This window comes from Phyllobates terribilis, unplaced genomic scaffold, assembly GCF_046119375.1.
Source record: "Phyllobates terribilis strain yellow unplaced genomic scaffold, ASM4611937v1 Scaffold_14__1_contigs__length_39327217, whole genome shotgun sequence".
In the NCBI taxonomy this organism is placed as follows: domain Eukaryota; kingdom Metazoa; phylum Chordata; class Amphibia; order Anura; family Dendrobatidae; genus Phyllobates; species Phyllobates terribilis.
In genome coordinates, this window is record NW_027362774.1 from 20,255,345 (window position 1) to 20,543,702 (window position 288,358).

Here is a 288,358-nt window from a genome sequence, read left to right on the forward strand (position 1 = left end):
ACCCCCGAGTACTGCAGGAGAGACGGCATACATCCCCGAGTACTGCAGGAGGGACGACAGACACCCCCGAGTACTGCAGGAGGGACGGCAGACACCCCCGAGTACTGCAGGAGAGACGGCATACACCCCCGAGTACTGCAGGACTGACGGCAGACACCCCCGAGTACTGCAGGACGGACGACAGACACCCCCGAGTACTGCAGGAGGAACGGCAGACACCCCCGAGTACTGCAAGATGGCAGTCACCCCCGAGTACAGCAGGATTGATGGCAGACACCCCCGAGTACTGCAGGAGAGACGGCATACATCCCCGAGTACTGCAGGAGGGACGGCAGACACCCCCGAGTACTGCAGGAGGGACGGCAGACACCCCCGAGTACTGCAGGAGGGACGGCAGACACCCCCGAGTACTGCAGGACGGACGGCAGACACCCCCGAGTACTGCAGGACGGACAACAGACACCCCCGAGTACTGCAGGAGGGACGGCAGACACCCCGAGTACTGCATGGGGGACAGCAGACACCCCCGAGTACTGCAGGAGGGACGGCAGAAACCCCCGAGTACTGCATGGGGGACAGCAGACACCCCCGAGTACTGCAGGACGGATGGCAGATACCCCCCCGAGTACTGCAGAAGGGAAGGCAGACACCCCCGAGTACTGCAGGAGGGAAGGCAGACACCCCCCAAGTACTGCAGCACGAACAGCAGACACCCCCCGAGAACTGCAGGAGGGATAGCAGACACCCCACGAGTACTGCAGAAGGGGTGCGGCAGACACCCCCGAGTACTGCAGGACGGACGACAGACACCCCCGAGTACTGCAGGAGGAACGGCAGACACCCCCGAGTACTGCAAGATGGCAGTCACCCCCGAGTACAGCAGGATGGATGGCAGACACCCCCGAGTACTGCAGGAGAGACGGCATACATCCCCGAGTACTGCAGGAGGGACGGCAGACACCCCCGAGTACTGCAGGAGGGACGGCAGACACCCCCCAAGTACTGCAGCACGAACAGCAGACACCCCCCGAGAACTGCAGGAGGGATAGCAGACACCCCACGAGTACTGCACGAGGGAAGGCAGACACCTCCGAGTACTGCAGGAGGGACGGCAGACACCCCCGAGTAATGCAGGTTGGATGGCAGGCACCCCCAAGTACTGCAGGAGGGACGGCAAACACTCCCAAGTACTGCAGGACGAATAGCAGACACCCCCCCGAGTACTGCAGGAGGGATAGCAGACACCCCCCGAGTACTGCAGGAGGGACGGCAGACACCTCCGAGTACTGCAGGAGGGACGGCAGACACCCCCGAGTACTGCAGGAGGGACGGCAGACACCCCCGAGTACTGCAGGAGAGACGGCATACACCCCCGAGTACTGCAGGAGGGACCGCAGACACCCCCGAGGACTGCAGGAGGGACGGCAGACACCCCCGAGTACTGCAGGAGGGACGGCAGACACCCTCGAGTACTACAGGAGGGACGACAGACACCCCCGAGTACTGCAGGAGGGATGGCAGACACCCCCGAGTACTGCAGGAGGGACAGCAGACACCCCCGAGTACTGCAGGACGGACAGCAGACACCCCCGAGTACTGCAGGACGGACGGCAGACACCTCCGAGTACTGCAGGACGGACGGCAGACACCCCCCGAGTTCTACAGGAATTAATACCATTATGTCTAATACTCAGAGATCCCTCAATAATAGGGTCTGTACCGCAGGACTGGTGCAGAACAATGTGGAGCCAGTATTGAAAAAGAGGACAAAATCTGAGACTGGAAATTACAGGCTAGTAAGTGTAACCTCGGCTGTGGGAAAATTTATGTGGGGCAACATGTAAGGTTGGTACATAAAATGAAAAAAAAAGGGTGGTTATTAGTGGGAGACAATCGGGTTCTCTCACAGTTAACAGTAGCACAGGGCTTAGTATTGGGTACCAGAGGAGTCAGTATTGGGTACCACAGGGGTCAGTATTGGGTACCACAGGGCTCAGTATTGGGCCCTCTTCTTTTAAACATATTTATTATCGACTTTGTAGGGGGCATACAGAGTAGAATTTCAATATGTGCAGATGATACTGAACTCTACGTGGATAATTTAATGTTACAGAGGGATTTATATAACCTAAAGGTTTGGGCGGAGAAATGGCATGCGAAGTTTAATGTAGATAAATGTAAGGTCGTGTACTTGGGCAGAGGAAATAAAATGTATAATTATGTATTAAATTGTAAAACACTTGGTAAAACTGTAGCTGAAAAAGACTTTGGTGGACGGCGAACTCCCCATTAGTGATCAGAGTCAGGCAGCTGCTGCCAAGGCTAATAAAATAATGTGATGCATTAAAACAAGCAGAGACACTGATGACCAGAACATAGTTTTCCTCTATACAAGTCACTAGAGAGGCCGCATCTACACAGTCATGGCTGAAAGTGGTGGCACTCTTGAAATTGTTCCAGAAAATTAAATATTTCTCCCAGAAAGTGATTGCAATTCCATACGGTTTGTTATACACAGGTTTATTTCCTTTGTGTGTATTGGAATAACACAAAAAAAAAAGAAAAAAAGGTAAACTGGACAGAATTTCATACAAAACCCCCAAAATGGGCCTGAAAAAAATGGTTGGCACCTTTCCAACATTGGGGGTAAACAACTTTGTGTCCAGCATGTGATGCTCGTTCACACTCACCTGCGGCAAGTAACAGGTGTGGGCAATAGGAAAATCACACCTGAAACCAGATAAAAAGGGTAGAAGTTGCCTCAATCTTTGCATTGTGTGTCTGTGTGTGCCATACTAAGCACGGAGAACAGAAAGAGGAGAAGAGAACGGTCTGAGAACCAAAATTATTGAAAAATATCAACAATCTCAAGGTTACAAGTCCATCTCCAGAGATCTTGATGTTCCTTTGTTCACGATGCACAGCATAATCAAGAAGTTTACAACCCATGGGACTGTAGCTAATCTCCCTGGATGTGGACGGGAGAGAAACATTTATGAAAGGTTGTAACGCAGAATAGTCAGGATGGTGGATAAGCCCCAATCAAGGTCCAAAGAAATTCAAGCTGTCCTGCAGGCTCAGGGTGCATCAGTGTCAGCACGAACTATCCGTCCACATGAGAATGAGATGAAACATTATGTCAGGAGACCCCGGAGGACCCCACTGCTGACACACAGACATAAAGATAGACTGCAGATTGCCAAAATGTACATGATTAAGCCAAAATCCTTCTGGGAAAGTGTCTTGTGGACAGATGAGACCAGGATAGAGCTTTTTGGTAAAGCACATCTGTCTACCGTTTACCGAAAATGGATTGAAGCCTACAAAGAAAAGAACACAGCACCTACAGTCAGATATGGTGGAGGGTCACAGATGTTTTGGGGTGATTTTGCTGCCTCTGGCATCATGAAATCTGAAGATTACCAAAGGATTTTGGGTGGTAATATAGTGCCCAGTATCAGAAAGATGGATTTGCATCCTAGGTCATGGGTCTTCCAGCAGGACAATGACCTCAAACATACTTCAAGAAGTCCATTGATCACCTGTGGAGATCAGAGCAGAGAGACTATGGATTCCTTACTGTAAGAGCAGTGAGACTATGGATTCTTTACTGTAAGAGCAGTGCGACTATGGATTCTTTACTGTAAGAGCAGTGAGACTATGGATTCTTTACTGTAAGAGCAGTGAGACTATGGATTCCTTTCTGTAAGAGCAGTGAGACTATGGATTCCTTACTGTAAGAGCAGTGAGACCACGGATTCTTTGCTGGAAGAGCAGTGAGACTATGGATTCTTTACTGTAAGAGCAGTGAGACCATGGATTCCTTACTGTAAGAGCAGTGAGACCATGGATTCCTTACTGTAAGAGCAGTGAGACTATGGATTCTTTACTGTAAGAGCAGTGAGACTATGGATTCTTTACTGTAGGAGCAGTGATACTATGGATTCCTTACTGTAAGAGCAGTGATACTATGGATTCCTTACTGTAAGAGCAGTGAGACTATGGATTCTTTACTGTAAGAGCAGTGAGACTATGGATTCTTTACTGTAAGAGCAGTGAGACTATGGATTCCTTACTGTAAGAACAGTGAGACCATGGATTCTTTACTGTAAGAGCAGTGAGACTATGGATTCCTTACTGTAAGAGCAGTGAGACTGTGGATTCCTTACTGTAAGAGCAGTGAGACCACGGATTCCTTACTGTAAGAGCAGTGAGACCACAGATTCTTTACTGGAAGAGCAGAGAGACCACGGATTCCTTACTGTAAGAGCAGTGATACTATGGATTCTTTACTGTAAGAGCAGTGAGACTATGGATTCTTTACTGTAAGAGCAGTGAGACTATGGATTCCTTACTGTAAGAGCAGTGAGACCATGGATTCTTTACTGGAAGAGCAGTGAGACTATGGATTCTTTACTGGAAGAGCAGTGAGACTATGGATTCTTTACTGGAAGAGCAGTGAGACTATGGATTCTTTACTGGAAGAGCAGTGAGACTATGGATTCTTTACTGGAAGAGCAGTGGGACTATGGATTCTTTACTGGAAGAGCAGTGAGACCATGGATTCCTTACTGTAAGAGCAGTGATACTATGGATTCTTTACTGTAAGAGCAGTGAGACTATGGATTCTTTACTGGAAGAGCAGTGAGACCATGGATTCCTTACTGGAAGAGCAGTGAGACTATGGATTCCTTACTGGAAGAGCAGTGAGACTATGGATTCTTTACTGGAAGAGCAGTGAGACTATGGATTCTTTACTGGAAGAGCAGTGAGACTATGGATTCTTTACTGTAAGAGCAGTGAGACCATGGATTCTTTACTGCAAGAGCAGTGAGACTATGGATTCCTTACTGTAAGAGCAGTGAGACCACGGATTCCTTACTGTAAGAGCAGAGAGACCACAGATTCTTTACTGTAAGAGCAGTGAGACCATGGATTCCTTACTGTAAGAGCAGTAAGACCATGGATTCTTTACTGTAGGAGCAGTGAGACTATGGATTCCTTACTGTAAGAGCAGAGAGACTATGGATTCTTTACTGTAAGAGCAGTGAGACTATGGATTCTTTACTGTAAGAGCAGTGAGACTATGGATTCTTTACTGTAAGAGCAGTGAGACCATGGATTCTTTACTGTAAGAGCAGTGAGACCATGGATTCTTTACTGTAAGAGCAGTGAGACCATGGATTCTTTACTGTAAGAGCAGTGAGACCATGGATTCTTTACTGTAAGAGCAGTGAGACCATGGATTCTTTACTGTAAGAGCAGTGAGACCATGGATTCTTTACTGTAAGAGCAGTGAGACCATGGATTCATGTGCCTGATCGCTGTATGGAGACAGGAAGGAATTGTTCCCTTAATGTGGAGCCATTAGTGTCGGCCCGGTGGGGTTGTTGCCCTCTCTGGATGGGCACATCGGGCTACAGACTGAACTCTTTGGACTTCGTTTCATAGTTATAAGGTTGAAGGTCGACCTATGAGTGCGACGCTCGGGATCTCGTTCATTTTGCTGTTACTATAAAACGCTCCATTTTCTTCCGAACAAAAAAAAAAGTCTCAAAACCTCCGTGTGTGAACAAGCTCTTCAATGCAGATTTATTCAGACACACAAAAAAAAGCGCAGGCAATATAAAGGCGCAGCGTATATCCGGCATCATGGGGCCGGGCTTAGTGTCTGTATTACAGGATGACCCCTTATATCCCCCTCATGCGGTCAGCGGGGGCCATTGTCACCCCGTGCTGCGGGGCCGTGGCGGGTCCGGTGGATACGTGGGACATTGATGGTGATCCGGAGCCACGTCTCAGTAGTGCAGCCTCAGGCTTCTGCCTGGACCCTCCGGGAGATGAACGTCCTCTGGCGGCTGCGCAGCCGGCGGTCCCATCGGGGCTAGTGACGGGTGCACGGCCGGATCATGCGCTCGGGGGAGACCCCATAATATATAGATGAGTTCGGGGGTCCGGAGGTTGCCACCCCGTGTGCCACCTGCAGCCGGGGGACTTCCGTGCCGTCGCTTCCTCCTCAGCGGCGGCTCTTGGCGGGGGAGGCCGGGCGGCCCTGCTGGACAGCGGTTTTTGTATTCAGGGTCCCGGTCGGGGTCGGGGGGGTGATGATGATGTCGGGGACGGTCAGGTGTCCGCTGGGGAACCTTCTAGAAGCTTCGTCTCTGGAGTAACAGATCTGCAGCCCTGAGGACACAACAAATACCGCAGAGTAATCCGGTGTCACCGAGCTATTCACTCAATGCCGTCTCACTGCTGGCGCTTTGTTACAATGTGTCCAGACTACACAGGCAGTGTCTGCTACAATGTATCAGTCTGGAGTGCTCTGGATGCAACTGTAACAAACCTTCAGCTGTGAGATGTATATGGGGCACACAGGTTTTCTGCCAGTGGATGAAAAGCAAAAAGGACAAGAAGCAAAGACTGAGAAAGGCGAGAAAACATCTGGCCGGGGAAATCCAGTCTGCGGAGCTGTATATATTATATACTGTGTATACAGCGCAGAGCGGGGCCGACACCCACACAGGAAGCCGCATGGAAAGAGAGGAAAGCACCGGAGAGAAGCGAGACGTCTCCCCCCAAGATCAGCACGCTCCTCTCCTGAAATACTCTGTGCTGCTGGGGAGCCTGCGCCTATGTAACACTCAGTCTGCGACCTCCCACAAGACCTGAAATACTCTGTGCTGCTGGGAAGCCTGCGCCTTCCACTATGTAACACTCAGTCTGTGACCTCCCAGAAGACCTGAAATACTCTGTGCTGCTGGGAAGCCTCCGCCTACCACAAGATCTGAAATACTCTGTGCTGCTGGGAAGCCTCCGCCTACCACAAGATCTGAAATACTCTGTGCTGCTGGGAAGCCTCCGCCTACCACAAGATCTGAAATACTCTGTGCTGCTGGGAAGCCTCCGCCTACCACAAGATCTGAAATACTCTGTGCTGCTGGGAAGACTACGCCTTCCACTATGTAACACTCAGTCTGTGACCTCCCACAAGACCTGAAATACTCTGTGCTGCTGGGAAGCCTCCGCCTACCACAAGATCTGAAATACTCTGTGCTGCTGGGAAGACTACGCCTTCCACTATGTAACACTCAGTCTGTGACCTCCCACAAGACCTGAAATACTCTGTGCTGCTGGGGAGCCTGCGCCTTCCACTATGTGACACTCAGTCCACGACCTCCCACAAGACCTGAAATACTCTGTGCTGCTGGGGAGCCTGCGCCTACCACAAGACCTGAAATACTCTGTGCTGCTGGGGAGCCTGCGCCTATGTAACACTCAGTCTGCGACCTCCCACAAGACCTGAAATACTCTGTGCTGCTTGGAAGCCTGCGCCTACCACAAGACCTGAAATACTCTGTGCTGTTGGGGAGCCTGCGCCTTCCACAAGACCTGAAATACTCTGCGCTGCTGGGGAGCCTGCGCCTACCACAAGACCTGAAATACTCTGTGCTGTTGGGGAGCCTGCGCCTTCCACAAGACCTGAAATACTCTGCGCTGCTGGGGAGCCTGCGCCTTCCACTATGTGACACTCAGTCCACGACCTCCCACAAGACCTGAAATACTCTGTGCTGCTGGGGAGCCTGCGCCTATGTAACACTCAGTCTGCGACCTCCCACAAGACCTGAAATACTCTGTGCTGCTTGGAAGCCTGCGCCTTCCACTATGTGACACTCAGTCCACGACCTCCCACAAGACCTGAAATACTCTGTGCTGCTTGGAAGCCTGCGCCTACCACAAGACCTGAAATACTCTGTGCTGTTGGGGAGCCTGCGCCTTCCACAAGACCTGAAATACTCTGCGCTGCTGGGGAGCCTGCGCCTTCCACAAGACCTGAAATACTCTGCGCTGCTGGGGAGCCTGCGCCTACCACAAGACCTGAAATACTCTGCGCTGCTGGGGAGCCTGCGCCTTCCACAAGACCTGAAATACTCTGTGCTGTTGGGGAGCCTGCGCCTTCCACAAGACCTGAAATACTCTGCGCTGCTGGGGAGCCTGCGCCTTCCACAAGACCTGAAATACTCTGCGCTGCTGGGGAGCCTGCGCCTACCACAAGACCTGAAATACTCTGTGCTGTTGGGGAGCCTGCGCCTTCCACAAGACCTGAAATACTCTGCGCTGCTGGGGAGCCTGCGCCTACCACAAGACCTGAAATACTCTGTGCTGTTGGGGAGCCTGCGCCTTCCACAAGACCTGAAATACTCTGCGCTGCTGGGGAGCCTGCGCCTTCCACAAGACCTGAAATACTCTGTGCTGCTGGGAAGCCTGCGCCTTCCACCATTAGCGCTCACTTGTGGCCATACTCTTCCTTACACGCAGCGCTGCCCCTAACCTCGATAGGTTGGAGAGATCTCACTATCTACCCCTTAAATCCTCTGTGCTGCTGAGTCTCCTCCATTGACAGCACAGTATTGCGGGTGTCGGCGTGGATCCTGGCGTCTGTGGATCGGTGCCGGCCGCGGTACGAGCTGCGGCATTTCTTACCTTTCAGGCAGGAGAGGTGGAGGCCCATGGTGTCATCCTGTCCTCAGCGGCGCGGAGAGGCGCAGCGAGCGGCTGCCGACACCTGACGCTGAACTGAATGCGGAGCCGGGCGACACTGATACAAAGTAACAAAACCACAAAACGTTACAGCCGGGAAACCTCAGAGCGCTCGCTACGTCTCGCCTCCGCCGCACAGATCAGCCAGCGCTGCGCCTTCCTGCAGCACACCGCCCGCATCCTGCCACCGCGCCTCCGTGCTCATCACTTACTGACTGCTCACCGAATGAGCAGACGGGAAAAACACGGGCGAGAATACAGAGGGCGAGAGCACGGGGGGGACAAACACGGGCGAGAGTACAGAGGGCGAGAGCACGGGGGGACAAACACGGGCGAGAGTACAGAGGGCGAGAGCACGGGGGGGAAAAACACGGGCGAGAGTACAGAGGGCGAGAGCACGGGGGGGAAAAACACGGGCGAGAGTACAGAGGGCGAGAGCACGGGGGGGATAAACACGGGCGAGAGCACAGAGGGCGAGAGCACGGGGGGGAAAAACACGGGCGAGAGCACAGAGGGCGAGAGCACGGGGGGGAAAAACACGGGCGAGAGTACAGAGGGCGAGAGCACGGGGGGGAAAAACACGGGCGAGAGTACAGAGGGCGAGAGCACGGGGGGGAAAAACACGGGCGAGAATACAGAGGGCGAGAGCACGGGGGGGAAAAACACGGGCGAGAGCACAGATGGCGAGAGCACGGGGGGGAAAAACACGGGCGAGAGCGCGGGGGGGAAAAACACGGGCGAGAGCGCGGGGGGGAAAAACACGGGCGAGAGCGCGGGGGGGGAAAAACACGGGCGAGAGCGCGGGGGGGGAAAAACACGGGCGAGAGCGCGGGGGGGGAAAAACACGGGCGAGAGCGCGGGGGGGGAAAAACACGGGCGAGAGCGCGGGGGGGGAAAAACACGGGCGAGAGCGCGGGGGGGAAAAACACGGGCGAGAGCGCGGGGGGGGAAAAACACGGGCGAGAGCGCGGGGGGGAAAAACACGGGCGAGAGCGCGGGGGGGGGAAAAACACGGGCGAGAGCGCGGGGGGGGAAAAACACGGGCGAGAGCGCGACGGGAGGAAAAACACGGGCGAGAGCGCGACGGGAGGAAAAACACGGGCGAGAGCGCGACGGGGGGAAAAACACGGGCGAGAGCGCGACGGGGGGAAAAACACGGGCGAGAGCACGGGGGGGAAAAACACGGGCGAGAGCACAGAGGGCGAGAGCACGGGGGGGAAAAACACGGGCGAGAGCACAGAGGGCGAGAGCACGGGGGGGAAAAACACGGGCGAGAGCACAGAGGGCGAGAGCACGGGGGGGAAAAACACGGGCGAGAGCACAGAGGGCGAGAGCACGGGGGGGAAAAACACGGGCGAGAGCGCGGGGGGGGAAAACACGGGCGAGAGCGCGGGGGGGGGAAAAACACGGGCGAGAGCGCGGGGGGGGAAAAACACGGGCGAGAGCGCGGGGGGGGAAAAACACGGGCGAGAGCGCGGGGGGGGAAAAACACGGACGAGAGCGCGGGGGGAGGAAAAACACGGGCGAGAGCGCGACGGGGGGAAAAACACGGGCGAGAGCGCGACGGGGGGAAAAACACGGGCGAGAGCGCGACGGGGGGAAAAACACGGGCGAGAGCGCGACGGGGGGAAAAACACGGGCGAGAGCGCGACGGGGGGAAAAACACGGGCGAGAGCGCGACGGGGGGAAAAACACGGGCGAGAGCGCGACGGGGGGAAAAACACGGGCGAGAGCGCGACGGGGGGAAAAACACGGGCGAGAGCGCGGGGGGGGGAAAAACACGGGCGAGAGCGCGGGGGGGGGGGGAAACACGGGCGAGAGCGCGGGGGGGGGAAAAACACGGGCGAGAGCGCGGGGGGGGGGGGGAAACACGGGCGAGAGCGCGGGGGGGGGAAAACACGGGCGAGAGCGCGGGGGGGGAAAAACACGGGCGAGAGCGCGGGGGGGGAAAAACACGGGCGAGAGCGCGGGGGGAAAAACACGGGCGAGAGCGCGGGGGGGGGGAAAAACACGGGCGAGAGCGCGGGGGGGGGGAAACACGGGCGAGAGCGCGACGGGGAAAAACACGGGCGAGAGCGCGACGGGGAAAAACACGGGCGAGAGCGCGACGGGGAAAAACACGGGCGAGAGCGCGACGGGGAAAAACACGGGCGAGAGCGCGACGGGGAAAAACACGGGCGAGAGCGCGACGGGGAAAAACACGGGCGAGAGCGCGACGGGGAAAAACACGGGCGAGAGCGCGACGGGGAAAAACACGGGCGAGAGCGCGACGGGGAAAAACACGGGCGAGAGCGCGACGGGGAAAAACACGGGCGAGAGCGCGACGGGGAAAAACACGGGCGAGAGCGCGACGGGGAAAAACACGGGCGAGAGCGCGACGGGGAAAAACACGGGCGAGAGCGCGACGGGGAAAAACACGGGCGAGAGCGCGACGGGGAAAAACACGGGCGAGAGCGCGACGGGGAAAAACACGGGCGAGAGCGCGACGGGGAAAAACACGGGCGAGAGCGCGACGGGGAAAAACACGGGCGAGAGCGCGACGGGGAAAAACACGGGCGAGAGCGCGACGGGGAAAAACACGGGCGAGAGCGCGACGGGGAAAAACACGGGCGAGAGCGCGACGGGGAAAAACACGGGCGAGAGCGCGACGGGGAAAAACACGGGCGAGAGCGCGACGGGGAAAAACACGGGCGAGAGCGCGACGGGGAAAAACACGGGCGAGAGCGCGACGGGGAAAAACACGGGCGAGAGCGCGACGGGGAAAAACACGGGCGAGAGCGCGACGGGGAAAAACACGGGCGAGAGCGCGACGGGGAAAAACACGGGCGAGAGCGCGACGGGGAAAAACACGGGCGAGAGCGCGACGGGGAAAAACACGGGCGAGAGCGCGACGGGGAAAAACACGGGCGAGAGCGCGACGGGGAAAAACACGGGCGAGAGCGCGACGGGGAAAAACACGGGCGAGAGCGCGACGGGGAAAAACACGGGCGAGAGCGCGACGGGGAAAAACACGGGCGAGAGCGCGACGGGGAAAAACACGGGCGAGAGCGCGACGGGGAAAAACACGGGCGAGAGCGCGACGGGGAAAAACACGGGCGAGAGCGCGACGGGGAAAAACACGGGCGAGAGCGCGACGGGGAAAAACACGGGCGAGAGCGCGACGGGGAAAAACACGGGCGAGAGCGCGACGGGGAAAAACACGGGCGAGAGCGCGACGGGGAAAAACACGGGCGAGAGCGCGACGGGGAAAAACACGGGCGAGAGAGCGACGGGGAAAAACACGGGCGAGAGCGCGACGGGGAAAAACACGGGCGAGAGCGCGACGGGGAAAAACACGGGCGAGAGCGCGACGGGGAAAAACACGGGCGAGAGAGCGACGGGGAAAAACACGGGCGAGAGCGCGACGGGGAAAAACACGGGCGAGCGCTCAATAGGATTAGATACACGGCTCAGCAGACAGTATCACACAGGAGAGGATTAGATACACGGCTCAGCAGACAGTATCACACAGGAGAGGATTAGATACACGACTCAGCAGACAGTATCACACAGGAGAGGATTAGATACACAGCTCAGCAGACAGTATCACACATGATAGGATTAGATACACGGCTCAGCAGACAGTATCACACAGGAGAGGATTAGATACATGGCTCAGCAGACAGTATCACACAGGATAGGATTAGATACACGGCTCAGCAGACAGTATCACACAGGAGAGGATTAGATACACGGCTCAGCAGACAGTATCACACAGGAGAGGATTAGATACACGGCTCAGCAGACAGTATCACACAGGAGAGGATTAGATACACGGCTCAGCAGACAGTATCACACAGGAGAGGATTAGATACACGGCTCAGCAGACAGCATCACACAGGATAGGATTGGATACACGGCTCAGCAGACAGCATCACACAGGAGAGGATTAGATACACGGCTCAGCAGACAGCATCACACAGGATAGGATTAGATACACGGCTCAGCAGACAGTATCACACAGGATAGGATTAGATACACGGCTCAGCAGACAGTATCACACAGGAGAGGATTAGATACACGGCTCAGCAGACAGTATCACACAGGAGAGGATTAGATACACGGGTCAGCAGACAGTATCACACAGGATAGGATTAGATACACGGCTCAGCAGACAGTATCACACAGGAGAGGATTAGATACACAGCTCAGCAGACAGTATCACACAGGATAGGATTAGATACACGGCTCAGCAGACAGTATCACACAGGAGAGGATTAGATACATGGCTCAGCAGACAGTATCACACAGGAGAGGATTAGATACATGGCTCAGCAGACAGTATCACACAGGATAGGATTAGATACATGGCTCAGCAGACAGTATCACACAGGATAGGATTAGATACACGGCTCAGCAGACAGTATCACACAGGAGAGGATTAGATACACAGCTCAGCAGACAGTATCACACATGATAGGATTAGATACACGGCTCAGCAGACAGTATCACACAGGATAGGATTAGATACACGGCTCAGCAGACAGTATCACACAGGAGAGGATTAGATACACGGCTCAGCAGACAGTATCACACAGGATAGGATTAGATACACGGCTCAGCAGACAGTATCACACAGGATAGGATTAGATACAGGCTCAGCAGACAGTATCACACAGGATAGGATTAGATACAGACTCAGAAGACAGTATCACACAGGAGAGGATTAGATACACGGCTCAGCAGACAGTATCACACAGGAGAGGATTAGATACATGGCTCAGCAGACAGTATCACACAGGATAGGATTAGATACAGACTCAGCAGACAGTATCACACAGGATAGGATTAGATACACGGCTCAGCAGTCAGTATCACACAGGATAGGATTAGATACACGGCTCAGCAGACAGTATCACACAGGAGAGGATTAGATACACGGCTCAGCAGACAGTATCACACAGGATAGGATTAGATACACGGCTCAGCAGACAGTATCACACAGGATAGGATTAGATACAGGCTCAGCAGACAGTATCACACAGGATAGGATTAGATACAGACTCAGAAGACAGTATCACACAGGAGAGGATTAGATACACGGCTCAGCAGACAGTATCACACAGGAGAGGATTAGATACATGGCTCAGCAGACAGTATCACACAGGATAGGATTAGATACACGGCTCAGCAGACAGTATCACACAGGATAGGATTAGATACACGGCTCAGCAGACAGTATCACACAGGATAGGATTAGATACACGGCTCAGCAGTCAGTATCACACAGGATAGGATTAGATACACGGCTCAGCAGTCAGTATCACACAGGACTGGATTAGATACACGGCTCAGCAGACAGTATCACACTGGAGATTAGATACACGGCTCAGCAGACAGTATCACACAGGATAGGATTAGATACACGGCTAAGCAGTCGGTATCACACAGGATAGGATTAGATACACGGCTCAGCAGACAGTATCACACAGGATAGGATTAGATACACGGTTCAGTAGACAGTATCACACAGGAGCGGATTAGATACATGGCTCAGCAGACAGTATCACACTGGATAGGATTAGATACACGGCTCAGCAGACAGTATCACACAGGATAGGATTAGATACACGGCTCAGCAGACAGTATCACACAGGATAGGATTAGATACACGGCTCAGCAGACAGTATCACACAGGATAGGATTAGATACACGGCTCAGCAGACAGTATCACACAGGATAGGATTAGATACACGGCTCAGCAGACAGTATCATACAGGAGAGGATTAGATACACTGCTCAGCAGACAGTATCACACAGGAGAGGATTAGATACACGGCTCAGCAGACAGTATCACACAGGAGAGGATTAGATACACGGCTCAGCAGACAGTATCACACAGGATAGGATTAGATACACGGCTCAGCAGACAGTATCACACAGGATAGGATTAGATACACGGCTCAGCAGACAGTATCACACAGGATAGGATTAGATACACGGCTCAGCAGCCAGTGGGGTCCCTCCGGGGGGCGCTCACCTGTGGCTGTGGACGGCGGGTCCTCCCCGTCTGTCGGACCTCACCTGGCAGCGGAGCTTTAGTCCTCTGAGCGCACAGCGGGGCGACCTCCTCCGACCAATCAGCAGCGGCTCCTGCAGGACACCGCTCTCCTTCGCTGCAGTAATCCCATTACTCGGCTCCTGGACCCGTCCGCTCATTACTCACTCGCCGCATTACAGGAGACTTGGCACCGGAGAGCGGCATTAATGGGGCGTAGACCAGGCGGTGGCTGTGCGGCACTAAACACCACTCCACCTGTCAGCACGCCAGACACACCGACCCAGGATGGCCGTCACCCCCAATCCACATGACGTAGGGCACGGGAAGCCCGGACCCCCGCTGACACAGCTGAGGTTTTGTTACAACTGCACCAGGTCTACACCATGCTCCGTAGAAAAAAGAGAGGGGTCGCTCACTGGTCTATTCGGGTGCTCTGAAGAAAAAAGTAATCTCAATTGCAAAAAGAACTTCGGCACTCCATACATGAAAATATAAGAAATATTGTATCTGGACTAATGTCACTTTGAAAAATGAAGGTTTTTTGCGCATAATTTGGCCAATTTAAAATTGGCCAAATTATGCGCAAAAAACCTTCATTTTTTTAGAAGTTTGACAGCCTTTTTTCTGACCATGTGTCCCTCCCATTCAGTCACAGGTGGTTTTAACTAGCTCTACCAGCCCAAACATTGTAGGTTAAAAGCCCAAGCAGAGACATATTGTCCATACAGGCTTACAGCCCAAGAGTGGCATATCCAGTGGTAGTGTAGCGTAGTTTCCCATCATACGAAGGTGACCTTGTCATGGTTGATGGGCACACATAAATTGGCCAAATTATGCGCAAAAAACCTTCATTTTTCAAAGTGACATTAGTCCAGATACAATATTTCTTATATTTTCATGTATGGAGTGCCGAAGTTCTTTTTGCAATTGATACACCATGCTCCGAGCGTCTCGGCTGCAGATTCCTACATGTCGGTAAAATCACAGAATCTACAGTGATAATGCGGGAAGATCAGTGACGAGCGGCGCCCCCTCCGAGAGCTCGCCGCCGCTTCTCTCCGGCACAACCCCCGACACCAGCAAAAGGGAACAAAATATTTAGTTAAAATTTAACAGCTCTGAAGGTCTCAGAGGGCGAGATTGTACAACCATGTCAGATAACGCAACCTTCAGAAGAAAAGCCTCCACATACAGGACAACAACACAAAGGGGACGAGATCATCCCCATCATCCTCTACATTCTGGGGGTTATACTGCTTCACATCGTCTGTAACAGCAAAGGAAAAGTCACGGGTCCAGATACAACCATCCATATAACCGGGAGTAAGGAGACAAGAATATATAGTGTTCACCCTATATAGATCCTCCTGTCTGCAGCCACCACTAGGGTGAGCTCCCTGTATACAGAGATACAGGATAAGATCCTGTCTGCTGCCACCACTAGGGGGAGCTCCCTGTATACAGAGATACATGATAAGATCCTGTCTGCAGCCACCACTAGGGGGAGCTCCCTGTATACAGAGATACATGATAAGATTCTGTCTGCAGCCACCACTAGGGGGAGCTCCCTGTATACAGAGATACATGATAAGATCCTGTCTGCAGCCACCACTAGGGGGAGCTCCCTGTATACAGAGATACATGATAAGATTCTGTCTGCAGCCACCACTAGGGGGAGCTCCCTGTATACAGAGATACATGATAAGCATCTGTCTGCAGCCACCACTAGGAGGAGCTCCCTGTATACAGAGATACATGATAAGATTCTGTCTGCAGCCACCACTAGGAGGAGCTCGCTGTATACAGAGATACATGATAAGATTCTGTCTGCAGCCACCACTAGAGGGAGCTCCCTGTATACAGAGATACATGATAAGATTTTGTCTGCAGCCACCACTAGGGGGAGCTCCCTGTATACAGAGATACATGATAAGATACTGTCTGCAGTCACCACTAGGAGGAGCTCCCTGTATACAGAGATACATGATAAGATTCTATCTGCAGCCACCACTAGGGGGAGCTCCCTGTATACAGAGATACATGATAAGATTCTGTCTGCAGCCACCACTAGGTGGAGCTCCCTGTATACAGAGATACATGATCAGATCCTGTCTGTAGCCACCACTAGGGGGAGCTCCCTGTATACAGAGATACATGATAAGATTCTGTCTGCAGCCACCACTAGGGGGAGCTCCCTGTATACAGAGATACATGATCAGATCCTGTCTGTAGCCACCACTAGGGGGAGCTCCCTGTATACAGAGATACAGGATAAGATTCTGTCTGCAGCCACCACTAGGGGGAGCTCCCTGTATACAGAGATACAGGATAAGATTCTGTCTGCAGCCACCACTAGGGGGAGCTCCCTGTATACAGAGATACATAATAAGATTCTGTCTGCAGCCACCACTGGGGGGAGCTCCCTGTATACAGAGATACATGATAAGATTCTGTCTGCTGCCACCACTAGGAGGAGCTCCCTGTATACAGAGATACATAATAAGATTCTGTCTGCAGCCACCACTAGGGGGAGCTCCCTGTATGCAGAGATACATGATAAGATTCTGTCTGCAGCCACCACTAGGGGGAGCTCCCTGTATGCAGAGATACATGATAAGATTCTGTCTGCAGCCACCACTAGGGGGAGCTCCCTGTATGCAGAGATACATGATAAGATTCTGTCTGCAGCCACCACTAGGGGGAGCTCCCTGTATATAGAGAGACATGATAAGATCCTGTCTGCAGCCACCACTAGGGGGAGCTCCCTGTATACAGAGATACATGATAAGATTCTGTCTGCAGCCTCCACTAGGGGGAGCTCCCTGTATACAGAGATACATGATAAGATTCTGTCTGCAGTCACCACTAGGGGGAGCTCCCTGTATACAGAGATACATGATAAGATCCTGTCTGCATCCACCACTAGGGGGAGCTCCCTGTATACAGAGATACATGATAAGAGCCTGTCTGCAGCCACCACTAGGGGGAGCTCCCTGTATAGAGATACATGATAAGATCCTGTCTTCAGCCACCACTAGGGGGAGCTCCCTGTATACAGAGATACATGATAAGATCCTGTCTTCAGCCACCACTAGGGAGAGCTCCCTGTATACAGAGATACATGATAAGATCCTGTCTGCAGCCACCACTAGGGGGAGCTCCCTGTATACAGAGATACATGATAAGATTTTGTCTGCAGCCACCACTAGGGGGAGCTCCCTGTATACAGAGATACATGATCAGATCCTGTCTGTAGCCACCACTAGGGGGAGCTCCCTGTATACAGAGATACAGGATAAGATTCTGTCTGCAGCCACCACTAGGGGGAGCTCCCTGTATACAGAGATACATGATAAGATCCTGTCTGCATCCACCACTAGGGGGAGCTCCCTGTATACAGAGATACATGATAAGATCCTGTCTGCAGCCACCACTAGGGGGAGCTCCCTGTATAGAGATACATGATAAGATCCTGTCTTCAGCCAAAACTAGGGGGAGCTCCCTGTATACAGAGATACATGATAAGATCCTGTCTTCAGCCACCACTAGGGGGAGCTCCCTGTATAGAGATACATGATAAGATCCTGTCTTCAGCCAAAACTAGGGAGAGCTCCCTGTATACAGAGATACATGATAAGATCCTGTCTGCAGCCACCACTAGGGGGAGCTCCCTGTATACAGAGATACATGATAAGATCCTGTCTTCAGCCACCACTAGGGGGAGCTCCCTGTATACAGAGATACATGATAAGATCCTGTCTTCAGCCACCACTAGGGGGAGCTCCCTGTATACAGAGATACATGATAAGATCCTGTCTTCAGCCACCACTAGGGGGAGCTCCCTGTATACAGAGATACATGATAAGATCCTGTCTGCAGCCACCACTAGGGGGAGCTCCCTGTATAGAGATACATGATATGTCTGAATTATTATAAACTACAGTAGACCCCCATGGAGGCAGTGGACCCCCACAAGTGGGAGGAGCCTGTGAGGTAGGAGCTACCCACGATGCATTTCCCCGGCTTCCCGTCCTGCAGACAGTGAGTTACGGCCTCAGTAATGAACGCTGCGGCTTCTGCCAGGAAATCACTTACTGGAAAATTAAATAGAATGGAGATAAGATTCACGGCTCTCGCTGTAGAGGTAAATCCGGGTTCTGCCAATTTCCTGAGGAGCGCGACCACGAGATCGGCTGCAGCGCCTGCGGGGGGGGGGGGGGGGGTCGGCTTCACAGCGCTGATTCACGAACATCATTAGGGAGATGGGGGTCCCCAATACAGTACCCAGCGTATCAGAGCAGAGAGCGGGGGTCCCCAATACAGAACCTCCCACATCAGAGAGGAGAGCGGGGGTCCCCACTACAGGACCCCGCTGCATCAGAGCAGAGAGTGGGGGTCCCCAATACAGGACCCCCCTGCATCAGAGAGGAGAGAGGGGGTTCCCAATACAGAACCCCCCTGCATCAGAGCAGGGAGCGGGGGTCCCCAATACAGTACCCACCGTATCAGAGAGGAGAGCGGGGGTCCTCAAATACAGGACCCCCCAAATCAGAGAGGAGAGCGGGGGTCCCCAATACAGAACCCCCCATCAGAGAGAAGAGCGGGGGTCCCCGATACAGAACCCCCACATCAGAGCAGAGAGCGGGGGTCCCCAATACAGAACCTCCCTGCATCAGGGAGGAGAGAAGGGGTCCCCAATACAGTACCCACCGTATCAGAGAGGAGAGCGGGGGTCCTCAAATACAGGACCCCCCAAATCAGAGAGGAGAGCAGGGGTCCCCAATACAGAACCCCCGCATCAGAGAGAAGAGCGGGGGTCCCCGATACAGAACCTCCCTGCATCAGTGAGGAGAGAAGGGGCCCCCAATACAGACCCCCCTGCATCAGAGCAGAGTCCAAATATAGACACCACTCAGCCCTGTGTAATGGTTCCTTCCTCCTGTGGGGGCGCTGCAGGGGACTGGACAGACGACTCCTTCAGCATCACAACTTGCAGCAATAGAACTCTAATTAATGGGTTTTCCAGTCCTCTACATACAGCATGCAGTGTAAAGCATGGTGGCTTTCATTCAGGTCCAGTCTGGAGATTATAACGGCCTCTCTGCAGCCTGGATTGGCTGATAACAGAAAGCAATAGAGGACATGCACCTGCCTGATGTGACTATGGACGGCTCTGGATCCTTTTATTTTGCAGCTTTCTCTCTTTGAATATTAAGTTCCAGTCACCTCCAGAGCTGCATTCACAATTCTGACACTTACAGGCGGCATTATACACGGAGCTGTGGCCACATTTCGGCTGGTCATTACTGGAAACAGTCAGCATGGCTGTGAACCGACATCCCCCTCGTATTTTACTCCTGTGGTGCAGAAGGGGCAGTTACGTCAGGGGTGACACCTGCACTACTGGGGTTAAGCTCCGCCCTCCTATCAGTCATGTGATCGAACAGCTGAACTCCCATGATGCATTGCTCTCTTTTTCCAGGCTCCACGACCCAGACGGGGATGTGGCCACAACATATCAACAGAAAGTTTTTCAATTATTCCGTTAGTACCACGCTGAATGTCAAAAATTTAAAGCGGAGTTTCCCTTTAAAGGGATCAGATTCTTTGCAGCAAGCTGTAAAGAGAGATGGCCCCAGTTCACGATCTGATACAGAAGTGCAGAAATTCCAGAATTTTATAATTTTTTATTTATTTATTCAAACAAACACTCGACAAGAAAAAGAGAACATGAAAATATAAAATCTCCAAATTAACGTGCAAAGTCCGACAGAAGAAATCAGAGCTTCAGTGTAAGACGAGGACGCAGGGGGCGCTGTGGAGCGACAGGAGACAAGGGGACAGACAGCGGCGCTCCGGAGCAGAGGTAAGAAGAGCGACTATTCACTGACAGGCAGCAGGGATGGTACAGTGTCACATTATGCCCCGCACGTGTACGGAAGGTTTATAGAAACAGCAGTCATTCATAGACGCCTGCTGTGAGGATACAAGAAGCGCACGGCCATAGACGCCTCCTGTGAGGATACAAGAAGCACACGGCCATAGACGCCTCCTGTGAGGATACAAGAAGCACACGGCCATAGACGCCTCCTGTGAGGATACAAGAAGCGAACGGCCATAGACGCCTCCTGTGAGGATACAAGAAGCGCACGGCCATAGATGCCTCCTGTGAGGTTACAAGAAGCACACGGCCATAGACGCCTCCTGTGAGGATACAAGAAGCACACGGCCATAGATGCCTCCTGTGAGGTTACAAGAAGCACACGGCCATAGACGCCTCCTGTGAGGATACAAGAAGCGCACGGCCATAGACGCCTCCTGTGAGGATACAAGAAGCGCACGGCCATAGACGCCTCCTGTGAGGATACAAGAAGCGCACGGCCATGGACGCCTCCTGTGATGATACAAGAAGCGCACGGCCATAGACGCCTCCTGTAATGATACAAGAAGCGCACGGCCATGGACGCCTCCTGTGATGATACAAGAAGCGCACGGCCATAGACGCCTCCTGTGATGATACAAGAGGAACACGGCCATAGACGCCTCCTGCGATGATACAAGAAGCGCACGGCCATAGACGCCTCCTGCAATGATACAAGAAGCGCACGGCCATGGACGCCTCCTGTGATGATACAAGAAGCGCACGGCCATAGACGCCTCCTGTGATGATACAAGAAGCGCACGGCCATAGACGCCTCCTGTGATGCCGAATTTCTTCACATCAATTATTTTCTGCAGATTTAATAGAATTAATTCTCTGTTAATAAAAACAAAAACAACAATATAGAAAGGCAGCAGGGGCCGCAGTACCGGGCGGATCAGCGCCAGCCTCAGGGTGGTGGATGGACGGCACCCGCCACCGCTTGGGGGTCACGTCCCTTGGAACCGTTAATGTGTCTGTTCACAGGTAGGATCCCGCCGGCAGCAGGAATGGTGGTCACCACACTCTCTACATTCGGCGGTCATCTTGCATAGCGTGGGCCGGCGGCGGCTCCTCGGACCTTAGCATAGATGGATGATGGACTTGTTGATTTCGGGGTTGGCCCAGTCGTTACGTAAGTCGTCTAAGTGGCTGTCAAAATCCACCAGGGCTTCATAAGAGCGGCTGTCCATGAGAGAAGCCGTGATCCGCTGAGCTTCCGGCCAGTCTTCAAAGACGTCTCTGCGGAGACATGAGAATAAGCCTCAGTGCACAAGGCGGCGCAGACACCATCACACCCCATCACACCCCATCACATGTCCATAGCTAATAGTGACAAGCAAGATGGCCGCCACCGGGGGGGGGGGGGGGGGCATCCGGGGGTCCCAGACGTGACGGCTGCACAGTGATACACCCCCACCATCGCTGCAGGCTGTGGGCTATCACCCAGCTCTCCAGGGTGCAGATATGGCCGGGCGGGGGGAACCCTCGCACCTTATACTCGGACCTTTCCATGTGACTGATATCCATTATTATTATACGCGGATTAAGTGTCAGCTCCACCGTTATCAGGATGTTCTATTCAGCTCTAGTTACATAAGAATAAATCCCATCATTATGGCACATGTGCGACCGTCTGGTCACCACTCTGATATATCAATTCATCTTTATACGCGTGCATCTATATTATCTGTCCTCTCTGCGCATGCGCTGGTACGTTATCTGTCATCTCTGCGCATGCGCTGGTACGTTATCTGTCCTCTCTGCGCATGCGCGGGTATGTTATCTATCCTCTCTGCGCATGCGCTGGTACGTTATCTATTCTCTCTGCGCATGCGCTGGTACGTTATCATCTCTGCGCATGCGCTGGTACGTTATCTATCCTCTCTGCGCATGCGCTGGTACGTTATCCATCATCTCTGCGCATGCGCTGGTACGTTATCCATCATCTCTGCGCATGCGCTGGTACGTTATCCATCATCTCTGCGCATGCGCTGGTACGTTATCCATCATCTCTGCGCATGCGCTGGTACGTTATCTATCACCTCTGCGCATGCGCGGGTACGTTATCTCTGCGCATGCGCTGGTACATTATCTATCATCTCTGCGCATGCGCTGGTACGTTATCTATCATCTCTGCGCATGCGTTGGTACGTTATCTATCATCTCTGCGCATGCGTTGGTACGTTATCTATCATCTCTGCGCATGCGTTGGTACGTTATCTATCATCTCTGCGCATGCGCAGGTACGTTATCTATCATCTCTGCGCATGCGCGGGTACGTTATCTATTATCTCTGTGCATGCGCTGGTACGTTATCTATCATCTCTGCACATGCGTTGGTACGTTATCTATTCTCTCTGCGCATGCGCTGGTACGTTATCTATCCTCTCTGCGCATGTGCTGGTACGTTATCATCTCTGCGCATGCGCTGGTACGTTATCTATCCTCTCTGCGCATGTGCTGGTACGTTATCTATTCTCTCTGCGCATGCGCTGGTACGTTATCATCTCTGCGCATGCGCTGGTACGTTATCTATCCTCTCTGCGCATGCGCTGGTACGTTATCCATCATCTCTGCGCATGCGCTGGTACGTTATCCATCATCTCTGCGCATGCGCTGGTACGTTATCTATCACCTCTTCGCATGCGCGGGTACGTTATCTCTGCGCATGCGCTGGTACATTATCTATCATCTCTGCGCATGCGCTGGTACGTTATCTATCATCTCTGCGCATGCGTTGGTACGTTATCTATCATCTCCGCGCATGCGTTGGTACGTTATCTATCATCTCTGCGCATGCACGTTATCTATTCTCTCTGCGCATGCGCGGGTACGTTATCTATTATCTCTGCGCATGCGCTGGTATGTTATCATCCCTGCGCATGCGCTGGTACGTTATCTATCATCTCTGCACATGCGTTGGTACGTTATCTATTCTCTCTGCGCATGCGCTGGTACGTTATCTATTCTCTCTGCGCATGCGCAGGTACGTTATCTATCATCTCTGCGCATGCGCAGGTACGTTATCCATCATCTCTGCGCATGCGCTGGTACGTTATCTATCCTCTCTGCGCATGTGCTGGTACGTTATCTATTCTCTCTGCGCATGCGCTGGTACGTTATCATCTCTGCGCATGCGCTGGTACGTTATCTATCATCTCTGCGCATGCGCTGGTACGTTATCCATCATCTCTGCGCATGCGCTGGTACGTTATCTATCCTCTCTGCGCATGCGCTGGTACGTTATCATCTCTGCGCATGCGCTGGTACGTTATCCATCATCTCTGCGCATGCGCTGGTACGTTATCCATCATCTCTGCGCATGCGCTGGTACGTTATCTATCCTCTCTGCGCATGCGCTGGTATGTTATCTATCCTCTCTGAACATGCGCGGGTACGTTATCTATCATCTCTGCGCATGTGCTGGTATCACTTTGATCAGCACTATGGTTTCAGCTGCTTTGTGCCCCGGCGCTGATCGCTTTCCTCCATGTTTGTCATGTGGCAGCTATTGGCATTGCTCCGTCATCCGCTCCTGTTCGGTGGTGGCATCCATTATCTGCTTGCTCTGCTTTGGGTGGCAGCAAACTGTGAGACACGATTGCTGCAGCACCTGCCCTGGCGCCCACATCTCACTCCCATATATTTGCGGACTTTGTGGGATTGCATGGAGGACGCGGGCGGAGCAGTCGGCCTTCAGGTTTTGTGTATGTGATATACAGTATATATATTTTCTTTGTCACGCTTTTGTTTTAATCTTGGGTCTATTGCATCTCTCCATCTACAGTGGGGAGAATAAGTATTTGATCCACTGCCGATTTTGCAAGTTTTCCCTCCTACACAGAATGGAGAGATCTGTAATCTTTATCGTAGGTCACTTCACCTGTGAGAGACAGAATCTAACAATATAATCCAGAGAATCACATTGTATGATTGTTACAGAATTAATTTGCATTTTATTGCATGAAATAAGTATTTGATCACCGACCAACCAGCGACAATTCTGCCTCTCACAGACCTGATAGTTTTTCTGTAAGAAGCCTCCTACTCTGCACTCATTACCTGTATTAATTGCACCTGTTTGAACTCGTTACCTGTATAAAAGACACCTGTCCACACACTCAATCACACTCCAACCTCTCCACCATGGTCAAGACGAAAGAGCTGTCTAAGGACACCAGGGACAAAATTGTAGACCTGAACAAGGATGGGGTGGACTACAGGACAATAGGCAGCAGATTGGTGAGAAAGCAACAACTGTTGGCGCAATTATTACAAAATGGAAGAAACACAAGATGACGTCAATCTTCCTCGGTCTGGGGCTCCATGCAGGATCTCACCTCGTGGGGTAAGGATGATTCTGAGAAAGGTCAGGAATCAGCCCAGAACTACAGGGGAGGACCTGGTCAATGACCAGAAGAGAGCTGGGACCACAGTCTCACACATTACCGTTAGTAACACACTACGCCGTCATGGATTACAATCCTGAAGGCACGCAAGGTCCCCCTGCTCTCGCCAGCACATGTCCAGGCCCGTTTTAAGTTCACTAATGACCATCTGGATGATCCAGAGGAGGCATGGGAGAAGGTCGTGTGGTCAGATGAGACCAAAACAGAACTTTTTGGTATGAACTCCACTCACCGTGTTTGGAGGAAGAAGAAGAATGAGTACAAACCCATGAACACCATCCCAACCGTGAAGGATGGTGGGGGAAACATCATACTTTGGGGGTGCTTTTCTGGAAAGAGGACAGGATGACTGCACCATATTGAAGGGATGATAAATGGGGTCCATGTATCGTGAGATTTTGGCCAACAACCTCCTTCCCTCAGTAAGAGCATTGAAGATGGGTCGTGGCTGGGTCTTCCAGCATGACAATGACCTGAAACACACAGCCAGGACAACTAAGGAGCGGCTCCGTAAGAAGCATCTCAAGGTCCTGGAGTGGCCTAGCCAGTCTCCAGACCTGGACCCAATAGAAAATCTTTGGAGGGAGCTGAAACTCAATGTTGCCCAGCGACGGCCCCGAAACCTGAAAGATCTGGAGAAGATCTGTATGGAGGAGGGGGCCAATATCCCTGCTGCAGTGTGTGCAAACCGGGTCAAGATCTACAGGAAACGTCTGACCTCTGTAATTGTAACAAAGGTTTCTGCACCAAATATTAAGTTCTGTTTCTCTATTGTATCAATATATTCTATTGTTCCTGCAATAAAATGAAAATTATGTAAACATCAATCTGATTTTCTGGATTTTTTTAGACTCGGTCTCACAGGTGAAGTGACCTACGATAGAAATTACAGATCTCTCCATTCTCTGTAGGTGGGAAAACCTGCAAAATCGGCAGTGGATCCGACAGCAGACCGGCGTGCGGCACTGCTCTCCCCCGGTATCAGTCACACGTCCTGTGATTCTCTGTCCTGGTTATTATGGACAGGACAGTTATACTTCTTACTTCACTACATTATGCTCCATACACTTTATTGCACTGATATTTACAGGTCTCGCACCCGGCTTCTACAACCCATGGCAAAAATTATGGAATCACCGGGCTCGGAGGATGTTCATTCAGTTGTTTAATGTTGTTGAAAAAAAAGCAGATCACAGACATGGCACAAAACTAAAGTCATTTCAAATGGCAACTTTATGGCTTTAAGAAACACTAAAAGAAATCAAGATAAAAAATGTGGTACTCAGTAAGGGTAATTTTTTTCAGACCAAGCAGAGGGAAAAAATTATGGAATCACTCAATTCTGAGGAAAAAATTATGGAATCACTCTGTACATTTTCATTTCCAAAACTAACACCTGCATCAAATTAGATCTGCTCGTTAGTCTGCATCTAAAAAGGAGTGATCACACCTTGGAGAGCTGTGGACTGACATGAATCATGGCTCCAACACGAGAGATGTCAATGGAAACAAAGGAGAGGATTATCAAACTCTTAAAAGAAGGTAAATCATCACACAATGTTGCAAAAGATGTTGGTTGTTCACAGTCAGCTGTGTCTAAAATCTGGATCAAATACAAACAACATGGGAAGGTTGTTAAAGGCAAACATACTGGTAGACCAAGGAAGACCTCAAAGCGTCAAGATCGGAAACTTAAAGCAATATGTCTCCAAAACAGGAAATGCACAACAAAACAAATGAGGAACGAATGGGAGGAAACTGGAGTCAGTGTCTGTGACCGAACTGTAAGAAACCGCCTAAAGGAAATGGGATTTACATACAGAAAAGCTAAACATAAGCCATCATTAACACCTAAACAGAAAAAAACAAGGTTACAATGGGCTAAGGAAAAGCAATCGTGGACTGTGGATGACTGGATGAAAGTCATATTCAGTGATGAATCGCGAATCTGCATTGGGCAAGGTGATGATGCGGGAACTTTTGTTTGGTGCCGTTCCAATGAGATTTATAAAGATGACTGCATGAAGAGAACATGCAAATCTCCACAGTCATTGATGATATGGGGCTGCATGTCAGGTAAAGGCACTGGGGAGATGGCTGCCATTACATCTTCAATAAATGCCCAAGTTTACATTGATATTTTGGACAGTTTTCTTATTCCATCAATTGAAAGGATGTTTGGGGATGATGACATCATTTTTCAAGATGATAATGCATCCTGCCATAGAGCAAACACTGTGAAAACATTCCTTGAAAGAAGACACATAAGGTCAATGTCATGACCTGCAAATAGTCCGGATATCAATCCAATTGAAAATCTTTGGTGGAAGTTGAAGAAAATGGTCCATGACCAGGCTCCAACCTGCAAAGCTGATCTGGCAACAGCAATCAGAGAAAGTTGGAGCCAGATTGATGAAGAGTGCTGTTTGTCACTCATTAAGTCCATGCTGTTATTAAAGCCAGAGGTGGTGCAACAAAATACTAGTGATGTATCGGAGTCTTCTTTTGTGTGTTTGTTTTTCATGATTCCATCATTTTTTCCTCAGAATTGAGTGATTCCATAATTTTTTCCCACTGCTTGGTCTGAAAAAAATTACCCTTACTGAGTACCACATTTTTAATCTTGATTTCTTTTACTGTTTCTTAAAGCCATAAAGTTGCCATTTGAAATGACGTTAGTTTTGTGCCATGTCTGTCATCTGCTTTTTTTAAACAACATTAAACAACTGAATGAACATCCTCCGAGCCCGGTGATTCCATAATTTTTGCCAGGGGTTGTATTACCCGACTTTTCCTCCTTGCACCGGCCCCGATCGTTGTCTCTTGGCCCACATTATTGGGTGTCAGCAGTTTTGCAGTATTTTTATGGGTTTTAGCTGTTCCAGATTATCTTCAATAAATGATCAATAAACGATACTACGATCACTGATGGCCGAGCAGCAGGCTCGGGGGGCGACTCCTCTGCGCTGCCGAGCAGCAGGCTCGGCGGGGGGCCGCCTCCTCTGCGCTGCCGAGCAGCAGGCTCGGCGGGGGGCCGCCTCCTCCTTGTACCTCCTGTGGATACTCACTCGTGCGGGTCTCTCGCTTTCCACCTGCTGTCGTGGGTCTCGTACACGTGGATGGAAGGGAGGATACAATCCACAGAGAATTTGGCGTTGTCCACCTGCAGGACACACAACAGAAGATGCAGCGTTACTGCAGAGGATACCTGCAGCCACTGGGGGGCGCCGCTCCACAAACAAAGAGAACCTGACGGCATATGATATCACCGACCTCCTGCCTGTAGAGACTGAGCGTCAGACAGTGATCTGCAGCCCATCGCTCCATGTAATAACTAATAACCCAGCCCACCGCCAAGGAATCCACAGGCCGCCCCTCCTTTACATAATAGGCCCCACCTCCACACCAACAAGCCCCCCCCACACACACACACAGACAGGACCCCCCCCCTCCTATGTAACAGTGGCTCTCCCCCTCCATGTAGGATCTCACTGCCGGCTGCTTCCGCCCCATATTATGGCCCTCTGCTCCCCACCTCCATACTATACTCCATAGCCCCCTGCCCCCCAGTACAGACCAGATGAGCCCCCCCCATAAGACGCCCCCCAGTACTGCATGTAACGCAGATTTCCGTACCATTATCAGCGCGGCGTCGCTGCACCCCTCTGCGATCCGGGAGGCGATTCTCTCAGCGATCAGGTTAAGACTGAAATACAGAAATAATCGTATCACCCACAGGAAGGAGAAGACCAGGAGACAAGCGGCGCCTCGTGACGCTGTGACGGGGGAGGCGGGGTGATGGGCGCGAGTCACAGGGGGCTCCAACCCTCCAGTGTATACAATCAGAGGCATCGCTGTGTAACAAGAACGGTTTTGCTATTTGCTTTACTTTGCAGATCTTGGATGCAGCCTGCAGTGTAAAGAATGGAGGTTCCATTGTAGTCTGCAGTATAAACAGGACATCACGGGGGGACCGGCCGCCGACCCAGGCCAGCTGCGGGGACCGGCCGCCGACCCAGGCCAGCCGCGGGGACCGGCCGCCGACCCAGGCCAGCCGCGGGGACCGGCCGCCGACCCAGGCCAGCCGCGGGGACCGGCCGCCGACCCAGGCCAGCCGCGGGGACCTGTGTCCGCATACAGCGGCTCAGCAGGTGACGGATCCGGCGCAGCACTGACCTGTTGTCTTTCAGCCGCTCATTCCCTTGGTAGTAGCCGGCGATGACGTAACTGTTCTCTTTACACCAGGTGTCGATCTGTGAAGGGACAGAGAAAGTCAGCGAAACGGGACTGTGCGAGCTCCGATACTACAACCCCCCACAAAACCTCCTAATGTCACCCCAGAAAAAAAAAAAATATTTACAGTGTACCGCACCTAATGAACCCCCCTGATCTGATCTGATGGTTTCTCCCAGTGAAGTGTAATAGGTTTTTGTTGTTTAGCTTTCTTGGGATAAACCAAACTATTACAAATCCGGGGGAGATCTCCACATACAGTAACATCTTGTGCAGAAGGAAATGAAGAAAACCTGGGCCAAAAGTAAAATAATACAAAAACTTTGTGCCCTAAAAACGGCATCAACAGCGCTCTGGATTTATCCCCACGACCTCTGATTGCTGTCAATGAATGAGAACATTTATTGTTTATATCTAGGAATAAAAAAACACTCCTCACTTAGGAGGGCGGAGGGTTGTTACAATGTGTCAGCGGAGACAGTACCATGACACGTCTCTACTCCGCTGACACACTGTACCGCAGAGATGAGCGACGTGCGGCTCGGAGGTTTGCTTCTTACCAGTGTCAGCGCCACCTCCAGCACCGGGGACAGCGCGATGGTACCATGGAAGAGCGGGATGCAGTCCACGAACAGGACCTGCTGCTGCGGAGCCTCTTTACGCTTCTGCTTCTCAGCAACCAACACCCCATTCACAGAGCAAGCCGGGTGCTTGGCCCCGTGCAGCATCATCTTGCAGTACGCTTGTGTCGTCAGCTTGAAGACCGGCATCGTCTCTGTGGGAGAGGAAGGACGAGATAATGGGAGAGACGGAGGCAGAGGGACGGAGGCAGGGGGACGGAGGCGAGCTGACGGAGGCAGAGGACGGAGGCGAGCTGACGGAGGCAGAGGACGGAGGCGAGCTGACGGAGGCAGAGGACGGAGGCGAGCTGACGGAGGCAGAGGACGGAGGCGAGCTGACGGAGGCAGAGCTGACGGAGGCAGAGCTGACGGAGGCAGAGCTGACGGAGGCAGAGCTGACGGAGGCGAGCTGACGGAGGCAGAGGACGGAGGCGAGCTGACGGAGGCAGAGGACGGAGGCGAGCTGACGGAGGCAGAGGACGGAGGCGAGCTGACGGAGGCAGAGGACGGAGGCGAGCTGACGGAGGCAGAGGACGGAGGCGAGCTGACGGAGGCAGAGGACGGAGGCGAGCTGACGGAGGCAGAGGACGGAGGCGAGCTGACGGAGGCAGAGGACGGAGGCGAGCTGACGGAGGCAGAGGACGGAGGCGAGCTGACGGAGGCAGAGGACGGAGGCGAGCTGACGGAGGCAGAGGACGGAGGCGAGCTGACGGAGGCAGAGGACGGAGGCGAGCTGACGGAGGCAGAGGACGGAGGCAGAGGACGGAGGCGAGCTGACGGAGGCAGAGGACGGAGGCGAGCTGACGGAGGCAGAGGACGGAGGCGAGCTGACGGAGGCAGAGGACGGAGGCGAGCTGACGGAGGCAGAGGACGGAGGCGAGCTGACGGAGGCAGAGGACGGAGGCGAGCTGACGGAGGCAGAGGACGGAGGCGAGCTGACGGAGGCAGAGGACGGAGGCGAGCTGACGGAGGCAGAGGACGGAGGCGAGCTGACGGAGGCAGAGGACGGAGGCGAGCTGACGGAGGCAGAGGACGGAGGCGAGCTGACGGAGGCAGAGGACGGAGGCGAGCTGACGGAGGCAGAGGACGGAGGCGAGCTGACGGAGGCAGAGGACGGAGGCGAGCTGACGGAGGCAGAGGACGGAGGCGAGCTGACGGAGGCGAGCTGACGGAGGCAGAGGACGGAGGCGAGCTGACGGAGGCAGAGGACGGAGGCGAGCTGACGGAGGCAGAGGACGGAGGCGAGCTGACGGAGGCAGAGGACGGAGGCAGAGGACGGAGGCGAGCTGACGGAGGCGAGCTGACGGAGGCGAGCTGACGGAGGCAGAGGACGGAGGCGAGCTGACGGAGGCAGAGGACGGAGGCGAGCTGACGGAGGCAGAGGACGGAGGCGAGCTGACGGAGGCAGAGGACGGAGGCGAGCTGACGGAGGCAGAGGACGGAGGCGAGCTGACGGAGGCAGAGGACGGAGGCGAGCTGACGGAGGCAGAGGACGGAGGCGAGCTGACGGAGGCAGAGGACGGAGGCGAGCTGACGGAGGCAGAGGACGGAGGCGAGCTGACGGAGGCAGAGGACGGAGGCGAGCTGACGGAGGCAGAGGACGGAGGCGAGCTGACGGAGGCAGAGGACGGAGGCGAGCTGACGGAGGCAGAGGACGGAGGCGAGCTGACGGAGGCAGAGGACGGAGGCGAGCTGACGGAGGCAGAGGACGGAGGCGAGCTGACGGAGGCAGAGGACGGAGGCGAGCTGACGGAGGCAGAGGACGGAGGCGAGCTGACGGAGGCAGAGGACGGAGGCGAGCTGACGGAGGCAGAGGACGGAGGCGAGCTGACGGAGGCAGAGGACGGAGGCGAGCTGACGGAGGCAGAGGACGGAGGCGAGCTGACGGAGGCAGAGGACGGAGGCGAGCTGACGGAGGCAGAGGACGGAGGCGAGCTGACGGAGGCAGAGGACGGAGGCGAGCTGACGGAGGCAGAGGACGGAGGCGAGCTGACGGAGGCAGAGGACGGAGGCGAGCTGACGGAGGCAGAGGACGGAGGCGAGCTGACGGAGGCAGAGGACGGAGGCGAGCTGACGGAGGCAGAGGACGGAGGCGAGCTGACGGAGGCAGAGGACGGAGGCGAGCTGACGGAGGCAGAGGACGGAGGCGAGCTGACGGAGGCAGAGGACGGAGGCGAGCTGACGGAGGCAGAGGACGGAGGCGAGCTGACGGAGGCAGAGGACGGAGGCGAGCTGACGGAGGCAGAGGACGGAGGCGAGCTGACGGAGGCAGAGGACGGAGGCGAGCTGACGGAGGCAGAGGACGGAGGCGAGCTGACGGAGGCAGAGGACGGAGGCGAGCTGACGGAGGCAGAGGACGGAGGCGAGCTGACGGAGGCAGAGGACGGAGGCGAGCTGACGGAGGCAGAGGACGGAGGCGAGCTGACGGAGGCAGAGGACGGAGGCGAGCTGACGGAGGCAGAGGACGGAGGCGAGCTGACGGAGGCAGAGGACGGAGGCGAGCTGACGGAGGCAGAGGACGGAGGCGAGCTGACGGAGGCGAGCTGACGGAGGCGAGCTGACGGAGGCGAGCTGACGGAGGCAGAGGACGGAGGCAGAGGACGGAGGCAGAGGACAGATGATGGAGTTTCCCCAACTATAATGATCCACTCCTTCTTATATTGTGATAGGACGATATATATCAGGTTTGGCAGAACTACAACTCCCAGCGTGCACGCACAGACATGAGCAGTCAGGGCTGATATCTAACAATACGAGGATTTGTCACCAGGTTTTTGCTCCGTATCTGAGAGCAGCATGATTTCCATGCAGAGACCCTGATTCCAGTGCTGCATCCCTTCCTGGGCTGCTGGCTGTAGTTTATCACTAGTTGTCTCCTGCCGGGATCCTCCATATTCATGGGCACGGAAGGGGAGAGCCCCGGTATCCTCACGGGTGATCAGAGGACAGAAGCCGGCAGATGTGCAGAGAAGAAACCGGCAGTGCTGCTGACGCGTTTCGGGTGATCTCAGTTATGATTCGGGTTTATCTACCGGAGACGCGTCAGCAGCATTGCCGGTCTCTTATCTGCACGTTTTCCCGGTTTTTACCCTCTGGAGCACTGATGCCGGTACGTGACCGAGGGGATCTGGTGACACATCCCTTTAAGGATTAACCCTTCGCCCCCCGGCAGCTGTCACCAGGGAGGACGTCTTGTTGGTGAATGGTCGGATCGCACTCGGATAGGAGTTGACAAGCAGCAGCGGTACTCCCGCCCCCGGTGCCCCCGCAGTGTCTCCTCACCTCCAGGCGGCTCCCGGTGCTTTCCGCCGGGTCTGTACTATCAGTCACCGCGAGCAGTCTACACACAGCCACAAAGCGAGAAGCCGGCGGTCGCGCACACAGCACTGACGTAAAGTGATTCCGATCACGTGGTAGTGAGCAGGTCTGCGGCCGCCATTGTTACTCCGGGCAGGGTGATGATTCTGATGTGACGGCAGCGCTGTGTATACGCTCGTGATTCCCGAGGCCAGCACCGCTAACACTCGGGTCACACCGCGCTCACCCGTCACCCGCTGACGGCCAGAGACAGGCGGTGTCGGCACTGAGGGGCGGGGCTATGTGTGGAGTCCTCCAGGGCGTCCCAGCGTGCAGTGCGGCAGTGGGCGGTGTCTCCTCTCTGTCCTGACTCCCAGTCTCGCTTGTTCCGGTGTCCTCTGTTCTTGGCAGGCGGCGGCGGTGAGGTGAGTGCGGGCGGATGTGCCGCTATATACTGTCAGCTACTTGTACACCCTCATTATTGATGGTCTGGTGAACTACAGCTCCCAGCACACACGGCTGCTCGGACATGCTGGGAGCTGTAGTGCCCCAGGTAAATTAAAAGGGTTTTCCTTTGGGGTCCTTTATTTTTTTGCATTTGTGGCTAAAAATGTTTTGTGTTTATGAGAAATGTCACTTTGTGGTCCTAAATCAGCTCAGGAGCCATTCAGCCTGAGCTCACTGAGGGTTCTCCGTTAACTCCTCCTGCAGCTGCTGCAGCACAACACGGAGGTCGTAGAGGCGCAATGATGCCACAGTACCATTGACTGCATCCCGCTAGCTGTCGCCCGCGCTTCTCTCCCCCCTCCCCGGGCGTGCGCTGATGGTGTCACCCCCCCCCCCCCAAGTCCCGCTGATGGCTGTCGCCGGCGTGCTCACCTCCTCTCCTCCGCCCTTTGGTTACATCTCGTCTGGTTGAGTAATAAACCGCAGAGGAAGATAAAACCGTTAATGTGCAGAGCCTTAAAGAGACAGTGACCGCTCCCCTCTGATATAGCGCTGAGTATATGGGGCGGGTCATGTAATAATTGGGGCCATATGATCCTGTCTGGGCCCCGCTCCGTGTTCTGACCCGTGAAAGGCTCCGCGACCTTGTAGATTAGGTGACCTTCCTGGGGTATCCTGTCCTGGGGTCTGGAGCTGGCCGCTCCTGCAGGTCGTCTCTATGATGGAGGATTGTGTGCAGAGATGTGGCCCCTGCTCCCGGAGCTCCGGCTCGTGTCACCGCTCTGCGTGGTCCCTGTATGGGCTGTAGAGCATGAGGGTTGGGGGTCCTGGAATATGACATAGTCCTGAGGGAGAGGGACACTGATTCACCTGCTGGTCCAGCACTTGGCAGCTACTGAGGACCGTGATGGTCCTCAGTCTGCACATCTGATAATCCAGCCAGATGATGGGAGTTGTAATAGATCTGTGTGTGATCATGTCTCAGTCCGGCGCATGTAATAACTGGTGATCTCTGTCTCCTCCAGAATGCTGTCTTCACGAGTGCTCAGCCTGGTTGGGAGGAGGGCCCTGTCTACCTCCGCTTGCCTGCAGGGTCATGGTACGTGCTGTCCATCACCGTCCAGGGTTATAATGGAAAAGCAGCGGCAATATATTGTGTTAGAGGTCAAAATATCTGAATACATAGGAAATATTGCATCTAGACTGATTTGTCACTTAATGAAATATACTTACAAAATGAAGTTTTTTTGCGCATAATTTGGCCAATTCATGTGTGCCCATCAACCATGACAAGGTAACCTCCGTATAATGGGTAACCCTTTTGCAGCAGGTATGTGTTCACACCATTAGAATTTCTGGTCAGTTTTTTGCTTTACCGTCCAGGGTTATTCATTGCCCACCTGATAATTTCATGGGTAGTGCTGACGTGCCTGAAGGTCGGTGGATCGACTCTGATCACCCCATATGTGGGGGAGCGTCAGTCGGTAATTGTGCGATATCTCAAGACAAAAGGGACCCTTAAGTAACACCTGTCACCATAAAGGTGTGATCTCTATACCTGGAGTGAATGTCTCTGCTCTCCAGGATCCAAGGTTGTTTTCCTCTTCATGCTCATCTCCATTCTTGTGATGTGGACCTCACCTCTCTGCATGCAAAACTAGTAATTTTTAGACTAATGGGTGTGGTCTTCTGCCCTTCTCTAGGTGTCTTTTAGCACCACGCCCAGTTGGTAAACAGACTAGATTTGCATACAGGAACAAGATGGGTGGAAAGGAGCAGAAACAAAAGAAAAGCAATGGGAGATTCAGGAGAACAGGGGCATTTACACCAGGAAAGAAAATGACTTGTGTATGGAAGGTGTCACCTGTAATAGATGTAAATAAGGGGTCAGAAAAGACCCCGATTGTCCTTCGCGAAAAACATGGTGAAAGTATCCTGGTGTAACGCAGCAGCTCCCAACTAGTCCAAGTATAGTGTTTATAAAGACGAGGCTTTAATGCAGCATCCAGCAATGCAGCGTCCAGTAATGCAGAACTGTATTGTGACACCCGCGTGAGATTAAGCCTCAGCCGGTGCTGTGATTGTCGGTGCTTTGGCTGCAGTATAGGTTAAAACTGAGGGCGGCAGGTATTCGGGTCGGTAAGTCGCCGCATTGTTTCTGCACTTGGATTAATGTTGCTGTGTTTCTGGTCTCTGCAGCCAGCGTTACTCTCCCTGCTTACACTCTCCCCAAATACCACGACCACCGATGCGTTCCTCTGCCTGAAGTCGCTTTCCTGGAAAACCTCACGCCGGAGCTGAAGGCTCTAAAAGACAAAGAGAAGGGAGAGTGGGTGTCTCTGAGCGCTCAAGAGAAGGTGCAGTGTGAGTATCTGCAGCCATGATGTCTGTCTGGGGAATTTCTGATTAGCTGGAAAATAAAGTCTGGACGTGCAGAGCTGCCATACTGGGGGCCCCACAGTCTGGAGGAGCCATATTTATTCTAGGTGGCAAGGCTGAAGAAGAGACTTCATGTAAACTCATGTTTTCATCGCCTACTGTCACACCTGAGCGGGTAGAGGGCCGGTTGGAGGCTGCTGGAGCTGGGGCTGGGGGGGGTCATGCGAAGGTGGCTGCAGCTGGTGGGGTTACTTGGAGGAAGCCGGAGCTGGGTCACTTGGAGGAACCTGGAGCTGGTGGGGATGGGATGGCCGAAGTCTGGGAGGATGGACAATGGTGCTTTGGAGGCGGCCGGAGCCTGGTGGGGAGGGGGCTGGCTCGGAGGCGGCCGGAGCCTGGTGGGGAGGGGGCTGGCTCGGAGGCGGCCGGAGCCTGGTGGGGAGGGGGCTGGCTCGGAGGCGGCCGGAGCCTGGTGGGGAGGGGGCTGGCTCGGAGGCGGCCGGAGCCTGGTGGGGAGGGGGCTGGCTCGGAGGCGGCCGGAGCCTGGTGGGGAGGGGGCTGGCTCGGAGGCGGCCGGAGCCTGGTGGGGAGGGGGCTGGCTCGGAGGCGGCCGGAGCCTGGTGGGGAGGGGGCTGGCTCGGAGGCGGCCGGAGCCTGGTGGGGAGGGGGCTGGCTCGGAGGCGGCCGGATCTGGGGTCGGTCACTTCATTGAGCGCGTATTCGTGCAGTTTCGGGGCTTACTATGATATCTTCTTGCAGTGTACCGCATCAAGTTCAACCAGACTTACGCTAATATGAACAAGAAATCAAATGAGTGGAAGACGGCACTCGGCGGCACGCTCATCTTCATCGGCCTCACCGCCCTCATCATCGTGTGGCAGAGGGAATATGGTAAGTGAGACAGGCTGGGGATGCCCGTCTGTGCATGTGGCTGCACAGGTCACTGCCGTGTAACGTCCAGTGTCGCCCCCCTCCTTCGTGGCTCCTGATCTGCGATCTGTGAACTGGAGGGACCTTCTGCAGCACAACCATTCCCTGCAGCATTAGTTGGATATTGCTGGGCCCTGGGGGCCGGGTGCCTGGGGGGCACGGTTTCTGATAGTGTCCACAGATGACCAAGTCTTGTGCAGGCCGAGGGTGAGAATGTGGAGGCTCTTCCCATTTGCTGATATAGGGGGCGCCATACTACAGATTTCTGATGATCCTGATCCATAGATAGTAGATTATCTAAGTTCTTTTGCACCTACGCCCTCTGAAGGGTTAAACATGTAGGATTCTGGTCCCTGATGGGAGCCGGTTCCCTCGTTGCTGGGTTTTCCGCTCCTTCTAGCAGTATCCGGGGCCTCGCTGTCCTCTCCCTGCCCCTACATGGCGATGAAGTACGGAGAATGGGCGTCCTGTGTGCTGTTTACAGTGTCGGCATCTGGTCTCCGTCATCCCCTGCGAGGTGCAAGGTTCATTCTGTAATATTACACAATGACGGATCGTTTCCCATTGTCGCTGCTGGGTTTTGGGGGTCCAGGTCCCCCATTGTAGTACAGTAAAGCATTGTCTGGACCTGGCGTCCTGCTGTCGCCTTATGGTGGTCCAGACCGGGGGTTGTCTCGCCTTCTCGTAGGTGCAGATTGTGCGGCGGCTCGTTCTCTGGAGCCCAGAGAATAAAGTGACCTGCGCCATAAGTGTCCGACTTAACCCCAGCAGCTAATAAGGGACCGATCGCTAATATGGACCTATATACAATGTTTAGCATCTTCTTCCCGTCTGTTCTAGTCTTCGGGGAGATCCCACACACCCTCTCCGATGAGTGGATCTCCATGCAGACCAAGAGGATGCTGGACATGAGGATCAACCCCATAGAAGGCTTCTCCGCCAAATGGGACTATGACAAGAACGAGTGGAAGAAATGAGGCGTTCGTCCGGACCCTCGTGACCGTGTTCTGCTGTGGTCCATTCACACCGATACCTCATCGATAATCACTGGAACCGTTCCTGTTACTAATAAATGCCGGTTTACTTGACGCTGTCATCCTGTCGTTTCTTCCACCCTGATGAATGGGTGTCGTGTATAATGACGCTTACACCAGTGAAGGGAGGACTGAACCCCCTGCACAATGCAGCAGCCGCCTCTTAACAGCGACCATCTGTAAATCTGACTATAATGGTGGTCAGAAGCCCCCCATGTGGTCGCCTGGTGACGTCACATACTAGCAGCCGAGAGTCAGGGGGGTCCGTGCTCTATAGAGCCACAGTGTGAAGTATCCATTTAGTGCCTCCTGATTTACTATGTGCCGAGGAGGATAGCAGAGCGATTGTGCAGCTCGCTCAGGTCTACAGCGCTACCCTGCAGTGCCGCCTCCCTGCTACTGAGCCTGAAACACTGAATTGCATTGTATGACAATGACCTCCGCACAAGACACACAGCATGCCCACAACACTCTCATAGGAATTGACAGCTGATGTCACAGCTCACCCCTGCACTGATGAGCATGCCCACAACACTCTCCCATAGGAATCCATAACTGATGTCACAGCTCACCCCTGCACTGATGAGCATGCCCACAACACTCTCCCATAGGAATTAATAGCTGATGTCACAGCTCACCCCTGCACTGATGAGCATGCCCACAACACTCTCCCATAGGAATCCATAGCTGATGTCACAGCTCACCCTTGCACTGATGAGCATGCCCACAACACTCTCCCTTAGGAATCCATAGCTGATGTCACAGCTCACCCCTGCACTGATGAGCATGCCCACAACACTCTCCCATAGGAATCCATAGCTGATGTCACAGCTCACCCCTGCACTGATGAGCATGCCCACAACTCTCCCATAGGAATCCATAACTGATGTCACAGCTCACCTCTGCACTGATGAGCATGCCCACAACACTCTCCCATAGGAATTAATAGCTGATGTCACAGCTCACCCCTGCACTGATGAGCATGCCCACAACACTCTCCCATAGGAATTAATAGCTGATGTCACAGCTCACCCCTGCACTGATGAGCATGCCCACAACACTCTCCCATAGGAATTAATAGCTGATGTCACAGCTCACCACTGCACTGCTGAGCATGCCCACAACACTCTCCCATAGGAATCCATAGCTGATGTCACAGCTCACCACTGCACTGATGAGCATGCCCACAACACTCTCCCATAGGAATCCATAGCTGATGTCACAGCTCACCCCTGCACTGATGAGCATTCCCACAACACTATCCCATAGGAATCCATAACTGATGTCACAGCTCACCCCTGCACTGATGAGCATGCCCACAACACTCTCCCATAGGAATCAATAGCTGATGTCACAGCTCACCCCTGCACTGATGAGCATGCCCACAACACTCTCCCATAGGAATCCATAGCTGATGTCACAGCTCACCCCTGCACTGATGAGCATGCCCACAACACTCTCCCATAGGAATCCATAGCTGATGTCACAGCTCACCCCTGCACTGATGAGCATGCCCACAACACTCTCCCATAGGAATCCATAGCTGATGTCACAGCTCACCCCTGCACTGATGAGCATGCCCACAACACTCTCCCATAGGAATCCATAGCTGATGTCACAGCTCACCCCTGCACTGATGAGCATGCCCACAACACTCTCCCATAGGAATCCATAGCTGATGTCACAGCTCACCCCTGCACTGATGAGCATGCCCACAACACTCTCCCATAGGAATCCATAGCTGATGTCACAGCTCAGCCCTGCACTGATGAGCATGCCCACAACACTCTCCCATAGGAATCCATAGCTGATGTCACAGCTCACCCCTGCACTGATGAGCATGCCCACAACACTCTCCCATAGGAATCCATAGCTGATGTCACAGCTCACCCCTGCACTGATGAGCATGCCCACAACACTCTCCCATAGGAATCAATAGTTGATGTCACAGCTCACCCCTACACTTGTGAGCATGCCCACAACACTCTCCCATAGGAATCCATAGCTGATGTCACAGCTCACCCCTGCACTGATGAGCATGCCCACAACACTCTCCTATAGGAATCCATAACTGATGTCACAGCTCACCTCTGCCCTGATGAGCATGCCCCCAACACTCTCCCATAGGAATTAATTGCTGATGTCACAGCTCACCCCTGCACTGATGAGCATGCCCACAACACTCTCCCATAGGAATCAATAGCTGATGTCACAGCTCACCCCTGCACTGATGAGCATGCCCACAACACTCTCCCATAGGAATCCATAGCTGATGTCACAGCTCACCCCTGCGCTGATGAGCATACCCACAACACTCTCCCATAGGAATCCATAACTGATGTCACAGCTCCCCTGCACTGATGAGCATGCCCACAACACTCTCCCATAGGAATCCATAACTGATGTCACAGCTCACCCCTGCACTGATGAGCATGCCCACAACACTCTCCCATAGGAATCCATAGCTGATGTCACAGCTCACCCCTGCACTGATGAGCATGCCCACAACACTCTCCCATAGGAATCCATAGCTGATGTCACAGCTCACCCCTGCACTGATGAGCATGCCCACAACACTCTCCCATAGGAATCCATAGCTGATGTCACAGCTCACCCCTGCACTGATGAGCATGCCCACAACACTCTCCCATTGGAATCCATAGCTGATGTCACAGCTCACCCCTGCGCTGATGAGCATGCCCACAACACTCTCCCATAGGAATCCATAGCTGATGTCACAGCTCCCCTGCACTGATGAGCATTCCCACAACACTCTCCCATAGGAATTAATAGCTGATGTCACAGCTCACCCCTGCACTGATGAGCATGCCCACAACACTCTCCCATAGGAATTAATAGTTAATGTCACAGATCACCCCTGCACTGATGAGCATGCCCACAACACTCTCCCATAGGAATTAATAGCTAATGTCACAGCTCACCCCTGCACTGATGAGCATGCCCACAACACTCTCCCATAGGAATCCATAACTGATGTCACAGCTCACCCCTGCACTTATGAGCATGCCCACAACACTCTCCCATAGGAATTAATAGCTGATGTCACAGCTCACCCCTGCACTGATGAGCATGCCCACAACACTCTCCCATAGGAATCCATAGCTGATGTCACAGCTCACCCCTGCACTGATGAGCATGCCCACAACACTCTCCCATAGGAATCCATAACTGATGTCATAGTTCACCTCTGCACTGATGAGCATGCCCACAACACTCTCCCATAGGAATTAATAGCTGATGTCACAGCTCACCCCTGCACCGATGAGCATGCCCACAACACTCTCCCATAGGAATTAATAGCTGATGTCACAGCTCACCCCTGCACTGATGAGCATGCCCACAACACTCTCCCATAGGAATTAATAGCTGATGTCACAGCTCACCCCTGCACTGATGAGCATGCCCACAACACTCTCCCATAGGAATCCATAGCTGATGTCACAGCTCACCCCTGCACTGATGAGCATGCCCACAACACTCTCCCATAGGAATCCATAACTGATGTCACAGCTCACCCCTGCACTTATGAGCATGCCCACAACACTCTCCCATAGGAATTAATAACTGATGTCACAGCTCACCTCTGCACTGATGAGCATGCCCACAACACTATCCCATAGGAATCCATAAGATGTCACAGCTCACCCCTGCACTGATGAGCATGCCCACAACACTCTCCCATAGGGGAATCCATAACTGATGTCACAGCTCACCCCTGCACTGATGAGCATGCCCACAACACTCTCCCATAGGAATCCATAACTGATGTCACAGCTCACCCCTGCACTTATGAGCATGCCCACAACACTCTCCCATAGGAATGAATAGCTGATGTCACAGCTCACCCCTGCACTGATGAGCATGCCCACAACACTCTCCCATAGGAATCCATAACTGATGTCACAGCTCACCCCTGCACTGATGAGCATGCCCACAACACTCTCCCATAGGAATCCATAACTGATGTCACAGCTCACCCCTGCACTTATGAGCATGCCCACAACACTCTCCCATAGGAATTAATAGCTGATGTCGCAGCTCACCCCTGCACTGATGAGCATGCCCACAACACTCTCCCATAGGAATTAATAGCTGATGTCACAGCTCACCTCTGCACTGATGAGCATGCCCACAACACTATCCCATAGGAATCCATAAGATGTCACAGCTCACCCCTGCACTGATGAGCATGCCCACAACACTCTCCCATAGGAATCCATAACTGATGTCACAGCTCACCCCTGCAGTTATGAGCATGCCCACAACACTCTCCCATAGGAATGAATAGCTCATGTCACAGCTCACCCCTGCACTGATGAGCATGCCCACAACACTCTCCCATAGGAATCCATAACTGATGTCACAGCTCACCCCTGCACTGATGAGCATGCCCCCAACACTCTCCCATAGGAATCCATAACTGATGTCACAGCTCACCCCTACACTGATGAGCATGCCCACAACACTCTCCCATAGGAATCCATAGCTGATGTCACAGCTCACCCCTGCACTGATGAGCATGCCCACAACACTCTCCCATAGGAATCCATAACTGATGTCACAGCTCACCCCTGCACTGATGAGCATGCCCACAACACTCTCCCATAGGAATGAATAGCTGATGTCACAGCTCAACCTTGCACTGATGAGCATGCCCACAACACTCTCCCATAGGAATCCATAACTGATGTCACAGCTCACCCCTGCACTGATGAGCATGCCCACAACACTCTCCCATAGGAATCCATAGCTGATGTCACAGCTCACCCCTGCACTGATGCAAAAAGCCCTTCCTTGACCCATCCTCTCTGACTAGCTACAGCCCCATATCACTTCTCCCCTTTGCCTCAAAACTACTGGAACAACACGTCCATTCTGAGCTGTCCTCCCACCTCTCCTCCTGCTCCCTCTTCGACCGTCTACAATCTGGTTTCCGACCGCATCACTCGACTGAAACTGCCCTGACCAAAATCACCAACGACCTACTAACCACCAAATCCAAGCGACACTACTCCATCCTCCTTCTGGACCTATCCTCCTCCTCCTGGACCTGTCCTCCTCCTCCTGGACCTGTCCTCCTCCTCCTGGACCTGTCCTCCTCCTCCTGGACCTGTCCACCTCCTCCTGGACCTGTCATCTGCCTTTGACACAGTGGACCATTCCCTCTTACTACAGACTCTCTCATCTCTCAGCATCACAGACTTGGCCCTATCCTGGATCTCCTCATATCTAACAGACAGGACATTCAGTGTCTCTCACTCACACACCACCTCCTCATCTCACCCCCTATCTGTCAGTGTCCCCCAAGGTTCAGTTCTAGGACCTCTGCTCTTCTCCATCTACACCTTTGGCCTGGGACAGCTCATAGTCTCACGGCTTTCATTATCCCCTCTATGCTGATGACACACAGATCTTCCTCTCTGGACCCGATATCACCTCCTTACTAACTAAAATCCCACAATGTCTGTCCGCTATCTCATCCTTCTTCTCTGATAGATTTCTAAAACTTAACATGGATAAAACAGAATTCATCATCTTTCCACCATCTCATTCATATCCCCCATCTGACCTATCTATCAACGTCAATGGCTGTTCACTCTCCCCAGTCCCACAAGCTCTCTGCCTCGGGGTAACCCTGGACTCTGGGATCCGTGCATTCCTCAGCAAAGACTCTGCAAAAACACTAGTGCACGCCCTCATCATCTCCCGCCTCAACTACTGCAACCTCCTGCTCTGTGGCCTACCCTCTAACACTCTCGCACCCCTCCAATCTATCCTAAACTCTGCTGCTCGACTAATCCACCTATCCCCCCCGCTATTCCCCGGCCTCTCCTCTCTGTCAATCCCTTCACTGGCTCCCCATTGCCCAGAGACTCCAGTTCAAAACCATAACCATGACATACAAAGCCATTCACAACCTGTCTCCTCCATATATCTCTGACCTAGTCTCCCGGTACTTACCTGCACGCAACCTCCGATCCTCACAAGATCTCCTGCTCTACTCCCCTCTTATCTCCTCCTCCCACAATCGCATACAAGATTTCTCCCGTGCTTCCCGTCTACTCTGGAACGCTCTACCCCAACACATCAGACTCTCGCCTACCGTGGAAACCTTCAAAAGGAACCTGAAGACCCACCTCTTCCGACAAGCCTACAACCTGCAGTAACCCTCACTCCACCATACCGCTGCATGACCAGCCCTACCCTCACCTACTGTATCCTCACCCATCCCTTGTAGACTGTGAGCCCTCGCGGGCAGGGTCCTCGCTCCACCATACCGCTGCACGACCAGCTCTGCCCTCACCTACTGTATCCTCACCCATCCCTTGTAGACTGTGAGCTCTCGCGGGCAGGGTCCTCGCTCCACCATACCGCTGCTTGACCAGCCCTACCCTCACCTACTGTATCCTCACCCATCCCTTGTAGACTGTGAGCCCTCGCGGGCAGGGTCCTCGCTCCACCATACCGCTGCACAACCAGCCCTACCCTCACCTACTGTATCCTCACCCATCCCCTGTAGACTGAGCCCTCGCGGGCAGGGTCCTCGCTCCACCATACCGCTGCACGACCAGCCCTACCCTCACCTACTGTATCCTCACCCATCCCTTGTAGACTGTGAGCCCTCGCGGGCAGGGTCCTCGCTCCACCATACCGCTGCACGACCAGCTCTACCCTCACCTACTGTATCCTCACCCATCCCTTGTAGACTGTGAGCCCTCGCGGGCAGGGTCCTCGCTCCACCATACCACTGCACGACCAGCTCTACCCTCACCTACTGTATCCTCACCCATCCCCTGTAGACTGTCAGCCCTCGCGGGCAGGGTTCTCACTCCACCATACCGCTGCACGACCAGCTCTACCCTCACCTACTGTATCCTCACCCATCCCTTGTAGACTGTGAGCCCTCGCGGGCAGGGTCCTCGCTCCACCATACCGCTGCATGGCCAGCTCTACCCTCACCTACTGTATCCTCACCCATCCCTTGTAGACTGTGAGCCCTCGCGGGCAGGGTCCTCGCTCCACCATACCGCTGCACGACCAGCTCTACCCTCACCTACTGTATCCTCACCCATCCCTTGTAGACTGTGAGCCCTCGCCGGCAAGGTCCTCTCTCCTCCTGTACCAGTCGCTGACTCGTTTTGTTAAGACTATGTAAATGTTTTTGCTATGTATATCCCTATCACATGTAAAGCGCCATGGAATAAATGGCGCTATAATAATTAATAATAAATAATAATAATGAGCATGCACACAATACTCTCCCATAGGAATCAATAGCTGATGTCACAGCTCACCCCTACACTGATGAGCATGCCCACAACACTATCCCATAGGAATCAATAGTTGATGTCACAGCTCACCTCTGCACTGATGAGCATGCCCACAACACTATCCCATAGGAATCAATAGCTGATGTCACAGCTCACCCCTGCAATGATGAGCATGCCCACAATACTATCCCATAGGAATCAATAGCTGATGTCACAGCTCACCTCTGCACTGATGAGCATGCCCACAACACTCTCCCATAGGAATCCATAGCTGATGTCACAGCTCACCCCTGCACTGATGAGCATGCCCACAACACTCTCCCATAGGAATCCATAGCTGATGTCACAGCTCACCCCTGCACTGATGAGCATGTCCACAACACTCTCCCATAGGAATCAATAGCTGAAGTCACAGCTCACCCCTACACTGATGAGCATGCCCACAACACTATCCCATAGGAATCAATAGTTGATGTCACAGCTCACCTCTGCACTGATGAGCATGCCCACAACACTATCCCATAGGAATCAATAGCTGATGTCACAGCTCACCCCTGCACTGATGAGCATGCCCACAACAGTATCCCATAGGAATCAATAGCTGATGTCACAGCTCACACCTGCACTGATGAGCATGCCCACAACACTCTCCCATAGGAATCAATAGCTGATGTCACAGCTCACACCTGCACTGATGAGCATGCCCACAACACTCTCCCATAGGAATCAATAGCTGATGTCACAGCTCACCCCTGCACTGATGAGCATGACCACTACACTATCCCATAGGAATCCGTAAGATGTCACAGCTCACCCCTGCGCTGATGAGCATGCTCACAACACTATCCCATAGGAATCAATAGCTGATGTCACAGCTCACACCTGCACTGATGAGCATGCCCACAACACTCTCCCATAGGAATCAATAGCTGATGTCACAGCTCACCCCTGCACTGATGAGCATGCCCACAACACTATCCCATAGGAATCAATAGCTGATGTCACAGCTCACCCCTGCACTGATGAGCATGACCACTACACTATCCCATAGGAATCCGTAAGATGTCACAGCTCACCCCTGCGCTGATGAGCATGCCCACAACACTCTCCCATAGGAATCAATAGCTGATGTCACAGCTCACACCTGCACTGATGAGCATGCCCACAACACTCTCCCATAGGAATCAATAGCTGATGTCACAGCTCACCCCTGCACTGATGAGCATGACCACTACACTATCCCATAGGAATCCGTAAGATGTCACAGCTCACCCCTGCGCTGATGAGCATGCCCACAACACTATCCCATAGGAATCAATAGCTGATGTCACAGCTCACACCTGCACTGATGAGCATGCCCACAACACTCTCCCATAGGAATCAATAGCTGATGTCACAGCTCACCCCTGCACTGATGAGCATGCCCACAACAGTATCCCATAGGAATCAATAGCTGATGTCACAGCTCACACCTGCACTGATGAGCATGCCCACAACACTCTCCCATAGGAATCAATAGCTGATGTCACAGCTCACACCTGCACTGATGAGCATGCCCACAACACTCTCCCATAGGAATCAATAGCTGATGTCACAGCTCACCCCTGCACTGATGAGCATGCCCACAACACTATCCCATAGGAATCAATAGCTGATGTCACAGCTCACCCCTGCACTGATGAGCATTCCCACAACACTATTCCATAGGAATCCATAAGATGTCACAGCTCACCCCTGCACTGATGAGCATGCCCACAACACTCTCCCATAGGAATCCATAGCTGATGTCACAGCTCACCCCTGCACTGATGAGCATTCCCACAACACTATTCCATAGGAATCCATAAGATGTCACAGCTCACCCCTGCGCTGATGAGCATGCCCACAACACTCTCCAGTAGAAGCCAATAAATGACAGCCTCCTTCCTCCCTGCATGATGACTTCTGTAGAGGTCACGGAGCATGCTCACTTCACTCCCTATAGAAGTTAATGAGTGACGGTCACAGCTCACCTCCTCCCACTCCCTACACCACTATCCCATAGAAGCCTGTGAATTTCTCTACTCCTTTGCCTTCTCTGGTCCATGTAGCTGCTCTGAAACCAATATCTAATTGCTGGCAGCCGCCCGTCCTCATCATCCTGTGCAGAATTTGGAATAAATAAAATGACTGTCAGAAAATAAACAAAAACAGATTTGGAACAAATTATGTATCTGGTTACAATTAGTAAAAATATCTGCAGCCCATTCCCTATAGTGTCGGCCTCCAGATGAGGGATGTGCAGCAGGCGGCTGCTGTAACCTGTCCCCGCGCAGAGGGGGAGGCGCAGGGTAACCTGATGCCTCGTCCTGGAGATGAGTCCTGCGCTGTTTGTGACAACCGTGTTGCTCTGCAGCGACTTCTCCCTGGTCGGTGACTGTCTCCATTCTCTGCCTGCGGACCCCGTCTGTCCGTCCGTCAGTCTCCTGTGCTCTCCCTCCGGTCACCCCCCCCCCCGTCCTGTGTTTACTTACAGATCCTGACAAGCGCTCTTTCCTCTGGGAGTCATGGGAGGAGGAATGAGCCAGGTACGTGCGGAGGTGGAGAGGCGACATTGCTGCTCACGTGGGGACATCTTGTAGTTCTGACACTTTCTGATTTAGAGATTTATCAAAAAGGAAAGGAGTCATAGTGATAGGTCTGCCTAAACCTGCAGGGAGAACCTGATTGTCTTGGGTAGAGCATTCCAGAGAGCTGGTGCAGCACGAGAGAAGTCAGGAAGGTGGGAGCGAGACGTGCGGATCATGGAGGAAGGTTGTTTTGGATCATTGGCAGCACATTAGCGTAAGGTGGTAGAGGGCAGTGAATTCATTTATTCACAGTTATATCACCCATGATAACTAGACAGGACCCTTATATCCTACATACATTACATTACTGATATTCTGCTGGTGCAGTCATTGTGTACATACATTACATTACTGATCCTGAGTTACATCCTGTATTATACTTCAGAGCTGCACTCACTATTCTGCTGGTGCAGTCACTGTGTACATACATTACTGATCCTGAGTTACATCCTGTATTATACTCCAGAGCTGCACTCACTATTCTGCTGCTGCAGTCACTGTGTACATACATTACATTACTGATCCTGAGTTACATCCTGTATTATACTCCAGAGCTGCACTCACTATTCTGCTTGTGCAGTCACTGTGTACATACATTACATTACTGATCCTGAGTTACATCCTGTATTATACTCCAGAGCTGCACTCACTATTCTGCTGGTGCAGTCACTGTGTACATACATTACAATACTGATCGTGAGTTACATCCTGTATTATACTCCAGAGCTGCACTCACTATTCTGCTGGTGCAGTCACTGTGTACATACATTACATTACTGATCCGGAGTTACACCCTGTATTATACTCCAGAGCTGCACTCACTATTCTGCTGGTGCAGTCACTGTGTACATACATTACATTACTGATCCTGAGTTATCTCCTGTATTATACTCCAGAGCTGCACTCACTATTCTGCTGGTGCAGTCACTGTGTGCATACATTACATTACTGATCCTAAGTTACATCCTTTATTATACCCCAGAGCTGCACTCACTATTCTGCTGGTGCAGTCACTGTGTACATACATTACATTACTGATCCTGAGTTACATCCTGTATTATACTCCAGAGCTGCGCTCACTATTCTGCTGGTGCAGTCACTCTGTACATACATTATATTACTGATCCTGAGTTACATCCTGTATTATACTCCAGAGCAGCACTCACTATTCTGCTGGTGCAGTCACTGTGTACATACATTACTGATCCTGAGTTACATCCTGTATTATACTCCAGAGCTGCACTCACTATTCTGCTGGTGCAGTCACTGTGTACATACATTACATTACTGATCCTGAGTTACATCCTGTATTATACTCCAGAGCTGCACTCACTATTCTGCTGGTGCAGTCACTGTGTACATACATTACATTACTGATCCTGAGTTACATCCTGTATTATACTCCAGAGCTGCGCTCACTATTCTGCTGGTGGAGTCCTTCAGCAGGTAGATGAGCGCCCCCCTCGCCGGACCCCTTTAGTAGGCGGCTCTGGGGCTGTGATGGTCTCGGCTGTGGACTTTATTAATAGCTTCTCTATGGGATAAACAAGACATATAAATAGCTGCAGTGAGCGCTGAGTGTCGCCCGCCCGGATTACACATCGGGGTCTGCGGGGTCTGGGGGGTCTGGGTGGTCCAGGTGCTGAGGCCGGACTTTGCCTGAGCCGCTGCTGACAGTCTCCCCGTATACGGTATTAGTTATTCCTGCGTGTCTGCTGCTCTCAGGACCGGCCACCAGTGTGATGGGGGCGCTGCAGCTCCAGCTGTGACAGATGATGGGAGTGATACATTTGGGGTCAGACCCCACTGATCTGAGTGCTGCCCTTTGACCCTGGTTGTTTCTGGATGATCAGGTTCTGGATTATTGGAGCCGAGTTGTCAGATCTTCCATGTTTTGTGTTGCAGGTTCTGGACGGTTTATATCTGGGGAACGTACGGGGTGAGTGCGAGCGACGGGTCAGAAGAGGCCGGAGACATCGGGGGTCTCCTGCCCCGGGAGATAATGAGTGGACTACCCCCGAGGAGAAGAGTCTGATAATTCCCCCAAACTTCTATGGGTGACGGCCCCCTGCACCAGAGCCAGCACGAGGGTCCTCTGTAGTCACTGTGGGCACCGTTGTAGCGAAAAGGGTCCTCTGTAGTGATTATGGGCACTGTGATTGTGTGATGGTCCTCTGGAGTGATTATGGGCACTGTGATGGTGTGAGGGTCCTCTGTAGTGATTATGGGCACTGTGATTGTGTGATGGTCCTCTGGAGTGATTATGGGCACTGATGGTTTGACGGTCATTTGTAGTGATTATGGGCACTGTGATGGTGTGATGGTCCTCTGTAGTGATTATGGGCACTGTGATGGTCCTCTGTAGTGATTATGGGCACTGTGATGGTGTGAGGGTCCTCTGTAGTGATTATGGGCACTGTGATGGTCCTCTGTAGTGATTATGGGCACTGTGATGGTGTGAGGGTCCTCTGTAGTGATTATGGGCACTGTGAGGTCCTCTGTAATGATTATGGGCACTGTGAGGGTCCTCTGTAGTGATTATGGGCTCTGTGATGGTCCTCTGTAGTGATTATGGGCACTGTGATGGTGTGAGGGTCCTCTGTAGTGATTATGGGCACTGTGATGGTCCTCTGTAGTGATTATGGGCACTGTGATGGTGTGAGGTCCTCTGTAGTGATTATGGGCACTGTGATGATGTGAGGGTCCTCTGTAGTGATTATGGGCACTGTGATGGTCCTCTGTAGTGATTATGGGCACTGTGATGGTGTGAGGTCCTCTGTAGTGATTATGGGCACTGTGATGATGTGAGGGTCCTCTGTAGTGATTATGGGCACTGTGATGGTCCTCTGTAGTGATTATGGGCACTGTGATGGTGTGAGGTCCTCTGTAGTGATTATGGGCACTGTGATAGTGTGAGGGTCCTCTGTAGTGATTATGGGCACTGTGATGGTGTGAGGTCCTCTGTAGTGATTATGGGCACTGTGATGATGTGAGGGTCCTCTGTAGTGATTATGGGCACTGTGATGGTCCTCTGTAGAGATTATGGGCACTGTAATGTGTGAGGTCCTCTGTAGTGATTATGGGCACTGTGATGGTCCTCTGTAGTGATTATGGGCACTGTGATGGTCCTCTGTAGTGATTATGGGCACTGTGATGGTCCTCTGTAGAGATTATGGGCACTGTAATGTGTGAGGTCCTCTGTAGTGATTATGGGCACTGTGATGGTCCTCTGTAGTGATTATGGGCACTGTGATGGCGTGATACAATATTTCTGCACCTATTTCTCATTGCAGATGCTGAGGACAAGGCGTCTCTGATCAGACATGGAGTCACCCACATTGTGTCCGTCCATAACAACGCCAAACCGCTGCTGCCGGTGAGAATCTGGCATGAGACACTAGATGCAATGATGGGATTATATTTGTGTCAGGCTACGCTACATAGCAGCACACAAGCTGTAATCACTCCCATCATCCTATTAACCAGAAGCTTTGCCCCTCATCAGTGCAAAGCTGGAGATCTGATTGGCTGATGGCGAGGCCTCCGACTCGTTTCAGGGTCAATATTGGCTTTTAGGATTACTACCACAATAGGGGGCGCTAGTTTTCCGGCCCTTTTACATTCCCAGAGGAGCATTGCATGGCCTATAAGTCTCCTTACACCGACCTGACGCTCTCCACAAGGTGAAAAGTTCCTTGTTAGACCCCATTTTTGTAATTAAGATGTTGGATCATAAACCTAAAACTCAAAGAATTATCTAGAGACCGGAGGGCAGCATTACAGTATAATACTACTGCAAAGTATTATCTGGACACCAGAGGGCAGTATTACAGTATACTACTACTGCAAAGTATTATCTGGACACCAGAGGGCAGTATTACAGTGTAATATTACTGCAGAGTATTATCTGGACACCAGAGGGCAGTATTAAAGTATAATATTACTGCAAAGTATTATCTGGACACCAGAGGGCAGCATTACAGTATAATACTACTGCAAAGTATTATCTGGACACCAGAGGGCAGTATTACAGTGTAATATTACTGCAGAGTATTATCTGGACACCAGAGGGCAGTATTAAAGTATAATATTACTGCAAAGTATTATCTGGACACCAGAGGGCAGTATTACAGTGTAATATTACTGCAGAGTATTATCTGGACACCAGAGGGCAGTATTAAAGTATAATATTACTGCAAAGTATTATCTGGACACCAGAGGGCAGTATTACAGTGTAATATTACTGCAGAGTATTATCTGGACACCAGAGGGCAGTATTAAAGTATAATATTACTGCAAAGTATTATCTGGACACCAGAGGGCAGTATTACAGTGTAATATTACTGCAGAGTATTATCTGGACACCAGAGGGCAGTATTAAAGTATAATATTACTGCAAAGTATTATCTGGACACCAGAGGGCAGTATTACAGTGTAATATTACTGCAAAGTATTATCTGGACACCAGAGGGCAGTATTACAGTATAATACTACTGCAAAGTATTATCTGGACACCAGAGGGCAGTATTAAAGTATAATATTGCTGCAAAGTATTATCTGGACACCAGAGGGCAGTATTACAGTGTAATATTACTGCAGAGTATTATCTGGACACCAGGTGGCAGTATTACAGTATAATACTACTGCAAAGTATTATCTGGACACCAGAGGGCAGTATTACAGTATAATATTACTGCAAAGTATTATCTGGACACCTGAGGGCAGTATTACAGTATAATACTACTGCAAAGTATTATCTGGACACCAGAGGGCAGTATTACAGTATAATACTACTGCAAAGTATTATCTGGACACCAGAGGGCAGTATTACAGTATACTACTACTGCAAAGTATTATCTGGACACCAGAGGGCAGTATTACAGTGTAATATTACTGCAGAGTATTATCTGGACACCAGAGGGCAGTATTAAAGTATAATATTACTGCAAAGTATTATCTGGACACCAGAGGGCAGCATTACAGTATAATACTACTGCAAAGTATTATCTGGACACCAGAGGGCAGTATTACAGTGTAATATTACTGCAGAGTATTATCTGGACACCAGAGGGCAGTATTAAAGTATAATATTACTGCAAAGTATTATCTGGACACCAGAGGGCAGTATTACAGTGTAATATTACTGCAGAGTATTATCTGGACACCAGAGGGCAGTATTAAAGTATAATATTACTGCAAAGTATTATCTGGACACCAGAGGGCAGTATTACAGTGTAATATTACTGCAGAGTATTATCTGGACAACAGAGGGCAGTATTAAAGTATAATATTACTGCAAAGTATTATCTGGACACCAGAGGGCAGTATTACAGTGTAATATTACTGCAGAGTATTATCTGGACACCAGAGGGCAGTATTAAAGTATAATATTACTGCAAAGTATTATCTGGACACCAGAGGGCAGTATTACAGTGTAATATTACTGCAAAGTATTATCTGGACACCAGAGGGCAGTATTACAGTATAATACTACTGCAAAGTATTATCTGGACACCAGAGGGCAGTATTAAAGTATAATATTGCTGCAAAGTATTATCTGGACACCAGAGGGCAGTATTACAGTGTAATATTACTGCAGAGTATTATCTGGACACCAGGTGGCAGTATTACAGTATAATACTACTGCAAAGTATTATCTGGACACCAGAGGGCAGTATTACAGTATAATATTACTGCAAAGTATTATCTGGACACCTGAGGGCAGTATTACAGTATAATACTACTGCAAAGTATTATCTGGACACCAGAGGGCAGTATTAAAGTATAATATTACTGCAAAGTATTATCTGGACACCAGAGGGCAGTATTAAAGTATAATATTACTGCAAAGTATTATCTGGACACCATAGGGCAGTATTACAGTGTAATATTACTACAGAGTATAATCTGGACACCAGGTGGCAGTATTACAGTATAATACTACTGCAAAGTATTATCTGGACACCAGAGGGCAGTATTACAGTATAATATTACTGCAAAGTATTATCTGCACACCTGAGGGCAGCATTACAGTATAATATTACTGCAAAGTATTATCTGGACACCTGAGGGCAGCATTACAGTATAATACTACTGCAAAGTATTATCTGGACACCAGAGGGCAGTATTAAAGTATAATATTACTGCAAAGTATTATCTGGACACCAGAGGGTAGTATTACAGTATAATATTACTGCAAAGTATTATCTGGACAGCAGAGGGCAGTATTACAGTGTAATATTACTGCAAAGTATTATCTGGACACCAGAGGGCAGTATTACAGTATAATATTACTGCAAAGTATTATCTGGACACCTGAGGGCAGTATTACAGTATAATACTACTGCAAAGTATTATCTGGACACCAGAGGGCAGTATTAAAGTATAATATTACTGCAAAGTATTATGTGGACACCAGAGGGCAGTATTACAGTATAATATTACTGCAGAGTATTCTCTAGATACCAAAGGTCAGCATTACAGTATAATATTACTGCAGAGTATTATGTGGACACCAGGTGGCAGTATTACAGTATAATATTACTGCACAGTATTATCTGGACACCAGAGGGAAGCATTGCATTGCCTTTTCTGCAGCGGGTTGTCAGGATTAGCAGTGCTTCTGGAGCAGAGAACAGTCTTAGTATGTAATGCCTTATTAGGTATGATTCATTGATTGTGTTTAACTGTGAAAATTATTATTAGGAGTCTATTATCAGGATCAGTCAGTAGTGATGCAGCATCTCTTCTCCCCCATTATCAGGATCAGTCAGTAGTGATGCAGCATCTCTTCTCCCCCATTATCTTGATCAGTCAGTAGTGATGCAGCATCTCTTTTCCCCCCATTATCAGGATCAGTCAGTAGTGATGCAGCATCTCTTCTCCCCCATTATCAGGATCAGCCAGTAGTGATGCAGCATCTCTTCTCCCCCATTATCAGGATCAGTCAGTAGTGATGCAGCATCTCTTCTCCCCCATTATTAGGATCAGTCAGTAGTGATGCAGCATCTCTTCTCCCCCCATTATCAGGATCAGTCAGTAGTGATGCAGCATCTCTTCTCCCCCATTATCAGGATCAGTCAGTAGTGATGCAGCATCTCTTTTCCCCCCATTATCAGGATCAGTCAGTAGTGAATGCAGCATCTCTTCTCCCCCATTATCAGGATCAGCCAGTAGTGATGCAGCATCTCTTCTCCCCCATTATCAGGATCAGTCAGTAGTGATGCAGCATCTCTTCTCCCCCATTATTAGGATCAGTCAGTAGTGATGCAGCATCTCTTCTCCCCCCATTATCAGGATCAGTCAGTAGTGATGCAGCATCTCTTCTCCCCCATTATCAGGATCAGTCAGTAGTGATGCAGCATCTCTTCTCCCCCATTATTAGGATCAGTCAGTAGTGATGCAGCATCTCTTCTCCCCCCATTATCAGGATCAGTCAGTAGTGATGCAGCATCTCTTCTGCCCCCCATTATTAGGATCAGTCTGTAGTGAATGTAGCATCTTTCACCCTGCCCCCATTATCAGGATCAGTCAGTAGTGATGCAGCATCTCTTCTGCCCCCCATTATCAGGATCAGTCAGTAGTGATGCAGCATCTCTTCTCCCCCCATTATCAGGATCAGTCAGTAGTGATGCAGCATCTCTTCTCCCCCCATTATCAGGATCAGTCAGTAGTGAATGTAGCATCTCTTCTCCCCCCATTATCAGGATCAGTCAGTAGTGAATGTAACATCTCTTCTCCCCCCATTATCAGGATCAGTCAGTAGTGATGCAGCATCTCTTCTCCCCCCATTATCAGGATAAGTCAGTAGTGAATGTAGCATCTCTTCTCCCCCATTATCAGCATCAGTCAGTAGTGATTCAGCATCTCTTCTCCCCCCATTATCAGGATCAGTCAGTAGTGATGCAGCATCTCTTCTCCCCCCATTATCAGAATCAGTCAGTAGTGATGCAGCATCTCTTCTGCCCCCCATTATCAGTATCAGTCAGTAGTGATGCAGCATCTCTTCTCCCCCCATTATCAGGATCAGTCAGTAGTGATGCAGCATCTCTTCTCCCCCCATTATCAGGATCAGTCAGTAGTGAATGTAGCATCTCTTCTCCCCCCATTATCAGGATCAGTCAGTAGTGAATGTAGCATCTCTTCTCCCCCCATTATCAGGATCAGTCAGTAGTGAATGTAGCATCTCTTCTCCCCCCATTATCAGGATCAGTCAGTAATGAATGTAGCATCTCTTCTCCCCCCATTATCAGGATCAGTCAATAGTGATGCAGCATGTCTTCTGCCCCCCATTATCAGGATCAGTCAGTAGTGATGCAGCATTTCTTCTCCCCCATTATCAGGATCAGTCAGTAGTGATGCAGCATCTCTTCTCCCCCATTATCTTGATCAGTCAGTAGTGATGCAGCATCTCTTCTGCCCCCATTATCAGGATCAGTCAGTAGTGATGCAGCATCTCTCCCCCCCATTATCAGGATCAGTCAGCAGTGATGCAGCATCTCTACTGCCCCCAATATCAGGATCAGTCAGTAATGATGCAGCATCTCTTCTCCCCCATTATCAGGATAAGTCATTAGTGATGCAGCCTCTCTTCTCCCCCATTATCAGGATCAGTCAGTAGTGATGCAGCATCTCTTCTGCCCCCATTATCAGGATCAGTCAGTAGTGATGCAGCATCTCTTCTCCCCCCATTATCAGGATAAGTCAGTAGTGATGCAGCATATCTTCTCCCCCCATTATCAGGATCAGTCAGTAATGATGCAGTATCTCTTCTCTCCCATTATCAGGATCAGTCAGTAGTGATGCAGCATCTCTTCTCCCCCCATTATCAGGATCAGTCAGTAGTGATGCAGCATCTCTTCTGCCCCCATTATCAGGATCAGTCAGTAGTGATGCAGCATCTCTTCTGCCCCCATTTTCAGGATCAGTAACTAGTGATGCAGCATCTCTTCTCCCCCCGTTATCAGGATCAGTCAATAGTGATGCAGCATCTCTTCTCCCCCCATTATCAGGATCAGTTAGTAGTGATGCAGCATCTCTTCTCCCCCAATTATCAGGATCAGTCAGTAGTGATGCAGCATCTCTTTTCTCCCCATTATCAGGATCAGTCAGTAATGATGCAGCATCTCTTCTCCCCCATTATCAGGATCAGTCAGTAGTGATGCAACATCTCTTCTCCCCCATTAACAAGATCAGTCAGTAGTGAAGCAGCATCTCTTCTCCCCCATTATCAGGATCAGTCAGTAGTGATGCAGCATTTCTTCTCCCCCATTATCAGGATCAGTCAGTAATGATGCAGCATCTCTTCTGCCCCCATTATCAGGATCAGTCAGTAGTGATTCAGCATCTTTTCTCCCCTTTTATCAGGATCAGTCAGTAGTGATGCAGCATCTCTTCTCCCCCATTATCAGGATCAGTCAGTAGTGATGCAGCATCTCTTCTCCCCCATTATCAGGATCAGTCAATAGTGATGCAGCATCTCTTCTCTCCCCATTATCAGGATCAGTCAGTAGTGAATGCAGCATCTTTTCTCCCCCATTATCAGGATCAGGCAGTACTAATGCAGCATCTCTCCTCCCCCCATTATCATGATCAGTCAGTAGTGATGCAGCATCTCTCCCCCCCATTATCAGGATCAGTCAGTAGTGATGCAGCATCTCTACTGCCCCCAATATCAGGATCAGTCGGTAGTGATGCAGCATCTCTTCTCCCCCCATTATCAGGATCAGTCAGTAATGATGCAGCATCTCTTCTCCCCCATTATCAGTATAAGTCATTAGTGATGCAGCCTCTCTTCTCCCCCATTATCAGGATCAGTCAGTAGTGATGCAGCATCTCTTCTGCCCCCATTATCGGGATCAGTCAATAGTGATGCAGCATCTCCTCTCCCCCCATCATCAGGATAAGTCAGTAGTGATGCAGCATCTCTTCTCCCCCAATATCAGGATCAGTCGGTAGTGATGCAGCATCTCTTCTCCCCCCATTATCAGGATCAGTCAGTAGTGATGCAGCATCTCTTCTCCCCCATTATCAGTATAAGTCATTAGTGATGCAGCCTCTCTTCTCCCCCATTATCAGGATCAGTCAGTAGTGATGCAGCATCTCTTCTGCCCCCATTATCGGGATCAGTCAATAGTGATGCAGCATCTCTTCTCCCCCCATTATCAGGATCAGTCGGTAGTGATGCAGCATCTCTTTTCCCCCCATTATCAGGATCAGTCAGTAGTGATGCAGCATCTCTTCTCCCCCATTATTAGGATCAGTCAGTAGTGATGCAGGATCTCTTCTCCCCACATTATCAGGATCAGTCAGTAGTGATGCAGCATCTCTTCTCCCCCCATTATCAGGATCAGTCAGTAGTGAATGTAGCATCTCTTCTCCCCCCATTATCAGCATCAGTCAGTAGTGATTCAGCATCTCTTCTCCCCCCATTATCAGGATCAGTCAGTAGTGATGCAGCATCTCTTCTCCCCCCATTATCAGGATCAGTCAGTAGTGAATGTAGCATCTCTTCTCCCCCCATTATCAGGATCAGTCAGTAGTGAATGTAGCATCTCTACTCCCCCCATTATCAGGATCAGTCAGTAGTGAATGTAGCATCTCTTCTCCCCCCATTATCAGGATCAGTCAGTAGTGAATGTAGCATCTCTTCTCCCCCCATTATCAGGATCAGTCAATAGTGATGCAGCATCTCTTCTGCCCCCCCATTATCAGGATCAGTCAGTAGTGATGCAGCATCTCTTCTCCCCCCATTATCAGGATCAGTCAGTAGTGATGCAGCATCTCTTCTGCCCCCATTATCAGGATCCGTCAGTTGAGATCCAGCATCTCTTCTCCCACATTATCAGGATCAGTCAGTAGTGATGCAGCATCTCTTCTCCCCCATTATCTTGATCAGTCAGTAGTGATGCAGCATCTCTTCTGCCCCCATTATCAGGATCCGTCATTTGAGATCCAGCATCTCTTCTCCCCCATTATCGGGATCAGTCAGTTCTGAATGCAGCATATTTTTTCTCCCATTATCAGGATCATTCAGTAGTGATGCAGCATCTCCTCCCTCCCCATTATCAGGATCAGTCAGTAGTGAATACAGCATCTCTTCTCTCCCCATTATCAAGATCAGTCAGTAGTGATGCAGCATCTCTTCTCCCCCCATTATCAGGATCAGTCAGTAGTGATGCAGCAACTCTTCTCCCCCATTATCAGGATCAGTCAGTAGTGATGCAGCATCTCTTCTGCCCCCATTATCAGGATCAGTCAGTAGTGATGCAGCATTTCTTCTCCCATTATCAGGATCAGTCAGTAGTGATGCAGCATCTCTTCTCCCCCATTATCAGAATCAGTCAGTAGTGAATGCACCATCTTTTCTCCCCCATTATCAGGATCAGGCAGTACTAATGCATTATCTCTCCTCCCCCCATTATCATAATCAGTCAGTAGTGATGCAGCATCTCTCCCCCCCTTTATCAGGATCAGTCAGCAGTGATGCAGCATCTCTACTGCCCCCAATATCAGGATCAGTCGTTAGTGATGCAGCATCTCTTCTCCCCCCATTATCAGTATCAGTCAGTAATGATGCAGCATCTCTTCTCCCCCATTATCAGGATAAGTCATTAGTGATGCAGCCTCTCTTCTCCCCCATTATCAGGATCAGTCAGTAGTGATGCAGCATCTCTTCTGCCCCCATTATCAGGATCAGTCAGTAGTGATGCAGCATCTCTTCTCCCCCCATTATCAGGATAAGTCAGTAGTGATGCAGCATCTCTTCTCTCCCTTTATCAGGATCAGTCTGTAGTGATGCAGCATCTCTTCTCTCCCTTTATCAGGATCAGTCAGTAGTGATGCAGCATCTCTTCTCCCCCCATTATCAGGATCAGTCAGTAGTGATGCAGCATCTCTTCTCCCCCCATTATCAGGATAAGTCAGTAGTGATGCAGCATCTCTTCTCTCCCTTTATCAGGATCAGTCTGTAGTGATGCAGCATCTCTTCTCTCCCTTTATCAGGATCAGTCTGTAGTGATGCAGCATCTCTTCTGCCCCCATTATCAGGATCAGTCAGTAGTGATGCAGCATCTCTTCTCTCCCTTTATCAGGATCAGTCTGTAGTGATGCAGCATCTCTTCTCTCCCTTTATCAGGATCAGTCTGTAGTGATGCAGCATCTCTTCTGCCCCCATTATCAGGATCAGTCAGTAGTGATGCAGCATCTCTTCTCCCCCCGTTATCAGGATCAGTCAATAGTGATGCAGCATCTCTTCTCCCCCCATTATCAGGATCAGTCAGTAGTGATGCTGCATCTCTTCTCCCCCCATTATCAGGATCAGTCAGTAGTGATGCAGCATCTCTTTTCCCCCCATTATCAGGATCAGTCAGTAATGATGCAGCATCTCTTCTCCCCCATTATAAGGATCAGTCAGTAGTGATGCAGCATCTCTTCTCCCCCCATTATCAGGATCAGTAAGTAGTGATGCAGCATCTCTCCTCCCCCCATTATCAGGATCAGTCAGTAGTGATGCAGCATCTCTTCTCCCCCCATTATCAGGATCAGTCAGTAGTGATGCAGCATCTCTTTTCCCCCCATAATCAGGATCAGTCAGTAATGTTGCAGCATCTTTTCTCCCCCATTATCAGGATCAGTCAGTAGTGATGCAGCATCTCTTCTCCCCCCATTATCAGGATCAGTCAGTAGTGATGCAGCATCTCTCCTCCCTCCATTATCAGGATCAGTCAGTAGTGATGCAGCATCTCTTCTCCTCCCATTATCAGTATCAGTCAGTAGTGATGCAGCATCTCTTCTCCCCCCATTATCAGGATCAGTCAGTAGTGATGCAGCATCTCCTCCCTCCCCCATTATCAGATCAGTCAGTAGTGATGCAACATCTCTTCTCCCCCCATTATCAGGATCAGTCAGTAGTGATGCAGCATCTCTTCTCCCCCATTATGAGGATCAGTCAGTAGTGATGCAGCATCTCTTCTCCCCCATTATCTTGATCAGTCAGTAGTGATGCAGCATCTCTTCTGCCCCCATTATCAGGATCCGTCAGTTGAGATCCAGCATCTCTTCTCCCCCATTATCAGGATCAGTCAGTAGTGATGCAGCATCTCCTCCCTCCCCCATTATCAGGATCAGTCAGCAGTGAATGCAGCATCTCCTCCCTACCCCATTATCAAGATCAGTCAGTAGTGATGCAACATCTCTTCTCCCCCCATTATCAGGATCAGTCAGTAGTGATGCAGCATCTCTTCTCCCCCATTAACAAGATCAGTCAGTAGTGAAGCAGCATCTTTTCTCCCCCATTATCAGGATCAGTCAGTAGTGATGCAGCATCTCGTCTCCCCCATTATTAGGATCAGTCAGTAGTGAATGCAGCATCTCTTCTCCCCCATTATCTTGATCAGTCAGTAGTGATGCAGCATTTCTTCTCCCCCATTATCAGGATCAGTCAGTAGTGATGCAGCATCTCTTCTCCCCCATTATCAGGATCAGTCAGTAGTGAATGCAGCATCTCTTCTCCCCTTTTATCAGGATCAGTCAGTAGCGATTGCAGCATCTCTTCTCCCACATTATCAGGATCAGTCAGTAGTGAATGCAGCATCTTTTCTCCCCCATTATCAGGATCAGGCAGTACTAATGCAGCATCTCTCCTCCCCCCATTATCATGATCAGTCAGTAGTGATGCAGCATCTCTCCCTCCCATTATCAGGATCAGTCAGTAGTGATGCAGCATCTCTACTGCCCCCAATATCAGAATCAGTCGGTAGTGATGCAGCATCTCTTCTCCCCCCATTATCAGGATCAGTCAGTAATGATGCAGCATCTCTTCTCCCCCATTATCAGTATAAGTCATTAGTGATGCAGCCTCTCTTCTCCCCCATTATCAGGATTAGTCAGTAGTGATGCAGCATCTCTTCTGCCCCCATTATCGGGATCAGTCAATAGTGATGCAGCATCTCTTCTCCCCCCATTATCAGGATAAGTCAGTAGTTATGCAGCATCTCTTCTCCCCCAATATCAGGATCAGTCGGTAGTGATGCAGCATCTCTTCTCCCCCCATTATGAGGATCAGTCAGTAATGATGCAGCATCTCTTCTCCCCCATTATCAGTATAAGTCATTAGTGATGCAGCCTCTCTTTTCCCCCATTATCAGGATCAGTCAGTAGTGATGCAGCATCTCTTCTGCCCCCATTATCGGGATCAGTCAATCGTGATGCAGCATCTCTTCTCCCCCCATTATCAGGATCAGTCGGTAGTGATGCAGCATCTCTTCTCCCCCCATTATCAGGATCAGTCTGTAATGATGCAGCTTTTCTTCTCCCCCATTATCAGTATAAGTCATTAGTGATGCAGCCTCTCTTCTCCCCCATTATCAGGATCAGTCAGTAGTGATGCAGCATCTCTTCTGCCCCCATTATCGGGATCAGTCAATAGTGATGCAGCATCTCTTCTCCCCCCATTATCAGGATCAGTCAGTAGTGATGCAGCATCTCTTCTCCCCCCATTATCAGGATCAGTCAGTAATGATGCAGCATCTCTTCTCTCCCATTATCAGGATCAGTCTGAAGTGATGCAGCATCTCTTCTGCCCCCATTATCAGGATCAGTCAGTAGTGATGCAGCATCTCTTCTCCCCCCATTATCAGGATAAGTCAGTAGTAATGCAGCATCTCTTCTCTCCCTTTATCAGGATCAGTCAGTAGTGATGCAGCATCTCTTCTGCCCCCATTATCGGGATCAGTCAATAGTGATGCAGCATCTCTTCTCCCCCCATTATCAGGATCAGTCGGTAGTGATGCAGCATCTCTTCTCCCCCCATTATCAGGATCAGTCAGTAATGATGCAGCATCTCTTCTCCCCCATTATCAGTATAAGTCATTAGTGATGCAGCCTCTCTTCTCCCCCATTATCAGGATCAGTCAGTAGTGATGCAGCATCTCTTCTGCCCCCATTATCGGGATCAGTCAATAGTGATGCAGCATCTCTTCTCCCCCCATTATCAGGATCAGTCAGTAGTGATGCAGCATCTCTTCTCCCCCATTATCAGGATCAGTCAGTAATGATGCAGCATCTCTTCTCTCCCATTATCAGGATCAGTCTGTAGTGATGCAGCATCTCTTCTGCCCCCATTATCGGGATCAGTCAATAGTGATGCAGCATCTCTTCTCCCCCCATTATCAGGATAAGTCAGTAGTTATGCAGCATCTCTTCTCCCCCCATTATCAGGATCAGTCGGTAGTGATGCAGCGTCTCTTCTCCCCCTATTTTCAGGATCAGTCAGTAATGATGCAGCATCTCTTCTCCCCCATTATCAGTATAAGTCATTAGTGATGCAGCCTCTCTTCTCCCCCATTATCAGGATCAGTCAGTAGTGATGCAGCATCTCTTCTGCCCCCATTATCGGGATCAGTCAATAGTGATGCAGCATCTCTTCTCCCCCCATTATCAGGATCAGTCAGTAGTGATGCAGCATCTCTTCTCCCCCCATTATCAGGATCAGTCAGTAGTGATGCAGCATCTCTTCTCCCCCCATTATCAGGATAAGTCAGTAGTAATGCAGCATCTCTTCTCTCCCTTTATCAGGATCAGTCAGTAGTGATGCAGCATCTCTTCTGCCCCCATTATCGGGATCAGTCAATAGTGATGCAGCATCTCTTCTCCCCCCATTATCAGGATCAGTCAGTAGTGATGCAGCATCTCTTCTCCCCCCATTATCAGGATCAGTCAGTAATGATGCAGCATCTCTTCTCTCCCATTATCAGGATCAGTCTGTAGTGATGCAGCATCTCTTCTGCCCCCATTATCAGGATCAGTCAGTAGTGATGCAGCATCTCTTCTCCCCCCATTATCAGGATAAGTCAGTAGTAATGCAGCATCTCTTCTCTCCCTTTATCAGGATCAGTCAGTAGTGATGCAGCATCTCTTCTGCCCCCATTATCGGGATCAGTCAATAGTGATGCAGCATCTCTTCTCCCCCCATTATCAGGATCAGTCGGTAGTGATGCAGCATCTCTTCTCCCCCCATTATCAGGATCAGTCAGTAATGATGCAGCATCTCTTCTCCCCCATTATCAGTATAAGTCATTAGTGATGCAGCCTCTCTTCTCCCCCATTATCAGGATCAGTCAGTAGTGATGCAGCATCTCTTCTGCCCCCATTATCGGGATCAGTCAATAGTGATGCAGCATCTCTTCTCCCCCCATTATCAGGATAAGTCAGTAGTAATGCAGCATCTCTTCTCTCCCTTTATCAGGATCAGTCAGTAGTGATGCAGCATCTCTTCTGCCCCCATTTTCAGGATCAGTAAGTAGTGATGCTGCATCTCTTCTCCCCCCATTATCAGGATAAGTCAGTAGTGATGCAGCATCTCTTCTCCCCCCATTATCAGGATAAGTCAGTAGTGATGCAGCATCTCTTCCCCCATTATCAGGATAAGTCAGTAGTGATGCAGCATCTCTTCTCTCCCATTATCAGGATCAGTCTGTAGTGATGCAGCATCTCTTCTGCCCCCATTTTTAGGATCAGTAAGTAGTGATGCTGCATCTCTTCTCCCCCCATTATCAGGATAAGTCAGTAGTAATGCAGCATCTCTTCTCTCCCTTTATCAGGATCAGTCAGTAGTGATGCAGCATCTCTTCTGCCCCCATTTTTAGGATCAGTAAGTAGTGATGCTGCATCTCTTCTCCCCCCATTATCAGGATAAGTCAGTAGTAATGCAGCATCTCTTCTCTCCCTTTATCAGGATCAGTCTGTAGTGATGCAGCATCTCTTCTGCCCCCATTATCAGGATCAGTCAGTAGTGATGCAGCATCTCTTCTCCCCCCATTATCAGGATAAGTCACTAGTAATGCAGCATCTCTTCTCTCCCTTTATCAGGATCAGTATGTAGTGATGCAGCATCTCTTCTGCCCCCATTTTCAGGATCAGTAAGTAGTGATGCAGCATCTCTTCTCCCCCCGTTATCAGGATCAGACAATAGTGATGCAGCATGTCTTCTCCCCCCATTATCAGGATCAGTCAGTAGTGATGCTGCATCTCTTCTCCCCCCATTATCAGGATCAGTCAGTAGTGATGCAGCATCTCTTTTCCCCCCATTATCAGGATCAGTCAGTAATGATGCAGCATCTCTTCTCCCCCATTATAAGGATCAGTCAGTAGTGATGCAGCATCTCTTCTCCCCCCATTATCAGGATCAGTAAGTAGTGATGCAGCATCTCTCCTCCCCCCATTATCAGGATCAGTCAGTAGTGATGCAGCATCTCTTCTCCCCCCATTATCAGGATCAGTCAGTAGTGATGCAGCATCTCTTTTCCCCCCATTATCAGGATCAGTCAGTAATGATGCAGCATCTTTTCTCCCCCATTATCAGGATCAGTCAGTAGTGATGCAGCATCTCTTCTCCCCCCATTATCAGGATCAGTCAGTAGTGATGCAGCATCTCTCCTCCCTCCATTATCAGGATCAGTCAGTAGTGATGCAGCATCTCTTCTCCTCCCATTATCAGTATCAGTCAGTAGTGATGCAGCATCTCTTCTCCCCCCATTATCAGGATCAGTCAGTAGTGATGCAGCATCTCCTCCCTCCCCCATTATCAAGATCAGTCAGTAGTGATGCAACATCTCTTCTCCCCCCATTATCAGGATCAGTCAGTAGTGATGCAGCATCTCTTCTCCCCCATTATGAGGATCAGTCAGTAGTGATGCAGCATCTCTTCTCCCCCATTATCTTGATCAGTCAGTAGTGATGCAGCATCTCTTCTGCCCCCATTATCAGGATCCGTCAGTTGAGATCCAGCATCTCTTCTCCCCCATTATCAGGATCAGTCAGTAGTGATGCAGCATCTCCTCCCTCCCCCATTATCAGGATCAGTCAGCAGTGAATGCAGCATTTCCTCCCTACCCCATTATCAAGATCAGTCAGTAGTGATGCAACATCTCTTCTCCCCCCATTATCAGGATCAGTCAGTAGTGATGCAGCATCTCTTTTCCCCCATTAACAAGATCAGTCAGTAGTGAAGCAGCATCTTTTCTCCCCCATTATCAGGATCAGTCAGTAGTGATGCAGCATCTCGTCTCCCCCATTATTAGGATCAGTCAGTAGTGAATGCAGCATCTCTTCTCCCCCATTATCTTGATCAGTCAGTAGTGATGCAGCATCTCTTCTCCCCCATTATCAGGATCAGTCAGTAGTGATGCAGCATCTCTTCTCCCCCATTATCAGGATCAGTCAGTAGTGAATGCAGCATCTCTTCTCCCCTTTTATCAGGATCAGTCAGTAGCGAATGCAGCATCTCTTCTCCCCCATTATCAGGATCAGTCAGTAGTGAATGCAGCATCTTTTCTCCCCCATTATCAGGATCAGACAGTACTAATGCAGCATCTCTCCTCCCCCCATTATCATGATCAGTCAGTAGTGATGCAGCATCTCTCCCCCCCATTATCAGGATCAGTCAGTAGTGATGCAGCATCTCTACTGCCCCCAATATCAGAATCAGTCGGTAGTGATGCAGCATCTCTTCTCCCCCCATTATCAGGATCAGTCAGTAATGATGCAGCATCTCTTCTCCCCCATTATCAGTATAAGTCATTAGTGATGCAGCCTCTCTTCTCCCCCATTATCAGGATTAGTCAGTAGTGATGCAGCATCTCTTCTGCCCCCATTATCGGGATCAGTCAATAGTGATGCAGCATCTCTTCTCCCCCCATTATCAGGATAAGTCAGTAGTTATGCAGCATCTCTTCTCCCCCAATATCAGGATCAGTCGGTAGTGATGCAGCATCTCTTCTCCCCCCATTATGAGGATCAGTCAGTAATGATGCAGCATCTCTTCTCCCCCATTATCAGTATAAGTCATTAGTGATGCAGCCTCTCTTTTCCCCCATTATCAGGATCAGTCAGTAGTGATGCAGCATCTCTTCTGCCCCCATTATCGGGATCAGTCAATAGTGATGTAGCATCTCTTCTCCCCCCATTATCAGGATCAGTCGGTAGTGATGCAGCATCTCTTCTCCCCCCATTATCAGGATCAGTCTGTAATGATGCAGCTTTTCTTCTCCCCCATTATCAGTATAAGTCATTAGTGATGCAGCCTCTCTTCTCCCCCATTATCAGGATCAGTCAGTAGTGATGCAGCATCTCTTCTGCCCCCATTATCGGGATCAGTCAATAGTGATGCAGCATCTCTTCTCCCCCCATTATCAGGATCAGTCAGTAGTGATGCAGCATCTCTTCTCCCCCCATTATCAGGATCAGTCAGTAATGATGCAGCATCTCTTCTCTCCCATTATCAGGATCAGTCTGAAGTGATGCAGCATCTCTTCTGCCCCCATTATCAGGATCAGTCAGTAGTGATGCAGCATCTCTTCTCCCCCCATTATCAGGATAAGTCAGTAGTAATGCAGCATCTCTTCTCTCCCTTTATCAGGATCAGTCAGTAGTGATGCAGCATCTCTTCTGCCCCCATTATCGGGATCAGTCAATAGTGATGCAGCATCTCTTCTCCCCCCATTATCAGGATCAGTCGGTAGTGATGCAGCATCTCTTCTCCCCCCATTATCAGGATCAGTCAGTAATGATGCAGCATCTCTTCTCCCCCATTATCAGTATAAGTCATTAGTGATGCAGCCTCTCTTCTCCCCCATTATCAGGATCAGTCAGTAGTGATGCAGCATCTCTTCTGCCCCCATTATCGGGATCAGTCAATAGTGATGCAGCATCTCTTCTCCCCCCATTATCAGGATCAGTCAGTAGTGATGCAGCATCTCTTCTCCCCCATTATCAGGATCAGTCAGTAATGATGCAGCATCTCTTCTCTCCCATTATCAGGATCAGTCTGTAGTGATGCAGCATCTCTTCTGCCCCCATTATCAGGATCAGTCAGTAGTGATGCAGCATCTCTTCTCCCCCCATTATCAGGATAAGTCAGTAGTAATGCAGCATCTCTTCTCTCCCTTTATCAGGATCAGTCAGTAGTGATGCAGCATCTCTTCTGCCCCCATTTTCAGGATCAGTAAGTAGTGATGCTGCATCTCTTCTCCCCCCATTATCAGGATAAGTCAGTAGTAATGCAGCATCTCTTCTCTCTCTTTATCAGGATCAGTCTGTAGTGATGCAGCATCTCTTCTGCCCCCATTATCAGGATCAGTCAGTAGTGATGCAGCATCTCTTCTCCCCCCATTATCAGGATAAGTCACTAGTAATGCAGCATATCTTCTCTCCCTTTATCAGGATCAGTCTGTAGTGATGCAGCATCTCTTCTGCCCCCATTTTCAGGATCAGTAAGTAGTGATGCAGCATCTCTTCTCCCCCCGTTATCAGGATCAGTCAATAGTGATGCAGCATCTCTTCTCCCCCCATTATCAGGATCAGTCAGTAGTGATGCTGCATCTCTTCTCCCCCCATTATCAGGATCAGTCAGTAGTGATGCAGCATCTCTTTTCCCCCCATTATCAGGATCAGTCAGTAATGATGCAGCATCTCTTCTCCCCCATTATAAGGATCAGTCAGTAGTGATGCAGCATCTCTTCTCCCCCCATTATCAGGATCAGTAAGTAGTGATGCAGCATCTCTCCTCCCCCCATTATCAGGATCAGTCAGTAGTGATGCAGCATCTCTTCTCCCCCCATTATCAGGATCAGTCAGTAGTGATGCAGCATCTCTTTTCCCCCCATTATCAGGATCAGTCAGTAATGATGCAGCATCTTTTCTCCCCCATTATCAGGATCAGTCAGTAGTGATGCAGCATCTCTTCTCCCCCCATTATCAGGATCAGTCAGTAGTGATGCAGCATCTCTCCTCCCTCCATTATCAGGATCAGTCAGTAGTGATGCAGCATCTCTTCTCCTCCCATTATCAGTATCAGTCAGTAGTGATGCAGCATCTCTTCTCCCCCCATTATCAGGATCAGTCAGTAGTGATGCAGCATCTCCTCCCTCCCCCATTATCAAGATCAGTCAGTAGTGATGCAACATCTCTTCTCCCCCCATTATCAGGATCAGTCAGTAGTGATGCAGCATCTCTTCTCCCCCATTAACAAGATCAGTCAGTAGTGAAGCAGCATCTCTTCTCCCCCATTATCAGGATCAGTCAGTAGTGATGCAGCATCTCTTCTCCCCCATTATCAGGATCAGTCAGTTGTGATGCAGCATCTCTTCTCCCCCCATTATCGGGATCAGTCAGTTCTGAATGTAGCATCTCTTCTCCCCCATTATCTTGATCAGTCAGTAGTGATGCAGCATCTCTTCTGCCCCCATTATCAGGATCTGTCAGTTGAGATCCGGCATCTCTTCTCCCCCCAATATCGGGATCAATCTGTTCTGAATGCAGCATCTCTTCTCCCCCATTATCAGGATCCAGTCAGTAGTGAATGCAGCATCTGTTGTCCCCCATTATCAGGATCAGTCAGTAGTGATGCAGCATCTCTTCTCCCCCATTATCAGGATCAGTCAGTAGTGATGCAGTATCTCTTCTCCCCCATTATCAGGATCAGTCAGTAGTGAATGCAGCATCTTTTCTCCCCCATTATCAGGATCCAGTCAGTAGTGAATGCAGCATCTCTTCTCCCCCATTATCAGGATTAGTCAGTAGTGATGCAGCATCTCTTCTACCCCATTATCAGGATCAGTCAGTACTAATGCAGCATCTCTTCCCTCCCCCATTATCAGGGTCAGTCAGAAGTGATGCAACATCTCTTCTCCCCCCATTATCACGATCAGTCAGTAGTGATGCAGCATCTCTTCTCCCCCCATTATCAGGATCAGTCAGTAGTGATGCAGCATCTCTTCTCTCCCATTATCAGGATCAGTCAGTAGTGATGCAGCATCTCTTCTGCCCCATTATCAGTATCAGTCAGTAGTGATACAGCATCTCTTCACCCCCATTATCAGGATCATTCAGTAGTGAATGCAGCATCTCTCACCCCGCCCTTTATCAGGATCATTCAGTAGTGATGCAGCATCTTTTCTCCCCCATTATCAGGATCATTCAGTAGTGATGCAGCATCTCTTCTCCCCCATTATCAGGATCATTCAGCAGTGATACAGCATCTCTTCACCCACATTAACAAGATCAGTCAGTAGTGAAGCAGCATCCCTTCTCCCCCATTATCAGGATCAGTCAGTAGTGATGCAGCATCTCTTCTCTCCCATTATCAGGATCAGTCAGTATTGATGCAGCATCTCTTCTGCCCCCCATTATCAGGATCATTCCGTAGTGAATGCAGCATCTCTCACCCCGCCCTTTATCAGGATCATTCAGTAGTGATGCAGCATCTCTTCTCCCCCTTATCAGGATCATTCAGTAGTGATGCAGCATCTCTTCTCCCCCCCCCATTATCAGGATCAGTCTGTAGTGATGCAGCATCTATTCTCCCCCCATTATCAGGATCAGTCAGTAGTGATGCAGCATCTCTTCTTCCCCCATTATCAGGATCATTCAGTAGTGAATGCAGCATCTCTCACCCCGCCTTTTATCAGGATCAGTCAGTAGTGAATACAGCATCTCTTCTCTCCCCATTATCAGGATCAGTCAGTAGTGATGCAGAATCTCTTCTCCCCCCATTATCAGGATCAGTCAGTAGTGATGCAGCATCTCTCCTCCCCCCATTATCAGGATCAGTCAGTAGTGATGCAGCATCTCTTCTCCCCTCATTATCAGGATCAGTCAGTAGTGATGCAGCATCTTTTCTGCCCCCCATTATTAGGATCAGTCTATAGTGAATGTAGCATCTTTCACCCTCCCCCCATTATCAGGATCAGTCAGTAGTGATGCAGCATCTCTTCTCCCCCCATTATCAGGATCAGTCAGTAGTGATGCAGCATCTCTTCTCCCCCCATTATCAGGATCAGTCAGTAGTGATGCAGCATCTCTTCTCTCCCATTATCAGGATCAGTCAGTAGTGATGCAGCATCTCTTCTCCCCCATTATCAGGATCAGTCAGTAGTGATACAGCATCTCTTCACCCCCATTATCAGGATCATTCAGTAGTGAATGCAGCATCTCTCACCCCGCCTTTTATCAGGATCATTCAGTAGTGATGCAGCATCTCTTCTCCCCCATTATCAGGATCATTCAGTAGTGATGCAGCATCTCTTCTCCCCCATTATCAGGATCATTCAGCAGTGATACAGCATCTCTTCACCCACATTAAAAAGATCAGTCAGTAGTGAAGCAGCATCCCTTCTCCCCCATTATCAGGATCAGTTAGTAGTGATGCAGCATCTCTTCTCTCCCATTATCAGGATCAGTCAGTATTGATGCAGCATCTCTCACCCCGCCCTTTATCAGGATCATTCAGTAGTGATGCAGCATCTCTTCTCCCCCATTATCAGTATCATTCAGTAGTGATGCAGCATCTCTTCTCCCCCATTATCAGGATCATTCAGCAGTGATACAGCATCTCTTCACCCACATTAACAAGATCAGTCAGTAGTGAAGCAGCATCCCTTCTCCCCCATTATCAGGATCAGTCAGTAGTGATGCAGCATCTCTTCTCTCCCATTATCAGGATCAGTCAGTATTGATGCAGCATCTCTTCTGCCCCCCATTATCAGGATCATTCCGTAGTGAATGCAGCATCTCTCACCCCGCCCTTTATCAGGATCATTCAGTAGTGATGCAGCATCTCTTCTCCCCCTTATCAGGATCATTCAGTAGTGATGCAGCATCTCTTCTCCCCCCCCATTATCAGGATCAGTCTGTAGTGATGCAGCATCTATTCTCCCCCCATTATCAGGATCAGTCAGTAGTGATGAAGCATCTCTTCTTCCCCCATTATCAGGATCATTCAGTAGTGAATGCAGCATCTCTCACCCCTCACTTTATCAGGATCAGTCAGTAGTGAATACAGCATCTCTTCTCTCCCCATTATCAGGATCAGTCAGTAGTGATGCAGAATCTCTTCTCCCCCCATTATCAGGATCAGTCAGTAGTGATGCAGCATCTCTCCTCCCCCCATTATCAGGATCAGTCAGTAGTGATGCAGCATCTCTTCTCCCCTCATTATCAGGATCAGTCAGTAGTGATGCAGCATCTTTTCTGCCCCCCATTATTAGGATCAGTCTATAGTGAATGTAGCATCTTTCACCCTCCACCCATTATCAGGATCAGTCAGTAGTGATGCAGCATCTCTTCTCCCCCCATTATCAGGATCAGTCAGTAGTGATGCAGCATCTCTTCTCCCCCCATTATCAGGATCAGTCAGTAGTGATGCAGCATCTCTTCTCTCCCATTATCAGGATCAGTCAGTAGTGATGCAGCATCTCTTCTCCCCCATTATCAGGATCAGTCAGTAGTGATACAGCATCTCTTCACCCCCATTATCAGGATCATTCAGTAGTGAATGCAGCATCTCTCACCCCGCCTTTTATCAGGATCATTCAGTAGTGATGCAGCATCTCTTCTCCCCCATTATCAGGATCATTCAGTAGTGATGCAGCATCTCTTCTCCCCCATTATCAGGATCATTCAGCAGTGATACAGCATCTCTTCACCCACATTAAAAAGATCAGTCAGTAGTGAAGCAGCATCCCTTCTCCCCCATTATCAGGATCAGTTAGTAGTGATGCAGCATCTCTTCTCTCCCATTATCAGGATCAGTCAGTATTGATGCAGCATCTCTCACCCCGCCCTTTATCAGGATCATTCAGTAGTGATGCAGCATCTCTTCTCCCCCCATTATCAGGATCATTCAGTAGTGATACAGCATCTCTTCTCCCCCCCATTATCAGGATCAGTCTGTAGTGATGCAGCATCTATTCTCCCCCCATTATCAGGATCAGTCAATAGTGATGCAGCATCTCTTCTTCCCCCATTATCAGGATCATTCAGTAGTGAATGCAGCATCTTTCACCCCGCCCTTTATCAGGATCAGTCAGTAGTGAATACAGCATCTCTTCTCTCCCCATTATCAGTATCAGTCATTAGTGAATGCAGCATCTTTTCTCCCCCATTATCAGGATCAGGCAGCACTAATGCTGCATCTCTCCTCAGCCCATTATCATGATCAGTCAGTAGTGATGCAGCATCTCTCCCCCCCATTATCAGGATCAGTCAGTAGTGATGCAGCATCTCTACTTCCCCAAATATCAGGATCAGTCGGTAGTGATGCAGTATCTCTTCTCTCCCTTTATCAGGATCAGTCTGTAGTGATGCAGCATCTCTTCTCCCCCCATTATCAGGATCAGTCAGTAAAATATCAGGATCAGTCGGTAGTGATGCTGCATCTCTTCTCTCCCATTATCAGGATCAGTCTGTAGTGATGCAGCATCTCTTCTCCCCCATTATCAGGATAAGTCATTAGTGATGCTGCCTCTCTTCTCCCCCATTATCAGGATCAGTCAGTAGTGATGCAGCATCTCTTCTGCCCCCATTATCAGGATCAGTCAGTAGTGATGCAGCATCTCTTCTCCCCCCATTATCAGGATAAGTCAGTAGTGATGCAGCATATCTTCTCTCCCTTTATCAGGATCAGTCTGTAGTGATGCAGCATCTCTTCTGCCCCCATTTTCAGGATCAGTAAGTAGTGATGCAGCATCTCTTCTCCCTCCGTTATCAGGATCAGTCAATAGTGATGCAGCATCTCTTCTCCCCCCATTATCAGGATCAGTGAGTAGTGATGTAGCATCTCTTCTCCCCCCATTATCAGGATCAGTCAGTAATGATGCAGCATCTCTTTTCCCCCCATTATCAGGATCAGTCAGTAAAGATGCAGCATCTCTTCTCCCCCATTATCAGGATCAGTCAGTAGTGATGCAGCATCTCTTCTCCCCCCATTATCAGGATCAGTAAGTAGTGATGCAGCATCTCTCCTCCCCCCATTATCAGGATCAGTCAGTAGTGATGCAGCATCTCTTCTCCCCCCATTATCAGGATCAGTCAGTAGTGATGCAGCATCTCTTCTCCCCCCATTATCAGGATCAGTCAGTAGTGATGCAGCATCTCTTTTCCCCCCATTATCAAGATCAGTCAGTAATGATGCAGCATCTCTTCTCCCCCATTATCAGGATCAGTCAGTAGTGATGCAGAATCTCTTCTCCCCCCATTATCAGGATCAGTCAGTAGTGATGCAGCATCTCTCCTCCCTCCATTATCAGGATCAGTCAGTAGTGATGCAGCATCTCTTCTCCCCTCATTATCAGGATCAGTCAGTAGTGATGCAGCATCTCTTCTGCCCCCCATTATTAGGATCAGTCTATAGTGAATGTAGCATCTTTCACCCTCCCCCCATTATCAGGATCAGTCAGTAGTGATGCAGCATCTCTTCTCCCCCCATTATCAGGATCAGTCAGTAGTGAATGCAGCATCTCTTCTCCCCCATTATCTTGATCAGTCAGTAGTGATGCTGCATCTCTTCTGCCCCCATTATCAGGATCCGTCAGTTGAGATCCAGCATCTCTTCTACCCCCATTATCGGGATCAGTCAGTTCTGAATGCAGCATCTTTTTTCCCCCATTATCAGGAACATTCAGTAGTGAATGCAGCATTTCTTCTCCCATTATCAGGATCATTCAGTAGTGATGCAGCATTTCTTCTCCCATTATCAGGATCATTCAGTAGTGATGCAGCATTTCTTCTCCCATTTTCAGGATCAGTCAGTAGTGATGCAGCATCTCTTCTCCCCCATTAACAAGATCAGTCAGTACTAATGCAGCATCTCTTCTCCCCCATTATCAGGATCAGTCAGTAGTGATGCAGCATCTCTTCTCCCCCATTAACAAGATCAGTCAGTAGTGAAGCAGCATCTCTTCTCCCCCATTATCAGGATCAGTCAGTAGTGATACAGCATCTCTTCACCCCTATTAACAAGATCAGTCAGTAGTGAAGCAGCATCTCTTCTCCCCCATTATCAGGATCAGTCAGTAGTGATGCAGCATCTCTTCTCTCCCATTATCAGGATCAGTCAGTAGTGATGCAGCATCTCTTCTCCCCCATTATCAGGATCAGTCAGTAGTGATACAGCATCTCTTCACCCCCATTAACAAGATCAGTCAGTAGTGAAGCAGCATCTCTTCTCCCCCATTATCAGGATCAGTCAGTAGTGATGCAGCATCTCTTCTCTCCCATTATCAGGATCAGTTAGTAGTGATGCAGCATCTCTTCTCCCCCATTATCAGGATCAGTCAGTAGTGATACAGCATCTCTTCACCCCCATTAACAAGATCAGTCAGTAGTGAAGCAGCATCTCTTCTCCCCCTTTATCAGGATCAGTCAGTAGTGATGCAGCATCTCTTCTCTCCCATTATCAGGATCATTCAGTAGTGATGCAGAATCTCTTCTGCCCCCATTATCAGGATCATTCAGTAGTGATGCAGCATCTCTTCTGCCCCCATTATCAGGATCATTCAGTAGTGAATGCAGCATCTCTCACCCCGCCCTTTATCAGGATCATTCAGTAGTGATGCAGCATCTCTTCTCCCCCATTATCAGGATCATTCAGTAGTGATGCAGCATCTTTTCTCCCCCATTATCAGGATCATTCAGTAGTGAATACAGCATCTCTTCACCCCCCATTAACAAGATCAGTCAGTAGTGAAGCAGCATCTCTTCTCCCCCATTATCAGGATCAGTCAGTAGTGATGCAGCATCTCTTCTCCCCCATTATCAGGATCAGTCAGTAGTGATGCAGCATCTCTTCTCTCCCCATTATCAGGATCAGTCAGTACTGATGCAGCATCTCTTCTGCCCCCCATTATCAGGATCATTCCGTAGTGAATGCAGCATCTCTTCTCCCCCCATTATCAGGATCATTCAGTAGTGATGCAGCATCTCTTCTCCCCACCCCCATTATCAGGATCAGTCTGTAGTGATGCAGCATCTATTCTCCCCCCATTATCAGGATCAGTCAGTAGTGATGCAGCATCTCTTCTCCCCCCATTATCAGGATCATTCAGTAGTGAATGCAGCATCTCTCACCCCACCCATTATCAGGATCAGTCAGTAGTAATGCAGCATCTCTTCTCCCCCCCCCCATTATCAGGATCAGTCTGTAGTGATGCAGCATCTATTCTCCCCCCATTATCAGGATCAGTCAGTAGTGATGCAGCATCTCTTCTCTCCCCATTATCAGGATCAGTCAGTAGTGAATGCAGCATCTTTTCTCCCCCATTATCAGGATCAGGCAGTAATAATGCTGCATCTCTCCTCCGCCCATTATCATGATCAGTCAGTAATGATGCAGCATCTCTCCCCCCCATTATCAGGATCAGTCAGTAGTGATGCAGCATCTCTACTGCCCCCAATATCAGGATCAGTCGGTAGTGATGCAGCATCTCTTCTCCCCCCATTATCAGGATCAGTCAGTAATGATGCAGCATCTCTTCTCCCCCATTATCAGGATAAGTCATTAGTGATGCATCCTCTCTTCTCCCCCATTATCAGGATCAGTAGTGATGCAGCATCTCTTCTCCCCCCATTATCAGGATCAGTCAGTAGTGATGCAGTATCTCTTCTCTCCCATTATCAGGATCAGTCTGTAGTGATGCAGCATCTCTTCTCCCCCCATTATCAGGATCAGTCAGTAATGATGCAGCATCTCTTTTCCCCCCATTATCTGGATCAGTCAGTAAAGATGCAGCATCTCTTCTCCCCCATTATAAGGATCAGTCAGTAGTGATGCAGCATCTCTCCTCCCCCCATTATCAGGATCAGTCAGTAGTGATGCAGCATCTCTTCTCCCCCCATTATCAGGATCAGTCAGTAGTGATGCAGCATCTCTTCTCCCCCCATTATCAGGATCAGTCAGTAGTGATGCAGCATCTCTTTTCCCCCCATTATCAAGATCAGTCAGTAATGATGCAGCATCTCTTCTCCCCCATTATCAGGATCAGTCAGTAGTGATGCAGAATCTCTTCTCCCCCCATTATCAGGATCAGTCAGTTGTGATGCAGCATCTCTCCTCCCCCCATTATCAGGATCAGTCAGTAGTGATGCAGCATCTCTTCTCCCCTCATTATCAGGATCAGTCAGTAGTGATGCAGCATCTCTTCTGCCCCCCATTATTAGGATCAGTCTATAGTGAATGTAGCATCTTTCACCCTCCCCCCATTATCAGGATCAGTCAGTAGTGATGCAGCATCTCTTCTCCCCCCATTATCAGGATCAGTCAGTAGTGAATGCAGCATCTCTTCTCCCCCATTATCTTGATCAGTCAGTAGTGATGCTGCATCTCTTCTGCCCCCATTATCAGGATCCGTCAGTTGAGATCCAGCATCTCTTCTACCCCCATTATCGGGATCAGTCAGTTCTGAATGCAGCATCTTTTTTCCCCCATTATCAGGATCATTCAGTAGTGAATGCAGCATTTCTTCTCCCATTATCAGGATCATTCAGTAGTGATGCAGCATTTCTTCTCCCATTATCAGGATCATTCAGTAGTGATGCAGCATTTCTTCTCCCATTTTCAGGATCAGTCAGTAGCGATGCTGCATCTCTTCTCCCCCATTATCAGGATCAGTCAGTAGTGATGCAGCATCTCTTCTCCCCCATTAACAAGATCAGTCAGTACTAATGCAGCATCTCTTCTCCCCCATTATCAGGATCAGTCAGTAGTGATGCAGCATCTCTTCTCCCCCATTAACAAGATCAGTCAGTAGTGAAGCAGCATCTCTTCGCCCCCATTATCAGGATCAGTCAGTAGTGATACAGCATCTCTTCACCCCCATTAACAAGATCAGTCAGTAGTGAAGCAGCATCTCTTCTCCCCCATTATCAGGATCAGTCAGTAGTGATGCAGCATCTCTTCTCTCCCATTATCAGGATCAGTCAGTAGTGATGCAGCATCTCTTCTCCCCCATTATCAGGATCAGTCAGTAGTGATACAGCATCTCTTCACCCCCATTAACAAGATCAGTCAGTAGTGAAGCAGCATCTCTTCTCCCCCATTATCAGGATCAGTCAGTAGTGATGCAGCATCTCTTCTCTCCCATTATCAGGATCATTCAGTAGTGATGCAGCATCTCTTCTGCCCCCATTATCTGGATCATTCAGTAGTGATGCAGCATCTCTTCTGCCCCCATTATCAGGATCATTCAGTAGTGAATGCAGCATCTCTCACCCCGCCCTTTATCAGGATCATTCAGTAGTGATGCAGCATCTCTTCTCCCCCATTATCAGGATCATTCAGTAGTGATGCAGCATCTTTTCTCCCCCATTATCAGGATCATTCAGTAGTGATACAGCATCTCTTCACCCCCATTAACAAGATCAGTCAGTAGTGAAGCAGCATCTCTTCTCCCCCATTATCAGGATCAGTCAGTAGTGATGCAGCATCTCTTCTCCCCCATTATCAGGATCAGTCAGTAGTGATGCAGCATCTCTTCTCTCCCATTATCAGGATCAGTCAGTACTGATGCAGCATCTCTTCTGCCCCCCATTATCAGGATCATTCCGTAGTGAATGCAGCATCTCTTCTCCCCCCATTATCAGGATCATTCATTAGTGATGCAGCATCTCTTCTCCCCCCCCCCCATTATCAGGATCAGTCTGTAGTGATGCAGCATCTATTCTCCCCCCATTATCAGGATCAGTCAGTAGTGATGCAGCATCTCTTCTCCCCCCATTATCAGGATCATTCAGTAGTGAATGCAGCATCTCTCACCCCGCCCATTATCAGGATCAGTCAGTAGTGATGCAGCATCTCTTCTCCCCCCCCATTATCAGGATCAGTCTGTAGTGATGCAGCATCTATTCTCCCCCCATTATCAGGATCAGTCAGTAGTGATGCAGCATCTCTACTCTCCCCATTATCAGGATCAGTCAGTAGTGAATGCAGCATTTTTTCTCCCCCATTATCAGGATCAGGCAGTACTAATGCTGCATCTCTCCTCCGCCCATTATCATGATCAGTCAGTACTGATGCAGCATCTCTCCCCCCCCATTATCAGGATCAGTTAGTAGTGATGCAGCATCTCTACTGCCCCCAATATCAGGATCAGTCGGTAGTGATGCAGCATCTCTTCTCCCCCCATTATCAGGATCAGTCAGTAGTGATGCAGCATCTCTTCTCCCCCATTATCAGGATAAGTCATTAGTGATGCAGCCTCTCTTCTCCCGCATTATCAGGATCAGTCAGTAGTGATGCAGCATCTCTTCTCCCCCCATTATCAGGATCAGTCAGTAGTGATGCAGTATCTCTTCTCTCCCATTATCAGGATCAGTCTGTAGTGATGCAGCATCTCTTCTCTCCCTTTATCAGGATCAGTCTGTAGTGATGCAGCATCTCTTCTGCCCCCATTTTCAGGATCAGTCTGTAGTGATGCAGCATCTCTTCTCCCCCCGTTATCAGGAACAGTCAATAGTGATGCAGCATCTCTTCTCCCCCCATTATCAGGATCAGTCAGTAGTGATGCAGCATCTCTTCTCTCCCCATTATCAGGATCAGTCAGTAATGATGAAGCATCTCTTTTCCCCCCATTATCAGGATCAATCAGTAAAGATGCAGCATCTCTTCTCCCCCATTATCAGGATCAGTTAGTAGTGATGCAGCATCTTTTCTCCCCCCATTATCAGGATCAGTAAGTAGTGATGCAGCATCTCTCCTCCCCCCATTATCAGGATCAGTCAGTAGTGATGTAGCATCTCTTCTCCCCCCATTATCAGGATCAGTCAGTAGTGATGCAGCATCTCTTCTCCCCCCGTTATCAGGAACAGTCAATAGTGATGCAGCATCTCTTCTCCCCCCATTATCAGGATCAGTCAGTAGTGATGCAGCATCTCTTCTCTCCCCATTATCAGGATAAGTCAGTAATGATGAAGCATCTCTTTTCCCCCCATTATCAGGATCAATCAGTAAAGATGCAGCATCTCTTTTCCCCCCATTATCAAGATCAGTCAGTAATGATGCAGTATCTCTTCTCCCCCATTATCAGGATCAGTCAGTAGTGATGCAGCATCTCTTCTCCCCCCATTATCAGGATCAGTCAGTAGTGATGCAGCATCTCTCCTCCCCCCAATATCAGGATCAGTCAGTAGTGATGCAGCATCTCTTCTCCCCCAATTATCAGGATCAGTCAATAGTGATGCAGCATCTCTTCTACCCCCCATTATTAAGATCAGTCTGTAGTGAATGTAGCATCTTTCACCCTCCCCCCATTATCAGGATCAGTCTGTAGTGAATGTAGCATCTTTCACCCTCCCCCCATTAACAGGATCAGTCAGTAGTGAATGCAGCATCTCTTCTCCCCCCATTATCAGGATCAGTCAGTAGTGATGCAGCATCTCTTCTCCCCCCATTATCAGGATCAGTCAGTAGTGATGCAGCATCTCTTCTGCCCCCCATTATTAGGATCAGTCTGTAGTGAATGTAGCATCTTTCACCCTGCCCCCATTATCAGGATCAGTCAGTAGTGATGCAGCATCTCTTCTCCCCCCATTATCAGGATCAGTCAGTAGTGATGCAGCATCTCTTCTGCCCCCCATTATTAGGATCAGTCTGTAGTGAATGTAGCATCTTTCACCCTGCCCCCATTATCAGGATCAGTCAGTAGTGATGCAGCATCTCTTCTCCCCCCATTATCGGGATCAGTCAGTAGTGATGCAGCATCTCTTTTCCCCCCATTATCAAGATCCGTCAGTAATGATGCAGCATCTCTTCTCCCCCATTATCAGGATCAGTCAGTAGTGATGCAGCATCTCTTCTCCCCCCATTATCAGGATCAGTCAGTAGTGATGCAGCATCTCTCCTCCCCCCAATATCAGGATCAGTCAGTAGTGATGCAGCATCTCTTCTCCCCCCATTATCAGGATCAGTCAGTAGTGATGCAGCATCTCTTCTACCCCCCATTATTAAGATCAGTCTGTAGTGAATGTAGCATCTTTCACCCTCCCCCCATTATCAGGATCAGTCAGTAGAGATGCAGCATCTCTTCTGCCCCCCATTATTAGGATCAGTCTGTAGTGAATGTAGCATCTTTCACCCCCCATTATCAGGATCAGTCAGTAGTGATGCAGCATCTCTTCTCCCCCCATTATCAGGATCAGTCAGTAGTGATGCAGTATCTCTTCTCTCCCATTATCAGGATCAGTCTGTAGTGATGCAGCATCTCTTCTCTCCCTTTATCAGGATCAGTCTGTAGTGATGCAGCATCTCTTCTGCCCCCATTTTCAGGATCAGTCTGTAGTGATGCAGCATCTCTTCTCCCCCCGTTATCAGGAACAGTCAATAGTGATGCAGCATCTCTTCTCCCCCCATTATCAGGATCAGTCAGTAGTGATGCAGCATCTCTTCTCTCCCCATCATCAGGATCAGTCAGTAATGATGAAGCATCTCTTTTCCCCCCATTATCAGGATCAATCAGTAAAGATGCAGCATCTCTTCTCCCCCATTATCAGGATCAGTTAGTAGTGATGCAGCATCTCTTCTCCCCCCATTACTAGGATCAGTAAGTAGTGATGCAGCATCTCTCCTCCCCCCATTATCAGGATCAGTCAGTAGTGATGCAGCATCTCTTCTCCCCCCATTATCAGGATCAGTCAGTAGTGATGCAGCATCTCTTCTCCCCCCATTATCGGGATCAGTCAGTAGTGATGCAGCATCTCTTTTCGCCCCATTATCAAGATCAGTCAGTAATGATGCAGTATCTCTTCTCCCCCATTATCAGGATCAGTCAGTAGTGATGCAGCATCTCTTCTCCCCCCATTATCAGGATCAGTCAGTAGTGATGCAGCATCTCTCCTCCCCCCAATATCAGGATCAGTCAGTAGTGATGCAGCATCTCTTCTCCCCCCATTATCAGGATCAGTCAGTAGTGATGCAGCATCTCTTCTACCCCCCATTATTAAGATCAGTCTGCAGTGAATGTAGCATCTTTCACCCTCCCCCCATTATCAGGATCAGTCAGTAGTGATGCAGCATCTCTTCTGCCCCCCATTATTAGGATCAGTCTGTAGTGAATGTAGCATCTTTCACCCTCCCCCCATTAACAGGATCAGTCAGTAGTGAATGCAGCATCTCTTCTCCCCCCATTATCAGGATCAGTCAGTAGTGATGCAGCATCTCTTCTCCCCCCATTATCAGGATCAGTCAGTAGTGATGCAGCATCTCTTCTGCCCCCCATTATTAGGATCAGTCTGTAGTGAATGTAGCATCTTTCACCCTGCCCCCATTATCAGGATCAGTCAGTAGTGATGCAGCATCTCTTCTCCCCCCATTATCAGGATCAGTCAGTAGTGATGCAGCATCTCTTCTGCCCCCCATTATTAGGATCAGTCTGTAGTGAATGTAGCATCTTTCACCCTGCCCCCATTATCAGGATCAGTCAGTAGTGATGCAGCATCTCTTCTCCCCCCATTATCGGGATCAGTCAGTAGTGATGCAGCATCTCTTTTCCCCCCATTATCAAGATCCGTCAGTAATGATGCAGCATCTCTTCTCCCCCATTATCAGGATCAGTCAGTAGTGATACAGCATCTCTTCTCCCCCCATTATCAGGATCAGTCAGTAGTGATGCAGCATCTCTCCTCCCCCCAATATCAGGATCAGTCAGTAGTGATGCAGCATCTCTTCTCCCCCCATTATCAGGATCAGTCAGTAGTGATGCAGCATCTCTTCTACCCCCCATTATTAAGATCAGTCTGTAGTGAATGTAGCATCTTTCACCCTCCCCCCATTATCAGGATCAGTCAGTAGTGATGCAGCATCTCTTCTGCCCCCCATTATTAGGATCAGTCTGTAGTGAATGTAGCATCTTTCACCCTCCCCCCATTAACAGGATCAGTCAGTAGTGAATGCAGCATCTCTTCTCCCCCCATTATCAGGATCAGTCAGTAGTGATGCAGCATCTCTTCTCCCCCCATTATCAGGATCAGTCAGTAGTGATGCAGCATCTCTTCTGCCCCCCATTATTAGGATCAGTCTGTAGTGAATGTAGCATCTTTCACCCTGCCCCCATTATCAGGATCAGTCAGTAGTGATGCAGCATCTCTTCTCCCCCCATTATCAGGATCAGTCAGTCGTCAATGCAGCATCTCTCCTCCCTCCATTATCAGGATCAGTCAATAGTGATGCAGCATCTCTTCTCCCCCATTATCTTGATCAGTCAGTAGTGATCCAGCATCTCTTCTCCCCCCATTATCGGGATCAGTCAGTTCTGAATGCAGCATCTTTTTTCCCCCATTATCAGGATCATTCAGTAGTGAATGCAGCATTTCTTCTCCCATTATCAGGATCATTCAGTAGTGATGCAGCATTTCTTCTCCCATTATCAGGATCATTCAGTAGTGATTGCAGCATCTATTCTGCCCCCATTTTCAGGATCAGTCAGTAGTGATGCAGCATCTCCTCCCTCCCCCATTATCAAGATCAGTCAGTAGTGATGCAACATCTCTTCTGCCCCCATTATCAGGATCAGTCAATAGTGATACAGCATCTCTTCTCCCCCATTAACAAGATCAGTCAGTAGTGAAGCAGCAACTCTTCTCCCTCCATTATCAGGATCAGTCAGTAGTGATGCAGCATCTCCTCTCTCCCCCATTATTAGGATCAGTCAGTAGTGAATGTAGCATCTCTTCTCCCCCCCCATTATCAGGATCAGTCTGTAGTGATGCAGCATCTATTCTCCCCCCATTATCAGAATCAGTCAGTAGTGATGCAGCATCTCTTCTCCCCCCATTATCAGGATCAGTCAGTAGTGATGCAGCATCTCTTCTCCCCCATTATCAGGATCAGTCTGTAGTGGTGCAACATCTCTTCTCCCCCCATTATCAGGATCAGTCAGTAGTGATGCAGCATCTCTTCTCCCCTATTAACAAGATCAGTCAGTAGTGATGCAGCATCTCTTCTCCCCCATTATCAGGATCAGTCAGTAGTAATGCAGCATCTCTTCTCCCCCATCATCAGGATCAGTCAGTAGTCAATGCAGCATCTCTTCTCCCCCATTATCTTGATCAGTCAGTAGTGATGCAGCATCTCTTCTCCCCCATTATCGGGATCAGTTAGTTCTGAATGCAGCATCTCTTCTCCCCCATTATCTTGATCAGTCAGTAGTGATGCAGCATCTCTTCTCCCCCATTATCAGGATCAGTCAGTAGTGATGCAGCATCTCTTCTGCCCCCCATTATCAGGATCATTCAGTAGTGAATGCAGCATCTCTCACCCCGCCCTTTATTAGGATCATTCAGTAGTGATGCAGCATCTCTACTGCCCCCAATATCAGGATCAGTCATTAGTGAATACAGCATCTCTTCTCTCCCCATTATCAGGATCAGTCAGTAGTGAATACAGCATCTCTTCTCCCCCCATTATCAGGATCAGTCAGTAGTGAATGCAGCATCTTTTCTTCCCCCATTATCAGGATCAGGCAGTACTAATGCAGCATCTCTCCTCCCCCCATTATCATGATCAGTCAGTAGTGATGCAGCATCTCTCCCCCCCATTATCAGGATCAGTCAGTAGTGAATACAGCATCTCTTCTCCCCCCATTATCAGGATCAGTCAGTAGTGAATGCAGCATCTCTTCTCCCCCCATTATCAGGATCAGTCAGTAATGATGCAGCATCTCTTCTCCCCCATTATCAGGATAAGTCATTAGTGATGCAGCCTCTCTTCTCCCCCATTATCAGGATCAGTCAGTAGTGATGCAGCATCTCTTCTGCCCCCATTATCAGGATCAGTCAATAGTGATGCAGCATCTCTTCTCCCCCCATTATCAGGATAAGTCAGTAGTGATGCAGTATCTCTTCTCTCCCATTATCAGGATCAGTCTGTAGTGATGCAGCATCTCTTCTGCCCCCATTATCAGGATCAGTCAGTAGTGATGCAGCATCTCTTCTCACCCCATTATCAGGATAAGTCAGTAGTGATGCAGCATCTCTCCTCCCTCCATTATCAGGATCAGTCAGTAGTGATGCAGCATCTCTTCTCTCCCTTTATCAGGATCAGTCTGTAGTGATGCAGCATCTCTTCTCCCCCCGTTATCAGGATCAGTCAATAGTGATGCAGCATCTCTTCTCCCCCCATTATCAGGATAAGTCAGTAGTGATGCAGTATCTCTTCTCTCCCATTATCAGGATCAGTCTGTAGTGATGCAGCATCTCTTCTCCCCCCATTATCAGGATCATTCAGTAGTGATGCAGCATCTCTTCTCCCCCCATTATCAGGATAATTCAGTAGTGATGCAGTATCTCTTCTCTCCCATTATCAGGATCAGTCTGTAGTGATGCAGCATCTCTTCTGCCCCCATTATCAGGATCAGTCAGTAGTGATGCAGCATCTCTTCTCACCCCATTATCAGGATAAGTCAGTAGTGATGCAGCATCTCTTCTGCCCCCATTTTCAGAATCAGTAAGTAATGATGCAGCATCTCTTCTTCCCCCGTTATCAGGATCAGTCAATAGTGATGCAGCATCTCTTCTCCCCCCATTATCAGGATCAGTCAGTAGTGATGCAGCATCTCTTCTCCCCCCATTATCAGGATCAGTCTGTAGTGATGCAGCATCTCTTTTCCCCCCATTATCAGGATCAGTCAGTAATGATGCGGCATCTCTTCTCCCCCATTATCAGGATCAGTCAGTAGTGATGCAGCATCTCTTCTCCCCCCATTATCAGGATCAGTCAGTAGTGATGCAGCATCTCTTCTCCCCCCATTATCAGGATCAGTCAGTAGTGATACAGCATCTCTTTTCCCCCCATTATCAGGATCCGTCAGTAATGATGTAGCATCTCTTCTCCCCCATTATCAGGATCAGTCAGTAGTGATGCAGCATCTATTCTCCCCCCATTATCAGGATCAGTCAGTAGTGATGCAGCATCTCTTCTGCCCCCCATTATCAGGATCAGTCAGTAGTGATGCAGCATCTCTTCTCCCCCCATTTTCAGGATCAGTCAGTAGTGATTCAACATCTCTTCTCCCCCCATTATCAGGATCAGTCAATAGTGATGCAGCATCTCTTCTCCCTCCATTATCAGGATCAGTCTGTAGTGATTCAGCATCTCTTCTCCCCCCATTATCAGGATCAGTCAGTGGTGATGCAGCATTTCTTCTCCCCCATTATCAGGATCAGTCAGTAGTGATGCAGCATCTCTTCTCCTCCCATTATCAGGATCAGTCAGTAGTGATGCAGCATCTCTTCTGCCCCCCGTTATCAGGATCAGTCAGTAGTGATGCAGCATCTCTTCTCCCCCCATTTTCAGGATCAGTCAGTAGTGATTCAGCATCTCTTCTCCCCCCATTATCAGTATCAGTCAATAGTGATGCAGAATCTCTTCTCCCCCCATTATCAGGATCAGTCAGTAGTGATGCAGCATCTCTTCTCCCCCCATTATCAGGATCAGTCAGTAGTGATGCAGCATCTCTTCTCCCCCATTATCAGGATCAGTCAGTAGTGATGCAGCATCTCTACTCCCCCCATTATTAGGATCAGTCAATAGTGATGCAGCATCTCTTCTGCCCCCATTATCAGGATCAGTCAATAGTGATGCAGCATCTCTTCTCCCCCCATTATCAGGATCAGTCAATAGTGATGCAGCATCTCTTCTGCCCCCATTATCAGGATCAGCCAGTAATGATGCAGCATCTCTTCTCCCCCATTATCAGGATCAGTCAGTAATGATGCAGCATCTCTTCTCCCCCATTATCAGGATCAGTCAGTAGTGATTCAGCATCTCTTCTCCCCCCATTATCAGGATCAGTCAGTAGTGATGCAGCATCTCTCCTCCCTCCATTATCAGGATCCGTCAGTAGTGAAGCGGCATCTCTTCTCCTCCCATTATCAGGATCAGTCAGTAGTGATGCAGCATCTCTTCTCCCCCCATTATCAGGATCAGTCAGTAGTGATGCAGCATCTCTTCTCCCCCCATTATCAGGATCAGTCAGTAGTGATGCAGCATCTCTCCTCCCTCCATTATCAGGATCAGTCAGTAGTGATGCAGCATCTCTTCTCACCCCATTATCAGGATAAGTCAGTAGTGATGCAGCATCTCTTCTGCCCCCATTTTCAGAATCAGTAAGTAATGATGCAGCATCTCTTCTTCCCCCGTTATCAGGATCAGTCAATAGTGATGCAGCATCTCTTCTCCCCCCATTATCAGGATCAGTCAGTAGTGATGCAGCATCTCTTCTCCCCCCATTATCAGGATCAGTCTGTAGTGATGCAGCATCTCTTTTCCCCCCATTATCAGGATCAGTCAGTAATGATGCGGCATCTCTTCTCCCCCATTATCAGGATCAGTCAGTAGTGATGCAGCATCTCTTCTCCCCCCATTATCAGGATCAGTCAGTAGTGATGCAGCATCTCTTCTCCCCCCATTATCAGGATCAGTCAGTAGTGATACAGCATCTCTTTTCCCCCCATTATCAGGATCCGTCAGTAATGATGTAGCATCTCTTCTCCCCCATTATCAGGATCAGTCAGTAGTGATGCAGCATCTATTCTCCCCCCATTATCAGGATCAGTCAGTAGTGATGCAGCATCTCTTCTGCCCCCCATTATCAGGATCAGTCAGTAGTGATGCAGCATCTCTTCTCCCCCCATTTTCAGGATCAGTCAGTAGTGATTCAACATCTCTTCTCCCCCCATTATCAGGATCAGTCAATAGTGATGCAGCATCTCTTCTCCCTCCATTATCAGGATCAGTCTGTAGTGATTCAGCATCTCTTCTCCCCCCATTATCAGGATCAGTCAGTGGTGATGCAGCATCTCTTCTCCCCCATTATCAGGATCAGTCAGTAGTGATGCAGCATCTCTTCTCATCCTATTATCAGGATCAGTCAGGAGTGATGCAGCATTTCTTCTGCCCCCCGTTATCAGGATCAGTCAGTAGTGATGCAGCATCTCTTCTCCCCCCATTTTCAGGATCAGTCAGTAGTGATTGAGCATCTCTTCTCCCCCCATTATCAGTATCAGTCAATAGTGATGCAGAATCTCTTCTCCCCCCATTATCAGGATCAGTCAGTAGTGATGCAGCATCTCTTCTCCCCCCATTATCAGGATCAGTCAGTAGTGATGCAGCATCTCTTCTCCCCCATTATCAGGATCAGTCAGTAGTGATGCAGCATCTCTACTCCCCCCATTATTAGGATCAGTCAATAGTGATGCAGCATCTCTTCTGCCCCCATTATCAGGATCAGTCAATAGTGATGCAGCATCTCTTCTCCCCCCATTATCAGGATCAGTCAATAGTGATGCAGCATCTCTTCTGCCCCCATTATCAGGATCAGCCAGTAATGATGCAGCATCTCTTCTCCCCCATTATCAGGATCAGTCAGTAATGATGCAGCATCTCTTCTCCCCCATTATCAGGATCAGTCAGTAGTGATTCAGCATCTCTTCTCCCCCCATTATCAGGATCAGTCAGTAGTGATGCAGCATCTCTCCTCCCTCCATTATCAGGATCAGTCAGTAGTGAAGCGGCATCTCTTCTCCTCCCATTATCAGGATCAGTCAGTAGTGATGCAGCATCTCTTCTCCCCCCATTATCAGGATCAGTCAGTAGTGATGCAGCATCTCTTCTCCCCCCATTATTAGGATCAGTCAGTAGTGATGCAGCATCTCTCCTCCCTCCATTATCAGGATCAGTCAGTAGTGATGCAGCATCTCTTCTCCTCCCATTATCAGGATCAGTGAGTAGTGATGCAGTATCTCTTCTCTCCCATTATCAGGATCAGTCAGTAGTGATGCAGCATCTTTTCTGCCCCCATTATCAGGATCAGTCAATAGTGATGCAGCATCTCTTCTCCCCCCATTATCAGGATCAGTCAATAGTGATGCAGCATCTCTTCTCCCCCATTATCAGGATCAGTCAGTAGTGATGCAGCATCTCTTTCCCCCCCATTATCAGGATCAGTCAGTAGTGATGCAGCATCTCTTCTCCCCCATGATCTGGATCAGTCAATAGTGATGCAGCATCTCTTCTGCCCCCATTATCAGGATCAGTCAGTAGTGATACAGCATCTCTTCTCCCCCATTATCAGGATCAGTCTGTAGTGATGCAGCATCTCTTCTCCCCCCATTATCAGGATCAGTCAGTAGTGATGCAGCATCTCTTCTCCCCCCATTATCAGGATCAGTCTGTAGTGATGCAGCATCTCTTCTCCCCCCATTATCAGGATCAGCCAGTAGTGATGCAGCATCTCTTCTGCCCCCATTATCAGGATCAGTCAGTAGTGATACAGCATCTCTTCTCCCCCATTATCAGGATCAGTCTGTAGTGATGCAGCATCTCTTCTCCCCCCATTATCAGGATCAGTCAGTAGTGATGCAGCATCTCTTCTCCCCCCATTATCAGGATCAGTCTGTAGTGATGCAGCATCTCTTCTCCCCCCATTATCAGGATCAGTCTGTAGTGATGCAGCATCTCTTCTCCCCCCATTATCAGGATCAGCCAGTAGTGATGCAGCATCTCTTCTCCCCCATTATCAGGATCAGTCAGTAGTGATGCAGCATCTCTTCTCCCCCCCATTATCCGGATCAGTCAGTAGTGATGTAGCATCTCTTCTCCCCCCATTATCAGGATCAGCCAGTCGTGATGCAGCATCTCTTCTCCCCCATTATCAGGATCAGTCAGTAGTGATGCAGCATCTCTTCTCCCCCCATTATCAGGATCAGTCAGTAATGATGCGGCATCTCTTCTCCCCCCATTATCAGGATCAGTCAGTAGTGATGCAGCATCTCTTCTCCCCCCATTATCAGGATCAGCCAGTAGTGATGCAGCATCTCTTCTCCCCCCATTATCAGGATTAGTCAGTAGTGATGCAGCATCTCTTCTCCCCCATTATCAGGATCAGCCAGTAGTGATGCAGCATCTCTACTCCCCCCATTATTAGGATCAGTCAATAGTGATGCAGCATCTCTTCTGCCCCCATTATCAGGATCAGTCAATAGTGATGCAGCATCTCTTCTCCCCCCATTATCAGGATCAGTCAATAGTGATGCAGCATCTCTTCTGCCCCCATTATCAGGATCAGCCAGTAATGATGCAGCATCTCTTCTCCCCCATTATCAGGATCAGTCAGTAATGATGCAGCATCTCTTCTCCCCCATTATCAGGATCAGTCAGTAGTGATTCAGCATCTCTTCTCCCCCCATTATCAGGATCAGTCAGTAGTGATGCAGCATCTCTCCTCCCTCCATTATCAGGATCAGGCAGTAGTGAAGCAGCATCTCTTCTCCTCCCCTTATCAGGTCAGTCAGTAGTGATGCAGCATCTCTTCTCCCCCCATTATCAGGATCAGTCAGTAGTGATGCAGCATCTCTTCTCCCCCCATTATCAGGATCAGTCAGTAGTGATGCAGCATCTCTCCTCCCTCCATTATCAGGATCAGTCAGTAGTGATGCAGCATCTCTTCTCCTCCCATTATCAGGATCAGTCAGTAGTGATGCAGTATCTCTTCTCTCCCATTATCAGGATCAGTCAGTAGTGATGCAGCATCTCTTCTCCCCCATGATCTGGATCAGTCAATAGTGATGCAGCATCTCTTCTGCCCCCATTATCAGGATCAGTCAGTAGTGATACAGCATCTCTTCTCCCCCATTATCAGGATCAGTCTGTAGTGATGCAGCATCTCTTCTCCCCCCATTATCAGGATCAGTCAGTAGTGATGCAGCATCTCTTCTCCCCCCATTATCAGGATCAGTCTGTAGTGATGCAGCATCTCTTCTCCCCCCATTATCAGGATCAGCCAGTAGTGATGCAGCATCTCTTCTGCCCCCATTATCAGGATCAGTCAGTAGTGATACAGCATCTCTTCTCCCCCATTATCAGGATCAGTCTGTAGTGATGCAGCATCTCTTCTCCCCCCATTATCAGGATCAGTCAGTAGTGATGCAGCATCTCTTCTCCCCCCATTATCAGGATCAGTCTGTAGTGATGCAGCATCTCTTCTCCCCCCATTATCAGGATCAGTCTGTAGTGATGCAGCATCTCTTCTCCCCCCATTATCAGGATCAGCCAGTAGTGATGCAGCATCTCTTCTCCCCCATTATCAGGATCAGTCAGTAGTGATGCAGCATCTCTTCTCCCCCCCATTATCCGGATCAGTCAGTAGTGATGTAGCATCTCTTCTCCCCCCATTATCAGGATCAGCCAGTCGTGATGCAGCATCTCTTCTCCCCCATTATCAGGATCAGTCAGTAGTGATGCAGCATCTCTTCTCCCCCCATTATCAGGATCAGTCAGTAATGATGCGGCATCTCTTCTCCCCCCATTATCAGGATCAGTCAGTAGTGATGCAGCATCTCTTCTCCCCCCATTATCAGGATCAGCCAGTAGTGATGCAGCATCTCTTCTCCCCCCATTATCAGGATTAGTCAGTAGTGATGCAGCATCTCTTCTCCCCCATTATCAGGATCAGCCAGTAGTGATGCAGCATCTCTACTCCCCCCATTATTAGGATCAGTCAATAGTGATGCAGCATCTCTTCTGCCCCCATTATCAGGATCAGTCAATAGTGATGCAGCATCTCTTCTCCCCCCATTATCAGGATCAGTCAATAGTGATGCAGCATCTCTTCTGCCCCCATTATCAGGATCAGCCAGTAATGATGCAGCATCTCTTCTCCCCCATTATCAGGATCAGTCAGTAATGATGCAGCATCTCTTCTCCCCCATTATCAGGATCAGTCAGTAGTGATTCAGCATCTCTTCTCCCCCCATTATCAGGATCAGTCAGTAGTGATGCAGCATCTCTCCTCCCTCCATTATCAGGATCAGGCAGTAGTGAAGCAGCATCTCTTCTCCTCCCCTTATCAGGTCAGTCAGTAGTGATGCAGCATCTCTTCTCCCCCCATTATCAGGATCAGTCAGTAGTGATGCAGCATCTCTTCTCCCCCCATTATCAGGATCAGTCAGTAGTGATGCAGCATCTCTCCTCCCTCCATTATCAGGATCAGTCAGTAGTGATGCAGCATCTCTTCTCCTCCCATTATCAGGATCAGTCAGTAGTGATGCAGTATCTCTTCTCTCCCATTATCAGGATCAGTCAGTAGTGATGCAGCATCTCTTCTGCCCCCATTATCAGGATCAGTCAATAGTGATGCAGCATCTCTTCTCCCCCCATTATCAGGATCAGTCAATAGTGATGCAGCATCTCTTCTCCCCCATTATCAGGAACAGTCAGTAGTGATGCAGCATCTCTTTTCCCCCCATTATCAGGATCAGTCAATAGTGATGCAGCATCTCTTCTCCCCCCATTATCAGGATCAGTCAATAGTGATGCAGCATCTATTCTGCCCCCATTATCAGGATCAGCCAGTAATGATGCAGCATCTCTTCTCCCCCTTTATCAGGATCACTCAGTAATGATGCAGCATCTCTTCTCCCCCATTATCAGGATCAGTCAGTAGTGATGCAGCATCTCTCCTCCCTCCATTATCAGGATCAGTCAGTAGTGAAGCAGCATCTCTTCTCCTCCCATTATCAGGATCAGTCAGTAGTGATGCAGCATCTCTTCTCCCCCCATTATCAGGATCAGTCAGTAGTGATGCAGCATCTCTTCTCCCACCATTATCAGGATCAGTCAGTAGTGATGCAGCATCTCTCCTCCCTCCATTATCAGGATCAGTCAGTAGTGATGCAGCATCTCTTCTCCTCCCATTATCAGGATCAGTGAGTAGTGATGCAGTATCTCTTCTCTCCCATTATCAGGATCAGTCAGTAGTGATGCAGCATCTTTTCTGCCCCTATTATCAGGATCAGTCAATAGTGATGCAGCATCTCTTCTCCCCCCATTATCAGGATCAGTCAATAGTGATGCAGCATCTCTTCTCCCCCATTATCAGGATCAGTCAGTAGTGATGCAGCATCTCTTTCCCCCCCATTATCAGGATCAGTCAGTAGTGATGCAGCATCTCTTCTCCCCCATGATCTGGATCAGTCAATAGTGATTCAGCATCTCTTCTGCCCCCATTATCAGCATCAGTCAGTAGTGATACAGCATCTCTTCTCCCCCATTATCAGGATCAGTCTGTAGTGATGCAGCATCTCTTCTCCCCCCGTTATCAGGATCATTCAGTAGTGATGCAGCATCTCTTCTCCCCCCATTATCAGGATCAGTCTGTAGTGATGCAGCATCTCTTCTCCCCCCATTATCAGGATCAGCCAGTAGTGATGCAGCATCTCTTCTTCCCCCATTAACAGGATCAGTCAGTGGTGATGCAGCATCTCTTCTCCCCCCATTATCAGGATCAGTCTGTAGTGATGCAGCATCTCTTCTCCCCCCATTATCAGGATCAGCCAGTAGTGATGCAGCATCTCTTCTCCCCCATTATCAGGATCAGTCAGTAGTGATGCAGCATCTCTTCTCCCCCCCATTATCCGGATCAGTCAGTAGTGATGTAGCATCTCTTCTCCCCCCATTATCAGGATCAGCCAGTAGTGATGCAGCATCTCTTCTCCCCCATTATCAGGATCAGTCAGTAGTGATGCAGCATCTCTTCTCCCCCCATTATCAGGATCAGTCAGTAATGATGCAGCATCTCTTCTCCCCCCATTATCAGGATCAGTCAGTAGTGATGCAGCATCTCTTCTCCCCCCATTATCAGGATCAGCCAGTAGTGATGCAGCATCTCTTCTCCCCCCATTATCAGGATCAGTCAGTAGTGATGCAGCATCTCTTCTCCCCCATTATCAGGATCAGTCAGTAGTGATGCAGCATCTCTACTCCCCCCATTATTAGGATCAGTCAATAGTGATGCAGCATCTCTTCTGCCCCCATTATCAGGATCAGTCAATAGTGATGCAGCATCTCTTCTCCCCCCATTATCAGGATCAGTCAATAGTGATGCAGCATCTCTTCTGCCCCCATTATCAGGATCAGCCAGTAATGATGCAGCATCTCTTCTCCCCCATTATCAGGATCAGTCAGTAATGATGCAGCATCTCTTCTCCCCCATTATCAGGATCAGTCAGTAGTGATTCAGCATCTCTTCTCCCCCCATTATCAGGATCAGTCAGTAGTGATACAGCATCTCTCCTCCCTCCATTATCAGGATCAGTCAGTAGTGAAGCAGCATCTCTTCTCCTCCCCTTATCAGGTCAGTCAGTAGTGATGCAGCATCTCTTCTCCCCCCATTATCAGGATCAGTCAGTAGTGATGCAGCATCTCTTCTCCCCCCATTATCAGGATCAGTCAGTAGTGATGCAGCATCTCTCCTCCCTCCATTATCAGGATCAGTCAGTAGTGATGCAGCATCTCTTCTCCTCCCATTATCAGGATCAGTCAGTAGTGATGCAGTATCTCTTCTCTCCCATTATCAGGATCAGTCAGTAGTGATGCAGCATCTCTTCTGCCCCCATTATCAGGATCAGTCAATAGTGATGCAGCATCTCTTCTCCCCCCATTATCAGGATCAGTCAATAGTGATGCAGCATCTCTTCTCCCCCATTATCAGGATCAGTCAGTAGTGATGCAGCATCTCTTTTCCCCCCATTATCAGGATCAGTCAGTAGTGATGCAGCATCTCTTCTCCCCCATTATCAGGATCAGTCAATAGTGATGCAGCATCTCTTCTGCCCCCATTATCAGGATCAGTCTGTAGTGATGCAGCATCTCTTCTCCCCCATTATCAGGATCAGTCTGTAGTGATGCAGCATCTCTTCTCCCCCCATTATCAGGATCAGTCAGTAGTGATGCAGCATCTCTTTTCCCCCCATTATCAGGATCAGTCTATAGTGATGCAGCATCTCTTCTCCCCCCATTATCAGGATCAGCCAGTAGTGATGCAGCATCTATTCTCCCCCATTATCAGGATCAGTCAGTAGTGATCTAGCATCTCTTCTCCCCCCATTATCCGGATCAGTCAGTAGTGATGCAGCATCTCTTCTCCCCCCATTATCAGGATCAGCCAGTAGTGATGCAGCATCTCTTCTCCCCCCATTATCAGGATCAGTCTGTAGTGATGCAGCATCTCTTCTCCCCCCATTATCAGGATCAGCCAGTAGTGATGCAGCATCTCTTCTCCCCCATTATCAGGATCAATCAGTAGTGATCTAGCATCTCTTCTCCCCCCATTATCCGGATCAGTCAGTAGTGATGCAGCATCTCTTCTCCCCCCATTATCAGGATCAGCCAGTAGTGATGCAGCATCTCTTCTCCCCCATTATCAGGATCAGTCAGTAATGATGCAGCATCTCTTCTCCCCCCATTATCAGGATCAGTCAGTAGTGATGCAGCATCTCTTCTCCCCCCATTATCTGGATCAGTCAGTAATGATGCAGCATCTCTTCTCCCCCCATTATCAGGATCAGTCAGTAGTGATGCAGCATCTCTTCTGCACCCCATTATCAGGATCAGTCAGTAGTGATGCAGCATCTCTTCTCCCCCCATTATCAGGATCAGTCAGTAGTGATGCAGCATCTCTTCTCCCCCATTATCAGAATCAGTCTGTAGTGATGCGGCATCTCTTCTCCCCCCATTATCAGGATCAGTCAGTAGTGAATGCAGCATCTCTCCCCCCCATTATCAGGATCAGTCAGTAATGATGCAGCATCTCTTCTCCCCCATTATCAGGATCAGTCAGTAATGATGCAGCATCTCTTCTCCCCCCATTATCAGGATCAGTCAGTAATGATGCAGCATCTCTTCTCCCCCATTATCAGTATAAGTCATTAGTGATGCAGCCTCTCTTTTCCCCCATTATCAGGATCAGTCAGTAGTGATGCAGCATCTCTTCTCCCCCATTATCAGAATCAGTCTGTAGTGATGCGGCATCTCTTCTTCCCCCATTCCGCCCCCTATTGGAGGTTGCAGTGATTGGATTCTGACCTTTGCAGGTCGTGCAGCACAGAAGTGTGACCGTGCTTTGCCTCTGGTGTGTTGGGTGCTGCTGTTGGGGGGGGGGAGGCTCCAGGCTTTTGGGGGGCCATGATAAGTTGCCCCCCGTGCTCAGTAAGTTGTGATTGGGGTCATTGATCATGCGATGTGACAGGCAGTGTCCTGTGGTTTTCCCGGGAGCATCTCTTATGCTCTTAACACCCTGCAGCTGTTTCCTTTCCTCTTGTCTCTGGAAGAAGCAGAAAGAGCAGAGACATCTGGAGAGGATGCAGAGTCCCATCCTCACGACGTTGCGGTCCCTGCCCTCAATCTCTGCTCGATGTGTTACTCAACCGGTCACCCCTTTCCTGTTCCTATTTCTTCCTGCCACACACAGGGGGCATGGTGCACGCTCTGGCTCCGCTGCAGCGCTGGGCGGGTTATTTTTATTTCTGCAGCGAACTCTGGGGCTGACGATGAACCGTTGTTGTGTTCTGTCTCCTCTGCGCAGAATTAAACTAGTGCTCTGTCCTCTCTGCAGAGTCCACTGGTCCCACATGGGCACAATATTAGCGGACAGAGTGTGCAGTGCTGAGTGCTGCTGCATGGTGTGAGAAGGACGCACAGGAGCACAGCTCAGTACCAGAGCAGCCTGCAGGAAAGGCTGGAGCAACAGCATTTATTAACCCTCGGGCCAGGAGAGTGTGAACATCGACCCATCTCAAAAGGAGGCAGGGATGCCACCTTTTACTGTATAGAGGCACCGATCTGCAGTAAAGTAACTGATCCCACCCCCATTCACAATTGGGAAACTTTGCAAACTTTCCACTCTCTGCAATAAACCAATATAAATAGCTGAACACGACTAAGGCTGCGCTTACTCCGGCAGTGGATCACTCGACCCATACACCGGCTGCCCGCACTTCCATGTGCATAGAAGCATCTGGTTACACAGGACGACGTGCTGCCGACGCTGGACGACATGCTGCCGAGATGCTTAGAAATCATTGCACCTGACGAACGAGTGTTTTGCACGTCGGTCCGATAATCGGCAGCCTTTTTGCACCGCGCTCAGGGAATGAGTATCTGTAGGAACGAATAGACAAGTACAGCGATAGTGCCGTCACTTATGTTGTTATATGCAGAAAAAAAAAGTTATACCGCTTCAAAAACACCGCGGTGAGCCCCTCAGGCTTCCGCCAAACACATGGTGAAATCAATGAGGATGAACCCGGACTATTCACAATCTGAGGCGCCTGATAATCTGGAATGTTTGATGCCGGAGTATGAATGAATATGGCTGCTCATGTCTGTGATTGCCGCTGAGTTCTTCACACATACACTGCCATGATCTCTGCTCCAAAGTCTCCGCATATGTGTCACGCAAGGTGTGGGAAAGACTATGTGCAACATGAATAGAAGAGGGGGAGGAAGCCCAAACATTAGGGAAAGGGGGAGTGGAGACCCCTAGGCTGATCTAATATCACCCTGACTACCCTATCGTCCCCATATTGATTCTACACCAATCGCCGAGCAGGACCCTAAACCCTGGATGTCCCTAGAGCTAGGCCCTAGATAGGGAGGGGGGAGGGGTGATCACTGGTCAGGCCCCTCTAACAACTAAAGACAACAAGGGAGACAAACAAAGGGGATACACTTAGCTTGAGCACAGACCAGAGGAGAAACATCAACTGTCCTCCAAGGGCACCAGAGAAGAAGCTAGCCTACTGGTAGTGCTCCAAGCCTGTACATAGAAGTATCACCGGCAATTTCCTGCAGCAGTTTTTAACTCCCCTGCAAGGGTGTGTCAATTCACAGCAGGAGGGAGGTCGCCTCTGGGTCTTAAAGGAAGAAGGATTAAGAAGTTGTCTGCAATGCCAAGTTCAGTAAGCTTCTACAGCCAGATACAGAACAACTGTTTATTATACCTGACACACCCGTGACAACATGCACCGCCATAATCTCTGCTTCGGGGTCTCCGCACATGCACCGCCTTGATCTCTGCTCTGGGGTCTCCACACATGCACCTCCATGATCTCTGCTCTGGGGTCTCCGCACATGCACCTTCATGATCTCTGCTCTGGGATCACCACACATGCACCTCCATGATCTCTGCTCTGGGGTCTCCGCACATGCACCTCCATGATCTCTGCTCTGGGGTCACCGCACATGCACCTCCATGATCTCTGCTCTGGGATCACCGCACATGCACCGCCATGATCTCTGCTCTGGGATCACCGCACATGCACCGCCATGATCTCTGCTCTGGGGTCTCCGCACATGCACCTCCATGATCTCTGCTCTGGGATCACCGCACATGCACCGCCATGATCTCTGCTCTGGGGTCTCCGCACATGCACCTCCATGATCTCTGCTCTGGGGTCTCCGCACATGCACCTCCATGATCTCTGCTCTGGGGTCACCGCACATGCACCTCCACGATCTCTGCTCTGGGATCACCGCACATGCACCGCCATGATCTCTGCTCTGGGGTCTCCGCACATGCACCGCCATGATCTCTGCTCTCTCTTGCAGGAAATGACCTATCTGTGTATAGCGGCCGGTGACTCCGAGCGGCAGAACCTGTAAGAATCTCTGGATTTATCTCGCGTCTTGTTGCAGATAAGTTTCATTTCTTGCACTTGTCGCCGGTCTCCTCAGTCGCTGGACGTCGCCTTCTGCCATTGTCAGCGTCAGTGGAAATCTGAGCTTCTGTTTCCTCCGCAGTCGGAGGTTTCTCTCATTGTGATGTTTTCTCACCCATTGTGGAGTAGCAGTATGACAGCCGGGGTGTTTCTCTTCGTAGGAGCTTGCAATTGAATATAACGGTGATACAGTATATACAGAAGTGACAAAAATGTTTGGCCTGGAAATTTGGAATAGTATATAATGTATTATATTACGTATTATTAGGCTCTGCACGATCACCTGCCCCAGAGCGGAATGACCGGATGTAGAAAAACTCTACTCAGCCAGCCCCTCCTGTCCCTCCGCACAGCCCCTCACATCCCTCCCCACAGTCCCTCGCGTCCCTCCGCAGAGCCCCCCTCCTGTCCCTCCGCACAGCCCCTCCTGTGCCTCCCCACTGCCCCTCTCGTCCCTCTGCACAGCCCCTCCTATCCCTCCGCACAGCCCCTCATGTCCCTCCGCACAGCCCCTCGCGTCCCTCTGCACAGCCCCTTGTGTCCTGGCACACAGCCCCTCATGTCACTCCGCACAGCCCCTCCTGTCCCTCCGCACAGCCCCTCGCGTCCCTCTGCACAGCCCCTTGTGTCCTGGCACACAGCCCCTCGTGTCACTCTGCACAGCCCCTCCTGTCCCTCCGAACAGCCCCTCGCGTCCCTCTGCACAGCCCCTTGTGTCCTGGCACACAGCCCCTCATGTCACTCCGCACAGCCCCTCCTGTCCCTCCGCACAGCCCCTCGCGTCCCTCTGCACAGCCCCTTGTGTCCTGGCACACAGCCCCTCGTGTCACTCTGCACAGCCCCTCCTGTCCCTCCGAACAGCCCCTCGCATCCCTCTGCACAGCCCCTTGTGTCCTGGCACACAGCCCCTCGTGTCACTCCGCACAGCCCCTCCTGTCCCTCCGAACAGCCCCTCGCGTCCCTCTGCACAGCCCCTTGTGTCCTGGCACACAGTCCCTCGTGTCACTCTGCACAGCCCCTCCTGTCCCTCCGAACAGCCCCTCGCGTCCCTCCGCACAGCCCCTTGTGTCCTGGCACACAGCCCCTCATGTCACTCCGCACAGCCCCTCCTGTCCCTCCGCACAGCCCCTCGCGTCCCTCTGCACAGCCCCTTGTGTCCTGGCACACAGCCCCTCGTGTCACTCTGCACAGCCCCTCCTGTCCCTCCGAACAGCCCCTCGCGTCCCTCTGCACAGCCCCTTGTGTCCTGGCACACAGCCCCTCGTGTCACTCCGCACAGCCCCTCCTGTCCCTCCGAACAGCCCCTCGTGTCCCTCTGCACAGCCCCTTGTGTCCTGGCACACAGCCCCTCATGTCACTCCGCACAGCCCCTCGCGACCCTCTGCACAGCCCCTTGTGTCCCGGCACACAGCCCCTCGTGTCACTCCGCACAGCCCCTCGCGTCCCTCTGCACAGCCCCTTGTGTCCTGGCACACAGCCCCTCGTGTCACTCTGCACAGCCCCTCATGTCCCTCCGCACAGCCCCTCGCGTCCCTCTGCACAGCCCCTTGTGTCCTGGCACACAGCCCCTCATGTCACGAAGCACAGCCCCTCCTGTCCCTCCACACAGCCCCTCGCGTCCCTCTGCACAGCCCCTTGTGTCCTGGCACACAGCCCCTCGTGTCACTCCGCACAGCCCCTCGCGTCCCTCTGCACAGCCCCTTGTGTCCTGGCACACAGCCCCTCGTGTCACTCTGCACAGCCCCTCATGTCCCTCCGCACAGCCCCTCGCGTCCCTCTGCACAGCCCCTTGTGTCCTGGCACACAGCCCCTCATGTCACGAAGCACAGCCCCTCCTGTCCCTCCACACAGCCCCTCGCGTCCCTCTGCACAGCCCCTTGTGTCCTGGCACACAGCCCCTCGTGTCACTCCGCACAGCCCCTCGCGTCCCTCTGCACAGCCCCTTGTGTCCTGGCACACAGCCCCTCGTGTCACTCTGCACAGCCCCTCATGTCCCTCCGCACAGCCCCTCGCGTCCCTCTGCACAGCCCCTTGTGTCCTGGCACACAGCCCCTCATGTCACTCCACACAGCCCCTCCTGTCCCTCCGCACAGCCCCTCGCGTCCCTCTGCACAGCCCTTGTGTCCTGGCACACAGCCCCTCGTGTCACTCTGCACAGCCCCTCATGTCCCTCCGCACAGCCCCTTGTGTCCTGGCACACAGCCCCTCATGTCCCTCCGCACAGCCCCTTGTGTCCTGGCACACAGCCCCTCGTGTCACTCCACACAGCCCCTCCTGTCCCTCCGCACAGCCCTTGTGTCCTGGCACACAGCCCCTCGTGTCACTCTGCACAGCCCCTCATGTCCCTCCGCACAGCCCCTTGTGTCCTGGCACACAGCCCCTCATGTCCCTCCGCACAGCCCCTTGTGTCCTGGCACACAGCCCCTCATGTCCCTCCGCACAGCCCCTTGTGTCCTGGCACACAGCCCCTCGTGTCACTCCGCACAGCCCCTCATGTCCCTCCGCACAGCCCCTTGTGTCCTGGCACACAGCCCCTCGTGTCACTCCGCACAGCCCCTCCTGTCCCTCTGCACAGCCCCTCCTGTCCCTCCGCACAGCCCCTCCTGTCCCTCCGCACAGCCCCTCCTGTCACTCCGCACAGCCCCTCATGTCCCTCCGCACAGCCCCTCGCATCCCTCTGCACAGCCCCTTGTGTCCTGGCACACAGCCCCTCGTGTCACTCCGCACAGCCCCTTGTGTCCTGGCACACAGCCCCTCATGTCCCTCCGCACAGCCCCTTGTGTCCTGGCACACAGCCCCTCGTGTCACTCCGCACAGCCCCTTGTGTCCTGGCACACAGCCCCTCATGTCCCTCCGCACAGCCCCTTGTGTCCTGGCACACAGCCCCTCGTGTCACTCCACACAGCCCCTCCTGTCCCTCCGCACAGCCCTTGTGTCCTGGCACACAGCCCCTCGTGTCACTCTGCACAGCCCCTCATGTCCCTCCGCACAGCCCCTTGTGTCCTGGCACACAGCCCCTCATGTCCCTCCGCACAGCCCCTTGTGTCCTGGCACACAGCCCCTCATGTCCCTCCGCACAGCCCCTTGTGTCCTGGCACACAGCCCCTCGTGTCACTCCGCACAGCCCCTCATGTCCCTCCGCACAGCCCCTTGTGTCCTGGCACACAGCCCCTCGTGTCACTCCGCACAGCCCCTCCTGTCCCTCTGCACAGCCCCTCCTGTCCCTCCGCACAGCCCCTCCTGTCCCTCCGCACAGCCCCTCCTGTCACTCCGCACAGCCCCTCATGTCCCTCCGCACAGCCCCTCGCATCCCTCTGCACAGCCCCTTGTGTCCTGGCACACAGCCCCTCGTGTCACTCCGCACAGCCCCTCCTGTCCCTCTGCACAGCCCCTCCTGTCCCTCCGCACAGCCCCTCCTGTCCCTCTGCACAGCCCCTCCTGTCACTCCGCACAGCCCCTCATGTCCCTCCGCACAGCCCCTCGCGTCCCTCTGCACAGCCCCTTGTGTCCTGGCACACAGCCCCTCGTGTCACTCCGCACAGCCCCTCGCGTCCCTCTGCACAGCCCCTTGTGTCCTGGCACACAGCCCCTCGTGTCACTCTGCACAGCCCCTCCTGTCCCTCCGCACAGCCCCTCGCGTCCCTCTGCACAGCCCCTTGTGTCCTGGCACACAGCCCCTCCTGTCCCTCCGCACAGCCCCTCGCGTCCCTCTGCACAGCCCCTTGTGTCCTGGCACACAGCCCCTCGTGTCACTCCGCACAGCCCCTCATGTCCCGGCACACAGCCCCGCTGCAGTCTGGTCATCGTTGCGGGATTCCCTGCGTCATCTTGGTGTCTGACATATTCGACTTCTACGTTTACTAGGCCGAAATGTCAAGACATGGTGACTAATATCTGCACAGGAGATGATGACGGTTCAGTGAAGACCGCGGCGGTGACCATACAGGACGAGTCCGCACTAAGCTCAGAGCAGACTGATAGTGGCCAGTAGGGGGCGCACACCCCAGCAGCTCGAGAAACAGAACCATCACCCTGCGGTATTTGCACTGACGACATGTGGGTGCCCTCCCCTCTATTAGGACATATATAGTGTGAACATCTTATCCGGACACCCCCCATACACCTCATGGGCCCCCTCCCAGTTGTGTCTCCTGAGATCTCCAGCTCTGTGGGGGTCGCAGTGGACGGTGGCAGCTGATAAACAACTTGCCCAATAAGTGTCACTTCTTCCAAGAACTTTTACTGTGAAAAAACACTTCCTCGCCTTTCCCCCGAATCTGGTGCTCTCCAGCCTCTGTGTCTGACCCCTCCGACCACTTCCCCTTCTCCTAGAACAGCCACCCCTGCAGTCTGCAAATCTGGGCTACCCATGGCATGGGTGACTGTGAGAGGGGCGGCTTCACATGTGTAAGGATATCCTGCAGAGTATTACACCACTGACCCCTGAAGAACATCGCTCCTCCACCTCTGGACAGATACATAGTAATATAGTGCCTAGAAAAAGTCTTCATACCCCATGAATTTTTTTCATGTTACAGCCACAAACTTAAATATATTTTATTGGGATTTTCTGTGATATAAAGTAACAAGTAATTGTGACGTGAAAAGGAAATGATACGAGGTTTTCCAATTATTGTACAAATATAAATCTGAACATTGTGCATTAGTATTCAGCCCCCTGTAGTGTGATGCCCCTAAATAAAATCCTGAGTGACCAATCGCCCCCAGAAGTCACATAATTAGTACATTGCGTTCACCTGGGTGTGATTTCTTCTCAGTATAACTACATCTGTTCTGTGAAGGCCTCAGAGGTTTGTGTGAGAACATTAGGGATCAAACAGAATCATGAAAACCAAGGAGCCCACCAGACAGATCAGGGATAAAGCTGAAAACCAAGGAGCCCACCAGACAGGTCAGGGATAAAGCTGAAAACCAAGGAGCCCACCAGACAGGACAGGGATAAATCTGAAAACCAAGGAGCCCACCAGACAGGTCAGGGATAAAGCTGAAAACCAAGGAGACCACCAGACAGGTCAGGGATAAAGTTGAAAACCAAGGAGCCCACCAGATAGGTCAGGGATAAAGCTGAAAACCAAGGAGACCAGCAGACAGGTCAGGGATAAAGCTGAAAACCAAGGAGCCCACCAGACTGGTCAAGGATAAAGCTGAAAACCAAGGAGACCACCAGACAGGTCAGGGATAAAGCTGAAAACCAAGGAGCCCACCAGACAGGTCGGCAATAAAGATGTGTAGAAGAGTAAAGCAGGGTTAGGTTATAGAAAATAGCCCAAGCTCTGAACATCTCACGGAGCACTGTGCTATCCATCACCCAAACATGGAAGGAGTATGGCACAACTGCAAACCTCCCAAGACATGGCCGTCCACATAACCTGACATCACAAGCAAGGAGGGAACTAATTAAGAAGCCACCAAGAGGCCCATGGTCACTGGAGGAGCTGCCAAGATCCACAGTTCAGGAGGAGAATCTGTCCACAGGACAACTATTAGTTGTATACTCCACAAATCTGGCCTTTATGGAAAAGCGGCAAGAAGAAAGCCATGTTTCAAAGCCATAAGAAGTCCTGTTTACAGAAAGCCATGTAGAGGACACAGTGAACATGTGGGGGAAGGGGCTCTGGTCAGATGAAAAAACACCATCCCCACCGTCACACATGGTGGTGGCAGCTTCATGATGTGGTGATGTGGGGAGGCTTTTCTTCAGCAGGGGCAGGGAAGCTGGACAGATCTGATGGGAAGACGTATGGAGCTAAATACACGACAATCCTGGAGGAAAACCTGTTAGAGGCTTCAAAACACTTGAGATTGGGACGTAGGTTCACCTTCCAGCAGGACAACGACCCTCAACATCCTGCCAGAGCTACAATGGAGGGTTTAGATCAGAGCATGTTCCTGTGTGTGAACGGCGCAGTCACAGTCCAGACCCAAATCCCAGAGAATCTGTGACAAGACGTGAAAATCACTGATCACAGATGTCTCCATCCGATCACTGAGCGAGAGTGAGTGTTCAAAGCTGGAGAGACAGACCCCAAAAGACTGCAGAGAAAGCTGGAGAGACAGACCACAAAAGACTGCAGCAGAGAAAGGTGGGAGAGACAGACCCCAAAAGACTACAGAGAAAGGTGGGAGAGACAGACCACAAAAGACTGCAGCAGAGAAAGGTGGGAGAGACAGACCCCAAAAGACTGCAGAGAAAGCTGGAGGGACAGACCCCAAAAGACTGCAGAGAAAGCTGGAGAGACAGACCCCAAAAGACTGCAGAGAAAGCTGGAGGGACAGACCCCAAAAGACTGCAGAGAAAGCTGGAGAGACAGACCCCAAAAGACTGCAGAGAAAGCTGGAGAGACAGACCCCAAAAGACTGCAGAGAAAGCTGGAGAGACAGACCCCAAAAGACTGCAGAGAAAGCTGGAGGGACAGACCCCAAAAGACTGCAGAGAAAGCTGGAGAGACAGACCCCAAAAGACTGCAGAGAAAGCTGGAGAGACAGACCCCAAAAGACTACAGAGAAAGGTGGGAGAGACAGACCCCAAAAGACTACAGAGAAAGCTGGAGGGACAGACCCCAAAAGACTGCAGAGAAAGCTGGAGAGACAGACCCCAAAAGACTGCAGAGAAAGCTGGAGGGACAGACCCCAAAAGACTGCAGAGAAAGCTGGAGAGACAGACCCCAAAAGACTGCAGAGAAAGCTGGAGAGACAGACCCCAAAAGACTACAGAGAAAGGTGGGAGAGACAGACCACAAAAGACTGCAGCAGAGAAAGGTGGGAGAGACAGACCCCAAAAGACTGCAGCGAGAGGTTGGAGAGACAGACCCCAAAAGACTACAGAGAAAGCTGGAGGGACAGACCCCAAAAGACTGCAGAGAAAGCTGGAGGGACAGAGCCCAAAAGACTGCAGAGAAAGGTGGGAGAGACAGACCCCAAAAGACTGCAGCAAGAGGAGGGAGAGACAGACCCCAAAATACTGCAGCGAGCGGTGGGAAAGACAGACCCCAAAAGACTGCAGAGATAGCTGGAGGGACAGACCCCAAAAGACTGCAGAGAAAGGTGGGAGAGACTGACCCCAAAAGACTACAGGGAAAGGTGGGACAGACAGACCCCAAAAGACTGCAGCAGAGAAAGGTGGGAGAGACAGACCCCAAAAGACTGCAGGGAAAGGTGAGACAGATCCCAAAAGACTGCAGAGAAAGGTGAGACACACCCCAGAAGACTGTAGCGAGAGGAGAGACAGACCCCAAAAGACTGCAGCGAGAGGTGGGAGAGACAGACCCCAAAAAGCTGCAGCAAGAGGTGGGAGAGACAGACCCCAAAAGACTGCAGAGAAAGCTGGAGGGACAGACCCCAAAAGACTGCAGTAGAAAAAGCTGGAGAGACAGACCCCAAAAGACTGCAACAGAGAAAGCTGGAGAGATAGACCCCAAAAGACTGCAGCCAGAGGTGGGAGAGACAGACCCCAAAAGACTGCAGAGAAAGCTGGAGAGACAGACCCCAAAAGACTGCAGAGAAAGGTGGGAGAGACAGACCCCAAAAGACTTCAGCGAGAGGTGGGAGAGACAGACCCCAAAAGACTGCAAACAAAGCTGGAGGGAGAGACCCCAAAAGACTGCAGAGAAAGGTGGGACAGACAGACCACAAAAGACTGCAGGGAAAGGTGGGACAGACAGACCCCAAAAGACTGCAGCAGAGAAAGGTGGGAGGGACAGACCCCAAAAGACTGCAGAGAAAGGTGAGACAGACCCCAAAAGACTGCAGCAAGAGGAGAGACAGACCCCAAAAGACTGCAGCAAGAGGTGGGAGAGACAGACCCCAAAAAACTGCAGCGAGAGGTGGGAGAGACAAACCCCAAAAGACTGCAGAAAAAGCTGGAGAGACAGACCCCAAAAGACTGCAGAAAAAGCTGGACTGACCGACCCCAAAAGACTGAGGCAGAGAAAGGTGGGAGAGACAGACCCCAAAAGACTGCTGGGAAAGGTGGGAGAGACAGACCCCAAAAGACTGCAGAGAAAGGTGGGAGAGACAGACCCCAAAAGACTGCAGAAAAAGATGGAGAGACAGACCCCAAAAGACTGCAGAGAAAGGTGGGAGAGACAGACCCCAAAAGACTACAGAAAGGTGGGAGAGACAGACCCCAAAAGACTGCAGAGAAAGGTGGGAGAGACAGACGTCAAAATACTGCAGGGAAAGGTGGGAGAGACAGACCCCAAAAGACTGCAGGGAAAGGTGGGAGAGACAGACCCCAAAAGACTGCAGTAGAGAAAGCTGGAGAGACAGACCCCAAAAGACTGCAGCGAGAGGTGGGAGAGACAGACCCCAAAAGACTGCAGAGAAAGGTGGGAGAGACAGACCCCAAAAGATTGCAGCAGAGAAAGGTGGGAGAGACAGACCCCAAAAGACTGCAGAGAAAGGTGGGAGAGACAGACCCCAAAAGACTTCAGCAGAGAAAGCTGGAGAGACAGACCCCAAAAGACTGCAGCGAGAGGTGGGAGAGACAGACCCCAAAAGACTGCAGAGAAAGGTGGGAGAGACAGACCCCAAAAGACTGCAGCAGTAACTGCAGAGAAAGGTGGTCCTACAAACTATTGACTCAGGGGGCTGAATACTAATGCACGGCACAATGTTCAGATTTCTATTATTACAGTAATTAGTGACCTTGTATCATTTCCTTTACTCGTCACAAATACTTGTTACTTTGTGTTGGTGTCAAATAAAATTCCAATAAAATACATTAAGTTTGTGGGTGTAACGTGAAACAATGTGGAAAAGTTCACAGAGTGTGAAAACTTTTTCAAGGCACTTCATAGCCTGCAGATTATTACACCACTGACCTCAGTGATCTGCAGAACATCACTGTTTTTCATGAAGCGCCTGTGTGAATGCAGCGCGTGTCTCGGCCCACGTTACTCACTCGCTGCAGATTCACCACAGGAAGGGGGCGGCTCGTTCATTCATCTGTTTTGCTCTTTTTTTCGCCCGGGTGTGTGATGCAATCGCTTCTGCTGCCGACCTCGGTGCCATCTCAAGTTCAGCTTTTACAATCATTTCTGCAAAAAGAAATATTGATTTGTGAAACGTTTATTAATTCTGAAACACATTTTTATCGCCTTCTCTCCGGCATTTCCTGATTTTCCCGCCTGTAGGTGGCGCTCTTGATTATTGGGATCAGTGTTAGGAAGATGAGGCCACAATATTGTCACATTTTTGAAGTTTCCTGATGAACCTAAAACTTTAAATTGAGACTAATTTCTGTTTGGTGAAATGTTCTGCAGCGTATAATAAACTTTGTGTTTCCATTCTCTAGCATTTTCAGGATCTCTGCTTGCTGTCAATCAATAATCCTACTCTAGGGGTTTGTTACACTTGCTTCCAGTGCAAACAATCCTGTGAGACTAAACACATCTGCGGCTCATCTCCTGTGCTGATGGTTCGTTCCAATGTCTCAGTGCAGGCTCTGGCCCGTGATCAGTACAGTCTCATTATTGCATTCTCTGCTGTGTAAAGTCTTCACTGTGGTGGTAATTCTATAGTGTCCAGACTGTGAACCCCTGCGGAGGATGTGGGTTTATCACCTTGTGAGACTACGCCTCCATCTTCAGACCTTTTCTTTTAATACAGGAAATTAATGCAGCGATGTTCTGCAGAGTAACACCGGTACCAGAATAGCAGGCGAAACGCGTGGTGGGCGCCCATACCCCGGTATATAGTGATAATGGGTGGGGGTCCTGCAGATTACGACACCTACAATGAGTATTTATAGTCTAGTCTTACCCACTGATCCACATGGCATGTCTTACGGTTTTATATAAATCACCGTGTAATGAAAAGTTCTGCATTAATAGATGACGTTACGTTCTAATTCTTCACCCTTTTCCATATCTCTGCCTGCTGTGAGTGAATGGCAATCTGTGCAGAGCTAAAATGAGGCTGTGATACATTTGTATTTATTTATTTATCTCTTTTGATACATTTATATCCAGTCTGGGAAATCCTATCAGCTGATACCTGTTTCCTGCACTGATACATTGTAACAACCTCTCTGGACCGCAGTGGATTGTGACTTTAGCATCTGCCGCACCATTTTTACTGCTGTATATGTCATTTTACTCCAATACTTGTCTCTCCAGCGTCTGCAAAACTACAACTCCCAGTTTGTGCTGCTCAGGCTATGCTGAGAGTTTCATGTCACTTGGCGGTGTGAGGAGCCTGGTGGGACTTTTTTTCTGCAACCCCCTGGAGGAAGGTGTCGATGGATGGGTGCCCCCTGTATGTGGCCTGTTTTTTGTAGGGCGGCATTGGGGGAATCCTATAATAGACCCTCACTGAGGTTTATGTAATGAGTGAGGTTTTGTCAGGGCGCAATACTCCACATATGGCGATCTCTGTACTGCGCCTCTGCACGTGTTGGAGCTATATGTGCCCGTGCACTATACTTATAGAGCTTATCGGCTGCTCTCAGATCAGCCCCCCGTGGTTTCCTGTCTCGGGGGGGGGGGGATTACACATATTCGTCACAGTCCCGGTCCTCTCCGGAGCCGGCTGCAGAAATGTCAGCGTGAATCATCTCGGCTGCAGATCTGAAATGTCAGCTCATACACACACGATACATTCAGCATTTCTCAGCCAGGATGACCGCCTCCTGCTCCACCGTCATATGATCCAAAACCACAGAATCAGCAGCGAAAAATGTGAGAAAAAGCTGACATTATCCTGACACCAGAGAACAATAGCATCTTAAAGGGATGCTGCAGCCTTCATTTTTCAGTAGGTTTTTGTTACAATTTTTTTACACCAGGTTCTGTGGTCGGGAAGCAATGATCTATTGGGGGAATCGTGACAGTGTGCACATTGCACGTAGTGACTGCGGACCTTTACCACCCAGGGGCTGAGCATTCCCGTCCTAGTCCTGCTCCACAGCTGGCGGAGCGTAGACAATGCTCTGTGAGCCGCACACATCCCTCTCCTATCCTGGACTCCATCCACACTGATACATTGTAACAGCACAGCAGCTGTGTGAGCAGGACAAGCTTAGGGTATTCAATATCCGGGAGTAATAATATGCTGATGTTCACTGACAGCAAGCAGAGAGTTGGAAAGGAAAAGACATTGAAACAAGAATAGAGATTTGCAGAACATTTCTGGATTATTTGGAAATGTCTGGAAAGTTCTCATATTTGGGCTGTGAGAATCCTGTCACCGTGAAACGAAAGGAAAAGGCAGGTTGATGAAGAGCTGTTAACAGCAGTCATAGAGGAGGAGCCGGTGCTATTATCAGTCATAGAGGAGGAGCCGGTGCTGTTATCAGTCATAGAGGAGGAGCCGGTGCTATTATCAGTCATAGAGGAGGAGCCGGTGCTATTATCAGTCATAGAGGAGGAGCCGGTGCTGTTATCAGCAGTCATAGCTGAGGAGCCAGTACTGTTATCAGCAGTCATAGCTGAGGAGCCGGAGCTGTTATCAGCAGTCATAGATGAGGAGCCAGTGCTGTTATCAGTCATAATGGAGGAGCCGGTGCTCTTATCAGTCATAGAGGAGGAGCCAGTGCTGTTATCAGCAGTCATAGATGTGGAGCCAGTGCTGTTGTCATCAGTCATAGTCGAGGAGCCGGTTCTGTTATCAGCAGTCATAGATGAGGAGCCAGTGCTTTTATCAGTCATAGATGAGGAGCCCGTGCTGTTGTCAACAGTCATAGATGAGGAGCCGGTGCTGTTGTCATCAGTTATAATCGAGGAGCCGTTCCTGTTATCAGCAGTCATAGATGTAGAGCCGGTGCTGTTATCAGTCACAGATGAAGAGCCGGTGCTGTTATCAGCAGTCATAGATGAGGAGCTGGTGCTGTTATCAGCAGTCATAGATGAGGAGCTGGTGCTGTTATCAGCAGTCATAGCTGAGGAACCGGTGCTGTTATCAGTCATAGACGAGGAGCCAGTGCTGTTATCAGTCATAGATGAAGAGCTAGTGCTGTTATCGGCAGTCATAGAGGAGGAGCCGGTGCTGTTAGCAGTCATAGATGAGGAGCCAGTGCTGTTAGCAGTCATAGATGAAGAGCTGGTGCTGTTATCGGCAGTCATAGAGGAGGAGCCGATGCTGTTAGCAGTCATAGATGTGGAGCCAGTGCTGTTATCAGTCATAGATGAGGAGCCGATGCTGTTATCAGTCATAGATGAGGAGCCAGTGCTGTTATCAGTCATAGATGAAGAGCTAGTGCTGTTATCGGCAGTCATAGAGGAGGAGCCGGTGCTGTTAGCAGTCATAGATGAGGAGCCAGTGCTGTTATCAGTCATAGATGAAGAGCTGGTGCTGTTATCGGCAGTCATAGAGGAGGAGCCGATGCTGTTAGCAGTCATAGATGAGGAGCCAGTGCTGTTGTCATCAGTCATAGTCGAGGAGCCGATGCTGTTATCAGCAGTCATAGATGTGGAGCCGGTGCTGTTATCAGTCACAGATGAAGAGCCGGTGATGTTGTCAGTCATAGAAGAGGAGCCGATGCTGTTATCAGCAGTCATAGATGAAGAGCTGGTGCTGTTATGGGCAGTCATAGAGGAGGAGCCGGTGCTGTTAGCAGTCATAGATGTGGAGCCAGTGCTGTTATCAGTCATAGATGAGGAGCCGATGCTGTTATCAGTCATAGATGAGGAGCCAGTGCTGTTACCAGTCATAGATGAGGAGCCGGTGCTGTTATCAGTCATAGATGAGGAGCCAGTGCTTTTATCAGTCATAGATGAGGAGCCGCAGCTGTTATCAGTCATAGATGAGGAGCTAGTGCCATTGTCAGCAGTCATAGTCGAGGAGCCGCTCCTGTTATCAGCAGTCATAGACGAGGAGCCGGTAATGTTATCAGTCATAGATGAGGAGCCGGTGCTGTTGTCAGCAGTCATAGTCGAGGAGCCGGTCCTGTTATCAGCAGTTATAGATGAGGAGCCGGTACTGTTATCAGTCATAGATGAGGAGCCGGTGCTGTTATCAGTCATAGATGAGAAGCCAGTGCTGTTGTCAGCAGTCATAGAGGAGGAGTCAGGGCTGTTATCAGTTATAGATGAGGAGCCAGTGCTGTTATCAGCAGTCATAGATGAGGAGCCGGTGCTCTTATCAGTCATAGATGAGGAGTCAGTGCTGTTATCAGCAGTCATAGCTGAGGAGCCGGTGCTCTTATCAGTCATAGAGGAGGAGCTGGTGCTCTTATCAGTCATAGATGAGAAGCCGGTGCTGTTATCAGCAGTCATAGCTGAGGAGCCGGTGCTCTTATCAGTCATAGAGGAGGAGCCAGTGCTCTTATCAGTCATAGATGAGGAGCCAGTGCTGTTATCAGCAGTCATAGCTGAGGAGCCAGTGCTGTTATCAGTCATAGATGAGGAGCCGGTGCTGTTTTCAGCAGTCATAGCTGAGGAGCCGGTGCTCTTATCAGTCATAGATGAGGAGCCGGTGCTGTTATCAGCAGCCATAGCTGAGGAGCCGGTGCTCTTATCAGTCATAGAGGAGGAGCCGGTGCTCTTATCAGTCATAGATGAGGAGCCAGTGCTGTTATCAGCAGTCATAGCTGAGGAGCCGGTGCTCTTATCAGTCATAGATGAGGAGCCGATGCTGTTATCAGCAGTCATAGCTGAGGAGCCAGTGCTGTTATTAGTCATAGATGAGGAGCCGGTGCTGTTATCAGCAGTCATAGCTGAGGAGCCAGTGCTGTTATCAGTCATAGATGAGGAGCCAGTGCCGTTGTCAGCAGTCATAGATGAGAAGCCAGTGCCGTTGTCAGCAGTCATAGTCGAGGAACCGCTCCTGTTATCAGCAGTCATAGATGAGGAGCCAGTGCTGTTGTCAGCAGTCATAGTCGAGGAGCCGGTCCTGTTATCAGCAGTCATAGATATAGAGCCGGTGCTGTTATCAGTCATAGATGAGGAGCCGGTGCTGTTATCAGCAGTCATAGCTGAGGAACCTGTGCTGTTATCAGTCATAGATGAGGAGCCAGTGCTGTTATCAGTCATAGATGAAGAGCTGCTGCTGTTATCGGCAGTCATAGAGGAGGAGCCGGTGCTGTTAGCAGTCATAGATGAGGAGCCAGTGCTGTTATCAGTCATAGATGAAGAGCTGGTGCTGTTATCGGCAGTCATAGAGGAGGAGACGATGCTGTTAGCAGTCATAGATGAGGAGCCAGTGCTGTTGTCATCAGTCATAGATGAGGAGCCAGTGCTGTTGTCATCAGCCACAGATGAAGAGCCGGTGATGTTGTCAGTCATAGATGAGGAGCCGGTGCTGTTATCAGCAGTCATATAGATGAAGAGCTGGTGCTGTTATCGGCAGTCATAGAGGAGGAGCCGGTGCTGTTAGCAGTCATAGATGTGGAGCCAGTGCTGTTATCAGTCATAGATGAGGAGCCAATGCTGTTATCAGTCATAGATGAGGAGCCAGTGCCGTTGTCAGTCATAGATGAGGAGCCAGTGCTTTTATCAGTCATAGATGAGGAGCCGCTGCTGTTATCAGTCATAGATGAGGAGCTAGTGCCATTGTCAGCAGTCATAGTCGAGGAGCCGCTCCTGTTATCAGCAGTCATAGATGAGGAGCCGGTAATGTTATCAGTCATAGATGAGGAGCCGGTGCTGTTGTCAGCAGTCATAGTCGAGGAGCCGGTCCTGTTATCAGCAGTTATAGATGAGGAGCCGGTACTGTTATCAGTCATAGATGAGGAGCCGGTGCTGTTATCAGTCATAGATGAGGAGCCAGTGCTGTTGTCAGCAGTCATAGAGGAGGAGTCAGGGCTGTTATCAGTTATAGATGAGGAGCCAGTGCTGTTATCAGCAGTCATAGATGAGGAGCCGGTGCTCTTATCAGTCATAGATGAGGAGCCAGTGCTGTTATCAGCAGTCATAGCTGAGGACCGGTGCTCTTATCAGTCATAGAGGAGGAGCTGGTGCTCTTATCAGTCATAGATGAGAAGCCGGTGCTGTTATCAGCAGTCATAGCTGAGGAGCCGGTGCTCTTATCAGTCATAGAGGAGGAGCCAGTGCTCTTATCAGTCATAGATGAGGAGCCAGTGCTGTTATCAGCAGTCATAGCTGAGGAGCTGGTGCTGTTATCAGTCATAGAGGAGGAACCGGTGCTCTTATCAGTCATAGATGAGGAGCCGGTGCTGTTATCAGCAGTCATAGCTGAGGAGCCAGTGCTCTTATCAGTCATAGATGAGGAGCCAGTGCTGTTATCAGCAGTCATAGCTGAGGAGCTGGTGCTGTTATCAGTCATAGAGGAGGAACCGGTGCTGTTATCAGTCATAGATGAGGAGCCGGTGCTGTTATCAGCAGTCATAGCTGAGGAGCCGGTGCTCTTATCAGTCATAGATGAGGAGCCGGTGCTGTTATCAGCAGTCATAGCTGAGGAGCCGGTGCTCTTATCCGTCATAGAGGAGGAGCCGGTGCTCTTATCAGTCATAGATGAGGAGCCAGTGCTGTTATCAGCAGTCATAGCTGAGGAGCCGGTGCTCTTATCAGTCATAGATGAGGAGCCGGTGCTGTTATCAGCAGTCATAGCTGAGGAGCCAGTGCTGTTATCAGTCATAGATGAGGAGCCGCTGCTGTTATCAGCAGTCATAGCTGAGGAGCCAGTGCTGTTATCAGTCATAGATGAGGAGCCAGTGCCGTTGTCAGCAGTCATAGATGAGGAGCCAGTGCCGTTGTCAGCAGTCATAGTCGAGGAGCCGCTCCGGTTATCAGCAGTCATAGATGAGGAGCCAGTGCTGTTGTCAGCAGTCATAGTCGAGGAGCCGGTCCTGTTATCAGCAGTCATAGATATAGAGCCGGTGCTGTTATCAGTCATAGATGAGGAGCCGGTGCTGTTATCAGCAGTCATAGCTGAGGAACCTGTGCTGTTATCAGTCATAGATGAGGAGCCAGTGCTGTTATCAGTCATAGATGAAGAGCTGGTGCTGTTATCGGCAGTCATAGAGGAGGAGCCGGTGCTGTTAGCAGTCATAGATGAGGAGCCGGTGGTCTTATCAGTCATAGATGAGGAGCCGGTGCTGTTATCAGCAGTCATAGCTGAGGAGCCAGTGCTGTTATCAGTCATAGATGAGGAGCCGGTGCTGTTATCAGCAGTCATAGCTGAGGAGCCAGTGCTGTTATCAGTCATAGATGAGGAGCCAGTGCCGTTGTCAGCAGTCATAGATGAGGAGCCAGTGCCGTTGTCAGCAGTCATAGTCGAGGAGCCGCTTCGGTTATCAGCAGTCATAGATGAGGAGCCAGTGCTGTTGTCAGCAGTCATAGTCGAGGAGCCGGTCCTGTTATCAGCAGTCATAGATATAGAGCCGGTGCTGTTATCAGTCATAGATGAGGAGCCGGTGCTGTTATCAGCAGTCATAGCTGAGGAACCTGTGCTGTTATCAGTCATAGATGAGGAGCCAGTGCTGTTATCAGTCATAGATGAAGAGCTGGTGCTGTTATCGGCAGTCGTAGAGGAGGAGCCGGTGCTGTTAGCAGTCATAGATGAGGAGCCAGTGCTGTTATCAGTCATAGAGGAGGAGCCGGTGCTCTTATCAGTCATAGATGAGGAGCCAGTGCTATTATCAGCAGTCATAGCTGAGGAGCCGGTGCTCTTATCAGTCATAGATGAGGAGCCGGTGCTGTTATCAGCAGTCATAGCTGAGGAGCCAGTGCTGTTATCAGTCATAGATGAGGAGCCAGTGCCGTTGTCAGCAGTCATAGATAAGAAGCCAGTGCCGTTGTCAGCAGTCATAGTCGAGGAGCCGCTCCTGTTATCAGCAGTCATAGATGAGGAGCCAGTGCTGTTGTCAGCAGTCATAGTCGAGGAGCCGGTCCTGTTATCAGCAGTCATAGATATAGAGCCGGTGCTGTTATCAGTCATAGATGAGGAGCCGGTGCTGTTATCAGCAGTCATAGCTGAGGAACCTGTGCTGTTATCAGTCATAGATGAGGAGCCAGTGCTGTTATCAGTCATAGATGAAGAGCTGGTGCTGTTATCGGCAGTCATAGAGGAGGAGCCGGTGCTGTTAGCAGTCATAGATGAGGAGCCAGTGCTGTTATCAGTCATAGATGAAGAGCTGGTGCTGTTATCGGCAGTCATAGAGGAGGAGCCGGTGCTGTTAGCAGTCATAGATGAGGAGCCAGTGCTGTTGTCATCAGTCATAGATGAGGAGCCGGTGGTGTTATCAGCCACAGATGAAGAGCCGGTGATGTTGTCAGTCATAGATGAGGAGCCGGTGCTGTTATCAGCAGTCATATAGATGAAGAGCTGGTGCTGTTATCGGCAGTCATAGAGGAGGAGCCGGTGCTGTTAGCAGTCATAGATGTGGAGCCAGTGCTGTTATCAGTCATAGATGAGGAGCCAATGCTGTTATCAGTCATAGATGAGGAGCCAGTGCCGTTGTCAGTCATAGATGAGGAGCCAGTGCTTTTATCAGTCATAGATGAGGAGCCGCTGCTGTTATCAGTCATAGATGAGGAGCTAGTGCCATTGTCAGCAGTCATAGTCGAGGAGCCGCTCCTGTTATCAGCAGTCATAGATGAGGAGCCGGTAATGTTATCAGTCATAGATGAGGAGCCGGTGCTGTTGTCAGCAGTCATAGTCGAGGAGCCGGTCCTGTTATCAGCAGTTATAGATGAGGAGCCGGTACTGTTATCAGTCATAGATGAGGAGCCGGTGCTGTTATCAGTCATAGATGAGGAGCCAGTGCTGTTGTCAGCAGTCATAGAGGAGGAGTCAGGGCTGTTATCAGTTATAGATGAGGAGCCAGTGCTGTTATCAGCAGTCATAGATGAGGAGCCGGTGCTCTTATCAGTCATAGATGAGGAGCCAGTGCTGTTATCAGCAGTCATAGCTGAGGAGCCGGTGCTCTTATCAGTCATAGAGGAGGAGCTGGTGCTCTTATCAGTCATAGATGAGAAGCCGGTGCTGTTATCAGCAGTCATAGCTGAGGAGCCGGTGCTCTTATCAGTCATAGAGGAGGAGCCAGTGCTCTTATCAGTCATAGATGAGGAGCCAGTGCTGTTATCAGCAGTCATAGCTGAGGAGCTGGTGCTGTTATCAGTCATAGAGGAGGAACCGGTGCTCTTATCAGTCATAGATGAGGAGCCGGTGCTGTTATCAGCAGTCATAGCTGAGGAGCCAGTGCTGTTATCAGTCATAGATGAGGAGCCGGTGCTGTTATCAGCAGTCATAGCTGAGGAGCCGGTGCTCTTATCAGTCATAGATGAGGAGCCGGTGCTGTTATCAGCAGTCATAGCTGAGGAGCCGGTGCTCTTATCCGTCATAGAGGAGGAGCCGGTGCTCTTATCAGTCATAGATGAGGAGCCAGTGCTGTTATCAGCAGTCATAGCTGAGGAGCCGGTGCTCTTATCAGTCATAGATGAGGAGCCAGTGCCGTTGTCAGCAGTCATAGATGAGGAGCCAGTGCCGTTGTCAGCAGTCATAGTCAAGGAGCCGCTCCGGTTATCAGCAGTCATAGATGAGGAGGCAGTGCTGTTGTCAGCAGTCATAGTCGAGGAGCCGGTCCTGTTATCAGCAGTCATAGATATAGAGCCGGTGCTGTTATCAGTCATAGATGAGGAGCCGGTGCTGTTATCAGCAGTCATAGCTGAGGAACCTGTGCTGTTATCAGTCATAGATGAGGAGCCAGTGCTGTTATCAGTCATAGATGAAGAGCTGGTGCTGTTATCGGCAGTCATAGAGGAGGAGCCGGTGCTGTTAGCAGTCATAGATGAGGAGCCGGTGCTCTTATCAGTCATAGATGAGGAGCCGGTGCTGTTATCAGCAGTCATAGCTGAGGAGCCAGTGCTGTTATCAGTCATAGATGAGGAGCCGGTGCTGTTATCAGCAGTCATAGCTGAGGAGCCAGTGCTGTTATCAGTCATAGATGAGGAGCCAGTGCCGTTGTCAGCAGTCATAGATGAGGAGCCAGTGCCGTTGTCAGCAGTCATAGTCGAGGAGCCGCTCCGGTTATCAGCAGTCATAGATGAGGAGCCGGTGCTGTTGTCAGCAGTCATAGTCGAGGAGCCGGTCCTGTTATCAGCAGTCATAGATATAGAGCCGGTGCTGTTATCAGTCATAGATGAGGAGCCGGTGCTGTTATCAGCAGTCATAGCTGAGGAACCTGTGCTGTTATCAGTCATAGATGAGGAGCCAGTGCTGTTATCAGTCATAGATGAAGAGCTGGTGCTGTTATCGGCAGTCATAGAGGAGGAGCCGGTGCTGTTAGCAGTCATAGATGAGGAGCCAGTGCTATTATCAGTCATAGATGAAGAGCTGGTGCTGTTATCGGCAGTCATAGAGGAGGAGACGATGCTGTTAGCAGTCATAGATGAGGAGCCAGTGCTGTTGTCATCAGTCATAGTCGAAGAGCCGGTTCTGTTATCAGCAGTCATAGATGTGGAGCCGATGCTGTTATCAGCAGTCATAGATGTGGAGCCGGTTCTGTTATCAGCAGTCATAGATGAGGAGCTGGTGCTGTTATCAGCCACAGATGAAGAGCCGGTGATGTTGTCAGTCATAGATGAGGAGCCGGTGCTGTTATCAGCAGTCATATAGATGAAGAGCTGGTGCTGTTATCGGCAGTCATAGAGGAGGAGCCGGTGCTGTTAGCAGTCATAGATGTGGAGCCAGTGCTGTTATCAGTCATAGATGAGGAGCCAATGCTGTTATCAGTCATAGATGAGGAGCCAGTGCTGTTATCAGTCATAGATGAGGAACCGGTGCTGTTATCAGTCATAGATGAGGAGCCAGTGCTTTTATCAGTCATAGATGAGGAGCCGCTGCTGTTATCAGTCATAGATGAGGAGCTAGTGCCATTGTCAGCAGTCATAGTCGAGGAGTCGCTTCTATTATCAGCAGTCATAGATGAGGAGCCAGTGCTGTTGTCAGCAGTCATAGCCGAGGAGCCGGTCCTGTTATCAGCAGTTATAGATGAGGAGCCGGTACTGTTATCAGTCATAGATGAGGAGCCGGTGCTGTTATCAGTCATAGATGAGGAGCCAGTGCTGTTATCAGCAGTCATAAAGGAGGAGTCAGGGCTGTTATCAGTTATAGATGAGGAGCCAGTGCTGTTATCAGCAGTCATAGATGAGGAGCCGGTGCTCTTATCAGTCATAGATGAGGAGCCAGTGCTGTTATCAGCAGTCATAGCTGAGGAGCCGGTGCTCTTATCAGTCATAGAGGAGGAGCTGGTGCTCTTATCAGTCATAGAGGAGAAGTCGGTGCTGTTATCAGCAGTCATAGCTGAGGAGCCGGTGCTCTTATCAGTCATAGAGGAGTAGCCAGTGCTCTTATCAGTCATAGATGAGGAGCCAGTGCTGTTATCAGCAGTCATAGCTGAGGAGCCGGTGCTGTTATCAGTCATAGAGGAGGAACCGGTGCTCTTATCAGTCATAGATGAGGAGCCGGTGCTGTTATCAGCAGTCATAGCTGAGGAGCCAGTGCTGTTATCAGTCATAGATGAGGAGCCGGTGCTGTTATCAGCAGTCATAGCTGAGGAGCCGGTGCTCTTATCAGTCATAGATGAGGAGCCAGTGATTTTATCAGTCATATATGAGGAGCCGGTGCTATTGTCAGCAGTCATAGATGAGGAGCTAGTGCTTTTATCAGTCATAGATGAGGAGCCGCTGCTGTTATCAGCAGTCATAGATGAGGAGCCAGTGCTTTTATCAGTCATAGATGAGGAGCCGGTGCTGTTGTCAGCAGTCATAGTCGAGGTGCCGGTCCTGTTATCAGCAGTCATAGATGAGGACCAGTGCTTTTATCAATCATAGATGAGGAGCCGGTGTTGTTATCAGCAGTCATAGATGATGAGCCTGTGCTTTTATCAGTCATAGATGAGGAGCCGGTGCTGTTATCAGCAGTCATAGATGAGGAGCCAGTGATTTTATTACTCATAGATGAGGAGCCGGCGCTGTTGTCAGCAGTCATAGTCGAGGAGCCGGTCCTGTTATCAGCAGTCATAGATGTGGAGCCAGTGCTGTTGTCATCAGTTATAGTCGAGGAGCCGGTCCTGTTATCAGCAGTCATAGATGTAGAGCCGGTGCTGTTATCAGCAGTCATAGATGAGGAGCCGGTGCTGTTATCAGCAGTCATAGATGAGGAGCTGGTGCTGTTATCAGCAGTCATAGCTGAGGAAGCGGTGCTGTTATCAGTCATAGATGAGGAGCCAGTGCTGTTATCAGTCATAGATGAAGAGCTGGTGCTGTTATCGGCAGTCATAGAGGAGGAGCCGGTGCTGTTAGCAGTCATAGATGAGGAGCCAGTGCTGTTATCAGTCATAGATGAAGAGCTGGTGCTGTTATCGGCAGTCATAGAGGAGGAGCCGATGCTCTTAGCAGTCATAGATGAGGAGCCAGTGCTGTTGTCATCAGTCATAGTCGAGGAGCCGGTCCTGTTATCAGCAGTCATAGATGTGGAGCCGGTGCTGTTATCAGCAGTCATAGATGAAGAGCTGGTGCTGTTATCGGCAGTCATAGAGGAGGAGCCGGTGCTGCTAGCAGTCATAGATGTGGAGCCAGTGCTGTTATCAGTCATAGATGAGGAGCCAGTGCTGCTAGCTGTCATAGATGTGGAGCCAGTGCTGCTATCAGTCATAGATGAGGAGCCGGTGTTGTTATCAGTCATAGATGAGGAATCGGTGCTGTTATCCGTCATAGATGAGGAGCCAGTGCTTTTATCAGTCATAGATGAGGAGCCGCTGCTGTTATCAGTCATAGATGAGGAGCCAGTGCCGTTGTGAGCAGTCATAGTCGAGGAGCCGCTCCTGTTATCAGCAGTCATAGATGAGGAGCCACTGCTGTTGTCAGCAGTCATAGTCGAGGAGCCGGTCCTGTTATCAGCAGTCATAGATATAGAGCCGGTGCTGTTATCAGTCATAGATGAGGAGCCGGTGCTGTTATCAGCAGTCATAGATGAGGAGCCAGTGCTGTTGTCATCAGTCATAGTCGAGGAGCCGGTCCTGTTAGCAGTCATAGATGAGGAGCCAGTGCTATTGTCATCAGTCATAGTCGAGGAGCCGGTTCTGTTATCAGCAGTCATAGATGAGGAGCCAGTGCTTTTATCAGTCATAGATGAGGAGCCCGTGCTGTTGTCAACAGTCATAGATGAGGAGCCAGTGCTTTTAGCAGTCATAGATGAGGAGCCGCTGCTGTTATCAGCAGTCATAGATGAGGAGCCAGTGCTTTTATCAGTCAAAGATGAGGAGCCGGTGCTGTTATCAGCAGTCATAGATGAGGAGCCAGTGCTTTTATCAGTCATAGATGAGGAGCCGGTGCTGTTGTCAGCAGTCATAGTCGAGGAGCCGGTGCTGTTGTCAGCAGTCATAGTCGAGGAGCCGGTCCTGTTATCAGCAGTCATAGATGAGGAGCCAGTGCTGTTGTCATCAGTTATAGTCGAGGAGCCGGTCCTGTTATCAGCAGTCATGGATGTAGAGCCGGTGCTGTTATCAGTCACAGATGAAGAGCCGGTGCTGTTGTCAGCCATAGATGAGTAGCCGGTGCTGTTCTCAGCAGTCATAGATGAGGAGCCGGTGCTGTTATCAGCAGTCATAGATGAGGAGCTGGTGCTGTTATCACCAGTCATAGCTGAGGAACCGGTGCTGTTATCAGTCATAGATGAGGAGCCAGTGCTGTTATCATTCATAGATGAAGAGCTGGTGCTGTTATCGGCAGTCATAGAGGAGGAGCCGGTGCTGTTAGCAGTCATAGATGAGGAGCCAGTGCTGTTATCAGTCATAGATGAAGACCTGGTGCTGTTATCGGCAGTCATAGAGGAGGAGCCGATGCTGTTAGCAGTCATAGATGAGGAGCCAGTGCTGTTGTCATCCGTTATAGTCGAGGAGCCGGTTCTGTTATCAACAGTCATAGATGTGGAGCCGGTGCTGTTATCAGTCACAGATGAAGAGCCGGTGATGTTGTCAGTCATAGATGAGGAGCCGGTGCTGTTATCAGCAGTAATAGATGAAGAGCTGGTGCTTTTATCGGCAGTCATAGAGGAGGAGCCGGTGCTGTTAGCAGTCATAGATGTGGAGCAAGTGCTGTTATCAGTCATAGATGAGGAGCCGATGCTGTTATCTGTCATAGATGAGGAGCCAGTGCTGTTATCAGTCATAGATGAGGAGCCGGTGCTATTATCAGTCATAGATGAGGAGCTAGTGCCATTGTCAGCAGTCATAGTCGAGGAGCCGCTCCTGTTATCAGCAGTCATAGATGAGGAGCCAGTGCTGTTGTCAGCAGTCATAGTCGAGGAGCCGGTCCTGTTATCAGCAGTTATAGATGAGGAGCCGGTACTGTTATCAGTCATAGATGAGGAGCCGGTGCTGTTATCAGTCATAGATGAGGAGCCAGTGCTGTTGTCAGCAGTCATAGAGGAGGAGTCAGGGCTGTTATCAGTTATAGATGAGGAGCCAGTGCTGTTATCAGCAGTCATAGATGAGGAGCCGGTGCTCTTATCAGTCATAGATGAGGAGCCGGTGCTGTTATCAGCAGTCATAGCTGAGGAGCCGGTGCTCTTATCAGTCATAGAGGAGGAACCAGTGCTCTTATCAGTAATAGATGAGGAGCCGGTGCTGTTATCAGCAGTCATAGCTGAGGAGCCGGTGCTGTTATCAGTCATAGAGGAGGAACCGGTGCTCTTATCAGTCATAGATGAGGAGCTGGTGCTGTTATCAGCAGTCATAGCTGAGGAGCCAGTGCTCTTATCAGTCATAGATGAGGAGCCAGTGATTTTATCAGTCATAGATTAGGAGCCGGTGCTGTTGTCAGCAGTCATAGATGAGGAGCCAGTGCTTTTATCAGTCATAGATGAGGAGCCGCTGCTGTTATCAGCAGTCATAGATGAGGAGCCAGTGCTTTTATCAGTCATAGATGAGGAGCCGGTGCTGTTGTCAGCAGTCATAGTCGAGATGCCGGTCCTGTTATCAGCAGTCATAGATGAGGACCAGTGCTTTTATCAGTCATAGATGAGGAGCCGGTGCTGTTATCAGCAGTAATAGATGAGGAGCCAGTGATTTTATTAGTCATAGATGAGGAGCCGGCTCTGTTATCAGCAGTCAGAGATGAGGAGCCAGTGATTTTATTAGTCATAGATGAGGAGCCGGCTCTGTTGTCAGCAGTCATAGATGTGGAGCCAGTGCTGTTGTCATCAGTTATAGTCGAGGAGCCAGTGCTGTTATCAGCAGTCATAGATGTAGAACCGGTGCTGTTGTCAGCCATAGATGAGTAGCCAGTGCTGTTCTCAGCAGTCATAGATGAGGAGCCGGTGCTGTTATCAGCAGTCATAGATGAGGAGCTGCTGCTGTTATCAGCAGTCATAGCTGAGGAAGCGGTGCTGTTATCAGTCATAGATGAGGAGCCAGTGCTGTTATCAGTCATAGATGAAGAGCTGGTGCTGTTATCGGCAGTCATAGAGGAGGAGCCGGTGCTGTTAGCAGTCATAGATGAGGAGCCAGTGCTGTTATCAGTCATAGATGGAGAGCTGGTGCTGTTATCGGCAGTCATAGAGGAGGAGCCGATGCTCTTAGCAGTCATAGATGAGGAGCCAGTGCTGTTGTCATCAGTCATAGTCGAGGAGCCGGTCCTGTTATCAGCAGTCATAGATGTGGAGCCTGTGCTGTTATCAGTCACAGATGAAGAGCCGGTGCTGTTGTCAGCCATAGATGAGTAGCCGGTGCTGTTCTCAGCAGTCATAGATGAGGAGCCGGTGCTGTTATCAGCAGTCATAGATGAGGAGCTGGTGCTGTTATCAGCAGTCATGACTGAGGAAGCGGTGCTGATATCAGTCATAGATGAGGAGCCAGTGCTGTTATCAGTCATAGATGAAGAGCTGGTGCTGTTATCGGCAGTCATAGAGGAGGAGCCGGTGCTGTTAGCAGTCATAGATGAGGAGCCAGTGCTGTTATCAGTCATAGATGAAGAGCTGGTGCTGTTATCGGCAGTCATAGAGGAGGAGCCGATGCTCTAAACAGTCATAGATGAGGAGCCAGTGCTGTTGTCATCAGTCATAGTCGAGGAGCCGGTCCTGTTATCAGCAGTCATAGATGTGGAGCCGGTGCTGTTATCAGCAGTCTTAGATGAAGAGCTGGTGCTGTTATCGGCAGTCATAGAGGAGGAGCCGGTGCTGCTAGCAGTCATAGATGAGGAGCCGGTGCTGCTAGCAGTCATAAATGTGGAGCCACTGCTGTTATCAGTCATAGATGAGGAGCCGGTGCTGTTATCAGTCATAGATGAGGAGTCAGTGCTGTTATCAGTAATAGATGAGGAGCCAGTGCTTTTATCAGTCATAGATGAGGAGGCGCTGCTGTTATCAGTCATAGATGAGGAGCCAGTGCCGTTGTCAGCAGTCATAGTCGAGGAGCCGCTCCTGTTATCAGCAGTCGTAGATGAGGAGCCAGTGCTGTTGTCAGCAGTCATAGTCGAGGAGCCGGTCCTGTTATCAGCAGTCATAGATATAGAGCCGGTGCTGTTATCAGTCATAGGTGAGGAGCTGGTGCTCTTATCAGTCATAGATGAAGAGCCGGTGCTCTTATCAGCAGTCATAGCTGAGGAGCCGGTGCTGTTATCAGTCATAGATGAGGTGCCGGTGCTGTTATCAGCAGTCATAGCTGAGGAGCCGGTGCTCTTATCAGTCATAGGTGAGGAGCTGGTGCTGTTATCAGTCATGGATAAGGAGCCAGCGCTATTGTCAGCAGTCATAGTCGAGGAGTCGGTCCTGTTATCAGCAGTTATAGATGAGGAGCCGTTACTGTTATCAGCAGTAATAGATGAAGAGCTGGTGCTTTTATCGGCAGTCATAGAGGAGGAGCCGGTGCTGTTAGCAGTCATAGATGTGGAGCAAGTGCTGTTATCAGTCATAGATGAGGAGCCGATGCTGTTATCAGTCATAGATGAGGAGCCAGTGCTGTTATCAGTCATAGATGAGGAGCCGGTGCTATTATCAGTCATAGATGAGGAGCTAGTGCCATTGTCAGCAGTCATAGTCGAGGAGCCGCTCCTGTTATCAGCAGTCATAGATGAGGAGCCAGTGCTGTTGTCAGCAGTCATAGTCGAGGAGCCGGTCCTGTTATCAGCAGTTATAGATGAGGAGCCGGTACTGTTATCAGTCATAGATGAGGAGCTGGTGCTGTTATCAGTCATAGATGAGGAGCCAGTGCTGTTGTCAGCAGTCATAGAGGAGGAGTCAGGGCTGTTATCAGTTATAGATGAGGAGCCAGTGCTGTTATCAGCAGTCATAGATGAGGAGCCGGTGCTCTTATCAGTCATAGATGAGGAGCCGGTGCTGTTATCAGCAGTCATAGCTGAGGAGCCGGTGCTCTTATCAGTCATAGAGGAGGAACCAGTGCTCTTATCAGTCATAGATGAGGAGCCGGTGCTGTTATCAGCAGTCATAGCTGAGGAGCCGGTGCTGTTATCAGTCATAGAGGAGGAACCGGTGCTCTTATCAGTCATAGATGAGGAGCTGGTGCTGTTATCAGCAGTCATAGCTGAGGAGCCAGTGCTCTTATCAGTCATAGATGAGGAGCCAGTGATTTTATCAGTCATAGATTAGGAGCCGGTGCTGTTGTCAGCAGTCATAGATGAGGAGCCAGTGCTTTTATCAGTCATAGATGAGGAGCCGCTGCTGTTATCAGCAGTCATAGATGAGGAGCCAGTGCTTTTATCAGTCATAGATGAGGAGCCGGTGCTGTTGTCAGCAGTCATAGTCGAGATGCCGGTCCTGTTATCAGCAGTCATAGATGAGGACCAGTGCTTTTATCAGTTATAGATGAGGAGCCGGTGCTGTTATCAGCAGTCCTAGATGAGGAGCCAGTGATTTTATTAGTCATAGATGAGGAGCCGGCTCTGTTATCAGCAGTCAGAGATGAGGAGCCAGTGATTTTATTAGTCATAGATGAGGAGCCGACTCTGTTGTCAGCAGTCATAGATGTGGAGCCAGTGCTGTTGTCATCAGTTATAGTCGAGGAGCCAGTGCTGTTATCAGCAGTCATAGATGTAGAGCCGGTGCTGTTATCAGTCATAGAGGAGGAGCCAGTGCTGTTGTCATCAGTTATAGTTGAGGAGCCGGTCCTGTTATCAGCAGTCATAGCTGAGGAGCCGGTGCTCTTATCAGTCATAGAGGAGGAACCAGTGCTCTTATCAGTCATAGATGAGGAGCCGGTGCTGTTATCAGCAGTCATAGCTGAGGAGCCGGTGCTGTTATCAGTCATAGAGGAGGAACCGGTGCTCTTATCAGTCATAGATGAGGAGCTGGTGCTGTTATCAGCAGTCATAGCTGAGGAGCCAGTGCTCTTATCAGTCATAGATGAGGAGCCAGTGATTTTATCAGTCATAGATTAGGAGCCGGTGCTGTTGTCAGCAGTCATAGATGAGGAGCCAGTGCTTTTATCAGTCATAGATGAGGAGCCGCTGCTGTTATCAGCAGTCATAGATGAGGAGCCAGTGCTTTTATCAGTCATAGATGAGGAGCCGGTGCTGTTGTCAGCAGTCATAGTCGAGATGCCGGTCCTGTTATCAGCAGTCATAGATGAGGACCAGTGCTTTTATCAGTTATAGATGAGGAGCCGGTGCTGTTATCAGCAGTCATAGATGAGGAGCCAGTGATTTTATTAGTCATAGATGAGGAGCCGGCTCTGTTATCAGCAGTCAGAGATGAGGAGCCAGTGATTTTATTAGTCATAGATGAGGAGCCGACTCTGTTGTCAGCAGTCATAGATGTGGAGCCAGTGCTGTTGTCATCAGTTATAGTCGAGGAGCCAGTGCTGTTATCAGCAGTCATAGATGTAGAGCCGGTGCTGTTATCAGTCATAGAGGAGGAGCCAGTGCTGTTGTCATCAGTTATAGTTGAGGAGCCGGTCCTGTTATCAGCAGTCATAGATGTAGAGCCGGTGCTGTTATCAGTCACAGATGAAGAGCCAGTGCTGTTGTCAGCCATAGATGAGTAGCCAGTGCTGTTCTCAGCAGTCATAGATGAGGAGCCGGTGCTGTTATCAGCAGTCATAGATGAGGAGCTGCTGCTGTTATCAGCAGTCATAGCTGAGGAAGCGGTGCTGTTATCAGTCATAGATGAGGAGCCAGTGCTGTTATCAGTCATAGATGAAGAGCTGGTGCTGTTATCGGCAGTCATAGAGGAGGAGCCGGTGCTGTTAGCAGTCATAGATGAGGAGCCAGTGCTGTTATCAGTCATAGATGGAGAGCTGGTGCTGTTATCGGCAGTCATAGAGGAGGAGCCGATGCTCTTAGCAGTCATAGATGAGGAGCCAGTGCTGTTGTCATCAGTCATAGTCGAGGAGCCGGTCCTGTTATCAGCAGTCATAGATGTGGAGCCGGTGCTGTTATCAGTCACAGATGAAGAGCCGGTGCTGTTGTCAGCCATAGATGAGTAGCCGGTGCTGTTCTCAGCAGTCATAGATGAGGAGCCGGTGCTGTTATCAGCAGTCATAGATGAGGAGCTGGTGCTGTTATCAGCAGTCATGACTGAGGAAGCGGTGCTGATATCAGTCATAGATGAGGAGCCAGTGCTGTTATCAGTCATAGATGAAGAGCTGGTGCTGTTATCGGCAGTCATAGAGGAGGAGCCGGTGCTGTTAGCAGTCATAGATGAGGAGCCAGTGCTGTTATCAGTCATAGATGAAGAGCTGGTGCTGTTATCGGCAGTCATAGAGGAGGAGCCGATGCTCTTAGCAGTCATAGATGAGGAGCCAGTGCTGTTGTCATCAGTCATAGTCGAGGAGCCGGTCCTGTTATCAGCAGTCATAGATGTGGAGCCGGTGCTGTTATCAGCAGTCTTAGATGAAGAGCTGGTGCTGTTATCGGCAGTCATAGAGGAGGAGCCGGTGCTGCTAGCAGTCATAGATGAGGAGCCGGTGCTGCTAGCAGTCATAGATGTGGAGCCACTGCTGTTATCAGTCATAGATGAGGAGCCGGTGCTGTTATCAGTCATAGATGAGGAGTCAGTGCTGTTATCAGTAATAGATGAGGAGCCAGTGCTTTTATCAGTCATAGATGAGGAGGCGCTGCTGTTATCAGTCATAGATGAGGAGCCAGTGCCGTTGTCAGCAGTCATAGTCGAGGAGCCGCTCCTGTTATCAGCAGTCATAGATGAGGAGCCAGTGCTGTTGTCAGCAGTCATAGTCGAGGAGCCGGTCCTGTTATCAGCAGTCATAGATATAGAGCCGGTGCTGTTATCAGTCATAGATGAAGAGCCGGTGCTCTTATCAGCAGTCATAGCTGAGGAGCCGGTGCTGTTATCAGTCATAGATGAGGTGCCGGTGCCGTTATCAGCAGTCATAGCTGAGGAGCCGGTGCTCTTATCAGTCATAGGTGAGGAGCTGGTGCTGTTATCAGTCATGGATAAGGAGCCAGCGCTATTGTCAGCAGTCATAGTCGAGGAGTCGGTCCTGTTATCAGCAGTTATAGATGAGGAGCCGGTACTGTTATCAGTCATAGATGAGGAGCCGGTGCTGTTATCAGTCATAGATGAGGAGCCAGTGCTGTTATCAGCAGTCATAGAGGAGGAGTCAGGGCTGTTATCAGTCATAGATGAGGAGCCAGTGCTGTTATCAGCAGTCATAGATGAGGAGCCGGTGCTCTTATCAGTCATAGAGGAGGAGCCAGTGCTGTTATCAGCAGTCATATCTGAGGAGCCTGTGCTCTTATCAGTCATAGAGGAGGAGCTGGTGCTCTTATCAGTCATAGATGAGGAGCCGGTGCTGTTATCAGCAGTCATAGATGAAGAGCCAGTGCTGTTATCAGTCATAGATGAGGAGCCGGTGCTGTTATCAGTCATAGATGAGGAACCTGTGCTGTTATCAGCAGTCATAGATGAGGAGCCGGTGCTGTTATCAGCAGTCATAGCTGAGGAGCCAGTGCTGTTATCAGTCATAGATGAGGAACCTGTGCTGTTATCAGTCATAGATGAGGAGCCGGTGCTGTTAACAGTCACAGATGAGGAGCCTGTGCTGTTATCAATCATAGATGAGCCAGTGCTGTTATCAGCAGTCATAGATGAGGAGCCAGTGCTTTTTTCAGTCATAGATGAGGAGCCGGTGCTGTTGTCAGCAGTCATAGTCGAGGAGCCGGTCCTGTTATCAGCAGTCATAGATGAGGAGCCCGTGCTGTTGTCATCAGTGATAGTCGAGGAGCCGGTCCTGTTATCAGTCATAGATGAATTGCCGGTGCTGTCATCAGCAGTCATAGCTGAGGAGCCGGTGCTCTTATCAGTCATACATGAGGAGCCAGTGCTGTTGTCAGCAGTCATAGTCGAGGACCCGGTCCTGTTATCAGCAGTCATAGATGTAGAGCCTGTGCTGTTATCAGTCATAGGTGAGGAGCTGGTGCTGTTATCAGTCATGGATGAGGAGCCAGCGCTATTGTCAGTCATAGATGAGGAGCCGGTGCTGTTGTCAGCAGTCATAGTCGAGGAGCCGGTCCTGTTATCAGCAGTCATAGATGAGGAGCCGGTGCTCTTATCAGCAGTCATAGCTGAGGAGCCGGTGCTGTTATCAGTCATAGATGAGGTGCCGGTGCTGTTATCAGCAGTCATAGCTGAGAAGCCCGTGCTCTTATCAGTCATAGATGAGGAGCCAGTGCTGTTGTCAGCAGTCATAGTCGAGGACCCGGTCCTGTTATCAGCAGTCATAGATGTAGAGCCTGTGCTGTTATCAGTCATAGGTGAGGAGCTGGTGCTGTTATCAGTCATGGATGAGGAGCCAGCGCTATTGTCAGCAGTCATAGTCGAGGAGTCGGTCCTGTTATCAGCAGTTATAGATGAGGAGCCAGTGCTGTTATCAGTCATAGATGAGGAGCCGGTGATGTTATCGGCAGTCATAAATGAGGAGACAGTGCTGTTATCAGTCATAGATGAGGAGCCGATGCTGTTATCAGCAGTTATAAATGGGGAGCCGGTGCTGTTGTCAGCAGTCATAGTCGAGGAACCGGTCCTGTTATCAGCAGTCATACAGTGCTGGCCAAAAGTATTGGCACCCCTGCAATTCTGTCAGCTAATACTCAGTTTCTTCCTGAAAATGATTGCAATCACAGATTCTTTGGTCTTATTATCTTCATTTAATTTGCTTGCAAGGAAAAAACACAAAAGAGAATGAAGCAAAAATCAAATCATTGATCATTTCACACAAAACTCCAAAAAAGGGCCGGACAAAAGTATTGGCACCCTCAGCCTAATACTTGATTGCACAACCTTTAGCCAAAATAACTGCGAACAACCGCTTCCGGTAACCATCAATGAGTTTCTTACAATGCTTTGCTGGAATTGTAGACCGTTCTTCTTTGGCAAACTGCTCCAGGTCCCTGATATTTGAAGGGTGCCTTCTCCAAACTGCCATTTTGAGATCTCTCCACAGGTGTTCTATGGGATTCAGGTCTGGACTCATTGCTGGCCACCTTAGAAGTCTCCAGTGCTTTCTCTCAAACCATTTTATAGTGCTTTTGGGAGTGTGTTTTGGGTCATTGTCCTGCTGGAATACCCATGACCTCTGAGGGAGACCCAGCTTTCTCACACTGGGCCCTACATTATGCTGCAAAATTTGTTGGTAGTCTTCAGACTTCATAATGCCATGCACACAGTCAAGCAGTCCAGTGCCAGAGGCAGCAAAGCAACCCGAAAACATCAGGGAACCTCCGCCATGTTTGACTGTAGGGACCGTGTTCTTTTCTTTGAATGCCTCTTTTTTTTTTCCTGTACACTCTATGTTGATGCTTTTTCCCATCTACTTTTGTCTCATCTGACCAGAGAACATTCTTCCAAAACGTTTTTGGCAAACTCCAGCCTGACTTTTTTATGTCTCGGGGTAAGAAGTGGGGTCTTCCTGGGTATCCTACCATACAGTCCCTTTTCATTCAGACGCCGACGGATAGTACGGGTTGACACTGTTGTATCCTCGGACTGCAGGGCAGCTTGAACTTGTTTGGATGTTAGTCGAGGTTCTTTATCCACCATCCGCACAATCTTGCGTTGAAATCTCTCGTCAATTTCTCTTTTCCGTCCACATCTAGGGAGGTTAGCCACAGTGCCATGGGCTTTAAACTTCTTGATGACACTGCGCACGGAAGACACAGGAACATTCAGGTCTTTGGAGATGGACTTGTAGCCTTGAGATTGCTCATGCTTCCTCACAATTTGGTTTCTCGAGTCCTCAGACAGTTCTTTGGTCTTCTTTCTTTTCTCCATGCTCAATGTGGTCACACAAGGACACAGGACAGAGGTTGAGTCAACTTTAATCCATATTAACTGGCTGCAAGTGTGATTTAGTTATTGCCAACACCTGTTAGGTGCCACAGGTAAGTTACAGGTGCTGTTAATTACACCAATTAGAGAAGCATCACATGATTTTTCAAACAGTGCCAATACTTTTGTCCACCCCCTTTTTTAGGTTTGGTGTGGAATTATATCCAATTTGGCTTCAGGACAATTCTTTTTGTGTTTTTTTCATTGAAGACAAATTAAATGAAGATAATAAGACCAAAGAATTTGTGATTGCAATCATTATCAGGAAGAAACTGAGTATTATCTGACAGAATTGCAGGGGTGCCAATACTTTTGGCCAGCACTGTAGATGAGGAGCCGGTCCTGTTATCAGCAGTCATAGATGAGGAGTCAGTGCTGTTATCAGTCATAGATGAGGAGCCGCTGCTGTTATCAGTCATAGATGAGGAGCTATTGCCGTTGTCAGCAGTCATAGTCGAGGAGCCGCTCCTGTTGTCAGCAGTCATAGATGAGGAGCCGGTGCTGTTGTCAGCAGTCATAGTCGAGGAGCCGGTCCTGTTATCAGCAGTCATAGATGAGGAGCCGGTGCTTTTATCAGTCATAGATGAGGAGCCGGTGCTTTTATCAGTCATAGATGAGGAGCCGGTGCTGTTGTCAGCAGTCATAGATGAGGAGCCAGTGCTTTTATCAGTCATAGATGAGGAGCCGATGCTGTTGTTAGCTGTCATAGTCGAGGAGCCGGTCCTGTTATCAGCAGTCATAGATGAGGAACCAGTGCTTTTATCAGTCATAGATGAGGAGCAGGTGCTGTTATCAGCAGTCATAGATGAGGAGCCGGTGCTGTTATCAGCAGTCATAGAGGAGGAGCCGGTGCTGTTAGCAGTCATATATGAGGAGCCAATGCTGTTGTCAGCCATAGATGAGGAGCCGGTGCTGTTATCAGTCATAGATGAAGAGCTGGTGCTGTTATCGGCAGTCATAGCTGAGGAACCGGTGCTGTTATCAGCAGTCATAGCTGAGGAACCGGTGCTGTTTTCAGTCATAGATGAGGAGCCAGTGCTGTTATCAGTCATAGATGAAGAGCCAGTGCTGTTATCAGCAGTCATAGAGGAGGATCCGGTGCTGTTAGCAGTCATATATGAGGAGCCAATGCTGTTGTCAGTCATAGATGAGCAGCCGGTGCTGTTATCAGTCATGGATGAGGTGCCGCTGTTGTTGTCAGCAGTCATAGATGAGGAGCTGGTGCTGTTATTAGTCATAGATGAGGAGCCGGTGATGTTATCGGCAGTCATAAATGAGGAGACAGTGCTGTTATCAGTCATAGATGAGGAGCCGATGCTGTTATCAGCAGTTATAAATGGGGAGCCGGTGCTGTTATCAGCAGTCATAGATGAGGAGCCGGTGCTATTATCAGTCACAGATGAGGAGCCGGTGCTTTTGTCAGCTGTCATAGATGAGGAGCCGGTTCTGTTATCAGCAGTAATAGATGAAGAGCCTGTGCTGTATTCAGTCATAGAGGAGGATACGGTGCTGTTATCAGTCATAGATGAGGAGCTGGTGCTGTTATCAGTCATAGATGGGGAGCCGGTGCTGTTATAAGTCATAGATGAGTAGCCGGTGCTGTTATCAGTCATAGATGAGGAGCTGGTGCTGTTATCAGTTATAGATGGGGAGCCGGTGCTGTTATAAGTCATAGATGAGTAGCAGGTGCTGTTATCAGTCATAGATGAGGAGCCAGTGCTATTATCAGTCACAGATGAGGAGCCGGTGTTTTTGTCAGCAGTCATAGATGAGGAGCCGGTGCTGTTGTAATCAGTAATAGATGAGGAGCCGGTGTTGTTATCAGTAATAGATGAGGAGCCGGTGTTGTTATCAGTCATAGATGAGGAGCCGGTGCTGTTATCAGCAGTCATAGATGAGGAGCCGGTGCTGTTGTCAGCAGTAATAGATGAGGAGCCGGTGTTGTTATCAGTAATAGATGAGGAGCCGGTGTTGTTATCAGTCATAGATGAGGAGCCGGTGCTGTTATCAGCAGTCACAGATGAAGAGCCGGTGCTGTTATCAGTCATAGAGGAGGATACGGTGCTGTTATCAGTCATAGATGAGGAGCTGGTGCTGTTATCAGTCATAGATGAAGAGCTGGTGCTGTTATCGGCCGTCATAGAGGAGGAGCCGATGCTGTTAGCAATCATAGATGAGGAGCCAGTGCTGTTATCAGCAGTCATAGATGAAGAGCCGGTGCTGTTATCAGTCATAGAGGAGGATACGGTGCTGTTATCAGTCATTGATGAGGAGCTGGTGCTGTTATCAGTCATAGATGGGGAGCCGGTGCTGTTGTTAGCAGTAATAGATGAGCCGGTGTTGTTATCAGTAATAGATGAGGAGCCGGTGTTGTTATCAGTCATAGATGAGGAGCCGGTGCTGTTATCAGCAGTCATAGATGAAGAGCCGGTGCTGTTATCAGTCATAGAGGAGGATACGGTGCTGTTATCAGTCATTGATGAGGAGCTGGTGCTGTTATCAGTAATAGATGGGGAGCCGGTGCTGTTATAAGTCATAGATGAGTAGCTGGTGCTGTTATCAGTCATGCATGAGGAGCCGGTGCTTTTGTAAGTCATAGATGAGTAGCCGGTGCTGTTATCAGTCATGCATGAGGAGCCGGTGCTTTTATAAGTCATAGATGAGGAGCCGATGCTGTTATAAGTCATAGATGAGTAGCCGGTGCTGTTATCAGTCATAGATGAGTAGTCGGTGCTGTTATCAGTCATGCATGAGGAGCCGGTGCTTTTATTAGTCATAGATGAGGAGCCGATGCTGTTATCAGCAGTCATAGGTGAGGAGCAGGTGCTGTTGTCAGCAGTCATAGATGAGGAGCCGGTGTTTTATCAGCAGTCACAGATGAGGAGCCTGTGCTGTTATCAGTCATAGAAGAGGATACGGTGCTGTTATCAGCAGTCACAGATGAAGAGCCGGTGCTGTTATCAGTCATAGAAGAGGATACGGTGCTGTTATCAGTCATGCATGAGGAGCCGGTGCTTTTATAAGTCATAGATGAGGAGCCGGTGCTGTTATCAGTCATAGATGAGGAGCCGGTGCTGTTATCAGCAGTCATAGAGGAGGAGCCGGTGCTGTTAGCAGTCATATATGAGGAGCCAATGCTGTTGTCAGTCATAGATGAGGAGCCGGTGCTGTTAGCAGTCATAGATGAGGAGCCAGTGCTGTTATCAGTCATAGATGAAGAGCTGGTGCTGTTATCAGCAGTCATAGAGGAGGAGCCGGTGCTGTTAGGAGTCATAGATGAGGAGCCAGTGCTGTTATCAGTCATAGATGAGGAGCCAGTGCTGTTATCAGCAGTCATAGAGGAGGAGCCGGTGCTGTTAGCAGTCATATATGAGGAGCCAATGCTGTTGTCATTCATAGATGAGCAGCCGGTGCTGTTATCAGTCATGGATGAGGTGCCGCTGTTGTTGTCAGCAGTCATAGATGAGGAGCTGGTGCTGTTATCAGTCATAGATGAGGAGCCGGTGATGTTATCGGCAGTCATAAATGAGGAGACAGTGCTGTTATCAGTCATAGATGAGGAGCCGATGCTGTTATCAGCAGTTATAAATGGGGAGCCGGTGCTGTTATCAGCAGTCATAGATGAGGAGCCGGTGCTATTATCAGTCACAGATGAGGAGCCGGTGCTTTTGTCAGCTGTCATAGATGAGGAGCCGGTTCTGTTATCAGCAGTAATAGATGAAGAGCCTGTGCTGTAATCAGTCATAGAGGAGGATACGGTGCTGTTATCAGTCATAGATGAGGAGCTGGTGCTGTTATCAGGCATAGATGGGGAGCCGGTGCTGTTATAAGTCATAGATGAGTAGCCGGTGCTGTTATCAGTCATAGATGAGGAGCTGGTGCTGTTATCAGTTATAGATGGGGAGCCGGTGCTGTTATAAGTCATAGATGAGTAGCAGGTGCTGTTATCAGTCATAGATGAGGAGCCGGTGCTATTATCAGTCACAGATGAGGAGCCGGTGTTTTTGTCAGCAGTCATAGATGAGGAGCCGGTGCTGTTGTAATCAGTAATAGATGAGGAGCCGGTGTTGTTATCAGTAATAGATGAGGAGCCGTTGTTGTTATCAGTCATAGATGAGGAGCCGGTGCTGTTATCAGCAGTCATAGATGAGGAGCCGTTGCTGTTGTCAGCAGTAATAGATGAGGAGCCGGTGTTGTTATCAGTAATAGATGAGGAGCCGGTGTTGTTATCAGTCATAGATGAGGAGCCGGTGCTGTTATCAGCAGTCACAGATGAAGAGCCGGTGCTGTTATCAGTCATAGAGGAGGATACGGTGCTGTTATCAGTCATAGATGAGGAGCTGGTGCTGTTATCAGTCATAGATGAAGAGCTGGTGCTGTTATCGGCCGTCATAGAGGAGGAGCCGGTGCTGTTAGCAGTCATAGATGAGGAGCCAGTGCTGTTATCAGCAGTCATAGATGAAGAGCCGATGCTGTTATCAGTCATAGAGGAGGATACGGTGCTGTTATCAGTCATTGATGAGGAGCTGGTGCTGTTATCAGTCATAGATGGGGAGCCGGTGCTGTTATAAGTCATAGATGAGTAGCCGGTGCTGTTGTTAGCAGTAATAGATGAGGAGCCGGTGTTGTTATCAGTAATAGATGAGGAGCCGGTGTTGTTATCAGTCATAGATGAGGAGCCGGTGCTGTTATCAGCAGTCATAGATGAAGAGCCGGTGCTGTTATCAGTCATAGAGGAGGATACGGTGCTGTTATCAGTCATTGATGAGGAGCTGGTGCTGTTATCAGTCATAGATGGGGAGCCGGTGCTGTTATAAGTCATAGATGAGTAGCTGGTGCTGTTATCAGTCATGCATGAGGAGCCGGTGCTTTTGTAAGTCATAGATGAGTAGCCGGTGCTGTTATCAGTCATGCATGAGGAGCCGGTGCTTTTATAAGTCATAGATGAGAAGCCGGTGCTGTTATCAGTCATAGATGAGTAGCCGGTGCTGTTATCAGTCATGCATGAGGAGCCGGTGCTTTTATAAGTCATAGATGAGTAGCCGGTGCTGTTATCAGTCATAGATGAGTAGTCGGTGCTGTTATCAGTCATGCATGAGGAGCCGGTGCTTTTATTAGTCATAGATGAGGAGCCGATGCTGTTATCAGCAGTCATAGGTGAGGAGCAGGTGCTGTTGTCAGCAGTCATAGATGAGGAGCCGGTGTTTTATCAGCAGTCACAGATGAGCCTGTGCTGTTATCAGTCATAGAAGAGGATACGGTGCTGTTATCAGCAGTCACAGATGAAGAGCCGGTGCTGTTATCAGTCATAGAAGAGGATACGGTGCTGTTATCAGTCATGCATGAGGAGCCGGTGATTTTATAAGTCATAGATGAGGAGCCGGTGCTGTTATAAGTCATAGATGAGTAGCCGGTGCTGTTATCAGTCATAGATGAGTAGTCGGTGCTGTTATCAGTCATGCATGAGGAGCCGGTGCTTTTATTAGTCATAGATGAGGAGCCGATGCTGTTATCAGCAGTCATAGGTGAGGAGCAGGTGCTGTTGTCAGCAGTCATAGATGAGGAGCCGGTGTTTTATCAGCAGTCACAGATGAGGAGCCGGTGCTGTTATCAGTCATAGAAGAGGATACGGTGCTGTTATCAATCATTGATTAGGAGCCAGTGCTGTTATCAGCAGTCATAGATGAGGAGCCGGTGCTGTTATCAGCAGTCACAGATGAGGAGCCGGTGCTGTTATCAGTCATAGATGAGGAGCTGGTGCTGTTATCAGCAGTCACAGATGAGGAGCCGGTGCTGTTATCAGTCATAGATGAGGAGCCGGTGCTATTAGTCATAGATGATGAGCCAGTGCTGTTCACAGCAGTCATAGATGAGGAGCCGGTGCTGTTATAAGTCATAAATGAGTAGCCGGTGCTGTTATCAGTCATGCATGAGGAGCCGGTGATGTTATCAGTCATAGATGAGGAGCCAGTGCTGTTATCAGTCATAGATGAGGAGCTGGTGCTGTTATCAGTCATAGATGGGGAGCCTGTGCTGTTATAAGTCATAGATGAGGAGCCGGTGCTGTTATCAGCAGTCATAGATGAGGAGCCGGTGCTGTTATCAGTCATGCATGAGGAGCCGGTGCTTTTATTAGTCATAGATGAGGAGCCGATGCTGTTATCAGTCATAGATGGGGAACCGGTGCTGTTATAAGTCATAGATGAGTAGCCGGTGCTGTTATCAGTCATTGATGAGGAGCCGGTGCTTTTATTAGTCATAGATGAGGAGCCGATGCTGTTATCAGTCATGCATGAGGAGCCAGTGCTTTTATTAGTCATAGATGAGGAGCCGATACTGTTATCAGTCATGCATGAGGATCCGGTGCTTTTATTAGTCATAGATGAGGAGCCGATGCTGTTATCAGTCATAGATGAGGAGCTGGTGCTGTTATCAGTCATAGATGGGGGCCGGTGCTGTGATAAGTCATAGATGAGTGGCCGGTGCTGTTATCAGTCATGCATGAGGAGCCGGTGCTTTTATTAGTCATAGATGAGGAGCCGATGCTGACGTTTCATATTTTATCGCTTCTTCTCTGTTCTTTCTTCTCCAGGATTCAGCATTTTAAGAAGAGCATCCGGTTCATCCACGAATGTCGTGTGAGCGGCGGCCGCTGTCTTGTCCACTGGTCAGTGCCGCACATGTAAATCAGCGTCAGGTTTTCCAGATCAGCAGATTTCTGAATTATTGGACATTTTAATATCCATAAAATGTAAAAGTTCTGCAAGTTTGAATAAACTTTATAATCCTGACCGTTTCATTTTAAGATCTCTGCTTGCTGTCGGTGAATGATAACAAGAGATATAGCCCTGTACATTGCTAATATTTCTTACTTCTGGGCGTTTGTTACAGTTGTGTCTAGTGTAGACAATCCTCTGTGAGACGAGGCGGCCATATAAACCTGTCTCCTGCCCAGAATGTTCCCATATTCCTACAGGAAGCAGAGTTCTTAACATGGCGAGGGGTTGGGGCACAATGTGTATTAGATAATGGCAGGACTTATCACATGTGACCCCTGGGAGCCCAGGATGTGCTGATGGCTGATTGCTGCCTGTCTCCTGTCTGCAGCCTGGCCGGCGTATCGCGCAGCACCACCATCTTGGTTGCCTATCTGATGACGGTGACGTCCTGTGGCTGGGAGGACTGCCTGTCCGCCGTGAAGGCCGTGAGGTCGTATGTGGGGCCGAACCTCGGATTTCAGCAGCAGCTGCAGGAATATGAAATGACCACAGCGAAAGAGGTAACATAACAATAATGGGACCACCCCTCCTAGGGGGCTATAGAGGGGCTACTACTATGGGGGCTATAGAGGGGCTACTACTATGGGGGCTATAGAGGGGCTACTATAAGGGCTATAGATGAGCTACTAAAGGGGCTATAGAGGATCTACTATGGGGGCTATAGAGGGGCTACTACTATGGGGACTATAGAGGGGCTACTATAGGGGCTATAGAGGGGCTACTATGGGGGCTATAGAGGGGCTATGATGGGGGCTATAGAGGGGCTACTACGGGGACTATAGAGGGGCTACTATGGTGGCTATAGAGGTGCTACTATGGGGGCTATAAACTGGCTACTATGGGGCTATGGAGGGGCTACGATGGGGGCTATTGAGGGGCTACTATGGGGGCTATAGAGGGGCTACTATGGGGGCTATAGAGGGCCTACAATGGGGGCTATAGAGGAGCTACTACTATGGGGACTATAGAGGGGCTACTATGGGGGCTATAGAGGTGCTACTATGGGGGCTATAGACGGGCTACTATGGGGGCTATAGAGGAGCTACTCTGGGGTCTATAGATGAGCTACTAAAGGGGCTATAGAGGGTCTACTATGGGGGCTATAGAGGGGCTATGATGGGGGCTATAGAGGGGCTACTACTATGGGGGCTATAGAGGGGCTACTATAGGGGCTATAGAGGGGCTACGATGGGGGCTATAGAGGGGCTACGATGGGGGTTATAGAGCGGCTACTACTATGGGGGCTACTACGAGGGCTATAAAGGGGCTACTATAGGGGCTATAGAAGAGCTACTCTGGGGGCTATAGATGAGCTACTAAAGGGGCTATAGAGGATCTACTATGGGGGCTATAGAGGGGCTATGATGGGGGCTATAGAGGGGCTACTACGGGGACTATAGAGGGGCTACTATGGTGGCTATAGAGGTGCTACTATGGGGGCTATAGACGGGCTACTATGGGGCTATAGAGGAGCTACTCTGGGGGCTATAGATGAGCTACTAAAGGGGCTATAGAGGGTCTACTATGGGGGCTATAGAGGGGCTATGATGGGGGCTATAGAGGGGCTACTACTATGGGGGCTATAGAGGGGCTACTATAGGGGCTATAGAGGGGCTACAATGGGGGCTATAGAGGGGCTACGATGGGGGTTATAGAGGGGCTACTACGAGGGCTATAGAGGGGCTACTATAGGGGCTATAGAAGAGCTACTCTGGGGGCTATAGATGAGCTACTAAAGGGGCTATAGAGGATCTACTATGGGGGCTATAGAGGGGCTATGATGGGGGCTATAGAGGGGCTACTACGGGGACTATAGAGGGGCTACTATGGTGGCTATAGAGGTGCTACTATGGAGGCTATAGAAAGCTACTATGGGGCTATGGAGGGGCTATGATGGGGGCTATAGAGGGGCTACTATGGGGGTTATAGAGGAGCTACTATGGGGGCTATAGAGGGGCTACTATGGGGGCTATAGAGGGGCAACAATGGGGGCTATAGAGGGGCTACTACTATGGGGGCTATAGAAGGGCTACTGTGGTGGCTATAGAGGGGCTCTATGGGGGCTATAAAGGGGCTACGGTGGGGGCTATAGAGGGGCTATGATGGGGGTTATGGAGGGGCTACTACGGGGGCTATAGAGGGGCTACTATAGGGGCTATAGAGGAGCTACTCTTGGGGCTATAGTTGGGCTACTAAAAGGGCTATAGAGGATCTACTATGGGGGCTATAGAGGGGCTACTACGAGGGCTATAGAGGGGCTACTACTCTGGACGCTATAGATGAGCTACTAAAGGGGCTATAGAGGATCTACTATGGGGGCTATGGAGGGGCTATGATGGGGGCTATAGAGGGGCTTCTACTATGGGGGCTATAGAGGGGCTACTGTGGTGGCTATAGAGGGGCTACTATGGGGGCTATAGAGGGCCTACAATGGGGGCTATAGAGGAGCTACTACTATGGGTGCTATAGAGGGGCTACTATGGGGGCTAAAGAGGGGCTACTATGGCGGCTATAGAGGGGCTACTATGGGGGCTATAGAGGGGCTACTGTGGCGGCTATAGAGGGGCTACTACTGGGACTATAGAGGGGCTACTATGGGGGATATAGAGGGGTTACTATGGGGGCTATAGAGGGGCTACTATGGGGCTATAGAGGGGCTATGATTATTATTATTATTATTATTTATTATTATAGCGCCATTTATTCCATGGCGCTTTACATGTGAAAAAGGGGGTGTGATGAACCTGTAGCCGCCATCTTGGTAATGATAAATCATATCCAGGGATGGCCACACTTCAGCAGCCCCCACCCTTGGGCCTTCTGTTAAAACGTCAACTAGATAGTTTCCCCCCATCCAGGCTCCTGTAAGATAAGAAGCCTACTTAACACTTGAATGCTAGGAGCTTCAAAGACTTCGAGAGGAAACACAGCCAGCAGGGGGGGGTGCTTCGTCTATCTGTACCTGACCATTTGTCCCATAGGACTAGTTTCTTTGTCTGTCACAAGCATGGAGGCATAAGATATAGAAACATGAATAGTACACGCATGTTGCGTGGGATGGGCCAATAAAAAAATATCACGGCGTCCCGGAGCCATTGCGCACACAAGCCTCCGCGGTAGACGTTTGTACGTGCTCTGGAAGCCAAGATATAGCGCGGAGCCATTCCTGAGGACCGTATGGTATCATAATTGATATCAAAAGGTCGGTTACGGCGGCCCGAATCCATGGGAACCCCTGGGGGTATCATGAGACCATCCCAGAAGAAGTTATTGGGTTCCATAGAATTTGGGCTTCTGATCGAAGTTAGACCTGAGGGTGGAGACTGAGCCAGCTGACCTCACCAGCAGTGGGCGGGACGGGGCAGGTAAGATAGCAGGACAGACAAGAGACAAGTCAGTCTTGACCCAAGAGTGGTGTGCTGAACATCTGAGCACCAGCTGAGGCCACCAAGGGGAGGAGCAGTTTGACCATGCGGTGGTAGGCCTCAGCCTGTAACAAAGAACCGTGCCTGCGACCGCAGAATCCTCTCCCTGCGTCACAAGAAAATCAAGAAACCGGTAACTGATATGCTGTGGTGATTCTGTGTGTTGTATTCCATTGTTGTATAGTTTAGCCTGACCTTATACCTGTGTATATTTAGTTGTATATCGTGTATCTAGTGTATTATTATAATCAATTACCTCAAGTAATTGTGGGCCTGCCTTTTATTCTGCATAACGAACGCACGTCCGTGTGAGCTCGGCTCAAGCCAAAACGCTACCCAGGGTTGGTTCCTGACCCGATATAGGCCCATTCACGGACTGGGCGTATATCTAAAATAGGGACTGGTGGCAGCATACCAACTGGGGATTGGGGAAGGCTGGTAGTGACGGTCGGAGGTTCAGATATATATATTCCTGGCGCGGCCAAGGAAGATATATATACCGCCCTCACTGCAGAGGGCCCCGATACCCAGTAGGTTACAGGACAGTCTCCCTGGCGACCGCTTATCCTAGGTGCAGTTCCTTGACTGACCTGAGGCTAAGAGGGCGCTAGCGAGTTGTGCTGTGTAGTGACGTTACGGTTTAGTGACGTTGAAGGGATAACACACTACCGTGTTCCCTGCGCTGGTTGCAGCTACCTGGCACTACTTTCTCTAGGTGCAGTACCTTGACTGACCTGAGAGGTAAGGGGGCGCCAGAGAGCTGCACCCACCGGCCGGCTTTCATCACATTGGTGGCAGAGCGGTGGGATTGCAGAATAATAGTGTTGTGGGACCCCTACTCCCAGGCACTAAAGACTGCCAGTGGTAACTTCCACTGCTGGAGTCTTAAGGTCAGCCCAACATTAGACGGTCAGGCTAAAAGTATAACAAGGTGTGTGCAAACTCAGGGTTGCAGCGGTGTCGGTTACCAAGATGGCAGACGGCACCAGGAGCAAGACCCTGCAGGAGGCTAATGCTACGGTCCGTGTGGCAGGAGGGGAGGACATTGTTACTCATGGCGAGGAGGAGTCCAGCCCGGGCACCTCAGGGAGCCAGTCCCCAGTATACGGTCCCGCAGTGGGCTGCCCACCACCTACCCAGCCCAGCCTGTCCAGATCACAAGCCCTTTTACAAGCGGCTATGGCAAGTCTCCAGTCTCATGGCGATGCCGTCTACAAAACCCTCCTGGCAGCATCAGAGAAGGCAGCGGAGGAGGAGCGCGAAGCTGCGGAGCGCCGGGAGGCTGCGGAGCGTGCAGAGCGGGCTGCAGAGCGCCGGGAGGCTGCGGAGCGTGAAGCTGCAGAGCGTGCAGAGCGAGCTGCGGAGCGCCAGCACCAACTGGACCTGGCCCAGCGGGGGCTTCCGCTAGAGCAACCAACCCATCAGGAGACCAAGTCGTCCAAAGTCCGAGCTGAGGACTTCCCTCTACTGGAGAAGGATGGGGACCTGGACTCCTTTCTGGTGGCATTTGAACGGACCTGTCTTCAGCACCATCTGGCCCGGGATCAGTGGGCCAGATACCTGACCCCCCGTTTGAGGGGTAAGTCCCTGGATGCCTTGGGGGACTTACCTGCCGGGGAGGTACAGAACTACGACTGCATCAAGCGGGCCCTGATCCGGCAGTACAACCTCACTCCCGAGTCGTACCGCCAGAAGTTCCGGAGCCTGCTGCGTGGCCCCAAGGACACCTGGACCGATCATATGCGGGCGCTGTTGAGAGCCGCAGAGCACTGGACCTCGGGTCTAGCGCTTACTACCCGCCAGGAGGTCCAGGAACTGTTCGTCACGGAGCAGTTCTTGTGGAACTGCCCAGAGGACCTCCGACAGTTCCTCCGTGACCGAAAACCAACAGGGGCTTCTGCTACAGCCGCCCTGGCAGACGAGTATGCCAATAACAGGGCGCCTGAGCTGAAGAAGTCTGCCAGCAGCACCTGGAGAGGGGGTAAGCCCAGTCATGCCCCTGTTTCCCCGGCCCCTAGAACACAAGGGGTGTATCCCCCTGTTGCCCTCTCCAGGCAAGGACCAGACGTAAGACGTTGTCATCTATGCAACAAACCAGGACACTTTAGGGCTGAGTGTCCCCAGCGCCAAAAGACCCCATCCCAGTCCCAGAGAGCGCCCAATGTTTTGTGTGTGGGAGGGGGTGGTGGTAGGTCCCTGGACAACATCCAACCCGTCACCATAGGCCGTTCTGCGGTCATGGGACTGCGGGACACGGGCGCTGAACGAACACTGGTACGGCCTGAGGTGGTGTCCCCCCAGGACTTGGTACCAGGAAAGACTCTTTCCGTCTCCGGGGTTGGAGGCGTGGAGCCGGCACTTCCCGTTGCCATGGTGTATTTGGACTGGGGTGCCGGAAGGGGGATGCGGGAGGTGGGAGTAACGCCAAATATTCCCGCAAATGTTTTATTAGGGACCGACTTGGGGCGTCTAGTATCGCAGTATGTACCCTCTGAACCCCCAAGTTCGGCCCCCCAAGAGTGTATTGATTTGTCTGCTGCTAATGCCAACCATGTTGTATGTAGTGTGTGTCCTGCTGAGGAGGAGGGAGTGAAACCTGAGGGTAACACCTGCACAGACACAACACAAACAGGGTTAGTGAAAGCAGGTGGGGAGTGTGGGGATGCCCGCAGAGGTGCTCAGCCGGCGTGCCGTGACCTCTTGTCCTCCGGTGAGGGAGGGGGCGGGCAGGATTCTGTAGAGGGAAGCTCAGGGATGGAGAGGGGGGCAGCTACCGGCAGTGTAGGGCTCCCAGGGGTATCCAGGCTGCTGAGTATAGGCCCACTGCAGGGGGAGGAACAGGCCATGGGAGGTGGGGGTGTCCCAAGAGAGGAGCCGCCAGGTAAGACCCCAGGGCAGGAGTTCCCCACATCCGAGATGTCCAAAGGCCTAGGAAGCCTGCCTGATCGGGCGGCTTGGTCAGAAACAGAGGGGAAGCAGGCACTACCCACGGTCACAGCGGTCATAGCCGCTGTCACCAGGAGTGGGAGCGTCGGAGCCCAAGGAGCCTTGCAGAGGTCCGACGGCTTCCCCACTTCTGACCAAGTGTCTGCCGGGTCAGACAGCGGCCAGGTGACATGCCCGGAGGGGCTGACAGAGGATGTGGCAGTTTCGTCGATTCTGGCCACATCAAGTCAGGAATTTCAGGCTGCGTTGGAAGCAGACGACAGCCTGAAAGCTCTCAAGGAACAGGCGGCACAGCCTCCCATGGAGTCAGACTGCGAGCGTGTGGTCTGGGACCAGGGACGGCTGTACCGGGTAACGGTCCAGCAGGGTTCACCGGAGGCGTGGCCCAGGGACCGACAGTTAGTGGTACCCTATCCGTTCAGGGCGGAATTGTTGCGGATCGCACACGAGATTCCGATGGCCGGACACCTAGGGATCGCTAAAACCAAGGCCAGGATAGCTCAGCATTTCTACTGGCCTGGGATGGGAGCCGCGGTGGGTGCCTACTGCCGTTCGTGTGACACCTGTCAGAGGGTGGGGAAGGCGGGGCCGCGCCCCAAAGCCCCACTGGTAACTCTGCCAATCATCGAAGAGCCTTTCTCGAGGGTTGCTGTGGATCTTATTGGACCTCTGTCCACTCCCAGCCACTCCGGGAAATGCTTCATACTCACGGTAGTGGACTATGCCACCCGGTACCCGGAAGCGGTAGCTTTGTCGTCCATTCGGGCCGACAAGGTGGCTACCGCCTTACTGGAGATCTTCTCCAGAGTGGGTTTCCCCCAAGAAATGCTCACCGACCGAGGGACCCAGTTCATGTCGCGGCTGATGGAGTCCCTCTGTAAGCAAATGCAGGTGCAACATCTGGTGGCCAGCCCGTATCACCCACAGACTAATGGCCTGTGTGAGCGGTTCAATGGCACCTTAAAGCAGATGCTTAAGATGTTGGTCGACTCCCACGGGAGAGACTGGGAGCGTTACCTCCCACACCTCCTATTTGCTTACCGGGAGGTTCCGCAGGCCTCAACGGGGTTCTCCCCCTTTGAGCTCCTGTACGGGCGACGGGTACGGGGCCCCCTGGCTCTGGTGAAGGAAGCATGGGAAGGGGATTTGGCCACCCCCGAGGTGTCGGTCATCGAGTATGTCGTGCGCCACCGGGACAGGATGATGGCCTTGGCAAAGCTGGTGCAGGACAATATGGCCCAGGCCCAGGCCGACCAGAAGCGGTGGTACGACCAGAATGCTTGTGAGAGGACCTACCAGGTGGGTCAAAAGGTGTGGGTACTGGTCCCCGTACCACAGAACAAGCTTCAGGCAGCCTGGGAAGGTCCCTACTTCGTGCACCAGAAACTCAATGCCGTCACCTATCTGGTCACCCTGGATCACGCCCGTGGAAGGAGGAAGGCCTTCCACGTGAACATGATGAAGGCTCATCATGAGCGGGAAGCGACTGCCCACCCAGTGTGCAACCTTCCCGAGGAAGGAGAGGTAGAAACCCTCCTGGATCTGCTCACCCAAGCCAAGGCGGGTGGGTCCATCGAGGATGTGGGGGTTGGCCACCAGCTCACGGAGGACCAACGGTCCCAGCTGGGGACCACCCTGCACCCCTTCCGGGGGCTGTTCAGCAGCCTGCCCGGAAGGACTGAGATGGCTGTCCACGACGTGGACACTGGCGATCACCCGCCGATCCGGCGTTCAGCATATCGGGTCTCTTTCGAGGTGCAGGGAAACATGCGCCAAGAGATAGACGAGATGCTGAAGCTGGGGGTGATCCAGGCATCCAGCAGCGCGTGGGCCTCGCCTGTAGTCCTCGTACCAAAGAAGGACCGAACTACACGGTTCTGCGTGGACTACCGGGGGCTCAACGCTGTAACGGCCACCGATGCGTTCCCCATACCACGCATCGATGACCTGCTCGATCGGATGGCCGGGGCTAAGTACCTGACCATCATGGATCTGAGCCGGGGGTACTGGCAGATTCCTCTGACCCCCGCGGCAAGGGAACGCTCTGCCTTTATCACCCCTTTTGGACTGTACGAGGCCACAGTGATGCCATTCGGCATGAAGAATGCCCCTGCCACTTTTCAGCGGATGGTCAATACGCTGCTTGAGGGACTTGAAGGGTACGCGGCTGCGTACTTGGACGATATTGCAGTCTTCAGTCCCACTTGGGAGGATCACCTAGAGCACCTGCGGCAGGTGCTCGGTCGGATCCACCGGGCAGGCTTGACCATCAAGCCGGAAAAGTGCCAGCTGGGCATGAGTGAGGTCCTCTACCTGGGTCACCGGGTAGGCGGGGGGGTTCTGAAGCCAGAACCGGGGAAAGTGGATGCCATCGCATCCTGGCCCACTCCTAGGACCAAAAAGCAGGTGATGTCCTTCTTGGGGACCGCCGGGTACTATAGGAGGTTCGTCCCACACTATAGCACCCTGGCCAAGCCCCTGACGGACCTCACCAAGAAGAAGCTGCCCGTCGCAGTCGACTGGACAGTCGCCTGCGAGACAGCTTTCGGGGCACTCAAGGCCGCCCTAAGTAGCTCCCCTGTACTGCAAGCTGCCGACTTCGACCGGCCGTTTGTGGTACAGACCGACGCCAGTGACTTTGGCCTCGGTGCTGTGCTAAGTCAGGTCAACACGACAGGCCAGGAACATCCTGTCTTGTACCTGAGCAGGAAGCTACTGCCCCGGGAGGTGGCTTACTCCACGGTGGAAAAAGAATGCCTGGCAATTGTATGGGCCCTGCAGCGTCTGCAGCCCTACTTGTACGGGAGCCATTTCACCGTGGAGACGGACCACAACCCCCTCAGCTGGTTACACACGGTCTCTGGGTCGAATGGCAGGTTGCTACGCTGGAGCCTCGCTCTCCAGCAGTACCACTTCTCCATTCGCCACAGAAGAGGCCGTGACCATGGTAACGCTGACGGGTTATCCCGGCAAGGGGAGGGTGCAGAAGGACGCACGGGGGAACACAGGAATGTGCTACCCCCTCGCGCCCTCGTATAGGGGGAGGTGTGATGAACCTGTAGCCGCCATCTTGGTAATGATAAATCATATCCAGGGATGGCCACACTTCAGCAGCCCCCACCCTTGGGCCTTCTGTTAAAACGTCAACTAGATAGTTTCCCCCCATCCAGGCTCCTGTAAGATAAGAAGCCTACTTAACACTTGAATGCTAGGAGCTTCAAAGACTTCGAGAGGAAACACAGCCAGCAGGGGGGGGTGCTTCGTCTATCTGTACCTGACCATTTGTCCCATAGGACTAGTTTCTTTGTCTGTCACAAGCATGGAGGCATAAGATATAGAAACATGAATAGTACACGCATGTTGCGTGGGATGGGCCAATAAAAAAATATCACGGCGTCCCGGAGCCATTGCGCACACAAGCCTCCGCGGTAGACGTTTGTACGTGCTCTGGAAGCCAAGATATAGCGCGGAGCCATTCCTGAGGACCGTATGGTATCATAATTGATATCAAAAGGTCGGTTACGGCGGCCCGAATCCATGGGAACCCCTGGGGGTATCATGAGACCATCCCAGAAGAAGTTATTGGGTTCCATAGAATTTGGGCTTCTGATCGAAGTTAGACCTGAGGGTGGAGACTGAGCCAGCTGACCTCACCAGCAGTGGGCGGGACGGGGCAGGTAAGATAGCAGGACAGACAAGAGACAAGTCAGTCTTGACCCAAGAGTGGTGTGCTGAACATCTGAGCACCAGCTGAGGCCACCAAGGGGAGGAGCAGTTTGACCATGCGGTGGTAGGCCTCAGCCTGTAACAAAGAACCGTGCCTGCGACCGCAGAATCCTCTCCCTGCGTCACAAGAAAATCAAGAAACCGGTAACTGATATGCTGTGGTGATTCTGTGTGTTGTATTCCATTGTTGTATAGTTTAGCCTGACCTTATACCTGTGTATATTTAGTTGTATATCGTGTATCTAGTGTATTATTATAATCAATTACCTCAAGTAATTGTGGGCCTGCCTTTTATTCTGCATAACGAACGCACGTCCGTGTGAGCTCGGCTCAAGCCAAAACGCTACCCAGGGTTGGTTCCTGACCCGATATAGGCCCATTCACGGACTGGGCGTATATCTAAAATAGGGACTGGTGGCAGCATACCAACTGGGGATTGGGGAAGGCTGGTAGTGACGGTCGGAGGTTCAGATATATATATTCCTGGCGCGGCCAAGGAAGATATATATACCGCCCTCACTGCAGAGGGCCCCGATACCCAGTAGGTTACAGGACAGTCTCCCTGGCGACCGCTTATCCTAGGTGCAGTTCCTTGACTGACCTGAGGCTAAGAGGGCGCTAGCGAGTTGTGCTGTGTAGTGACGTTACGGTTTAGTGACGTTGAAGGGATAACACACTACCGTGTTCCCTGCGCTGGTTGCAGCTACCTGGCACTACTTTCTCTAGGTGCAGTACCTTGACTGACCTGAGAGGTAAGGGGGCGCCAGAGAGCTGCACCCACCGGCCGGCTTTCATCACAGGGGGTATAATACAAGAACAATTTCAATAATCTTGAACACAATGTGACAGCGACTGGTACAGGCGGAGCGAGGACCCTGCCCGCGAGGGCTCACAATCTACGAGGGATGGGTGAGGATACCGTAGGTGAGGGCAGAGCTGGTCGTGCAGCGGTATGGTGGAGCGAGGACCCTGCCCGCGAGGGCTCACAATCTACGAGGGATGGGTGAGGATACAGTAGGTGAGGGTAGAGCTGGTCGTACAGCGGTATGGTGGAGCGAGGACCCTGCCCGCGAGGGCTCACAATCTACGAGGGATGGGTGAGGATACAGTAGGTGAGGGTAGAGCTGGTCGTGCAGCGGTATGGTGGAGCGAGGACCCTGCCCGTGAGGGCTCACAGTCTATGAGGGATAGGTGAGGATACAGTAGGTGAGGGTAGAGCTGGTCGTGCAGCGGTATGGTGGAGCGGTGGTTACTGCAGGTTGTAGGCTTGTCGGAAGAGGTGAGTCTTCAGGTTCCTTTTGAAGGTTTCCACGGTAGGCGAGAGTCTGATACGTTGGGGTAGAGAGTTCCAGAGTAGGGCGGAAGCACGGGAGAAATCTTGTATACGGTTGTGGGAGGAGGAGATAAGAGGGGAGTAGAGCAGGAGATCTTGTGAGGATCGGAGGTTGCGTGCAGGTAAGTACCGGGAGACTAGGTCGGAGATATATGGAGGAGACAGGTTGTGAATGGCTTTGTATGTCATGGTTAGGGTTTTGAACTGGAGTCTCTGAGCAATGGGGAGCCAGTGAAGAGATTGACAGAGAGGAGAGGCCGGGGAATAGCGGGGGGACAGGTTGATTAGTCGAGCAGCAGAGTTTATGATAGATTGGAGGGGTGCGAGAGTGTTAGAGGGGAGGCCACAGAGCAGGAGGTTGCAGTAGTCAAGGCGGGAGATGATGAGGGCGTGCACTAGTGTTTTTGCAGATTCATGGTTTAGGAATGTGCGGATCCGGGAGATATTTTTAAGTTGGAGTCGGCAGGAAGTGGAAAGGGCTTGGATATATGGTTTGAAGGAGAGTTCCGAGTCCAGGGTTACCCGGAGGCAGCGAGCTTGAGGGACTGGGGAGAGTGGGCAGCCATTGACTATGATGGATAGGTCAGTTGGGAGGGTTGAATGAGATGGCGGAAAGATGATGAATTCTGTTTTGTCCATGTTAAGTTTTAGAAATCTATCAGAGAAGAAGGATGAGATGGCGGACAGACATTGTGGGATTTTGGTTAATACGGAGGTGATATTGGGTCCAGAGAGGTAGATCTGTGTGTCATCAGCATAGAGGTGATAATGAAAGCCATGAGACTCTATGAGCTGTCCCAGGCCTAAGGTGTAGATGGAGAAGAGCAGGGGTCCTAGAACTGAACCTTGGGGGACACGGACAGATAGGGGGTGAGATGAGGAGGTGGTGTGTGAGTGGGAGACACTGAATGTCCGGTCTGTTAGGTATGAGGAGATCCAGGATAGGGCCAAGTCTGTGATGCCGAGAGATGAGAGAGTCTGTAGTAAGAGGGAATGGTCCACTGTGTCAAAGGCAGATGACAGGTCTAGGAGGAGGAGGACAGAGTAGTGTCGCTTAGATTTGGCGGTTAGTAGGTCGTTTGTGACTTTAGTCAGTGCAGTTTCAGTAGAATGGTGCGGTCGGAAACCAGATTGTAGGCGGTCAAAGAGGGAGCAGGAGGAGAGGTGGGAGGACAGTTCAGAATGGACATGTTGTTCCAGTAGTTTTGAGGCATAGGGGAGAAGTGATATGGGGCAATAGCTAGACACAGAGGATGGGTCAAGGGAGGGCTTTTTGAGGATGGGTGTGATTGAGGCATGTTTGAAACATGAGGGGAAGACACCAGTTGTTAGTGACAGGTTGAAGAGGTGGGCTAGGGCTGGGATGAAGATAGTGGTAAGGTTTGGGATGAGGTGGGACGGGATTGGGTCAAGTTTACAGGTGGTGAGGTGTGATTTGGAGAGTAAGGAGGAAAGTTGATCTTCAGAAATGGTGGAGAATGTAGTTTTGGAGGAGGAGGGTTGAGTAGGTGTGGGGAGGGGCTGTGGGGGCTTTAGGCAAAAGCTTTGTCTGATGGTGTCAATCTTCTGCTTGAAGAATGAGGCAAAGTCTTCAGCTGAAATAAGAGGAGAGGGAGGAGGCACTGGGGGACGGAGGAGAGAATTGAAGGTGTTGAATAGTTGTTTGGGGTTGTGGGACAGGGAGGATATGAGAGATGTGAAGTATGTTTGTTTTGCTGCAGTGAGTGTGGACTTGAAGGTAGTGAGGGACTGTATGATGGGTCTATAGAGGGGCTACTATGGGGGCTATAGATGAGCTACTATGGGGGCTATAGAGGGGCTACTATGGGGGCTATAGAGGGGCTAAGATGGGGGTTATAGAGGGGCTACTACTATGGGGGCTATAGAGGGGCTACTACGGGGGCTATAGAGAGACTACTATAGGAGCTATAGAGGAGCTACTCTGGGGGCTATAGATGAGCTACTAAAGGGGCTATAGAGGATCTACTGTGGGGGCTATAGAGGAGCTGCTATGGGGGCTATAGAGGAGCTACGATGGGGGGCTATAGAGGGGCTACTATGGGGGCTATAGAGGATCTACTATGGGGCCTATAGAGGGGCTATGATGGGGGCTATAGAGGGGCTACTACTATGGGTGCTATAGAGGGGCTACTGTGGTGGCTATAGAGGGGCTACTATGGGGGCTATAGAGGGGCTACTATGGGGGATATAGAGGGGCTACTATAGAGGCTATAGAGGAGCTACTATGGGGGCTATAGATGAGCTACTAAAGGGGCTATAGAGGATCTACTGTGGGGCTATAGAGGAGCTGCTATGGGGGCTATAGAGGAGCTACGATGGAGGCTATAGAGGGGCTACTATGGGGGCTATAGAGGATCTACTATGGGGGACTATAGAGGAGCTTCTGTGGGGGCTATAGAGGAGCTACTATGAGGGCTATAAAGGGGCTACTATGGGGCTATAGAGGAGTTTCTCTGGGGGCTATAGATGAGCTACTAAAGGGGCTATAGAAGATCTACTATGGGGGCTATAGAGGGGCTACTATGGGGGCTATAGAGGGGCTACTACTATGGGGGCTATAGAGGGGCTACTGTGGTGGCTATAGAGGGGCTATTATGGGGGCTATAGAGGGGCTACTACGGGGGCAATAGAGGGGCTACTATAGGGGCTATAGAGGAGCTACTAAAGGGGCTATAGAGGATCTACTGTGGGGGCTATAGAAGAGCTGCCATGGGGGCTATAGAGGAGCTACGATGGGGGCTATAGAGGGGCTACTATGGGGGCAATAAAGGGGCTACTATGGGGCTATAGAGGAGTTTCTCTGAGGGCTATAGAGGAGCTACTATGGGGGCTATAGAGGGGCTACTACTATGGGGGCTATAGAGGGGCTACTGTGGTGGCTATAGAGGGGCTACTATGGGGGCTATAGAGGGGCTACTACGGGGGCAATAGAGGGGCTACTATATGGGCTATAGAGGAGCTACTAAAGGGGCTATAGAGGATCTACTGTGGGGGCTATAGAAGAGCTGCCATGGGGGCTATAGAGGACCTACGATGGGGGCTATAGAGGGGCTACTATGGGGGCAATAAAGGGGCTACTATGGGGCTATAGAGGAGTTTCTCTGAGGGCTATAGAGGAGCTACTATGGGGGCTATAGAGGGGCTACTACTATGGGGGCTATAGAAGGGCTACTGTGGTGGCTATAGAGGGGCTACTATGGGGGCTATAGAGGGGCTACTACGGGGGCAATAGAGGGGCTACTATAGGGGCTATAGAGGAGCTACTAAAGGGGCTATAGAGGATCTACTGTGGGGGCTATAGAAGAGCTGCCATGGGGGCTATAGAGGAGCTACGATGGGGGCTATAGAGGGGCTACTATGGGGGCAATAAAGGGGCTACTATGGGGCTATAGAGGAGTTTCTCTGAGGGCTATAGAGGAGCTACTATGGGGGCTATAGAGGGGCTCTTATGGGGGCTGATACTACTACTCCCAGTATCAACATTATGTATGGGGGAGCTCAGCCTCAGATGTTGTGCCCTAGTATTAGTCATTGTGTTGATGTTGTTGTGTGGCCGTCATATTACACAGCAAAGTGACCGGCGGGTCACAGGGTCCTGACATTGCCCCTTTTCTCCCGCACAAGGGTTTACACATCATCTAGAAAGTCCCCCGGGTCGTGATCTGTCCATCACATGTACAAGTAACTGCTGATGTTGATTGCAACACCGTGTAGATTAACCCTTCCTGCTATTGTGACACTTGTGGTTCCCCGCAGCACACACTGCGTCGTCCTCACTTAGGACATGTCACATTGGTTAGTTGTGATCGGACCCTCCGATGTGACGATGCAGCCCCGCAGGGGTGATAAGGGCCCCCAGGAATTTCTCCAATAACACAACAGCCAGTGATAACTTCAGCCGCACTCTGTGCCAGTGACTATGGATGCCCATGTCCTGCGCCCAGATTATACCCCCCGTCCAGTCCTGCCAGGGTCTGGAGGGGGACAGAGGAATCTAGAGGGGAGAAAGAGGGGTTTGGAGGGGGACATAAGGGTATAGAAGGAGACAGAGGGGTCTGGAGGGGGACAGAGGAATCTAGAGGGGGAAAGAGGAGTTTGGAGGGGGACAGAAGGGTATAGAAGGAGACAGAAGGGTCTGGAGGGGACAGAGGAGTCTGGAGGGGGAAAGACGGGTCTGGGGGTGACAGAGGAGACTGGAGGGGGACAGAAGGGTATAGAAGGAGACAGAGGGGTCTGGAGGGGGACAGAGGTGTCTGGAGGGGGACAGAAGGGTATAGAAGGAGACAGAGGGGTCTGGAGGGGGACAGAGGTGTCTGGAGGGGGGCAGAAGGGTATAGAAGGAGACAGAGGGGTCTGGAGGGGGACAGAGGAGTCTGGAGGGGGACAGAAGGGTATAGAAGGAGACCGAGGGGTCTGGAGGGGGACAGAGGAGTCTGGAGGGGGACAGAAGGGTATAGAAGGAGACAGGGGGTGTGGAGGGGACAGAAGTGTATAGAAGGAGACAGAGGAGCCTGGAGGGGACCGAGGAGTCTGGAGGGGGACAGAGAAGTCTGGAGGGGGACAGAAGGGTGTAGAAGGAGACAGAGGGGTCTGGCAGATACTCACTACCCTTTCCCTAGTGAGAATACCTTATATGTGTATATCGGGGGGTCGGGATAAATCGCTGTTGGCCTGATGAACGTTTAACCATCAGCTGTCATACATTTGTAGCCTTAGGACCAGGGAATACGACTACCTAGTCTTTTTCCGGCTGCAGACTGGGCGCAAATGAAAATATTTAGGACTTTCACAATCCACCAATTTGCTCATCTGATTTCCCTGACACTTGTCCCGTGTCCCGGGAATCCTGCGCTGCAGCCGTCACATGTCCCGGGAATCCTGCGCTCCGGCCGTCACCAGTGGCGCAATCTCGGCAGGATAAAGTTGTGGTATTTTTGTTTCCCTACCTGAGTGTGAGGTGGGAGCGGCGTCTGACCCCCAATAATATGTTACTGTATTATAGGAGGAGCGCAACAAAGTAACAAGTGAAAAGCCAGCAGCAGAAAGAGGCAGGAGTCATTGTAGTGGGGGGCACATGTAGGAGTCATTGTAGTGGGGGGCACATGTAGGAGTCATTGTAGTGGGGGGCACATGTAGGAGTCGCTGTAGTGAGGGGCACATGTAGGAGTCGCTGTAGTGGGGGGCACATGTAGGAGTCGCTGTAGTGGGGGGCACATGTAGGGGTCGCAGTAGTGGGGGGCACATGTAGAGGTCACTGTAGTAGGGGGCACATGTAGGGGTCGCTGTAGTGGGGGCACATGTAGGGGTCGCTGTCGTGGGGGGCACATGTAGGGGTCGCAGTAGTGGGGGGCACATGTAGGGGTCGCAGTAGTGGGGGGCACATGTACGGATCGCAGTAGTGGGGGGCACATGTAGGGGTTGCAGTAGTGGGGGGCACATGTAGGGGTCGCTGTAGTGGGGGGCACATGTAGGGGTTGCAGTAGTGGGGGGCACATGTAGGGGTCGCTGTAGTGGGCGGCACATGTAGGAGTCATTGTAGTGGGGGGCACATGTAGGAGTCACTGTAGTGAGGAGCACATGTAGGGGTCACTGTAGTGGGGGGCACATGTAGGAGTCACTGTAGTGGGGGGCACATGTAGGAGTCACTGTAGTGAGGAGCACATGTAGGAGTCACTGTAGTGGGGGGCACATGTAGGAGTCACTGTAGTGGGGAGCACATGTAGGGGTCGCTGTAGTGAGGAGCACATGTAGGGGTCGCTGTAGTGGGGGGCACAAGTAGGGGTCGCTGTAGTGGGGGGCACATGTAAGGATCGCAGTAGTGGGGGCACATGTACGGATCGCAGTAGTGGGGGGCACATGTAGGGGTTGCAGTAGTGGGGGGCACATGTAGGGGTCACTGTAGTGGGGGGCACATGTAGGAGTCACTGTAGTGGGGGGCACATGTAGGAGTCACTGTAGTGGGGAGCACATGTAGGAGTCACTGTAGTGGGGGGCATATGTAGGAGTCACTGTAGTGGGGGGCACATGTAGGAGTCACTGTAGTGGGGAGCACATGTAGGAGTCACTGTAGTGAGGAGCACATGTAGGGGTCGCAGTAGTGGGGGGGCACATGTAATTGTCGCTGTAGTGGGGGGCACATATAGGTGTCACAGTAGTGGGGGACACATGTAGGGGTCGCTGTAGTGGGGGCACAAGTAGGGGTCGCTGTAGTGGGGGGCACATGTAAGGATCGCAGTAGTGGGGGCACATGTACGGATCGCAGTAGTGGGGGGCACATGTAGGGGTTGCAGTAGTGGGGGGCACATGTAGGGGTCGCAGTAGTGTGTGGCACATGTAGGGATCATAGTAGTGGGGTGCACGTGTAGGGGTCGCAGTAATAGGGGCACATGTAGGGGTCGCTGTAGTGGGGGACACGTAGGGGTCGCTGTAGTGGGGGGGCACATGTAGGAGTCGCAGTAGTGGGGGAGCACATGTAGTGGTCACTGTTGTGGGGGGGCACATGTAGGGGTCGCAGTAGTGGGGGCACATGTAGGGGTCGCAGTAGTAGGGGGCACATGTAGGGGTCACTGTAGTGGGGGACACATGTAGGGGTCGCTGTAGTGGGGGGGCGCATGTAGGGGTCGCAGTAGTGGGGGGGCGCATGTAGGGGTCGCAGTAGTGGGGGCACATGTAGGGGTCGCTGTAGTGGGGGGCACATGTAGGTGTCGCAGTAGTGGGGGCACATGTAGGGGTTGCTGTAGTGGTGGGCACATGTAAGGATCGCAGTAGTGGGGGGCATATGTAGAGGTCGCAGTAGTGGGGGGCACATGTAGAGGTTGCAGTAGTGGGGGCACATGTAGGGGTCGCTGTAGTGGGGGACACATGTAGGGGTCGCTGTAGTGGGGGGGCACATGTAGGAGTCGCAGTAATAGGGGCACATGTAGGGGTCGCAGTAATAGGGGCACATGTAGGGGTCGCTGTAGTGGGGGACACATGTAGGGGTCGCTGTAGTGGGGGGGCACATGTAGGAGTCGCAGTAGTGGGGAGCTCATGTAGGAGTCACTGTTGTGGGGGGGCACATGTAGGAGTCGCAGTAGTGGGGGCACATGTAGGGGTCGCTGTAGTAGGGGGCACATGTAGGGGTCACTGTAGTGGGGGACACATGTAGGGGTCGCTGTAGTGGGGGGGCGCATGTAGGGGTCGCAGTAGTTGGGGCACATGTAGGGGTCGCTGTAGTGGGGGGCACATGTAGGTGTGGCAGTAGTGGGGGGCACATGTAGGGGTTGCTGTAGTGGTGGGCACACGTAGGGATCGCTGTAGTGGGGGGCACATGTAAGGATCGCAGTAGTGGGGGGCATATGTAGAGGTCGCAGTAGTGGGGGGCACATGTAGAGGTCGCAGTAGTGGGGGCACATGTAGGGGTCGCTGTAGTGGGGGGGCACATGTAGGGGTCACTGTAGTGGGGAGCGCATGTAGGGGTCGCTTTAGTGGGGGGCACATGTAGGGGTCACTGTAGTGGGGAGCGCATGTAGGGGTCACTGTAGCGAGGGGCTCATGTAAGGGTCGCAGTAGTGGGGGGCACATGTAGGGGTCGTAGTAGGGAGGGGCACATGTAGGGGTCGCAGTAGTGAGGGGCACATGTAGGGGTCGCTGTAGTGGGGGGCACATGTAATGGTCGCTGTAGTGGGGGGCACACGTAGAGGTTGCTGTAGTGGGGGCACATGTAGGGGTTGCTGTCGTGGGGGGCACATGTACGGATCGCAGTACTGGGGGGCACGTGTAGGGGTTGCTGTAGTGGGGGGCACATGTAGAGGTCGCAGTAGTGGGGGGCACATGTAGGTGTCGCTGTAGTGGGGAGTGCATGTAGGGGTCACTATAGCGGGGGGCACATATAAGGGTCGCAGTAGTGGGGGGCACATGTAGGGGTCGTAGTAGTGAGGGGCACATGTAGGGGTCGCAGTACTGAGGAGCACATGTAGGGGTTGCAGTAGTGAGGGGCACATGTAGGGATCACAGTAGTGAGGGGCACATGTAGGGGTCGCAGTAGTGAGGGGCACATGTGAGGGTCGTAGTAGTGAGGGGCACATGTAGGGGTCGCTGTAGTGGGGGGCACATGTAGGGGTCGCTGTAGTGGGGGGCACACGTAGGGGTCGCTGTAGTGGGGGCACATGTAGGGGTTGCTGTCGTGGGGGGCACATGTACGGATCACAGTACTGGGGGGCACGTGTAGGGGTTTCTGTAGTGGGGGGCACATGTAGAGGTCGCAGTAGTGGGGGGCACATGTAGGTGTTGCTATAGTGGGGAGCGCATGTAGGGGTCACTATAGCGGGGGGCACATATAAGGGTCGCAATAGTGGGGGGCACATGTAGGGGTCGTAGTAGTGAGGGGCACATGTAGGGGTCGCAGTAGTGAGGAGCACATATAGGGGTTGCAGAAGTGGGGTCACATGTAGGGGTCGCTGTAGTGGTGGGGCACATGTAGGGGTCACTGTAGTGGGGAGCGCATGTAGGGGTCGCTTTAGTGGGGGGCACATGTAGGGGTCACTGTAGTGGGGAGCGCATCTAGGGGTCACTGTAGCGAAGGGCTCATGTAAGGGTCGCAGTAGTGGGGGGCACATGTAGGGGTCGTAGTAGGGAGGGGCACATGTAGGGGTCGCAGTAGTGAGGGGCACATGTAGGGGTCGCTGTAGTGGGGGGCACATGTAATGGTCGCTGTAGTGGGGGGCACACGTAGAGGTCGCTGTAGTGGGGGCACATGTAGGGGTTGCTGTCGTGGGGGGCACATGTACGGATCGCAGTACTGGGGGGCACGTGTAGGGGTTGCTGTAGTGGGGGGCACATGTAGAGGTCGCAGTAGTGGGGGGCACATGTAGGTGTCGCTGTAGTGGGGAGCGCATGTAGGGGTCACTATAGCGGGGGGCACATATAAGGGTCGCAGTAGTGGGGGGCACATGTAGGGGTCATAGTAGTGAGGGGCACATGTAGGGGTTGCAGTAGTGAGGAGCACATGTAGGGGTTGCAGTAGTGGGGGGCACATGTAGGGATCACAGTAGTGAGGGGCACATGTAGGGGTCGCTGTAGTGAGGGGCACATGTAGGGGATTGCAGTAGTGAGGGGCACTTGAAGGGATCACAGTAGTGGGGGGCACATGTAGGGGTTGCAGTAGTGAAGGGCACATGTAGGGGTCGCAGTAGTGAGGGGCACATGTAGGGGTTGCAGTAGTGAAGGGCACATGTAGGGGTCGCAGTAGTGAGGAGCACATGTAGGGGTCGCAGTAGTGGGGGGCATATGTAGGGGTCGCAGTAGTGGGGGGCACATGTAGGTGTCGCAGTAGTGAGGGGCATATGTAGGGGTCGTAGTAGTGAGGGGCACATGTAGGGGTCGCAGTAGTGGGGGGCATATGTAGGGGTCGCAGTAGTGGGGGGCATATGTAGGGGTCGTAGTAGTGAGGAGCACATGTAGGGGTCGCAGTAGTGGGGGGCATATGTAGGGGTCGCAGTAGTGAGGGGCATATGTAGGGGTCGTAGTAGTGAGGAGCACATGTAGGGGTCGCAGTAGTGGGGGGCATATGTAGGGGTCGCAGTAGTGGGGGGCACATGTAGGTGTCGCAGTAGTGAGGGGCATATGTAGGGGTCGTAGTAGTGAGGGGCACATGTAGGGGTCGCAGTAGTGAGGGGCACATGTAGGGGTCGCATCTTCGCGTTCTCCTCCAGCGAGGAGTTTTCTCTGTAATATCTGGGCCGTATAAATGCCACCGATGTGCAGGATTTGTGGTCACTCGCCCCCCTCACTTGCTTGGTGTCTCCTCCCTTTGCTCGGGGGACACATCGCGTGTCAGGGGCCCCAGACATGAGCAGAGAGATTAACCAAAACCAAGTCTGTGGCTGAACTGAACACCAGCAAAATGGCTGCGCCAAGTACACAGGAAAGGAGAGAAAACCTCAGTGTGAAGAAAAGGAAGCAGGTAGATGATGGTGAGTGGTGGAGCATGAGGCTCGTCTGGTGCAGACAAGGTCCGGGAGCTGAAGACAAGATTTCTCGGAGTCCAAGGGACGGAGTGGGATATTTTCCGCTGTGTTGCTTTTGTTTTACGTCTCCACCTGATGTATTTCTATATTGGTGCTCAGCGATGTGCAGATCCCACATATAGCCGGGGTCCTGCCGCTCTTCTTCTGCATCCTATGGGGTGACATTGGGACATTTACAGGGAGAGACAAGCCCATCCTGGCCATATCCCCACACCCTGTGGCTCTGAGGGCAGTAAGGAATAAGGTCCTGGCAGGGCACTACCACAATGTCTCTTACTATGAGGGCAGTATGGAATAAGGTCCTGTCAGGGCACTACCACAACGTCTCCTTTTATGAGGGCAGTAAGGAATAAAGTCCTGTCAGGGCACTACCACAACGTCTCCTTTTATGAGGGCAGTAAGGAATAAGGTCCTGGCAGGACATTACCAAACGTCTCTTACTATGAGGGCAGTAAGGAATAAGGTCCTGGCAGGGCACTACCACAACATCTCTTACTATGAGGGCAGTGAGGAAAAAGGTCCTGTCAGGGCACTACCACAACGTCTCCTATTATGAGGGCAGTAAGGAGTAAGGTCCTGGCAGGGCACTACCACAACGTCTCCTTTTATGATGGCAGTAAGTAATAAGGTCCTGGCAGGGCACTACCACAACGTCTCCTATTATGAGGACAGTAAGGAATAAGGTCCTGGCAGGGCACTACCACAACATCTCCTATTATGAGGACAGTAAGGAATAAGGTCCTGGCAGGGCACTACCACAACGTCTCCTATTATGAGGGCAGTAAGTAATAAGGTCCTGGCAGGACACTACCACAACGTCTCCTATTATGAGGACAGTAAGTAATAAGGTCCTGGCAGGACACTACCACAACGTCTCCTATTATGAGGACAGTAAGGAATAAGGTCCTGGCAGGGCACTACCACAATATCTCCTATTATGAGGACAGTAAGGAATAAGGTCCTGGCAGGGCACTACCACAACGTCTCCTATTATGAGGGCAGTAAGGAATAAAGTCCTAGCAGGGCACTACTACGACATCTATTATGAGGGCAGTAAGGAATAAGGTCCTAGCAGGGCACTATCACAATGTCTCCTATTATGAGGGCAGTAAGGAATAAGGTCCTGGCAGGGCACTATCACAATGTCTCCTATTATGAGGGCAGTAAGGAATAAGGTCCTGGCAGGGCACTACCACAATATCTCCTATTATGAGGACAGTAAGGAATGAGGTCCTGGCAGGGCACTACCACAATATCTCCTATTATGAGGACAGTAAGGAATGAGGTCCTGGCAGGGCACTACCACAACGTCTCCTATTATGAGGGCAGTAAGGAATAAGGTCCTAGCAGGACACTACTACGACATCTCCTATTATGAGGGCAGTAAGGAATAAGGTCCTAGCAGGGCACTATCACAATGTCTCCTATTATGAGGGCAGTAAGGAATAAGGTCCTGGCAGGGCACTATCACAATGTCTCCTATTATGAGGGCAGTAAGGAATAAGGTCCTGGCAGGGCACTATCACAATGTCTCCTATTATGAGGACAGTAAGGAATAAGGTCCCTGCAGGGCACTACCGCAACATCTCCTATTATGTCTGCGGAAATCACTGGAGCGCACAGGATGGAAAATAATAGACTATTGACAACCTGAGCCAGGCGTCCCTCTAGGACCCACAATGCAATGTCCACCTGCGGATCGCTGCAGTGTTGCGTTGATTGCCGTTAGATTACAACCATGCAATAAACCCAGCAGCCATGAAATCTGCGCTGAATTTCATGTTTTCGCAGTTTTGGATGCTTTACAATTGTTCATCAGCTGTATTGTGATGGACGGATTATATTGGAATGGTTTATAGGCTGTGATAATCCAGGGGTGCTGATTCACAGCAACCGGTACAAGGATTTTTGGTATATTCACCCTGTTAGCTCTGTCATACACAAGTCCAGCAATACCTTCACATGGCCGGTCCGATCCTCCGCTACTGAGAAATCAGCGTTTGAATAATTGTGCAAATGGCTATGGTAGATTTGAAGCCTCCGTCACTCCAGCTCTGCTCCCTGCAGAGCGCCGCCTCCTCCTGTTTGACTGACAGCCTCTACGTTGTGAGACTTCAGGAAAAGGAGCCGTCAGTCAAGCAGCAGCAGCAGCAGGAGCTGACGGCGCTGGGCAGGGAATAGAGCTGGAGTGACATGCACATATAAATAGTTTGGGAGAGAAATCCTGCCGACTGATTCCTTTTAAAGTGTTCTCAACTTTGGACAATCCATTGACAATAAATTGGTTGCTAATTGTCCTTTGTGACATTTTTAAAGTTGTCTTTCTTTTTTTAAGTCTTTCTTTTCTCTACTTCTTTGCTTACCCAGACATTTTAGATTCCCGGATTTGGTTCCAAAAAAAAAGTCAAAAATAAAGAACATTTTTGTTTTTGTGGCAAATTCATGAACCGCGTGCAACATTATGAAGGATTTGGCACAAAATATGACACGTAAAAAAGACGAGTGATGAATCGGGGCATCCAAATGATCCGATGCACGTATAACCCTGTATTGGATTGCATTTAAAGGAGTAGAAACACATGGCCGCTTTCTTCAAAGGAACAGCACCACAGCTGTCTACTGGTTGTGTCTGGTACTGCAGTCGAGCACAGTTCACTTTAATAACGCTGCAATACCCGGCAGGTGCCGCTAGTTTTTGGAGGAGCGCAGCCATGTTTTTGTAATTCTGGACAGCCTATAAGACCCATGATGATCCTGTCCCTGTTTTCGCCCCTACAGTACAGAATGTGGTTGCTGCAGGAATATGGACGAAGCCCCTTCAATGATCGGGAGAGGGTCCTCAGATTACTGTCTGAACAAGAACAGAAAGAGAAACTGAGACAAACACAGAAGCACTGGATGAATCGGCCGAACTCGGACTACTCGCTTCCTTACAAAGCCTATGGGTCCAAAGACAGGTGGAGCAACGTATAGGACAAGGGGGCAATGTATAGGACAACGGGGGCAACGTATAGGACAAGGGGGCAACATATAGGACAACGGGGGCAATGTATAGGACAAGGGAGCAACGTATAGGACAACAGGGGAAACGTATAAGACAACAGGGGCAATGTATAGGACAACGGGGGCAACGTATAGGACAACGGGGGCAACGTATAGGACAACGGGGGCAACGTATAAGACAATGGGGGCAATGTATAGGACAACGGGGGCAATGTATAGGACAAGGGGGCAACGTATAAGACAAACGGGGCAATGTATAGGACAAGGGGGCAATGTATAGGACAACGGGGGCAACGTTTTGGACAAGGGGGCAATGTATAGGACATGGGGCACCGTATAGGACAAGGGGGCAACGTATAAGACAACGTGGGGCAATGTATAGGACAAGGGGAAACGTATAGGACAACAGAGGCAGCGTATAGGACAATGGGGACAACGTATAGGACAAGGGGGCAACGTATAGGACAAGGGGGGCAAGCGGAAGAAAGTGCAATGTGACTGGTTGGCTTGTGTGCTTCACTGCCCACCGGGGGGTTATGCTACAGGGGGTCAGCTCATACGAAGACTGCAAATAAGCCCCCCAGACTTCACCCACCCCACAGAAGGAGATGCCACTGACAGCGCTGCGGCCATCTGCCCCCGTGGTGTGAGAATACCCGGACACTTTATGCGGGGTCACTGACCCACCTCTGAACATTAATTCTCCGTATTCTACTTCCTTTTTCTTAGAAATTATATGAAGTCGGAATAAAATGTGAAGTTATTGGTACAATTCTCTTTTACTTTCTGTAGACTCGGGGCACACGCTGACTCTTTGCTTTTGCAGTTTGGACTCTCCTTCTTCTCCCGGTGATTCCTCCTGGTTCGGTGCCAGTTGGGTTCTCATATCTTCCTTCGCTGCTTTCATAGATACATAGTTGTCAAAGCTGAAAAAAAGTTACAGATCTATGAAGACCGCCCCGAGATCGATCCAGAGGAAGGAAAAGCCTCCATCACATGGGGGGCTTATTGCCCTATATTAGGGGACACATCGCTCCCAACTCTGAATCTGGCAATCAGAATAACTCACCGGATTATCATCCAATCTCCAGAATCCAGTTCCCATAAACTGTAATATTAGACTTGTGTAGGAAGAAGGCCTCAAGATCCTTCTAGATTTAGAACCTGTTTAGTGAATTGACCATCACAACATCATGTCACAGAGAGTGCTATAGTCTCACTGCTCTTACAGTAGATAATCCATAGTCTCTCTGCTCTTACAGGAAATAATCCATAGTCTCTCTGCTCTTACAGTAAATAATCCATAGTCTCATTGCTCTTACAGGAAATAATCCATAGTCTCACTGCTCTTACAGTAAATAATCCATAGTCTCTCTGCTTTTCCAGGAAATAATCCATAGTCTCACTGCTCTCACAGGAAATAATCCATAGTCTCTCTGCTCTTACAGGAAATAATCCATAGTCTCACTGCTCTTACAGAAAATAATCCATAGTCTCACTGCTTTTACAGGAAATAATCCATAGTCTCTCTGCTCTTCCAGTAAATAATCCATAGTCTCACTGCTCTTACAGTAGATAATCTATAGTCTCACTGCTCTTACAGGAAATAATCCATAATCTCACTGCTCTTACAGTAAATAATCCATAGTCTCATTGCTCTTACAGTAAAGAATCCATAGTCTCACTGGTTTTACAGGAAATAATCCATAGTCTCACTGCTTTTACAGGAAATAATCCATAGTCTCTCTGCTTTTACAGGAAATAATCCATAGTCTCACTGCTCTTACAGAAAATAATCCATAGTCTCACTGCTTTTACAGGAAATAATCCATAGTCTCTCTGCTCTTCCAGTAAATAATCCTTAGTCTCACTGCTCTTACAGGAAATAATCCATAGTCTCACTGCTTTTACAGGAAATAATCCATAGTCTCACTGCTCTTACAGGAAATAATCCATAGTCTCTCTGCTCTTACAGGAAATAATCCATAGTCTCACTGCTTTTACAGGAAATAATCCATAGTCTCACTGCTCTTCCAGTAAATAATCCATAGTCTCACTGCTCTTACATGAAATAATCCATAGTCTCACTGCTCTTACAGGAAATAATCCATAGTCTCTCTGCTCTTACAGGAAATAATCCATAGTCTCTCTGCTTTTACAGTAAAGAATCCATAGTCTCACTGCTCTTACAGTAAATAATCCATAGTCTCACTGCTCTTACAGGAAATAATCCATAGTCTCTCTGCTCTTACAGTAAAGAATTCATAGTCTCACTGCTCTTACAGGAAATAATCCATAGTCTCACTGCTCTTACAGGAAATAATCCATAATCTCACTGCTCTTACAGTAAATAATCCATAGTCTCATTGCTCTTACAGTAAAGAATCCATAGTCTCACTGGTTATACAGGAAATAATCCATAGTCTCACTGCTCTTACAGTAAATAATCCATAGTCTCTCTGCTTTTCCAGGAAATAATCCATAGTCTCACTGCTCTCACAGGAAATAATTCATAGTCTCTCTGCTCTTACAGGAAATAATCCATAGTCTCACTGCTCTTACAGAAAATAATCCATAGTCTCACTGCTTTTACAGGAAATAATCCATAGTCTCTCTGCTCTTCCAGTAAATAATCCATAGTCTCACTGCTCTTACAGGAAATAATCCATAGTCTCTCTGCTCTTACAGTAAATAATCCATAGTCTCTCTGCTCTTACAGTAAATAATCCATAGTCTCACTGCTTTTACAGGAAATAATCCATAGTCTCACTGCTCTTACAGAAAATAATCCATAGTCTCACTGCTTTTACAGGAAATAATCCATAGTCTCTCTGCTCTTCCAGTAAATAATCCTTAGTCTCACTGCTCTTACAGGAAATAATCCATAGTCTCACTGCTTTTACAGGAAATAATCCATAGTCTCACTGCTCTTACAGGAAATAATCCATAGTCTCACTGCTCTTACAGGAAATAATCCATAGTCTCTCTGCTCTTACAGGAAATAATCCATAGTCTCACTGCTTTTACAGGAAATAATCCATAGTCTCACTGCTCTTCCAGTAAATAATCCATAGTCTCACTGCTCTTACATGAAATAATCCATAGTCTCACTGCTCTTACAGGAAATAATCCATAGTCTCTCTGCTCTTACAGGAAATAATCCATAGTCTCTCTGCTCTTACAGTAAAGAATCCATAGTCTCACTGCTCTTACAGTAAATAATCCATAGTCTCACTGCTCTTACAGGAAAAAATCCATAGTCTCACTGCTCTTACAGTAAGGAATCCATAGTCTCACTGATCTTACAGGAAATAATCCATAGTCTCACTGCTCTTACAGGAAATAATCCATAGTCTCACTGCTCTTACAGTAAGGAATCCATAGTCTCACTGCTCTTACAGGAAATAATCCATAGTCTCTCTGCTCTTACAGGAAATAATCCAAAGTCTCACTGCTCTTACAGTAGACAATCCATAGTCTCACTGCTCTTACAGGAAATAATCCATAGTCTCTCTGCTCTTACAGGAAATAATCCATAGTCTCACTGCTCTTACAGGAAATAATCCATAGTCTCACTGCTCTTACAGGAAATAATCCATAGTCTCACTGCTCTTACAGTAAATAATCCATAGTCTCACTGCTCTTACAGGAAATAATCCATGGTCTCACTGCTCTTACAGTAAAGAATCCATAGTCTCACTGCTATTACAGGAAATAATTCATAGAATGCAAAAACACACTGGCGCTTCACACAAAAACGGGAAAAAAGCTGCAGGTAGAAAGAGGGCTCTGTGTGTACTAGCCCACAAATATGGTAAATCAAAACTACAAAACACACTACCGCGCTATGCAATGGATTGAATTGTGCAATAGGGCTAGCACTAAGTACACTGCTCAAAAAATAAAGGGAACACTTATATTCTGTTGTTTAACTCCAAGTAAATGAAACTTCTGTGAAATCAAACTGTCCACTTAGGAAGCAACACTGATTGACAATCAATTTCACATGCTGTTGTGCAAATGGAATAGACAATAGATGGAAATTATTGGCAATTATCAAGACCCCCTCAATAAAGGAGTGGTCCTGCAGGTGGGGACCACAGACCACATCTCAGTACCAATGCTTTCTGGCTGATGTTTTGGTCACTTTTGAATGTTGGTTGTGCTTTCACACTCGTGGTAGCATGAGACGGACTCTACAACCCACAGAAGTTGTTCAGGGAGTGCAGCTCATCCAGGATGGCACATCAATGCGAGCTGTGGCAAGAAGGTTTGCTGTGTCTGTCAGCGTAGTGTCCAGAGGCTGGAGGCGCTACCAGGAGACAGGCCAGTACACCAGGAGACGTGGAGGGGGCCGTAGGAGGGCAACAACCCAGCAGCAGGACCGCTACCTCCACCTTTGTACAAGGAGGAACAGGAGGAGCACTGCCAGAGCCCTGCAAAATGACCTGCAGCAGGCCACAAATGTGCATGTGTCTGCACAAACGGTTAGAAACCAACTCCATGAGGGTGGTATGAGGGCCCGACGTCCACAGATGGGGGTTGTGCTCACAGCCCAACACCGTGCAGGACGCTTGGCATTTGCCACAGAACACAAGGATTGGCAAAGTGGCCACTGGCGCCCTGTGCTCTTCACAGATGAAAGCAGGTTCACACTGAGCACATGTGACAGACGTGACAGAGTCTGGAGACGCCGTGGAGAGCGATCTGCTGCCTGCAACATCCTTCAGCATGACCGGTTTGGCAGTGGGTCAGTAATGGTGTGGGGTCGAATTTTTTGGAGGGCCGCACAGCCCCCCATGTGCTAGCCAGAGGTAGCCTGACTGCCATTAGGTACCGAGATGAGATCCTCCGACCCCTTGTGAGACCATATGCTGGTGCGGTTGGCCCTGGGTTCCTCCTAATGCAGGACAATGCCAGACCTCATGTGGCTGGAGTGTGTCAGCAGTTCCTGCAAGATGAAGGCATTGAAGCTATGGACTGGCCGCCCGTTCCCCAGACCTGAATCCGATTGAGCACATCTGTGACATCATGTCCGCTCCATCCACCAACGTCACGTTGCACCACAGACTGTCCAGGACTTGGCGGATGCTTTAGTCCAGGTCTGGGAGGAGATCCCACAGGAGACCATCGGCACCCTCATCAGGAGCATGCCCATGCGTTGTAGGGAGGTCATACAGGCACGTGGAGGCCACACACAATACTCAGCCTCATCAGGAGCATGCCCAGGCGTTGTAGGGAGGTCATACAGGCACGTGGAGGCCACACACAATACTCAGCCTCATCAGGAGCATGCCCAGGCGTTGTAGGGAGGTCATACAGGCACGTGGAGGCCACACACAATACTCAGCCTCATCAGGAGCATGCCCAGGCGTTGTAGGGAGGTCATACAGGCACGTGGAGGCCACACACAATACTCAGCCTCATCAGGAGCATGCCCAGGCGTTGTAGGGAGGTCATACAGGCACGTGGAGGCCACATACAATACTCAGCCTCATCAGGAGCATGTCCAGGCGTTGTAGGGAGGTCATACAGGCACGTGGATGACGCGCCCCCTGGGCCAGTGTTGTTTTGGGGGATACCCGGAGCCGGATCAGATGGGGGTTGTAGTCTCCGAGTGGCGGTGACCCGGTCCGTGCCCAGGGTGTCAAGCTCAGTGTGTGGCAGTCCTACAGATGTTACTGGATGTTCTTTAGTGTCGACTACGCCACCCGTTGATTTGCGGTCACTACGGCCGCCGCTGCAGCAGGGTCCGCTGAGGCTGGTGGTGTGTGTGCAGCTCAGGTAGTATAACCCCCAACGGGAGGGGTATAGCCTCAGGGGGTCAGTTGCAGAGGATGGTGGTTGTGGAGGTGCAGTGAGGATGGTAATGAAACTCAGAGTCGGGCTGTGCAGTTCAGGGTTTTTACTTACTGCTTTTGTGTTGGTCACTCCGGCCTTGAGTGACCACCCGAGCCGTGCTGCGTCCACCAGGTCCTGGACTCGGCCAACCCCCAGGTGATTCTGGAGCGTGTTCCTGAGCTCCCTTTCTGACTTGTCCTTCTCTCTGGCCTTCCCCACCAGGGATCCACCTAAGTCCGGCTCCCTAGGGCCTCTTGTTGGTAAAACCCTTGTCTCTGGGTTCCCTGACCCTATTCTTGGTTTGCCTTCCGGGTGGATTTAGTGGGTGGTCGTGGCAGATCCTGCCCACGACCTCTGGTCTCTGGCTAAGGATTAGTGCCCTCCACCAGCTTGGGATCCGGTACCCTTGTGCCAACTCTTCACCCTCTGGTCTAATTTTGGGTTCTTGGAGTTCCCTCTTCTCCCCCTCTGGGTCCTTCTTTTCTCCTCTCTCTCACTCTCTTGGCCTTGGAGCTGGCTGAGCTGCTCTGCTTGTCTGACCAAACCTCTACAAAAGACCCTGTTCTAAGATGGTTCCCACCTTATATACTCCCTCTATGTGTGAGCTCAGGTGACCAGCACCCAATGAGCTCCTAGCATTACCCAGACTGCTCCCCCTATCTGCCCCTACACTACTGGGATGTTCCACCCCCCTCCCACTCCAGCCAGGGACAGACGCTGTCGTACCTGCACATTTCTCTAGTGGGAGTACCATTGGTCTGTCCCCCGGAAATGGGATGTATGTAGTGCATGCAGCCTACTGAGCTCAGTTCCACACTCCATCCTTACCCGGGAGTGGAATACCACACCTCTGGCTTGAGGTGTAATACCCCTGTAGCAGCCGAATCCTCAGGGTGCTACATTCCCCCCTGGTAAATCACAGCACGTCCTCGGGCTGTAAGATATAAAAAACATCCATAAACATACAATTTTTTTTCATAAAACATAAACATATAAAACATCACATATATTATCAGCAATAAAACTTTTCATATAAAACTTTTCATAAATAACATCCTTGTAAACACTCTTGCTCCTCCGGCCACGGTGCAACTTGTGACCGGGAAAAGTGCGACAGTCTCCTTTAGAAACACGGTTTTCCTATAAAACCTGTAGAGGGCGCCTTAGGAAGCGCAACTATATACAGGGGGAATATGGCCGCTCTCAGTCCTCGGCCAGGTAATGGGAATAGGGACACACGGGTTAACAGTTCACTCTTGTCCCAACGGGGACATATTTAAAGCAGCAACAGTTCACTGTACCCCGATGGGTAACTATTTACAGTCTCTTTACCGTACTTTAACGACGGCGTCCTCCTGCTCCTTCTTTGGATTCAGACCCGTCCGGGTCCTCTTGCTCCTCCTCACACCGCAGCTCCTCCTCCGTCAGGCGATGCACATGGAGGGCGTAGGGTCCTTTGGCACATTTGTGCCGGGTGAACGTGACCTCGTCCCCTACATATAGGTCACGACCTCTGTGTCCCTCCGGCAGATGGCTTTCTACGTCTCTGCGGGTTACAAAGACGTCGCCGGGGGTATGATGGTCTTTTATGAAGCCCCACCCATGCTGCAGGTTGAATTTAATCACAGTCCCGGTGGTACGGGGACCATGAGCTGCACGGGGGTTCCTCCTGGTCCGGCTCTTCTGCTCCGCGCTCCTTATCTGTGCTTGCTGTTCCCGGACCCGCCTCTCTCTCCGCTCCTTCTCGAAGACCTCGAGCTGCTGGCGGCAGCACTCTGCACGCTCCGCTGCGGCCGCCCGAGTCTCCTGAGTGAACCCCATGAGGTCTCCTCCGGTGGGGTCCCACTCAAACTGTGCCTCCTCTAGCGGGGGCTGGGTCCTCCTGACGGGCTTCGGAGCCGGAATCAGGGGCTCACACAGGGGCCTCGCCCTTTGGAGTTCCAGTTGGTAGTACTCCTGGGGCCATATGAAGGGCTGCCCATCCGGGCACGTATGCTGGGCGAACAGGTCCTCACCCAGGTGCGGTACTTTAGGTGTTATGGGCGCTGTGGTGGTAGCGGCGCCCGGGTTGACCAGGCCTTGCGACCAGGCTTGGGGCACGCTAAAGGAAAAGGGCACCGTAAGAACGGCGGCGCCCGTGGTTACTCGGCCCTGCGACCAGGCTGGTGGCTCCGCGGAGGTAGGGGGCGCTGTTGGAATGGCGGCGCCCGGGTGTACTAGGCCTTGCGACCAGGCCGATGGTATTTCCTGCTTTGCCGCGCTCAGGGTCGAAGCGCGTGACGTCACAGGGGTCGCGGCCGCGGTTTCCGGTTGAGGCCTAGTCTGCGGCGGTGACGATGCAGCGACGGGCACGGCAGGGGGAATTTCGGGCTCTGCGACGGGGAGCTGGGGCAGGCACGCGGTTTCCCGGCTCGGGGTAGAGACGTCCCCTTTACCTGCCTCCATTCGTTCAGCTCCCTTCTCGGCGCCGTCTCCGGCCTTGAGTCCTCCTGCACCATCCTCAGAGGCGGTCTGTCTCCTCGTCTCGGGTGGCGTGCTCCGCTGACGGGTTTCGGTCCGCTGGGCCATCTCTCGGCTCCACTCCGCCAACGTCTCTCGCTGCACCCGGGCCATCCTCCGTGCGAGGCCCTCCAGCGCAGTCTGTGCACACTCCCGGTCTCGGGGGAGCTGTGCCAGGACCTCCACTAAGCCTAGTGGGGTTGTTGCTTGCAGCAGGCTCCTGACCACTGGGTCGGTGCTGCCTGACTCTCCCTCCATCTCCGGGTAGGCTCTCTCTGGACTCCTCTCCAGACTTCTTGTCTCCGGGTGCGCTCTCTCCAGACTGCTCCAGGCGACACCCATCTTCGTTCTCTTGTTCTGTCTCCGCCCACATTGAGGGTGGTCCCGGGGCAACTTAGTGATTGTCAGTTCCAGGGGCAGTTCTCTCACGCTGATGGACACTTCCAGCATCACAGTCTCTGTTGGTGGGCGCGGTTTCCGCTTTTGGCGCCATTCTTCGACCTGGCCCACGATGGGAGGTGGCCTCTTGCCACCCTCTGGCACGCCCATAATGGCGTCCGCTCCCCCAAGGCGGGAAATCTTCAGAAATGGCGGGAATCGTCTCCCAGTGGCGGGAAACTCCATGGATGGCGGGAAAAAGCTGCAAATGGCGGACAACCGGCGGGAAACGACCTGTGATGGGGTCCGTTGGCGGGGACCCTCCGGAACCGGCGAGAGACGTCTTTTTGAGGTAACGGTGAACTTTTCTTCAGGCACGCAGTACCCGGTTGTTGCGGGCACGTTATCCTGCCGACTACGCCAAAGTTGACGCGCCCCCTGGGCCAGTGTTGTTTGGGGGATACCCGGAGCCGGATCAGATGGGGGTTGTAGTCTCCGAGTGGCGGTGACCCGGTCCGTGCCCAGGGTGTCAAGCTCAATGTGTGGCAGTCCTACAGATGTTACTGGATGTTCTTTAGTGTCGACTACGCCACCCGTTGATTTGCGGTCACTACGGCCGCCGCTGCAGCAGGGTCCGCTGAGGCTGGTGGTGTGTGTGCAGCTCAGGTAGTATAACCCCCAACGGGAGGGGTATAGCCTCAGGGGGTCAGTTGCAGAGGATGGTGGTTGTGGAGGTGCAGTGAGGATGGTAATGAAACTCAGAGTCGGGCTGTGCAGTTCAGGGTTTTTACTTACTGCTTTTGTGTTGGTCACTCCGGCCTTGAGCGACCACCCGAGCCGTGCTGCGTCCACCAGGTCCTGGACTCGGCCAACCCCCAGGTGATTCTGGAGCGTGTTCCTGAGCTCCCTTTCTGACTTGTCCTTCTCTCTGGCCTTCCCCACCAGGGATCCACCTAAGTCCGGCTCCCTCGGGCCCCTTGTTGGTAAAACCCTTGTCTCTGGGTTCCCTGACCCTATTCTTGGTTTGCCTTCCGGGTGGATTTAGTGGGTGGTCGTGGCAGATCCTGCCCACGACCTCCGGTCTCTGGCTAAGGATTAGTGCCCTCCACCAGCTTGGGATCCGGTACCCTTGTGCCAACTCTTCACCCTCTGGTCTAATTTTGGGTTCTTGGAGTTCCCTCTTCTCCCCCTCTGGGTCCTTCTTTTCTCCTCTCTCTCACTCTCTTGGCCTTGGAGCTGGCTGAGCTGCTCTGCTTGTCTGACCAAACCTCTACAAAAGACCCTGTTCTAAGATGGTTCCCACCTTATATACTCCCTCTATGTGTGAGCTCAGGTGACCAGCACCCAATGAGCTCCTAGCATTACCCAGACTGCTCCCCCTATCTGCCCCTACACTACTGGGATGTTCCACCCCCCTCCCACTCCAGCCAGGGACAGACGCTGTCGTACCTGCACATTTCTCTAGTGGGAGTACCATTGGTCTTTCCCCCGGAAATGGGATGTATGTAGTGCATGCAGCCTACTGAGCTCAGTTCCACACTCCATCCTTACCCGGGAGTGGAATACCACACCTCTGGCTTGAGGTGTAATACCCCTGTAGCAGCTGAATCCTCAGGGTGCTACATGGAGACCGCACACAATACTCAGCCTCATCAGGAGCATGCCCAGGCGTTGTAGGGAGGTCATACAGGCACGTGGAGGCCACACACAGTACTCAGCCTCATCAGGAGCATGCCCAGGCATTGTAGGGAGGTCATACAGGCACGTGGAGGCCACACACAATACTCAGCCTCATCAGTAGCATGCCCAGGTGTTGTAGGGAGGTCATACAGGCACGTGGAGGCCACACACAATACTCAGCCTCATCAGGAGCATGCCCAGGCATTGTAGGGAGGTCATACAGGCACGTGGAGGCCACACACAATACTGAGCCTCATGAGGAGCGTGCCCAGGCGTTGTAGGGAGGTCATACAGGCACGTGGAGGCCACACACAATACTGAGCCTCATCAGGAGCATGGCCAGGCGTTGTAGGGAGGTCATACAGGCACGTGGAGGCCACACACAATACTCAGCCTCATCAGGAGCATGCCCAGGCGTTGTAGGGAGGTCATACAGGCACGTGGAGGCCACACACAATACTCAGCCTCATCAGGAGCATGCCCAGGCGTTGTAGGGACGTCATACATGCACGTGGAGGCCACACACAATACTCAGCCTCATCAGGAGCATGCCCAGGCGTTGTAGGGAGGTCATACAGGCACGTGGAGGCCGCACACAATACTCAGCCTCATCAGGAGCATGCCCAGGCGTTGTAGGGAGGTCATACAGGCACGTGGAGACCGCACACAATACTCAGCCTCATCAGGAGCATGCCCAGGCGTTGTAGGGAGGTCATACAGGCACGTGGAGACCGCACACAATACTCAGCCTCATCAGGAGCATGCCCAGGTGTTGTAGGGAGGTCATACAGGCACGTGGAGACCGCACACAATACTCAGCCTCATCAGGAGCATGCCCAGGCGTTGTAGGGAGGTCATACAGGCACGTGGAGGCCACACACAATACTCAGCCTCATCAGGAGCATGCCCAGGTGACGCGCCCCCTGGGCCAGTTTGTTAGGGGATACCCGGAGCCGGATCAGATGGGGGTTGTAGTCTCCGAGTGGCTGTGACCCGGTCCGTGCCCAGGGTGTCAAGCTCAGTGTGTGGCAGTCCTTATGATGTTTCTAGATGTTCTTTTGTGTCGACTACGCCACCCGTTGAATTGCGGTCAAAAGGCTGCAGCAGGGTCCACTGAGGCTGGTGATGTGTGTGCAGCTTAGATAGTATAACCCCCAACGGGAGGGGTATAGCCTCAGGGGGTCAGTTGCAGAGGATGGGGGTTGTAGTGGTGCAGCGGGGATGGAAATGAGACTCAGAGTCGGGCTGTGCAGTTCAGGGTTTGTTTACTTACTGCAGTTGTTCTGGTCACTCCGGCCTTGAGTGACCACCCGAGCCGTGCTGCGTCCACCAGGTCCTGGACTCGGCCAACCCCCAGGTGATTCTGGAGCGTGGTCCTGAGCTCCCTTTCTGTCCTGTCCTCTTCTCTGGCCTTCCCCACCAGGGATCCACCTATGTCCGGCTCCCTCGGGCCTCTTTGTGGTAAACCCTTGTCTCTGGGTTCCCTGACCCTATTCCTGGTCTGCCTTCCGGGTGGATTTAGTGGGTGATCGTGGCAGATCCTGCCCACGACCTCCGGTTCCTGGCTAAGGTGTGCTGTAGCCTCTGCCAGCTTGGGATCCGGTACCCTGTTGCCAACTCTTCACCCTCTGATCTAATTTGGGCTCTTGGAGTTCCTTCTGTCTCCCCCTCTGGATCTTTCTTTCTCCTCTCTCTCTCTCTTGGCCTTGGAGCTGCTCTTCTCCTCTGCTCTCTTCCTCTACAAAAGACTGACAGACTGACGTCTCACAGACTGACCTCACTCTGCAAAAGACCCTGTCCTAAGATGGTGCCCACCTTATATACTCCCTCTATGTGTGAGCTCAGGTGACCAGCACCCAATGAGCTCCTAGCTTTACCCAGACTGCTCCCCCTATCTGCCCCTACACTACTGGGATGTTCCACCCCCCTCCCACTCCAGCCAGGAACAGACACTGTCGTACCTGCACATTTCTCTAGTGGGAGTACCATCGGTCTGTTCCCCGAAATGGGATGTGTGTAGTGCATGCAGCTAACTGAGCTCAGTTCCACACTCCATCCTTACCCGGGAGTGGAATATCACACCTCTGGGTTGAGGTGCAATACCCCTGTAGCAGCCGAATCCTCAGGGTGCTACATTCCCCCCTGGTAAATCACAGCACGTCCTCGGGCTGCAAGATATAAACATCCACAAACATACATTTTTTTTTCATAAAACATCAACATATAAAACATATAAAACATCTTCAGCAGCAATAAACTTTTCATATAAACATTCTTGTTTCTGGTTCCTCCGGTCACGGTGCAACTTGTGACCGGGTAAACTGCGACAGTCTCTTGAAGAAACACGGTTTCCTATAAAACCGGTAGGGGGCGCTTCAGGAAGCGCAACTATATACAAAGGGAATATGGCCGCTCTCAGTCCTCGGCCAGGTATTAGGGAGGATTGACCGCTCTCAGTCCTCGGTCAGTGGGAATAGGGACACACGGGGTTAACAGTTCACTCTTGGCTGGTCCCAACGGGGACTATATTTTAACTAGAACAGTTCTTATACCCTGACGGGTAACTTTATACAGTCTCTCTCTACCGTACTTCAACGACGGCGTCCTCCTGCTCTTTCTTGTTGGTTGGTTTCAGTTTCAGACCCGTCCGGGCACGTATGCTGGGCAAATAGATTTTCACCCAGGTGCGGCACTCTAGATGTTGAGGGCGCGTTGATGGTAGCTGCGCCCGGGTCGACCAGGCCTTGCGACCAGGCTTGGGGCACCTTAAAGGCAAAAAGCTGCAAATGGCGGACAACCGGCGGGAAACGACCTGTGATGGGGCCCGTTGGCGGGGACCCTCCGGAACCGGCGGGAGACTTCTTTTTAAGGTAACGGTGAACTTTTCTTCAGGCACGCAGTACCCGGTTGTTGCGGGCACGTTATCCTGCCGACTACGCCAAAATTGACGCGCCCCCTGGGCCAGTTTGTTAGGGGATACCCGGAGCTGGATCAGATGGGGGTTGTAGTCTCCGAGTGGCTGTGACCCGGTCCGTGCCCAGGGTGTCAAGCTCAGTGTGTGGCAGTTCTTATGATGTTTCTAGATGTTCTTTTGTGTCGACTACGCCACCCGTTGAATTGCGGTCAAAAGGCCGCCGCTGCAGCAGGGTCCACTGAGGCTGGTGATGTGTGTGCAGCTTAGATAGTATAACCCCCAACGGGAGGGGTATAGCCTCAGGGGGTCAGTTGCAGAGGATGGGGGTTGTAGTGGTGCAGCGGGGATGGAAATGAGACTCAGAGTCGGGCTGTGCAGTTCAGGGTTTGTTTACTTACTGCAGTTGTTCTGGTCACTCCGGCCTTGAGTGACCACCCGAGCCGTGCTGCGTCCACCAGGTCCTGGACTCGGCCAACCCCCAGGTGATTCTGGAGCGTGGTCCTGAGCTCCCTTTCTGTCCTGTCCTCTTCTCTGGCCTTCCCCACCAGGGATCCACCTATGTCCGGCTCCCTCGGGCCTCTTGGTGGTAAACCCTTGTCTCTGGGTTCCCTGACCCTATTCCTGGTCTGCCTTCCGGGTGGATTTAGTGGGTGATCGTGGCAGATCCTGCCCACGACCTCCGGTTCCTGGCTAAGGTGTGCTGTAGCCTCTGCCAGCTTGGGATCCGGTACCCTGCTGCCAACTCTTCACCCTCTGATCTAATTTGGGCTCTTGGAGTTCCTTCTGTCTCCCCCTCTGGATCTTTCTTTCTCCTCTCTCTCTCTCTTGGCCTTGGAGCTGCTCTTCTCCTCTGCTCTCTTCCTCTACAAAAGACTGACAGACTGACGTCTCACAGACTGACCTCACTCTGCAAAAGACCCTGTCCTAAGATGGTGCCCACCTTATATACTCCCTCTATGTGTGAGCTCAGGTGACCAGCACCCAATGAGCTCCTAGCTTTACCCAGACTGCTCCCCCTATCTGCCCCTACACTACTGGGATGTTCCACCCCCCTCCCACTCCAGCCAGGAACAGACACTGTCGTACCTGCACATTTCTCTAGTGGGAGTACCATCGGTCTGTTCCCCGGAAATGGGATGTGTGTAGTGCATGCAGCTAACTGAGCTCAGTTCCACACTCCATCCTTACCCGGGAGTGGAATATCACACCTCTGGGTTGAGGTGCAATACCCCTGTAGCAGCCGAATCCTCAGGGTGCTACACAGGCGTTGTAGGGAGGTCATACAGGCACGTGGAGGCCACACACAATACTCAGCCTCATCAGGAGCATGCCCAGTTGTTGTAGGGAGGTCATACAGGCACGTGGAGGCCACACACAATACTCAGCCTCATCAGGAGCATGCCCAGGCATTGTAGGGAGGTCATACAGGCACGTGGAGGCCACACACAATACTGAGCCTCATTAGGAGCATGCCCAGGCATTGTAGGGAGGTCATACAGGCACGTGGAGGCCACACACAATACTCAGCCTCATCAGGAGCATGCCCAGGCGTTGTAGGGAGGTCATACAGGCACGTGGAGGCCACACACAATACTCAGCCTCATCAGGAGCATGCCCAGGCGTTGTAGGGAGGTCATACAGGCACGTGGAGACCGCACACAATACTCAGCCTCATCAGGAGCATGCCCAGGCGTTGTAGGGAGGTCATACAGGCACGTGGAGACCGCACACAATACTCAGCCTCATCAGGAGCATGCCCAGGTGTTGTAGGGAGGTCATACAAGCACGTGGAGGCCACACACAATACTAAGCCTCATCAGGAGCATGCCCAGGCGTTGTAGGGAGGTCATACAGGCACGTGGAGGCCACACACAATACTCAGCCTTATCAGGAGCATGCCCAGGCGTTGTAGGGACGTCATACATGCACGTGGAGGCCACACACAATACTCAGCCTCATCAGGAGCATGCCCAGGCGTTGTAGGGAGGTCATACAGGCACGTGGAGACCGCACACAATACTCAGCCTCATCAGGAGCATGCCCAGGCGTTGTAGGGAGGTCATACAGGAACGTGGAGGCCACACACAATACTCAGCCTCATCAGGAGCATGCCCAGGCGTTGTAGGGAGGTCATACAGGCACGTGGAGGCCACACACAATACTCAGCCTCATCAGGAGCATGCCCAGGCGTTGTAGGGAGGTCATACAGGCACGTGGAGACCGCACACAATACTCAGCCTCATCAGGAGCATGCCCAGGCGTTGTAGGGAGGTCATACAGGCACGTGGAGACCGCACACAATACTCAGCCTCATCAGGAGCATGCCCAGGCGTTGTAGGGAGGTCATACAGGAACGTGGAGGCCACACACAATACTCAGCCTCATCAGGAGCATGCCCAGGCGTTGTAGGGAGGTCATACAGGCACGTGGAGGCCACACACAATACTCAGCCTCATCAGGAGCATGCCCAGTTGTTGTAGGGAGGTCATACAGGCACGTGGAGGCCACACACAATACTCAGCCTCATCAGGAGCATGCCCAGGCATTGTAGGGAGGTCATACAGGCACGTGGAGGCCACACACAATACTGAGCCTCATGAGGAGCATGCCCAGGCATTGTAGGGAGGTCATACAGGCACGTGGAGGCCACACACAATACTCAGCCTCATCAGGAGCATGCCCAGGCGTTGTAGGGAGGTCATACAGGCACGTGGAGGCCACACACAATACTCAGCCTCATCAGGAGCATGCCCAGGCGTTGTAGGGAGGTCATACAGGCACGTGGAGGCCACACACAATACTCAGCCTCATCAGGAGCATGCCCAGGCGTTGTAGGGAGGTCATACAGGCACGTGGAGACCGCACACAATACTCAGCCTCATCAGGAGCATGGCCAGGCGTTGTAGGGAGGTCATACAGGCACGTGGAGACCGCACACAATACTCAGCCTCATCAGGAGCATGCCCAGGCGTTGTAGGGAGGTTATACAGGCACGTGGAGGCCACACACAATACTCAGCCTCATCAGGAGCATGCCCAGGCGTTGTAGGGAGGTCATACAGGCACGTGGAGGCCACACACAATGCTCAGCCTCATCAGGAACATGCCCAGGCATTGTAGGGAGGTCATACAGGCACGTGGAGGCCACACACAATACTCAGGCTCATCAGGAAAATGCCCAGGCGTTGTAGGGAGGTCATACAGGCACGTGGAGGCCACACACAATACTCAGCCTCATCAGGAGCATGCCCAGGCGTTGTAGAGAGGTCATACAGGCACGTGGAGGCCACACACAATACTCAGCCTCATCAGGGGCATGCCCAGGCGTTGTAGGGAGGTCATACAGGCACGTGGAGGCCACACACAATACTCAGCCTCATCAGGAGCATGCCCAGGCGTTGTAGGGAGGTCATACAGGCACGTGGAGGTCACACACAATACTTAGCCTCATCAGGAACACGCCCAGGCGTTGTAGGGAGGTCATACAGGCACGTGGAGGTCACACACAATACTCAGCCTCATCAGGAGCATGCCCAGGCGTTGTAGGGAGGTCATACTGGCACATGGAGGCCACACACAATACTCAGCCTCACCAGGAGCACGCCCAGGAGTTGTAGGGAGGTCATACAGGCACGTGGAGGCCACACACAATACTCAGCCTCATCAGGAGCATGCCCAGGTGTTGTAGGGAGGTCATACAGGCATGTGGAGGCCACACACAATACTCAGCCTCATCAGGAGCACGCCCAGGCGTTGTAGGGAGGTCATACAGGCACGTGGAGGCCACACACAATACTCAGCCTCATCAGGAGCATGCCCAGGCATTGTAGGGAGATCATATGTGGCACCCCAGGGGTCTGGTTTCCACAGTAACAGTAATGTTATGTCTGAGAGCAGGTGGGAGGTCTCTTGGTCAGGGATCCTGTGCATGCCACACCTCCTGCCCAGTTCTGGGAGGGGAAGAACTTCCCCTATATAAACCTAGGGCTGAGGCAGGGTTAGTGAGTAGAGACAGAGAAGAGAAGCAGCATAGGAAGAAACAACAGGAGCTCTGTGGGAGCAGTACTACAAGGAGTCAGGGGCTGGCAGCTGCAGAGCTCGCCCTGACTGAGAAGCTATCACCGGACCCGGAGTCCGAGGCTGTGGGGACTAACTCCTATCCAGCAGCAGAAACCGACCGGCAGGGGATTTCAGGTCCTCTGGCCAAGAAACCCGAAGGCACGGTCACACGCGTGGGACCAGCACCGCCGTCGTGGAGCGGAAGCTACTAGAAGGCCCCGAGTCACCGGCCATACGGGTGAGCACCACACGGTACACTCAGGGACGTGGGCTACTTATACCCGCCTCTAGCAAGGTAGCCAGAAGAGTACAGTTAGTTTGGGAGGCCTACAACTCCGCCTGGCCAGGGGAGATCCCATCTGCTCAAGGACTGACCAGGCCCCAATCGCTAGCCAGTACTCCGGGAGGGTCTATCTTTGTCACCAGTAAAGACCCTGAACTACACCGTACCGTCTCCGAGTGGTTCCTGCTACCCCCATCATCCACGTCGGCTGCCCTGAGGCCATACCCCTCCCGTTGGGGGTGATACTATCACGCTGCACAATCCTACCACCGGCCTCAGCGGTCTGCCCTGCAGCGGCAGCTCCTTCGCTGCATTCAACGGGTGGCGTAGTCGTACAACATCTATCGCTAATACAGCGCCACTTAGTCTGACTCCCTGGGCACGGACCGGGTCACCGCCACGAGACTACAACCCTCAACAGATCCGGCTCCGGGTAAGCTCCCGCGTGCGCAACGCTGCGCGACACAGGCCCAGGGGTGCGTCAACTTTTGGCGTAGTCGGCAGGATTTCGTGCCCGCAACTACCGGGTACTGCGTGCCTGAAAAAGACTGTTCAAACTTACCAGTGGTGAAGATTCCCGCCATCCGGCGCCATCTTCAGCCTTCTTCCCACCATCGGTGAAGATTCCCGCCATTCGGCGCCATTTTCAGCCTTCTTCCCGCCTTCCGTGGAGTTTTCCCGCCGTTGGACGCCATCTTGAAGACACCGCGCGGGAAGAAGAGGGGCGTGGACTCCAAAAGCGCGCGAGAACTGAAGCCCCGCCTCACGTCCAGACGTCGCGTAAGGTCCTGGAAGGAGCCCAGCAGACGCTGACGTCACAGGAGCGCGACGGAAGGTCCTCAACATTGACGATCCACTGCGGAGCCGCGGCCTACGGAAGAGGATCATCGCAAGGTAGGCCACGGTCCACTAGGGGGGAGAAGGATGTCGGATACGGAGGAGAGCTTCACCGCTTCAACCCCCGCCAGCGCCACCGCCGTTGCGGTCATGCCTTTCACCATGCCCTATATCCCGGGGGCAGCCTGGCTACCCCAGTACTCAGGGGAGTCACATACCCTGCATGACTTTAGAGAAAAGCTGGATAGCCTCTTCCAGGTGTATCCCCTCACAGAGGAGCAAAAAGTGAGCATCCTGGTGGCCCAATTAACCGGGGCAGCCCAAAGGGAGGTAAAGTCCTGGCCACCTGGGAGGAGGACTGTCACAGAGATACTAACCCGGCTGAGGGACACCTTTGATACCCGCACCTCAGCCGAGATCAAGCTTAGATTCTACGGGTGCAAACAGCGGGCACATGAGAGTATAAGGGACTATGCCCTGAACCTACAAGAGGCCCTGAGAGCCATTAAGCAGACCGACCCTGACGGCGTGGGAGACGAGGACAGGCTGTTGACTGAACAATTTATAGAGGGTTTATATTGCAATGCCCACCGAACCCAGTTGCGGGCAATGGCCTTACAGGACCCTCATCTGGGATTTGCACAGTTCAAGGACAGAGCCATCCGGGTGCTCCGAGAACCGGCACCAGGTGGCGTTGTGACCCACAGATGCCCCACTACCACTTACCACCAGTAGGCGGCACCCTTGTCGGCAGGGCCTGTGGGAGCTGATGCGCAGGCTTTGAACAATGACCCGGCTCCAGACCTGCACCATCAGGTCCAAGAGCTAGCTAAAAGCGTTGCCGCGCTAACCCGAACTGTGCAGTCTTTACAGGTTTCCACTCCAGGGAAGATCCAGCTGGCATTCGGACCGGAGGACATCCCGTGGCATCGACCAAGGAGGACCCCACCGGCCAGAGGAAGACCCAGCGACCGATACAACGAGGACGGACAACCCATCTGCCGCCGCTGCAATCAACCCGGACATATGGCAAGGTACTGTCCTTTAAACTGGCACAACCTGGGGTAGAGGGCCAAACCCCAGGAAAAAGATCATCAGGCCCATCGAACTGGTGCGACAGATATGTGGGAGGACGTCCAGTCTTGCCTGTGGTACTGGATGGCATCCCTATGAGTGCCCTATTGGACACCGGGTCACAGGTCACCACTATCCCGTACGTGCTCTTCAAGCAGTACTGGAATCACTCGGATATCACCCGCTACCCTGACGACGACTTGAGTATCATCGCCAGCAATGGTCAGCCCGTGCCACAGATTGGATTTAAAGAGGTGACCATTAAAATCGGTAGAGTCGAACTGGCAGCACAGGGACTGATCATTGTAGACATTGACAAACACGAGAGTCACCCAAAGATAACTCTAGGAACTAATGTAATTGAAAATTGTCTTGCAGAGGTGATTTTCCTTTTACAACAGGTTGCCAAGAACGCCAGTGTAGCACCCGGAGGATTCGGCTGCTACAGGGGTATTACACCTCAAGCCAGAGGTGTGGTATTCCACTCCCGGGTAAGGATGGAGTGTGGAACTGAGCTCAGTTAGCTGCATGCACTACACACATCCCATTTCCGAGGAACAGACCGATGGTACTCCCACTAGAGAAATGTGCAGGTACAACAGTGTCTGTTCCTGGCTGGAGTGGGAGGGGGGTGGAACATCCCAGTAGTGTAGGGGCAGATAGGGGGAGCAGCCTGGGTAAAGTTAGGAGCTCATTGGGTGCTGGTCACCTGAGCTCACACATAGAGGGAGTATATAAGGTGGGCACCATCTTAGGACAGGGTCTTTTGCAGAGTGAGGTCAGTCTGTCAGTCTTTTGTCAGAGCAGAGCAGAGGAAGAGAGCAGAGGAGAAGAGCAGCTCCAAGGCCAAGAGAGAGAGAGGAGAAAGAAAGACCCAGAGGGGGAGAAAGAAGGAACTCCAAGAGCCCAAATTAGACCAGAGGGTGAAGAGTTGGCAACAGGGTACCAGATCCCAAGCTGGCAGAGGCTACAGCACACCTTAGCCAGGAACCGGAGGTCGTGGGCAGGATCGATCTGCCACGATCACCCACTAAATCCACCCAGAAGGCAGACCAGGAATAGGGTCAGGGAACCCAGAGACAAGGGTTTACCACCAAGAGGCCCGAGGGAGCCGGACATAGGTGGATCCCTGGTGGGGAAGGCCAGAGAAGAGGACAGGACAGAAAGGGAGCTCAGGACCACGCTCCAGAATCACCTGGGGGTTGGCCGAGTCCGGGACCTGGTGGACGCAGCACGGCTCGGGTGGTCACTCAAGGCCGGAGTGACCAGAACAACTGCAGTAAGTAAAAACCCTGAACTGCACAGCCCGACTCTGAGTCTCATTTCCATCCTCGCTGCACCACCACAACCCCCATCCTCTGCAACTGACCCCCTGAGGCTATACCCCTCCCGTTGGGGGTTATACTACCTAAGCTGCACACACATCACCAGCCTCAGTGGACCCTGCTGCAGCGGCGGCCGTATTGACCGCAAATCAACGGGTGGCGTAGTCGACACAAAAGAACATCTAGTAACATCATAAGGACTGCCACACACTGAGCTTGACACCCTGGGCACGGACCGGGTCACAGCCACTCGGAGACTACAACCCCCATCTGATCCGGCTCCGGGTATCCCCCAAACAACACTGGCCCAGGGGGCGCGTCACCAGCTCCGGCCAGCAGCGAGTGCTCCAGAAAGAGATCCGGGCACTGATGCGACGGCAACAGATAGAACTCTCCGGTGGTGAGATTGGTAGCGTAAGAATGTGTGACCCTTTCCCTATTGCCATGCCCCCAAAAAGTGAAATGATGATTTGGTGCCGGGCAGCTATTGGTCTGAGAGGTAGAGATTACCAGGCAATGGTAGAACCAGTTTACTCAGACAGTAGGCCCACCATTTTGACAGCACGGGGGGTGGTCAATGTACGCCATGGGAGGGTGCCCGTTCGCATAATAAATATCGGGAAGAGGGAAGTGTACCTGCCCCGGTATGCCACGCTAGCCAAATTGTATACCATCAATCAAAATTCCATACAGTCCGTAGAACCCTTGCCTCCATCTTCCCCGGAGGAAGGTAACGGCTCTAAAGAAACAATGGAGGACTGGTGTCAGCAACTACATTTGGGTACTGACTCCACTCCCTCACACCAGAAACAGGGAGTCTATCGGGTGGATCAAGAGTACGAGAGAGTGTTTAGTAAACACCCGTTAGACTTCGGGCGAGTCAAGGGGGTAGAACACCACATCCCCACGAGAGACCATCTTCCCATAAAAGAGAGGTATCGACCCGTACCCCCTGCACACTACCAACACGCCAAGGGGATGCTTAGGGACATGAAGGTGGCTGGGGTGATCAGGGATAGCTGTAGCCCCTGGGCAGCTCCACTAGTCTTAGTCAAAAAGAAAGACAACACCATGAGGATGTGTGTAGATTACCGGAAAATTAACCGTATCACACACAAGGATGCGTACCCCTTACCAAGGATAGAGGAGTCTTTGGCTGCTTTAAGATCTGCTAACTTCTTCTCTACCTTGGATCTCACTAGCGGGTACTGGCAGGTTCCTGTAGCAGAGGCGGACCGGGAGAAGACCGCATTCACCACCCCGATGGGACTTAGCGAGTTTACCTGTATGCCGTTCGGACTCTGCAACGCACCGGGAACCTTCCAACGATTAATGGAGTGCTGTCTGGGCCACAGAAACTTCGAGACGGTCCTGTTGTACCTGGACGATGTCATCGTATATTCCAAGACTTATGAGGACCACCTGAAACACCTGGCGGAAGTGTTCGAAGCTCTGGCAAGCTACGGCTTAAAGGTAAAACCCTCCAAGTGTCACCTCTTGAAACCAAAGGTGCAGTACCTGGGACACGTGGTGAGCGCTGACGGAGTGGCTCCCGACCCTGATAAGATCACCGCAATTAAGGAATGGCCAAGTCCCTCCAGTGTAAAGGAAGTGCGGCAGTTCCTCGGGTTGGTAGGCTATTACCGCAGATTCATCCCCGGTTTCACCAAAAAGGCAGCTAATATGCAGGACCTCCTGATAGGCCAGTCCCGGAAGGCCAAGAACCAGAAGCCGCCCTTCAAATGGGAGAAGTTAGAAGAAGAGTCCTTCCGCCAGCTGAAGATGGCCCTCACGGGGGATGAAATCCTGGCGTACCCTGATTACAGCCAGCCCTTTATCCTCTACACCGACGCAAGTAACATCGGGCTAGGAGCCGTACTGTCCCAGATCCAGCAGGGGAAAGAACGAGTAATCGCTTACGCTAGCCGAAAACTGCGACCCACCGAAAGAAACCCTGAGAATTACAGCTCATTTAAGCTAGAGTTCCTGGCAGTGGTGTGGGCAGTCACCGAACGCTTTAAGCACTACCTCGCTTCTTCCCGGTTTACCGTGTACACGGATAACAACCCGTTGACACACCTGGACACGGCAAGACTCGGTGCACTAGAGCAGAGATGGATGGCCCATCTGTCCAACTACGAGTTCACAATCAAATACCGGGCAGGACGCTCCAATACCAACGCGGACGCCCTGTCCAGGATGCCAAACCTACCGGACGTAGGAGAAGATCCAGAGGGACTGGAAGAAGTCGAACTCCCCGCGTTCCACCGTCATGGGACTATCCAGTATTCCCATCGGGTAAGGAGTAAGCAAGCCGCTACGTTTAACCCCTTGCCTCACTACAACTGGGAGGAAACGCAAGACAGTGACCCTGCCGTCCGGCTGGTGAAGGAGATGCTGACTCGGCCAGAGGCTCGCCTTGACCCAGACGCTCCGGAGGAAGCCAAGCAACTGTGGGCTGAGAAGAGTCGACTGTTCCTTTACAAGGGGAAGTTGTGCTGTAGAATGGTTAACTCCCGGACGCATGAACTAATCTGGCAAGTAGTGGTGCCACGGAGAGAAGCAGCCATGGTGATGGAAGCATACCACGACGGGGCTGGACACTTCGGATGGAAGAAGCTGGAGTTCCTGCTGCGTGGGCGGTTCCACTGGGTAGGCATGAGGGGAACCATCGAGAGGTGGTGCAGAGACTGTGGCCCGTGCAACCTAAGAAGGAAGGACCGTGCCAGCCAGAAGACTCCCCTGCAGTCCATCGTCACCCGGCAGCCGTTGGAACTGGTAGCCTTGGATCATGTAAAACTGACCCCAAGCAGAAGTGGCTACGTCTACGCGTTAACCATTGTGGATCATTACTCCCGGTTCTTGGTTGTCGTCCCCGTTAAGGACTTAATGGCTCAAACAGCAGCTAGAGCCTTCCAGCAGCACTTCTGCCGCCCACACGGGTACCCGGACCAAGTGCTGACGGACCAAGGACCTGCCTTTGAAGCGGAGGTCTTCCAGGAATTCTGAAATCTGTATGGCTGCCGGAAGATAAGGACGACACCCTATCATCCGCAAACTAATGGACTTTGTGAGAAAATGAACCAGGTGGTAATGGATCTCCTGAAAACGTTGCCCCTGGAAGAACGCAGTCTGTGGCCTGAGAAGCTGCCCGATCTGGTGGACCTATACAACCACATCCCGGTAGGTTCCACCAACTGTACCCCGGCTTACCTAATGAGGGCGAGACCTGGTAAGTTACCTGTTGACCTGGAAATGGGAGTCCTGACACCCGAGGACACTTCACCAGAAGCAGACTGGGACACAGAGAGGCAGCAGCAGTACCGGAAAGTACAGGAGAGCGTGGAGCGAAGTCTCTGTCAGGCTAGGGAAAGACAAGAGAAAACTTACAACCAGTATGCTCCCGCTGTTCCCCTGGCACCCGGAGAGCAGGTCTTGAAGAGGAAAAGACGGCTCCACAAGTTGAACGACCAGTGGGAGAAGGACCCGTACACCGTACTGCCCTCAAGCCACGAGAACCCGAAAGTCTGTACCATCAGTAAAGACGGAGGGGAGACCATAGCCATTGTATCCCGGGATCACCTGAAGAAGTGTCCTGAACAGCTACGGAACCCTGAAGAGGAACAAGAAGACCATCGACCCGTAGAGGAAAGGGAAGATATGGTTAGTACTGTGCTCGGAGACTTCCCTCGGTCCTGGACTCAAGTCAATGGTGCAGTTGTGGTACCCGTCCTCACGTTCCTCCAACCAGCATCCCAAGTGTCTACGGAGCAACAGGTAGAGCTGGAAGAGCAGCCGGTCCAGGAGGCAGAAGACTCCACACAAGCAGAACAGGAGGATCAACCCTCTGCTTATAGTGAGCCTGCCGTACCCCTAGTGAGCCAAAGAGCCGGTAGACAGCTGCCCAGTTTACCCTTGACAGCTCCTACACCCTGTAGTTCAGGGCTAGACAGTCAACTCCGTAGGTCCACTAGGGCCACTAGAGGCCAGTTACCCGCACGTTGGAGGATTTGAAGTGTATAAATTGTTTTATTTGTGGTTACCTGTTTTTCTTGTTGCTTGTGTATAATTATGTGTTTCTAGTTATTTATAGGAGTCCTTGGTGGATTTACCGGGAATCCTTGTACATGGTTGGAGCGTAACCTAGGAATGGACTAAAGACTGTTAAGGACTCGGGGCAGGACAGACCCCTACCTGGTTACGTCTCCCTGTTTTGGTGAAATGGACACCTTGCTTTTCTTCAAAAACTGCACCCGGTTGCGGACACGCCGTGACCATCTTTATATGTTTTTCTTATTGTACTATCATTGTTTATACCTTGTTATGTTTAAAAATATGTTTAGTCCCGGAGTACTAAATTTCACTAGGGGGGAATGTGGCACCCCAGGGGTCTGGTTTCCACAGTAACAGCAATGTTATGTCTGAGAGCAGGTGGGAGGTCTCTTGGTCAGGGATCCTGTGCATGCCACACCTCCTGCCCAGTCCTGGGAGGGGAAGAACTTCCCCTATAAAAACCTAGGGCTGAGGCAGGGTTAGTGAGTAGAGAAGAAGTAGAGACAGAGAAGAGAAGCAGCATAGGAAGAAACAACAGGAGCTCTGTGGGAGCAGTACTACAAGGAGTCAGGGGCTGGCAGCTGCAGAGCTCGCCCTGACTGAGAAGCTATCACCGGACCCGGAGTCCGAGGCTGTGGGGACTAACTCCTATCCAGCAGCAGAAACCGACCGGCAGGGGATTTCAGGTCCTCTGGCCAAGAAACCCGAAGGCACGGTCACACGAGTGGGACCAGCACCGCCGTCGTGGAGCGGAAGCTACTAGAAGGCCCCGAGTCACCGGCCATACGGGTGAGCACCACACGGTACACTCAGGGACGTGGGCAACTTATACCCGCCTCTAGCAAGGTAGCCAGAAGAGTACAGTTAGTTTGGGAGGCCTACAACTCCGCCTGGCCAGGGGAGATCCCATCTGCTCAAGGACTGACCAGGCCCCAATCGCTAGCCAGTACTCCGGGAGGGTCTATCTTTGTCACCAGTAAAGACCCTGAACTACACCGTACCGTCTCCGAGTGGTTCCTGCTACCCCCATCATCCACGTCGGCTGCCCTGAGGCCATACCCCTCCCGTTGGGGGTGATACTATCACGCTGCACAATCCTACCACCGGCCTCAGCGGTCTGCCCTGCAGCGGCAGCTCCTTCGCTGCATTCAACGGGTGGCGTAGTCGTACAACATCTATCGCTAATACAGCGCCACTTAGTCTGACTCCCTGGGCACGGACCGGGTCACCGCCACGAGACTACAACCCTCAACAGATCCGGCTCCGGGTAAGCTCCCGCGTGTGACGCGCCCCCTGGGACATATTCCTTTTTGAGGGGAATACCCGGCACCGGATCAGATGGGGGGTTGTAGTCTCCGAGCGGCTGTGACCCGGTCCCGTGCCCAGGGCGTCAAGCTAAGTGTTATGTGGCAGTCCTTACTGATGTTATAAGAGTTCTTTTGTGTCGACTACGCCACCCGTTGTGATGCGGTCACTGTGGCCGCCGCTGCAGCAGGGTCCGCTGAGGCTGATGGTGGATGTGCAGCTTGGTGGGATAACCCCCAACGGGAGGGGTATAGCCTCAGAGGGGACAGGCGCAGAGGATGGGGGTTGTGGTGGTGCGGTGCAGCCGGCAATGAAGACAGACTCGGGTTGTGCAGTTAAGGGAGTTTACTTACTGCTGATGTTTCGGTCACTCCAGCTGCTAGTGACCACCCGAGCCGTGCTGCGTCCACCAGGTCCTGGATCCGGCCAACCCCCAAACAAGTCCGGAGCGTGGCCCTGAGCTCTCCCTCTGTCCTTTCTTCAGCCGTCCCCACCAGTGATTCACCTAGGTCCAGCTCCCTCGGGCCTTCTTTTGGGACACCCTTGGCCCTGGGTTCCCTGACCCTTCATGTGGTGTGCCTTCAGGGTGAATGTGGTGGGTGACCGTGACAGACACTGCCCACGGTCTCCGGTCTCTGGCTGGGGAATGTCTTTGCCCCCACCAGCTTGGGTTCCGGTACCCTCTTGCTGACTCCTCACCCGGTGCTCTAATTTGGGTTCTTGGGTCCCTTCAGTCTTCCCCCTCTGGGTCTTTCTCTTTCTTTCTCCTCTCTCTCTCTCCAGGGCTGCTGTTTCCTTCTCTCTCCTCTCCAACTGACTTGTTCTCAGCGTCTGACCCTGATCTAAGTTGGTGCCCTCCTTATATATCCCTCTATGTGTGAGCTCAGGTGACCAGCACCCAATGAGCTCCTATCACTACCCAGGCTGCTCCCCCTATCTGCCCCTACACTACATGGGATGTACCACCCCCCTCCCACTCCAGCCAGGAACAGGCTCGGTTGTACCTGCACATTTCTAAGTGGGAGTACCGTCGGCCTGCTCCTCTGGAATGGGATGTATGTAGTGCATGCAGTCTATCTGAGCTCAGTTCCACACTCCATCCTTACCCGGGAGTGGAATATCACACCTCTGGTTTGAGGTGCAATACCCCTGTAGCAGCCGAATCCTCAGGGTGCTACACGTGCGCAACGCTGCGCGACACAGGCCCAGGGGTGCGTCACATACAGGCACGTGGAGGCCACACACAATACTCAGCCTCATCAGGAGCATGCCCAGGCGTTGTAGGGAGGTCATACAGGCACGTGGAGGCCACACACAATACTCAGCCTCATCAGGAGCATGCCCAGGTGTTGTAGGGGGGTCATACAGGCACGTGGAGGCCACACACAATACTCAGCCTCATCAGGGGCATGCCCAGGCGTTGTAGGGGGGTCATACAGGCACGTGGAGGCCACACACAATACTCAGCCTCATCAGGAGCATGCCCAGGCGTTGTAGGGAGGTCATACAGGCACGTGGAGGCCACACACTATACTCAGCCTCATCAGGAGCATGCCCAGGCGTTGTACGGAGGTCATACAGGCACGTGGAAGCCACACACAATACTCAGCCTCATCAGGAGCATGCCCAGGCGTTGTAGGGGGGTCATACAGGCACGTGGAGGCCACACACAGTAGTCAGCCTCATCAGGAGCATGCCCAGGCGTTGTAGGGAGGTCATACAGGCACGTGGAGGCCACACACAATACTCAGCCTCATCAGGAGCATGCCCAGGCGTTGAAGGGAGGTCATACAGGCACGTGGAGGCCACACACAATACTCAGCCTCATCAGGAGCATGCCCAGGCGTTGTAGGGAGGTCATACAGGCACGTGGAGGCCACACACAATACTCAGCCTCATCAGGAGCATGCCCAGGCGTTGTAGGGAGGTCATACAGGCACGTGAAGGCCACACACAATACTCTGCCTCATCAGGAGCATGCCCAGGCGTTGTAGGGAGGTCATACAGGCACGTGGAGGCCACACACAATACTCAGCCTCATCAGGAGCATGCCCAGGCGTTGTAGGGAGGTCATACAGGCACGTGGAGGCCACACACAATACTCAGCCTCATCAGGAGCATGCCCGGGCGTTGTAGGGAGGTCATACAGGCACGTGGAGGCCACACACAATACTCGGCCTCATCAGGAGCATGCCCAGGCGTTGTAGGGAGGTCATACAGGCACGTGGAGGCCACACACAATAATCAGCCTCATCAGGAGCATGCCCAGGCGTTGTAGGGAGGTCATACAGGCACGTGGAGGCCACACACAATACTCAGCCTCATCAGGAGCATGCCCAGGCGTTGTAGGGAGGTCATACAGGCACATGGAGGCCACACACAATACTCAGCCTCATCAGGAGCATGCCCAGGCGTTGTAGGGAGGTCATACAGGCACGTGGAGGCCACACACAATACTCAGCCTCATCAGGAGCATGCCCAGGCGTTGTAGGGAGGTCATACAGGCACGTGGAGGCCACACACAATACTCAGCCTCATCAGGAGCATGCCCAGGCGTTGTAGGGAGGTCATACAGGCACGTGGAGGCCACACACAATACTCAGCCTCATCAGGAGCATGCCCAGGCGTTGTAGGGAGGTCATACAGGCACGTGGAGGCCACACACAATACTCAGCCTCATCAGGAGCATGTCCAGGCGTTGTAGGGAGGTCATACAGGCACGTGGAGGCCACACACAATACTGAGCCTCATCAGGAGCATGCCCAGGCGTTGTAGGGAGGTCATACAGGCACGTGGAGGCCACACACAATACTCAGCCTCATCAGGAGCATGCCCAGGCGTTGTAGGGAGGTCATACAGGCACGTGGAGGCCACACACAATACTGAGCCTCATCAGGAGCATGCCCAGGCATTGTAGGGAGGTCATACAGGCACGTGGAGGCCACACACAATACTCAGCCTCATCAGGAGCATGTCCAGGCGTTGTAGGGAGGTCATACAGGCACGTGGAGGCCACACACAATACTGAGCCTCATCAGGAGCATGCCCAGGCGTTGTAGGGAGGTCATACCGGCACGTGGAGGCCACACACAATACTCAGCCTCATCAGGAGCATGCCCAGGCGTTGTAGGGAGGTCATACAGGCACGTGGAGGCCACACACAATACTGAGCCTCATCAGGAGCATGCCCAGGCGTTGTAGGGAGGTCATACAGGCACGTGGAGGCCACACACAATACTCATCCTCATCAGAAGCATGCCCAGGCGTTGTAGGGAGGTCATACAGGCACGTGGAGGCCACACACAATACTCAGCCTCATCAGGAGCATGCCCAGGCGTTGTAGGGAGGTCATACAGGCACGTGGAGGCCACACACAATACTCAGCCTCATCAGGAGCATGCCCAGGCGTTGTAGGGAGGTCATACAGGCACGTGGAGGCCACACACAATACTCAACCTCATCAGGAGCATGCCCAGGCGTTGTAGGGAGGTCATACAGGCACGTGGAGGCCACACACAATACTCAGCCTCATCAGGAGCATGCCCAGGCATTGTAGGGAGGTCATACAGGCACGTGGAGGCCACACACAATACTCAGCCTCATCAGGAGCGTGCCCAGGCGTTGTAGGGAGGTCATACAGGCACGTGGAGGCCACACACAATACTCAGCCTCATCAGGAGCATGCCCAGGCGTTGTAGGGAGGTCATACAGGCACGTGGAGGCCACACACAATACTCAGCCTCATCAGGAGCGTGCCCAGGCGTTGTAGGGAGGTCATACAGGCACGTGGAGGCCACACACAATACTCAGCCTCATCAGGAGCATGTCCAGGCGTTGTAGGGAGGTCATACAGGCACGTGGAGGCCACACACAATACTCAGCCTCATCAGGAGCATGCCCAGGCGTTGTAGGGAGGTCATACAGGCGCGTGGAGGCCACGCACAATACTCAGCCTCATCAGGAGCATGCCCAGGCGTTGTAGGGGGGTCATACAGGCACGTGGAGGCCACACACAATACTCAGCCTCATCAGGGTCATGCCCAGGCGTTGTAGGGAGGTCATACAGGCACGTGGAGGCCACACACAATACTCAGCCTCATCAGGAGCATGCCCAGGTGTTGTAGGGGGGTCATACAGGCACGTGGAGGCCACACACAATACTCAGCCTCATCAGGAGCGTGCCCAGGCGTTGTAGGGAGGTCATACAGGCACGTGGAGGCCACACACAATACTCAGCCTCATCAGGAGCATGTCCAGGCGTTGTAGGGAGGTCATACAGGCACGTGGAGGCCACACACAATACTGAGCCTCATCAGGAGCATGCCCAGGCGTTGTAGGGAGGTCATACAGGCACGTGGAGGCCACACACAATACTCAGCCTCATCAGGAGCATGCCCAGGTGTTGTAGGGAGGTCATACAGGCACGTGGAGGCCACACACAATACTCAGCCTCATCAGGAGCATGCCCAGGCGTTGTAGGGAGGTCATACAGGCGCGTGGAGGCCACGCACAATACTCAGCCTCATCAGGAGCATTCCCAGGCGTTGTAGGGAGGTCATACAGGCACGTGGAGGCCACACACAATACTCAGCCTCATCAGGGGCATGCCCAGGCGTTGTAGGGGGGTCATACAGGCACGTGGAGGCCACACACAATACTCAGCCTCATCAGGGGCATGCCCAGGCGTTGTAGGGGGGTCATACAGGCACGTGGAGGCCACACACAATACTCAGCCTCATCAGGAGCATGCCCAGGCGTTGTAGGGAGGTCATACAGGCACGTGGAGGCCACACACAATACTCAGCCTCATCAGGAGCATGCCCAGGCGTTGTAGGGGGGTCATACAGGCACGTGGAGGCCGCACACAATACTGAGCCTCATCAGCAGCATGCCCAGGCGTTGTAGGGAGGTCATACAGGCACGTGGAGGCCACACACAATACTCAGCCTCATCAGGGTCATGCCCAGGCATTGTAGGGAGGTCATACAGGCACGTGGAGGCCGCACACAATACTCAGCCTCATCAGCAGCATGCCCAGGCGTTGTAGGGAGGTCATACAGGCACGTGGAGGCCACACACAATACTCAGCCTCATCAGGAGCATGCCCAGGCGGTGTAGGGAGGTCATACAGGCACGTGGAGGCCACACACAATACTCAGCCTCATCAGGAGCATGCCCAGGCGTTGTAGGGAGGTCATACAGGCATGTGGAGGCCACACACAATACTCAGCCTCATTGTGACTTGTTTTAAGGACATTACATCACATTTGGATCAGCCTGTAGTGTATTTCCACTTTCATTTTGGGGGTGACTCCACATCCAGGCCTCCATTGGTTAATAAATGTGATTTCCATTGATGATTTTTGTGTGATTTTGTTCTCAGCACATTCAGCTTCTACAGAACAAAGTATTCAATGAGAAGATTTCATTCATTCACATCTAGGAGGGGGGATTTCAGGGGTCCCTGTATTTTTTGGAGCCGTGTATATAAACAAGGAAGAAAAATACAGATAGAACAGGAATATTATATTCCTATTTATGAAATGAATGCACAAAAAAAACAGTGTATACAAAGGGGTTAATAATAATAAATACACACTGGGGGTATATTGCAAATCCATGGACCCCCTTAAGAAGCCCGCAGTAACGGAGTGCGGCGCTCCAATCAGGCTTGAAGAAACGGGCAGCAAATGTCACAATGAGGCAGCACGCACCTGCGGGGGGCGCTCCCGCTCCCTACTGCCAGCCCCAGGCGCTGACTCGCGCAGGCATACTCCGCACCGCTTGTCAGCACGGGATCTATCGCTCCAGCAGGCGGGTGCATGCCGCCTCATTGAGACATTTGCTGCCCGTTTCTTCAAGCCCTATTGCACAATTCAATCCATTGCATAGCGCGGTAGTTTGTTTTGTAGGAAATAATCCATAGTCTCACTGCTTTTACAGGAAATAATCCATAGTCTCACTGCTTTTACAGGAAATAATCCATAGTCTCACTGCTTTTACAGGAAATAATCCATAGTCTCTCTGCTCTTACAGTAGATAATCCATAGTCTCACTGCTCTTACAGTAGATAATCCATAGTCTCACTGCTTTTACAGTAAAGAATCCATAGTCTCACTGCTTTTACAGTAGATAATCCATAGTCTCACTGCTCTTACAGTAGATAATCCATAGTCTCACTGTTTTTACAGTAGATAATCCATAGTCTCACTGCTTTTACAGTAGATAATCCATAGTCTCACTGCTTTTACAGTAAAGAATCCATGGTCTCACTGCTTTTACAGTAGATAATCCATAGTCTCACTGCTCTTACAGTAGATAATCCATAGTCTCACTGCTTTTACAGTAGATAATCCATAGTCTCACTGCTTTTACAGTAGATAATCCATAGTCTCACTGCTTTTACAGTAAAGAATCCATGGTCTCACTGCTTTTACAGTAGATAATCCATAGTCTCACTGCTTTTACAGTAGATAATCCATAGTCTCACTGCTTTTACAGTAAAGAATCCATGGTCTCACTGCTTTTACAGTAGATAATCCATAGTCTCTCAGCTCTTACAGTAAAGAATCCATGATTTTACTGTAATTATAGTAAAGCATCTATAGTCTCACTTGTTATATAATGAAGAATTCCTGGTTTCATTGCTCAATCAGTAAATAAGCCATAGTTTTACTGCTTGAACAATAAAGAATCTATATTCTCACTATCCAAATATTGGAGAATCCATAGTCTCATAGCTTGCACATTAAAGAATTCAAAGTTTTATTGCTCAAGCAGTAAAGAATCCATAGTCTCACTGCTTTTACAGTAAAGAACCCATAGTGTTTGGTCTTGGCCATGGTGGAGAGGTTGGAGTGTGATTGAGTGTGTGGACAGGTGTCTTTTATACAGGTAATGAGTTCAAACAGGTGCAATTAATACAGGTAATGAGTGCAGAGTAGGAGGCTTCTTACAGAAAAACTAACAGGTCTGTGAGAGCTTTCCTTTGCCGTTGTCCACACCTGTCCCCAGCATTTGCCAAGGTAAAAATGGCTTTTGTGGCTTCTAGACCCATCATAAAGAAACTGCAAAAAAAAGGATCCGAAGCCCCCGCAGGCTTCTGCTTCACACTTTCGAGTTCAGAATGGAGCAAAATTAGCTCTGATGGAAGCGAGTAGGAGATGAACTTCCAAAACCTCTCGGCACCGCGGAGCTGCAGCCCCAGCTGAGTTTCGATGTGGTCACGGGAAAGGGATATACAGGTAGTGAAATGAAACCTGGCTGATATTTCGGGCAGTATATAGGGGAAGTTGGCACACCCGGCCTGCGCGCTGCGCTCTCCGCTGCCTCTGCTCGGCTCTTTTCTCTTTTTTATTCCATGTATTTTGCTCTCTGGTAACTTCCCCCCTTTTTACTTTTCCCCAATCTTGATTTGTTTTGATACATTTTCCCATGCTCCGGTTCCGCAGATGGTAATTGTGTCCCTCGTCCATCTGGATAGGAAACGCTTAGATACATTGTGACCCTTGTACTTCCCAGAAGACGTACAGAAGACGTGCTCCAAATCCTCCATTCCTTGGTGGAGCCACATGTGACGTTACAGATCTGCCAACATTATTATTATATATTATTATGGCGCCATTTATTCCATGGCACTGGAAATGTGTCTACTCTCCATCGGAAGAGGGATCTGGGTTAAATGCTGGAAGCTCAATCTGTGGGTTCACATTGCAGAAGGACGACTTTAGGCAATGAGGGGCCCCAGGAACATTGATCCTGGGGCCACTGGTCGGCTGCGAGCAATGACCCGCAGTGATACATTTGCTTTTGTATCGTACACTGGGCAATTTGTGACATCAATGATGAGATGTCTGTAAATTCTGCATTATGTGAGAAGATCGGTTCCGCTTGGGTTAGAAGGTTTGGGGTTTGACCATTTATTTAGGACACGGTCGGACGTGATCCTGACTGCAAAAAAAGGCGCTAATCCAGCTCACCCAGGTTGAAGTTGCCAGTGACCCTCATATCGGATAAAAAAAAAAGTACTCGTTTATGGATAAAAAGTGTGCAAAACAAGACAATCTCAGTACCATAAAATATAAGCTTAGAAGTACAACCTAGTCCTCACTCCTGATCCTGCAGCTGTCCCCTGGACGGATTTGCTATTTCAGTACAATCAGTGTTTTATTAGCAGGAGATTATCACTAGAGGACAACTGGTCTTGTGTCTCCTAGTCCATCCCCGCCCCCATCAGAGGCTACAGCTCTCTGTCACTATACATTGTACATAGAAAGCTGTGGTGTGTGCGGTGTTCTGAGCTCTGCTAAAGAAAACTGTAACTCTGTCACAACTGCTGCCCCAGGAAACTAAAGTGACACATTGCTGGAATCAGGGTCTCTGCCCCTATCTCATACGGCTGTCAGATTACATAGCAAAAACCTGCTGACAGATTCCCATTAAATAATCCCACATCACCAAACAGATAAAAGTATCAGAAAGTTTACTATAAAAGAATATGGAGAGCGTAACTCCATAAATAAAAAAATCTATAAGAATATCAGATAAAGAAATGCAATAATAATTAATATTCCCGTCCGTGTGCACCGAGATATTAAGGAGGTTCCCAACGCAGCCATGTGAGAATATGGAGTACAGGACCATATATGATGATGGGGGTCACCGCTCCGATCTCTTCCCGCAGGATGGCGTCGCCTATTAACGCCGCAGCTGCGGGATGGTTTTTTTTTGTTTTTTTTTTTTTTAGATTTTTGAGTTTTTAACTTGGTGACTGTGAAAAAGATTTAAAGTAACTCAGAAAACCCCTTAAAGTGTGCCCCCCCAGAAAAAAGCTTCACGTCTACACAACTGATCATGGTGGGCAACCTTGTAAATGTTTTGCTCTTTTTTGGCGGAAAACTGCATTCAGAATTCAGGTGGTTTCCTGACAACGAGGGGCAGATAAACCGCTGACTGTTTCCAATTGTAACCAGAAAAAGTCTGAAAACTGCTCAGAAAAAGGCGAGAAATGACAAAGGATTTACAAAGTGGCGCCACTATGAATGTGGATACAAATGTGACGGGTTGTGCTTGGATGATTGACAGGTGAGGGAATCACTGCCGCCACAGGTATCGCTTCTCTGCCCTTTTTTTATACTTACTTAATATTTAGTTACAAATGGAAAATCTAATTTCTGGAGATGAAGATTAATATTACTCCTCCGATCCATTCCATGGAGAGACTCTCTGGTGCTCTCTGTTATCAGCTCTCATCTAATCAAAAGTAAAAGCTTTTTTTTTTTTCTAGAGAAATACTTTGACATTTGTGAATGGAGATTGTACGGCAGGAAACAGTCAACCGATCAAAGAGTTTCCTTCCAGAAATCTAACGTGACTCATGAACGTCTCACCGACAAACCTACAAGCAGTTTCCTCAAGGTGCAGTAAGGCCGTGACCGGATGAAGGTGACGTAGGATATATGTGGATTATAGGACACGTCCGGCCCCGGAGACATCAAGCCAGAAAGTGAAAAATATCCCGCACAATATCCGACCATCGGACCCCCACCGGTCCCAAAGACGGGGCTTAGAATGGAGCAGCGACTGCGCACGGACGACTCTGCTATATCCCTTATCTCTGGGGCTGCTGCAGATATACTGTATACACCTGTATACACCTCTGACAGTTCTATAGATAAGGCTTTTCCAAGCCCCATTGGATACTGGGGCGCTCCAGACCACTCCGGCTCTACTGTGCAGGAGCCCTTATATTACAGGATGATTTAGGTCATTTGTGTCCCCACCTCCCCCGTCCTGTCTCCTTCTCTGGCTGAATCATGAGTCTTGGAGATGCAATTGCACAATTCCCATTTATTCAGTAAGTGCAGGAAACCTGACAGATGAGTGTCCTTGTCCGGAAATACTGCACTGATGATTGGCTGCAGTGCACTGATGATTGTCTGCAGTGCACTGATGATTGTCTGCAGTGTCTGATGATTGGCTGCAGTGCACTGATGATTGGTTGCAGTGCACTGATGATTGGCTGCAGTGCACTGATGATTGGCTGCAGTGCACTGATGACTGATGATTGGCTGCAGTGCACTGATGATTGGCTGCAGTGCACTGATGACTGATGATTGGCTGCAGTGCACTGATGATTGGCTGCAGTGCACTGATGACTGATGATTGGCTGCAGTGCACTGATGATTGGCTGCAGTGCACTGATGACTGATGATTGGCTGCAGTGCACTGATGATTGGCTGCAGTGCACTGATGACTGATGATTGGCTGCAGTGCACTGATGATTGGCTGCAGTGCACTGATGACTGATGATTGGCTGCAGTGCACTGATGACTGATGATTGGCTGCAGTGCGCTGATGATTGGCTGCAGTGCACTGATGACTGATGATTGGCTGCAGTGCACTGATGACTGATGATTGGCTGCAGTGCACTGATCTTTCCCCAGGACTGTTATATAAGGCACAAATATCCTGCAGAACAATATGGAGATGAGCACAGAGGCCGGGGTTTCCCAGTGATGGCTCTATATGGAGTGTTGCACCATCAGGGCAGGTGCAGACAACGGTATTTTTGATCCATTTGATCGCACTCGCACCAATGTTATTCTATGGGGCCGCGCACATGTCTGTTATTTTCCTTAGACAGAGTCGGTCCGCGGGGAAAAAAAAACACTGCGTGTCTGAATTTGATCTGATATTTAGATGGCACCCGGCCGTACAAGTCAATGAGTCCGTGTAAAACATTAGGCTGCACTTGGGTGACATCTGAGTGCAGTACGATTTCCGCAGACTGAAAGAATGGAGATAATGGAGAAATATTTTTTTACCATCTTCTCACCAGAGAGAATCGGATCACACTGTACTCGCACTATGATCAGCATAATGGACCCGAGCGACACCACAGCCTGCGCAGCCGGTAAAAACACGGCCAAGTGCACAGCAGCATAGAATACAATGGTACGTGAGGCATCCATGAAAGCAATGGGCACGATGGCTCAGAGCCGCTGCTAGATCAGGCCGATCTCTCCCCCTGGTTCTGGACGGCTCGTTACACTGTGTTTTCTTAGGCTCCTGATCCTGAGGATCATTATCAGTCATCAAAGTCCTCCGCATTCATTGTCAGGAGTGCAGCCGTAAACAGGTACAAGGAGGAGACAGAAGTATTCACAGACACTGAGTGTATATATATATACAGTACAGACATATTTTCAGTTGTTTCACACTTTTTTGTTAAGTATATAATTCCACATGTGGTAATTCATAGTTTTGATGCCTTCAGTGTGAATGTATAATTTTCATAGTCATGAAAATACAGAAAAATCTTTAAATGAGAAGGTGTGTCCAAACTTTTGGTCTGTACTGTATATATATACTGCTCAAAAAAATACAGGGACCCCTGAAATCCCCCCTCCTAGATCTGAATGAATGAAATCTTCTCATTGAATACTTTGTTCTGTAGAAGCTGAATGTGCTGAGAACAAAATCACACAAAAATCATCAATGGAAATCACATTCGTTAACCAATGGAGGCCTGGATGTGGAGTCACCCCCAAAATTAAAGTGGAAAAACACACAACAGGCTGATCCAACTGTGATGTAATGTCCTTAAAACAAGTCACAATGAGGCTGAGTATTGTGTGTGGCCTCCACGTGCCTGTATGACCTCCCTACAACGCCTGGGCATGCTCCTGATGAGGCTGAGTATTGTGTGTGGCCTCCACGAGCCTGTATGACCTCCCTACAACGCCTGGGCATGCTCCTGATGAGGCTGAGTATTGTGTGTGGCCTCCACGTGCCTGTATGACCTCCCTACAACGCCTGGGCATGCTCCTGATGAGGCTGAGTATTGTGTGTGGGCTCCACGTGCCTGTATGACCCCCCCTACAACGCCTGGGCATGCTCCTGATGAGGCTGAGTATTGTGTGTGGCCTCCACGTGCCTGTGACGCGCCCCCTGGGCCATATTCTTTTAGGGGGAATATCCGGAGCCGGATCAGATGGGAGTTGTAGTCTTCCGAGTGGCTGTGACCCGGTCCGTGCCCAGGGTGTCAAACTCAGTTGTATGTGGCAGTCCTACAGATGTTATTAAGTTCTTAATGTCGACTACGCCACCCGTTGTATTGCGGTCACTATGGCCGCCGCTGCAGCAGGGTCCGCTGAGGCTGATGGTGTAGGTGCAGCTTTTGATGGTATAACCCCCAACGGGTGGGGTATAGCCTCAGGGGGTCAGGTGCAGAGGATGGGGGTTGTGGTGGTGCAGCGTAGATGTAAAATGAAGACAGAGTCGGGTTGTGCAGTTTAGGGTATTTACTCACTGCTGATGTTCCGGTCACTCCAGCTTCAAGTGACCTCCCGAGCCGTGCTGCATCCACCAGGTCCTGGATCCAGCCAACCCCCAAGCGAGTCCGGAGCGTGACCCTGAGCTCTCCTTCTGTCCTTTCTCTGGCCGTCCCCACTAGTGATCCACCCAGGTCCAGCTCCCTCGGGCCTTCTGTTGGGACACCCTTGGCCTTGGGTTCCCTGACCCTCCACGTGGTATGCCTTCGGGGTGGATGTGGTGGGTGGCCGTGGCAGACGCTGCCCACGGCCTCCGGTCTCTGGCTGGGGTGTGTTTTTGCCCCCACCAGCTTGGGTTCCGGTACCCTGATGCCGACTCTTCACCCGTGGATTGGATTTGGGGTCTCAGAGTCCTCTCTTCTGTTTCCCCCTCTGGGTCTCTCTTGCTTTCTCCTCTCTCTCTCTCTGGGGCTGCTCTGCTCCTCTGCTTCTTACTTCTCTGCAAAGACTGACTGACCCTGTTCTCTGATGGTGCCCACCTTATATACACCCTCTATGTGTGAGCTCAGGTGACCAGCACCCAATGAGCTCCTATCTTTACCCAGGCTGCTCCCCCTATCTGCCCCTACACTACTTGGGATGTTCCACCCCCCTCCCACTCCAGCCAGGAACAGACTCGGTCGTACCTGCACATTTCTAAGTGGGAGTACCGTCGGTCTGCTCCTCGGAAATGGGATGTGTGTAGTGCATGCAGCCTACCGAGCTCAGGTCCACACTCCATCCTTACCCGGGAGTGGAATATCACACCTCTGGGTTGAGGTGCAATACCCCTGTAGCAGCCGAATCCTCAGGGTGCTACATTCCCCCCTGGTAAATCACAGCACGTCCTCGGGCTGTAAGACATAACACCAAAAACATACAAATTTTTTTCATAAACATATAAAACAACATACATTAGCAGCAAAACATTCTTATAAAACATTCTCGTCGCCTCTGGCTCCTCCTCCGGTCACTGTGCAACGTGTGACCGGGTAAAGTGCGACAGTCTTTGGAACTCGTGGCTTTCCTATAAAACCGGTAGGGGGCGCTTTAGGACGCGCAACTATTTACAAGGGGTATGGCCGCTCTCAGTCCTCGGCCAGGTATTAGGGAGGAATGACCGCTCTCAGTCCTCGGTCAGTGGGATTTAGGGAAATACGGGTAACAGTTCACACTTGCTGGTCCCAACGGGGACTATATTAGCAACAGTAACAATTTCAGTTCACAGTGCCCCGATGGGCAACTATATACAGCTTCTACTTCGCTGTACTTAACGACGGCGTCCTCCTGCTCTTGCTTTATGGTTACCTTTAGCTTCAGACCCGTCCGGGTCCTCTTGCTCTTCCTCCTCACACCGCAGCTCTTCCTCCGTCAGGCGATGCACATGGAGGGCGTAGGGACCTTTGGCACACTTGTGCCGGGTGAAGGTGACCTCGTCCCCGATGTAAAGGTCACGACCTCTGTGTCCCTCCGGTAGGTGGGACTCAACGTCTCTCCTGGTTACGAAGACGTCGCCTAGGGTGTGGTGGTCTCGGATGAAGCCCCACCCATGCTGCATGTTAAACTTTATCACAGTCCCGGTGGTGCGGGGACTATGCGCTGCACGGGGGTCTCTCCTGGCCCGGCTCTTCTGCTCCGCGCTCCTTACTTGAGCTTGCTGTTCCCGGACCCACCTCTCTCTCCGCTCCCTCTCGAAGTCCTCGAGCTGTTGGCGGCAGCACTCAGCACGCTCCGCTGCAGCTGCCCGAGTTTCTTGAGTGAACCCCATAAGATCTTCTCCGGTGGGGTCCCACTCAAACTGCGCTTCCGCTAGCGGGGGCGAGATCCTCTTCACGGGCTTTGGAGCCGGGATCAGGGGTTCATCCAGGGGTCTCTCTCTCCGGAGTCGGGGATGGTGGAACTCCGGTGGCCATATAAATGGCTGCCCATCCGGGCACGTGTGCTGGGCGTACAGGTCCTCTCCCAGATGCGGCACTCTTGGTCTTATGGGCGCGGTGGTGTTAGCGCCCGGGTTGCCCGGGCCTTGCGGCCAGGCCTGGGGTATCTGGAAGGTAAAGGGCACCGTAAGGACTGCGGCGCCCTGGGCTACTTGGCCCTGCGACCAGGCCGGGGGCTCCGCGGAGGTAGGGGGCGCTGTTGGTATTGCGGCGCCCGGGGGTACTGGGCCTTGCGACCAGGCTGGTGGTACTTCCTGCTTGGTCACGCTCGGGGTCGAGGCGTGTGACGTCACAGGGGTCGCGGCTCCCGTTTGAGGCCTAGTCTGCGGCGGTGACGTTGCAGCGACGGGCACGGCAGGATAGACTTCGGGCTCTGCGACGGGGAGCTGGGGCAGGTACGCGGTTTCCCGGTTTGGGGTATAGACGTCCCCTTTACCTGCCTCCACTCGTTCGGCTCCCTTCTCGGCGCCGTCTCCGGCCTTCAATCCTCCCGCGCCATCCTCAGAGGCGGTCTGTTTCCTCGTCTCGGGTGGCGTGCTCCGCTGACAGGTCTCGGTCTGCTGGGCCATCTCACGGCTCCACTCCGCCAACGTCTCTCGCTGCACCCGGGCCATCCTCCTTGCGAAGCCCTCCAGAGCGGTCTGTGCACACTCCCGGTCTCGGGGGAGCTGTGCTAGGACCTCCACTAGGCCTAGTGGGGTCGTTGTTTCCAGCAGGCTCCTGACCAACGGGTCGGTGCTGCTCTGCTCTCCTACAGTTGTCTCCAGCAGGCTCCTGGCCAGCGGGCCGGTGCTGCTCTGCTCTCCCTCCTCGGTTTCTAGCAGGCTCCTGGCCAACGGGCCGGTGCTGCTCTGCTTTCTCGCCATCTCCGGGTAAGCTCCTCCGATATTCTTCTCCAGGCTTCTTGCCTCCGGGTGCGCTCGCTCTAGACTGCTCCAAGCGGCACCCATCTTTGTTCTCTCCTTTCGTCTCCTCCCCCCTCGAGGGCGGTCCCGGGGCCACTTGGTGACTGTCAGCTCCAGGGGCAGTTCTTTCACGCTGACAGACACCTCTAGCATCACAGTCTCTGTTGGTGGGGGCGGTTTCCACTTTTGGCGCCATTTTCGGTCCTGGCCCACGATGGGAGGTGGCCTCTCGCCACCCTCTGGCACGCCCATAATGGCGTCCGCTCTTCCAAGGCGGGAAACCTTTGGAAATGGCGGGAATCGCTTCCCAGTGGCGGGAAACTCTGCAGATGGCGGGAAAACGCGGTTAATGGCGGACAACCGGCTGGAATCGACTGGTGATGGGGTCCGATGGCGGGGACCCTCCGGAACCGGCAGGAGACTTCTTTTTGAGGTAAACTTGTTCTTTTCTTCAGGCACGCAGTACCCGGGTGTTGCGGGCACGTAATCCTGCCGACTACGCCAAAGTTGACGCGCCCCCTGGGCCATATTCTTTTAGGGGGAATATCCGGAGCCGGATCAGATGGGAGTTGTAGTCTTCCGAGTGGCTGTGACCCGGTCCGTGCCCAGGGTGTCAAACTCAGTTGTATGTGGCAGTCCTACAGATGTTATTAAGTTCTTAATGTCGACTACGCCACCCGTTGTATTGCGGTCACTATGGCCGCCGCTGCAGCAGGGTCCGCTGAGGCTGATGGTGTAGGTGCAGCTTTTGATGGTATAACCCCCAACGGGTGGGGTATAGCCTCAGGGGGTCAGGTGCAGAGGATGGGGGTTGTGGTGGTGCAGCGTAGATGTAAAATGAAGACAGAGTCGGGTTGTGCAGTTTAAGGTATTTACTCACTGCTGATGTTCCGGTCACTCCAGCTTCAAGTGACCTCCCGAGCCGTGCTGCATCCACCAGGTCCTGGATCCAGCCAACCCCCAAGCGAGTCCGGAGCGTGACCCTGAGCTCTCCTTCTGTCCTTTCTCTGGCCGTCCCCACTAGTGATCCACCCAGGTCCAGCTCCCTCGGGCCTTCTGTTGGGACACCCTTGGCCTTGGGTTCCCTGACCCTCCACGTGGTATGCCTTCGGGGTGGATGTGGTGGGTGGCCGTGGCAGACGCTGCCCACGGCCTCCGGTCTCTGGCTGGGGTGTGTTTTTGCCCCCACCAGCTTGGGTTCCGGTACCCTGATGCCGACTCTTCACCCGTGGATTGGATTTGGGGTCTCAGAGTCCTCTCTTCTGTTTCCCCCTCTGGGTCTCTCTTGCTTTCTCCTCTCTCTCTCTCTGGGGCTGCTCTGCTCCTCTGCTTCTTACTTCTCTGCAAAGACTGACTGACCCTGTTCTCTGATGGTGCCCACCTTATATACACCCTCTATGTGTGAGCTCAGGTTACCAGCACCCAATGAGCTCCTATCTTTAAACAGGCTGCTCCCCCTATCTGCCCCTACACTACTTGGGATGTTCCACCCCCCTCCCACTCCAGCCAGGAACAGACTCGGTCGTACCTGCACATTTCTAAGTGGGAGTACCGTCGGTCTGCTCCTCGGAAATGGGATGTGTGTAGTGCATGCAGCCTACCGAGCTCAGGTCCACACTCCATCCTTACCCGGGAGTGGAATATCACACCTCTGGTTTGAGGTGCAATACCCCTGTAGCAGCCGAATCCTCAGGGTGCTACACCTGTATGACCTCCCTACAACGCCTGGGCATGCTCCTGATGAGGCTGAGTATTGTGTGTGGCCTCCACGTGCCTGTATGACCTCCCTACAACGCCTGGGCATGACCCTGATGAGGCTGAGTATTGTGTGTGGCCTCCACGTGCCTGTATGACCTCCCTACAATGCCTGGGCATGCTCCTGATGAGGCTGAGTATTGTGTGTGGCCTCCACGTGCCTGTATGACCTCCCTACAACGCCTGGGCATGCTCCTGATGAGGCTGAGTATTGTGTGTGGCCTCCACGAGCCTGTATGACCTCCCTACAACGCCTGGGCATGACCCTGATGAGGCTGAGTATTGTGTGTGGCCTCCACGTGCCTGTATGACCTCCCTACAACGCCTGGGCATGCTCCTGATGAGGCTGAGTATTGTGTGTGGCCTCCACGTGCCTGTATGACCTCCCTACAACGCCTGGGCATGCTCCTTATGAGGCTCAGTATTGTGTGTGGCCTCCACGTGCCTGTATGACCTCCCTACAACGCCTGGGCATGCTCCTGATGAGGCTGAGTATTGTGTGCGGTCTCCACGTGCCTGTATGACCTCCCTACAACGCCTGGGCATGCTCCTGATGAGGCTGAGTATTGTGTGTGGCCTCCACGAGCCTGTATGACCTCCCTACAACGCCTGGGCGTGCTCCTGATGAGGCTGAGTATTGTGTGTGGCCTCCACGTGCCTGTATGACCTCCCTACAACACCTGTGCGTGCTCCTGATGAGGCTGAGTATTGTGTGTGGCCTCCACGAGCCTGTATGACCTCCCTACAACGCCTGGACATGCTCCTGATGAGGCTGAGTATTGTGTGTGGCCTCCACGTGCCTGTATGACCTCCCTACAACGCCTGGGCATGTTCCTGATGAGGCTCAGTATTGTGTGTGGCCTCCACGTGCCTGTATGACCCCCCTACAACGCCTGGGCATGCTCCTGATGAGGCTGAGTATTGTGTGTGGCCTCCACGTGCCTGTATGACCTCCCTACAACGCCTGGGCATGCTCCTGATGAGGCTGAGTATTGTGTGTGGCCTCCACGTGCCTGTATGACCTCCCTACAACGCCTGGGCATGCTCCTGATGAGGCTCAGTATTGTGTGTGGCCTCCACGTGTCTGTATGGCCTCCCTACAACACCTGGGCATGCTCCTAATGAGGCTGAGTATTGTGTGTGGCCTCCACGTGCCTGTATGACCTCCCTACAACACCTGGGCATGCTCCTGATGAGGCTGAGTATTGTGTGTGGCCTCCACGTGCCTGTTTGACCTCCCTACAACGCCTGGGCATGTTCCTGATGAGGCTGAGTATTGTGTGTGGCCTCCACGTGCCTGTATGACCTCCCTACAACGCCTGGGCGTGCTCCTGATGAGGCTGAGTATTGTGTGTGGCCTCCACGTGCCTGTATGACCTCCCTACAACGCCTGGGCATGCTCCTGATGAGGCTCAGTATTGTGTGTGGCCTCCACGTGTCTGTATGGCCTCCCTACAACGCCTGGGCATGCTCCTGATGAGGCTGAGTATTGTGTGTGGCCTCCACGTGCCTGTATGACCTCCCTACAACACCTGGGCATGCTCCTGATGAGGCTGAGTATTGTGTGTGGCCTCCACGTGCCTGTATGACCTCCCTACAACGCCTGGGCATGCTCCTGATGAGGCTGAGTATTGTGTGTGGCCTCCACGTGTCTGTATGACCTCCATACAATGCCTGGGCATGCTCCTGATGAGGCTGAGTATTGTGTGTGGCCTCCACGTGCCTGTATGACCTCCCTACAACGCCTGGGCATGCTCCTGATGAGGCTGAGTATTGTGTGTGACCTCCACGTGCCTGTATGACCTCCCTACAACGCCTGGGCATGCTCCTGATGAGGCTGAGTATTGTGTGTGGCCTCCACGTGTCTGTATGACCTCCCTACAACGCCTGGGCATGCTCCTGATGAGGCTGAGTATTGTGTGTGGCCTCCACGTGCTTGTATGACCTCCCTACAACGCCTGAGCATGCTCCTGATGAGTCTGAGTATTGTGTGCGGCCTCCACGTGCCTGTATGACCTCCCTACAACGCCTGGGCACGCTCCTAATGAGGCTGAGTATTGTGTGTGGCCTCCACGTGCCTGTATGACCTCCCTACAACGCCTGGGCATGCTCCTGATGAGGCTGAGTATTGTGTATGGCCTCCACGTGCCTGTATGACCTCCCTACAACGCCTGGGCATGCTCCTGATGAGGCTGAGTATTGTGTGGCCTCCACGTGCCTGTATGACCTCCCTACAACGCCTGGGCATGCTCCTGATGAGGCTGAGTATTGTGTGTGGCCTCCACGTGCCTGTATGACCTCCCTACAACGCCTAGGCATGCTCCTGATGAGGCTGAGTATTGTGTGTGGCCTCCACGTGCCTGTATGACCTCCCTACAACGCCTGGGCATGCTCCTGATGAGGCTCAGTATTGTATGTGGCCTCCACGTGCCTGTATGACCTCCCTACAACGCCTGGGTATGCTCCTGATGAGGCTGAGTATTGTGTGTGTCCTCCACGTGCCTGTATGACCCCCCTACAACGCCTGGGCATGCTCCTGATGAGGTTCAGTATTGTGTGTGGCCTCCACGTGCCTGTATGACCTCCCTACAACGCCTGGGCGTGCTCCTGATGAGGCTGAGTATTGTGTGTGGCCTCCACGTGCCTGTATGACCTCCCTACAACGCCTGGGCATGCTCCTGATGAGGCTCAGTATTGTATGTGGCCTCCACGTGCCTGTATGACCTCCCTACAACGCCTGGGTATGCTCCTGATGAGGCTGAGTATTGTGTGTGTCCTCCACGTGCCTGTATGACCCCCCTACAACGCCTGGGCATGCTCCTGATGAGGTTCAGTATTGTATGTGGCCTCCACGTGCCTGTATGACCTCCCTACAACGCCTGGGTATGCTCCTGATGAGGCTGAGTATTGTGTGTGGCCTCCACGTGCCTGTATGACCTCCCTACAACGCCTGGGCATGCTCCTGATGAGGCTCAGTATTGTATGTGGCCTCCACGTGCCTGTATGACCTCCCTACAACGCCTGGGTATGCTCCTGATGAGGCTGAGTATTGTGTGTGTCCTCCACGTGCCTGTATGACCTCACTACAACGCCTGGGCATGCTCCTGATGAGGTTCAGTATTGTGTGTGGCCTCCACGTGCCTGTATGACCTCCCTACAACGCCTGGGCGTGCTCCTGATGAGGCTGAGTATTGTGTGCGGCCTCCACGTGCCTGTATGACCTCCCTACAATGCCTGGGCATGCTCCTGATGAGGCTGAGTATTGTGTGTGGCTTCCACGTGCCTGTATGACCTCCCTACAACGCCTGGGCATGCTCCTGATGAGGCTGAGTATTGTGTGTGGCCTCCACGTGCCTGTATGACCTCCCTACAACGCCTGGGCATGACCCTGATGAGGCTGAGTATTGTGTGTGGCCTCCACGTGCCTGTATGACCTCCCTACAATGCCTGGGCATGCTCCTGATGAGGCTGAGTATTGTGTGTGGCCTCCACGTGCCTGTATGACCTCCCTACAACGCCTGGGCATGCTCCTGATGAGGCTGAGTATTGTGTGTGGCCTCCACGAGCCTGTATGACCTCCCTACAACGCCTGGGCATGACCCTGATGAGGCTGAGTATTGTGTGTGGCCTCCACGTGCCTGTATGACCTCCCTACAACGCCTGGGCATGCTCCTGATGAGGCTGAGTATTGTGTGTGGCCTCCACGTGCCTGTATGACCTCCCTACAACGCCTGGGCATGCTCCTTATGAGGCTCAGTATTGTGTGTGGCCTCCACGTGCCTGTATGACCTCCCTACAACGCCTGGGCATGCTCCTGATGAGGCTGAGTATTGTGTGCGGTCTCCACGTGCCTGTATGACCTCCCTACAACGCCTGGGCATGCTCCTGATGAGGCTGAGTATTGTGTGTGGCCTCCACGAGCCTGTATGACCTCCCTACAACGCCTGGGCGTGCTCCTGATGAGGCTGAGTATTGTGTGTGGCCTCCACGTGCCTGTATGACCTCCCTACAACACCTGGGCGTGCTCCTGATGAGGCTGAGTATTGTGTGTGGCCTCCACGAGCCTGTATGACCTCCCTACAACGCCTGGGCATGCTCCTGATGAGGCTGAGTATTGTGTGTGGCCTCCACGTGCCTGTATGACCTCCCTACAACGCCTGGGCATGTTCCTGATGAGGCTCAGTATTGTGTGTGGCCTCCACGTGCCTGTATGACCCCCCTACAACGCCTGGGCATGCTCCTGATGAGGCTGAGTATTGTGTGTGGCCTCCACGTGCCTGTATGACCTCCCTACAACGCCTGGGCATGCTCCTGATGAGGCTGAGTATTGTGTGTGGCCTCCACGTGCCTGTATGACCTCCCTACAACGCCTGGGCATGCTCCTGATGAGGCTCAGTATTGTGTGTGGCCTCCACGTGTCTGTATGGCCTCCCTACAACACCTGGGCATGCTCCTAATGAGGCTGAGTATTGTGTGTTGCCTCCACGTGCCTGTATGACCTCCCTACAACACCTGGGCATGCTCCTGATGAGGCTGAGTATTGTGTGTGGCCTCCACGTGCCTGTTTGACCTCCCTACAACGCCTGGGCATGTTCCTGATGAGGCTGAGTATTGTGTGTGGCCTCCACGTGCCTGTATGACCTCCCTACAACGCCTGGGCGTGCTCCTGATGAGGCTGAGTATTGTGTGTGGCCTCCACGTGCCTGTATGACCTCCCTACAACGCCTGGGCGTGCTCCTGATGAGGCTGAGTATTGTGTGTGGCCTCCACGTGCCTGTATGACCTCCCTACAACGCCTGGGCATGCTCCTGATGAGGCTGAGTATTGTGTGTGGCCTCCACGTGCCTGTATGACCTCCCTACAACGCCTGGGCATGCTCCTGATGAGGCTCAGTATTGTGTGTGGCCTCCACGTGTCTGTATGGCCTCCCTACAACGCCTGGGCATGCTCCTGATGAGGCTGAGTATTGTGTGTGGCCTCCACGTGCCTGTATGACCTCCCTACAACACCTGGGCATGCTCCTGATGAGGCTGAGTATTGTGTGTGGCCTCCACGTGCCTGTATGACCTCCCTACAAAGCCTGGGCATGCTCCTGATGAGGCTGAGTATTGTGTGTGGCCTCCACGTGTCTGTATGACCTCCATACAATGCCTGGGCATGCTCCTGATGAGGCTGAGTATTGTGTGTGGCCTCCACGTGCCTGTATGACCTCCCTACAACGCCTGGGCATGCTCCTGATGAGGCTGAGTATTGTGTGTGACCTCCACGTGCCTGTATGACCTCCCTACAACGCCTGGGCATGCTCCTGATGAGGCTGAGTATTGTGTGTGGCCTCCACGTGTCTGTATGACCTCCCTACAACGCCTGGGCATGCTCCTGATGAGGCTGAGTATTGTGTGTGGCCTACACGTGCTTGTATGACCTCCCTACAACGCCTGAGCATGCTCCTGATGAGGCTGAGTATTGTGTGCGGCCTCCACGTGCCTGTATGACCTCCCTACAACGCCTGGGCACGCTCCTAATGAGGCTGAGTATTGTGTGTGGCCTCCACGTGCCTGTATGACCTCCCTACAACGCCTGGGCATGCTCCTGATGAGGCGGAGTATTGTGTGTGGCCTCCACGTGCCTGTATGACCTCCCTACAACGCCTGGGCATGCTCCTGATGAGGCTGAGTATTGTGTGGCCTCCACGTGCCTGTATGACCTCCCTACAACGCCTGGGCATGCTCCTGATGAGGCTGAGTATTGTGTGTGGCCTCCACGTGCCTGTATGACCTCCCTACAACGCCTAGGCATGCTCCTGATGAGGCTGAGTATTGTGTGTGGCCTCCACGTGCCTGTATGACCTCCCTACAACGCCTGGGCATGCTCCTGATGAGGCTCAGTATTGTATGTGGCCTCCACGTGCCTGTATGACCTCCCTACAACGCCTGGGTATGATCCTGATGAGGCTGAGTATTGTGTGTGGCCTCCACGTGCCTGTATGACCCCCCTACAACGCCTGGGCATGCTCCTGATGAGGCTGAGTATTGTGTGTGGCCTCCACGTGCCTGTATGACCTCACTACAACGCCTGGGCATGCTCCTGATGAGGTTCAGTATTGTGTGTGGCCTCCACGTGCCTGTATGACCTCCCTACAACGCCTGGGCGTGCTCCTGATGAGGCTGAGTATTGTGTGCGGCCTCCACGTGCCTGTATGACCTCCCTACAATGCCTGGGCATGCTCCTGATGAGGCTGAGTATTGTGTGTGGCTTCCACGTGCCTGTATGACCTCCCTACAACGCCTGGGCATGCTCCTGATGAGGCTGAGTATTGTGTGTGGCCTCCACGTGCCTGTATGACCTCCCTACAATGCCTGGGCATGCTCCTGATGAGGCTGAGTATTGTGTGTGGCCTCCACGTGCCTGTATGACCTCCCTACAACTCCTGGGCATGCTCCTGATGAGGCTGAGGATTGTGTGTGGCCTCCACGTGCCTGTATGACCTCCCTACAACGCCTGGGCATGCTCCTGATGAGGCTGAGTATTGTGTGTGGCCTCCACGTGCCTGTATGACCTCCCTACAACTCCTGGGCTTGCTCCTGATGAGGCTGAGGATTGTGTGTGGCCTCCACGTGCCTGTATGACCTCCCTACAACACCTGGGCATGCTCCTGATGAGGCTGAGGATTGTGTGTGGCCTCCACGTGCCTGTATGACCTCCCTACAACTTCTGGGCATGCTCCTGATGAGGCTGAGGATTGTGTGTGGCCTCCACGTGCCTGTATGACCTCCCTACAACGCCTGGGCATGCTCCTGATGAGGCTGAGTATTGTGTGTGGCCTTCACGTGCCTGTATGACCTCCCTACAACTCCTGGGCTTGCTCCTGATGAGGCTGAGGATTGTGTGTGGCCTCCACGTGCCTGTATGACCCCCCCACAACGCCTGGGCATGCTCCTGATGAGGCTGAGTATTGTGTGTGGCTTCCTCGTGCCTGTATGACCCCCCCACAACGCCTGGGCATGCTCCTGATGAGGCTGAGTATTGTGTGCGGCCTCCACGTGCCTGTATGACCTCCCTACAACGCCTGGGCATGCTCCTGATGAGGCTGAGTATTGTGTGTGGCCTCCACGTGCCTGTATGACCTCCCTACAACGCCTGGGCATGCTCCTGATGAGGCTGAGTATTGTGTGCGGCCTCCACGTGCCTGTATGACCTCCCTACAACGCTTGGGCGTGCTCCTGATGAGGCTGAGTATTGTGTGTGGCCTCCACGTGCCTGTATGACCTCCCTACAACGTCTGGGCGTGCTCCTGATGAGGCTGAGTATTGTGTGCGGCCTCCACGTGCCTGTATGACCTCTCTACAACGCATGGGCGTGCTCCTGATGAGGCTGAGTATTGTGTGCGGCCTCCACGTGCCTGTATGACCTCCCTACAACGCCTGGGCGTGCTCCTGATGAGGCTGAGTATTGTGTGTGGCCTCCACGTGCCTGTATGACCTCCCTACAACGCCTGGGCATGCTCCTGATGAGGCTGAGTATTGTGTGTGGCCTCCACGTGCCTGTATGACCTCCCTACAACGCCTGGGCATGCTCCTGTGAGGCTGAGTATTGTGTGTGGCCTCCACGTGCCTGTATGACCTCCTTACAACGCCTGGGCATGCTCATGATGAGGTGAGTATTGTGTGTGGCCTCCACGTGCCTGTATGACCTCCCTACAACGCCTGGGCATGCTCCTGATGAGGCTGAGTATTGTGTGTGGCCTCCACGTGCCTGTATGACCTCCCTACAACGCCTGGGCATGCTCCTGATGAGGCTGAGTATTGTGTGTGGCCTCCACGTGCCTGTATGACCTCCCTACAACGCCTGGGCATGCTCCTGATAAGGCTCAGTATTGTGTGTGGCCTCCACGTGCCTGTATGACCACTCTACAACGCCTGGGCATGCTCCTGATGAGGCTGAGTATTGTGTGTGACCTCCACGTACCTGTATGACCTCCCTACAACGCCTGGGCATGCTCCTGATGAGGCTGAGTATTGTGTGTGGCCTCCACGTGCCTGTATGACCTCCCTACAACGCCTGGGCATGCTCCTGATGAGGCTGAGTATTGTGTGTGGCCTCCACGTGCCTGTATAACCTCCATACAACGCCTGGGCATGCTCCTGCTGAGGCTGAGTATTGTGTGTGGCCTCCACGTGCCTGTATGACCTCCTTACAACGCCTGGGCATGCTCCTGATGAGGCTGAGTATTGTGTGTGGCCTCCACGTGCCTGTATGACCTCCCTACAACGCCTGGGCATGCTCCTGATGAGGCTGAGTATTGTGTGTGGCCTCCACGTGCCTGTATGACCTCCCTACAACGCCTGGGCATTTTCCTGATGAGCCTGAGTATTGTGTGTGGCCTCCACGTGCCTGAATGACCTCCTTACAACGCCTGGGCATGCTCCTGATGAGGCTGAGTATTGTGTGTGGCCTCCACGTGCCTGTATGACCTCCCTACAACGCCTGGGCGTGCTCCTGATGAGGCTGAGTATTGTGTGTGGCCTCCACGTGCCTGTATGACCTCCCTACAACGCCTGGGCGTGCTCCTGATGAGGCTCAGTATTGTGTGTGGCCTCCACGTGCCTGCATGACCTCCCTACAACGCCTGGGCATGCTCTTGATGAGGCTGAGTATTGTGTGTGGCCTCCACGTGCCTGTATGACCTCCCTACAACGCCTGGGCATGCTCCTGATGAGGCTGAGTATTGTGTGCGGCCTCCCCGTGCCTGTATGACCTCCCTACAACGCCTGGGCGTGCTCCTGATGAGGCTGAGTATCGTGTGTGGCCTCCACGTGCCTGTATGACCTCCCTACAACGCCTGGGCGTGCTCCTGATGAGGCTGAGTATTGTGTGTGGCCTCCACGAGCCTGTATGACCTCCCTACAACGCCTGGGCATGCTCCTGATGAGGCTGAGTATTGTGTGTGGCCTCCACGTGCCTGTATGACCTCCCTACAACGCCTGGGCATGCTCCTGATGAGGCTGAGTATTGTGTGCGGCCTCCACGTGCCTGTATGACCTCCCTACAACGCCTGGGCGTGCTCCTGATGAGGCTGAGTATTGTGTGTGGCCTCCACGTGGCTGTATGACCTCCCTACAACGCCTGGGCGTGCTCCTGATGAGGCTGAGTATTGTGTGTGGCCTCCATGTGCCTGTATGACCTCCCTACAACGCCTGGGCGTGCTCCTGATGAGGCTGAGTATTGTGTGTGGCCTCCACGTGCCTGTATGACCTCCCTACAACGCCTGGGCATGCTCCTGATGAGGCTGAGTATTGTGTGTGGCCTCCACGTGCCTGTATGACCTCCCTACAACGCCTGGGCATGCTACTGATGAGGCTGAGTATTGTGTGTGGCCTCCACGTGCCTGTATGACCTCCCTACAACGCCTGGACATGCTCCTGATGAGGCTGAATATTGTGTGTGGCCTCCACGTGCCTGTATGACCTCCCTACAACGCCTGGGCATGCTCCTGATGAGGCAGAGTATTGTGTGTGGCCTCCACGTGCCTGTATGACCTCCCTACAACGCATGGGCATGCTCCTGATGAGGCCGAGTATTCTGTGTGGCCTCCACGTGCCTGTATGACCTCCCTACAACGCCTGGGCATGCTCCTGATGAGGCTCAGTATTGTGTGTGGCCTCCACGTGCCTGTATGACCTCCCTACAACGTCTGGACATGCTCCTGATGAGGCTGAGTATTGTGTGTGGCCTCCACGTGCCTGTATGACCTCCCTACAACGCCTGGGCATGCTCCTGATGAGGCTCAGTATTGTGTGTGGCCTCCACGTGCCTGTATGACCTCCCTACAACGCCTGGGCATGCTCCTGATGAGGCTCAGTATTGTGTGTGGCCTCCACGTGCCTGTATGACCTCCCTACAACGCCTGGGCATGCTCCTGATGAGGCTCAGTATTGTGTGTGGCCTCCACGTGCCTGTATGACCTCCCTATAACACCTGGGCATGCTCTTGATGAGGCTCAGTATTGTGTGTGGCCTCCACGTGCCTGTATAACCTCCCTACAACACCTGGGCATGCTCTTGATGAGGCTCAGTATTGTGTGTGGCCTCCACGTGCCTGTATGACCTCCCTACAACGCCTGGGCATGCTCCTGATGAGGCTGAGTATTGTGTGCGGCCTCCACGTGCCTGTATGACCTCCATACAACGCCTGGGCATGCTCCTGATGAGGCTAAGTATTGTGTGTGACCTCCACGTGCCTGTATGACCCCCCCCTACAACGCCTGGGCATGATCCTGATGAGGCTGAGTATTGTGTGCGGCCTCCACGTGCCTGTATGACCTCCATATGTAGCACCCTGAGGATTCGGCTGCTACAGGGGTATTGCACCTCAACCCAGAGGTGTGATATTCCACTCCCGGGTAAGGAAGGAGTGTGGAACTGAGCTCAGATAGACTGCATGCACTACACACATCCCATTCCAGAGGAGCAGGCCGACGGTACTCCCACTTAGAAATGTGCAGGTACAACCGAGCCTGTTCCTGGCTGGAGTGGGAGGGGGGTGGTACATCCCATGTAGTGTAGGGGCAGATAGGGGGAGCAGTCTGGGTAGTGATAGGAGCTCATTGGGTGCTGGTCACCTGAGCTCACACATAGAGGGATATATAAGGAGGGCACCAACTTAGATCAGGGTCAGACGCTGAGAACAAGTCAGTTGGAGAGGAGAGAGAAGGAAACAGCAGCCCTGGAGAGAGAGAGAGTGGAGCAGAGAAAGACCCAGAGGGGGAAGACTGAAGGGACCCAAGAACCCAAATTAGAGCACCGGGTGAGGAGTCAGCAAGAGGGTACCGGAACCCAAGCTGGTGGGGGCAAAGACATTCCCCAGCCAGAGACCGGAGACCGTGGGCAGTGTCTGTCACGGTCACCCACCACATTCACCCCGAAGGCACACCACATGAAGGGTCAGGGAACCCAGGGCCAAGGGTGTCCCAAAAGAAGGCCCGAGGGAGCTGGACCTAGGTGAATCACTGGTGGGGACGGCTGAAGAAAGGACAGAGGGAGAGCTCAGGGCCACGCTCCGGACTTGTTTGGGGGTTGGCTGGATCCAGGACCTGGTGGACGCAGCACGGCTCGGGTGGTCACTAGCAGCTGGAGTGACCGGAACATCAGCAGTAAGTAAACACCCTTAACTGCACAACCCGAGTCTGTCTTCATTGCCGGCTGCACCACACCACCACAACCCCCATCCTCTGCGCCTGTCCCCTCTGAGGCTATACCCCTCCCGTTGGGGGTTATCCCACCAAGCTGCACATCCACCATCAGCCTCAGCGGACCCTGCTGCAGCGGCGGCCACAGTGACCGCATCACAACGGGTGGCGTAGTCGACACAAAAGAACTTTAGTAACATCTGTAAAGCTGCCACATAACACTGAGCTTGACGCCCTGGGCACGGGACCGGGTCACAGCCGCTCGGAGACTACAACCCCCCCCATCTGATCCGGTGCCGGGTATTCCCCTCAAAAAGGAATATGTCCCAGGGGGCGCGTCAACTTTGGCGTAGTCGGCAGGATTACGTGCCCGCAACACCCGGGTACTGCGTGCCTGAAGAAAAGTGCAAGTTTACCTCAGAAAGAAGACTCCCGCCGGTTCCGGAGGGTCCACGCCATCGGACTCCATCACCAGTCGTTTCCCGCCGATTGTCCGCCATTTCCAACCTGTTCCCGCCATCTGCAGAGTTTCCCGCCACTGGGCGACGCTTCCCGCCAAAACCGCAGATTTCCCGCCTTGGAAGAGCAGCGGACGCCATTATGGGCGTGCCAAAGGAGGGCAGGAGGCCACCTCCCATCGTGGGCCAGGACAGAAAATGGCGCCAAAAGTGGAAACCGCCCCCACCAACAGAGACTGTGATGCTGGAGGTGTCTGTCAGCGTGAAAGAACTCCCCCTGGAGCTGACAGTCACCGAGTTGCCCCGGGACCGCCCTCTAAGTGGGAGGAGACGAAAGAGAAGAGAAAAGATGGGTGTCGCTTGGAGCAGTCTGGAGCGAGCGCACCCGGAGGCAGGAAGCCTGGAAAGGAGCAGCAGAAAAGCTCACCCGGAGATGGAAAGAGAGCAGAACAGCACCAGCCCGCTGGCCAGGAGCCTGCCGGAAGCCGGGCAGAGCAGCACCGGCCCGCTGGCCAGGAGCCTGCCGGAAGCCGAGCAGAGCAGCACCGACCCGATGGTCAGGAGCCTGCTAGAGTCCACAACCCCGCTAGGTCTAGCGGAGATCCTAGCGCAGCTCCCCCGAGACCGGGAGTGTGCACAAACTGCCCTGGAGGGCCTCGCAAGGAGGATGGCCCGGGTACAGCGCGAGATACTGGCGGAGTGGAGCCGGGAGATGACCCAGCAAGCAGAGACCAGTCAACGGAGCACGCTACCCTGGAAGAGGAAGCAGACCGCCTCTGAGGATGGCGCGGGAGGACCCAAGGCCGGAGACGGCGCCGAGGAGGGAGCCGAACGCATGGAGGCAGGTAAAGGGGACGCCTATACCCCAAGCCGTGACACCGCTTACCTGCCCCAGCTCCCCGTCGCAGAGCCCGAAAGTCCCCCTGCTGTGCCCGTAGCCGCCAGGTCACCGCCATGGACTAGGCCCCGACCGGAAGCCGCTGCAGCGACCCCTGTGACGTCACGCGCCCCGACCCGGAGCGTGACAAAGCAGGAAGTACCACCAGCCTGGTCGCAAGGCCTAGTACCCCCGGGAGCCGCATCACCAACAGCGCCCCCTACCTCCGCGGAGCCTCCGGCCTGGCCGCAAGGCCAGGTAGCCCAGGGCGCCGCCGTCCTAACGGTGCCCTTCACCTTCCAGGTGCCCCAGGCCTGGCCGCAAGGCCTGGGCAACCCGGGCGCCACCACCACCGCGCCCGCGCCCGCAATGCCTAGGGTGCCACACCTGGGGGAGGACCTCTTCGGCCAGCTCACATGGCCGGACGGGCGGCCCTTCATCTGGCCCGAAGGGTACCCTGAGCTGGAGCGGCAGCAAAGACTAGGGCCCTTGTGTGAGCCCCTAATCCCGGCTCCGAAGCCCGTGGCTCGGGTCTCGCCTCCTCTAGCAGAAGCCCAATTCGTGTGGGACCCCACGGGAGAAGATTTGATGGGGTTCACCGGAGAAACTCGGGCAGCCGCAGCTGAACGTACAGAGTGTTGCCGTCAACAGCTGGCAGAGTTTAAGAGAGAACGGGAGGAGAGGCGGGTCAGAGAACAACAGGCCCAAATCCAGAGCGCGGAGCAGAAGAGCCGGACTAGGAGGAACCCCCGTGCAGCGCATTGTCCCCGCACCATCGGGACAGTGATAAAGTTCAACCCGCAGCATGGGTGGGGCTTTATTCGGGACCGTAACAACCGCGGTGACGTTTTTGTGACCCGCAGAGACGTCGAGTCCCATCTGCCGGAGGGGCACAGAGGTCGTGACCTCTACATCGGAGATGAGGTCACCTTTACCCGGCACAAGTGTGCCAAGGGACCTTATGCCCTCCACGTACACCGCCTGACGGAGGAGGAGTTGCGGTGCGAGGAGGAGGAGCAAGAGGACCCGGACGGGTCTGAAGTAACAACCAGCTGTAAGCAAAGAGCAGGAGGAAGACGCCGTTGAGTGCGGCAGAGCAGGAGCTGTAAATAGTTACCCCATGGGGGTATAAAGAAACTGAAACTGTTGCTGCTAAAATAGTCCCCGTTGGGACCAGTGAACTGTTTACCCGTTAACCCCTTTTATCCTACAGGCTGAGGACTGTGAGCAGCCATTCCCTTCCCTCTACCTGGCCGAGGACTGAGAGCGGCCAACTTCCAACTTCCCCTGTATATAGTTGCGCTTCCTAAAGCGCCCCCTACCGGTTTTATAAGAAAACCAGATTTTTCTAAGAGACTGTCGCACTTTTCCCGGACACACGTTGCACAGTGTCCGGAGGAGGAACCAGAGACAAGAGACGACGAGAATGTTTATATGAAAAGTTTTTATATATATATAATGTTTATATGTTTTATATGTTCATATAAAAATTTTGTATGTTTTGGTGTTTTATGTCTTACAGCCCGAGGACGTGCTGTGATTTACCAGGGGGGAATGTAGCACCCTGAGGATTCGGCTGCTACAGGGGTATTGCACCTCAACCCAGAGGTGTGATATTCCACTCCCGGGTAAGGAAGGAGTGTGGAACTGAGCTCAGATAGACTGCATGCACTACATACATCCCATTCCAGAGGAGCAGGCCGACGGTACTCCCACTTAGAAATGTGCAGGTACAACCGAGCCTGTTCCTGGCTGGAGTGGGAGGGGGGTGGTGCATCCCATGTAGTGTAGGGGCAGATAGGGGGAGCAGTCTGGGTAGTGATAGGAGCTCATTGGGTGCTGGTCACCTGAGCTCACACATAGAGGGATATATAAGGAGGGCACCAACTTAGATCAGGGTCAGACGCTGAGAACAAGTCAGTTGGAGAGGAGAGAGAAGGAAACAGCAGCCCTGGAGAGAGAGAGAGGAGAAAGAAAGAGAAAGACCCAGAGGGGGAAGACTGAAGGGACCCAAGAACCCAAATTAGAACACCGGGTGAGGAGTCAGCAAGAGGGTACCGGAACCCAAGCTGGTGGGGGCAAAGACATTCCCCAGCCAGAGACCGGAGACCGTGGGCAGTGTCTGTCACGGTCACCCACCACATTCACCCCGAAGGCACACCACATGGAGGGTCAGGGAACCCAGGGCCAAGGGTGTCCCAAAAGAAGGCCCGAGGGAGCTGGACCTAGGTGAATCACTGGTGGGGACGGCTGAAGAAAGGACAGAGGGAGAGCTCAGGGCCACGCTCCGGACTTGTTTGGGGGTTGGCTGGATCCAGGACCTGGTGGACGCAGCACGGCTCGGGTGGTCACTAGCAGCTGGAGTGACCGGAACATCAGCAGTAAGTAAACACCCTTAACTGCACAACCCGAGTCTGTCTTCATTGCCGGCTGCACCACACCACCACAACCCCCATCCTCTGCGCCTGTCCCCTCTGAGGCTATACCCCTCCCGTTGGGGTTATCCCACCAAGCTGCACATCCACCATCAGCCTCAGCGGACCCTGCTGCAGCGGCGGCCACAGTGACCGCATCACAACGGGTGGCGTAGTCGACACAAAAGAACTTTAGTAACATCTGTAAAGCTGCCACATAACACTGAGCTTGACGCCCTGGGCACGGGACCGGGTCACAGCCGCTCGGAGACTACAACCCCCCCCATCTGATCCGGTGCCGGGTATTCCCCTCAAAAAGGAATATGTCCCAGGGGGCGCGTCACATACAACGCCTGGGCATGCTCCTGATGAGGCTGAGTATTGTGTGTGGCCTCCACGTGCCTGTATGACCTCCCTACAACGCCTGGGCATGCTCCTGATGAGGCTGAGTATTGTGTGCGGCCTCCACGTGCCTGTATGACCTCCATACAACGCCTGGGCATGCTCCTGATGAGGCTGAGTATTGTGTGTGGCCTTCACGTGCCTGTATGACCTCCCTACAACTACTGGGCATGCTCCTGATGAGGCTGAGTATTGTGTGTGGCCTCCACGTGCCTGTATGACCTCCCTACAACGCCTGGGCATGCTCCTGATGAGGCTGAGTATTGTGTGTGGCCTCCACGTGCCTGTATGACCTCCCTACAACTCCTGGGCATGCTCCTGATGAGGCTGAGTATTGTGTGTGGCCTCCACGTGCCTGTATGACCTCCCTACAACGCCTGGGCATGCTCCTGATGAGGCTGAGTATTGTGTGTGGCCTCCACGTACCGGTATGACCTCCCTACAACGCCTGGGCATGCTCCTGATGAGGCTGAGTATTGTGTGTGGCCTCCATGTGCCTGTATGACCTCCCTACAACGCCCGGGCATGCTCCTGATGAGGCTGAGTATTATGTGTGGCCTCCACGTGCCTGTATGACCTTCCTACAACGCCTGGGCATGCTCCTGATGAGGCTGAGTATTGGGTGTGGCCTCCACGTGCCTGTATGACCTCCCTACAATGCCTGGGCATGCTCCTGATGAGGCTGAGTATTGGGTGTGGCCTTCACGTGCCTGTTTGACCTCCCTACAACGCCTGGGCATGCTCCTGATGAGGCTGAGTATTGTGTGTGGCCTCCACGTGCCTGTATGACCTCCCTACAATGCCTGGGCATGCTCCTGATTAGGCTGAGTATTGTGTGTGGCCTCCACGTGCCTGTATGACCTCCCTACAACGCCTGGGCATGCTCCTGATGAGGCTGAGTATTGTGTGTGGCCTCCACGTGCCTCTATGACCTCCCTACAACGCCTGGGCATGCTCCTGATGAGGCTGAGTATTGTGTGTGGCCTCCACGTGCCTGTATGACCTCCCTACAACGCCTGGGCATGCTCCTGATGAGGCTGAGTATTGTGTGTGGCCTCCACGTGCCTGTATGACCTCCCTGCAACGTCTGGGCATGCTCCTGATGAGGCTGAGTATTGTGTGTGGCCTCCACGTGCCTGTATGACCTCCCTACAACGCCTGGGCATGCTCCTGATGAGGCTGAGTATTGTTTGTGGCCTCCACGTGCCTGTATGACCTCCCTACAACGCCTGGGTATGCTCTTGATGAGGCTGAGTATTGTGTGTGGCCTCCACGTGCCTGTATGACCTCCCTACAACGCCTGGGCATGCTCCTGATAAGGCTGAGTATTGTGTGTCGCCTCCACGTGCCAGTATGACCTCCCTACAACGCCTGGGCATGCTCCTGATGAGGCTGAGTATTGTGTGTTGCCTCCACGTGCCAGTATGACCTCCCTACAACGCCTGGGCATGCTCCTGATGAGGCTGAGTATTGTGTGTGGCCTCCACGTGCCTGTATGACCTCCCTACAACGCCTGGGCATGCTCCTGATGAGGCTGAGTATTGTGTGTGGCCTCCACGTGCCTGTATGACCTCCCTACAACTCCTGGGCATGCTCCTGATGAGGCTGAGTATTGTGTGTGGCCTCCACGTGCCTGTATGACCTCCCTACAACGCCTGGGCATGCTCCTGATGAGGCTGAGTTTTGTGTGTGGCCCCCATGTGCCTGTATGACCTCCCTACAACGCCTGGGCATGCTCCTGATGAGGCTGAGTATTGTGTGTGGCCTCCACGTGCCTGTATGACCTCCCTACAACGCCTGGGCATGCCCCTGATGAGGTTGCGGATGGTCTCCTGTGGGATCTCCTCCCAGACCTGGACTAAAGCATCCGCCAACTCCTGGACAGTCTGTGGTGCAATGTGACGTTGGTGGATGGAGCGAGACATGATGTCCCAGATGTGATCGGATTCAGGTCTGGGGAACGGGCGGCCAGTCCATAGCTTCAATGCCTTTGTGTCACCCTGGCCTGGATGCCACAAGTGTAATTAAAGCTGTGTCTGAGAGCAAGGGGGAGGTTCTCTAGTCAGGGGAACATTAGCATGCAATGCCTCCTGTCTCAGGCCAGTAGGGGGAGCTGGCTGCCCCTATAAAAGCTGTTACTGGGGGCAGGGTTAAACCGGAAGAGGAGTCCTTCCGCCAGCTAAAGATGGCCCTCACGGGGGATGAGATCCTGGCCTACCCTGATTATGGCCAGCCTTTTATTCTCCACACAGACGCCAGTAATGTGGGACTGGGAGCCGTACTGTCCCAAAACCAACAGGGCAGAGAACGGGTGATCGCATACGCCAGTCGGAAGCTGAGGCCCACCGAGAGGAACCCGGAGAATTACAGCTCCTTCAAGCTAGAATTCTTGGCGGTGGTGTGGGCCGTGACGGAACGCTTCAAGCATTACCTGGCCTCCGCAAAGTTCACCGTGTACACGGACAACAACCCGCTGACACACCTGGACAATGCAAGACTGGGTGCCCTGGAACAGCGGTGGATGGCCCGTCTCTCCAACTATGACTTCGTGATTAAGTACCGGGCAGGCAAAACCAATGCCAACGCGGACGCCCTATCAAGAATGCCTCACTTACCTGAAGGTGACGAAGACCCAGAAGAGCTGGAGGAGGTAGAACTCCCCGCGTTTCACCGGTATGGAGCCGCTCAATACTCTCACCGCGTGAAGGAGGAGGATCTAACAACTGTGATGATCAATCCCCTACCTCACCACAGCTGGGCCGAGACCCAAGATAGTGACCCTGCAGTCCGCCTGGTGAAAGATCTGCTGACCCGGGAAGACGCCCGCCTAGATCCAGATGCTCCAGAGGAAGCTAGACAGCTATGGAAGGAGAAGAGCAAGCTGTTCCTCTACGAAGGCAAGTTGTGCAGAAGGATTGTTAACCACCGGACGCACGAGCTGACCTGGCAAGTCGTGGTCCCAAGGCGGGATGCAGCTATGGTCCTGGGGGCTTACCATGACAGAGCGGGACACTTCGGTTGGAAGAAATTGGAGTTCCTGCTAAGTGGCATGAGAGGAGCTGTAGAAAAGTGGTGCAGAGACTGTGGCCCTTGTCACCTGAGGAGGAAGGACCGCACCAGCCAGAAGACACCCTTGAGGCCCATCGTCACCACGCAGCCTCTTGAGCTGGTAGCTCTGGACCACGTCAAATTGGCTCCAAGCCGGTCTGGATACATCTATGCCCTGACAATCGTGGACCACTATTCCCGTTTTCTAGTGGTGGTCCCGGTAAAGGACTTGACAGCCCAAACAGCGGCCAGAGCTTTCCAGCAATATTTCTGCCGTCCATACGGGTATCCGGAACAGGTCCTGACAGACCAGGATCCAGCGTTCGAGGCTGAAATCTTCCAGGAGTTCTGCAACCTCTATGGCTGTAAGAAGATTCGTACGACGCCTTACCACCCACAAACCAACGGGATGTGTGAGAAGATGAACAATATAGTCATTGATCTCCTGAAGACGTTGCCCCTGGAGGAACGCAGCCTGTGGCCAGAAAAACTGCCGGACCTGATAGACCTATACAACAATATCCCGGTGAATGCTACAAACTGCACCCCGGCTTACCTGATGCGAGCTAGACCAGGTAAGCTGCCCGTAGACCTGGAGATGGGAGTCCTAATACCTGAAGACACCTCCCCAGATGCGGACTGGGATACGGAAAGGCAACTGCAGTACAAGAAGGTACAGGAGAGTGTGGAGAAGAGCCTGGCCCAAGTGAGAGAGAGGCAAGAAAAACTCTTCAATCAACACGCCCCTGCTGGTCCCCTAGAACCTGGTGAGCAAGTCCTAAAGCGAAAAAGAAGGCTACATAAGTTGGACGACCAGTGGGAAAGGGAACCCTACACCGTACTGCAGTCTGACCATGACAACCCAAAGGTGTGCGTAATCACCAAGGACGGAGGAGAAACCACTAGTGTCGTCTCCAGAGACCACCTCAAAAGGTGCCCCGAGCAACTCCGTAGTGCAGAAGAGGATCAGAGTGACCTTGAACCCGCAGAGGACAAGGAAGAAATGATCAGCACCGTTCTCGGAGAGTTCCCTCAGTCCTGGACTCGCATAAATGATGCCATAGTGGTACCCGTCCTGCATTTCCTGCAACCGGCACAGCAACAACCAACACCAGAGCCTGAAGGTGAAGAGGAGCAAGCGGTTCCAGAGGCAGAAGAGCCTGTACCAGCAGCCCAGGAGAGTCAACCCTCTGCTGACAGTGAGCCTGCCATGCCTGCGGTAAGCCAAAGGACCCGCAGACAGCTGCCTGCCCTACCTGTACACCCAGATGGTAGCTGCACCCCTAACGCTAGTGGGGAAAGCCAAGTCAGTCCACCACCAGACAGTGGGTTAAGGAGGTCAACCAGGAGCACAAAGGGGCAGATACCCGCTCGCTGGAGAATATAGGGTGCACTAAGATTGTAAATGACCCTGTTGCCAAATGTTGAATTGTTTGCCAAGTTACATGCTTGTTTGGTAATTCTGTGTTTCAGTTTCTTGCAGTTACCGTAAGGATTCAAAGGTTATGGACTTTTTATAACCAGGACCTTGTATGGACTGCGTTCGGAGCCTAACCAAGGAATGAACTAAGACTGTGAAGGACTTGGGGTAGGACAGACCCCCACCTGGTTAAGGCTCCCCGTTGGGTTGGTGATATGGACACCCGGTCACAGGCCACACTGTGACTTTAAGAACTCAATTTGTGCGTCGTCTGTCTACTAATGTTTTATTGTTATGCATATTGTCTTTGTTTATTGTTTAGTCCCGGAGTACTAAATTTCACTAGGGGGGAATGTGTCACCCTGGCCTGGATGCCACAAGTGTAATTAAAGCTGTGTCTGAGAGCAAGGGGGAGGTTCTCTAGTCAGGGGAACATTAGCATGCAATGCCTCCTGTCTCAGGCCAGTAGGGGGAGCTGGCTGCCCCTATAAAAGCTGGTACTGGGGGCAGGGTTAGGGAGAACTGGATGGCCTGTCTCAGCACTGAGACGTGTCCCAGAGTGGAGCAGGGACAGAAAGTTGATTGCACCTAAGAGGAAGTGTGGCAGTAGGAGAGCCACCAGCCAGAGACGAGAGGCAAAGAGAGCCTGTCTTGGCAAATCAGAGACTGACCTTACCAGACTTTGGTGTCTGAGGCTGGAAGGATTCCACATCCCCCAGCAGAGAACCAGTCCGCAAGGGACTGTATATTCCTTGGCCTAAGAAGCCTGGAGGCCCTGCCACAACCGAAGGGACCAGTAAAGCCGTACAAGGCTGGGAGCAGAAAGGAACCCACGTCGCAGGCCATACAGGCGAGAATACACGGAAAGCTCGGAAACGTGGGCTGTTACCCTATCAGGAGGAGATAGCCAGAAGGAGCGCAGAAAGCACGGTAGGCCTACACCCTCACCCTGACCAGGGCCAATTTCCCCGTTGCTCTCAGACATCCAGGTCCCCTCCTAGCTGGGACTGTTTATGGGTCAGTTTACCTGTTTCAGTAAAGACCCTGGACTGCAACCTATTGTCTGTGTGCTCCTTCGCGTCTCCAGCACTACCGGCACTGGGACCCTCACTACCATCACTCCCACCATCCACTATACTGCCCTGGGGCCGCACTCTTCCCATGGGGAGTCACACTACCCTAGCTGCACACCTCATCAGCCCCAGCGGTCTGCATGCAGCGGCGGTTCCTAATAACCGCAAATCCACGGGTGGCGTAGTCGGACATAAACATCAGCACATAACGGACTACCACTGGCCTGACCACCCTGAGCCACGGAACCGGGTTGCCACTACTACTCCCATCGTTCCCCTACTGCCCGGATCCGAGTGCCCCACGGCCCAGGGGGCGAGTCGCCTTCATCTTGCAGGAACTGCTGACACACTCCAGCCACATGAGGTCTGGCATTGTCCTGCATTAGGAGGAACCCCGGGCCAACCGCACCAGCATATGGTCTCACATGGGGTCTGAGGATCTCATCTCGGTACCTAATGGCAGTCAGGCTACCTCTGGCGAGCACATGGAGGGCTCTGCGGCCCTCCAAAGAAATGCCACCCCACACCATTACTGACCCACTGCCAAACCGGTCATGCTGAAGGATGTTGCAGGCAGCAGATCGCTCTCCACGGCGTCTCCAGACTCTATCACATCTGTCACATGTGCTCAGTGTGAACCTGCTTTCATCTGTGAAGAGCACAGGGCGCCAGTGGCGACTTTGCCAATCCTGGTGTTCTGTGGCAAATGCCAAGCGTCCTGCACGGTGTTGGGCTGTGAGCACAACCCCCATCTGTGGACGTCGGTCCCTTATACCACCCTCATGGAGTCGGTTTCTAACCGTTTGTGCAGACACATGCACATTTGTGGCCTGCTGGAGGTCATTTTGCAGGGCTCTGGCAGTGTTCCTCCTTGCACAAAGGTGGAGGTAGCGGTCCTGCTGCTGGGTAGTTGCCCTCTTACGGCCCCCTCCACGTCTCCTGGTGCACTGGCCTGTCTCCTGGTAGCGCCTCCAGCCTCTAGACACTACGCTGACAGACACAGCAAACCTTCTTGCCACAGCTCGCATTGATGTGCCATCCTGGATGAGCTGCACTACCTGAGCAACTTCTGTGGGTTGTAGAGTCCGTCTCATGCTACCTCGAGTGTGAAAGCAAAACCAACATTCAAAAGTGACCAAAACATCAGCCAGAAAGCATTGGTACTGAGATGTGGTCTGTGGTCCCCACCTGCAGAACCACTCCTTTATTGAGGGGGTCCTGATAATTGCCAATAATTTCCATCTATTGTCTATTCCATTTGCACAACAGCATGTGAAATTGATTGTCAATCAGTGTTGCTTCCTAAGTGGACAGTTTGATTTCACAGAAGTTTGATTTACTTGGAGTTATATTCTGTTGTTTAAGTCTTCCCTTTATTTTTTGAGCAGTGTATATATATATACAGTGCCTACAAGTAGTATTCAACCCCCTGCAGATTTAGCTGGTTGACACATGCGGAAGTAACTTGGCATTGTGACATTTGTACTGTAGATCAGCCTGGAAGTGGGAAATGCACTGCAGCAAATTTTTTTATTTTTTTTAAAACGTTAAAAGTTAATTCAGAGTGTCATTTATTATTCAACCCCTCAAACCACAAGAATTCTGTTTGGTCCCCCTAAAGTATTAAGAAGTAGTTCAGGCACCAAGAATAATGAGCTTCACATGTGTGGATTAAAGATCTCTTTTGCCAGCCTTTTCTGACTATTTAAGACCCTCCCCAAACTTGTGAACAGCACTCAGACATGGTCAACATGGGAAAGACAAAGGAGCATTCCAAGGCCATCAGAGACAAGATCGTGGAGGGTCACAAGGCTGGCAAGGGGTACAAAACCCTTTCCAAGGAGTTGGGCCTACCTGTCTCCACTGTTGGGAGCATCATCCGTAAGTGGAAGGCTTATGGAACTACTGTTAGCCTTCCACGGCCTGGACAGCCTTTGAAAGTGTCCTCCCGTGCCGAGGCCAGGCTTGTCCGAAGAGTCAAGGCTAACCCAAGGACAACAAGGAAGGAGCTCCGGGAAGATCTCATGGCAGTGGGGACATTGGTTTCAGTCAATACCATAAGTAACGTACTCCACCGCAATGGTCTCCGTTCCAGACGAGCCCGTAAGGTACCTTTACTTTCAAAGCGTCATGTCAAGGCTCGTCTACAGTTTGCTCATGATCACTTGGAGGACTCTGAGACAGACTGGTTCAAGGTTCTATGGTCTGATGAGACCAAGATCGAGATCTTTGGTGCCAACCACACACGTGACGTTTGGAGACTGGATGGCACTGCATACGACCCCAAGAATACCATCCCTACAGTCAAGCATGGTGGTGGCAGCATCATGCTGTGGGGCTGTTTCTCAGCCAAAGGGCCTGGCCATCTGGTCCGCATCCATGGGAAGATGGATAGCACGGCCTACCTGGAGATTTTGGCCAAGAACCTCCGCTCCTCCATCAAGGATCTTAAGATGGGTCGTAATTTCATCTTCCAACAAGACAACGACCCAAAGCACACAGCCAAGAAAACCAAGGCCTGGTTCAAGAGGGAAAAAGTCAAGGTGTTGGAGTGGCCTAGTCAGTCTCCTGACCTTAACCCAATTGAAAACTTGTGGAAGGAGCTCAAGAATAAAGTCCACATGAGACACCCAAAGAACCTAGATAACTTGGAGAAGATCTGCATGGAGGAGTGGGCCAAGATAACTCCACAGACCTGTGCCGGCCTGATCAGGTCTTATAAAAGACGATTATTAGCTGTAATTGCAAACAAGGGTTATTCCACAAAATATTAAACATAGGGGTTGTATAATAATTGACCCACACTTTTATGTTTAAAATTTAATAAAATTCAACTGAGCAACATAACTTTTTGGTTTGTAAGATTTATGCTTCTGTTCATAAAACCTACTCTCGTTTGCAGTTTGAAGGCTCTAACTTATTTGCATCTTATCAAACCAGCTAAATCTGCAGGGGGTTGAATACTACTTGTAGGCACTGTATATGTACAAGCACAATGTCAAGGGTGAAAGTGACCAATGACCGTACAGTAACCTGTGGCACAATCAGAACACGGTAATACAACAGGACGTCTACACAATGTTATATACACATTATCATCTATAATTACAATCAGATGAGTGATATCAGTAGTGTGCAGGTCCAGCAGTCTAGCACCTCCAGAGCAGCAGTCACAGCATGCAGCACATGCCAGAGTGAAAACCTCCTTCAGGAGCGGATGTCTGTGCAGACACTGAACCTGCAGGAGATGATGAAGGAGATTCCAGCACATTCCCCTGATGTCTGTGCAGACACTGAACCTGCAGGTGATGATGGAGGAGATTCCAGTACATCTCCCTGATGTCTGTGCAGACACTGAACCTGCAGGAGATGATGGAGGAGATTCCAGCACATCCCCCTGATGTCTGTGCAGACACTGAACCTGCAGGAGATGATGGAGGAGATTCCAGCACATTCCCCTGATGTCTGTGCAGATACTGAACCTGCAGCAGATGATGGAGGAGATTCCAGCACATCCCCCTGATGTCTGTGCAGACACTGAACCTGCAGGAGATGATGGAGGAGATTCCAGCACATTCCCCTGATGTCTGTGCAGACACTGAACCTGCAGGAGATGATGGAGGAGATTCCAGCACATTCCCCTGATGTCTGTGCAGATACTGAACCTGCAGGTGATGATGGAGGAGATTCCAACACATTCCCCTGATGTCTGAGCAGACACTGAACCTGCAGGAGATGATGGAGGAGATTCCAGCACATCCCCCTGATGTCTATGCAGACACTGAACCTGCAGGAGATGATGGAGGAGATTCCAGCACATCCCCCTGATGTCTGAGCAGACACTGAACCTGCAGGAGATGATGGAGGAGATTCCAGCACATCCCTCTGATGTCTATGCAGACACTGAACCTGCAGGAGATGATGGAGATTCCAGCACATCCCCCTGATGTCTGTGCAGACACTGAACCTGCAGGAGATGATGGAGGAGATTCCAGCACATCCCCCTGATGTCTGAGCAGACACTGAACCTGCAGCAGATGATGGAGGAGATTCCAGCACATCTCCCTGATGTCTGTGCAGACACTGAACCTGCAGATGATGGAGGAGATTCCAGCACATCTCCCTGATGTCTGTGCAGACACTGAACCTGCAGGAGATGATGGAGGAGATTCCAGCACATCCCCCTGATGTCTGTGCAGACACTGAACCTGCAGGAGATGATGGAGGAGATTCCAGCGCATCCCCTGATGTCTGTGCAGACACTGAACCTGCAGGAGATGATGGAGGAGATTCCAGCGCATCCCCTGATGTCTGTGCAGACACTGAACCTGCAGGGGATGATGGAGGAGATTCCAGCACATCCCCCTGATGTCTGAGCAGACACTGAACCTGCAGCAGATGATGGAGGAGATTCCAGCGCATCCCCTGATGTCTGTGCAGATACTGAACCTGCAGGAGATGATGGAGGAGATTCCAGCGCATCCCCTGATGTCTGTGCAGACACTGAACCTGCAGGAGATGATGGAGGAGATTCCAGCACATCCCCCTGATGTCTGAGCAGACACTGAACCTGCAGCAGATGATGGAGGAGATTCCAGCGCATCCCCTGATGTCTGTGCAGATACTGAACCTGCAGGAGATGATGGAGGAGATTCCAGCGCATCCCCTGATGTCTGTGCAGACACTGAACCTGCAGGAGATGATGGAGGAGATTCCAGCGCATCCCCTGATGTCTGTGCAGACACTGAACCTGCAGGAGATGATGGAGGAGATTCCAGCACATCCCCCTGATGTCTGAGCAGACACTGAACCTGCAGGAGATGATGGAGGAGATTCCAGCACATCCCCCTGATGTCTGTGCAGACACTGAACCTGCAGGAGATGATGGCTGATCTGCTTAGCTATGAGATAACCTCCCTTGCCCTCCACACTCTATGTCAGCGCCATCCTCCTCTGCTTTCCCAGCAGCGCCCCCTGCTCCGGCTCCGGCCGCGGTGATTTCTGGGGCGGATCCGCTCTGCAGTTTCTCGGAAAAGCCTCCGCTTAAAAGAAGCTCAGAGCAGCCTGGCCCCGCCTACCTCCAGCCGCGCCCTCTGATTGGCTGAGGGGCGGGGCTGTAACATTAGTGTACTGAGCGCTGTCAGTGATCGGCAGTCAGTGCACGAGGACAGCGGCGGCGGCGGCGGCCAATCACCGGCAGCAGCGGCGACAACGACAGCAAGGTGACAAAGTACTGTGTGCAGTGTGTGTACAGGTGTATATACTGTGTGCAGTGTGTGTACAGGTGTATATACTGTGTGCAGTGTGTGTACAGGTGTATATACTGTGTGCAGTGTGTGTACAGGTGTATATACTGTGTGCAGTGTGTGTACAGGTGTATATACTGTGTGCAGTGTGTGTACAGGTGTATATACTGTGTGCAGTGTGTGTACAGGTGTATATACTGTGTGCAGTGTGTGTACAGGTGTATATACTGTGTGCAGTGTGTGTACAGGTGTATATACTGTGTGCAGTGTGTGTACAGGTGTATATACTGTGTATACTGTGCTGCTACTATATAAAGTATATATGCAGGCAGAGGAGACTGTATATACTGTGTGTGCTGTGCTACTATTGTGTGTGTGTATATATATATACAGGCAGGCAGGGGGAGAAGAGACGGTGTGTGATGCCATGCACTAATACATGTGTATATATTGTATACACGTTACTATTATATACAGGCTGTGGTAAGATATTATATATAATGCCAGATATGAGATGTACAGGTTATAACTGTTCTCAGGCAGCGGCAGGACACTGTACACACTGAGGAAGGAGGAACATACACCGTATATCTAGTGTTACTATACCAGTATATGACATATATACATTATATACAGGCAGGGTCAGAGGATGATATCAGACTAACAGCACAAACTAATATAATATACAGTGAAAAGATAGGATGTATAATGGTAACATCTATTATCTATTCTCTATCATCTATCTCTTTATCTATTCTCTATCATCTATCTATTATCTATCTATTATCTATCATCTATCTATTATCTATCTATTATCTATTTATCTATTATCTATCATTTATCTATTATCTATCTATTATCTATCATTTATCTGTTATTTATCTATCTCTTTATCTATTCTCTATCTCTTTATCTATTCTCTATCTCTTTATTCTCTATCTCTTTATCTATTCTCTATCTCTTTATCTATTCTCTATCATCTATCTCTTTATCTATTCTCTATCATCTATCTCTTTATCTATTCTCTATCATCTATCTCTTTATCTATTCTCTATCATCTATCTCTTTATCTATTCTCTATCATCTATCTCTTTATCTATTCTCTATAATCTATCTCTTTATCTATTCTCTATCATCTATCTCTTTATCTATTCTCTATCATCTATTTATCTATTCTCTATAATCTATCTCTTTATCTATTCTCTATCATCTATCTCTTTATCTATCATTTATCTATCATCTATCTCTTTATCTATTCTCTATAATCTATCTCTTTATCTATTCTCTATCATCTATCTCTTTATCTATCATTTATCTATTATCTATCTCTTTATCTATTCTCTATCATCCATTATTTATCTCTTATCTGTCTCTGTATTGTATCTGCTCTTATCGTTATATACAGGGTATGATACATATTGACAGATATTATTCTCATGGTTGCCGCTGTCTGTGTATTACAGAGCTCGTTCCCGTTATCATGATATATTTGCTCTGATTACCGGGCTGCGGGCGGCGGGGGAGGAGGTTGTAATCGGCCCCGGTGCTGGAGGATCCTGATCATCCCTCAGGCAGTATAATAGGCACCTGGTAGTTGGGGCCCCGTTTGCTCTGTGGCCCCGGAGCTTCAGCTTTTGTTGCTGCAGTTGTTGAGTTTTTGTTCTCATCATTTCTCAGGTTTCTCAGTGTTTCCTACCTGGGTTATATTTTTGGCTCTGAGGTGGACGACTTGATGCTCACAGGGGGTCTTCAGACCGTGCACTCACAGAGGGCGACACTACCTGCACTCACGGGGGGCTTCAGTCTGTGCACTCACTGGGGGCTTCAGTCTGTGCACTCACGGGGGGCTTCAGTCTGTGCACTCACAGGGGGTCTTCAGACCGTGCTCTCACAGGGGTTTCAGACCGTGCACTCACAGGGGGTCTTCAGACCGTGCACTCACAGGGGGTCTTCAGACCATGCTCTCACAGGGGGTCTTCAGACCGTGCTCTCACAGGGGGTCTTCAGACTGTGCACTCACAGGGGGCTTCAGACTGTGCACTCACAGGGGGCGACACTACCTGCACTCACAGGGGGTCTTCAGACCGTGCTCTCACAGGGGGTCTTCAGTCTGTGCACTCACAGGGGGCTTCAGTCTGTGCACTCACAGGGGGCTTCAGTCTGGGCACTCACAGGGGGTCTTCAGTCTGGGCACTCACAGGGGGTCTTCAGACCGTGCACTCATAGAGGGTCTTCAGACCGTGCTCTCACAGGGGTTTCATACCATGCACTCACAGGGGGTCTTCAGTCTGGGCACTCACAGGGGGTCTTCAGACTGTGCTCTCACAGGTGGTCTTCAGACTGTGCTCTCACAGGGGGTCTTCAGACCGTGCTCTCACAGGGGGTCTTCAGACCGTGCTCTCACAGGGGGTCTTCAGACTGTGCACTCACAGGGGGCTTCAGACTGTGCACTCACAGGGGGTCTTCAGACCGTGCTCTCACAGGGGGTCTTCAGTCTGTGCACTCACAGGGGGTCTTCAGTCTGTGCACTCACAGGGGGTCTTCAGTCTGTGCACTCACAGGGGGTCTTCAGTCTGTGCACTCACAGGGGGCTTCAGTCTGTGCACTCACAGGGGGTCTTCAGACCGTGCACTCACAGAGGGTCTTCAGACCGTGCTCTCACAGGGGTTTCATACCATGCACTCACAGGGGGTCTTCAGTCTGGGCACTCACAGGGGGTCTTCAGTCTGGGCACTCACAGGGGGTCTTCAGACCGTGCACTCACAGGGGGTCTTCAGACCATGCACTCACAGGGGGTCTTCAGACCGTGCACTCACAGGGGGTCTTCAGACCGTGCTCTCACAGGGGGTCTTCAGACCGTGCTCTCACAGGGGGTCTTCAGACCGTGCACTCACAGGGGGTCTTCAGACTGTGCACTCACAGGGGGTCTTCAGACTGTGCACTCACAGGGGGTCTTCAGACTGTGCACTCACAGGGGGCGACACTACCTGCACTCACAGGGGGTCTTCAGTCTGTGCACTCACAGGGGGCTTCAGTCTGTGCACTCACAGGGGGTCTTCAGACCGTGCACTCACAGGGGGTCTTCAGACCGTGCACTCACAGGGGGTCTTCAGTCCGTGCACTCACAGGGGGTCTTCAGTCCGTGCACTCACAGGGGGTCTTCAGTCCGTGCACTCACAGGGGGTCTTCAGTCCGTGCACTCACAGGGGGTCTTCAGTCCGTGCACTCACAGGGGGCGACACTACCTGCACTATACATAGCTGCACAGGAAGCTGCAGGTGGTTTTTAGTTTAACTCTATTTCCTCAGCTAATGAGGGCGGGGGTGGGGGGGTGCGATGTCAGCGGTAACATCCGTGGTCCCCTAGGATCATCTTGGCCCTTTTATTTTGTATTAACTCTTTCCTTGCTGCTCCTAAGCTCAGCAATGTGTAGCAGGTCCAGTGGGTTGGGACGGTGTCTCTGTGGCTCAGTAGGTGACCTGTGTACTGGTTTTATACTGGTCTTGTATCTGCTGATATCGGTAATTAGGCTGGGACCGGACTATGACTTCAGCCGGACCGACCCACCAGGCGAGGCATTTAATAAAGTCCGAGAGCCGCTGAGCCGAGCTCTGCCCCGAGCCGAGCACCCGCCATGTATCACTGCCTTGAGCCGAGCACCCGCCATGTATCACTGCCCCGAGCCGAGCACCCGCCATGTATCACTGCCCCGAGCCGAGCGCCCGCCATGTATCACTGCCCCGAGCCGAGCGCCCGCCATTTATCACTGCCCCGAGCCGAGCGCCCGCCATGTATCCCTGCCCCGAGCCGAGCACCCGCCATGTATCCCTGCCCCGAGCCGAGCACCCGCCATGTATCACTGCCCCGAGCCGAGCGCCCGCCATTTATCACTGCCCCGAGCCGAGCGCCCGCCATGTATCCCTGCCCCGAGCCGAGCACCCGCCATGTATCACTGCCCCGAGCCGAGCACCCGCCATGTATCACTGCCCCGAGCCGAGCACCCGCCATGTATCACTGCCCCGAGCCGAGCACCCGCCATGTATCACTGCCCCGAGCCAAGCACCCGTCATGTATCCCTGCCCCGAGCCGAGCACCCGCCATGTATCCCTGCCCCGAGCCGAGCACCCGCCATGTATCCCTGCCCCGAGCCGAGCACCCGCCATGTATCCCTGCCCCGAGCCGAGCACCCGCCATGTATCCCTGCCCCGAGCCGAGCACCCGCCATGTATCACTGCCCCGAGCCGAGCACCCGCCATGTATCACTGCCCCGAGCCGAGCACCCGCCATGTATCCCTGCCCCGAGCCGAGCACCCGCCATGTATCCCTGCCCCGAGCCGAGCACCCGCCATGTATCCCTGCCCCGAGCCGAGCACCCGCCATGTATCCCTGCCCCGAGCCGAGCACCCGCCATGTATCACTGCCCCGAGCCGAGCACCCGCCATGTATCCCTGCCCCGAGCCGAGCACCCGCCATGTATCCCTGCCCCGAGCCGAGCACCCGCCATGTATCCCTGCCCCGAGCCGAGCACCCGCCATGTATCCCTGCCCCGAGCCGAGCACCCGCCATGTATCACTGCCCTGTGTCCTGCATCATCTGGCCCCTAATAACGCTCAGGATAGATGACATTATCTGCGGGGTGATAACATGCACTATGTTTTATGCCTCCTTTTATAAATGTATTTATGTGCACGCTGACCAGTCTGCTGGTTGATGTTGAAAACGGTCATCAAGCATGTAGACAGAAGATTGCTGAGCTCCTGAGTCTGATGTTATACACATGTGGTCACAATTGTTGGTTCCCCTCGTTTAATGAAAGAAACACCCACAATGGTCACAGAAATAACCTGAATCTGACAAAAGTAATAATAAATTAATAATCTATGAAAATGAACAAATGAACGTCAGACATTGCTTTTCTGCTTCCACAGAATTTTTAAAAAATTAACCTTATGAAGTAGCCCTGGACAGAAATGATGGTTCTTCTTAACTTAATATTTTCTTGAACAACCTTTTGAGGCGATCACTGCAATCAAACGATTCCTGTAACTGTCAATGAGACTTCTGCGCCTCTCAACAGGTATTTTGTCCGACTCCTCATGAGCAAACTGCTCCAGTTGTCTCGTGTTTGAAGGTTGCCTTTTCCAGATGCCATGTTTCAGCTCTTTCCAAAGATGCTCCATAGGATTTAGGTCAGGGCTCATAGAAGCCACTTCAGAATAGTCCAATGTTTTCCTCTTAGCCATTCTTGGGTGTTTTTAGCTGTGTGTTTTGGGTCATTATCCTGTTGCAAGACCCATGACCTGTGACTGAGACCAAATTGTCTGACACTGGGCAGCACATTTCTCTCCAGAATCCCTTGATAGTCTTGAGATTTCATTGTACCCTGCACAGATTCAAGACACCCTGTGCCAGATGCAGCAAAGCAGCCCCAGAACATAACAGAGCCTCCACCATGTTTCACAGTAGGGACAGTGTTCTTTTCTTGATATGCTTCATTTTTCCATCTGTGAACATAGAGCTGATGTGCCTTGCCAAAAAACTTCCATTTTTGTCTCATCTGTCCATAGGACATTCTCAGAGAAGCTTTGTGGCTTGTCAACATGTAGTTTGGCAAATTCCAGTCTGGCTTTTTTATGATTTTTTTTCAACAATGGTGTTCTCCTTGGTTGTCTCCCATGAAGTCCACTTTGGATCAAACAACGACGGATGGTGCGATCTGACACTGATGTTCCTTGAGCTTGAAGTTCACCTTTAATCTCTTTAGAAGTTATCCTGGGCTCTTTTGTTACCATTCGTATTATCCGTCTCTTTGATTTGTCATTAATTTTCCTCCTGCGGCCACGTCCAAGGAGGTTGGCTACAGTCCCATGGATCTTAAATTTCTGAATAATATGTGCAACTGTAGTCACAGGAACATCAAGCTGCTTGGAGATGGTCTTATAACCTTTACCTTTAACATGCTCGTCTATAATTTTCTTTCTAATCTCCTGAGACAACTCTTTCCTTTGCTTCCTCTGGTCCATGTTGAGTGTGGTACACACCATGTCACCAAACAACACAGTGAGTATCTGTAGCCCTATATACAGGCACAGTGAGTATCTGTAGCCCTATATACAGGCACAGTGAGTATCTGTAGCCCTATATACAGGCACAGTGAGTATGTGTAGCCCTATATACAGGCACAGTGAGTATGTGTAGCCCTATATACAGGCACAGTGAGTATCTGTAGCCCTATATACAGGCACAGTGAGTATGTGTAGCCCTATATACAGGCACAGTGAGTATCTGTAGCTCTATATACAGCACAGTGAGTATCTGTAGCTCTATATACAGCACAGTGAGTATCTGTAGCTCTATATACAGGCACAGTGAGTATGTGTAGCCCTATATACAGGCACACTGAGTATCTGTAGCCCTATATACAGCACAGTGAGTATCTGTAGCCCTATATACAGGCACAGTGAGTATCTGTAGCTCTATATACAGGCACAGTGAGTATCTGTAGTCCTATGTACAGGCACAGTGAGTATCTGTAGCCCTATATACAGGCACAGTGAGTATCTGTAGCCCTATATACAGGCACAGTGAGTATCTGTAGCCCTATATACAGGCACAGTGAGTATGTGTAGCCCTATATACAGGCACAGTGAGTATCTGTAGCCCTATATACAGCACAGTGAGTATCTGTAGCCCTATATACAGCACAGTGAGTATCTGTAGCCCTATATACAGGCACAGTGAGTATCTGTAGCTCTATATACAGCACAGTGAGTATCTGTAGCTCTATATACAGGCACAGTGAGTATCTGTAGCCCTATATACAGCACAGTGAGTATCTGTAGCCCTATATACAGGCACAGTGAGTATCTGTAGCCCTATATACAGGCACAGTGAGTATCTGTAGCTCTATATACAGGCACAGTGAGTATCTGTAGCTCTATATACAGGCACAGTGAGTATCTGTAGCCCTATATACAGCACAGTGAGTATCTGTAGCTCTATATACAGCACAGTGAGTATCTGTAGCTCTATATACAGCACAGTGAGTATCTGTAGCTCTATATACAGCACAGTGAGTATCTGTAGCTCTATATACAGCACAGTGAGTATCTGTAGCTCTATATACAGCACAGTGAGTATCTGTAGCTCTATATACAGCACAGTGAGTATCTGTAGTCCTATATACAGCACAGTGAGTATCTGTAGCTCTATATACAGGCACAGTGAGTATCTGTAGCTCTATATACAGGCACAGTGAGTATGTGTAGCCCTATATACAGGCACAGTGAGTATGTGTAGCCCTATATACAGCACAGTGAGTATCTGTAGCCCTATATACAGGCACAGTGAGTATCTGTAGCTCTATATACAGCACAGTGAGTATCTGTAGCTCTATATACAGGCACAGTGAGTATCTGTAGCTCTATATACAGGCACAGTGAGTATGTGTAGCCCTATATACAGGCACAGTGAGTATGTGTAGCCCTATATACAGCACAGTGAGTATCTGTAGCCCTATATACAGGCACAGTGAGTATCTGTAGCTCTATATACAGCACAGTGAGTATCTGTAGCTCTATATACAGCACAGTGAGTATCTGTAGCTCTATATACAGGCACAGTGAGTATCTGTAGCTCTATATACAGGCACAGTGAGTATCTGTAGCCCTATATACAGCACAGTGAGTATCTGTAGTCCTATATACAGCACAGTGAGTATCTGTAGCCCTATATACAGGCACAGTGAGTATCTGTAGCCCTATATACAGGCACAGTGAGTATCTGTAGCTCTATATACAGGCACAGTGAGTATCTGTAGCCCTATATACAGGCACAGTGAGTATCTGTAGCTCTATATACAGGCACAGTGAGTATCTGTAGCCCTATATACAGGCACAGTGAGTATCTGTAGCTCTATATACAGGCACAGTGAGTATCTGTAGCTCTATATACAGGCACAGTGAGTATCTGTAGCTCTATATATAGCACAGTGAGTATCTGTAGTCCTATATACAGCACAGTGAGTATCTGTAGCTCTATATACAGCACAGTGAGTATCTGTAGCTCTATATACAGCACAGTGAGTATCTGTAGCCCTATATACAGCACAGTGAGTATCTGTAGCCCTATATACAGCACAGTGAGTATCTGTAGCTCTATATACAGGCACAGTGAGTATCTGTAGCCCTATATACAGGCACAGTGAGTATCTGTAGCTCTATATACAGGCACAGTGAGTATCTGTAGCCCTATATACAGCACAGTGAGTATCTGTAGCCCTATATACAGGCACAGTGAGTATCTGTAGCTCTATATACAGCACAGTGAGTATCTGTAGCTCTATATACAGGCACAGTGAGTATCTGTAGCTCTATATACAGCACAGTGAGTATCTGTAGCTCTATATACAGGCACAGTGAGTATCTGTAGCCCTATATACAGCACAGTGAGTATCTGTAGCTCTATATACAGGCACAGTGAGTATCTGTAGCCCTATATACAGGCACAGTGAGTATCTGTAGCCCTATATACAGCACAGTGAGTATCTGTAGCCCTATATACAGGCACAGTGAGTATCTGTAGCTCTATATACAGGCACAGTGAGTATCTGTAGCCCTATATACAGGCACAGTGAGTATCTGTAGCTCTATATACAGCACAGTGAGTATCTGTAGCTCTATATACAGCACAGTGAGTATCTGTAGCCCTATATACAGCACAGTGAGTATCTGTAGCTCTATATACAGGCACAGTGAGTATCTGTAGCTCTATATACAGCACAGTGAGTATCTGTAGCCCTATATACAGCACAGTGAGTATCTGTAGCCCTATATACAGCACAGTGAGTATCTGTAGCCCTATATACAGCACAGTGAGTATCTGTAGCCCTATATACAGCACAGTGAGTATCTGTAGCCCTATATACAGGCACAGTGAGTATCTGTAGCCCTATATACAGCACAGTGAGTATCTGTAGCCCTATATACAGCACAGTGAGTATCTGTAGTCCTATATACAGGCACAGTGAGTATGTGTAGCCCTATATACAGGCACAGTGAGTATGTGTAGCCCTATATACAGCACAGTGAGTATCTGTAGCCCTATATACAGGCACAGTGAGTATCTGTAGTCCTATATACAGGCACAGTGAGTATCTGTAGCCCTATATACAGCACAGTGAGTATCTGTAGTCCTATATACAGGCACAGTGAGTATCTGTAGCTCTATATACAGCACAGTGAGTATCTGTAGCCCTATATACAGCACAGTGAGTATCTGTAGCTCTATATACAGGCACAGTGAGTATCTGTAGTCCTATATACAGGCACAGTGAGTATCTGTAGCCCTATATACAGGCACAGTGAGTATCTGTAGCTCTATATACAGCACAGTGAGTATCTGTAGTCCTATATACAGGCACAGTGAGTATCTGTAGCTCTATATACAGGCACAGTGAGTATCTGTAGTCCTATATACAGGCACAGTGAGTATCTGTAGCCCTATATACAGCACAGTGAGTATCTGTAGTCCTATATACAGGCACAGTGAGTATCTGTAGCTCTATATACAGCACAGTGAGTATCTGTAGCCCTATATACAGCACAGTGAGTATCTGTAGCCCTATATACAGGCCCACTGACTGATTACAAGATTGTAGACACCTGTGATGATAATTAGTGGACACAACTTGATTTAACATGTCCCCTTTGTCACATTATTTTCAGGGGTACCATCATTTCTGTCCAGGCCTAATTCATGAGTTTAATGTTTTTAAAAATTCTGTGGAAGCAGAAAAGCAATGTCTGACTTTCATTTCTTCATTTTCATAGATTTTTAGTTTATTATTACTTTTGTCAGATTCAGGTTATTTCTGTGACCATTGTGGGTTTTTCTTTCATTAAACAAGGGGTACCAACAATTTTGACCATGTGTGTACCGAGCCAACACTTCCAAGAGCAGACACTGAACAAGTAGGGGATACCGAGAGATTTCAGCTCTGAAGCTGCGGAATTATTTCCTTTTCCCCAGGTTCTGTACTGTTGTGCAATCATAAGATAAAGAATAACAAACCGGCCCCCAAATTCTAGGGGCTCAGTAAAGTGAGGAGGGTCCGTCTGCAGACTTGCGTCTATATGGGAATCGCAGTCTATAGGTGACGCGACCGTTCAGCCATCAGTAAATATTGGAGCGTTCACCTCTCTCCTCGGTGTTACTAACATCCTCATATGCAGGCTCCTGTAATAATAACCACTGAGCCAGGATTGTGCGCACATTTCTTATTGTCTCCTCTTTCACGGCAGATGTGCGATCGTAACGGCGGCAGACGGCTCCGGCAGTGGCTGATCGAGCAGATCGACAGCAACATGTACCCCGGACTGGTGTGGGAAAATGACAGCAAGACGCTGTTTCGTATTCCATGGAAACACGCGGGAAAGCAGGATTATAACCAAGAAGTGGACGCCTCCATATTTAAGGTAAGGGGCGCGCGGGATCACACCTGTGGGGTCTCCACTATTCTCTACTAAACCTCTATTATCAGAATCTCTCTCTGTGTCCGGCCCGAGATGTGAATAATGGCTGAATGTTGTGTCTGTGACTCGGGTGTGAACGGAGCAGGTGAGCTGCTTTGCATCCTGCGATGCCGGGAGGAACGAGGTTAATGGGGCATTCAGGTACTTCCCTTTTACTGAGTAAATAAAATACTACACCCAGATCATCCGTGCTGGGCATATTACACCCAGATCATCCGTGCTGGGCATATTACACCCAGATCATCCGTGCTGGGCATATTACACCCAGATCATCCGTGCCGGGTACATTACACCCAGATCATCCGTGCCGGGTACGTTACACCCAGATCATCCGTGCCGGGTACGTTACACCCAGATCATCCGTGCCGGGTACGTTACACCCAGATCATCCGTGCCGGGTACGTTACACCCAGATCATCCGTGCCAGGTACGTTACACCCAGATCATCCGTGCCGGGTACATTACACCCAGATCATCCGTGCCGGGTACGTTACACCCAGATCATCCGTGCCGGGTACATTACACCCAGATCATCCGTGCCGGGTACATTACACCCAGATCATCCGTGCCGGGTACATTACACCCAGATCATCCGTGCCGGGTACATTACACCCAGATCATCCGTGCCGGGTACATTACACCCAGATCATCCGTGCCGGGTACATTACACCCAGATCATCCGTGCCGGGTACATTACACCCAGATCATCCGTGCTGGGCATATTACACCCGGATCATTCGCGCCGGGCATGTCACACCCGGATCATTCGCGCCAGGCATGTCACACCCGGATCATCCGCGTCGGGCACGTCACACGCGGATCACCAAATCAGCACAATAGAAAATTAATGAGCCAAGTACCTACTGTATTTCTACCAGAAAAGAAGTATAAAATATAACTTTTAATAATCACAGTAAAAACACCCTGTTTAGGGACAAATACGTTACACCAAAATAATACCAAATGTGTCTTTTGGACTCTTAAGTCAAAGCCCTAACCATATAAAATCATCATGCCATAGAATAATAAGGAACAATCTCGCTCGGGGTCAGAAGATCGTCCTGAGTAGTTCTAAAAAAAGGATCCCCAGATACGAGGGAAGAGTAACATTCATCTCCGGTAATATCCCAGATCAGAGAATCCCGTTAACGTTTCCTCAAACACTTGATTCATCAGGGAGCTAATAGTTACTGCAAAGCCTGGTCCACGGCGAAACTACAATACTAGACCTCCAGAGCGGTGAGGAAATCCTGGGGTCTGCAGTGACCTGATCACATCTGCACCTTGTCTGTTGTTTGCTAAGAATTGATACATTTCATCTGCAGAGTATCCAGTGAGTAACCACAATGTGGACCTCCTGTGCGGCTTCTCAGAGCCGATCATTGAGTCACTTTGTCTTTACCTGGGGCTGTAATATTTTAACTTTTTTTGTAGTTTTTATTTTGTGAAGATTCAGAAGAACTTAACGCTGCACTTATGCCTATAATGGGGGGGAGGTGGTGATACTTGGGGTCTCTATTTTTGCTTCATGTTTCAGACGCTTCCAGTTCTGTGGGTCATTCTCAGCAGAGATTCCGGTCTGTCCTGTGCCCCCTTTAGTGATTTGACGCCTATACACATATAAGGCATCCATGTGGTTACATATCCTTTGGCCCTGAGGTTACAGCCTTGTCCACAGCAGCAGCCTGAGAAGCTGATGTCTTATCTCTCTGCTCCTTTCATTCTCTGTGTAACAGAAAGTGAAAGACTCTCTGGAATTTTTATGACCTTGGGGTTTTACTGCGACACTTGATAAAGTTTCCAAGAAGATTTTCCAAAAAATACTGTAAGGAAGTGGAATGACTTCTTGAGGATCACGCTTTGCCCATCCAGATTACTCAGTAAAATGAAAATCCTATGTTATTTCATTATGCGCCTTCATTGGAGATAAGTGCAGAACCTTTAATAAGGGTTATTCCCTAAATCATAATGGGAGTTTTCTGTGTTACTCAGGTATGCCAATATAACCTATTTTTTTGAAATCTGCGCTGGTTAGCAGCTATCAGCCCCCTAATGATACCACTGCTCGGCTCTTTACCCTCTGTTGGCACTTGGTCCGTCCTCCAGTAGCTCTAATGTTGTCAGTGGAGCATGCTCAGATGCACCTAATGAGAGTGTCATGGTCAGCTCTGCTATGCACAGTTCTGTTATACTCAACTCTGCTATGTCATTCTCATCTCTGCTATTCTCAGCTCTGCTATTGTCATTTTCAGCTCTGCTATGCCATTTTCAGCTCTGCTATGCTTAGCTCTGCTATGTCATTCTCAGCTCTGCTATGCTTAGATCTGCTATGTCATTCTCAGCTCTGCTATGCTTAGCTCTGCTATGTCACTTAGCTCTGCTATGTCACTCAGCTCTGCTATGCTTAGCTCTGCTACGGCATTTTCAGCTCTGCTATGCTTAGCTCTGCTAAGTCACTCAGCTCTGCTATGCTTAGCTCTGCTATGTCATTCTCAGCTCTGCTATGCTTAGATCTGCTATGTCACTTAGCTCTGCTATGCTTAGCTCTGCTACGGCATTTTCAGCTCTGCTATGCTTAGCTCTGCTACGGCATTTTCAGCTCTGCTATGCTTAGCTCTGCTATGTCATTCTCAGCTCTGCTATGCTTAGATCTGCTATGTCACTTAGCTCTGCTATGCTTAGCTCTGCTACGGCATTTTCAGCTCTGCTATGCTTAGCTCTGCTATGTCATTCTCAGCTCTGCTATGCTTAGCTCTGCTATGTCATTCTCAGCTCTGCTATGCTTAGCTCTGCTACGTCATTTTCAGCTCTGCTACGTCATTCTCAGCTCTGCTATGTCATTCTCTGCTCTGCTATGCTTAGCTCTGCTATGTCATTGTCTGCTCTGCTATGCTTAGCTCTGCTATGTCATTTTCAGCTCTGCTATGCTTAGCTCTGCTATGTCATTCTCAGCTCTGCTATTCTCAGCTCTGCTATTCTCAGCTCTGCTATGCTTAGCTCTGCTATGCCATTTTCAGTTCTGCTATGTCATTCTCAGCTCTGTGTCATTTTCAGCTCTGCTATGTCATTCTCAGCTCTGCTATGCTTAGCTCTGCTATGTCATTGTCTGCTCTGCTATTCTCAGCTCTGCTATGTCATTTTCAGTTCTGCTATGTCATTCTCAGCTCTGCTATTCTCAGCTCTGTGTCATTCTCAGCTCTGCTGTGCACGCTGGACAGGGCTTGATCAGGTTTCCTAGAGGAGACAAGAACAGTCAATGGCACATGTTCGTACAAATATGTTTGTACACCCTCCTTCAGTCTGATTACTCTTCATGTTGATTATTTCATCTGGATATATATTTTGTAACAAAAGTAACATCATGAAATGTTTATAAATCCATGTTTGTACTAATAACGATAACCAGGCATGACAGCCAGTCCACTGCACTACTCCTCTGTTTCCCTTCTCTCTGTTCCTCACTCTCTTCTCTTTCTCTCTGAACCTCTCTATCTCTGTCAGCAATCACCCAGGAGAGCCGAGCGCGGGGCCTGCAGCACTCAGGAGGAGCAGGTGCTGCTGGGAAATGTAGTTTTAGCAGATAAGAATAGAGCCGCCCCTTCAGTTCTGTGATCCTGGATGCACAGAGGGGCAGAAGGAAAAGAAAAAGACACAAAGGAACAAGAAAGAAACTTAGTATTGATCTTGTGATTGTGGGAATAACTCTTTATTGTTACTATCTCCGTCCTCCTGTGTCTGTATGTAGTGAGACTTCTTCATGGAGATCCATCTTTTGGGATCAGCTATAGGTAATGCCTGAAGCTGTAGCATTACTATATATCCTTCTTCTTCTACTCATAAATTGGTGCAGATTTTCCTCTTGGCCGCTGCCAAATATTTTCTGGGTAAATGCATTAGACCATTCTGAGATAAGCGGTGCCGGAGGCTTAGGCAGCTGCTGATCTCGCCTTGCACTGTAGCGTTTCTGCTCTTTTGATTGATTGGAGAATAAGGGTCCCGTTAATAAAAGGCACCTGTTTCACCCCTATTGTTTTAGGCCTGGGCGATATTCAAAGGGAAATTCAAAGAAGGCGACAGAGCGGAGCCGGCCACGTGGAAGACGCGGTTACGCTGCGCCTTAAATAAAAGTCCTGACTTTGAGGAGGTGACTGACAGATCGCAGCTAGATATATCCGAGCCCTACAAAGTCTACAGGATCGTCCCAGAAGAAGAGCAGAAGGGTAAGTCGGCTGAGAAAAGACATTGTGAACCGTATCTCCTAAGAAAAATCCCAATGAAACCAAGATGGAAGCTGTGGAGACCACGACAGCGCCCACCGGAGGGGACACAGCGCTACTGGAGGGGGGGTCTGCCTGGATTACGCAGCTGATGCCCCCCAGTCCACATCCAACACCGGATATCTCCCACAATATGAGCGGGGGATTGAGACGTAAATGATGGATCAGTGTCTGCGTTAATGAGCTGCTGGTCGTTAATGAGCTGCTGGTCGTTAATGAGCTGCTGGTCGTTACTGAGCTGCTGGTCGTTAATGAGCTGCTGGTCGTTAATGAGCTGCTGGTCGTTACTGAGCTGCTGACCGTTAATGAGCTGCTGGTCGTTAATGAGCTGCTGACCGTTACTGAGCTGCTGGTCGTTACTGAGCTGCTGACCGTTACTGAGCTGCTGACCGTTACTGAGCTGCTGGTCGTTACTGAGCTGCTGGTCGTTACTGAGCTGCTGGTCGTTACTGAGCTGCTGACCGTTAATGAGCTGCTGACCGTTACTGAGCTGCTGGTCGTTACTGAGCTGCTGGTCGTTACTGAGCTGCTGACCGTTACTGAGCTGCTGACCGTTACTGAGCTGCTGACCGTTAATGAGCTGCTGGTCGTTACTGAGCTGCTGGTCGTTACTGAGCTGCTGGTCGTTAATGAGCTGCTGGTCGTTACTGAGCTGCTGACCGTTACTGAGCTGCTGACCGTTACTGAGCTGCTGACCGTTACTGAGCTGCTGACCGTTACTGAGCTGCTGACCGTTACTGAGCTGCTGACCGTTACTGAGCTGCTGACCGTTACTGAGCTGCTGGTCGTTAATGAGCTGCTGGTCGTTAATGAGCTGCTGACCGTTACTGAGCTGCTGGTCGTTAATGAGCTGCTGGTCATTACTGAGCTGTTGGTCGTTAATAAGCTGCTGACCGTTACTGAGCTGCTGACCGTTACTGAGCTGCTGGTCGTTACTGAGCTGCTGGCCGTTAATGAGCTGCTGACCGTTAATAAGCTGCTGGTCGTTAATGAGCTGCTGGTCGTTAGTAAGCTGCTGACCGTTAATGAGCTGCTGACCGTTAATGAGCTGCTAGTCGTTAATGAGCTGCTGACCGTTAATGAGCTGCTGACCGTTAATGAGCTGCTGACCGTTAATGAGCTGCTGGTCGTTAATGAGCTGCTGACCGTTAATGAGCTGCTGACCGTTAATGAGCTGCTGGTCGTTAATGAGCTGCTGGTCGTTAATGAGCTGCTGGTCGTTAATGAGCTGCTGGTCGTTAACGATCTGTTTGGCAGCAATGATTACCTCCTGGTTGACTCCTATCATTGGTTTTGCTCCTTTTAGGAAAGCTCGGGGGCGGCTGTCTGAATGACGTCACAGAAATGGAGTGCAGCCCGTCAGAAATCGAGGTGAGAAGAGAAACCGAAATAATGAGGCGGATTTGGCGCCAGTGTAGGAATGAAAGCGGCCGCTGAGCCATCACCGGACCCTCCTGCTCCATTATGGCCGCATGATCGCTGCGTCCCTGTGATGGGACCTCCGTGCACGAGTCGCCTGATACATTGTTACATTGTAACATGGTGGCAATGCGGAGACGTGCGGTGCAGGTGGATGATACACTTGTGTCCTGCGGGAGCGCGGCGGCATCGGTGATTTATATGTCCGTGAGACAGAACGCCGTGTCTGCAGTAATCCTGAAAAGACATTTTATGGAATAACCTTATGTATATGATCTAAATCCTAAACCACGCGGTGGTCCCGCAGCGCCAGACATGTCAGGAGGGGCCGCCGGTCATATAAGAAAGCAGCTGCATTCAGGTAGAAGATGCGTGTGTCCATGACTGGCAGCCCGGTGGTCTGTGGTTGATAGCGGGGTCTATATATTAATAGTAACCAGACTATAAGACGTGAGGAGACCGAGCTCCTTATTCTGGTCACATCTCCTGATTTCACTTCTCCTTGCAGACGTCTTCAGATGACTACTTGGCTATAATTAAGCGGAGTCCGTCCCCGGCGAAGGACACGTGTCAGAAGCAGATCCTGCAGGACTGGCTGCTGTACAATCACAGTGTGGGTAGGTTTATGGGCGGACAATACTTCTGGGTCACATTCGGGACCCCCTTCTCCTCCGGCTGTTACTCTACATGAAGCGTTTGCATTGATTGGTTTCTGGGTCTATGTTGACTGTCAGCGACACCCAGTGATGTGTGATTGATGGCTTGAAGACCCGGGGTCCTCCATGGGCGTAACACTACTCAGACAACACAGGGTGAGGGTAAAACAGCGTGGCAATACTTTACTGACCCACAAATCAATGTATGGAATCACGTAGAATCAAAATCTGTGTCTCTTTGGATAAAGCCATGCTACCAAGCTGATGGTCTGAAGAGAGTCTGATCTTTGATTCTCCTTGTAAAGTCTCTTTCAAATCTGCCTGCTACAGAGGCATATGTTCCTTAAATAGTTCACATTTGTTCTTTCAAGTAGACATCCACAGGGCAAGAGTTGGGGAGGATATTATTCCACAGTGCTCAGGTCTCATTGTTTGTGCATTTAATCAATTGACATAGTTGGTATAGAAGGGGGCTCTTTAAATCAACACCTAGCTTGCTTTAGTACAATATGCAATTAGCATAGTAACAAACATCATTGTTTCACGACGAAGAGAAGTCAACATTCAGGTTTATACACAATAGTATGTCCTTCTTGACCAGCCACAGAAATATACATACATTCACAAGTCAACACAAACACAATAGTGTATTTCTCTTGGCTTAGCAAATTTAGACATCTGGCTGATTAAGATAAGAAGCTATTTCGTCACAGATGGTCACGAGGTGAATGTCCCCAGGACGTTATACAGTCGTACGGTCCCTGGGACAGTCCTGAGTGTCGGCGCAGACCCGCTGGGGTTTCTCTGGATTTATAGACGTAGGAGACTGATGGCAGTTTCTGTTCCCCTTAGGTCTGCACAGTCTGGACGGCTACACAATGTACATGAATGATTCCACCGCGCCCGCCGGTAAGATGCAAAGAAAAACTCTCCAACATCTCGACAATATAATGCAGAGGTTTCTGTGCGAGGGTCAGTGTGATGGGGGGACACGGTCTCGAGGGGTCAGTGTGATGGGGGGACACGGTCTCGAGGGGTCAGTGTGATGGGGGGACACGATCTCGAGGGGTCAGTGTGATGTGAGGACGCGGTCTCGAGGGATCAGAGTGATGTGAGGACGTGGTCTCGAGGGGTCAGTGTGCTGTGAGGACGTGGTCTCGAGGGGTCAGTGTGATGTGAGGACGTGGTCTCGAGGGGTCAGTGTGATGTGAGGACGTGGTCTCGAGGGGTCAGTGTGATGTGAGGACGTGGTCTCGAGGGGTCAGAGTGATGTGAGGACGTGGTCTCGAGGGGTCAGTGTGCTGTGAGGACGTGGTCTCGAGGGGTCATTGTGATGTGAGGACGTGGTCTCGAGGGGTCAGTGTGATGTGAGGACTTGGTCTCGAGGGGTCAGTGTGATGTGAGGACGTGGTCTCGAGGGGTCAGTGTGATGTGAGGACGTGGTCTCGAGGGGTCAGAGTGATGTGAGGACGTGGTCTCGAGGGGTCAGTGTGCTGTGAGGACGTGGTCTCGAGGGGTCATTGTGATGTGAGGACGTGGTCTCGAGGGGTCAGTGTGATGTGAGGACTTGGTCTCGAGGGGTCAGTGTGATGTGAGGACGCGGTCTCGAGGGGTCAGTGTGATGTGAGGACGCGGTCTCGAGGGGTCAGTGTGATGTGGGGACGCGGTCTCGAGGGGTCAGTGTGATGAGGGGTCAGTGTGATGTGGGGACGCGGTCTCGAGGGGTCAGTGTCATGCGGGGATGCGGTCTCGAGGGGTCAGTGTGATCTAGGGACGTAGTCTTGAGGGGTCAGTGTGATGTGAGGACGTGGTCTCGAGGGGTCAGTGTGATGTGAGGATGCGGTCTCGAGGGGTCAGTGTGATGTGAGGATGCGGTCTCGAGGGGTCAGTGTGATGTGAAGATGCGGTCTCGAGGGGTCAGTGTGATGTGAGGATGCGGTCTCGAGGGGTCAGTGTGATGTGAGGACGCGGTCTCGAGGGGTCAGTGTGATGTGAGGACGCGGTCTCGAGGAGTCAGTGTGATGTGAGGACGCGGTCTCGAGGAGTCAGTGTGATGTGAGGACGCGGTCTCGAGGGGTCAGTGTGATGTGAGGACGCGGTCTCGAGGGGTCAGTGTGATGTGAGGATGCGGTCTCGAGGGGTCAGTGTGATGTGAGGATGCGGTCTCGAGGGGTCAGTGTGATGTGAGGATGCGGTGTCGAGGGGTCAGTGTGATGTGAGCATGCGGTCTCGAGGGGTCAGTGTGATGTGAGGATGCGGTCTCGAGGAGTCAGTGTGATGTGAGGATGCGGTCTCGAGGGGTCAGTGTGATGTGAGGACGCGGTCTCGAGGGGTCAGTGTGATGTGACGACGTGGTCTCGAGGAGTCAGTGTGATGTGGGGACGCAGTCTCGAGGGGTCAGTGTGATGTGAGCATGCGGTCTCGAGGGGTCAGTGTGATGTGAGGACGCGGTCTCGAGGGGTCAGTGTGATGTGAGGACGCGGTCTCGAGGGGTCAGTGTGATGTGAGGACGCGGTCTCGAGGGGTCAGTGTGATGTGAGGACGTGGTCTCGAGGGGTCAGTGTGATGTGAGGATGCGGTGTCGAGGGGTCAGTGTGATGTGAGCATGCGGTCTCGAGGGGTCAGTGTGATGTGAGGATGCGGTCTCGAGGAGTCAGTGTGATGTGAGGATGCGGTCTCGAGGGGTCAGTGTGATGTGAGGACGCGGTCTCGAGGGGTCAGTGTGATGTGAGGACGCGGTCTCGAGGGGTCAGTGTGATGTGAGGACGCGGTCTCGAGGGGTCAGTGTGATGTGAGGACGCGGTCTCGAGGGGTCAGTGTGATGTGAGGACGCGGTCTCGAGGGGTCAGTGTGATGTGAGGACGCGGTCTCGAGGGGTCAGTGTGATGTGAGGACGCGGTCTCGAGGGGTCAGTGTGATGGGGGGACGCGGGGTGATGTGAGGGGTGATGAATGTCAGGTACAGGGGTGACCATAGAGGGTCGCATTATCAGCTGCACCCTCCTTTATCACATGGAGACATGTTACAGCTTATATTTGCATTTTCTATTGTTCAGTGCTCATGTATTAGTCCTGGGATCTTCATAGACACTGCAGGTGGTTTAACGCCATTTATTATGTGAGCCCTCTAGATGGCATGGAGGGATCAGCCTGTGGCATGGAGGGATCAGCCTGTGGCATGGAGGGATCAGCCTGTGGCATGGAGGGATCAGCCTGTGGCATGGAGGCATCAGCCTGTGGCATGGAGAGATCAGCCTGTGGCATGGAGGGATCAGCCTGTGGCATGGAGGGATCAGCCTGTGGCATGGAGGGATCAGCCTGTGGCATGGAGGGATCAGCCTGTGGCATGGAGGGATCAGCCTGTGGCATGGAGGCGATCAGCCTGTGGCATGGAGGCGATCAGCCTGTGGCATGGAGGCGATCAGCCTGTGGCATGGAGGCGATCAGCCTGTGGCATGGAGGCGATCAGCCTGTGGCATGGAGGCGATCAGCCTGTGGCATGGAGGCGATCAGCCTGTGGCATGGAGGCGATCAGCCTGTGGCTGCTGAGGGATCAGCCTGTGGCTGCTGAGGGATCAGCCTGTGGCTGCTGAGGGATCAGCCTGTGGCTGCTGAGGGGTGATGGAAGCCCAGGTGGCTTTGATAGCAGCCTTCAGCTCGTCTGCATTGTGGGGTCTGGGGTCTCTCATCTTCCTCTTGACAATACCCCATAGATTCTCTATAATAGATCCTCTATGGGGTTAAGGTCAGGCGAGTTTGCTGCCAATCAAGCACAGTGATCCTGTTGTGTGTAAACCAGGTATTGGTACTTTTGGCCGTGTGGACAGGGGCCAAGTCCTGCTGGAGAATGACATTTCCATCTCCATAAAGCTTGTCGGCAGAGAAGCATGAAGAGCTGTAAAATGTCCTGGTAGACGGCTGCACTGACTTTGGTCTTGATAAAACACAGTGGACCTCCACCAGCAGATGACATGGTCCCCCAAACCATCACTGATTGTGGAGACTTCACACTAGACCTCCAGCAGCTTGGATTGTGGCCTCTCCACTCTTCCTCCAGACTCTGGGACCTTGTGGAGTGTGTCAGTGACTGCCTTCTGGACATCTGTCAAGTCAACTGTCTGCTCCATGATTGTGGAGCCTACTGAAACAGACTAAGGGACCATTTTTAACACTTAAGAAGCCATTTGCAGGTGTTTTTTGTTAACTATTCTAATTTACTGAGATAATGACTTTAGTGTTTTCATTGGCTGTAAGCCATAATCATCAACATTAACAGAAATAAACACGTGGAATAGATCACTTTGTGTGTAATGACTCTATATAATAGATCCCTCTGTGTGTAATGACTGTATATAATAGATCGCTCTGTGTGTAATGACTCTATATAATAGATCCCTCTGTGTGTAATGACTCTATATAATAGATCCCTCTGTGTGTAATGACTCTATATAATAGATCGCTCTGTGTGTAATGACTCTATATAATAGATCCCTCTGTGTGTAATGACTCTATATAATAGATCCCTCTGTGTGTAATGACTATATATAATAGATCCCTCTGTGTGTAATGACTCTATATAATAGATCGCTCTGCGTGTAATGACTCTATATAATAGATCCCTCTGTGTGTAATGACTCTATATAATAGATCCCTCTGTGTGTAATGACTATATATAATAGACCCCTCTGTGTGTAATGACTCTATATAATAGATCCCTCTGTGTGTAATGACTCTATATAATAGATCGCTCTGTGTGTAATGACTCTATATAATAGATCCCTCTGTGTGTAATGACTCTATATAATAGATCCCTCTGCGTGTAATGACTCTATATAATAGATCCCTCTGCGTGTAATGACTCTATATAATAGATCCCTCTGTGTGTAATGACTCTATATAATAGATCCCTCTGTGTGTAATGACTCTATATAATAGATCACTCTGCTTGTAATGACTCTATATAATAGATCCCTCTGTGTGTAATGACTCTATATAATAGATCCCTCTGTGTGTAATGACTCTATATAATAGATCCCTCTGCGTGTAATGACTCTATATAATAGATCCCTCTGTGTGTAATGACTCTATATAATAGATCCCTCTGCGTGTAATGACTCTATATAATAGATCACTCTGCGTGTAATGACTCTATATAATAGATCACTCTGCTTGTAATGACTCTATATAATAGATCCCTCTGTGTGTAATGACTCTATATAATAGATCCCTCTGCGTGTAATGACTCTATATAATAGATCGCTCTGCGTGTAATGACTCTATATAATAGATCCCTCTGCGTGTAATGACTCTATATAATAGATCCCTCTGCGTGTAATGACTCTATATAATAGATCCCTCTGCGTGTAATGACTCTATATAATAGATCCCTCTGTGTGTAATGACTCTATATAATAGATCCCTCTGTGTGTAATGACTCTATATAATAGATCCCTCTGTGTGTAATGACTATATAATAGATCCCTCTGTGTGTAATGACTCTATATAATAGATCCCTCTGTGTGTAATGACTCTATATAATAGATCCCTCTGTGTGTAATGACTCTATATAATAGATCCCTCTGTGTATAATGACTCTATATAATAGATCCCTCTGTGTGTAATGACTCTATATAATAGATCCCTCTGTGTGTAATGACTCTATATAATAGATCCCTCTGTGTGTAATGACTCTATATAATAGATCCCTCTGCGTGTAATGACTCTATATAATAGATCCCTCTGTGTGTAATGACTCTATATAATAGATCCCTCTGTGTGTAATGACTCTATATAATAGATCCCTCTGTGTGTAATGACTCTATATAATAGATCCCTCTGTGTGTAATGACTCTATATAATAGATCCCTCTGTGTGTAATGACTCTATATAATAGATCCCTCTGTGTGTAATGACTCTATATAATAGATCCCTCTGTGTGTAATGACTCTATATAATAGATCCCTCTGTGTGTAATGACTCTATATAATATAGGAGTTTCACTTTTTGTATTGAAGAACTGAAATAAATTAACTTTTTGGTGATATTCTAATTTAGTGAGATGCACCTGTATATGGGGTCATCCTTCTCCCTCATCTATGGGTCAGCTTTGGATTATTTCACCATTTACGCTACAGGATTTGTAATTGAGCTTTTCTAGTAACACAAGTTCTCGATAATTTTGCAGTGTAAATCAGCTGCCGATCACCGGACTAACGAGCAAAATGCTTGATTGTTGTGTGAAATGATGATCATCTGTGTGAACAGTGATCTGTAGCGCGGTCGGCCGGTGTAAACAGACTATTAATCAGCGTTCGTTTTGGTAAAGGCAGCGTTACCCATCCCTGGAGCAGGTCCTCACCGCTGGTAGACGCGGAGGTCAGGCGGGTATAATAATGCATCGCTAGGTCACATCTATACGTGCAGCCATTGAATCAGGTTACTGTTCACACTGAGCCTCAGATGTCTTATCTTTATTGATGTTACAGCTTTTCCTGTAAATTGGGTGATAAGACGAGATAAGTCCTGAATTACGGCAGCTGAGACACTATCATGACTTTTCCTGTAAGGACAGAAGCACCGGCCTCCTATCACTTTCCTTCTAGATACATCCTTGCTCTTTCCTGACTGATACATTTGTTGCATCTGTTGTTTCCATTCATTGTTCTGTTTCTTTACTTTAAAAACAAATAAATAGAAAGTATCAGATATTTGTGAAGTGTCCGGGGGGAGCGTGCGGAGCCCCGTAACTTTCCCCACTGAGTCACATAGAGGAAGCACCTGCGCTCCTGTCATGGAGGAGAACGTCCCTCGGTCACTGGAGCGCGGCGTGAAGAAACCGTGACTGCAACGTAACGCAAGAGAAACCCGGCAGGGGAAACAGCCGAGCTGCGGAAAGCTCCTGCCTGGTCACAATGTCCTCTGCTGCTCACATTTATTGTCACAGAAGCTTCGGATGTGACTTTATTTTACATCGTGTCTCAGGCATCGTTCACACCATCAGCTTTTGGTGAGTTTTTGATGTTGCAGATTTTCTGCAGCCATTATGTAAGATAGGTAAAAAAAACTCATCGTGGGAACGTCGCCTTATACTCCAGTCACATCCAAAGTTTGAGAGATTAGCTGAAGGTCCCCAAAAACATTGAAGAAGTTGTCCAAAGCAGCCAATGTGTACGGGGGCCATGACTCCCCCCATGTCCGCAGTGACCTGATGTCCTATGTCGCTTTGTATTTCCGCACTCATTTGTATCCTTCTTGTCCGCAGCAATGTCACAGATGATTATCCAGTTTTATTACGGAGGGAAAGCGGTCAGTCAGGTCACAACGACTCGGCCAGAAGGATGCCGCCTGTCCGCAGGTCACCTGGCTGGAGAGAAGGCTTTTGGGAGTGAGGCCCTAGAGAACATCCGATTCCCGTCCTCTGACTACATCGCCAGCGAGCGGCAGCGACACATCACCAAGAAACTGTTCGGACACTTGGAGAGGGGCGTCCTTTTGTATAGCAATAGACATGGGATTTTCATCAAGAGGCTCTGCCAGGGAAGAGTCTTTTGGAGTGGGAACTGCATGCCGTACAAAGACCGATCTGTCAAGCTGGAACGGGACGAGGTTATCAAGATATTCGATACCAATCAATACATAAGAGGTGAGCGGCCGACCCCACCGACACTGCTGCGGAGCGATCCGACCGACACTGCTGCGGAGCGATCCGACCGACACTGCTGCGGAGCGATCCGACCGACACTGCTGCGGAGCGATCCGACCGACACTGCTGCGGAGCGATCCGACCGACACTGCTGCGGAGCGATCCGACCGACACTGCTGCGGAGCGATCCCACCCACACTGCTGCGGAGCGATCCCTCTCACACTGCTGCGAAGCGATCCCACCCACACTGCTGCGGAGCGATCCCACCCACACTGCTGCGGAGCGATCCCACCCACACTGCTGCGGAGCGATCCCACCCACACTGCTGCGGAGCGATCCCACCCACACTGCTGCGGAGCGATCCCACCCACACTGCTGCGGAGCGATCCCACCCACACTGCTGCGGAGCGATCCCACCCACACTGCTGCGGAGCGATCCCACCCACACTGCTGCGGAGCGATCCCACCCACACTGCTGCGGAGCGATCCCACCCACACTGCTGCGAGCGATCCCACCGACACTGCTGCGGAGCGATCCCACCCACACTGCTGCGGAGCGATCCCACCCACACTGCTGCGGAGCGATCCCACCGACACTGCTGCGGAGCGATCCCACCGACACTGCTGCGGAGCGATCCCACCGACACTGCTGCGGAGCGATCCCACCGACACTGCTGCGGAGCGATCCCACCGACACTGCTGCGGAGCGATCCCACCGACACTGCTGCGGAGCGATCCCACCGACACTGCTGCGGAGCGATCCCACCGACACTGCTGCGGAGCGATCCCACCGACACTGCTGCGGAGCGATCCCACCGACACTGCTGCGGAGCGATCCCACCGACACTGCTGCGGAGCGATCCCACCGACACTGCTGCGGAGCGATCCCACCGACACTGCTGCGGAGCGATCCCACCGACACTGCTGCGGAGCGATCCCACCGACACTGCTGCGGAGCGATCCCACCGACACTGCTGCGGAGCGATCCCACCGACACTGCTGCGAAGCGATCCCACCGACACTGCTGCGGAGCGATTTCACCAACACTGCTACGGAGCGATCCCACCGGCACTGCTACGGAGCGATCCCACCGGCACTGCTGCGAAGCAATCCCACTGACACTGCTGCGAAGCAATCCCACTGACACTGCTGCGGAGCGATTTCACCGACACTGCTACGGAGCGATTTCACCGACACTGCTACGGAGCGATCCCACCGGCACTGCTGCGAAGCAATCCCACCGACACTGCTACGGAGCGATCCCACCGGCACTGCTGCGGAGCGATCCGACCGACACTGGTGCGGAGATCTGCAGGAGCTTTGTCTCAATTCCTCTTCCTTAATTCTTGTTGGCTGTAGATTAACCATTTCCTGCCAGGATGGGCTTTCGGGGTCAGTTCAGGATCCCTATTTGTTTGGCAATAGTGCAGATCGGGGCGTACTACCTGACTTATATGGCAGGAAATGTTTCTTATCTTCATGCACAAACAATGTGATGTCCTAAGGTGCCTCATAGACTTCTAAGGTCGGGAACCAGGATATAAAGCTGCTATAATCTGTAGGTGCAGGGTGCAGAATATTGTATGGGTGGGGGTCTCCATGTACAGCCAAAGTCCCCTTGATCTTCTTATAGGCTGCGTGATGTACAGATGGTGTCGCACAGTTTTCATCTCTTCTGTTGTTTCCTGCAGAATTCCAGCAGTGTTACTCCAGTCAGCTGAGACTCCCGGACAGCAAAGTCACATTGTGCTTTGGGGAAGAGTTCCCAGATACAACCCCCGTCCACATGAAGCTGATCATTGTGCAGGTGAGAAGGGCGACATGCCCATCCCAGGCTGCGTAGAGGAGGGGAAAGTCATTCACGTTACACATCATAGAGCTGACTACCGGGGCTCTACAGGAGGGGAAAGTCCTTAACGTCACGCGCCGAAATCCCCTTTTTTCAAATATACTTTCATCAGAATTTTTAAGATCTCGGTTTTATATCTAAAATTACATTTTTTTGTCACAAATGGATATTATTTTAAACCTAATAGTTTAAGATTTTTTTATTTTATTTTTATAATTTTATTTTTATGCATTTACAACTTGCAAAATAATGTCCTTTTCTAGCAGTGATCGCAGAGAGATACAGAGACTGAGAGATGCTGCGGGAAATCTCAGGCTTCTGTCATCTCATTAGAAGAGTTGATGAAGGTGGAATCACTGAGAAAATGACAGATCTTTCCTTATCTTGAAAAACAGCAGTCACAGAACAAATCACCTAACTGTATCCCATCTCTCCTTAAAAAGTGTCATCCTGAGCTGTAGGTCAGCTTTCCAATTATCTACAGCGCAGTGTGAGAACGTACCACCCTGAGCTGCAGCTCAGCTTTCCAAGTATCGACAGCACAATCTGAGAACGTATAACCCTGAGCTGAAGCTCAGCTTTCCAAGTATCGACAGCACAGTCTGAGAACTTATCATCCTGAGCTGTAGCTCAGCTTTCCATGTATCCACAGCACAGTCTGAGAACGTATCATCCTGAGCTGTAGCTCAGCTTTCCAAGTATCCACAGCACAGTCTGAGAACGTATCATCCTGAGCTGTAGCTCAGCTTTCCAAGTATCGACAGCACAGTCTGAGAACGTATCATCCTGAGCTGTAGCTCAACTTTCCAAGTATCGACAGCACAGTCTGAGAACGTATCATCCTGAGCTGTAGCTCAGCTTTTCCAGTATCCACAGCACAGTCTGAGAACGTATCATCCTGAGCTGTAGCTCAGCTTTCCATGTATCCACAGCACAGTCTGAGAACGTATCATCCTGAGCTGTAGCTCAACTTTCCAAGTATCGACATCACAGTCTGAGAACGTATCATCCTGAGCTGTAGCTCAGCTTTTCCAGTATCCACAGCACAGTCTGAGAACGTATCATCCTGAGCTGTAGCTCAGCTTTCCATGTATCCACAGCACAGTCTGAGAACGTATCATCCTGAGCTGTAGCTCAGCTTTCCAAGTATCGGCAGCACAGTCTGAGAACGTATCATCCTGAGCCGTAGCTCAGCTTTCCAAGTGTCATCAGCACAGTCTGAGAACGTATCACCCTGAGCTGTAGCTTAGCTTTCCAAGTATCGGCAGCACAGTCTGAGAATGTATCATCCTGAGCTGTAGCTCAGCTTTTCATGTATCCACAGCACAGTCTGAGAACGTATCATCCTGAGCTGTAGCTCAACTTTCCAAGTATCGACAGCACAGTCTGAGAACGTATCATCCTGAGCTGTAGCTCAGCTTTTCCAGTATCCACAGCACAGTCTGAGAACGTATCATCCTGAGCTGTAGCTCAGCTTTCCATGTATCCACAGCACAGTCTGAAAACGTATCATCCTGAGCTGTAGCTCAACTTTCCAAGTATCGACATCACAGTCTGAGAACGTATCATCCTGAGCTGTAGCTCAGCTTTTCCAGTATCCACAGCACAGTCTGAGAACGTATCATCCTGAGCTGTAGCTCAGCTTTCCATGTATCCACAGCACAGTCTGAGAACGTATCATCCTGAGCTGTAGCTCAGCTTTCCAAGTATCGGCAGCACAGTCTGAGAACGTATCATCCTGAGCCGTAGCTCAGCTTTCCAAGTGTCATCAGCACAGTCTGAGAACGTATCACCCTGAGCTGTAGCTTAGCTTTCCAAGTATCGGCAGCACAGTCTGAGAATGTATCATCCTGAGCTGTAGCTCAGCTTTTCATGTATCCACAGCACAGTCTGAGAACGTATCACCCTGAGCTGCAGCTCAGCTTTCCAAGTGTCGTCAGCACAGTCTGAGAATGTATCATCCTGAGCTGTAGCTCAGCTTTCCATGTATCCACAGCTCAGTCTGAGAACGTATCATCCTGAGCTGTACCTCAGCTTTTCATGTATTGACAGCGCAGTCTGAGAACGTATCATCCTGAGCTGTAGCTCAGCTTTTCATGTATCCACAGCACAGTCTGAGAACGTATCACCCTGAGCTGCAGCTCAGCTTTCCAAGTGTCGTCAGCACAGTCTGAGAATGTATCATCCTGAGCTGTAGCTCAGCTTTTCATGTATCCACAGCACAGTCTGAGAACGTATCACCCTGAGCTGCAGCTCAGCTTTCCAAGTGTCGTCAGCACAGTCTGAGAATGTATCATCCTGAGCTGTAGCTCAGCTTTCCATGTATCCACAGCTCAGTCTGAGAACATATCATCCTGAGCTGTAGCTCAGCTTTCCAAGTATCGGCAGCACAGTCTGAGAACGTATCAACCTGAGCCGCAGCTCAGCTTTCCAAGTGTCGTCAGCACAGTCTGAGAACGTATCATCCTGAGCTGTAGCTCTGCTTTCCATGTATCCCCAGCTCAGTCTGAGAACGTATCATCCTGAGCTGTACCTCAGCTTTTCATGTATTGACAGCGCAGTCTGAGAACGTATCATCCTGAGCTGTAGCTCTGCTTTCCATGTATCCCCAGCTCAGTCTGAGAACGTATCATCCTGAGCTGTACCTCAGCTTTTCATGTATTGACAGCGCAGTCTGCGAACGTATCATCCTGAGCTGTAGCTCAGCTTTTCCAGTATCCACAGCACAGTCTGAGAACGTATCATCCTGAGCTGTAGCTCAGCTTTCCATGTATCCACAGCACAGTCTGAGAACGTATCATCCTGAGCTGTAGCTCAACTTTCCAAGTATCGACAGCACAGTCTGAGAACGTATCATCCTGAGCTGCAGCTCAGCTTTCCAAGTGTCGTCAGCACAGTCTGAGAACGTATCATCCTGAGCTGTAGCTCAGCTTTTCCAGTATCCACAGCACAGTCTGAGAACGTATCATCCTGAGCTGTAGCTCAGCTTTCCATGTATCCACAGCACAGTCTGAGAACGTATCATCCTGAGCTGTAGCTCAACTTTCCAAGTATCGACAGCACAGTCTGAGAACGTATCATCCTGAGCTGTAGCTCAGCTTTTCCAGTATCCACAGCACAGTCTGAGAACGTATCATCCTGAGCTGTAGCTCAGCTTTCCATGTATCCACAGCACAGTCTGAGAACGTATCATCCTGAGCTGTAGCTCAGCTTTCCAAGTATCGGCAGCACAGTCTGAGAACGTATCATCCTGAGCCGTAGCTCAGCTTTTCATGTATCCACAGCACAGTCTGAGAACGTATCACCCTGAGCTGCAGCTCAGCTTTCCAAGTGTCGTCAGCACAGTCTGAGAATGTATCATCCTGAGCTGTAGCTCAGCTTTCCATGTATCCACAGCTCAGTCTGAGAACGTATCATCCTGAGCTGTACCTCAGCTTTTCATGTATTGACAGTGCAGTCTGAGAACGTATCATCCTGAGCTGTAGCTCAGCTTTTCATGTATCCACAGCACAGTCTGAGAACGTATCACCCTGAGCTGCAGCTCAGCTTTCCAAGTGTCGTCAGCACAGTCTGAGAATGTATCATCCTGAGCTGTAGCTCAGCTTTTCATGTATCCACAGCACAGTCTGAGAACGTATCACCCTGAGCTGCAGCTCAGCTTTCCAAGTGTCGTCAGCACAGTCTGAGAATGTATCATCCTGAGCTGTAGCTCAGCTTTCCATGTATCCACAGCTCAGTCTGAGAACATATCATCCTGAGCTGTAGCTCAGCTTTCCAAGTATCGGCAGCACAGTCTGAGAACGTATCACCCTGAGCCGCAGCTCAGCTTTCCAAGTGTCGTCAGCACAGTCTGAGAACGTATCATCCTGAGCTGTAGCTCTGCTTTCCATGTATCCCCAGCTCAGTCTGAGAACGTATCATCCTGAGCTGTACCTCAGCTTTTCATGTATTGACAGCGCAGTCTGAGAACGTATCATCCTGAGCTGTAGCTCTGCTTTCCATGTATCCCCAGCTCAGTCTGAGAACGTATCATCCTGAGCTGTACCTCAGCTTTTCATGTATTGACAGCGCAGTCTGAGAACGTATCATCCTGAGCTGTAGCTCAGCTTTTCATGTATCCACAGCACAGTCTGAGAACGTATCACCCTGAGCTGCAGCTCAGCTTTCCAAGTGTCGTCAGCACAGTCTGAGAATGTATCATCCTGAGCTGTAGCTCAGCTTTTCATGTATCCACAGCACAGTCTGAGAACGTATCACCCTGAGCTGCAGCTCAGCTTTCCAAGTGTCGTCAGCACAGTCTGAGAATGTATCATCCTGAGCTGTAGCTCAGCTTTCCATGTATCCACAGCTCAGTCTGAGAACATATCATCCTGAGCTGTAGCTCAGCTTTCCAAGTATCGGCAGCACAGTCTGAGAACGTATCATCCTGAGCCGCAGCTCAGCTTTCCAAGTGTCATCAGCACAGTCTGAGAACGTATCACCCTGAGCCGCAGCTCAGCTTTCCAAGTGTCGTCAGCACAGTCTGAGAACGTATCATCCTGAGCTGTAGCTCTGCTTTCCATGTATCCCCAGCTCAGTCTGAGAACGTATCATCCTGAGCTGTACCTCAGCTTTTCATGTATTGACAGCGCAGTCTGAGAACGTATCATCCTGAGCTGTAGCTCAGCTTTCCATGTATCCCCAGCTCAGTCTGAGAACGTATCATCCTGAGCTGTACCTCAGCTTTTCATGTATTGACAGCGCAGTCTGAGAACGTATCATCCTGAGCTGTAGCTCAGCTTTCCAAGTATCGGCAGCACAGTCTGAGAACGTATCATCCTGAGCTGTAGCTCAGCTTTCCAAGTATCGGCAGCACAGTCTGAGAACGTATCATCCTGAGCCGCAGCTCAGCTTTCCAAGTATCGGCAGCACAGTCTAAGAACGTATCACCCTGAGCTGTAGCTCAGCTTTTCCATTGTCAGCAGTATCTGTCTCCGAATGAACAATCACTAAGTGCATCTCATCTTTCCCTAGAAACCTGAATAAACCTTGTCCTGCTCACAGCTCAGGATCTGTTACAGTTGTTTCCAATCTTAACCTGTGAGCTAAAGAGGACTGTTACATTTTACCTATTTTGTACATTTCTCACACTTTTGGCAGAATTTTTTCTGTGAACAAAAAGTTTGCAACTTTTTTCTATAAAGGGTGCGGCTTTCAAAAAAGATACATAACCAACTAAAAGATTTACTTTTCTGGCACATGGGCTGCGCTAAGATGCACCAAGTGTGTAAGGAGACGTGCAGCTCCCGGTGCATCTAAAGACCCGTGCACATTAGACTCAGGTCGGCCAACACTGTAATGATTGTTGGGGAGGATGTCTGATTTTGACTGCCGATTGCCTTATTCTCCTGGAGATAAGAGCACTGGGCGAGCGCTCCTGTGTATGGAAGAGACGGCTGTTGCTGAACAGTCGGCCGAGGTATTGTTCGGCCAATAACGTGAACGATCGGCTAAACTCCAGCAGGTCTATTGTCCATGTCTGGTGTATAACTCAGGAGTCTGGATAAAGCCCCTTTGTCTTCATCTTCCCGTGCGTCTGACGTCTTCTCTCTGGTCTCTCTAGATTGAACAACTTGGTTTGAAGCAGCTCGCAGACAACTCCCTCAAGAGCTACAACACGGGGAGTCTGCATTTACTGCCGGACCCCCAGATGGATCCTGGGCCTCGTCTGCCGCCGGTCCCCTGCACCACCCATCAGAGGACCTTCTACAGAGAGACGCCGCAGATCACAGTCTGATCGCCTTCTTGTCCCCAAAGAACTTCTTGTACATTACAGATATGTTTATTTTTATAAGGTTTTATATTGATTCTTTGTATAGTGGGAACTGGAACACATAGGATTGAAGCCTTTGACCTCATCCTATAATTTGCCTTCTGCCTTTCTTGCATCAATCTGTAGAAATGTTCAACAAATTCTGAATTGTTTTTTCTAACATTTCTGCTTCATTCTCAGTCTTTGTGTTAATTGACTACTAAACCTAGATAGACAATCTGCGGGGCTCGGCCTCGTCACCTGCCCGTACACCGGAGATAGTGACTCCTCCATACACAGGAACAATCTGCTCCGCTAAGTGGCCACGTGTGGTCAATGGGGAGAGGGGAGAAACTCTATAGCTAGACCCCTGTTTCCCCCCCCCCCCAAACTCCTGTGTGCTCCTCCAGACTCTTCTGTCCCCTTCTGTCTTCTCTGTTCCCTCCAGAATAATCTGTCCTCTCCAGACGCCTCTACTCTCTCCAAACCCCTTTATCTTGTCAAGACCCCTCTGTCCTCCTCCAGAATCTTCTGTTCCCTCTGTACTCTTCTGTCCCCTACTTCAGATTTCTCTGTCCTCTCCTCCAGACTCCTCCGTCCCCTCCAGACCCCCTTGTTCTCTAGAGACCCCTTAATTCACTAAAGACACCACTGTCTTGTCTCCCATACTCTTTTGCCCCCTCCAGATTCATCAGTCCTCTACAGACCCCTCTGTCCACTCCAGACTCCTTAATTCACTAAAGACCCCACTGTCCTCTCCTCCAGATCCCTATGTCCTCTACTGACCCCTCTGGACTCCTTTGTCCCCTCCAGATCCCTTTATCCCCTCTAGAGCTGTTTGTCCCCTCCAGATACCTCTGTCCTCTACAGACCCCTCTTTCCCCTCCAGACCCCTTAATTCAATAAAGACCCCACTGTCCTCTCCTCCAGATCCCTCTGTCCCCTCCGGACCCCTCTGTCCCCTCCGGACCCCTTTGTCCCCTCCAGATCCCTTTGTCCTCACCGGACCCCTTTCTCCTCTCCTCCAGACCTCTATGTCCCCTCCGGGCACCTTTGTCTCCCTCCAGACCCATCTGTCCCCTCCGGATCCCTTTCTCCTCTCCAGACCCCTTTCTCCTCTCCTCCGGACCCCTCTGTCCCCTCAGGACTCCTTTGTCCTCTCCAGACTCCTCGTCCCCCTCAGGCACATCTTTTCCAACCAGAACCTTTCCCCTCTAATCTAATATTTCTTACTGTGCAGAATGTAAATAATCCGGTAAAGTGAAGGATATTTTATACCATTGTCAGAACTACTGAACGTTCCTCTTTCTCGGCGTCTGATCTGAGCGGATGTTTGCAGGATCGACGTTGCTGCTGTTCTGTACAGCAGGATTATTTAGGATTATTCATGGGGCTCCTATAGATGGGAATTGTCAGGTTTCTTTTTTGATTAAACCATGAATGCAGTAAGGAGACGGCAGCGGCGTTTTCTCACAATGCCGGCCGAGCGTTCAGCCGAAGCTTCGTGTGGCCATCAGCCATCGAATGTGACTGACCGGCCTGACGTCAGACGTCTGTGTGATGATGATTAATGCCGCACATCCCAAAATTGTGATTGTCAATAACGTGAAGATTTCTCATTTTGGGCCCAGAATCCACGTTGTGCAGAGCTCCGGGATCGGCCGCGTCTCCGATACATTTACATTATCTGTCACTTTGTATTTATTTTGCATCTGTTGCTTATAAATAAAATATTCTTTTATCTTTCTTCCTGTAGAGTCATTTAATAACTTCTCAGTCACAGACAAGTTAAATGTTAGGAAAAAAAAAGAAGCAGAGATCCTATATATACCGCCTGCGATCTGCCGATTTTGGACTTTAGTTTCAGATTCTCCCCATCGCTCGCAGCGCAGTATATAACACCATGTTAGTGCTTTACGTCCGGCCACCTGGGGATGATAAAAGATCTACAGCAATTTCTGTTTTAAAGGGATATCCCCCAAAATCAGGTTCTCTCTGTGACCCTGATAGCTGCTAATTGTGCAATGAACGTTTTCTAAGATACTTTGTATTTAATTTCCACATCAAGTCTGTAAGTGACCGGGGACATTACTAGGTTGATGGTTGAATCATTACACTGACGAACCAAACACATCTGAAGCCCCAAATACACATTAGATAGAAGTCAGACAGACCCCCAATTTCTGCAGGAGTAACTGACCATGTAATGTGTATGGGGGGCTTCCACCTACCACCCTGGAGAGATCAGTCTGATAGGGGCGATGCGACTGTCACTGCCAAGCTCCCTTGTGTATGGGGGAGTTGGGAATTATAGTTCCCTAATCTTTATTGGTGCCGATATTATTATCGCCCATTATATTTGTAATGGACCGCAGACAAAATGATCTTCATGTGACTTCTTTCAAGAAAGGAACCTGATGCTGCTACATTGTTGCCGACTTATTGCAGTTGTGTTCCATTGATGTTGCTGCACAGGTTCATCAGTCCCCGAGGGACCACCGACTGCATCCTGTCATCTATGTGGCCCGGTCCGTCGAATTCAGTGCCATGGAGGACAGGGCGAGGGCTGGTGGTCACTAAGGAGAAAGCGTGAATTAAAGAAGTCAGCAAACATCTGCTTCCTCCAGACCCTTCACCCCACGACTCAGCGTGTGAACATTTTTTTTTTTGTCTGTTACAAAATAAACAGCCACTTCTGATTTCTGACTAGCGGTTTTCCAACAACTGGTTGCCCAATAGGTGGTGACAGCTGAGAGTTGGGGGCGCTCACATTGCAGCACGGAGCTGCAGAGCTGAAATCACTGTCACACGAGCGGATAAAAATCAGTCCGATTCTCATCCAGAAAAGAGGGAGGATTTTTTTTCTTGCTTCTCATCTGTGTACGATCCATTCTTTTACAGCAGCTCTAAATCTTTTACACTTTTATGTTACAGAATGACAATGTATCTGTAACAATCGGACGCCGCTCTGATGGTCCGTATGGCGTGCGATTCTTTTCTTACACCCATCAGATTTCAGAGTGAATACAGCTGAGAAAACTCTGCAGATCCGCGCGGCCTCACTGGTAACATTGCTGCTTTTATATCAGATCGCACTCGTCTGATTTATGCGCTTGTAGGAGCCGTGATCGCGCTGCACGTGATGTGTTATATTAAATATTTATACTTTGCTTTATTATTTAGACAATCTACACTGCTCAAAAAAATACAGGGAACAGTGAAATCCCCCCTCCTAGATCTGAATGAATGAAATCTTCTCATTGAATACTTTGTTCTGTATAAAGCTGAATGTGCCGACAACAAAATCACACAAAAATCATCAATGGAAATCACATTTATTAACCAATGGAGGCCTGGATGTGGAGTCACCCCCAAAATGAAAGTGGAAATACACTACAGGCTGATCCAAATGTGATGTAATGTCCTTAAAACAAGTCACAATGAGGCTGAGTATTGTGTGTGGCCTCCACGTGCCTGTATGACCTCCCTACAACGCCTGGGCATGCTCCTGATGAGGCTGAGTATTGTGTGTGGCCTCCACGTGCCTGTATGACCCCCCTACAACGCCTGGGCATGCTCCTGATGAGGCTCAGTATTGTGTGTGGCCTCCACGTGCCTGTATGACCTCCCTACAACGCCTGGGCATGCTCCTGATGAGGCTGAGTATTGTGTGTGGCTTCCTCGTGCCTGTATGACCTCCCTACAACGCCTGGGCATGCTCCTGATGAGGCTCAGTATTGTGTGTGGCCTCCACGAGCCTGTATGACCTCCCTACAACGCCTGGGCATGCTCCTGATGAGGCTGAGTATTGTGTGTGGCCTCCACGTGCCTGTATGACCTCCCTACAACGCCTGGGCATGCTCCTGATGAGTCTGAGTATTGTGTGTGGCCTCCACGTGCCTGTATGACCTCCCTACAACGCCTGGGCATGCTCCTGATGAGGCTGAGTATTGTGTGTGGCCTCCACGTGCCTGTATGACCCCCCTACAACACCTGGGCGTGCTCCTGATGAGGCTGAGTATTGTGTGTGGCCTCCACGTGCCTGTATGACCTCCCTACAACGCCTGGGCATGCTCCTGATGAGGCTGAGTATTGTGTGTGGCCTCCACGAGCCTGTATAACCTCCCTACAACGCCTGGGCATGCTCCTGATGAGGCTGAGTATTGTGTGTGGCCTCCACGTGCCTGTATGATCTCCCTACAACGCCTGGGCATGCTCCTGATGAGGCTGAGTATTGTGTGTGGCCTCCACGTGCCTGTATGACCTCCCTACAACGCCTGGGCATGCTCCTGATGAGGCTGAGTATTGTGTGTGGCCTCCACGTGCCTGTATGACCTCCCTACAACGCCTGGGCATGCTCCTGATGAGGCTGAGTATTGTGTGTGGCCTCCACGTGCCTGTATGATCTCCCTACAACGCCTGGGCATGCTCCTGATGAGTCTCAGTATTGTGTGTGGCCTCCACGTGCCTGTATGATCTCCCTACAACGCCTGGGCATGCTCCTGATGAGGCTGAGTATTGTGTGTGGCCTCCACGTGCCTGTATGACCTCCCTACAACACCTGGGCATGCTCCTGATGAGGCTGAGTATTGTGTGTGGCCTCCACGTGCCTGTATGACCTCCCTACAACGCCTGGGCATGCTCCTGATGAGGCTCAGTATTGTGTGTGGCCTCCATGTGCCTGTATGACCTCCCTACAACGCCTGGACATGCTCCTGATGAGGCTCAGTATTGTGTGTGGCCTCCATGTGCCTGTATGACCTCCCTACAACGCCTGGGCATGCTCCTGATGAGGCTGAGTATTGTGTGTGGCCTCCACGTGCCTGTATGACCCCCCTACAACACCTGGGCATGCTCCTGATGAGGCTGAGTATTGTGTGTGGCCTCCACGTGCCTGTATGACCTCCCTACAACGCCTGGGCATGCTCCTGATGAGGCTGAGTATTGTGTGTGGCCTCCACGTGCCTGTATGACCTCCCTACACCGCCTGGGCATGCTCCTGATGAGGCTGAGTATTGTGTGTGGCCTCCACGTGCCTGTATGACCTCCCTACAACGCCCGGGCATGCTCCTGATGAGGCTGAGTATTGTGTGTGGCTTCCATGTGCCTGTATGACCTCCTTACAACGCCTGGGCATGCTCCTGATGAGGCTGAGTATTGTGTGTGGCCTCCACGTGCCTGTATGACCTCCCTACACCGCCTGGGCATGCTCCTGATGAGGCTGAGTATTGTGTGTGGCCTCCACGTGCCTGTATGACCTCCCTACAACGCCTGGGCATGCTCCTGATGAGGCTGAGTATTGTGTGTGGCCTCCACGTGCTTCTATGACCTCCCTACAACGCCTGGGCATGCTCCTGATGAGGCTCAGTATTGTGTGTGGCCTCCACGAGCCTGTATGACCTCCCTACAACGCCTGGGCATGCTCCTGATGAGGCTGAGTATTATGTGTGGCCTCCACGTGCCTGTATGACCCCCCTACAACACCTGGGCATGCTCCTGATGAGGCTGAGTATTGTGTGTGGACTCCACGAGCCTGTATAACCTCCCTACAACGCCTGGGCATGCTCCTGATGAGGCTGAGTATTGTGTGTGGCCTCCACGTGCCTGTATGACCTCCCTACAACGCCTGGGCATGCTCCTGATGAGGCTGAGTATTGTGTGTGGCCTCCACGTGCCTGTATGACCTCCCTACAACGCCTGGGCATGCTCCTGATGAGGCTGAGTATTGTGTGTGGCCTCCACGTGCCTGTATGATCTCCCTACAACGCCTGGGCATGCTCCTGATGAGGCTGAGTATTGTGTGTGGCCTCCACGTGCCTGTATGATCTCCCTACAACGCCTGGGCATGCTCCTGATGAGGCTCAGTATTGTGTGTGGCCTCCACGTGCCTGTATGATCTCCCTACAACGCCTGGGCATGCTCAGGATGAGGCTGAGTATTGTGTGTGGCCTCCACGTGCCTGTATGACCTCCCTACAACACCTGGGCATGCTCCTGATGAGGCTGAGTATTGTGTGTGGCCTCCACGTGCCTGTATGACCTCCCTACAACGCCTGGGCATGCTCCTGATGAGGCTCAGTATTGTGTGTGGCCTCCATGTGCCTGTATGACCTCCCTACAACGCCTGGACATGCTCCTGATGAGGCTCAGTATTGTGTGTGGCCTCCATGTGCCTGTATGACCTCCCTACAACGCCTGGGCATGCTCCTGATGAGGCTGAGTATTGTGTGTGGCCTCCACGTGCCTGTATGACCCCCCTACAACACCTGGGCATGCTCCTGATGAGGCTCAGTATTGTGTGTGGCCTCCACGTGCCTGTATGACCTCCCTACAACACCTGGGCATGCTCCTGATGAGGCTGAGTATTGTGTGTGGCCTCCACGTGCCTGTATGACCTCCCTACAACGCCTGGGCATGCTCCTGATGAGGCTGAGTATTGTGTGTGGCCTCCACGTGCCTGTATGACCTCCCTACACCGCCTGGGCATGCTCCTGATGAGGCTGAGTATTGTGTGTGGCCTCCACGTGCCTGTATGACCTCCCTACAACGCCTGGGCATGCTCCTGATGAGGCTGAGTATTGTGTGTGGCCTCCACGTGCCTCTATGACCTCCCTACAACGCCTGGGCATGCTCCTGATGAGGCTCAGTATTGTGTGTGGCCTCCACATGCCTGTATGACCTCCCTACAACGCCTGGGCATGCTCCTGATGAGGTTGCGGATGGTCTCCTGTGGGATCTCCTCCCAGACCTGGACTAAAGCATCCGCCAACTCCTGGACAGTCTGTGGTGCAACGTGACGTTGGTGGATGGAACGAGACATGATGTCCCAGATGTGCTCAGGATTCAGGTCTGGGGAACGGGCGGCCAGGCTTCAATGCCTTCATCTTGCAGGAACTGCTGACACACTCCAGCCACATGAGGTCTGGCATTGTCCTGCATTAGGAGGAACCCAGGGCCAACCGCACCAGCATATGGTCTCACAAGGGGTCTGAGGATCTCATCTCCGTACCTAATGGCAGTCAGGCTACCTCTGGCGAACACATGGAGGGCTGTGCGGCCCTCCAAAGAAATGCCACCCCACACCATTACTGACCCACTGCCAGACCGGTCATGCTGAAGGATGTTGCAGGCAGCAGATCGCTCTCCACGGCGTCTCCAGACTCTGTCACGTCTGTCACATGTGCTCAGTGTGAACCTGCTTTCATCCGTGAAGAGCACAGGGTGCCAATGGTGACTTTGCCAATCCTGGTGTTCTGTGGCAAATGCCAAGCGTCCTGCACGGTGTTGGGCTGTGAGCACAACCCCCATCTGTGGACATCGGGCCCTCACACCACCCTCATGGAGTCGGTTTCTAACCGTTTGTGCAGACACATGTGACGCGCCCCTGGGCCTGAGTCGTGCGGCATCGCGCGCACGGGGGCTTACCCGGAGCCGGATCAGATAGGGGTAGTAGTCTCGTGACGGTGACCCGGTCCGTGCCCAGGGAGTCAAACTGAGTGGCAGTATTTAGCAGTAGATGTTAGAATGTTCGACTACGCCACCCGTGGATTGCGGTCATGAGACCGCCGCTGCAGGGCAGACCGCCGAGGCTGGTGTTGTTGGTGCAGCTGAGAATGGAACGACTCCCCACGGGAGGAGTATTGCCTCAGGGCAGCTATTGTAGAGTTGATGATGGGGGTGATGGTGCGGATGTCCCAGTACTGGTGGTGCAGGTACGACGATGAAACACGGAGTCTGGTAGTGCAGTTTCAAAAGCTTTACTCACGGTTATTTATCAGGTCGCTTGTGCACAGTAGGACCACCCGAGTCATGCTGCGTTCACCAGGTCAGGGACTCGGCCAACTCCCAGGCAATTCCAGAGCGTGGTCCAGAGCTCCCCTCTCTTCCTTCCTACTGGCCGTCCCCACCAGGGATCCACCTTTGTCCGGCTCCCTCGGGCCTTCTGGTGGTGAAACCTTTCCCGGCTTCCCTGACCCTATACGTGGTTTGCCTTCCTGGTGGATGTGGCGAGGGGTCGCGCCAAAACTTGTCCACGACCTCCGGTTCCTGGCTGAGGATATTTGGCCTCCACCAGTTTGGGATCCGGTACCCTGTTCTGCCAACCCTTCACCCGTTTTCGTTCTCTTGTGGGATCTCAGAGTTCCCTCTATGCTTGCGTCTCTGGGCCTTTCTTTGTGTTTCTCCTCTTCCTTCTCTCTCCTCTCTGCTTCAGGCCTAGCTCTGGAGCTGGGCCCAGACGGAGCCACAGCTCCCTGTCAGCCCTCTCTGGCTGAACTCTCTCTCAGCTTCTCCTCAGACTGAACTCTCTGTTCCTAGATGGTGCCCACCTTTATACTCCCTTTGACACCCGAGCCCAGGTGACAATGCAACCAATGGGCTCCTACCTATGCCCAGAGTCCCTCCCCTGTCTGCTCCTACACCACTGGGATGTCCCCCCCCCCCCCCCCCACTCCAGCCAGGGACAGACGCTGTCGTACCTGCACAACTATCTGGTGGGAGTACCGTTGTTCTGTCCCCCGGAAATGGGGTGCGTGTAGTGCATGCAGCTAACTGAGCTCTGTTCCATTCTCCATCCTTACCCGGGAGTGGAATACCACACCTCTGGTTCGAGGTGCAATACCCCTGTAGCAGCCGAATCCTCGGGGTGCTACATTCCCCCCTGGTAAATCACAGCACGTCCTCGGGCTGGAAAAGAGTAAAACAATTTAGACATACAAAAATTTTAAAGTGTACACTTGCATGTAAGACATAACTGAAAACTCATCCCTTTGTGGGAGGTACTCTGTTCTTCTTTTAACGTTACAGGTATAAAACATTACGGAAACATTATCAGACTTTCTGCACACACTTATAAAATACCATCAACTTTTTTAGCAAAAACTTTTTCATATAAAACATTCTTGATCTCTGGTCACCGTGCAACTTGTGACCAGGTAAAGTGCAACAGTCTCTAGTTCTAAAGTAGAAATGCAGTTCTTCTATAAAACCAGTAGGGGGCGCCTTAGGAAGCGCAACTATTTACAGGGTGGCCGCTCTCAGTCCTCGGCCAGTGGGGATAAGGGAGTGGCTGCTCACAGTCCTCAGCCTGGTAATTTAGGAAGGGGCACACAAGTAACAGTTCACACAAACACCAATTTTACGACAGTTCTTGTACCCCGATGGGTAACTATATACAGTCCTTCTTTACCACTCTCTAATAATGGTGTCCTGTTCGTGCTCCTTCCTGAGGGTAGTTTTCAGACCCGTCCGGGTCCTCTTGGCTTTCCTCATACTGTATCTCTTCCTCAGTCAGCCGGTGTACGTGAAGGGCGTACGGTCCTTTGGCACACTGATGCCGGGTGAAGGTGACCTCATCACCCGGGTAGAGGTCACGTCCGCGGTGTCCCTCCGGCAGGTGGCTCTCGACATCCCTGCGGGTGACAAAGACGTCGCCGGGGGTTCGGTGATCCCGGATAAAGCCCCAGCCATGCTCCAACTGGAACTTTATTACGGTCCCGTTGGCGTGGGGACCGTGGGCCGCACGGGGGTTTCGTCGGGCCCGGCGTTTCTGCTCCGCGCTTTGGACCTGCAGCTGTTCCTCGCGGATCCGCCTCTCTCGCCGTTCTCTCCCAAAGACCTCCAGCTGTTGACGGCAGCACTCCTCCCGCCGGGCTGCGGCCGCCCGGGTCTCCTTGGTGAATCCCATGAGGTCCTCACCGGTGGGATCCCATGCGAATTGGGCGTCTTCCAACGGGAGCGGGACAATTTTAGCGGGTGCCGGTGCCGGGATCAGAGGCTCACACAGGGGCCGTTCCCTCCGGAGTCGGGGGTTGATGTACTCCGGTGGCCACACGAAGGGCAGCCCGTCCGGGCTAGTATGCTGCGCAAAGAGATCTTCGCCCAGGGGCAGCACTGTGGAGGTCGAGGGCGCTGTGGGGGCAGCGGCGCCCGGAGGTACCCGGCTTTGCGTCCAGGCCGGAGGCATCCTCTTTGGGTCCAGGTATGGCACCTTTGGGGAAGAGGGCGCTGAAGGGGCAGCGGCGCCCGGGTTCACCAGGCCTTGCGACCAGGCCGGTGGCACTGTGGAGGTAGAGGGCGCTGTGGAGACCGCGGCGCCCGGGGGTACTCGGCCCTGAGACCAGGCCGGTGGTACTTCCTGCTTTGCCGCACTCAGGGTCAAGGGGCATGGCGTAACAGAGGGCGTGACCGCGGCTCCTGCCGCTTGAGGCCTAGTTAGGAGCGGTGGCGGTGCGGCAACGGGCGCGGTGAGTGGGACTTCGGGCTCTGCGACGGGGAGCTGGGGCAGGCTTTCGGCTACTGGGCTCGGGGTGATGACGTCCCCATTACCTGCTTCCATCCCTGCGGCTCCCTCCGCGGCGTCGTCTCCGGCCTTCGTCCCTCCTGCACCATCCTCAGGGGCAGACATGCTCCACGTTGCGGGTGGCGTCCTCTGCTGGCAGGTTCCAGCCTGCTGGACCATCTCCCTTCTCCACTCGGCCAGTGCTTCTTGCTGCACTCGGGCCATCTTCCGGGCCAAGGCCTCCAGCGCGGTCTGTGCCCGCTCCCGATCTCTGGGGAGCTGTGCCAGGATCTCCACCAGGCCTTCTGGGGTGGCAGCCTGCAACAGGTTCCGGACCACAGGGTCGGTGCTGCTCGACTCTCCCTCCATCTCCGGGTGCGATCTGTCCAGACTCCTCCAGGCCGCACCCATCCTCTCTGTTTTGTTCCCTATCCGCCCCCATTGAGGGTGGTCCCGGGGCAACTTAGTGACAGTCAGTTCCAGGGGCAGCCCCCTCACGCTGATGGACATTTCTATCATTGCAGTCTCCGCTGGTGGGGCCGGTTTCCGCTTTTGGCGCCATTCTTGGACCTGGCCCACGATGGGAGGTGGTCTTTTGCCACCCTCTGGCACGCCCATAATGGTGTCCGCTCTGCCAGGGCGGGAAATCGTCTCAGATGGCGGGAATCGTCTCCTTATGGCGGGAAACTCCGTGGATGGCGGGCAAAGGCTGCAGATGGCGGGCAAACGGCGGGAAACGACCCGAGATGGCGTCCGATGGCGGGGACCCTCTGGAATTGGCGGGAGACTTCTTCTTACGGTACATGTGAACTTTTCTTCAGGCACGCAGTACCCGGTGGTTGCGGGCACGTGATCCTGCCGACTACGCCAAAGTTGACGCGCCCCTGGGCCTGAGTCGTGCGGCATCGCGCGCACGGGGGCTTACCCGGAGCCGGATCAGATAGGGGTAGTAGTCTCGTGGCGGTGACCCGGTCCGTGCCCAGGGAGTCAAACTGAGTGGCAGTATTTAGCAGTAGATGTTAGAATGTTCGACTACGCCACCCGTGGATTGCGGTCATGAGACCGCCGCTGCAGGGCAGACCGCCGAGGCTGGTGTTGTTGGTGCAGCTGAGAATGGAACGACTCCCCACGGGAGGAGTATTGCCTCAGGGCAGCTATTGTAGAGTTGATGATGGGGGTGATGGTGCGGATGTCCCAGTACTGGTGGTGCAGGTACGACGATGAAACACGGAGTCTGGTAGTGCAGTTTCAAAAGCTTTACTCACGGTTCTTTATCAGGTCGCTTGTGCACAGTAGGACCACCCGAGTCATGCTGCGTTCACCAGGTCAGGGACTCGGCCAACTCCCAGGCAATTCCAGAGCGTGGTCCAGAGCTCCCCTCTCTTCCTTCCTACTGGCCGTCCCCACCAGGGATCCACCTTTGTCCGGCTCCCTCGGGCCTTCTGGTGGTGAAACCTTTCCCGGCTTCCCTGACCCTATACGTGGTTTGCCTTCCTGGTGGATGTGGCGAGGGGTCGCGCCAAAACTTGTCCACGACCTCCGGTTCCTGGCTGAGGATATTTGGCCTCCACCAGTTTGGGATCCGGTACCCTGTTCTGCCAACCCTTCACCCGTTTTCGTTCTCTTGTGGGATCTCAGGGTTCCCTCTATGCTTGCGTCTCTGGGCCTTTCTTTGTGTTTCTCCTCTTCCTTCTCTCTCCTCTCTGCTTCAGGCCTAGCTCTGGAGCTGGGCCCAGACGGAGCCACAGCTCCCTGTCAGCCCTCTCTGGCTGAACTCTCTCTCAGCTTCTCCTCAGACTGAACTCTCTGTTCCTAGATGGTGCCCACCTTTATACTCCCTTTGACACCCGAGCCCAGGTGACAATGCAACCAATGGGCTCCTACCTATGCCCAGAGTCCCTCCCCTGTCTGCTCCTACACCACTGGGATGTTCCTCCCCCCCCCCCCACTCCAGCCAGGGACAGACGCTGTCGTACCTGCACAACTATCTGGTGGGAGTACCGTTGTTCTGTCCCCCGGAAATGGGGTGCGTGTAGTGCATGCAGCTAACTGAGCTCTGTTCCATTCTCCATCCTTACCCGGGAGTGGAATACCACACCTCTGGTTCGAGGTGCAATACCCCTGTAGCAGCCGAGTCCTCGGGGTGCTACATTCCCCCCTGGTAAATCACAGCACGTCCTCGGGCTGGAAAAGAGTAAAACAATTTAGACATACAAAAATTTTAAAGTGTACACTTGCATGTAAGACATAACTGAAAACTCATCCCTTTGTGGGAGGTACTCTGTTCTTCTTTTAACGTTACAGGTATAAAACATTACGGAAACATTATCAGACTTTCTGCACACACTTATAAAATACCATCAACTTTTTTAGCAAAAACTTTTTCATATAAAACATTCTTGATCTCTGGTCACCGTGCAACTTGTGACCAGGTAAAGTGCAACAGTCTCTAGTTCTAAAGTAGAAATGCAGTTCTTCTATAAAACCAGTAGGGGGCGCCTTAGGAAGCGCAACTATTTACAGGGTGGCCGCTCTCAGTCCTCGGCCAGTGGGGATAAGGGAGTGGCTGCTCACAGTCCTCAGCCTGGTAATTTAGGAAGGGGCACACAAGTAACAGTTCACACAAACACCAATTTTACGACAGTTCTTGTACCCCGACGGGTAACTATATACAGTCCTTCTTTACCACTCTCTAATAATGGTGTCCTGTTCGTGCTCCTTCCTGAGGGTAGTTTTCAGACCCGTCCGGGTCCTCTTGGCTTTCCTCATACTGTATCTCTTCCTCAGTCAGCCGGTGTACGTGAAGGGCGTACGGTCCTTTGGCACACTGATGCCGGGTGAAGGTGACCTCATCACCCGGGTAGAGGTCACGTCCGCGGTGTCCCTCCGGCAGGTGGCTCTCGACATCCCTGCGGGTGACAAAGACGTCGCCGGGGGTTCGGTGATCCCGGATAAAGCCCCAGCCATGCTCCAACTGGAACTTTATTACGGTCCCGTTGGCGTGGGGACCGTGGGCCGCACGGGGGTTTCGTCGGGCCCGGCGTTTCTGCTCCGCGCTTTGGACCTGCAGCTGTTCCTCGCGGATCCGCCTCTCTCGCCGTTCTCTCCCAAAGACCTCCAGCTGTTGACGGCAGCACTCCTCCCGCCGGGCTGCGGCCGCCCGGGTCTCCTTGGTGAATCCCATGAGGTTCTCACCGGTGGGATCCCATGCGAATTGGGCGTCTTCCAACGGGAGCGGGACAATTTTAGCGGGTGCCGGTGCCGGGATCAGAGGCTCACACAGGGGCCGTTCCCTCCGGAGTCGGGGGTTGATGTACTCCGGTGGCCACACGAAGGGCAGCCCGTCCGGGCTAGTATGCTGCGCAAAGAGATCTTCGCCCAGGGGCAGCACTGTGGAGGTCGAGGGCGCTGTGGGGGCAGCGGCGCCCGGAGGTACCCGGCTTTGCGTCCAGGCCGGAGGCATCCTCTTTGGGTCCAGGTATGGCACCTTTGGGGAAGAGGGCGCTGAAGGGGCAGCGGCGCCCGGGTTCACCAGGCCTTGCGACCAGGCCGGTGGCACTGTGGAGGTAGAGGGCGCTGTGGAGACCGCGGCGCCCGGGGGTACTCGGCCCTGAGACCAGGCCGGTGGTACTTCCTGCTTTGCCGCACTCAGGGTCAAGGGGCATGGCGTAACAGAGGGCGTGACCGCGGCTCCTGCCGCTTGAGGCCTAGTTAGGAGCGGTGGCGGTGCGGCAACGGGCGCGGTGAGTGGGACTTCGGGCTCTGCGACGGGGAGCTGGGGCAGGCTTTCGGCTACTGGGCTCGGGGTGATGACGTCCCCATTACCTGCTTCCATCCCTGCGGCTCCCTCCGCGGCGTCGTCTCCGGCCTTCGTCCCTCCTGCACCATCCTCAGGGGCAGACATGCTCCACGTTGCGGGTGGCGTCCTCTGCTGGCAGGTTCCAGCCTGCTGGACCATCTCCCTTCTCCACTCGGCCAGTGCTTCTTGCTGCACTCGGGCCATCTTCCGGGCCAAGGCCTCCAGCGCGGTCTGTGCCCGCTCCCGATCTCTGGGGAGCTGTGCCAGGATCTCCACCAGGCCTTCTGGGGTGGCAGCCTGCAACAGGTTCCGGACCACAGGGTCGGTGCTGCTCGACTCTCCCTCCATCTCCGGGTGCGATCTGTCCAGACTCCTCCAGGCCGCACCCATCCTCTCTGTTTTGTTCCCTATCCGCCCCCATTGAGGGTGGTCCCGGGGCAACTTAGTGACAGTCAGTTCCAGGGGCAGCCCCCTCACGCTGATGGACATTTCTATCATTGCAGTCTCCGCTGGTGGGGCCGGTTTCCGCTTTTGGCGCCATTCTTGGACCTGGCCCACGATGGGAGGTGGTCTTTTGCCACCCTCTGGCACGCCCATAATGGTGTCCGCTCTGCCAGGGCGGGAAATCGTCTCAGATGGCGGGAATCGTCTCCTTATGGCGGGAAACTCCGTGGATGGCGGGCAAAGGCTGCAGATGGCGGGCAAACGGCGGGAAACGACCCGAGATGGCGTCCGATGGCGGGGACCCTCTGGAATTGGCGGGAGACTTCTTCTTACGGTACATGTGAACTTTTCTTCAGGCACGCAGTACCCGGTGGTTGCGGGCACGTGATCCTGCCGACTACGCCAAAGTTGACGCGCCCCTGGGCCTGAGTCGTGCGGCATCGCGCGCACGGGGGCTTACCCGGAGCCGGATCAGATAGGGGTAGTAGTCTCGTGGCGGTGACCCGGTCCGTGCCCAGGGAGTCAAACTGAGTGGCAGTATTTAGCAGTAGATGTTAGAATGTTCGACTACGCCACCCGTGGATTGCGGTCATGAGACCGCCGCTGCAGGGCAGACCGCCGAGGCTGGTGTTGTTGGTGCAGCTGAGAATGGAACGACTCCCCACGGGAGGAGTATTGCCTCAGGGCAGCTATTGTAGAGTTGATGATGGGGGTGATGGTGCGGATGTCCCAGTACTGGTGGTGCAGGTACGACGATGAAACACGGAGTCTGGTAGTGCAGTTTCAAAAGCTTTACTCACGGTTCTTTATCAGGTCGCTTGTGCACAGTAGGACCACCCGAGTCATGCTGCGTTCACCAGGTCAGGGACTCGGCCAACTCCCAGGCAATTCCAGAGCGTGGTCCAGAGCTCCCCTCTCTTCCTTCCTACTGGCCGTCCCCACCAGGGATCCACCTTTGTCCGGCTCCCTCGGGCCTTCTGGTGGTGAAACCTTTCCCGGCTTCCCTGACCCTATACGTGGTTTGCCTTCCTGGTGGATGTGGCGAGGGGTCGCGCCAAAACTTGTCCACGACCTCCGGTTCCTGGCTGAGGATATTTGGCCTCCACCAGTTTGGGATCCGGTACCCTGTTCTGCCAACCCTTCACCCGTTTTCGTTCTCTTGTGGGATCTCAGGGTTCCCTCTATGCTTGCGTCTCTGGGCCTTTCTTTGTGTTTCTCCTCTTCCTTCTCTCTCCTCTCTGCTTCAGGCCTAGCTCTGGAGCTGGGCCCAGACGGAGCCACAGCTCCCTGTCAGCCCTCTCTGGCTGAACTCTCTCTCAGCTTCTCCTCAGACTGAACTCTCTGTTCCTAGATGGTGCCCACCTTTATACTCCCTTTGACACCCGAGCCCAGGTGACAATGCAACCAATGGGCTCCTACCTATGCCCAGAGTCCCTCCCCTGTCTGCTCCTACACCACTGGGATGTTCCTCCCCCCCCCCCCACTCCAGCCAGGGACAGACGCTGTCGTACCTGCACAACTATCTGGTGGGAGTACCGTTGTTCTGTCCCCCGGAAATGGGGTGCGTGTAGTGCATGCAGCTAACTGAGCTCTGTTCCATTCTCCATCCTTACCCGGGAGTGGAATACCACACCTCTGGTTCGAGGTGCAATACCCCTGTAGCAGCCGAGTCCTCGGGGTGCTACATTCCCCCCTGGTAAATCACAGCACGTCCTCGGGCTGGAAAAGAGTAAAACAATTTAGACATACAAAAATTTTAAAGTGTACACTTGCATGTAAGACATAACTGAAAACTCATCCCTTTGTGGGAGGTACTCTGTTCTTCTTTTAACGTTACAGGTATAAAACATTACGGAAACATTATCAGACTTTCTGCACACACTTATAAAATACCATCAACTTTTTTAGCAAAAACTTTTTCATATAAAACATTCTTGATCTCTGGTCACCGTGCAACTTGTGACCAGGTAAAGTGCAACAGTCTCTAGTTCTAAAGTAGAAATGCAGTTCTTCTATAAAACCAGTAGGGGGCGCCTTAGGAAGCGCAACTATTTACAGGGTGGCCGCTCTCAGTCCTCGGCCAGTGGGGATAAGGGAGTGGCTGCTCACAGTCCTCAGCCTGGTAATTTAGGAAGGGGCACACAAGTAACAGTTCACACAAACACCAATTTTACGACAGTTCTTGTACCCCGACGGGTAACTATATACAGTCCTTCTTTACCACTCTCTAATAATGGTGTCCTGTTCGTGCTCCTTCCTGAGGGTAGTTTTCAGACCCGTCCGGGTCCTCTTGGCTTTCCTCATACTGTATCTCTTCCTCAGTCAGCCGGTGTACGTGAAGGGCGTACGGTCCTTTGGCACACTGATGCCGGGTGAAGGTGACCTCATCACCCGGGTAGAGGTCACGTCCGCGGTGTCCCTCCGGCAGGTGGCTCTCGACATCCCTGCGGGTGACAAAGACGTCGCCGGGGGTTCGGTGATCCCGGATAAAGCCCCAGCCATGCTCCAACTGGAACTTTATTACGGTCCCGTTGGCGTGGGGACCGTGGGCCGCACGGGGGTTTCGTCGGGCCCGGCGTTTCTGCTCCGCGCTTTGGACCTGCAGCTGTTCCTCGCGGATCCGCCTCTCTCGCCGTTCTCTCCCAAAGACCTCCAGCTGTTGACGGCAGCACTCCTCCCGCCGGGCTGCGGCCGCCCGGGTCTCCTTGGTGAATCCCATGAGGTCCTCACCGGTGGGATCCCATGCGAATTGGGCGTCTTCCAACGGGAGCGGGACAATTTTAGCGGGTGCCGGGATCAGAGGCTCACACAGGGGCCGTTCCCTCCGGAGTCGGGGGTTGATGTACTCCGGTGGCCACACGAAGGGCAGCCCGTCCGGGCTAGTATGCTGCGCAAAGAGATCTTCGCCCAGGGGCAGCACTGTGGAGGTCGAGGGCGCTGTGGGGGCAGCGGCGCCCGGAGGTACCCGGCCTTGCGTCCAGGCCGGAGGCATCCTCTTTGGGTCCAGGTATGGCACCTTTGGGGAAGAGGGCGCTGAAGGGGCAGCGGCGCCCGGGTTCACCAGGCCTTGCGACCAGGCCGGTGGCACTGTGGAGGTAGAGGGCGCTGTGGAGACCGCGGCGCCCGGGGGTACTCGGCCCTGAGACCAGGCCGGTGGTACTTCCTGCTTTGCCGCACTCAGGGTCAAGGGGCATGGCGTAACAGAGGGCGTGACCGCGGCTCCTGCCGCTTGAGGCCTAGTTAGGAGCGGTGGCGGTGCGGCAACGGGCGCGGTGAGTGGGACTTCGGGCTCTGCGACGGGGAGCTGGGGCAGGCTTTCGGCTACTGGGCTCGGGGTGATGACGTCCCCATTACCTGCTTCCATCCCTGCGGCTCCCTCCGCGGCGTCGTCTCCGGCCTTCGTCCCTCCTGCACCATCCTCAGTGGCAGACATGCTCCACGTTGCGGGTGGCGTCCTCTGCTGGCGGGTTCCAGCCTGCTGGACCATCTCCCTTCTCCACTCGGCCAGTGCTTCTTGCTGCACTCGGGCCATCTTCCGGGCCAAGGCCTCCAGCGCGGTCTGTGCCCGCTCCCGATCTCTGGGGAGCTGTGCCAGGATCTCCACCAGGCCTTCTGGGGTGGCAGCCTGCAACAGGTTCCGGACCACAGGGTCGGTGCTGCTCGACTCTCCCTCCATCTCCGGGTGCGATCTGTCCAGACTCCTCCAGGCCGCACCCATCCTCTCTGTTTTGTTCCCTATCCGCCCCCATTGAGGGTGGTCCCGGGGCAACTTAGTGACAGTCAGTTCCAGGGGCAGCCCCCTCACGCTGATGGACATTTCTATCATTGCAGTCTCCGCTGGTGGGGGCGGTTTCCGCTTTTGGCGCCATTCTTGGACCTGGCCCACGATGGGAGGTGGTCTTTTGCCACTCTCTGGCACGCCCATAATGGCGTCCGCTCTGCCAGGGCGGGAAATCGTCTCAGATGGCGGGAATCGTCTCCTTATGGCGGGAAACTCCGTGGATGGCGGGCAAAGGCTGCAGATGGCGGGCAAACGGCGGGAAACGACCCGAGATGGCGTCCGATGGCGGGGACCCTCTGGAATTGGCGGGAGACTTCTTCTTACGGTACATGTGAACTTTTCTTCAGGCACGCAGTACCCGGTGGTTGCGGGCACGTGATCCTGCCGACTACGCCAAAGTTGACGCGCCCCTGGGCCTGAGTCGTGCGGCATCGCGCGCACGGGGGCTTACCCGGAGCCGGATCAGATAGGGGTAGTAGTCTCGTGGCGGTGACCCGGTCCGTGCCCAGGGAGTCAAACTGAGTGGCAGTATTTAGCAGTAGATGTTAGAATGTTCGACTACGCCACCCGTGGATTGCGGTCATGAGACCGCCGCTGCAGGGCAGACCGCCGAGGCTGGTGTTGTTGGTGCAGCTGAGAATGGAACGACTCCCCACGGGAGGAGTATTGCCTCAGGGCAGCTATTGTAGAGTTGATGATGGGGGTGATGGTGCGGATGTCCCAGTACTGGTGGTGCAGGTACGACGATGAAACACGGAGTCTGGTAGTGCAGTTTCAAAAGCTTTACTCACGGTTCTTTATCAGGTCGCTTGTGCACAGTAGGATCACCCGAGTCATGCTGCGTTCACCAGGTCAGGGACTCGGCCAACTCCCAGGCAATTCCAGAGCGTGGTCCAGAGCTCCCCTCTCTTCCTTCCTACTGGCCGTCCCCACCAGGGATCCACCTTTGTCCGGCTCCCTCGGGCCTTCTGGTGGTGAAACCTTTCCCGGCTTCCCTGACCCTATACGTGGTTTGCCTTCCTGGTGGATGTGGCGAGGGGTCGCGCCAAAACTTGTCCACGACCTCCGGTTCCTGGCTGAGGATATTTGGCCTCCACCAGTTTGGGATCCGGTACCCTGTTCTGCCAACCCTTCACCCGTTTTCGTTCTCTTGTGGGATCTCAGGGTTCCCTCTATGCTTGCGTCTCTGGGCCTTTCTTTGTGTTTCTCCTCTTCCTTCTCTCTCCTCTCTGCTTCAGGCCTAGCTCTGGAGCTGGGCCCAGACTGAGCCACAGCTCCCTGTCAGCCCTCTCTGGCTGAACTCTCTCTCAGCTTCTCCTCAGACTGAACTCTCTGTTCCTAGATGGTGCCCACCTTTATACTCCCTTTGACACCCGAGCCCAGGTGACAATGCAACCTATGGGCTCCTACCTATGCCCAGAGTCCCTCCCCTGTCTGCTCCTACACCACTGGGATGTTCCTCCCCCCCCCCCACTCCAGCCAGGGACAGACGCTGTCGTACCTGCACAACTATCTGGTGGGAGTACCGTTGTTCTGTCCCCCGGAAATGGGGTGCGTGTAGTGCATGCAGCTAACTGAGCTCTGTTCCATTCTCCATCCTTACCCGGGAGTGGAATACCACACCTCTGGTTCGAGGTGCAATACCCCTGTAGCAGCCGAGTCCTCGGGGTGCTACACATGCACATTTGTGGCCTGCTGGAGGTCATTTTGCAGGGCTCTGGCAGTGCTCCTCCTGTTCCTCCTTGCACAAAGGCGGAGGTAGCGGTCCTGCTGCTGGGTTGTTGCCCTCCTACGGCTCCCTCCACGTCTCCTGGTGTACTGGCCTGTCTCCTGGTCGCGCCTCCAGCCTCTGGACACAGCAAACCTTCTTGCCCCAGCTCGCATTGATGTGCCATCCTGGATGAGCTGCACTACCTGAGCAACTTCTGTGGGTTGTACTGTAGACACCGCTTCATGCTACTGTACCTCTAGGGGTGAGAGCAATGGCAAAATGAAAAAATGACCAAAACAACAGCCAAAAAGGATGAGAACAGATAAATGGTCTCTGGACACCACCTGCAGAACCGCTCCTTTATAGGGGGTATCTTGCTAATTGCCGATCATTTCTACCAGTTGTCTATTCCATTTGCACAACAGCAGGAGACATTGATTCACAATCAGTGTTGCTTCATAACTGGACGGGTAGATGTCACAGATGTGTGATTGACTTGGAGTTACATTGTGTTGTTTAAGTGTTCCCTTTATTTTTTTGTACAGTGTATATATCTTTGATACATCAGATATAAGTCACCTGGAAAATTCCTCCTGGCCCCATTGAATTGTGATCCACCAAGCAGGTATATAGGGGTGTACTTTTTTTTTTACTATATAGCAAAGTGCGAATTGCATCTCCATACAGCTAGCGGGGGTGCACTATAGGGCGGTATAATCATTCATCCTGGCTATAGGCGGTTTCTGAAGGATGTAAAAATTACTTTAAAGCGATAGTAATTGCAGTTATTGTTGCCCCCTCTCATCACACGTCATTCACTAGAACCAAAAAATAATAATTATCTGCAAAATGACCCCAACTTCTGGACAAAGTGACTGAGGACAATCTACAGAGCAGTTGTGGCCCCCAACCTCAGGGCCCCTGACCCTCTCCAGCTGTGGTCAGCGAAACACTGATTATTTGAGAGGAAATGTGATTTATTACGATCTGGAGTTTTGTGAATAACTTTGTAAAGTGACTTTCCACCACAAGCTTCCCCTTTTGCTCATGTGTTTGCTGCAGCACAGAAGGGGTTAAGGGGGGAAAGGATTCTGGTGCAGAGGTTCCTCTTTTTCCTCACAGGAGAACAGAAGGATATCAGCAAAATACTAAATAGCTACAAGGCAGCAAAGAAAAAAAATGTGATTTCTGGGCAACTAAAGGCCAAATCAGCTGCAAGAAAATGCAAAAGTCCAGAACTGAAATCGTCGAGTCCGGGGACGTGAGACGATAAAATGTCAGTGTGAACAGTGAGCAAGCCAGGCCATCAATGTGAGGATAATCAGCATTTAATAATCCACAGGAACCACAAGTAGTGACGCCGCCGAGCCGACATATAAAGCGGCATCGTCCTATAGCCGAAAAGAAACAACTTTCTAATAGATGCTGTGTGTCAGGTGATCACCATTTTCAAGATCTCTGATTGCTGAGTGGATGGGAACATTCACAAGCTGAAAACTTGTAGTATTAATCACAGCTGAAGGGTTGTTACAATTGTATTCACGCTTAAGAAATCCTCTGTGAGATAGACTCAGCAGCAGGTGCAGGAGCAGAAGGAGGAGAAGCTGGAGGGGGAGCAGCAACAGCAGCAGCAGCCAGGAGGAGCAGCACAAGGGGGAAAGAAGCAGCAGGAGCAGCAGGAGGAGAAGCTGGAGGGGGAGCAGCAGCAGCAGCAGCAGCAGGAGCCAGGAGGAGCAGCACAAGGGGGAAAGCAACAGCAGGAGCAGCAGGAGGAGAAGCTGGAGGGGGAGCAGCAACAGCAGCAGCAGGAGCCAGGAGGAGCAGCACAAGGGGGAAAGCAACAGCAGGAGCAGCAGGAGGAGAAGCTGGAGGGGGAGCAGCAGCAGCAGCAGCCAGGAGGAGCAGCACAAGGGGGAAAGCAACAGCAACAGCAGGAGGAGAAGCTGGAGGGGGAGCAGCAACAGCAGCAGCAGCAGGAGCCAGGAGGAGCAGCACAAGGGGGAAAGCAACAGCAGGAGCAGCAGGAGGAGAAGCTGGAGGGGGAGCAGCAACAGCAGCAGCCAGGAGGAGCAGCACAAGGGGGAAAGCAGCAGGAGGAGAAGCTAGAGGGGGGAGCAGCAGGAGCCAGGAGGAGCAGCACAAGGGGGAAAGCAACAGCAGGAGCAGCAGGAGGAGAAGCTGGAGGGGGAGCAGCAACAGCAGCAGCAGCAGCCAGGAGGAGCAGCACAAGAGGGAAAGTAGCAGCAGCAGGAGGAGAAGCTGGAGGGGGAGCAGCAACAGCAGCAGCCAGGAGGAGCAGCACAAGGGGGAAAGCAGCAGCAGGAGGAGAAGCTGAAGGAGGAGCAGCAGCAGCCAGGAGGAGCAGGATCAGGAGGAGCAGCACAAGGGGGAAAGCAGCAGCAGGAGGAGAAGCTGAAGGAGGAGCAGCAGCAGCCAGGAGGAGCAGGATCAGGAGGAGCAGCACAAGGGGGAAAGCAGCAGCAGGGGGAGAAGCTGGAGGGGGAGCAGCAACACCAGGAGCAGCCAGGAGGAGCAGCACAAGGGGGAAAGCAACAGCAGGAGCAGCAGGAGGAGAAGCTAGAGGGGGAGCAGCAACAGCAGGAGCAGCCAGGAGGAGCAGCACAAGGGGGAAAGCGACAGCAGGAGCAGCAGGAGGAGAAGCTGGAGGGGGAGCAGCAGCAGCAGCCAGGAGGAGCAGCACAAGAGGGAAAGTAGCAGCAGCAGGAGGAGAAGCTGGAGGGGGAGCAGCAACAGCAGCAGTCAGGAGGAGCAGCACAAGGGGGAAAGCAGCAGCCAGGAGGAGAAGCTTAAGGGGGAGCAGCAGCAGCCAGGAGGAGCAGGATCAGGAGGAGCAGCACAAGGGGGAAAGCAGCAGCAGCAGGAGGAGAAGCTGGAGGGGGAGCAGCAACAGCAGCAGCCAGGAGGAGCAGCACAAGGGGGAAAGCAGCAGCAACAGCAGCAGCAGGATGAGAAGCTGGAGGGGGAACAGCAGCAGCCAGGAGGAGCAGCAGGAGGAGAAGCTGGAGGGGGAGCAGCAACAGCAGCAGCAGCCAGGAGGAGCAGCACAAGAGGGAAAGTAGCAGCAGCCGGAGGAGAAGCTGGAGGGGGAACAGCAACAGCAGCAGCCAGGAGGAGCAGCACAAGGGGGAAAGCAGCAGCAGGAGGAGAAGCTGAAGGAGGAGCAGCAGCAGCCAGGAGGAGCAGGATCAGGAGGAGCAGCACAAGGGGGAAAGCAGCAGCAGCAGCAGGAGGAGAAGCTGGAGGGGGAGCAGCAAGAGCAGCACAAGGGGGAAAGCAGCAGCAACAGCAGCAGGATGAGAAGCTGGAGGGGGAGCAGCAGCAGCCATGAGGAGCAGGATCAGGAGGAGCAGCACAAGGGGGAAAGCAGCAGGAGGAGAAGCTGGAGGGGGAGCAGCAACAGCAGGAGCAGCAGCACAAGGGGGAAAAGAGCAGGAGCAGCAGGAGGAGAAGCTGGAGGAGGAGCAGCAACAGCAGGAGCAGCAGCTGCCAGGAGGAGCAGCACAAGGGGGAAAGCAGCAGCAGAAGCAGCAGGAGGAGAAGCTGAAGGGTGAGCAGCAGCAGCAGCCAGGAGGAGCAGCACAAGAGGGAAAGTAGCAGCAGCAGGAGGAGAAGCTGGAGGGGGAGCAGCAACAGCAGCAGCCAGGAGGAGCAGCACAAGGGGGAAAGCAGCAGCCAGGAGGAGAAGCTGAAGGGGGAGCAGCAGCAGCCAGGAGGAGCAGGATCAGGAGGAGCAGCACAAGGGGGAAAGCAGCAGGAGGAGAAGCTGGAGGGGGGAGCAGCAACAGCAGGAGCAGCAGCACAAGGGGGAAAACAGCAGGAGCAGCAGGAGGAGAAGCTGGAGGGGGAGCAGCAACAGCAGGAGCAGCAGCTGCCAGGAGGAGCAGCACAAGGGGGAAAGCAGCAGCAGCAGACGCAGCAGGAGGAGAAGCTGAAGGGTGAGCAGCAGCAGCAGCAGCCAGGAGGAGCAGCACAAGAGGGAAAGTAGCAGCAGCAGGAGGAGAAGCTGGAGGGGGAGCAGCAACAGCAGCAGCCAGGAGGAGCAGCACAAGGGGGAAAGCAGCAGCCAGGAGGAGAAGCTGAAGGGGGAGCAGCAGCAGCCAGGAGGAGCAGGATCAGGAGGAGCAGCACAAGGGGGAAAGCAGCAGCAGCAGTAGGAGAAGCTGGAGGGGGAGCAGCAACAGCAGCAGCCAGGAGGAGCAGCACAAGGGGGAAAGCAGCAGCAACAGCAGCAGCAGGATGAGAAGCTGGAGGGGGAACAGCAGCAGCCAGGAGGAGCAGCACAAGGGGGAAAGCAGCAGGAGGAGAAGCTGGAGGGGGAGCAGCAACAGCAGCAGCAGCCAGGAGGAGCAGCACAAGAGGGAAAGTAGCAGCAGCCGGAGGAGAAGCTGGAGGGGGAGCAGCAACAGCAGCAGCCAGGAGGAGCAGCACAAGGGGGAAAGCAGCAGCAGGAGGAGAAGCTGAAGGAGGAGCAGCAGCAGCCAGGAGGAGCAGGATCAGGAGGAGCAGCACAAGGGGGAAAGCAGCAGCAGGAGGAGAAGCTGGAGGGGGAGCAGCAAGAGCAGCACAAGGGGGAAAGCAGCAGCAACAGCGGCAGGATAAGAAGCTGGAGGGGGAGCAGCAGCAGCCAGGAGGAGCAAGATCAGGAGGAGCAGCACAAGGGGGAAAGCAGCAGGAGGAGAAGCTGGAGGGGGGAGCAGCAACAGCAGGAGCAGCAGCACAAGGGGGAAAACAGCAGGAGCAGCAGGAGGAGAAGCTGGAGGGGGAGCAGCAACAGCAGGAGCAGCAGCTGCCAGGAGGAGCAGCACAAGGGGGAAAGCAGCAGCAGAAGCAGCAGGAGGAGAAGCTGAAGGGTGAGCAGCAACAGCAGGAGCAGCAGCAGCCAGGAGGAGCAGGATCAGGAGGAGCAGCACAAGGGAGAAAGCAGCAGCAGCCAGGAGAAGCAGCAACAGCAGGAGCAGCAGGAGGAGAAGCTGGAGGGGGAGCAGCAACAGCAGGAGCAGCACAAAGGGGAAAGCAGCCAAGAGGAGCAGAAGCAAGAGGAGCAGCAGCACCAAGAGGAGAAGCAGAAAGAGCATGAGCAGCAGCACCCCTTCCTCTCCTGTTCTCATAGTTTGTTACAATGTATCAGACTGTAATCCAGGCTGTTTAGTTCACATGGAAAATGGAAAGAAATTGGAACACAAAGTATTTTTCATTGATAAATAATTGTAAAAGTGAAGTTATTCATGAGCATGAGCTTCTGGTTGGCAGATCCAGACTCCCCGGGTGGAACCTTCTATGGCTGTGTACCCACTATGCGTTTTTTAAGCGTTTCTAATGCGGCAATTCCGCTGCAGAAACGTTTAAAAAA

General features: G+C 51.8%; 4 protein-coding genes and 1 long non-coding RNA gene across 7 annotated transcripts; 3 read left to right on the plus strand and 2 right to left on the minus strand.

The window, feature by feature from the left end:
* Nucleotides 1-5,565: 5,565 nt before the first annotated feature.
* LOC141175802 (uncharacterized) lies at nt 5,566-15,018 on the minus strand. The gene is made up of 3 exons (XR_012253062.1): nt 14,558-15,018; nt 8,482-8,596; nt 5,566-6,183 (listed from the first exon to the last, which is right to left on the minus strand). It is a non-coding gene; the product is annotated as an uncharacterized lncRNA (long non-coding RNA).
* Nucleotides 15,019-20,245: 5,227 nt separating this feature from the next.
* Nucleotides 20,246-33,377, minus strand: EMC8 (ER membrane protein complex subunit 8). Of its 3 annotated transcripts, XR_012253063.1 has the most exons (7): nt 33,046-33,374; nt 29,704-29,918; nt 29,087-29,163; nt 28,547-28,616; nt 27,979-28,073; nt 21,274-21,740; nt 20,246-21,197 (listed from the first exon to the last, which is right to left on the minus strand). XR_012253063.1 is itself a non-coding variant. In XM_073659739.1 (6 exons), exons 2-6 carry the CDS (start codon nt 29,911-29,913, stop codon nt 21,581-21,583), a joined length of 612 nt encoding a protein of 203 aa, XP_073515840.1. In that variant the 5' UTR covers nt 29,914-29,918; nt 33,046-33,374; the 3' UTR covers nt 20,246-21,580. The 3 variants fall into 3 exon arrangements, 1 of the variants encoding a protein (XP_073515840.1); XM_073659739.1 differs by having other exon boundaries at nt 20,246-21,740; XR_012253064.1 differs by lacking the exons at nt 20,246-21,197; nt 21,274-21,740 and adding an exon at nt 27,536-27,866 and having other exon boundaries at nt 27,908-28,073; nt 33,046-33,377.
* Nucleotides 33,338-37,904, plus strand: COX4I1 (cytochrome c oxidase subunit 4I1). The gene is made up of 5 exons (XM_073659740.1): nt 33,338-33,485; nt 34,533-34,606; nt 35,707-35,871; nt 36,646-36,777; nt 37,657-37,904. Exons 2-5 carry the CDS (start codon nt 34,534-34,536, stop codon nt 37,791-37,793), a joined length of 507 nt encoding a protein of 168 aa, XP_073515841.1. The 5' UTR covers nt 33,338-33,485; nt 34,533; the 3' UTR covers nt 37,794-37,904.
* A 9,571-nt stretch (nt 37,905-47,475) lies between these two features.
* LOC141175946 (dual specificity protein phosphatase 22-A-like) lies at nt 47,476-162,286 on the plus strand. Its single transcript, XM_073659938.1, has 7 exons — nt 47,476-47,709; nt 49,657-49,690; nt 51,045-51,127; nt 97,958-98,007; nt 136,880-136,954; nt 137,395-137,566; nt 161,303-162,286. The coding sequence occupies exons 1-7, from the start codon at nt 47,689-47,691 to the stop codon at nt 161,495-161,497; spliced, it is 630 nt and encodes a 209-aa protein (XP_073516039.1). The 5' UTR covers nt 47,476-47,688; the 3' UTR covers nt 161,498-162,286.
* A 68,397-nt stretch (nt 162,287-230,683) lies between these two features.
* IRF8 (interferon regulatory factor 8) lies at nt 230,684-264,648 on the plus strand. The gene is made up of 9 exons (XM_073659741.1): nt 230,684-230,784; nt 241,110-241,283; nt 245,377-245,560; nt 246,924-246,988; nt 247,545-247,653; nt 248,545-248,601; nt 254,953-255,333; nt 257,026-257,141; nt 262,786-264,648. The coding sequence occupies exons 2-9, from the start codon at nt 241,110-241,112 to the stop codon at nt 262,957-262,959; spliced, it is 1,260 nt and encodes a 419-aa protein (XP_073515842.1). The 5' UTR covers nt 230,684-230,784; the 3' UTR covers nt 262,960-264,648.
* The last annotated feature ends 23,710 nt before the right edge of the window (nt 264,649-288,358 follow it).

Coding starts and splice junctions, on each gene's coding strand:
- EMC8 (XM_073659739.1), bottom strand. CDS start 29,913: ATGCCGGTCTTCAAGCTGACGACACAAGCGTACTGCAAGATGATGCTG. Junction 29,164..29,703: donor TGGAGGTGGCGCTGACACTG/GTAAGAAGCAAA, acceptor GTCCCTTCACAG/ATCGACACCTGGTGTAAAGA. Junction 28,617..29,086: donor GAGCGGCTGAAAGACAACAG/GTCAGTGCTGCG, acceptor TCTGTATTTCAG/TCTTAACCTGATCGCTGAGA.
- COX4I1 (XM_073659740.1), top strand. CDS start 34,534: ATGCTGTCTTCACGAGTGCTCAGCCTGGTTGGGAGGAGGGCCCTGTCT. Junction 35,872..36,645: donor CGCTCAAGAGAAGGTGCAGT/GTGAGTATCTGC, acceptor ATCTTCTTGCAG/TGTACCGCATCAAGTTCAAC. Junction 36,778..37,656: donor CGTGTGGCAGAGGGAATATG/GTAAGTGAGACA, acceptor CGTCTGTTCTAG/TCTTCGGGGAGATCCCACAC.
- LOC141175946 (XM_073659938.1), top strand. CDS start 47,689: ATGGGAGGAGGAATGAGCCAG. Junction 98,008..136,879: donor GACTCCGAGCGGCAGAACCT/GTAAGAATCTCT, acceptor TTTCTTCTCCAG/GATTCAGCATTTTAAGAAGA. Junction 136,955..137,394: donor GGCCGCTGTCTTGTCCACTG/GTCAGTGCCGCA, acceptor TCCTGTCTGCAG/CCTGGCCGGCGTATCGCGCA.
- IRF8 (XM_073659741.1), top strand. CDS start 241,110: ATGTGCGATCGTAACGGCGGCAGACGGCTCCGGCAGTGGCTGATCGAG. Junction 245,561..246,923: donor CCCAGAAGAAGAGCAGAAGG/GTAAGTCGGCTG, acceptor TGCTCCTTTTAG/GAAAGCTCGGGGGCGGCTGT. Junction 248,602..254,952: donor TGATTCCACCGCGCCCGCCG/GTAAGATGCAAA, acceptor TCTTGTCCGCAG/CAATGTCACAGATGATTATC.